At 45.7% G+C, this 288,358-nt stretch overlaps 1 protein-coding gene across 3 annotated transcripts; it reads right to left on the bottom strand.

Annotated features, from left to right (window-relative positions):
- Positions 1 to 113,218: 113,218 nt before the first annotated feature.
- BUD13 (BUD13 homolog) lies at positions 113,219 to 246,603 on the bottom strand. 3 transcript variants are annotated; one of them, XM_069224954.1, is made up of 11 exons: positions 246,368 to 246,603; positions 211,178 to 211,268; positions 206,691 to 206,775; positions 192,196 to 192,253; positions 176,546 to 177,417; positions 173,370 to 173,632; positions 172,562 to 172,670; positions 140,394 to 140,532; positions 138,425 to 138,609; positions 138,109 to 138,190; positions 113,219 to 113,858 (listed from the first exon to the last, which is right to left on the bottom strand). In XM_069224954.1, exons 1-11 carry the CDS (start codon positions 246,526 to 246,528, stop codon positions 113,765 to 113,767), a joined length of 2,139 nt encoding a protein of 712 aa, XP_069081055.1. In that variant the 5' UTR covers positions 246,529 to 246,603; the 3' UTR covers positions 113,219 to 113,764. The 3 variants fall into 3 exon arrangements, with proteins under 3 accessions (XP_069081055.1, XP_069081056.1, XP_069081057.1); XM_069224955.1 differs by having other exon boundaries at positions 176,750 to 177,417; XM_069224956.1 differs by lacking the exons at positions 206,691 to 206,775; positions 246,368 to 246,603 and having other exon boundaries at positions 113,630 to 113,858; positions 211,178 to 211,246.
- Positions 246,604 to 288,358: the final 41,755 nt, after the last annotated feature.

Raw genomic sequence — 288,358 nt, 5'->3', positions numbered from 1 at the left:
GGATGCTGACTGATAGACTGTAATGTGTAGAGTACATTTTGCTCAGATTTTTCATGTACAGTAACATCAGATCCTAATATACACTTCTGTAATGGACTACTCAGTATAGAGCTATGTGTGTGGCATTTCACAATCCTCTTTTCCTTTCACTCAATAATATGTCCATTTCATGTTTGGCTATGCAAACTAGGCTTGGGGTATTAATTGTCATTGGGGAATGGTAATTCCTGACAGCCATGAGAGGTGCATCAGACAGATGGCTCATAATATGTCTTGGACCTGGCCCTTTTTGCAGGGTCATCCCCAAACTTTTTTCCTCCTTCCCCCTATTGTTTCTGACCTCTTGCTGTTGGCTCTAGGACTCTGAGCACTTTATCACTGCTGATCAATTCCAAAGTGCACGTGCTCTCCCTTCAAAAGTTGGTATGTTTGGCTTACACCTAATTGGCACAATTAATTTACCTGTAAGTCCCTTGTACAGTAGTACCTCTATGCCAGTGCCTGTAAATTAAATGCTACTAGTGGGCCTGCAGCGCTGCTTGCACCACCCACGAAAGTAGCCTTTCAAACCTGTCTCAGGCCTGCCAGTGCAGGGCCTGCGTGCACAATTTACTGCCACAGGGACCTGGCATCTAGAATTAATTGCCAAGCCCAGAACTCCCCTTTTGCTACATGTAAGTCACCCCTAAGGTGGGCTCTAGCTAGCCCAATGGGCAGAGTGTTATGTATGTGGAAGGCAGGACATGTGCCTGATTGTGAGGCCTATCGTAGTAATGACAAACAGCCTATTTGTTTTTCACTGCTGTGAGTGCTGCCTTGCTCATAGGATTGCTTTGGAAATGCTCTGCCTTATGTCTAGGAAGTATTGTCTGATTTATGAGGGGTAGCAGAGGCATGTTTTGTATGGTTGTAATGGTAGAAAGAAATGCTGCTTACTGGTCTAGGTGGATTTGTTATTACCATTATAGAAATGACACTTGTAGAAACTGAGCATTTTTCAGTGCTTATGACTGGTGTTTTGCAGCTTTACTCCAATCCACGTCTGGGACAGAGTGACAGCTGGGCTTTGTGCATACTTTTCAGACAGCCTGTATACCGGGTGGGAGGAGGTGTCATAGAGGTGCAACTGCATTTTGAATAGTCTTCCTGGGCTGAGAGAAGGGGAGGTGGGGCACACCTGCATGTGTAAAGGCTGTGCCATGGCCTCACACAAAGGGCTGGTTTACCCCCAACTGATGTCTGGAGCATGTGCTGAAGGAGAGAGGGGACACTCCTAGAACCAGTTGTAACTGATTGGAACCTTTTCTACCTCCCTGTGAAATTGCTTTGCAAAACTGAGTATAAGTACAGGGGATTTTCCCCATGTAAAACTCACAAGAAGCATCTTGAGGACATGGACACAGAATGCTGCTGGAGGGACTCACCAGGAACTGCCTTTGACTTCCGCTGCTGTGCTGACATGTGACCTGCTGAGCCACTAGGAGAAACTGCCACTGACTGCCTCCCCCTCGGCCTGTTGCTGAGCCCTGCTACCCTGTGCTTCCCTTGTGTCCCCAGAGGCTGGATGCTGCGGCCCCTGCCCTATGCAACCATTTGCTTGCCAGCTCAAGGACAGCCAAGGTTTTGCAGCTCCTATGTTGGAGCCTAAGCGCCTCAGTAGTGGCTCAACTTATTTCTCTCAGCAACTTGAGAGCGCTTTGTTTTTATTTCCTAAAGCACCTGTAAAGCGCGTTTGTTGTTCCTGAGAGGGAGAATCAGCACTATAGCTTGGGCAGCTTGTATTTCCGAGGTGCGATGGAAACGTGCTGTGCTGTGTGCTGCCCGGGGACGAGAAAGTGAAGTCTGGAGTCAGCGCGCTCCTGGCTGGTAACCCCGTGACGTGCGAGCCCGTCAAGAAGCACCACCAAGGCACAAGCAGGCATCCATTCCTGAAGCCTGGGGCTGCAGCTGCCGAGCCGCGGAGAAGGAGAAAGCCGGCTCCCAGTGCACAGGCAGGAGCTGGGAGCTGCCGGTCGAAGAATTCACTGCTGTGACCCTGGTGGATTCCGTGGCGCTGCCGTGCACCAGGAGCAAACAAGGGGAAGGACGCTGCCAGAGCTCATCCTTCTGTTCTGTGACTGGCAGGACTGATTACGGCCCGGGTGGGGTCCTGAGTCAGGAGGCTCACCCCAACTGACGTGTCACCACCAGAGACTCACAGGGAGGAGAACCGTCCCTGAGGTAGGGGTCACTGTGCACAGAGAGTAACGGCTGGCCAAAGCAGGTGGAGAACCTCGAAGGAGGACCCCAGCCGGCCCAGCCACCGAGTTCCGCCCCTTTTTAGTTAACGAGGGAACAGAGTGTGCTCCAGTGCAGAGCGCTGTAATTGGTGTACCGGGGAAACCATTAGGTGGTTACCACCTTATTCTTTTAATTTGTGCTACATATGCCCTTGGGGCCTTTGCCATGGGATGAAGTCATGGCCTCCCTGTTGCCTGCCAGGCGCATTCTTTGGGGAATGCTTACTTTGCGTAGTCATGGTAATTGTTGCACCTGGCCCTTTTTGCAGGGTCATCCCCAGTCTTTTTGCCTCCATCCTCCTAATTTTCCTGACCTGATTTTGTTGGCTTTAGGACTCTGGGTATTTTAGCACTGCTAAAACAGTGCTAAAGTGCATATGCTCTCTGTGTAAATTGTACTATTGACTGGTTTATCCATTACTGCCATATTTGATTTACTGGTAAGTCCCCAGTAAAGTGCATTATAGGTGCCCAGGGCCCGTAAATCACATGCTACTAGTAGGCCTTCCGCACTGGTTGTGCCACCCACATTAGTAGCCCTGTAAACATGGCTCATGCCTGCCACTGCAGTGTCTGTATGTACAGTTTTAAACTGCCAATTCGACTTGGAAAGTGTAACCATTTGCCAGGCCTAAACCTTCCCTTTTACTACATGTCAGGCACCCCCTAAAGTAGGCCGTGGATAGCCCTAGGGGCAGGGTGCAGTGTATGTTAAAGGTAAGACATATACTAGTGTGTTTTATATGTCCTAATAGTGAAATACTGCCAAATTCAGTTTTCACTGTGCACACCCTATCTCTCTCATAGGTCAACACGGGGGCTGCCTTTAAATATCCTTAAAGCACAGATTTCCTTTCAGAGCAGTTAAAATGTGGCGTTTAGGGTCTCTGAACTCATAATGTAAAAATACATCTTTTAGTGAAGTTGTTTTTTAATTGTCTGTTTGAAAATGCCACTTTTAGAAAGTAGGCATTTTCTTGCTTTATCCATTCTGTGACTCTGCCTGTTTGTGGTTTGTCTGTCTGGGTTAGTTTCGACAGTTGGGCTGTTTTGCACCTCTCTAGACAGTCACACAAAGGGGGCAGGGGTGTAGCCTGCATATCCTGATGAGCCATCTGAGCTAGAGGGGAGGGAGGAGGGGTCGTTTACACCTGAAAGGACTGTGCCTGCCCTCACAAAATGCAGTCTCCAACTCCCTAGTGTGCGTCTGGGGCCTGGCCTGGACAAGGAAGGATCTTGCAAACACTTGAAACTTTGCTTTGAAGTTTGTCAACTTCAAAGGCAGAACTGGGTATAAGAAGAAGACCCAAAACCTCAGAATTTTAGAATCTTTCTGGAATCAAGAGGAACCTCTGCCAAGGAGAAGAGCTGGAGGAGGAGTACTGTCCCTTTGCTGTGCTGCTTTGCTGGACTGGCCTGCAGTTGCTGTTTCTGCCTGAAAAGAGTGCAAAGGGTGAACTTTGCTGTGTGTCCTGCTTGAGAAAGTTTTCCAAGGGCTTGGAGTACAGCTTGTCTCCTTTTGGAATTCCCAGGGACACCAAAGACTTCAGTTTCCTCAACCTGCAACACTGGAAACTATGGGGGTCATTCAGACCTTGGCGGACGGCGGAGGCCGTCCGCCAAGGTACCGCCGACAAATGACCGCACCGCGGTCAAAAGACCGCGGCGGCCATTCAAACATTTCCGCTGGGCCGGCGGGCGCTCTCCAAAAGAGCGCCCGCCGGCCCAGCGGAAATGCCCCTGCAACGAGGACGCCGGCTCAGAATTGAGCCGGCGTAGTTGCAGGGGTGCGACGGGTGCAGTTGCACCCGTCGCGTATTTCAGTGTCTGCAAAGCAGACACTGAAATACTTTGTGGGGCCCTCTTACGGGGGGCCCCGCGGCACCCCCTACCGCCATCCTGTTCATGGCGGGTTTCCCGCCATGAACAGGATGGCGGTAGGGGGTGTCTGAATCCCCATGGCGGCGGAGCGCGCTCCGCCGCCATGGAGGATTCAATGGGGCAGCGGTAAACCGGCGGGAGACCGCCGGTTTACCCTTTCTGACCGCGGCTGAACCGCCGCGGTCAGAATGCCCTTCGGAGCACCGCCAGCCTGTTGGCGGTGCTCCCGTGGTCGGTGACCCTGGCGGTCACCGACCGCCAGGGTCAGAATGACCCCCTATGTGTTTTGTGCTGTTCAAGAGGAGAAACCACTGCAACGCCACCAACGAAGCCGCTGGCTGTACCGTGACCTGCCGATGCCTGCACAGAGCTGCACTGCCCCGCTTCGCACCGCGACTTGTGGGTCCCGCACTCCCGCATCACCTGCTTACCCTGCAGCCTGGGCCTCTCTGACAACCACGCTCCGTCTGACACCGGCGCCGCTGCCTGCACCGTGGCCTGTGGACACCACTCATGAAGTACAAGAAGTACCGTCCTGTCCCGCACCGCAGCCCCGGTCCACCGACGCCAGCATCATCAACTCCAGTGTCGTCACCAGGCATCCTGCTGCACCGTGGCCTGTGGACACTGCTTGTGAGGGTAACAAAGCACTGTCCCGTCCCGCACCACTGGCTTGGGCCTACCAACGACAGCGCTTCAGCAACGACAATGCCGCTGCCAGCACTGTGACCTGTGGGCACCGCACATCGCATCATCTTGCTTCGCACCGCAGCCCCGACGCCATCCACACCAGTGCTCCTGACTTCACCTGCCCGGAGTTCTATCTGCAAGGTGTGTGACTTCAAGGGCTCGACGACTCCCGCACTGAATCTAGAACCGACACCACGACGCCAGCGACGCCGCTCTCCAGAGCTCACCACAAGGATCACGATGCCCTGCAATTCCAAAGGTACTGTTTGCGGATTTTCCCAACACCGTAGCTGGCCAGCGATGCCACGCTGGCCTGAACTGTTGGTTTTGTTGATCACAACGCTGTGATAGCCCCAGGTGGAGCTATCGACTTCAAGGAACTGTATTTTTAAGATAAATCTTACAAATGTAATATCTTTAACACAGATAAATATTGACTATTTTTCTAAAACTGGTGTGGTGTCCTTTTTTAGTGTTTTCACTGTATTACTGATTACTGTATGTTGTGTGAAAATGCTTTACACATTGCTTCTGAGATAAGCCTGACTGCTCCTGCCAAGCTACCAAGGGGGTGAACAGGGGTTATATGAGCTGGTATCTCACTTATCCTGACTAGAGTGAGGGTCCCTACTTGGACAGGGTGCAAACCGACTGCCAACTAGAGACCCCATTTCTAACAGTAATGTTGTACAGTATGGTAATGCCATGAGCTTTTATTCTGTGCCATGTGTTGTGCATTCCTGATACTGCTTTGGCACTAATGATCATCTGTCTAATAGGACATGTGCATTTTTAGTAATGTGTTTGCTATGACCCATACATTTATTGTTATATGTTGTCAAGACTTGTCGTGTGTTCTCTGATGTTTCTTTATGGGCATTTATGTATATTGTGACATGTGCATTATTTTAGTGATGTTTATCTGACTACTGGTTAAATTGCAGGATATCCAGTAACCTATGTGCTGTATGTGACTACTGCTGTCTTTCGGCAGAGTATTATTACTGACTAATGTTCTGACAACTGCTTGGGTAGCAGGGTATTACTGACATGTTGTGTTCGGTCTAACGATGTTGTGTACAATAGAGTTTATTTGTATATAACTTGGAGTTGTGTTTCCTTTGTGGTGGGGATAGTGTGCCACGTGTGTTGTGTGTACTGTGCAATCGCTTTACACATTGCCTCTAGGATAGGCCTGACTGCTCGTGCCAAGCTACCAAGGTGGTGAGCTGGGTTTATCTTGGGTGTGTAACTCCCTCACCCTGACTAGAGTGGGTGGGTTCTGCTGGCTTAGGTGCATAGCCTAGCAAACCAGAAACCCCATTTCTAACAATATGGATGTACCTTGTTAGTACTCCCTCCATACAAATGGGGTTGTTACAGCTTAACCCCTTCCTGTTCCCAGTGGGTTGAGGGTGTGTGAAATTGTCTATTATGTGTCATTTGTAGTTAGTGGGCCATGTGTGATGCTTACATCATGGGCTGTGCCTTCACAATGGATGGGGTGCGTAGTTATGCGCTTGGCAGCTAGTATTGTTTGGATACTGATGTTGCTGTCCAAGGTGCAGGTAACTGTATACTGACAAAAGTGACTGACAATCCTATAGGTATGGGACCTATGTTTGTGTATGGTTTTAGTGCTGTGTTCCTCTGTGATGATCTTTGTGTGTTACATGGGATATGTGATTGTGTAGCTATGGTATGGTTATGTGAAGGGCCTGTACCCAGTGATGTACTGATCCACTTTGGGTGCCCGTGCTTTGAGGTAGTGTACCATGGGCATGACTTCTAGTAGCTGAAAGATTGGTTTGTATGCCACCATGCCTTCCGTCCTGATTGCAATTAGAGCATGACAGAGAGTACAGATTGGAATACAGACTATACCCTTCTATTTCTCTGGATTTTCAACCTCCCTGACATCTGTCCAGGGACATTTCTGTTGTCATGTATCTCTTGCTGAGCGAGCCTCAATCTGATGGCCATTACACTGTTCAATTCAGGGAGACATAACCAGACCACAGTTGGTAACCATGACAAATGTTGTATCAATAGCTGTATACAGCTGTATACAGTAGCTGTATTAAAATGTTATTTATTGTGCATTTCAGGGTAGAAAAATTCAAATTAAATGTGAACACATAAATAAAAGTGTGATGACCGAAGTCATGGTCGCTGGATTAATCAGAGTAGCTGCTACAACAGTTGGTTACACAAGTCCAGGGTCCTTGTACATGGGGAAATGAAGTAATGTCTTACAACAGTCAACATGGTGTCTCAGTGGCACACAAGGGTGACAAATCAGGAGAGGTTCACTTCCTGGCAGTGGGTTTGGTCTTGGCATCTGCTCCAGTCGGATGTCTGGGTGGACGTCCACGTTTGCGGGCGGGTTCTTCAGCTACAGAGGTTGGGATGTCTGAGGCATGTGGTTCCCCTGGCAGGGCCACCATTCCGCTAGCTGATGTAGATGGGGCAGATGTAACATTGCTAGTGGAAAGAGCCTGTTGGTGTTTTGAGGAACCACGCATGGTGGTGTTGATGTCCCTCAGCACCCCTGCAATGGAAGCAATGGTAGCATTATGTGCCTGCCTTTGCTGCATGACATCCTGGTGGAATTCCCTCTGGAGCCTTTGATTTTCCCCCAACATGGTGATAATTTGGCCCATCTTGTCCTGGGAACTTTGGTACGCTCCCAAGACTTGGGAGATTGTTTCCTGGTCAGTTGGGCCCCATCCTCTGGCCCACAGCATCGCTCCCACCCACCCTGCCCCCAGTTGCTTGTGTCCCTGGCACGGTGTGTCCACTCCCAGAGGTAGCAGGACCATCATTGTCTGGGGCGTCAAAGTTCAACTCAAGTCCCTGTACTGTGGGGCACACAATTGATTGAAGAGGCCTTGGGACACAGGTTTCGGGGCGAATGGTTGGCTGTGATGTGGATGCCCCAGGGGTGGGAGTGGTTGATGTGGGCAGGGTGAGGAAGGGAGTCATTGACTGACCAGGTATCCCAGATGGGCCAGTTTCTTTGTCACTGTCCAGACATCCAGGTGTGTTGCCCTCACTGGGGCCTTCATCCTGAGGGGGACTGGCAGTCTCTGGTATCCTCTCCATGGTGGCAATGGCAGGGTTACCTGTGGAGTGAGTGAGACACAGAGTTCAGTTTAGATTGTGTAGTTCTTTGAAAGAGGCAGACAGTGGCTTAACATGATTCCCTGCAATGACATTGACAGATGCTGCTCAGCATACCTTTGTTGTACATACAAGTATGTGACTTGATTTCCATATTCCATGTTCGGAGCTGTCATTCAAGTACGGTACATATTGCACTACAGATGGCCTATGGGTTTGTCTGATACTTGACATGGCTATTCTGCTCTGTTAGCTAGTGATTAGTCAGGCTTGCTAGATGTCACACATTATAACTGCACATTGCACAAAGGTGCCCTAGTGGGAACACAGTGTGTGAGTATGCTAGGGTAATTGTCCTGTCCCTGGACGTTGTGCATGGAGTCTGCCATCTTACTGTCCAAACTATGGTCAGTCTATTTCAGGCTCGGGATATGGATCAGTGGCCCATTAGGAATGGTAAGTGAGCTAGAGCTGTGTGTTGCTTTACTTGTTATTATGAGTTTGCCTTTGCATTGCTGTCTTTGCCATGTACTGGTCCTCACTAGAACAATCTAGATGGTGTGGCTCATACTTTGGATGTACATGCATTACATGTGATGTGTTCCCATGCCAGGTTTTCACATCTGTGGGTTAGTTCATTCTGGGAGTCGTAGTGATATGATTAGCCAGAAGTTGATGTGCCTTTCCCCAGGAAGCATGCAGGACAAGACAAATGTGTGACATGGATGTTGTGAGTACTTACCAGACTCCACTTCCCCAGGTATTCCAGTCAGGCACTCTGGATTCAGTATGTCCAAGACCTTCTCATCCCAAGAGGCGAACTGTGGGGGAGGAGGTGGGGCCCCCCCACCAGTCTTCTTCACGGCGATCTGGTGTTGGGATGCCATGGAAAGCACCTTCCCCTGTAGATCGTTCCACCTCTTCCTGATGTCGTCCATTGTCCTGCCTACTGAATTGACCCTGTCGACTATCCTTTGCCACAACTCCATTTTCTTGCCAATCGATGTTTGTTGGACCTGTGCTCCAAACAGTTATGGCTCTACAATTTTATCCCCCATGACCCTCAGCTCGTCGTCATTGAAACGTGGCTGTTTTTGTGGGGACATGGCAGTGGTTGTATAGACGGTGTGTGGGGGTGTTGTGAGTGTAAGGGTGCAGTGTTGGTTGATTGGTGAGGTGTGGGCAATGGGTTGTGAGGGTGAGATGCTTGTCGAGGATTGTGTGTGCTCAATATGTGTGTAATGTTTTAGTTGTGCTGGTGTGTGATGTGTGCTGAGTGTAACGTGTATGTGGGCCTATGGTGTTAGGGTGCTATCGCAATGTAATTGCCTGACCTCAGTGTCTCTGAATAGTGTTCTGGTTGCAGAGGATTGTGGGTTGTGTGTTGGGTGTGTGGATATGTGTCAGGTGTGGGGTATTCAAACTATTTAATGTGGTGTTTTCTTCAGCAGGATGAGCCCACCGAGCGCGGCGGTTAGCACCGCCAATGGTTTTCCCCCATGGAAGAACCACTGTGGTGATTTGTGGCTCGTAATCTGGTGGGTGGATTTTTGTAGGGCTGGCGGTGCTGGTGGTGGGCCCTCCTCTTTTCCGTCTTCCAGTGTCCCGGCGGTTTGGGATTTTTGACTGTTTTCTGGTGGTCTTCACAGTGTGACTCATAATGTGGCAGAGTTTTGGTGGCCGCCAATAAGGTGGTCTTACCAAAAGACCACCAAACTCCTTATGACCCCCTTAGTGCCATGTCTGTATCACAAAAGTGAGGTAAACTGGCACAAAATGTTTATTTTTAGTTTCCTTAGTTGTGCTTGAGAAGGTTGCCTGACAGAAATGCAAAGCAGCACTTTACAAAGCGTTGCCTTAGTTCACATCATATACTTAGGAGGCTACATGGATGTTCACATGGGTGTTGCAACCAATCATAGGTTTTGGTGCAAATCCCTGGCTATTAAGAATAGTAGGCAGGGTTTTGCACCTAACAATAATGCTGCTTTAAGGCAGGCTTAAAAAAGAGAAATTATTTTGTTTCTCCAAACTTTTGTGCCTTTGCATGTGGGCTGCACAGTACTGCACACATCCAAAGTAGAAAAGTGTTAAAGTTTGCATAGGCATAGTATTTTGTACTGTAAGGGTACCCATCCAGTACAAAACCTGTGCTGACACAATGCAAACACCTTTGCACTATGGTGCAAAGGTGTGTGTCAGTAGTCAGCCTGACTGGGTGCTTCCCTGCTCTCCCTGTCACACGCCTCAGTGCAGTACAGCAACTTTAGTTAATGCATTGCACTGCATAAAACCTTCCTAAATCTGGGCCCAAGAATCATGAATTAATTACATGCTTTTCAAATTTCTACCAACCACACTCAACCAAACAACCAGATACAACCAACAGAGGGAAACCACAGAACAGTACAAAAAGGGTGCCCACATTAAGAATATCTTTCAGTGTTACAATAATAGGAGAATGCAAATCTGTGTTAATCTCCAAGTCACGAGAACATGATAGGTAATAATGGAAGCTGCAATGGTGGTCGCAGAGCGCAACACAGTACTAACCAATGCCAGCTAGGTCAGTGCCACCTACAAGGTCTGTGTCAATGCAGATTTACAGGACAGCACCAATTCATGAAGCAAGACAAGAATAATCTCTCAGGCTAGCACCAACTGTAGTGGCTCAACAATATACAAATCAAAAATATGTACTAGATGCAAGCCAAAGATTGAAATCAGCTACCACCCTTAGTGCAAGAACAGGTTTTTTTCTAGAGTGAGACTAGTGCCACACAGTGCAAGACAAGCTTCAAGCACAATTTACAGCCAAAGCTAACCCATGTCAGCTCTTATGGCGAGACCAGCACCAACCACGAGTCAGTGAACAGAGCCAACTATGAGGGCTAGAATAGCACCATCTATAAGGGTGAGACCAGCTCCAACTACTAGAGTGATATCTGTGCCATCTCTTAGGGTGAAACCAGCTCCAAATACTAGACCAAGACCCATGCCATATCTTAGGGTAGGACCAGATTCAACTTTAGGAGCAATACCAATGCTATTGCTTTGGGAGAAACCAACTCCTAAAGCAAGGTGTGTGCTATCTATTAGAGTGAGAATAACTCCAAGAGAGTGACTAGAGCAAACTTTTTCGAGTTAGAACTGCTCCAAGTACAAGCCTGAGACCAGCTCCAAACACAAAAACAAAACTGTGCATCTTTTAGGTTGAGTCCAATTCCAACTCCTAGAGCGAGATCAGTGCTATCTCTTAGAATTAGACCAGCTCCAACTCCTAGAGAAAGCCCAATGCTATCTTTTAGGGTGAGACCAACTCCCATGGAGAGACCAGGGCCACCTCTCAGGGTGAGATAAGGTTAAACTCCTACAGTGAGACCAGTGCTATGTCTAAGGTTGAGACCAGCTTTAATTCCTAGACTGAGAACATTGCCGGTTCTTAGGGTGAGGCCTGTCCAACTCCTACAGACTCAACCCATAAAATGTGTCCCATGGTGTATTACATCAATGGAAAAATTCCTCTACACCATGTCTAACAACCTGATGAACCGCCTTTTAAGCATAATAGCCAGGTCCTACCTGTGCAAGTTCTAATTCTTCTCCTCAGTCACAAAAAGCACCCTAGTTAGAACCGTCATATGTACTGCATAAAGTGGAAAGCTGGGGAAAGAAAAACAAAAATATTATAAGTATATACTTTACTCCACACTTGTGGAATCCAAGATCCAAGTCGCTTCATACATTTTTAACAAAGATGAAAATATCCATTATATTGAATAAACAACATGCAACAGATAACACAGAAAGAAAGGAGGGAACAGGAAGTAAACGTCACAAAAGAGAAAGCTTACTGTACAAATATAACAAGACCAAGCAGAGGCCGTATCTTTACATCCAATCTAATCTTTTACCAATAATGTGAACAACGGTCTGAAAATGTACTCTTTTAATCTAATTTTTCACGACACTTTGAAAATCTACACGGCCTGCATGGTACAGAATATCAAAATCCCGTGAACAGAGAACCATGTTAAAACTCATTAAGCCAGAAGAGAAAGAAATGGAAAAAGAAAAGAAAACCAGATGCAACAGAAAAAAAACTATACCGATAGATTGCCGTAAAGTTTATGGGCACAAAATCAATAATTACCATGTGGTTACTCAGCATATGTGGGTTGGGTAATCTGCATGTAGCCTCCAAAGATTCATAAAATCCCCATGATAATGCGTCGAAAATGGAAAACAGGCACCAAAGCCAATCAAAGTACCTCATTTATCATTCATTTCTAATCAGTAAAAACCAGCAATACATGTTGCACACACCTTACCTCCCAATAATCGTAATTGTTCTTAACCCTTGTGCGGCAAATGAAAATTCTAAGATCCAAAGTCCGAATGATAGAGAATCTAGGGTAAAAAACAAGGCACCAAAGCCCATTATTCAATACCTCCTTTTGCATTCAAATGTAATCTACTCAAGCGAGCGATAAAGCACATGGACACACCTTACTTTCCACTAACTATGACAGTTCTTGTCCCCTGTATGCCAAATCAAGAAAAACCCTCCTTATATATACAGACACCCAGGACTAAATATATATATATATATATATATATATATATATATATATATATATATATATATATATACACACATATATATATATATATACACACACACATGTACAACCATATCTCTTCAATCAATCTTCTTGGCACTTTGATCATCCATCCCGATCTGGTTACGGGAAGCTGTAAACTCATCTTCAGTGTCAGAGATTCCAAAAGATGGTAAGGAATCAGCAACAGTTTCAGAGTCAGTCTTTCTTTCACCATTTTGAGATTAAGATGGATGAAACACAGGCCTAAAGTGAGAAGAGTCTCTGGTAACAGACTTTCCAGGGTGCTGGGAAGTCACCATGTGTCCTTTGGTGGACATCACTTGGAAAGGTTCAGCATCATAAGAAGTGTCATATTTTCTTTTGCACATCCATCAATTGATCACAAAATATCCTGTTCTAAAAGAGATCTTTGCATGTCATCTATTGTCTGCATAAACTTTCACATTCTGATTGTTAACCAAGTCCCTGCTACAAATCATGTTTTTACTTTTCTCTCTCTCTGTGGTCCATTTAGGTCTCTTGGCTGTCATTGTTCTCCAGAACAACAAAGTCGCAGGAATTTCAGTGGTCGAGTGGGGTGTCGAACTATAAGCTCGTAGAATAGAATTCAATACTGTTTTCAAATTCAACTTTATTAGAGTTGCATGCTGCATTGCATTCTTTAGTGTACTCATAAAATGCTCAACAAGTCCATTGGCCTGTGGTCATAAAGGTGTGATCTTTAATGCTTTATCCTCAGATGCTCCAGAAGTTCTTCAAATTCTTTACTGTTGAAGTGTGGACTATTGTCAGACTTTACAATGACTGGTATGCCCCATGTAGCAAAAATGTCATCAAGTTTTTCAATTACTTGTTCATGAGTTGTGGGTGAGAGATCTTCAACTAAAGTAATACATGAGGATTCATCTATAATCACCACTAAATGATGTCTGTTGTCAGGGGGACCAAATAAATCGATGGCTATTCTCTGCCAGGCATGTTTAAGGAGTCTTGACATGGTCGGAGTATGTTGAGTAACCTTGGTTGGCAGGTAATTGCATATTTTCAACTCTTTCATCTAAGTATGGAAACCAAATGTGGTCTTGGAAAGCTCTTTTTGTGTCAACAATACCACAATGTCCTTCATGAGCTGCTTCACTCACTTTTTTGTGCAGACTCTAAAGAATCAGGAACCTCAACCTTTGTAGTATAATTCCTTCCTGAGTTATGGATAATTCACCTATTACATTTTTGTATTTTTGATATTTACAATAATCACTGAGGGGCTAAATTTGTTTGTTTCATGACTGATGTGTAATTATGTCACTTAACTTAGGCAGGTCCCTATCATGACTTGTGGCAGTGACAATCTGGGCTAACGATACAGCAGCTAGTGTACTTGACTTGACTATTAAATTGTTGAAGAACTCAGCTGTGTTGTATAGAGTACCATGACCTTGTATCAGCATTCTCGAAAAAAATGGTTACCAGGATTCTGATCCTTTTCTGGACAATGCACAATTGTTTAATCGTGGCCTTGCCATCTTAATCCCCCCATTGTTTAATGCGAGAAGGCATCCGGGCCTTTGGATTGCTAAAGATGGTCGGTAAACCTTGATGATCAGTCACCAGCGTAAACAGCTTTCCATACAGGAACAAATGGAAATGATCACAAGTCCATACCACAGTCAAACTTTCTCTCTCAGGCTGTGAGTAAGCATGCTCCACTTGAGACAAACTTCTACTAGCCTAGGCCACAATATGCCTTTGAGCATTTGGGTGTCTACTATGTTGTGCAAGGATAGCACCTACTCAACTGGGTAAGTGTCAACCACAATCTCTGTATGAAGCTTTGGATTAAAGTGCGCAATTTTGGTAGCATTTTCAATAGCGTATTTGATTATCTTGAAATTTTTCTCACGTTCTTGTGACCATTGTGGCAAAGTCTTCTATGTATCTGAAACAGTAACTGCCATTTCAAGAAAAGAACGTACCATTGAAACATCTAATGAGGGTTCAGCATTTGACAAAGCTTGTACGTTTGCAGGATCAGCCATCATACCCTCATCAGAAAAGATATGGCCAAAGAATTTCAGTTTTGTCTTGTTAATCTTACCCTTGTCTGCATTCAAAGTAAGTCAAACCGGCATCACTGAGTAACTGACATACTTGTGTGAGAACTCTAACTTGCTCCTTCTGGTTAGCTCTGAAAACTAATATGTCAATGCTATAGTTGAATGCATTTACAACAGGCTGTAGGATGTGTCCAATGACGTCTTGGAAAAGTTGTGCAGTGGATGACACACCAAAACTATGGTGGTCATTGTTAACATGGCAGTAAACACTGCACCACCTGCGGTGGCGGTAACTACCGCCAACAGGCTGGCAGTCCAGACTGCCAAATAATAAAGCACATGAGAAACAGGCAGCAGGCCATCCACCCACCGCGATTTTGGTAGAGCCGCCGACGATGGGAGGCCATTCTCAGCCCTGTGGATATACCCTACCGACCCACCATACAATGAAACACCACACCGCCATCACTTCTGGGGTGGGAACCACCGCCATGCAAAGCTTGGCGGAAACAACCCATTTAAAGGGAAACACTCACCGAAGGCACACAGAACACGCCGACATGGAGCGAGAGTTGGAAATAATACCAGTGCTTCTCCTTGCCATATTTCTCCAGGACCATCACCAATGATGAAGATGACAACGGTAAGTACCGCAACCTAATACACATGGGAGGAAAGGGCACAGTTACTCATACACCCACTCCACCCACACCGCAATGTACTCCCAACCCCTCCCACCATCCCAAGCCATACATACCATAACAAGATGTACTTACCAGACACAAGACAACAAATACCTGCACCAAAGCACACACCTGTGCACACCACCCCCCCACAGTGAAACGCTGCACAACAGGTCAATATTGTGACTACAGGACTGCTGGGCACTAAAATTTACTTTAACTGGATAAAAAAAAAAAAGTACAAACAAGGCCAAAGGCCAGTTCATATGTGCAAGTTCTGTAAGGACAATTATAGGCTACACTTGACTCCTATGATTGCAAAGGAAACTCCAATAATAAGGGGCATCTATGGGGCAGCCTGGCACCTCAGGGATCAGGGGCAGGGGTTGGTGAGTCATGCTTTGAAGAGGGGGTCTTGGGCTCAGGTTTAGGAGGTGGAGAGGGTTTTCCCTTGTAAGGAAGGGAGTGGGCCTGCACCGGGAGGTGGCAGAGGGACCTGGGCCAACACGGGCTTCTTCCTCCCTGGGGAAGGAACACGTGAATGGGAAGGGCAGACTGTTGAGGGCTTTGAGGAGGAAGGAGTGGACTGGGCTAGGGCATGGGAACGTTTAGGGACAAGACGGGGTGGGCCAGTGGGTTCAAACAGGTCAACACAGGAGAGGAAAAGCTTTTTAGGGTGCATTTGGAGGGGTTTTGGAGCCAGGTCTGGGAGTGTAGGCTGAGGGACTGGTGGTATGAGGTGTAGGTGTGCTGGACGTGGAGGCAGGTGCCTGTTTAGTCTGCATATGTATGTTGGATGTGTGTGGTGTGGATGAGTGTAAGCGTTTGAGTGTTTTTGGAGGAGGGGGAGTGGACACAGTGGGGGAAAGACATGCTGCCAGTGTATATGGATATTGTGTGGGTATCTTCATGTCTGGTGAGTGTGCTGCAAGTGTCTATGAATGTAGTCGTGGTGAGTGCAAGTGTGGGGTCTGGGGTGCATCTGGATGTTAGCTGTTATGGTGACTACAAGAATGTGGGCAGCAGCAGTGACTGAGGGTGCAGTACATGTGGGTGTGCATGGTGAGGTGACAGACTGGGAGGCGGGGGAGGGTGACACAGTGGGGAAGGTGGATATTGTTGTGTGTGCTTTGGTTTGTTGGGTGCCTTTGGTGCCTTTGGTGGGAAGTGTGGTGCTTGTGTTTCTCAGTGTGCTTCTTGAGTGTTGATGTGTGTGCATGGCTGTCTGTATGTGTACTTAGGATAGGTGAAGGGAGTGGGGTGCTGGAAGGGGTAGAGGTGGTGGGACTGAAAGACCGGGGACACTGGCTGCTGTCAAAGAGGAGGCCAGAGCCTGAAAATATCTCTGTAGGCCCGACGTGGCACCATGAATGCCTTCCAGGTATGCATTACATTGCTGCATCTGGGATGCTAGCCCTTGGATGGCATTCACGATGGTTGTCTGCCCTACAGAGATGGTTCACAGGATGTCAATAGCCTCCTCCGTGAGGGCAGCAGGGCGAAGGAGACACCCACCTTCCTGGGTGGGTGGGCACAGGCAACTCGTTGGGGAGCTACTGGGAGGGTGGTGATGGTATTGGGGGTGGCAAAGAATGGGTGGGCTCAGTAGGGTCCGCCACAACCAGGGAGCTGCCATCAGAGGAGGTATCGGAGTCACTACCTCCAGTGGTATTTGCGTCCCTCGCCCTCAAACCCACTGGTCCCCTTGGCATCAGTGGACTCTGCCACGTGGGTCCCATGGGCTGCAGCATCCCCACTCGCCAGTGCTTTAGCTCCCTCGCCAGATGATGCTAATGTACACAAGAGCACAGGGGAACAAAACAAGAATAAAGTATGTCAATTCCGGGAAATATGTACATGTTGTGACACATACACTCCCACCCAGCTCAGGCACTAACCCTCAGCAGACACAACACATGTTATGAATGTTCCCTTGACTGGTAGGCATGACCCCAAAGTACACTACATTCTCATCCTGCCCCTCTACTCTTATACACTTTGTAAAGTGAACCAATGAGAGACAATGCCAAGCCAACACATCTGCAAGTCCATGAGACTACATTGAATACAATGGCCCAAACAGGGGACCCCTCAAAGGCCTACAGACCTAGCCAAAACTACCTAGGACACTATCCCACGGGCATGGACGGGGCAGGGCTCCAGAAACACACCTGTCTGTGTGCCTGGCACTACTATGCATGCACCCCTTAGCACCGAACTACACTCATCATAGTGGCATCACAACAGTGTTGGTATTCACCCCCTTGTGGCTGCTGTGCTCCATTCAAGAGCCCATCCAAATCCGGATAGGCCACCGCCAGAATACTAGCCATTAGGAGGGGTCAGGGTCCGACGGGCACCCCTCCCTTGTTGGGAGGCCTTCCCTAGCTGGGCCTCTCTGGTGTTCTTGGCCCAGCGCCTCAGGTCGTCCCAACGCTTCCTGCAGTGGGTGCTCTCCAGCTGTAGGCCCCAGGGTCTGCACTTCCTTGGCGGTGACTTGCCACAGTCCCCTCTTCTGATGGGCGCTAACCTGCATGGGTCACACAGAATAAAGAAACAGACGTCAGTGTGGGTGCCCCATACACAAATGCCATGCCCTTTAAACCTGACATGGCCCATGGAGACATACATATGAACAATTTCCAAACCAAAAACTACCAGTCACACTACGGGTGAGCATTCACACAGCGAACAAAAACGCATACAGGCATCCACTACATTCGCACCCTTCTAAGGAGGACAAATAGCAACTCATCTGCTCCTCTGGTCGCCAATACTGCTTGGCATCCAGGGGTAGGACCTCATCCACCAGCTTCTCCAGTTCCTCCGCGGTAAAGGCCGGGACCCGTTCCCCTGCAACAGTGCCATCTCAGGGACCAGAGTCAGGACACAGCAGCACACTCAGTGGAGTTCTTCCCTTCTCGTAGTGGAGGAGTCAAGTGTCAAGGGCGTGTCAAAATGGCAGTAGATACCGCAGTAGTGTGCACCGTCACCGCCGGCGGGGATCATGATTGGCCCAACTCCCCCATTGACAAACAAGATATCCAATAATCGGGTGCACGGCGAGAACACCGCCTACCACCATGAGGAGTAATGCCAGCCGAATGAAGTCACTTCCACACTACACTACCTGTATGGCAGGATGCTGCCATTTTGCAGCCACCACGCCTCCATACCCTGGCTGTGGGCCTCATCCATGGCTCCATTCCCTCTCCCTTTCGTCAAGTACTGACATGTGTACTGGTCCTCCACATGTAATCATGGTGGGAAGTGTGTCTACACTGTGATGCCCTTATGACTGAGACACCTCACCACACATTAGCCTGACAGGATTACCTCCTTCTTTGTGTCTGTGTGCGGTACATTTGCGTCGCATGTAAAACATGAATTCTGTCACAAGGTGATGCAAGTGTATGTCCCAACTCAATGTTTCTTCCTTCCTCCCCCATGGGTAGAGACCCATGTGGAGAGGGAGAGCCCCATCTGTTTACAAACCCCTGGTAGATCTGGTCACCATGGAGGGATGTCACATCAACATAAATTACCACCTGACTCGAGTTACAATCCTTGAACTCTGTGCAGAAATGGAGCCTGTTTTGAAGCCAGCTAATAGGAGTCACCATTCCATACCTACAACTGTGCAGGTACTATGTGAGCTCCATTTTTTGGCCACAGTCCCATTCCAAGTTACAGTGGGCATGGCTGCAGGGATATCTCAGCCAATGTTCAGCCACATCCTGTCCAATTTCCTGAATGCATTTGTTCAACACCTGCAAAGTTATGTCCAGTTTTCCCAAAGGGCTGATGTCACCGCCATCAAATAAGGATTTTATGCCTTTGCAAACATCCCTCATGTGATAGGTGGTATTGATGGTACCCAAAAAGCCTTCATACCCCCAAGAGTAAATGAACAGGTGTTTCGGAATCGTGAGCCCCACTCCATGAATGTCCAATTGGTATGTACTGCTGATCAGTACATTTCACATGTTAATGAAAGGTTCCCAGAAACAACAGTGTGTCACACATGATGGAACAACTACAGGGGACAGAGCTTGGCTCATAGGTGAGTGTGTATGTCACTGGATCAGTTACATAGCTGACAGGCAGACTGTATGCAAGTAGATAGTGTGTGTTTCAACCCTCTTTCGCCCTCTTTTGCATGGGATTCTGGCTTCCCAAATATGCAATGGCTCCTGACACCTGTGAGGAATCCCAGGACAATTGCCGAAAGGATTAATAAGGAGGCACATGGTCGAGCTAGGAGGGTGATTGAGCGGACCATAGGACTCCTGAAAGCAAGATTTCATTGCCTGCAGCTCTCTTGAGGATCCCGGCACTATGTCCCTGACAGGGTGTGTAAGATAGTGGTGGCATGCTGCACAACTTGGCTGTGAGGAAAGCTATCCCACTCTGGAAGGGGAGGATGCTGTCCAACCAGCCCTGCCACCTCAAAGGATGGATGAGAGTGATGGTGAAGAAGAGGGGGAAGACATCAACTCCAGGACCCAATTAATCCGGCTATACTTCCAGTGACTCTCAGGTACATTTCCTATGATGCTGATGGCTTCACCGCATTGTTTCAGGGTGATTCATGTAGTAAGTGCTGTTGTGTCCCTTACCACTGATTTGGTAAAATCATGACTGAAGTGGCAAATGTGAGTTAACGCTATGAAATGTACAGTGTGACATACTTCAGACACTACAGTCTGTTAGATCCCCTCCTGCAATAAAAGCGGCAATGTGATGGTACCTGGCTAATGCATTCACATTCACAATTGATTGCTCGTATTGAGTAAGGACAGATATTTTGAATGCAGGAGTGTATTTAGTCAAAACATCCATGAGAGATGGGACAGTGGAAGCGAGTGGGCCTATGGTGAACAACATACTCAGGTACATTTGCTCAGCTGTTGGTAGGTAGCACAGTGGTATAGTCCAAGGGGCCATTGGAAGATGGTGAAATGGCAGTGGCATGTCAACAAGGTAGTTTAGTGGCATCCAAGGGAGACAGATCAGGGTAGAGTCACTTCCTGGCGGTGGGCTTGGTCTTGGCTGGTGTTTCATTGGGATGTCTGGGTCTGAGGCCACGTTTGCGAGGGGAAAGCTGGGCTGCAGGGAAGTGGTGCTGTGTCCTGCGAGTCCTCTGGCAGTGCCACCAGTCCAGTAACTGCTGCAGATGTAGATGGCAGGGCTCTGTCCTGATTAGTGGAAGGGGCCTGCAGGTGGGTGGAGGACTCAGGCTGGATGTTTGTCTGGCACCCCTGCAATGGAGGCCATGGTAGCATTGAGCTGTTTCCATTGCTCCATGGCCTCCTGGTGGTGTGCTACCTGCAGCCTCTGATTCTACTCCAATGTGGCCTGGATCTGTCCCATCCTGTCCTGGGAATGGTGGTATTCTCCCCAGACCTCAGCAATGACCATCTGGGCAGCAGCATCCCTCTTTGGGCCACCCCCCTGGGCCACTGATACCCTCCCACTGGCACTAGCCCCCTGTGCCTGTGTCCCCTGCACAGGTCTGGCAGTCCCACTTGCACTGGACCCTCCATCATCCTGCCTGGTGGTGGGTAGAGACTCGGGCCTCTGTACATGTGAACAGCCAGTCTGTGGCCTGGAGACAATGGTGTGGGGCATTGGGCCAGAGAGGATGGTGGTGGCTGAGCGGTAGGGGTGTCAGCCCCTTGGTGGGGCTTCTGGAGGGTGACTGTCCAGGTGTGTGGAATGGGCCAGGGATTTCCTCTGTGTCCAGACATCCCTCTGCACTCTCCTGAGTGGGGCCTTCGTCTTCAGGTCAAGGACTGGCACTTCTTGACGTCTCTATCCAGGTGGCGTGGGTGGTAGTGCCGTCAACATTGCGGTCGGCGGTGATTGCCGCCAAGTTCATAATGAGGGCCTAAGTCTTTCATATATATTTAACAAACCAACATGTATAGAAAAGGTTGTAATGTACCTGCAGCTTTTTTTCAAGTTCCAACTGATGATAACCTTTATTCAAATCAAGTTGAGAAAAAATCTTGGCACCCTTCAATTCTGTTATCATGTCAGCAATATGCAGCCCTGGATGTCGTTCTCGTTAAATTTTTTGTTTGCCTCACAAATGTTAAAGCATGTGTGCACTGCTCCCTCGCTGTTCTTTTGGGCACTACAACTAAGGAAGAAACAGATGGTGCTGGAAGACTGGAGCGGTCAAAAATATGATTTGTAAGTAATGATTCAAGTTCTTTTTAACAGCTTCTTGTAAATAAAAAGCAACTCATCTATGTCCTTGAGGAACAGGACTGACATACTCATTAATATGCAGCTTTACTTTCACAGTCTTTAACTTCGCTAAAACATGAAACAACAAAAGGAACTGACTTACTATTTCGCAATGAGCATTCATGTTGTAATTCACAGAAGTCAGTGCATGTCAGCAGCCGTGTTGAAACTGAGCAAATATGTACTTGCTGCAGTACCTTGAAGCACATGGATCGGTGCTTGTACCTTTGTTTTCTTATGTTTCACTGTCACTGTGAAAGAACCTTGCCTCTTCATGGGCTTTGATGCAGCCCAAGTATACACTTTGGTCTGCAATGGCATAAGCCAGGGTAATGGAGACAGTTCATTTTATTTCTCTTCAGGCATTATATTTATCGATGCACCACTGTCGATAATGAAAGGTACTGATCATCCATTTATTTGTAATGTAATCTTTGGACAGTGTTTGCATGATTTTCTTGCCTTGGCTGTCAACTTTTCTTTACTGACATTTTTCTTCACTTGCAACCAGTCTAACATCAGCATGTTTCTCTGAGGTAAATATTGACATTCGACAATCACTTTCTTCACTTTCACTTATTATTGAGGTGGCGGAACTGTTTGACGGTGATTTAGATGACTAACAACTTCATTTAGTATCTATTTGCCTCAACTGATGTCGCTGCTTGGCCTTGTGTACGTGGTTGAACATTGCTTCTGGAATGTTCCAGCAGGTACTTTGTCTTTGCGATGTGACACACTTAGGGTCTGAAATATAATTCTATTTTGTAAGTTTGCATCGCTTTTGCATCAAAAAATGACTCAAAGGTGGTGCTAACTTTTTGTAAATCCGGCCCATACATTTTTCCTTTGCTTTACACATCACAAAATGGTTCTCTTTACCACAGCCTTTGCATTTCTGTCCAGTGGCAGGACACTTTCCTTCATGTTGGAATGAAAATCAACATCTGAAACACATTCTTTTTGCATGTACACTTGACTTTGTGTCCTTCAGTCTTTTGTTTCGGATTACTTTTCACACTCATGACTGACTCACTCGGGGAACCTCCAGCCTACATGTCAGCAGCTTGTTTCTCAGCATTTTCCTCAGGTCTGGCAGCCATCAACACTTGCTCTAAATTAAGTTTCTCATAGCATTCGACATCTGAATGAATCAGACAAACATCCATCAATAACTCTAAGCTGCATGGTTTCTTCATCGTCAAATTTACAGTATCTGATGAGTGGGTCGATTGTTTCACCAATTCTTTGATGTTCTTAACTGAAAACATATCGTTCATAATCAACGTCTGGATTGAACTTGAGATTCAATGCATTCTTAATCTGACAATAGTATTACTTTTCCGTCGGTTCTTGGCATTCTCTTTATGACTTCTTTCACACTATCACCAGCAAGAATTTTGAGATATTTGATAATCTTTCTGTTATGAGTCTCTTCAAGTGCATAAATGAAATGTTCAAATGTTTCTAGTCAGTCAGTCCTGCTATCTCCAATATTTTGCTTTTTGGCAGTATCGAGAGGTGGTGGTGGTGGTTTCAGGGAGGTGGCAGCATTGTAGACCAGTGTGGGACTTATTGATGTTGGAAGTAGCATGCTCCTTGATACAGTAGGATGATCATGTTTGTGCAAACCCTCTTTAAAGTCTTTTTCGACGTGTGAGCCTCAGGATCGTCTTTAATATTAATTGGAATGGTATCTACCCTCATTAATGTCATATTCAGGTTTCACAAATCCAACTGTTGCCTTCAACTCTTTGCTCTTGGAAGACCTATGAAGTTGTTCTAAGCCCCACTCGTCAGCTTGATGAACAGCTGCTTCGGTTATGAACAGCTTTGTAAGCACAACCCGTAGCATTTCTTGAGCCACTTCTTTTACTGCTGTGGCAGGATGACTCTCTTTAGTGGGCTTGATAAGTCATCTATTTCATCCTTTTTATACTTCAGTTTGTATTTTCTGACACCTGGTTGATCTCTGCCTTGCAGCGCTTCTTTTGTAGCTGTATTTGGTAGTTGATAATTGTCTTTAACTGGGCTTTGTAAACCTGGTTGAATCCGCTTTCAGCGTTACCGTTCTGTACAATGTATAACTTTATTTTGTGTGGCAGTGTGGTACCTTTTCTATAATCTTGGACACAGCTTCTTGACCAACAATGTGTAGATTTCTTAGTGAAGCTTTCTTTCCATTCAAATGCTTCACACTGGCTGGAGCTTCGCTTTGACTTCACATATGCCAACCGTCGACTCAGCACTTCGATGAAGGCACACGTGGCATGCACGAGCAGTTTGCTAGGACCACAGCAACCTCTTTAGGAGACCACTTTCTTCTTTGGGTTACTTAACACCCTATCTTACTGCCAGTTGTAGTGTCTTACCCAACCTGAGTACCTGCCGATAACTAGGCCACACACAGAGCTGCAAATCACGTCTTAATTCCTCTGTGTGTACGTGTGAACTATAACGTTCTAACCTAAGCTTTTACTACATTCTATTCTAGTGACTACATCAAACAGATACGGAGGCCGCTGGGAGTCAGAAAGGTTCTATTCTAAATCTTGCAAGATACTACAGTAGTTATAGATACATCTGCTTTTTCATAGGAAAAGTGTTTTTTTTTTTGCAAATAACTTTGGCACTGTGTGGCGAATCACCACAAAACCTTCCAAAAAGGTGCTACTTTTTGACTAGTTTACACATAGGAAGCTTTGGGGTGATCTGTCAAGCAGGGGCCAAGAAAAAAGGGTCAGGGTCACAAAATGCAAAATCTCCATGCATTTTCCATAGACTTCTTTAGGCAGGGCTACAGCAAAAACTGTTGAATTAAATTACACCAAATTTGAGAGGAAGCAAGATCTTGGTCTGCGGATTGTGCTTTTTGTGATTTGGTGTAAACCAGTTGAGTTGTTTTTGAGAAATTAAGGGACAAAAATAATGCTTTGGCAGTTTGGTTTGCGAGAGTCCTGCAGTGAGATAGGTCAAGAGGCCTGTTTTTCCTGGGACTATTCAGGATCGCACATGAGCGAGAGTCTCGCGAGTGCTCTGATTGTCTGGCTGTTGGAATGTTGGAAATGAAATGGCCACCATTACTGTTAACTGTGAAAAATTGCAGGTGTTTTGGAAATTAAGTAAAAAACAATTCAATGGGGCAAAAGAAAGGCATCCCTTCACCATAGATTTAGAGCGGTGGTCTCTAAAGTATAACCATTGTGAAAAAAATTGATGTACATTGTTTTTTTTTTTTTTTTTTTTACAAATTTGCATGATCTCAAGGGATCATGAATAGTAAAAAGGAGTGGGTGAGTTCCCAATATAGTTTACCAATAGGAATGTATACTGTGGCACTTGTTAATGACAAGTAGTGTGTAAGAGATAAGTACTGTGATGAGAAGAAGGTCAATTATTTTATTTCTTTAATTGTTATCTTGCAAGACTCTTGCAGGATTGTAAACATTAGGAAGGTGGAGGTGTACACACTCTAGTATGTAACCTTTTTACTGTAGGAAGGAGTCTTAATGGAGAGGGTGTTTATTAGAATCTACTGCTTATGCCCATTGGCTTGGAGTTGTGGGCTCTTCCCACATGCTACTAAGCACACCCATCATCAAAGAGAGGGGTTTTAGTAGAGAGGGCAGTCCCTGCACATAGCCTACTATGCACACCTGCCATCCAAGAGAGAGATCTCAAGGGAGAGGCTAGTCTCACTCCACACACCCTACTATGCACAATGTCATCTGAGAGAGAAGTGTGAAAGGAGAGGTCAAGCCCCTCTATACCCACGTCTATGCACACCTGTAATTTGAGAGAGATTTCTCAATAGGGAGGCAATCCATTGACACAACAAACTATGCACATCTGTTATGTATGAGAGAAGTTTTAGAGGAGAGACAAGTCCCTTTGACTACTCCCCAATACCCACCCCCCGTCATCTGTGAGAGAGGTCTCAAAGGAAAAGACAGTCCATCCACACAGCCTACTATGGATGGATTTGAGAGAAAGGTCTGAAAGGAGAGGCCGATCACTCCCCACATCCTACTATGCTTACCTGTCATCTGAGAGAGAGGTCTGAAACAGAAGTCTGTTGTTCCCCACACACTATTACGCACACCTGTTATCTGAGAGAGAGATTTGAAAGGAGAAGTCAGTCTCATCATACACCCTAGAGTCTAGCCCATCCACACACACCATACTAAGTATCAATCAATAGTTTATTCGGTCCAAATTTGGGCCATTTAAAAGATTTAAAAAATATATATACATACGTACAAAAAGATAAAAACCATAAACCAGTACGCAATAAAAGGAACAATAGTAAAAAAAGTAGGGGTCCAGTAGCTGCCTGAGAAGGATTACATAAATAGGTGGGGTGAAAGAGGTGCTCGGAATAGACTCTGGATCTTACCCTGTACATAACCCTGAACAGTAAAATAATAATAATGTAAAAGCTGTTGTGTGGCACATCTCTATATAAAATCAGGCATTGAAACTCCAGACAGTAAAACTGATTAAAAATTTTAAGAAGTCAGACAGTGGTAGAAGATGCTCTAGGTTAATTAGTTCTTTTGGGTTAATTAATCCAATAAATTGCATCTTGACAATTATAAAATTAAATATAATTTTAAATTTATAAAACACTTTAGTTAAAATAACTCAATGTAGCACTTATTCAGAAATACGGTCTTTTGGGCTCAATAAGTCGCGGTTTACAATTAGAGCCCAAGGCTGATATAACAGGATGCTGATTTACTGTTTTCAAGACAGCTCTTCAAACAGTGAGTTAAAATCTAGAATAGTCCTATTACGAATTTTCCATGCTGCTGCCAGAAATTTAGAAACAGCGCTGATTATCAGTATGGAAGTGTCGTATTTACATATTCTGAATAGACTGTTGCGGGATAGTGGTTGGAGTGTTCTGCACAAGGGAATAATCCACTTCCCTCGGGGACCTTTGTACAGAGGGCAGAAGAATAGGATGTGTTCAGCTGTTTCCTTGCATAAATGACAATTTATGCATTTGTCCGATGGGGAACTGTTAGTCGACCAACCAGCCGTGTAGCTATTAACCGCCAATGTCCCGTACCTGAGCTGGAGTAGTAGAGAGCGAGCACGGGCTGGTATGGGTAGATCCAGGGAGCTTTCAGGGAAGGGAACGTGTTTGACCAGCAGGAATTCTGCTGTCAGCCGACCTGACACATTTGAACCGAGAGATTCCTCGTTGATTTTTGCCCAATAATGTTCTTTGATCAGGCGTTTAGCACTGCCATGAATCATCTCGGGGTTCTCCCAGTACTGGGATAGACTCAGTTTGGTCCATGCCGCTTTCATCTCCCTGAGCCACCGTACCTTTTCCCATCCGTGATGAGGTGGTAATAGTTCTTTAACTGCTGCCCTGTAGGGTTCAAGTTCGTCTGTTTTCCATAGTCTGACCCAATACAGGAGTGGTCTTAGATATGCTATGTCTTTGATACTATTTAAGCCCAGGTCCAGTCTGAGGGGGAGCATTGGCGTGCCCCTCCCCAGTCTAGATATGTGTCTGAGGAAGTTATTTTCTTTGGTTTGGAGAGTATCCATCTGTCTGTGTAATCCCCAAAGTTCTGCTCCATATAGGGCCGCAGCACGGATTTGTGCTTTATATATTTCAGAGATAAGGATCAGAGGGGGGCTTGTGGCAGTGCTAGCTTTGCGTCCTATTACTCCACATCTTTGGCTAATTGTTAGTGCCCCTTTCCTTATGGCTGGCTCCCAGCTGCCCTTGTCAGATAGTCTAATGCCCAAGTAGTCATATTCCATTACTCTCTCCAGGGGAGTTAAATCCATCTTTATGTTTGCGCTGAGCTTCTTGTTCGGGGCGCTGTATATCATAAGTTTGGTTTTCTTATGGTTTATGTCTAATCCATAGTTTCTGCAGTATACACCAAACTGATTTACCAAGTTTTGAATTCCCATGGGTGATTTAGACAAAAGAATAGTGTCATCTGCGTAGAGTAGGCAGGGGACTTTGGTTCCAGCCTGCTTGGGAGAATCATTTGTGCAGTTTGCTAAGTACTTGATACAGTTGTTTATGTATAATAGGAAGAGAGTTGGGGCCAGGACGCACCCCTGTCTAACTCCCCTCTCAATAGCCACTGGTTCTGTGAGATCACCCTTCTTGCCGTTCCTGATTTGGGCATAGGTATTTTCATGTAGGCGGGTAATAAGTTTCAGAAGGCCATGCGGGACACCCATATTGGCTAGCGTCAGCCATAACTGGTTTCTGGGGACCAGGTCGAACGCGGCTCTGAGATCAATAAAAACTACGTAAAGGTTACCCCTTCCTATTTCTACAGTTTTCCATTTTATTGTTAAAAATCTTAGCACCTGATCTATAGTGCTGACTGCTGGTCTGAACCCTGCTTGTAGATCAGAGATGGCGTTTGTTTCTAAAATCCAGTCTTCTAGACAGGACAAAATTTGCTTTGCAAAGATTTTTTGGAAGTTGTCGAGTAAGGAGATTGGGCGATAGTTGGCAGGGTTAGAGGGGTCGCCTTTCTTAAAGATGGGGACTATCTCTGCTCCCAACCAGGAGCTCGGAACAGGTGCTCCAGCAGCTATCTCATTGGAAATGAGGTTTAGGTACGGGGCCCATACATCTGGATTCGTCTTATAAAGGTCTCCCCATTTCATTGAGGCAATCGCAGCCTTGGTATCTGCCAAGGTGAATTCAATTTTGGGGGTCTCGGAGGTCATGATATGGATCAGATCCCGGGGAGCAGCATCGGTGGTCCCCAGGTATAATTGGGAAAAATGGTCGGACCATTCTGCAGGGAGTATTGAGGCACCAGGCGAACGGTATGGTTCATTACTGGCATCAGCTACCAATTTCCAAAATTTCGTGGTGTCGTTTGTTTTAGCAGATTCCAGGAGGAGGGCCCATCTTGATTCATCCCATTTCCTACGGGCTCTACCTTGTTCCTTTTTGTAGTCTTTTCTAGCTTCCCTTATATAATCCATCTGGCCACCTCTTAGGGCTCTCTGCAACTTATGCTGTGCTTCTCTGCATGCAGTGTTGAACCATCTTGCGTTAGAGTTCTGTTTAGGCTCTGTTGCCGACTCTTTAGTAAGTAGAGTTTTTAAAGAGTTAAAAAACAGTGTGTGGGCTGCTATAAGCCCACCACTATCTTTCGTGGGTTGAAGTATATATTCCATATGATCCGCCAGCTGCCAGTACACTTTTGCCAAAGTGGTTATGTCAGTGTTCAGGGATTTCCATCTAACATTTCGCCTGTTGTTGGTCAGTGCGAGCTGCTGACTATAGGACTTGGGGCAGGAGGCTTCAAGTAGGGGTGAGTAGGTTCCTGAGTGATAAAATCAATGGTTCATGGTCGCTTTCCTCATGTTCTGTGATGTTCATATCGACCATGTGACCCCAAAGGCGGATGTCGAGCAAGATGTAATCAATCTGGCTCTTCTGCAACCCACGTTTAAATGTGGGGTGAAGGTTAAGATCCGAGCGGGAACGGCCATTGCAAGCCCGGAGACCATGTGCCAATGTAATGTCCATGAGCTGGTATGATAGTCTGTTGATTTTAGGTCTTTTGCTTGACACCAGCTGGGGGATGCCCCAATGAGCATCTTCATCTTTATATAGTTCCTGGGCCAGCGAGTAGGGTTCAAAAGTGGTGTTAAAATCTCCGGCAATGAGAATAAAATGAGAGGGTGATTTATCGGTGAGAAAATTGTCTAAAATAGTCAGTGCGTTGGACTCATATTTATTGCCCGGGCTCCTATTATAGATGTTAATTATTAAAAGTGGTTTCTCTCTAAGGGATGGTATTGATAGACCCATTAGATCAGGGCAGCCCAAGTCAGTTGGTTCAATTTGGCATTTGAGAGAACAGCTGAGCCATATTAGCAGGCCACCTGAGGGTCTCCCTGAATTCACCTTATTTGCTGGAACCCAGTAGCTTTTGTAACCGTTTCTATATTTAGGCTCCAGCGCCCATGTTTCTTGGAAGAGACATATTTTATGTTTGTCTATAAATTTTCCCCATTCAGGGTTGTTCATTTTACTCTCCAACCCGGCAATGTTCCAACTGAGGATGGTATCTAAGCCATCTGGTTTGTTATGGGGAGCTTCAGCCACGGGGTTCTCTCTCGGGGCTAGGGTACCGTGGGGAAGCATTATGCCCTTCTCAGTCGTGTCTAGGGTGCTTCCAGCCCCATCTAGGACAGGGGGTGGCCTAAGCCAATCAGATACCTGGAGTAGAGGTGGGTCTGCGGGTTTGCTGTGATCTAGTGGGTCTGTAGCTAAATTAATCTCAATCACCCTGTGCTCCTTATCTGTTCCCCCGATATGGATTTCAGAGCATTTAAGATAGTCTGACTGGGCGAGAGCGGGAGTTAGAGTAGACTCACTAGTGTTGCTAATGGGAGTATATTCGGCCCCACAGTTGATTTGCCCTGTTTTATAAGTTTCATTTTTCCCAGCTATAGGATAGTTTTTGTTCCAGTTGCTTGAACCTCGGGAATTAAGAAAAGTTGTGTGTAATAGTCAATCGTTTTCGGAGAGTGTGGGCGAGGCAGGATTGCAACTTGGCTGGAAATCAGTTGGCATCTGAGCCCTAGGAAAATCTCTGGATGTCATTGTCACCCCCTTGAAGCCTGGTGCAGCTTTATGGGGGTAAAAGGCCTGAAGCCTGCAAAGTGAAGTGGCCCCCCCTAGGGGGTTGAGATGGCGTGCATTTAGGGAAAGCTGATCGACAAGGGAGGGCGCATTAAAGTTAATAACAATACAGTCCCCAGTACCAGGGTTTTTGAGTGGACCCACCCAACCCACCCTCCTCACCATTAATATTGAGGGTATCATATGGAATGCGAATCTAGCATGTTTATGCAACCAATGAATAACCTTGTTTTTCAGTTCTGTGAATGATTCTGGGGTGATGGACTTGAGCTTAGGGACATTCGTAATAACAAGCACGTAGGGGCAGGCTTCTGGTGGTAGATGTAAAGTTCCCATGTTAGTTCCTGAGTCCCTGCGCATCTGATCTACTGGGATATTTGGGTGGGTTCTATGGGGTTTGTCGCCCGTGTTTGTGGAAGGGGCAATTTCACCAGTCCGCCTTAGGTAAGAGGAATCGCTCTTTGTGTACCACGTTTTAGGGAGATTAGCCAGACTAGGTGTAGAAAGCTTCGCTAGTTGATGTAGTGTGTCAGAGCAAGGTGGTTTTGGCTTGTGAACCATAGGTGGTGGGAGAAGGGGACTGCTGGCATCATTGACAACATACTAAGTACACACACCATTTGAGAGAGAGGTATGAAAGGAGAGGACATTCTCTCTCCACTCACTGCTATGCACATCGGTCATCCGTGGGAGGTCTGGAAGGAGAGACATGTCACTCCCCACACCCTACTATGGAAACCTACTATCTGAGAAAGAGGTCTCAAAGGAGAGGTTATTCCATCCATACATCCTAATACGCACTCCTGTTATCTGAGAGAGAGGTCTCATAGAAGCGGTTAGTCCATCCACACACCCTACTATGCACTCCCATCATCAAAGAGAGAGGTCCGAAAGGAGAGGCCTGTTCATCCACACACCCTACTATGCACACCTGTCACCTGAGTGAGTTCTGACACCTAAAAAATAGATTGCTGGGAAGATGTCTCAATGTAAGAGTTTCAAGAACTGAAGAGATGCACAATCTCAACTGAAATATTGTTGTATTACTCTGTTATCCTCAAACATCATTTCTTTTAGAAACATTTTGCAAACTATGAACCCTTTCCAGTTATCTTACAATAAAAAAGCATTCCCTTTCAAAATAATTTCTACACACAGGATGCATTATAAAGTTATTATACCATATACACTCAACAATAATTCATTTACTTTAAAAACTTAGAAATTCCCTAAAAAAGGTCAAAGTGAAGTTATAGTTAGGTGTAATAAAAAGATATTGCTTTGTTTTTTAAAAAAACTTCAAAATTCACTGAGAAATCTAAAGGTTACAGTAACTTTATAATAAGGTGCATTTCTCAGTGACAACATTAACATTTTGAAATACAAAAACACAGAAATACACCAGTCAGAGTAAGCAGCACTAACTATGACTTGCCCCCATGCACTGCTTAACACCTAGCATATGACATCACTGCTGACATGTTCTGTGACATCATTTATGACATCTCAAATTATATAATTGATGACATCATCCAAGCGTCTTCTGTACACATTGCTCTATAAATGGGTATAGCGTTAGAGCTATGAAAGTAAGTGCTAAGTAGATCAGAATCTATGAGAGTAAGTGCTAAATAGCTCAGAATCTATGAAAGTAAGTGCTAACTAGCTCAGAATAATATGAAGCATCGTTACTGCCATCTTGCATGCAACCCCCATAGGCAAAGCAAGCTTATGTTATGCACCCTATACCATACACTTCATGGGTAGCCAAGTTCAGGTTGACTATGAACCACAGATGAAAGTGTAATCCATCATGCACATGGTGTTCAATCTGTATATAACTTTTCATGGAAAACCAAGTTCCTCCAGATATGGAAGCCCTGTTTTAAAACTAATACACTACTACAGACAGTCTTTAACTGTATCAAGTCCTATACAGTCAACAAACCTACACTGAGTAAAGAAGTTGATATGAGTAGAAAAGTTGGTACTGTGAACAGTGTTCACACTATAGAGAGAGTTTACTTTGTACCACACCATTTGCAGACGTCTGCTCCCACTTAGTGAGAGAGCAGACTTCTGTTTCTCTGCCCACACACATTGATCCTGCCCAAAGAGAGCTTATAAAGAGAGCTGCTCCCTGCGGGCGGGAGCAATGCCAGCTCTCACACTATGCGGGAGCTGGCTGTAGTTGTGGGGGCCCTGGCCACACCCCCAGTGCCCCCAACATGATGTTTGTGGGTGCCCCGGGTGGGCCACCTTTCTTATTGGTTTTGGCCATGGGGATAGGTTCCCTGGGGTCTAATAAGACTTGTGAATGAGGGCTGCAATGCCCGGGGGATAGAGTTCCCCTGGCCTATTAAGGCTTGGGGAGTGGGGCCTCGTGCCAACCCTCCTTTCAATACTAGAATCAGACCCAGGGATGGATCCGCAGGGCATAATAAGGCTTGGGGGGATGCATGGCCCTTCCCCTTTTCATGGCATTTGGCCCTGGAGGATGGAGTCCTTAGGGCCACAATAGGCTTGGGGAGGGGGCTTCAATTGCCCCCTTCCATTAATTATGATACTCGCCCTGGGGATCAATCAATCAATCAATCATTGGTAGAGTGCAGCACTGTTACACCTAGGGGTATCTGGGCACTGGGGTCTCCATCGAAAGGCCAGGTCTTGAGTTTTGTTCTCCAGGAGAGTGCTGGAGTTGGCATTGTTGGGGTGGTCGATGTGGAAATTGAGGTCACCAAGTAGGGTGCAGTGGTTGGAATTGATGGCTAGCAGGCCGATGATTTTGGGAATGGCGTTGCATAAGGCTGGTCGAGGTTCTGAGGGACTGTATCTGAGAGTGTCCTTTACCCTTGTCTTGGCGTCTGTTTGTAGCTGGTAGTTGAGGTGTTCCATGAGAGGTGTGGAGTCATTGCCAGTGGCGATGCATTGGATGGTATCCTTGAAGATGATGGCGATGCCTCTGCCGTGTTTGTTGGGGCGGTCTCTGTGAATTAACTTGTAGCCATCGACCATTGCAGTGGTTATGCCGGGGTTCGAGGAGGGGTTGAGACAAATTTGGGTGATGAAGGCTTCGTCGGAGGAGAGAAAAATGATGCTGTCCCAGACTTCTTTGGCGCATATATAGAGGGATTGGGCGTTGAGGAGGATGCATTGGAGTGGTTCCGGGTTGTGCGTGTTCTTCCAGGCCAGGATGGTGCAGGATACTGTGCAGACTGGCAGTACTGCGTTGCAGAAGAAGCGGCTCGAGGAGAAAGTGTAGCAGTTGGTGTTGCAGCAACCGTGGTCCAGGGCTCAGAGCTCCTCGGCAGTGAAGCTGGGGGTGGCAGGAGGCCAGGGTTTCTGGCACTGGGCGTGGTCTAGGCGCAGAAGGGTGCAGACAGGCTTGCCTTTGGAGGTCTACCAGCATGCCTGATGCGCAGTCAAGCTGCAGCCTACATTAAATAGGTTCTGTGAGGAGGGGTGGGGGTGCTGGAGGGCAGGAGGAAGGAAAAGAAGGGAAGCAAGCAGGAAGCAGTCAGAAAGAGAGACCAAGTGTAGTGCAAAGGAAGCTGAGAACATGGCAAAGGTAAAATCAAAAGGGGTAAAGTAGAGCGCAAAGGTGAAACCAGGGGCAGAGCAGAGTGAAAAAGCTAAAGTGGCAGAGGCCAAAGTAGAGTGAAAAAGCAACAGCAGAAAGACAGAGTGCATTGCAAAAGTAAAGGTGAAAATGGGGGCAATGCAGAGTGAAAAGGTTAAGATGGCAAAGGCCACAAGCAGAATGAAAAAAAGCTGCAAAAAGCAAGCAGACTGCCAAGCGAAGGCAGGGGTGAAGATCAAGATGCAAACCAGAGCAAGGCATGGAACGGACAGGAGACCTGTCACAGGGGAAAGTGGTGTGAGGACCAGGCTGTGTGCCCCCTACCATTTTATAAAAGTATTTGACCCCGGATCAACTTTCGTGATTTTATCTCAGATGTCTTGAGTGATCTCATTAATGATGTCACAGAAAATGGCATGAGTGATGTAATATGTGAGGTGCTAAGAAGTGCATGGCAGGGACGAAAGTTATAGTTAGGTCTCCTAATTTAACTAGTGTACTTTTGTGGTTGAGAATGTTATGTTAGCACCAACATATTCCCCTAACTAAAACAACACTTTAACATTGATTTTTCTCAGTAAAAAAATTAATATATATATATATTTATATATATTAATAACTAGTGATAATTAGGACCTTGTTTCTATAGAAAATGCATGTTTTGTTTTGCTAATAACTTTGGCACCATTTGATGAAACGGCACAAAATCTTCAAAGAAAATAGAACACTCACTTCAGCATCTGTCTGGAAAGTTTCGGGGTGATCTGTGAAACAGGGGCTGAGAAAAAGGGGGGTGCTAAAACACATTTTATCCATTCATTCTTCCATAGGGGTTTTGAACACTGATAGCACCCAAACCACTAGATGGAATTACACCAAATTTGGCAGAAAGGTAGCACTTGGTTCAGAAAGCATCCTTTTTGTTACTTGGTGTAAATCCATTCAGTAGTTTTAGAGGAATTAAAGAAAACCCAAATTTATATATCTAGGGAGGCGAAGGATTCACAACCCCTATCGCTTTTGTGCTGAGATCTGATTGGGTGCCAACTCTTCAACAAGGAAGTGTTGGCAGCCATGTTGGGACTAAGTCCTAAAACAAAATGCAAAAAAAAATTAAAAAAATGGTACCAGGTTAGAGACACCCCCGAGCAAAAAGGCATTTTTCAACAAATTTACAGCAGGAGTCGTGATGGATTTGCCAAAATTGTTTTTACAAAAAGAAAGTGCTTGATCCCGGATGGGCCAGGGGGCATTTATATTTTGAATGCAGGGGCCCTCCAGCTCCCTGCTGCCCTGGGGGACCACCGCCTCCATGGGGTAAAGATTCAAATCAAATGCAGGGGGGGGGGGCGTGCATTCCCCATCCGCAGCCCTGGAGACCACCACCACCCCAGAGCAACTATTCAAATCAAATGTGGGGGGCACTCATGCCTGCCCCCCCCACCACAGCCCCAGAGACCAGTACGTCCCCAAGGCACATATTCAAATCAAATGAAGGGGGTGCCGGCCCCACCGCAGCCCTGGGGACCACCTACTCCCCAGGGCTAAATGCAAAGTTGGAGGGGGGATGCGGCCCCCCTTGTGGTGCCAATGATGGCCCGCCAGGGTCAGCTCCTGCTATGTCCTGGGGTTGACAACTCCCACCAAGCAAAAGCAAACAAAGTACGCTTTCTGTCAGTGAGAGCTGTCAATCAGCTCTCACTTGCAGAAAGTGGAGTTCTCATCTGATTGCCCTGCATGCAAGTGTGCATGCGGGGAAGACAGATAAAAACATTGCTCCCGCAAGCAGGGGGCTGCTAACAAAAGCAGTTCCCTGCCTGGGGGAGCAATGGTGGCTCCCGCACCACATGGGAGCCGGCTAGGACCACAAGGTCCTTCAGGCTTCCACCACAGTCCTGTCACGCTCTCTGTCTCTCTTCTATCCCTTAAAAGGATGAAAGAGAGAGAGAGAGAGAGAGATTGTCATTGCAAAGGTCTCTCCATAGAATGACTACAAACAGTAAGACTAGCAAGATATTTGGGACAAATATTATACTTATGTTTGTATGCAGAGCGGAACAAAGTCACTTCTGGCCTAATGGTCAAGGTCTTGCTTGGTCATTCATAGGCTGAAGGTTCAAATCCTAGTATCGCTTGCCAGTGTGTTTGTTTGTTCACTAGTGTTTTAACTTTCCTAGTCATGGAACATTCACATTTCTTTCCTTTTCATATGCGTGGGTTGAATGTCAAATAGTTGTCTGGAAACAGCAGGGTAAAGAGACACCTGTGGTGAATGGTTACGGACACATACCTTCACACTGAAACTTGAGGGTTCTAGGTCCGGTGGGTCTGTCGTCACCTACCTATTTTAATTTGTTTTCAACTTCAAAAGCTTAAGGTTCATAATGAAAGGTGATCTCACTCTTTTTAATTGATAAATACATTTTCCTTTCCAATTTGCCCAGAAATATCTCATTCAAAGTATATCATTCACCAAAGCCTAAAAAGTCTCTACCTCTCTCCTTCTCACTCTTTTTCTCTCTCAATTTCTCTTTTTCAATCTCTTTCACCCACTCACACACCCACCCACTCAGACCCTTACGCACCTGCTCACAGACCCAGGCACCTGCTCACAGACCCAGACACCCACTCACAGCCCCACTGAAACCCTCAGGCACCCACTCACAGACCCACACAGAAATGGACGCACCCACTAAGATACTGATGCTCTCACTCTCACACCAGACAGACACACTCACAGCCAGTCCCACCCCCAGATACACCCTCTCACACCTATTCTCACACCCAGAGAGACAGGCCACGGCCAACTCCTGCCACGCATGGCCAAAGGGCCATACGCAGGTTGGGTTTGGGTGGTTGGATTAAAGTGTAGTAATGAAAATTACTCTACGTTAAAAAAAAAAAAAGGTTACAGGGGCGTTATAGTAAGGTTCACATTTTGACTTGCAGAAAACCATACACATTCAGCAGTGATAGTAATGGTTAGCTCAAGTAACTATAACCCTAATGGAACCATATCCCGCTCCTTCACCACGCACAGGTTTCTGCTCAATAATTTGCTGAAAATGTTACACTGATATCATGAATGATGTTATCAAAGACGTCAAGAGCAATGTAATATGTGTGGTAATAAGCAGTGCATGGCAAGGGTGTGAATGATAGTCCATATACGGCCCTGGGGGCCACCACCTCTCTGAGGCCCCCTTCTTTAATAGGCACAGACTGGCCCCGGTGTGGCAGTGGTCCCTAGGGCCATATATGGCAGGTGGGGGTGAATGCACGGCTGAGTCCCAAATTGGCTGACAACACTTTACTGGTTGAAGTGTTGAGAGCCAATCAGATATCAGCACGGGTACTGTTGGATCCTCCCAGGATCTGTATTGCTATATATCTATATTTTTTCTTTTAATATCTCAAGAACTACTTAAAGGAAAATTAAAAAAAACACTGTCTGTTCACCAAAATCTAGCTTCCTGCCAAATATGGTGTAATTCCGTTCAGCGGTTGGGCTGTAGACGTGTCTGAAGACCCTATGGGTAAAATGCATTTTGGGACCCCTCCTTTATCTCGGTCGCCACTTGACGAATCACCCCAAAACTTTCCTGACTGACTGCTGTATTTGTTTAGAAAATTTCATGAGGATTCATCAAATGGAGCCAAAGTTATTGGCAAAACAAAAAGCACCTTTCCTAAGGAAACTAGGTCCTAACTATAACTAAGTACCCGCAAAAGCCAGTAGAATATATATATATATATATATATATATATTCATATTCATTTAAAAAAAAAGAAAAGTTCTCACAGACTTTATAGTTAGGTTCGGAATTTACTCACACAAAACCAAAGAAATTCAGCAGTTACAGTTAGAATTATTTCAAGTAACTATAGCTCACGGCCTAAGGTAACTATAACTCGCGCCCCTCCCATGCACAGTTTTTTCTTCAATAATTTAACTTCTAATGTTTTACTGATATTTTTATGGATGTTACAAAAGTTGTCATGAGTTCTGCGGTAATTAGCATTGCATGCAGACGGCACAAGTTATAGTTACCTTAGACCACGAGTTAGAGTTACTTGAAATAAACAACTATAACTGCAGAATATCCATGTTTTTGTGCAAGTAAACTTAGAACCTAACTATAACATCCCTGTAACCTTTGTTTTTTTAAGTGAATTTCTACGTTTTTAAAAATTCTATTTCCTAACTATAACGCCCCTATAACCTTTGTTGTTTCAGAGAACCTCTATGCTTTTTTTAAAGTAAAGACATTTTCATTACAATATGTTAATTGAACCAGAGCCGTGATCGGCCTTTTTGTCGTGCATGGCAGGGTTGGCCAACTCCCTCTAATCACACAACACCATGCTGCGCACGGCTTTGGTGGGCACCCCATGGCATAGCAAAAGGTGGCCCTGGGCCTCATAAGGGGGACCCACTGTAACATAACAATTTTCCCTTGGGAGGTGGTGGTTCCCAGGGCCGGGGGTCCACAACAGTTCCCCTATATTCTTTCAATTCAACCCCGGGGAGGTAGCGATCCCCAGTGCTTCAGCTCTGTGCCCCCCCCTACATTTCATTGAATATTTGCCCCACCGAGGTGGCGGTCCCCTGGGATAAATTAAAGCCATAGGAGGGGGGCTCCGGGAGACCTCTCCTTTTTTTTCAAATTGCGAGACCAAGAGATTATCAACAAAACTAGTAAATCAAGGACACTCTACCAAGAAAATAAAGTATATTAGTTAATGTACAAATGAAAAGAGAATAAATCCACCAATGGGCTTAAAGTACTGGTGTTCAGTGATCACACAGTGAAATAAAAGTGCAGTGAAAAAACAAAGTGTGTACAAAAAACAAGGGTAATAATTAGCGTGTGGTTTTCGAGCATGACAAATTAGTAAAATGTTCTTAGGGATACTACAATCAAGTTAAAGCCAATAGACCTATTGTCTGCATTTCAATACCTGAAAGAATGCTGGATAATCAACCCTCAACATACAACAATGGTTTATTAGGTATCAGTAGAAATCAAATTCATGATTTCTGAAACAACAAGAGTGTATTGTAGGGTGCCATAATTCAACAAAGATATTACCAGAACAATCCTTTTCATACCAAAAACTCTCTAATCATTTGCATTTATATGCAGCATACATATACATTCAAATCAATTAAATAAGTGCTCAGTGTCATGTGAACACAGTGTTCAGGACTGTGCAACCTGCACAGAAATAGTGCAACCGGTGCAGAAATGGTGCATCATTGAAATAAATGGTCAGTGTCATGCGCAGAAAAGGTGACCACAATAAAATCGAGAAATGGTGGAAAGAACACAACATGTGCAGATTCTATGATATTGGGAAACTCAAAGTCCAAGAAGGAACAACATAATTTCTGCAAAATTAGATCATAAATGAAAGTCTCTCTCAGCCGAGTGGTTGCTTGACAGCGTTTCCACCCCTATCTTAGTGAAGGGTCATCATCAGGTTAGAGGTAAAGATAAACTGATCATAATAATGCTGAAGGGTTACTGCACAAATACATCAAATTGGAATTACAATTTCTAATCATACCTCATAGGACGTTATTGCATGTTGATGTGATATACCCTTGTCCTCTTGGGTTCATGGGTGGCTCCTGTGGTTCATATAGGGTTCATCAACAGGGCATAAACTGAAGGAGTCCAAGCACTAGGGCTAATTACGATGTGCCAGTCCACTGTCCTTGGTGGACCTTTTACATTTCTTTTCCTGCCCACCTATGTGCTGTAGGACTTCCAGGTGTGTTTCTTATGTAAGAAGAGGGCTAGCTGACAAGCACTATCCCTGTAACTCAGCAAACTTCCAGCGTCTACAGTTGTGGGCCACTAGGCACTCGTCAGGCAAAAATACTTAGAACTCTGCTTCAGAGATGCCATCCTATATTTAACAGCCTAAGATGTGGATCCCAGAGCCTCTCAATTGTAGTGTATTTGTGGTTTCAGGGAATTGGGTTTCATGTACTGCTAGTTGCTCAGTCACTTGCCTTTTCAGCAGATATCAGTCACTTGCTTTTCAGCAGATTTGCAAGGCTGGAGGTTAGAGACAAGCGTTCCCTGAGAAATGCCTGTAAGACACAAACAAAAGCAGCTAGTCTTCTCTAACCCGGCCATCTAACACAGAGAGCCCATCTGGGTATTTGTATCGGAAAGAATGGAGTAGGAAATGAGCTGGGAATGTCCTTACATTTTAAGGAGGCTTCTCCCTCTAGCCTTCCTTTCACATGAAGCTGGTCCAATTCAAAGGGGTCTTAGGAATGTTCTAGTGGCAGCCTATAATTCAAATCTTTTTCCTGCAAGCTCTCTTCGTCTCTATTTTCAGAACCACAAACAGGACATCCTAAATGGAGTCCAGTGTTCATGCAGTCACACAAAGCTTAACCACTCCACATTCAATCTTCCACAGAAATACACAGCAAACATACATGTGCCATCCGTTCCTCACATGGATGGAGATACAGGCGAAGTGACTATCAGAAGCTTTTGCTATCAGGAGAGGTCAGTAGCCCCCCTCTCCACGATGGTAGAAGAACAAGGGCCTGTTTCTATAGCTATAATCAATTACAACTAACACGGTCAGTAGTTCTTATCCGCTAAGAGGATAGTAGTCACTCTCAGCGAAGAGTGGTGCACCTGATGTACACCTCCAGTTCACAGAAATGCAACAACAGTAACAGTTCCAAAATTTAAAAAACGGGCGCATGGGGGAGCATGTTGTTAAAGGAGGGGCAAGGATGGAGGGACAGGGAGGTGGTCAAGAAGATAAGAGCCACGCCAGACGCTATGAACAAAACTAGACTAGTGGGAACTGAGGTAAACTGAGGTCAAGGGTGATGTGGGACCGAAGTTGGTAGAAACGTGTATTATATATCGAGTAGCTAGCTGTCTTACTGCATAATCAAAACTATCTGTCCTGAAGAGGAGGTAGCGGCTAGATATAAGTACCAGTATATACCAAACAATGAGACAGGCAAATATTCTCATCTACGTCCTACAGTCTTATCAATAAATTATTCATATGAAGCTACACAGAGTATTGTTTACTAGATCTTTATACAATTTTGTTACACTGTTGTACTAATGTCTATTCTTGAATTTCATTTTACGTGTAGTGTGCAAAATGTTTGCAATTCGTAGAAGGCAAAATTTCGTATGGTTTTTGCCAAACAAAATGCATTTTCTTCTTGGAAAAAAAACACTCTTTCCTCATAGCAACCTTCTGCCAGTAACAACATTGTACAGAGATCTAGTTAACAATACTCTGTAGCTTTTTTGTGTAATGCATACTATCTTGGAAACGTTTCTCAAGATGCCATAGAATACATTTGATGTAATACGGATACGTTCATAGAAGTTATGATATTTCATTTAAAAAATCCCAAAATCTGCACACCGCTACTCAACCATTCCTTACTGACTGGAATCAATCAATCAGTCGACTTCTAGAGCGCGACTTGTCCCCCTAGTAGTTATCAAGGCGCTGGCAGGGTCTCAGATTAAGAGCCATGTTTACAGGGTTCTTTGGAACTTCTGTAGAGAAGGGAAGTGGTGCGACGTAGAAACTCAGAACTCACTGAAACATCTAGGAGTAGTTTATGCATCAGTGTTCAGAACATATAACAAAAACTACTTTGCTCCTAGAATACAGTGCCATACTATATACAATATTCAGACACACAAGTTATACATACACAGAAGTCATCCATGTAACACATTAATGGATTAAAGGACCGGGTTGCTGGGGAGTGTCAGACCAGTTTAGGAAACACAGGACAAGCCAGTAAACAATTCCTCCTGGAAGGAGACAGGTAAAAAGGCTTGTCCTGCCAGTATAATCTGTTGCCCTTGCCACTGTCGGATTACTACAGCCTGGTGAGATGGTAGTTGGGACACTCAGTGAAGTAGGGCACACATTGCTTGCTTTTCTGGATCACAGATGGCGAACCGTGCGTTGCATTCCATGTCACAGGAAGCCTTCAGCAGGCACATATGGTTACATGTGTGCTAATGAAAAAAAACAAGTTCTCCGGAGTAATGCACAGGACCTTTTCCATCCCAAAAGTAATCCTCAAAGGTAGAACACCACAAGGCAGTTGAGGAAAAAAAACAACTTCCAACATGGCTTTCCTATCATGCATTTACAGAGGCTGCAATGGGTCCAAAAAGCCTTAGTAAGGATAGTAAACAACCTTGATAATATGATAGGTTGTATGAAGCCAGATGAACACATCACAGGCTTCTGGATGAAAAGCAAATTCAATTCAAGGCATTATGCTATTGTTAGAAAGCTTTCTGCGAACAAGGTGTGTAATTAGCTACCAAGATACTCTCCCTTGCATTCTCAGAGGTCTAGTCTCACCTTTGTTGACGTTACCTTTTTTGCCAGAGCCCGATTTAGTGATCAAGGCCTTTCTATGTGGCACCCAGCCTATGGAATGTTCTTCCCCTCTCTCTTTTCATTGACAAGAAGGATATCAAGCTGTTTCAAAAGGTTCCGAAGTCCTATCTTTTCTAAGAAAGCCATTCATCATTCTCTTTCAGTGCCTAGTGCCATGAAGCCTGCAGCAACTTTTTGGTGCTACATATAAAATTCATTCGTTCATTCCATTCTAGAACAAGGGACATGGATGTATGACACAAAGTCCTCAAGTGTGCCAAGCCCAGGTGTCTAAGCGACAATAATATTTCATAATGTCATCCAGGGTTGCTGCTTCATTGACAGTAGCTTTGTCAATCGGGCCAGCTTTGTCAATAATGGGATCAGGGATAAACTTCCCATTATCACCGGTGACAAAATAGATGACGCCAAACTCTGTCTACAATCTTGAAACCAAAGAGGACATCTTACAGGACAAAGGGGTGTATGTTGACCTTATTAGCTTAGAACCTTCTGATTCTATTTTGGTAAAGGTGTATCTCCCAGGAGTGAGTGTGTACTGCTTCAAAATTCTGCATGGAAAGTCTTCCCGAAAAGCAGGACTGTGCCCCACTTCTTAAAGCAAGACAACACAGGGCAGTTGAAGAATCAGACTGCACATATTGCCAGACCACCTGGCAAACATAATCGGTACTCAGCCTCTCAGATTGAGAAACATAAAATATAATGAAATACCACACCGCTATCAGTTGAGGGGTGGGAACCACCGCTATGCAAAGCTTTGCAGAAACAACCCATATAAAGGGAAACACTCACCGGAGGCGCACAGAACATGCGGACGCCAACATGGAGTAAGAGTTGGAAATAATCCAAGTGCTTCTCCTAGCAATATTCCTCCAGGAACATGACCACCGACGAATACGAAGACGGTAAGAACTGCAGCCTAGCACACATGAGAGGAAAGGCCACACCATAACTCACACCCAACTCCTCCCACTACCCCAAGCCATACATACCCAAACAAAATGTACTTAACAGACACAAGCCAACAAATACCTGCACCAATGCACACCCCTGTGCATACCACATCCCCACAGTGAAACGCTGCACAACGGGTCTACATTGCACCAACTTGTCTGCTGGGCACTACAATTTAATCTGAATAAATAATCAACAATGTCTAAACAAGGACATAGGCCAGTCCATATAGAACGCCCGGAAAGGCAAATATAGCCCACACTTGACCCTTACGATGGAAAAGGAAACTACACTGAGAAGGGGAAGCTATGGGGAAGCCAGGCACCTCAGGGATTAGGGGATGGGGGTGGTGGGGGTGGGAACTCAGGTTTGGATGGGGGGGTCTTGGGTTTAGGTTTAGGAGATGGAGGTGGAGAGGGTTTGGGTTTGCCCTTGGAAGGAGGCGAAGTGGGCCTGGACCGATGGTGGCAGAGGGACCAAGGGCAACACAGGCCTTCTTCCTCCCTGGGGAATGGGTACGGGAATGGGAAGGGCAGACTGGGGAGAACTTTGAAGAGGAAGGAATGGACTTGGTGAGGGCAAGGGAACGTTTAGGGACAAGACGGGGTGGGCCAGTGGGTTCAAACAGGTCAACATGGGAGAGGAAAAGCTTTTTAGGTGCAGTTGGAGGGGTTTTGGAGACAGGTTTGGGAGTGAGGTTGAGGGAGTGGTGGTATGAGGTGTAGGTGTGCTGGACGTGGATGCAGGTGACTGTTTAGTATGCTTATGTGTGGTGGATGTATGTGGTGCAGATGAGTGTGAGCGTTTGTGTGTTTTGGGAGAAGGGGGGTGGACACAGTGAGTGAAGACAGGCTGCCAGTGTGTATGAATGTTGTGTGGGTGTCTGCAGGTCTGGTGAGTGTGTTGCAAGTGTCTGTGAATGTAGTCGCTGTGAGTGCAGGTGTGGTGTCTGGGGTGTATGACTGGATGTCACCTGTTGTGGTGACTACAAGAATGGGGCAGCAACAGTGACTGAGGGTTCAGTGCATGTCGGTGTGCATGGTGAGGTGACAGACAGGGAGGAGCGGGACGGCGACACAGTGGGGGCAGTGGATGTTGGTGTGTATGCTTTGGTGTGTTGGGTGTGTGCCTGCGTGTGGTGGGCTGTATGCTGCTTGTGTTTCTCTGTGTGCTTCTTGTGTATTGATCTGTGTGCATGGCTGTCTGTATGTGTGCTTGGGATGGGTGAAGGAAGTGGGGTGCTGGAAGGGGTAGAGGTGGTGGGAGGGGGGACGGAAAGACCAGGGACACCGGCTGCATCAAGGAGGAGGCCAGAGCCTGAAAAGATCTCTATAGGCCAGATATGGCACTGTGAGTGCCTTCCAGGTATGCATGTCATTGCCGCATCTGGGATGCTAGACCGTGGATGGCATTCACAATGGTTGTCTGTCCTACAGAGATAGTTCTCAGGAGGTCAATAGCCTCCTCCGTGAGGGCGGCAGGGCTGACTGGGGCAGGAGATGAGGTGCCTGGGGCGAAGGAGAAGCCCACTCTCCTGAGTGAGCGGGCACAGGCAACTCGGTGGGGAGCTACTGGGAGGGCAGTGATGGTAAAAGGGGTAGGCGGAAGATGGCAAAGAATGGGTGTGCCCAGTAGGGTCCGCCACCACCAGGGAGCTGCCATCGGAGGAGGTGTCAGAGTCACTACCTCCAGTGGTAGTTGCCTCGACTGTGGTACCCCCCTCGCCCTCCAACCCACAGGTCCCTTTGGCATCGCTGGACTCTGCCTCATGGGTCCCGTGGGCTGCAGCATCCCCACTCACCGATGCCTCAGCTCCCTCGCCAGATGATGCTAAAGGATGATGCTAAAGGATGATGCTAAAGTACACAAGGACATATGGGCACGGGGGACAAAACAAGAAAGAAGTATGTCAATTCTAGGATAAATATACATGTTGGGACACATACACTCACACCCATCTCAGGCACTAACCCCCAGCAGATACAACATATGAAATGAGTGTGCCCCTAACTGGTAGGCTTGATCCCACAGTGCACTACATTCCCATACTGGCCCTCTACTCTGATACACTTTGCAATGTGAAACAATGAGAGACGATGCCAAGTCAACAGATCTGCAAGACCATGAGGCTACATTAAAAGCAATGGCCCAGACAGGGGACCCCTCACAGACCTACAGACTCTGCCATAACTACCTAAGGCACTATCCCACAGATGTAAAGGGGGGCAGGGCTGCAGGGACACACCTGTCTATGTGCCTGGAACTACTATGCATGCACCCCTTAGCACCTAACTACACTCATCATAGTAGCATCACAACAGTGTTGGTATTCACCCCCTTGTGGCTGCTGTGCTGCCTTCAAGCACCCATCCAAATCCGGATTAGGCCACCGCCAGAATGCAGGTCATTAGGGGGTGCAGGGTCCAACGGGTACCCGTCCCTCGTTGGGGGGCCTTCCCTAGCTGGGCTTCTCCGGTCTCTTGGCACAGTGCCTCAGGTCCCCCAACTGCTTCCTGCAGTGGGTGCTCTAACGGTTGTAGACCCCCAGGGTCCACACTTCCTTGGTGATGGCTTGCCACAGTCCCCTCTTCTGATGGGCGCTGACCTGCATGAGACACACAGAGTAAAGAAACAAATGTCAGTGTGGGTGCCCCATACACAAATGCCATGCCAGTTTAGCCTGACATAGCCCATGGAGACATACATATAGACAATAGCCAAGCCAAAAAATGCCAGACACACTACAGGTGAGCATTCACACAGCCAACAAAAATGCCTACAGGCATCTGCCACATTCACACATTTAAGGAGGACAAATAACAACTCACCTGCTCCTCTGGTCACCCATACAGCTTTGCATACAGGGGTAGGACCGGGTCCACCAGCTTCTCCAGCTCCTCCGTGAGGAAGGCCAGGGCCTGTTCCTCTGTAGCACATGCCATCTCAGGGACCAGAGTCAGGAAACAGCAGCACATGCAGTGGAGTTCTTCCCTACTCAAGGTGCAGGGGTCAAGTGCCAAGGGCAGGGCAAAATGGCGGTAGATACTGCGGCGGTGTGCACAGTCACTGCCGGCGGTGATCATGATTGGCCCTGCTTCCCCATTGACAACCATGAGAAAAGGAAGAAAATGAAGCAAAATAAAGCAAAGGAGCACATCGAGCAATTCGTACAAAGAGTTCGTGGTACATTGTGACATTGCAACGAGAGTCAGGATCAGCAATAACAATACTAATAACAATTGCAATTATATTTCCCAGGCAACAGCGATATTGGGACAAAAGTTCAAGCCAAAGGGTGGACCACAGTATATGTTTCAGTACTACAGTTTGAGACCTGTTCCCGTTTCCTTTTATTACATCATATCCACCCATTTCCCCCATATCTTTTAAAATTTCCAAGGGCAGCCTCTGGATTCATATACCACTTTCTCCTGGCTAGCACACCAGTCAACTCCCCTTCTCCATTTTCGAAGTGAAGGGCCTTTGGGAGAGCTCCAGGCCGTGGCTATATCTCTCTTGGCGATCAACAGGGCCGTGGCTATCAAGGCCCGCTGTGCCCGTGATCCACTCATCTCCTCCATCACCCCTAGCAGGACCAATTTTGCAGAGCTCTGTACCTCCCTCCCCAAGGCTCTACCCAGCTCCCGGAGCACCCCGTCCAAGAAGGGTCGTATCACTCGGCAGGACCAGATCATATGAAAAAAGTCAGCTGGCCTATTTGGGCATCGTGGGCACTGGGCGGAGGGGCATAGGCCCGCTCGGTGTAGCCTGTTCGGTGCTAGGTAAGCACAGTGTAAATAATAGAATTGCACTGTGCGGAGTCTGGCCGATACAGCCAGTGACCTGGGTGCCATCATGGCTTCCCTCCATTCCGTGTCCTTCAGGGCGCCAACCCAAGACTCCCATTTAGTTCTAATGGGTCCCAGATCACCGGGTGCATTGTTTATCAGTGTTTTATAGATTTGGGAAATGCCTTCCCTCCAAGGTTTCCCATGGTTAGTTTGGCCTCTAGTGGGTTGAATTCCGGGAGGTGGCCCACCGCCGGCAAGTGAACCCACAGGGCACGTCTAAGTTGGAGATATCTGAAGAACTGTGTTGGGGCGAGTTGAAAGTACCCCTGTAATTCTTGGAATGATTTCATGGATTCTCCTGACCATACATCTCCTACCAGGGAGATACCCACCAGGTCCCATTCTGCGAATCCCTCTAGTGCTGCCGTAGCGCTTAGCCATTTCCATCACCACCGAGGAGTCTGTCGGGTAACAACAGCATTCCAGCGGGTGAATCTTAAAGCAGCACGCCATGCTAGGAAGACCGCTCTTGTTACTTCTCCAGTCCCCTGCGGGAGGGGTGCCCCGTACATCACATTTAGGAGGTGTGGAAATCCCAAGAGCTCCAGTTCCACCCGATAGGCTGGGTCTCCCCATCCCCCATTAAACCAGTCATGGATTACTATTAATTGGGTAGCCAGGTAATACGGGTAGGGGTCTGAGGCGCCTAGACCTCTATCATATATCCCTCTTCTGCAGTGCTGAGTCGCTACTCAGTGTCTGGCTCCTTTCCAGAGAAACAGCCCTGTAGCGCTGTCCAGAGCCTTGAACCAGGAGAGGGAGATAGGTAGTGGAAAGTTCTGAAAGGTGTATAGGAGCCTTGGCAGGATCATCATTTTGTACAGGGCTACTCGACCCATTACATTCAGCGGCAGGGTATGCCATCTCTGCAGATCTGTCTTGATATGTGTCAGCAACGGCGATAGGTTTTTGGCCCACGTCATCTCAGGCAGTAGGGACACCCATATATCCAAGTATTTGAAGCTGAGTCTGCACAGAGGTATCCTATCTTGCCAGTCAAAGCAGTCTCTAGAGCTTGCCAGTGGGATCGGTATTGACTTGGCTGGATTCATTTTTTGTCCCGAGGCTTGCTCATAACACCGCAACAGGTCAAGGCTGCGTGGACCCGTTGTGCTGGGTTCCTCCATATATAGTAGGAAGTCATCAGCATAGAGTGCTATTCTGTCTTCTTGTGAGTGACCCCAGTTCCACCCTTGGTATATCGAGTCAGATCTGAACATCTGGGCTAGGGGTTCGATGGCTAGGGTAAATAGAAGGGGAGACAAGGGACATCCCTGCTGTGTGCCCCGGTGAACCTCTAAGGTTGAAGACAGGGTCCCATTAACCTGCACCCAGGCAGTAGGGCTAACATATAAGGCATGGACCAGATGACAGAACCTCGGGCCCAGGCCCGGGCGGCGGAGCACCAACAGAAGAAATCCCCAGTCCACCGAGTCAAATGCTTTTTCAAAGTCGATAAGTAAAAGGGCAAGGTCCCGGGGCAGTCGGTGATGTTCGGCCAAGGCCACGTGTAACCGACGGATACAGTGTCGGGTGCTACGAGTAGCCATGAATCCACATTGGTCTGGATGTATTAGGTGGGGCAGAACCCTCTTAAGACGGGCAGCAAGGATGGCGGCAAAGATCTTGACTTCGATGTTAATCAGTGAGATTAGCCTGTAGTCAGCACAGTGCAGCGAGGGAGGTTGGGTCTTGGGGAGCACCACAATGGTGGCGGCATCCAATTCCCGTTGGAAGGTACCATTGTTTTCTACATCTGTGAAAAGTTTTAATAAATGCGGTGTTAGCTCCTCCCTGAAAGCTTTATAATATTCTGAGGGGAACCTGTCCGGGCCCGGGGTTTTCCCAGCGCCTAGTGTCGAGATAGCTGCTTGTATTTCTTACGCGTTGATGGGGTCCTCCAGGACCCGCACCTCAGCTGCAGGTAACCAAGGGAGGGGGACCCCTTCCAATAATTGGCAGGCCAAATCAAGATCCACCTTATACGACGCTTGATACAGTGTTCAGTAGTATGTGGCGAAGGCGTTTGCTATTTCTGTGTGCCCCACTACGAGATCGCCACCCCTATCTTGGATTTCGGGAACGATCCTGAAGGCCTGATGATGCGACACCAGCCAGTATAGCATTTTCCCCGTTTTGTCTCCCCACCCATAGATTTTCGCTGTGTTAGCCCTCCATCGGTGCTTCGCCGCCTCTAGGGACTGGTCTCTGATTTCCTCTTGGGTTAGGAATAGTTTCCGCGCTACCATTTCACTTGGGTCAGTTTCTTCCTCGCTTTCAAGGCCGTTGGCCCGAAGCTCCAACTGTTTGATATGTTGGGCCCGTGTGCGTTCCAGACTTTGTATCAGGCTCCTCGTTGTGCCCCTCAGCACTGCCTTACTTGCCGTAAATTGTCGCAGTCTTGGGTGCCATACCTGCCACGCATCGCAGAGCCCTGTTGCTGAATGCCAACCTGTGATCCCTGCCGGCTCTGTATGTATTTATGTGGAAAGTGGACCAGCTACATCCATAGCTGGATTTGGGGTAGCATTAAAATCACCACCTACCATCGTGAGCTCTGGTGGTAGGTCGAGGAGCAGCTGGGAGAGATCTTCGAGGGTTTTACAGTCTAGTGGAGGGGGGGCGTAAACACTAACCACACTAATCATGTTCTTCAATCTTACCCATGATGGCTATATAACGTCCCTGCTGATCTCTTCGCACTTGGATGTTTGTCATGGGGAATGATCGATGTAACAATATAGCGACCCCTCTCGAGCCACGTGTGAACCCAGCGTGATATACCCTGTCAAAGCCTCTAAGTGTCAGGAAGGGGCAGTTGACTCCCAAGAGATGAGTTTCCTGCAACAGAAGTATCTCCGGTTTATATCGGTGTATATATGTAAACATAGCTGTGCATTACATTTTTTCCAAGAGACCGTTAACGTTCCTGCAGATTACTTGTGTCTGACTCATGGGGATATGTGTACGGAAAGGTTCTGCTATAACCATTATGGCCTCCCTTTGTCGGGCCTGGGATTGCTGACGATCCCCTTTCAAGTATCTGACCTTGAGGGGCATAAGTTTCTCTAATGTCGGTGGATTCTCTATTTTCTCTGCTCTGAGTGCTAGACATAAAACAAAAACGGTACCCTACTTTAAACATAGTAACTTTGGCCTTTGGAACTAGGCCAAAACACCCATTACCCCCAACTCCCTCCCCACCCCATACTTCCCCCCAGAAGCATCTGTCGCCCTTATATACCATCACACTTTACAACTAGTAAGATGAACCTTCAACTGATAGGGTGGTGGTGGCGGAGGTGATTGGCCCCTCCATGTTTCCGGATCTAATCTAAGTAACACATAGTGAGTGTTAGTAAGTTAATCTTGGTGTAGCCCAGGCCTCATCCGCCCAGTAATATCTGTCTATCTGGAAGATGTCACGCCGGTAAAGTCACAGCACTGGACTGCGAGATAGGTCTGTGTCTTCCAGAGGCCCGAGCTGGCCCCTTCCTCTCTAAATGTGTCCAGGTCTCTCTCGGTATGTCCAGAACCCCGGTCCACCACAGTGGGTCCCCGGTGATGGCTTCGAGGGGGAGGATCCTCGTGGTGTTTTGCGCCGTCATGAGCGCGTGTGACGTCGATCGGACTGCTGATCCCCTTGTCGATATGGCCGTGATCCCTGCTGGGATCCAGCCCCCTCTGTGCAACGATCCAAGGGGACCTCTTCTGTCAGCCAAGTCCAGGCCATGTTTGGGTGGTCAAAACAGTGAGTCTTGTTTCTGTAAATTACGCAGAGTCGCGCCGGAAACAGAAGGCTATATTCAACGTCCATGGCTTTTAATTTTTGTTTCATTTCAGTGAATCAGCGCCTTTGTTGTTGAACTTCCGTCGTGTAGACTGGGAAAAGTTGGACCTTTGCTCCGATGCAGGTGAGGTCACCTTTCACACGTGTCTTCAGTCTGGGCTGAGAGCTTGGAGGAGGTTTCGACTGCAGTGCCCTGTGGGCTCGTTCGATCGCAAACCATGGTATGAGGCTATCAGTCGGCATCCAGGAGCGGAACCAATCCTTCAGGTATTGAACCAGCAAAGATTCTGCTGTGTTTTTGGAAGGCCCACCACACGAAGGTTGTTGCGTCTGGATCTATTCTCTGCATCTTCAGCTCTCCTGTGTAGCTCTGAGGTATGAGCCGTCAGAGCGGAGACCTGGGCCTTGAGGGCGGTTACGTCGTCTTCCACCGTGGAGATCCTGGATTCGGCTTCTGTGAGTCGGGCCATAGCATTTCAGAGATCCTGCCGGACCAGAGCTACGTCTACCCTAACTGAATTTTAGATTCAAAGGCTGCTTAGGATGCCTGGATTGCTTGGAGTATCGTCGCCAGATCTCCAGATGTCTGTGGTTCTCCGTTTCCACCTGGAGTGTGATCATCAGTCCGGGACCGGGTGGCGCCCGTGGTAAATTGGTCCATACGAGTCTGCGCCGTTGTCGGCCGCGCTGGTTTATCTTTACCTATGGTGGTGCCAATGTGGTTCCAATCCCATAAGACCGCCAAGTGCCGAAGGTGTAGTGCAGCCTGGCGGGGTCACTGCATGTAGCTACAAGGCCAGGAAAGTCTCAGCCTGGGGGCCATCTCCCCTGTCTCCACCCGTCTTCCGTAGACCTCCAGGCAGCCCAGGGCCCCAGGGGGCAGCGGCCTCCAAATTTCCAGTTCAGGCCAGTCGGGTGAATGCTCCCAGGTCTCGGGCTCACATCTGGGGGGGGGAGAATAAGAGCCGTCCACCACCTCTTCATCCGGGGACACCCCCCCGGCCCGGACGCCTTCCTCAGAAAAGTTGTAGGTGAGGGGGAGCACACTGGGGAACTGTTTCTTGTCCCACAATATTGTGGGTTTTTGATTCAGTGCCTGGGTGGTTACCCCAGTCTACAGCTCACTCTCGACTGGCGCCTCTACAGAGTCTTCATTGATGGAGTGTAGCGCTCCTCGCGTATGGGGGCGCCGTCACGCATGTGTTAGTCTCGCCGCACCTCCGCCTCTCCCCATGTGCTGCGCTGATTGCCTCCCGTTCCGACCTGGGGCCCAGGTCCAAGCCTCCCTCCCTGGAAAAGACCTGGACAGGGGGGAGGAAGGAGGACAAATGGGGGAATGTCTCCTGACCAACGGCAGCGAGGGTTGTGGCCCAATGTTCAAATGGGTGCCCCGGTCCGTTGCTCACCTTCTGGTCGGCGCCTCCCCGGAGTCCCACAGAGTCGCTGTTGGAAATCAGCGTATCTTATTTTTGGTGAGATGCCCCCAGCCGTGTGTCGGTCCCGCGGCATCCCGGCCCTTCCTCGCCACGTGGCGCACCGGTCCCCCTGGGCCCAGGCTGCCGCGGAGAGATCATCGTCCCGTCCCGGGTGTTCCTGTGGGTCCTTCCTCCCGCTTCCAGCCCCCAGAGAGAGGGGGGGCAGGGAGAAAAAAGGCACCGTGGACTCCGGACTGCCACCGGCCGCGCTGCTCAAGGAAGGCCATCTACAGCGCAGCGCCCCTCTCTTTCTCGTCTGGGGCCGCACGCTGCTCAGCCAAGGCCGGCCCCCGCAACACGGTGCCCCGCTCCTTTCCCTCGGGCCGCACGTCACTCTAAGTGGCCCAGAGCGCCGCAGCCGGCCAGAGAGTGCCGGCCAGCTACCGCCATGCCACGAGCTCCGCAGTCTCCCGTGCAACCTCACTCGCCGTCCGCCATGTTGGAAGCAGGCGACCTCCGCATCCCGGTATTTGCCCTTTTCGCCGCAGGTTGGGGATGATCATTATTTTGCCTTGTCCCGGGAGGGCAGCGGAGTGTCTGGGGTCATTCCATGGCTATGGTGGAGCCGGATGGAGTGTTTGTTGGAGGCGGATGACGGAAAGGTCCGGAGCACTATGAAAGTGCGACCGCCATCTGACAACCATGTTAACCAATGATCAGGTGCATGGCAGTGAACACCGCCTACCACCATGACGACTTACGCCAGAGGAATGAAGTCACTGCCACACTACACTACCTGTGGCATGGGGCTGCCATTTTGCATCCATCATGCCTTCATAGCCTGGCCATCGGCCTAATCCATGGCTCTATTCCCTCTTTCCTTCGTCGAGTACTGTCACGATTAGTGGTCCTCCTCATGGAATCATGGTGGGAATGTGTCAACACTGTGATGCCATAAAAACTAAGACACCTCACCACACATTAGACTGACAGGATTACCTCGTTCTTTGTGTCTGCGTGAGGTACAATTGTGCTGCATGTAAAACATGAATTGTTTTACCATGTTATGCAAGTGTATGTCCCAACTTAATGTGTCTCTCTTCCTCCACCATAAGTACAGACTTATGTGGCGAAGGAGAGCCCCATCTGTTTACAGACCCCTAGAAGATCTGGCCACCATGGAGGAAAGTCACATCATCATAAATTACCGCCTGAATCGAGAAACAATCCTTGAACTCTGGGCAGAAATAGAGGCTGTTCTGAGGCCAGCTAATAGGAATCTCCATGCCATACCTACAACTTTGCAGGTACTATCTGTGCTACATTTCTTGGCCACAGGCTCATTCCAAGTGAAATTGGGCATGGCAGTTGGGGTATCTCAGACAATGTTCAGCCACATCCTATCTAATTTCCTGAATGCATTCGTGCAACACCTGCAAAGTTATGTCCAGTTTCTCCAAACGGCTGATCTCACCGCCATCAAATCTGGATTCTATGCTTTTGCAAATATCCCCATAGATGCCATGTGCCTTTGATGGTAACCAAATAGCCCTCTTACTCCCAAGAGTAAATGAACAGGTGTTCAGGAATTGGAAAAACGTTCACTTCATGAACGTCCAATTGGTGTGTACTGCTAATCAGTACAAATCACATGTCAATGCAAGGTTCCCAGGATCAGTCCATGATTCCTTTGTCCCGAGAAACAGCAGTGTGCCACACATGATGGGACAAGTACAGGGGGACAGAGCTTGGCTCATAGGTGAGTGTGTATGACACTGTATTAGTGACAGGCTGTATGCAAGTAAAAAGTGTGTCTTCTAACTCCCTTTCACACACTTTTCCAGGGGATTCTGGCTACCCAAACATGCAATGGCTCCTGACACCTGTGAGAAATCAGAGGAGAGATGCGGAAAGGCATTATAATGAGGCACATGGTTGCACTAGGAGGGAGATAGAGTGGATCGTAGGACTTCTGAAGACAAGATTTCATTGCCTGCATCTCTCTGGGGGATCCCTGTGCTATGTCCCAGACAAGGTGTGTAAGATAGTGGTGGCCTGCTGCATGCTGCACAGCGTGGCTGTGAGGAAAACTATTCCACTTCTGGAAGAGGAGGATGCTGTCCAACCACCCCTGCCACTTCAGAGGATGGATGAGAGTGATGGAGAATAAGAAGGGGAAGACATCAACTCCAGAACCCAGCTAATCCAGCTATAATTACAGTGTCTCTCAGGTATATTTGCTATTAAGCTAATGGCTTTACTGCATTGTTTCAGGGTAAGTTATATAGTAAGTGCTGCGGTGTCCCTTACCAGTGATGTGGCAACTTTATAACTGAAGAAACAGATACGTGCTAAAGCAACGGAATGTACAGTGCGACACACTTCAGACACTACAGTCTGTTAGATCCCCTCCTGCAATAAAAGTGGCATTATGATGGTAACTGGCTAATGCATTAACATTCACAGCTGGTTCCTCATATTGATTAAGGACAGATATTGTGAGTGCAGAAGTGTATTTATTTAAAGTCAAAACATCCATGAGTGATGGGACAGTGGAAGTGAGTGGGCACATGGTGAACTACATACTCAGGTACATTTGCTCAGCTGTTAGTAGGACAGGGGTATAGTCCATGGGGCCACTGGAAGATGTTGAGATGGCAGTGACATGTTAACAAGGTAGCTCAGTGGCAACCAAGGGAGACAGTTCGGGGCAGAGTCACTTCCTGGCGTTGGCCTTGGTTTTGGCTGGTGTTTCAGTGGGATGTCTGGGCCCGAGGCCACCTTTGCGAGGGGGAAGCTGGGCTGCAGGGGAAGGGGTGCTTGTGTCCTGTGAGTCCTCTGGCAGTGCCACCAGTCCACTAGCTGCTGCAGATGTAGATGGTAGGTCAGTGTCCTGGATAGTGTAAGGGGCCTGCAGGTGGGTGGAGGACAGAGGCTGGATGTTTGTCTGGCACTGTAGCACCCCTGCAACGGAGGCCATGGTAACATTCAGCCTTTTCCAATGCTCCAGGGCCTCCTGGTGGTGTGCAACCTGCAGCCTCTGATTCTACTCCAATGTGGCCAGGATCTGGCCCATCCTGTCCTGGGAATGGTGGAATGCTCCCAGGAACTCAGAAATTACCTCCTGGCCAGCATCATCCCTCCTTGGGCCACCCCCAGGGACACTGACACCCTCCCACTGGCCCTAGCCCCCTGTGCCTGTGTCCCCTGCACAGGTCTGGCAGTCCCACTTGCACTAGGCCTTTTATAATCCTGCCTAGTGGTGGGGCTAGACCAGGCCACTGTACATGTGGGTAGCCAGTCCGTGGCCTGGAGACACTGGTGTGGGTGTGTTGGGCTAGAGATGATGGTGGTGGCTGAGTGGTAGGGGTGTCAGTGGTGTCCTGGGTGTGGCTTCTGGAGGGTGACTGTCCAGGGATGTGGGATGGGCCCGGGATTTCCTCCGTGTCCAGACATCCCTCTGCACTCTCCCGACTGAGGCCTTCATCTTAAGGTGGAGGACTGGCACTACTTGACGTCTCCACCAGGGTGGCATGGGTGGTGGTGTCTGTATGTGAGAGAATTGAGATGTGGGTGTCCTGCACTCTCTTGTCAATTGCAGCACTGGTCAGCAGTAATTGGTGGTTACATTCCCATGTAGTGGCATGCAGGGTCCCTTTGTGTTCATTTTGATGTACTTATTGGGGGAGGGGGTGCATTGTGGGTGTTTTAGTGCTCCTGACTTTACATGCATGGGTTGGTGACTGTGCACAGGGGGCTGGATGGTGATTAGTATAGGGGATTGTGGGCATGCAGGTGACATGGATATGAGTGTGTGGGTGATGTGGGCTCGGTAGGGGATGGGAGCATGGTGGTAGTGAGAGGGATGGGGTGATAAATGCATTACAGCTGTGGGACTGTTAGAATTATGTAGTTGACTTACCCAAGTCCAGTCCTACAGTGAGTCCAGTGAGGCCCTCCGGGCCTTCTCCTCCCAGTCGCTTTATTCAGAGGGAGGAGGCGAGGGACCACCACCAGTCTTCTGTACGGCGATGTTGTGCCTCGATGCCATGGAACGCACCTTACCGCACAGGTTTTTCCATCTCTTCCTGATGCCATCCCTTGTGCGTGGATGGTTTCCCACAGTGTTGACCTTGTTGACTATCCTCTGCCATAGCTCCATCTTCCTGGCCAAGGGTGTCTGCTGCACCTGTGCCCTGAATAGGTGTGGCTCGACCCTGAGTCTTTCATCCACCATTGCCCTTAGCTTCCTGTCGGTGAAGCAGGGTGCTATGTTGTGTTTTGTGGGTGATGTGTTGTAGGTGTGTTTGTGAGGGTGAGGTAAGTAACAAGTTTTGGGCCATATTTATCAAATGTTTCGGGCCATCCTTGCACCACCTTGAGTGGTCTTGAGTGGCTTGATAAATCGGGAGTAACGTAACACAGTGCAAATCAATACTTTGTGTTACTCTGCCTCTGGGATGCATTCATAGGTGGAACGTGGGCGTTCTCACGCATCCACCAATGGAAGTTGGTGCATTCCCAGATTTACCATTATTGGTAGATCTATGATTGCATCAAAATCTGACGCCTCCCCCAAGATATCTTTATTTCTCCTTGTTTTTTCCCTCTCTTTGTTTGCTGCATTTGCAGTACACATAGAAAGAGCAACATGCCTCAGAAGATTGTTTTTGTGCCAAAAGCTGACCTTCCTGCACAAAAGCAATCCTCTCTGCATTGGAGGCACCCTTGCACCATGGCACAAGGGTGCCTGCATTGGTACTAGGCCGCCAAAAGGACACCAGCACAAGGAAAGGACAGAAATGCACTGTATATTGTTAAATACAGCACATTCCTTCCCTTTCACACAGTGCTGCAAGGTGGCTTGTTACATGAACATTTTATAAATATGCCCCTAATTTTTTTCTAGCGCTAGATCTTTCATGGATTCATATACTTGCATAAGAATAGAAAGCAACAATCAAATTACAAATAAAGAGCTAAAGAAGGGTCCGCATGATTTCAACAGATTACATAAGACTGCAATAATCAAGTCCAGGCAATAAGAGTTTGGTGAATATATGGCTGTTGTTTGAAGCAGATGTGCAGAAAGATACTACCCCTTAGAATGCTGCACACGTTGATAGGTTGCTCATTGAGCAATTGGAGTTTCTATGGCAGAAAGTGATGCAGGTGGAACGACAACAGGCAATGCCTTGCTTTGTTAGAGGACACCTAAAAGAAAACAAATGATGATCCAAAGCCCTAAAGTAATTACCTTCATCCATATGGATCTTCACATATCTGCGAGTATCCACACAATGTATCTGCCATTCTACTTATCACAATGTATTCTGAAAAAAACAGTCTATGACTGGCTCATTTATGTGAAAGTCAGAAGGTACATAAGGAATAAACCTGGGGTTGGAGCACAGGGTGACCATCTTTGGACAAATGCAAAAACAGCTTGTTTATACTGAATGCTTGAATCTCTCTTCGTTAAGGAACGTTTCAACAATCTTTTGTAAGTAAAAGGTATGGGACTCAAACGTTGTGCTCCAACAAATGATGCAACCACATGTACTTTGACTGAAGAGTATGAAAGGCCAAGCCAATTGAAACAGGTATAGCATAACCTGATGAGGGTATAATGAGAGCAAATGAAGGCTCCTATTGGTGAGCGAAATATGCAAAATCACTTCCAATTAGCCCTATGTGTATAAATCATAGATGGAGTACGAGCCTGCACCAGTATTATTCGGAAAAAGTCTAGAGCACCAAACTCGTATAGTCAAGACCTTGCTTTGATGTTCAGTACCTTAAAGACAATGTGCTACACTTATCTGTTCGGAGAGGAGAGGAGACTGGGGTGGATTTTTAACTACATTTTTGGGCACCACAGCAGCTGTATTAGAAGAGCGTGGCCATGCTGGAACTATGAATATCAGGGAGCTTGTCTTGTTCTTGGCTTCAAGCTGTACCCTAGGGATCAAGGCAAGCAGTAGAAATGTGTATGCAAAGACATTCAATGAAGTCACTAAAGGGACAATGCCTTTGGAGTCTGGCTGACAATACCTATTGCACAGGACTCACATTTTTGGCCTGAACTATGGCAAACCAGTACAGTCAGAGACTTGCTGTATTTGGTCCTGGTGAAGATGCTACTCTTAACAGTTTGCTAAAGAGTAGCTGAATTCATGCACACCTCATTATGTGCACCTGGTAGGTGTTCCACTGAGAATTCGATGTGGCCCATTTCTATGGGATTTGTCCCTCTTGTTACAGGGTGCGAGAGGTTGTGGCTCCCTGTGTGGCTAATACATGGAGCTTATGTTGTCAATCCTGATAGGTTTGCCTGTCATGGAAGGAACAGTTGCAGCTCCAGTACATTGATGTGAAGGCACTTTTCCTAGCTCGCCCACAAGCCCCTTGTGCACGGTCCTGCATATGAGCACCCCTACCTTTCATTTTGATGTTTATAATTAGAATGTAGCTAGTTTTGAGAGGCTGAAAGGGAAGCCTCACTTTCAGGTTTCTCTGGAAATCTCTATTAAAGCAGAGCCTACTTCAGTTCCTAAGAAACATTTGCAATGTCATCCCACAACCTTGCAACTGGCTGCCACTACTTCTTGCGTTCATGCTGGGCTGGTCACACAGATGGTAGAACAGTATCAAGAAAATGCAAAATGACATGAGAGCCACCAGCATCTTGTACATTCTCACTGGGACAGGGAAAAATGTTGTGGCCATGGCCTTTGGTACAGATTTAAAAAAAGTGGTGGATTTTGATGCCGGAGCCTTGGAGCACTCGCGACTAGTGCGTCTGGCCAGCCATCTTGTTGGCCAGGTCCCTCCTGTGCTAGAGACTTTAATAAAGTAAAACACATATACAATAATACCCTGTGTGAGTGGATTGTAGGCCTAACTCAACACTGCATTTTAAATGTGGAATTTCCTTTCTAAATTCTACATGGCCCATGCTGGCTTCACTTGCAAATTCATAACTGCTATAGCTCAGCTGAAATGTTTCTTTCATGACTTTTGCATGGCTTCTCATGACGCAAACTGCCTATGCTAACAAATAAAGATATAATTTTCTACTCTTTTTAACCACTTGACCAGCGTTGGAAACTCAAATTTGCTAAACTAATCTTAAAACTTGCATCTTTATGAATAGGCTTCTGGTGTAAGGATGAGTGAGAAAGGAGATAACATAATGTGATCATACCTAACAAATTACATGACTGTCCTTTTTTTCATAGACACTGGGAAGATTTTGAGACGTAGCAGTGTAGTTTAATTTTTTACAAAATGTATCATATAATTAAAAAACTCTTTGTTAGAACTCACCATCTCAACAGAAACAGTTTCTGTCTCACAATGTCCTCTCCTTTCTACTGGTTGATGGAATAACATTATCTGTAAAATTGTTACATTTTTGTATCATTGTACTCTGTATAAAAACATCCCAAGGAAAGAACAGGTTAGAGATTTATGAGCATTAGAGTTTGAGGATGTTTCATTCTGACCAGATCCTTCGCTAACACTCTCTCGTTGCAGAGACTGACACTTTCCTCTTTAGTGGCTAGAAAAATGGTCTTCAAACCTTTTAATACCACTAGTGGAAAACAAAATCATCGGCCCTCCCCCTCCAAATCTTTCACAATTATTCTATTAAATCGGCGGGGCAATTTTCAAATGTGACTAGACGTATTTAAACATTGCAGTTAAGGTCTGTTACTGTTTAAAAAATGAAATAAAATACATGATGCCAAACATACTATTTTGTTCAGGCAGGCCTTACTAACGTGTAAGAGTATCCAGAGTGTGATCATTGGGGGTGGGAGTTTTGAAGAGTATTCGGCCTCCCTCCCCCTCTGTTTAAAGACCCCTGGGCTAGACAGACTCTCAGACGCCTGTTCCCTTTTTTGCTTTTTTATATTCTATTTTCTTATACTCTTTAACTCAGATGATTCTCTTTTGCTGAGGGTTGTACGAGGCTGGCCTGGCTTATAGTGGGTACCTTGTGGCACTTATACCTTGTGCCAGGTCCAGTTATCCCTTATCAGTAGATTAGAGGTGTTCTAGCAGTTTAGGCTGATAGAAGTAGCTATAGCAGAGCAGCTTAGGATGAACTAGGAGACAAGTAAAGCTCGTACTATACCACTTATATCACTTAGCACTATATCATAAGAAAACACAATATCCAGAGTTACTAAAAATAAAGGTACTTTATTTTAGTGACAATATGCCAAAAGTATCTCAGAGGATATACTCCCTTAGGAGGTAAATAATATACACAAAATATACACACACAAACCAAATCAGGTAAGTAAACAGTTAGAAAAGTAGTGCAAACACAATAGAATGCAATAGGGAGAGATAGGCCTGGGGCAACACAAACCATATACTCCAAAAGTGGAATGCGAACCACAAATGGACCCCAGGCCTAGTGTAGTGTGTAGAGGGTCGCTAGGAGTGTAAGAAAACACTAAGGGTGTCCAAGATACCCCACCCCAAGACCCTGAAAAGTAGGAGTAAAGTTACCCTACTACCCCAGAGAGACAGTAAAGTCGAGATAGGGGATTCTGCAAGGAAAACAACTGACTGCAAAACACTGAAGACGTATTCCTGGACCTGAGGACCTGTAAAGGAAGGGTACCAAGTCCAAGAGTCACACAAGTGTCCGGGGGGGCAGGAGCCCACTAAACCCCGGATGAAGGTGCAAAAGGGCTTCCTCCAGGAAGAAGTCAAAGATTCAGCAACAACGGAAGGTGCCAGGAACTTCTCATTTGGTCAGAAGGTGTCCCACGGCATGCTGGAGGATGCAGAGTTGTTTCCACGCAGAAAGACCACAAACAAGCCTTGCTAGCTGCAAGAGTCGCGGTTGAGGATTTTGGGTGCTGCCAGGGCCCAGGAAGGACGAAGAGGGCGCCCCTTGGAGGAGGAGAAAGAGGGGGCGCTCTGCAACACAGAGAGCCCACGCAGAAGCAGGCAGCACCCGCGGAAGCACCTAAACAGGCACTTAGAAGATCTGAGGACGACAGTCCACTCAGAGCAACAAAAGAGGGTCCCACGACGTCAGGGTCCAACTCAGAGAGTTGGGCAATGCAGGACGGAGTGCTGGGGACCTAGGCTAGGCTGTGCACAAAGGAAGTCTTGCAAAAGTGCACAGAAGCCCTAGCAGCTGCAGTTCACGTTGTACACAGGATTACTGTCTGGCGTGGGTAGGCAAGGACTTACCTCCACCAAATTTGGACAGAAGGACCACTGGACTGTCGAAGACACTTGGACCCAGCTCCAGTGTTCCAGGGACCACGCTTGTCAGGATGAGAGGGGACCCAGAGGACTGGTGATGCCGAAGTTTGGTGTCTGCGTTAGCAGGGGAAAGATTCCGTCGACCCACTGGAGATTTCTTCTTGGCTTCCAGTGCAGGGTGAAGGCAGACAGCCCTCAGAGCATGCACCACCAGGAAACAGTTGAGAAAGCCGACAGGATGAGGCGCTACCATGTTGCTGGTAGTCTTCTTGTTACTTTGTTGCGGTTATGCAAGCGTCCTGGAGCATTCATCTGTCGATCCTTGGCAGAAGTCGAAGAGAGAAGTGCAGAGGAACTCTGATGAGCTCTTGCATTCATTATCTGGTGAGGTGCCCACAGGTGAGACCCTAAATAGCCCACTGAGGAGGATTGGCTACAGAGAAAGGTAAGCACCTATCAGGAGGGGTTCTCTGACGTCACCTGCTGGCACTGGCCACTCAGAGCTGTCCATTGTGCCCTCACACCTCAGCATCCAAGATGGCAGAGGTCTGGGACACACTGGAGGAGCTCCTGGCACCTCCCCTGGGAGGTGCTGGTTAGGGGAGTGGTCACTCCCCTTTCCTTTGTCCAGTTTCACGCCAGAGCAGGGCTGGGGGGATCCTTGAACCGGTGTAGACTGGCTTGTGCAAGGAGGGCACCATCTGTCCCCTTCAAAGCATTTCCAGAGGCCAGGAGAGGCTACTCCTCCCAGGCCCTTCACACCTATTTCCAAAGGGAGAGGGTGTAACACCCTCTCTCAGAGAAAATCCTTTGTTCTGCCTTCCTGGGACCAGGCAGCCCAAGCCCCAGGGAGGCAGAAACCTGTCTGAGGGGTTGGCAGCAGCGGTAGCTGCAGAGGAGACCCCGTAAAGTTAGTTTGGCAGTACCCGGGCTCTATGCTGGAGACCCGGGGATGCATGGAATTGTCTCCCGAATAGTAGAATATAATGGTATTGGGGTGACAATTCCACGATCCTAGACATGTTACATGGCCATGTTCGGAGTTACCATTGTGACGCTACATATAGGTATTGACCTATATGTAGTGTACGCATGTAATGGTGTCCCCGCACTCACAAAGTCTGGGGAATTTGCCCTGAACAATGTGGGGGCACCTTGGCTAGTGCCAGGGCACCCACACACTAAGTAACTTTGTACCTAACCTTCACCAAGTGAGGGTTAGACACATAGGTGACTTATAAGTTACTTAAGTGCAGTGTAAAATGGCTGTGAAATAACGTGGACGTTATTTCACTCAGGCTGCAGTGGCAGGCCTGTGGAAGAATTGTCTGAGCTCCTTATGGGTGGCAAAAGAAATGCTGCAGCCCATAGGGATCTCCTGGAACCCCAATACCCTGGGTACCTAGGTACCATATACTAGGGAATTATAACGGAGTTCCAGTGTGCCAATGAGAATTGGTAAAATTAGTCACTAGCCTGTAGTGACACTTTTGATAGCAGAGAGAGCATAAACACTGAGGTTCTGGTTAGCAGAGCCTCAGTGATACAGTTAGGCACCACACAGGGAACACATACAGGGCATACTTTATGAGCACTGGGGTACTGGCTAGCAGGATCCCAGTGACACAGGCAAAAAAAACATCCACGCAAGTCAAAATGGGGGTAACATGCCAGGCAAGATGGTACTTTCCTACAAGGGTCGACTGCTCTCATACGAGAAAACTCTTTAGGAGTTACTTGATTCCAAAGTACTATCCTGATATGGAAATATATAATAGGGACCAGATCATGGGGCACGCTTTATGCTATGTTCTCTAACTTATGTTTGACTAACAAAGATAAACAAAAGATCTGAGAACCAATGAACAGTAAAACTTTTAAAATTTAATTACAACTCTCATTACTGACTCCTAAGATTGGAATGTGACTAAGAAAAAATTTGAGTTTTTGAAATGCAGCTCCCAATTGCCCCGCTCATTACAAAGATCCTAAGATTGTGTGTGCTAAGAGTTGCAGATTACGTCATGAGACATTGTCAACTATGCAATTGAATAGGGACATAATATATTGTTGAGGCTATACTAATTATTTATTAGTGCTTCTGAAACCTGATGCACAAAGGTGACACAATATTAATTTTATGATTTTCGCGCAGGTTGAGAACTCATCATTGTGAGTGGAGATTACTGTTTGATTGAACAATCGGAAGGTGTGAAACTTAATTCCGATTGCTGATTGTAGTATTGTTTTCTTTAGAAGAAGCAGACAAAGATTGATGTTAGTTTATGTTGTTAGTTTATGTTGCTAATTTATTAGTTTTAGCTTTTGTTTCATGACAAGAAATTGTAAAGGAGGGTGAGCTGCTTCGAGGATAGAGTTGTTGCATTATATTGTGCAGCACTGTTATTGGTCGGCTGTTGTAATGTCGTGCTGTGATTGGTTGAATTAAGTCAAGGGTTGCAAAATCATTGGTTGATTGAATTACGGAACTATATTGTGATTTGATTAAATGGATAGTGAGCCTTGACTAACACGTAACAGTTTTAAACCAATTGTGTAGTACTCGCTTATAGAATTGTGGGGAGCGGCGTGTATTGCTGGCATGTTCCATATTATCATCAAGAACGTTTATGTTAAAAAAACAGTCAGTTGGAGTTGCTGTGTGTTACCAGCAGCTCACTAACATGATCTATGACTGTTAATGAACTTGCCTACGAGTTTACGATGTTTCAGCTTCATCATTCAATACCACAAACTGAGATGCAGCAATTTTGACTTGGTTCTGTTGAAATAAATATGAAATTGTGAAATGTTTCAAAACGCTTAGGCGTCTGAGAGGTGATGTATTGATTCCAATAAGGGAGGGTGAGGAAGCACCTCCTGAGGGTACGCCTGCATACCATATGATGATTGATGAAGGGTTACATACATGTGTTTGGTTTCGTTAATGGTGCAAGATCACTGAAAAAGAGGGTGCATTAAGGTTTCCTAGATGGGGTACATTTAATTTAAGAATTCTTGACAAATTACAAGAAAAACTTAATGAAATGAAGCCACCTCCTAGATCTACACAATTTAAAGCACTTAGGGCCTTATTACGATACTGACGGTCTCCAGACTGCAGGATTGCGGTGGCGGTCTGACTGCCGTTAAAACTGAGGTCGACCACTTTGGCGGCAGTCTGATTGCTGGGGTCTGAATCCTCCAGGGCAGCACTGCAAGCAACGTTTAAAGGCTGGCGGAGACAGAGTGCAGGGTGCCCCATGCACTGTCCATGCAGTTGGCAGACATTGAACAGAGCGATGGGTGCTGGTGTACCCTACACACCGCAACATTGTCACAGCTCAATTATGAGCCAGTGTCAATGTTGTGGGCTGTTTGCCGCAGGAAGGCAGCCACACTGGCAGCATCCTGACCGCTGGAGTTTGGCAGACAGCCTTTTTCATCCGCCAAACTCGTAATGACCCCCTTAGTGCTTGGGTGAACATGGCTCAAAATGAAGAGAGAAAGAGTTACCAAAAATAAACTAAAAGGGCAATGAGAAATTATGCAGATGCAATTTGGAACAATTAAATTCAGAGATGGAGAGTGTGTTGTAGAGGGTGCTAAATTATATCCTGTACTTACTAATGAGAAAAACATAAAAAACTAGAGACTCTGAAAAACCTAAATAGAAATAGATTAATGAGGATAAAGAGACGAAAGATGAGACTAAATTCGATCCCGATACTAATTCAGGTGATGATATTTAGAAGAACGTTTGTTTACACGTCCACCACCTTTATGTGAGTCCTGTACCAAATGATGGAGCTCAGCTGACAAATAATGTGACAATAGCTGCTGCTCCTTTAGAGCCAGCTGTTTTACATGTTACTAGTCTGATGCAGACATTGCCACCTGCTATTGCACAACCTGTATTAACTCAACCGATTGTGCCACTAGCACAGCTGATTGTTGCACAGCCTGTTACTATACAACATGTAACAACAATTACAAGTGTTCTAGCACAAATGGGAACTGCTCAAATGGAAGTACTTATCAACACGAAGGTGGTCATTACAACCCTGGCGGACGGTGTTAAAGCAGCGGTAAGACCGCCAACAGGCCGGCGGTAAAGAAATTGCAATTACGACCGTGGCGGAAACCACCAACAAAGACAGCCACTTTAACACTCAGACCGCCACAGCGGTACAAACAAACAGCGCAGCGGTCACCGCCAACAAACAGGCGGGAGACAATGTACCACCCACACTATTATGACAGGCCAATCCGCCACCTTTTCTGGGGAAGATTCACCGCGGATAAAAACACGGCGGAAACAGGAATTTCGAAGGGAAAACGCTCACCTCTACACACTCCACGAGGAACGAGGACACCATGGAACCGGAACTCCAAATTCTCCCTGCGATAGTCTTTCTGCTCCTCTACGAGGAGCACGAACGCCGGCGGCAAAGACCACAGTGAGTACTGCACCTACGACACAGGGGAGGGGGGGGAGGGAAAAACAGGGACACACACTCACGCAAAACACCCTCACCCACCACAACACACACACACACACTAATGCATATCAATACATCACAGTTACACCCCCAAACCCTCCCGGAAGAATGCGAAGACCAAAGAAAATGAGTGTAACCATTGGAATATATTAAAAACAAGTAGGCAGAAAAATATATATACACAATGTACAAAATAAATACCAGGCATAGTAGTTCAGGTACTGCACAAAGAAAGTCCGTGGAACACTGGGACCACATGGTATGGGCGAGGCCCACACGATCCCCGACCATGATGGAGAGAACACTGCAGGGGCATCAGACAGCAAGGAAAAAGGCACCTGAGGGGGAGGGAAAGGGGGGGCACCTCAGCCGCTTGAGTGCACAACACCAAATCCACGAGGGGGCCGCATGCCCACTGTTCAATCCTGGGGAATGCAAAGGCACAGTCTCTCAATCTCTACAGTGGGTGGCTTGCCCACTGTTAAATCCTGGGGAGTGCAAAGCCACAGTCTCTCAAGTCTCTACAGTGGGTGGCTTGCCCACTGTTCAATCCTGGGGAGTGCAAAGCCATAGTCTCTCAAGTCTCTACAGTGGGTGGCTTCCCACTGTTCAGTCTTGGGGAGTGCAAAGCCACAGTCTCTCAAGTGGATGACAGTCTCCACTGGTTTTGGAGGGGGACTGGTGCCCAGAGTGCTTCATACTGTGAAGGACAGAGGTAGTGGATGGATCTCTCCACTAGTTCTCAAGGAGGACTGGTGCCCAGAGTGCTTCATCCTGTGAAGGACAGAGGTAGTGGATGGATCTCTTCACTGGTTCTGGAGGGGGACTGGTGCCCAGAGTGCTTTATCCTGTGAAGGACAGAGGAAGTGGATGGATCTCTCCACTGGTTCTGGAGGGGGACTGGTGCCCAGAGTGCATCACTCACCCTGTGAAGGACCCAGTTGCGTCAGTGCTCCTGCCGCTCATGGGCTAACGGTGCTTGAGATGGCGGTGCCCTGTTCAGCGGTGCTTGAGATGGCAGTGCTCTGTTCAGCGGTGCTTCAGATGGCAGTGCCCTGTTCAGCGGTGCTTCAGATGGCAGTCTACATTGCAGGGTCTCAGCTGCTGGCGGTCCTTCATGGCCCGGCGGGGCTTTTGCTGGCCGTCCTTCATCGCCCGGTGGGGCTGGTGCTGGCGGTCCTTCATGGCCCACTGGGGCCGGCGGTCCTTCATGGCCCAGTGGGGCTGGTGCTGGCGGTGGCCTCCTGGGCAGCTGGGCTGGGGCTGGTGGTGGCCTCCTGGGCAGCTGGGCTGGGGCTGGACTTCTGGGCAGCTGGGCTGAGGCTGGCGGTGGACTCCTGGGCAGCTGGCCTGGGGCTGGTGGTGGCCTCCTGGGCAGCGGGGATGATGGTGGTCTTCTCCGCCGTGCTGCTCTTGCCAGACTTGCCGGGTTTCTTGTGGTCCTTCCCCCACCTTGGAAGGTGTCACAGCTGACTCCACAATCCCAACGGGACCCCTGGGAGCTGCTTTGGTGGCTGGTGTCTTCCCCCTCTCCCGCCGGGCACTGGCCAACTTCTGATGCTTCACAGGTGGGGGACTGTCTGTGCTGTGGCTCCGTGCCACACTGGCTGTCCTAGTGGCCGGTGCACTCCACATACCGGTGACTACAGGCACCACTGGTCACGGAGATGTTGTGGCTGAGGTGCAACTTTGGGACCTATGAGATGGACGGGGTGGGGGGGGTCAAAAAGGTCAAGGGTGGACAGGAAATGTTTTTTGGACACACTGGGACCGGTAGCTGGAGGGGGTTTGGGAGTGGAGGCAGAGGTGGTGGTAGTAGGAGGTGTACGTTTGGTGACTTTGGGTGAAGGTGCATGCGCTGGAGGCTGTCGTGATGTCGATGGCTGTTGGGTGGGTGTGTGCCTGCGATTGTGTATCTTGGGTGGTGGTCTCACAGACACACTGGGAGAGGACACAGGGGACCTGTGAATGATAGTGGGGGTGGTGACTGCACGTGAGCAGGGTGTGCTGGTGAGGGACGTAGTGGCTGTAGAGGTAGTGCATGCAGGTGTGAGTGTAGACGAGGGAGGAGATGAGGAGGGGGACACAGTGGAGGCAGTGGATGTTGGTGTGTCTGCATGTGTGTGTTGCTTGCGTGAGTACCTGTGGGATGTGTGGTGCTTATGTTTGCCTGAGCTTCCCTTGTGTGTTGATGTGTGTGCAGGCTGGTCTGATGGTGTGCTTGGGATAGGCAGAGGTACAGGGGATTGGGTCTGGGTGGAGGAAATTGGAGGGGGGAGGCTAGAGACGGGGACAATGGCTGCCATCAGTGCTGAGGCCAAGAGTCTGAAAAGCTCGGTGAAGGGCCGCCTGACCAGAATGAATGCCTTCCAGGAATGTATTGGTTTGTTTCAACTGCCTTTCTACACACTGGATGGCATTCAAAATGGTAGACTGCCCAACAGTGAGGGACCTGAGGAGGTCAATGGCCTCCTCACTGAGGGCAGCAGGGGTGACTGGGACAGGGCCTGAGGCGAAGGTAAAGTGGGCACCGGGCGAAGGCTGAGGAGCTGCTGGGAGGGCGGTGCTGGTAGGGGGGGTGGCGGCTGTACCTGTAGATGCAGGGGGCCTAGATGTTGCCGCCACCACAAGGGAGCTCCCATCAGAGGATGAGTCTGTGTCGCTGGTGTCAGCTCCTGTCCCCGTCGTGGAGCTCCCCTCGCCCTCCGTCACACTGCTGAATTCAGAGTCCGTAGTCTCGCCCTCCAGGGCAATGTGGGATGCAGCTCCCTCGTGCTCGGGTGCCACTGCTCCTCCACCTGATGATACTAATGCACACAAGAACAGGGAGACCACAAAAAGGGGGGGGAAGACAGAAGAAAGACATGTTGAGTGCATGGATTACCGCTACCGTTGGCGGACACGACAGACACAGAAGCCCCCTGCACTACGCCACGCTCTTGGGCTGCACTGTTCAATTCCTGGGAAATGGCCTACAAGGCTATGGACGACATCTGCACACATAGTTGACACATGAGTAGGTGTACTTCGCACTCTACAGAGGTGGGGTGGGGTGCCACATGGCCTGCCTTACTGAGGGGCCTTGCCTACGGAACTCGCCCTGGCCTAGGGAAACACACAGCCCTCCTCCCCCACCCCTCCACTGTGCGCAAAGTCAGCAGAATGAGAGTGTACTCACCCCCTTGTGTCTACTGTGATGCCCTCAAGCGCCCATCCAACTCCGGGTAGGCCACTGCCAGGATCCTGAACATCAGGGGGGTCATGGTGCGACGGGCACCTCTCACACTTTGGGAGGCCAACCCCAGCTGAGCCTCCGCCGCCTTCTTGCTCCAGCGGCAAATGTCCTCCCATCTTTTCCAGCAATGGGTGCTCAGTCTGTGGTAGACCCCCAGGGTCCGGCCGTCCTTGGCGATGGCACGCCAAATATCTTTCTTCTGGTGGGCGCTGACCTACATGAAATGTACAGGGAAAAAAGAGAAGTCATTACCAACTGCACCGTCAAAGTGATTGGCCCCCATCCCTACCCTTGCCATGTGGCACATGCATTCACCGTCTTTCATGCACGCAGCACTCTGCCCCCTTCCTTCTTACATCCAGCCCTCTCCACACAGGCATAGCCCATACAACATGCTCCCTGTGTACTTACCTGTTTGTCTGGAGGACCGTAGAGTAAGTTGTACTGGGGGAGGACCCCGTCCACGAGTTTCTCCAACTCCTCCGATGTGAAGGCAGGGGCCATTTCCCCAGACGCACAAGCCATTGTCTCTTCCAGACCGAGGTCACAGCAGCACTTGCAGTGTAGGTCCTCTCCTGCCGAAGATCAAGTATCGAGTGATTGAACAGATAAAAAATGGCAGTCACGTCCGAGGCGGTGCGTACCATCACCGCCGGCGTACAGCGTCATTGGCTCCTGGGACCCATAGGGTCCAATGTTAACCAATGCGGCATTGCGCCGCCGTCTTCGACCACCTACCGCGACGGTGTACAACGCCAGCGCAGTTACCTCACATCCCATTGTCCCACTTTAGAGGTCAGGCAGCCGCCATTTCAGGGGCCCACATGGCTTCATTTTCAACTGCGTCACAGATTCCTAGGCCTAGACTCAACACACATACAGGCTACCTTTTGTGTATGGATGGTGTTCTGTGTAAACTGTGGGTACGTACCTCTGAGTTGGTTGACTCTATGCTCGCTGTTGTCCTTCATAGGCACCGTCCGCTGGGACATGTGAGGAGATGGCGGCATCCTCCGGTGTACCGACCGTTGGTGGACCTGTCAACAATGGAGGAGCGACATTTGATTATCACCTACAGGCTTGACCATGCCACCATCCAGGAACTGTGTACCCAGTTGGAGCCAGACCTGATGTCAGAAATCCACCCTCCAACAGAAATCCGCCCTCAAGTGCAGGTGCTGTCAGTGCTCCATTTCCTTGCACATGGGTCTTTTCAAACAACTGTGGCCAATGGCATCAGGGATGTCCCAGCCTATGTTTTCCAACGTATTGTCCAGAGTGTTGTCTGCCCTTCTGAAACACATATGGAGCTACATCGTTTTCCCTCAGGTGGAGGATTTGTCTACAGTGAAAGGTGATTTCTATGCCCAGGGACATATCCCCAACATCATAGGTGCCATTGATGGGACCAATGTGGCTTTGGTCCCCCCCCCCCCAAAGAAGTGAACAGGTGTACAGAAACCGGACGAGTTATCATTCTATGAATGTACAGATGGTATGTTTGGCAGATCAGTACATCTCCCATGTGAATGCAATGTTCCCTGGCTCAGTGCATGACACCTACATCCTGCGAAATAGCAGCATCCCTTAGGTGATGGATCAACTACAGAGGCACCGTGTGGCTATTAGGTGAGCACCTGGAAGCAAGTCATTGGGAATGGTTGTCTGGGGTTATCCCTACAGGTTAGTGTGTGTCTAACAGTTGTCCCTCGCCATTTGCAGGTGACTCTGGTTACCCCAACCTTGTCATGGCTACTGACCCCAGTGAGGAATCCCAGGACAAGGGCAGAGGAACGCTACAATGAGGCCCATGGGCAAACTAGGAGGGTGATCGAGCGGACCTTCAGCCTCCTGAAGGCCAGGTTCAGGTGCCTCCATATGACAGGTGGATCCCTATTCTACTCACCAAAGAAGTTGTGCCAGATCATCGTGGCCTGCTGTATGCTTCACAACTTGGCTTTGCGATGCCAGGTGCCTTTTCTGCAGGAGGATGGTCCAGATGGCGGTGTTGTGGCAGCTGTGGAGCCTGTGGACAGTGATGAGGGGGAAGAAGACATGCACAACAGGGACTCAGTGATCCTGCAATATTTCCAGTGAGACACAGGTAGGAATCCAAACCTGCCTACTACATGTACTTTGACACTACTACCTCTCCTGTCTGTCGTTTTCACCCAGTGTATGGTCACTGAGCTGTCACTTTCCCTTATAATTTCACAGATGTGGGTCCCACCGTGTGACATCTGCTTAGATTCCTCATGGACTACAGCTGTGTGACATAGGTATGTTGACATTACTATTTAAAAAACATTTTAGCACTGTAATTGTTAATACACTATTTCGAAATCACAGACAGACTCCAGATCGTTTTGTGCTTTAGGTGTGTTTATTTAAATGCTCAATATTGGAGGGGGTAGTGAAATGGTGAGGGGTGATGGCAGAGGAGTGTCCATGGCAGAGTCCAGTCTATTAGTCTCACAGGAGCATTGCCCATATGGGCATAGGAAGTGGAGCTGGGGCAGTTTATTATGGACAGGGTGACAAAGTGGGACAGTAGGATGACAATCCGGGTGGTCTCATTTCTTGGCGGGGGTCTTGGCATCGTGCTCTGTCTTTGTCCTGGATCTCAGGGACCGTTTGCGGGGTGGTGTGCTGGTCCTCTGGTGGTGCCACCTGTCCACTAGCGCCGGCAGAGGTGGTGGGCAGTTCATCGTCCAGGCTAGTGTCAGCGGCCCCTTGTAGTGCCACAGTGTCCCTCCTGGTGTTGAGTAGTTCCTTCAGCACCCCTACGATGGTGCCCAGGGTGGAGCTGATGGTTCGGAGTTCCTCCCTGAAGCCCATATACTGTTCCTCCTGCATGCGCTCGGTCACCTGAAACTTGGCCAGTACCGTTGCCATCGTCTCCTGGGAGTGGTGGTAGGCTCCCATGATGGAGGAGAGGGCCTCGTGGAGAGTGGGTTCCCTTGGCCTGTCCGCCCCCTGTCGCACAGCAGCCCTCCTAGTTCCCCTGCGTTCCTGGGCCTCCGTTCTCTGGACCGTGTGCCCACTACCACTGCTCCCAGGTCCCTGTTGTTGTTGGGGTGGTGGGTTATCCTGGGTTCGGTGTAGTTGTGGACACACTGCTGATTGACGTGTCCTGGGGACGGAGGTATGGGCCCGTTGGGTGGGTGCTGTGCTGGTGTTTCCAGAGGGGGAAAGGTCTGTGGTGGCCTGTGCCTGTGTGAGGGGAACCGACTGTCCAGAGGTCCCCGATGGTCCAGGCTGGTCATCTAGATCCAGTTGGACAGAGCTGCTGTCATCATTGTGGGCCTCTTTTGGTGGTGGTGTGGACCCTCCTGTCCGGTGACGACATGTAGGGGTCCTGCAGGGGTATAAAAGGATGTTTATTAAATCTGTGTGTGTAATGGTGTGTGCAATGGGTGGGTGACCGTGTACCCCAGTGCTAGCATTCCTGTGTTGGACCTTGTGTGATGATGGTTTAGGGGGGTGTATGGGTATGTGCAGTGGGCATGCTTTGGCGATGGGTGTCCATGCTTTGTTGTTGCATGCAGAGCTTGGTGTTGGGATGTGTGGTTTGTGATGTTGGGACATATGTGAGAAGTTGGGGGGCTGTGGGTGAGGGTGGGGGTATGTGATAGCATGCAGATAGAGTGGGGGATGTAATAGTAAAGCTTTGACTTACCAGAGTCCGTTCCTCCACCTACTCCTGCGAGGCCCTCAGGATGCAGAATCTCCAAGACCTGCTCCTCCCATGTTTTAAGTTGGGGGGGAGGAGGTGGGGGTCCGCCGCCAGTCCGCTGAACCGCCAGGTGGTGTCTTGAGACCATGGAACGCACCTTCCCCCGTAGGTCATTCCACCTCTTCCTGATGTCCTCCCGATTTCTTGGGTGCTGTCCCACTGCATTGACCCTGTCCACTATTCTTCGCCATAGCTCCATCTTCCTAGCTATGGAGGTGTGCTGCACCTGTGATCCGAATAGCTGTGGCTCTACCCGGACGATTTCCTCCACCATGACCCTGAGCTCCTCCTCCGAGAACCTGGGGTGTCTTTGCCATGCCATGGGGTGGTGTAGGTAATGTGTGGGGTGAAGTGTGTGGTGATAAGTGTGGTGATGTGTAGTGGTGTGTTGTGTGAGGTGCGTGAACGTTGTGTGGGTGATGGTGTTGTGTGCCTGTGGATGCTGTTGTTCTTGCTTGTGGTGTATCTCTGCCTTCTTTCGGAATTTTTTGTCGTGGGGGTTTGTGGGTGATGTGGGTGTGTGTTTTATATTGTATTGGGTGTGTGGGAGTGGTGTGTGTATGTGTACCAGGTGTGTGTATTTTGAATTGTCCAATGTGCTGTGTTTTGTAAGAGTGTGTGTATTTTGAGCGCGGCGGTGTGTACAGCCAATGGAATACTGCGGATGAAAGACCGCCGTGTGGATTCGTGTGTCGTGATAGTGTGGGCGTATTTCTGTTGGCGTGACAGTGGAGGTTTTGTTTTCGCCAGTCTATCACTCACCTTTGGTGTGGCGGACTTGTGTGGGTGTCTGACTTTTGGCGGATTACGAGATGTGGGTCATAATAGCGGCCGCTGCAGTGTTGGCGGTCTTCTGCACGGTGGTAAGCGGCTTTTACCGCCAATGTTGTATTGAAATTTATTGTCCAATTTCATTCCTGGACATCCAGCACCGACAGCCCTGTGACCAACTGCTGACCGTATTACAAGTCCAAAGTCACAGTGGTGGGCATCCATGGTGGTCAGCCAATAGTGATCTGTAGGAAGTTGGCTCTGTATGTACTATTTCAAAGTAAGAAATAGCATGCACAGAGTCCAAGGGTTTCCCTTAGAGGTAAGGTAGTGACAAAAAGAGATAATTCCAATGCTCTATTTTGGGGTAGTGTGGTCGAGCAGTAGGCTTATCAGAGGGTAGTGTTAAGCATTTGTTGTACACACACAGGCAATAAATGAGGAACACACACTCAAAGACAATTCAGACCAATAGATTTTTGTATAGAAAAATATATTTTCTTAGTTTATTTTAAGAACCACAGGTTCAAGATTTACAATCAATACTTCAAATGAAAGGTATTTCACTAAGGTATCATAGGAACTTTGAATCAGCAAAATAGCATGTACAGTTTTGGGAAAAATGGTAATAAGCTATTTTAAAACTAGACTGTGCAATTTTCAACAGTTCCTGGGGGAGGTAAGTATTTGTTAGTTTTGCAGGTAAGTAAACCACCTACAGGGTTCAAAGTTTGGTCCAAGGTAGCCCACTGTTGGGGGTTCAGGGCAACCCCAAAGATACCACACCAGCAGCTCAGGGCCGGTCAGGTGCAGAGGTCAAAGTGGTGCCCAAAATGCATAGGCTTCAATGGAGAAGGGGGTGCCCCGGTTCCAGTCTGCCAGCAAGTAGGGACCAGAGTCTTCGGAGGGCAGACCAGGGGGGTTTTGTAGGGCACCGGGAGGGACACAAGTCAGCACAAAAAGTACACCCTCAGCGGCATGGGGGCGGCCGGGTGCAAAAAGGTCTCTGGTTTGCAATGGAGTTCAACGGGAGACCCGGGGGTCTCTTCAACGAAGTAGGTGCAGTGTCTTTACCAGACGTCGGGTTCTTAGGAGCAGGCTGTCGCGGTCAGGGGGAGCCTCTGGATTCCCTCTGCAGGCGTCGCTGGGGGGGCTCAGGAGAGTCAACTCTGGCTACTCACAGGGTCGCAGTCGCCGGGGAGTCCTCCCTGTAGTGTTGTTTCTCCGCAGGTCGAGCCAGGGGCGTCGGGTGCAGGGTGGAAAGTCTCACGCTTCTGGCGGGAAACGTCCAGTCCTTTAAAAGTTGATTCTTTTGTTGCAAAGTTGTTTCTTCTTTGGAGCAGAGCCGCTGTCCTCAGGAGTTCTTGGTCCTTTTAGATGCAGGGTAGTCCTCTGAGGCTTCAGAGGTCGCTGGACCCTGGGGGACACGTCGCTGTTGCAGTTTTTCTTGAAGTGGGGAGACAGGCCGGTAGGAGTGGGGCCAAAGCAGTTGGTGTCTCCGTCTTCTCTGCAGGGCTTTCAGGTCAGCAGTCCTTCTTCGTCTTCAGGTTGCAGAAATCTATCTTGCTTGGTTCTGGGGGCCCCTAAATACTCAATTTAGGGATGTGTTTAGGTCTGGGGGGTCAGTGGCTACTAGCCCTGAGGGTGGCTACACCCTCTTTGTGCCTCCTCCCTGAAGGGGGGCACATCCCTAATCCTATTGGGGGAATCCTCCATCTGCAAGATGGAGGATTTCTAAAAGTCAGAGTCACCTCAGCTCAGGACACCTCAGGGGTTGCCCTGACTGGCCAGTGGTGACTCCTTGTTTTTCTCACTATCTCCTCCGGCCTTGCCGCCAAAAGTGGGGCCGTGGCCGGAGGAGGCGGGCATCTCCACTAGCTGGAGTGCCCTGTGGCGCTGTAACAAAGGGGGTGAGCCTTTGAGGCTCACCGCCAGGTGTTACAGCTCCTGCAGGGGGAGGTGAGAAGCACCTCCACCCAGTACAGGCTTTGTTACTAGCCACAGAGTGACAAAGGCACTCTCCCCATGTGGCCTGCAACATGTCTGGTGTGTGGCAGGCTGGCAAAACTAGTCAGCCCACACTGGAAGTCGGGTATGTTTTCAAGGGGCATCTCGAAGATGCCCTCTGGGGTGTATTTCACAATAAAATGTACACTGTCATCAGTGGGCATTTATTGTGCTGAGAAGTTTGATACCAAACTTCCCAGTTTTCAGTGTAGCCATTATGGTGCTGTGGAGTTCGTGTATGACAGACTGCCAGACCATATACTCTTATGTCTAATGGTTTGTATACTCTTACAATGTCTAAGGTTTTGCTTAGACATTGTAGGGGCATAGTGCTCATGCACCTATGCCCTCACCTATGGTATAGTGCACCCTGCCTTAGGGCTGTAAGGCCTGCTAGAGGGGTGACTTATCTATGTCATAGGCAGTGTGAGGTTGGCATGGCACCCTGAGGGGAGTGCCATGTCGACTTAGTCATTTTTTCCCCACCAGCACACACAAGCTGGCAAGCAGTGTGTCTGTGCTGAGCGAGGGGTCTCCAGGGTGGCATAAGACATGCTGCAGCCCTTAGAGACCTTCCCTGGCATCAGGGCCCTTAGTAGCAAGGGTACCAGTTACAAGGGACTTACCTGGATGCCAGGGCGTGCCAATTGTGGAAACAAAGGTACAGTGTTAGGGAAAGAACACTGGTGCTGGGGCCTGGTTAGCAGGCCTCAGCACACTTTCAAATCATAACTTGGCATCAGCAAAGGCAAAAAGTCAGGGGGTAACCATGCCAAGGAGGCATTTCCTTACATGATCCAAACCACAGAAGTCTGCTGTTACCAAAGTAATACCCAACAGCACATAAGTCAGACTTGAAATCAACACAGCTGATACAATGGTGCACTCAACACACCTGCAAAGGACACTATAAATCATACCTCTTCCCACATCATAATACTTTGCATCACCTACACCACACACATAAGCCAGTGACTCTTTTTTTTATGTAGATTACATAGATTAGACACCCCCTTGTATCAACAATCCATTGAGTACCCTCCACACACTATTGTCCAGTCACACCATTTCGCACTACCCCTCTTATTAAGTCATTGTCACGCTTCTATATTTTTTTTTCACACCATGTCACGTTCCAAAAAATCCCGTTTCACAGATGAAGAGTTCACAGTCATGGTGGGTAAAATCATAAGAGTAGAGCCACAACTGTTTGGACACAGGTCCAGCACAATACTCTCAGTAGGAAAATGGAAATGTGGGACAGGATAGTCGACAGAGTGAATTCTGTAGGTATTACCCTGCGCACAAAGAACATCATCAGGAAGAGGTGGAATGACCTCATGGGCAAGGTCCCTTCCCTGGTCTCCAGACACTATCTGGGAGCCAAGAAGACTGGTGGTGGCCCTCCCAGTGCCCAATTACAACTCTTTGCTTGGGAGGATAAGGTCGTGGCCATCCTGTACCATGAGGGCAGGAATACCTGGGGGAGTTAAGTCTGGTGAGTCACAACAAGAAAAATGTCACCAAAATGTAATGTCATGTATGCTCACTGCCCACCCTGTGCCTCCTTCACTGTTACTCAACTCATCAGCCCAGTGTCCTCTGCCCCAAAGACCTCTGTTTGGCAACTCTCAATGAAAGTGTACTCTCCTGGGAAGATAACATCACTAGACTGGGGGTAGTACATGGACTGACAGGACTACAATTCCCAGCAGTCAGTGTTCTCTGAAAATCAAACACCAACACAGTTTTCTCTTGTCCAAGGACCCCTCTGTCTGAACTCTCTTTTGAAGTGTACTCACTTGTAAGGGTTACATTTGTACAGTGGGTGTGGTACAGGGACTGACAGTACTGATAAGGCCAGGAGGCTCTGTCACTGTAACTCCACTCAGCCAGCCCTGTGTCCTCTGCAACAAAGACCCAGGTGTCACACCCCTCTGCTGAACTCTACTCACCTGGGAGGGTAACATTTGTACAGTGGATGTAGTACAGGGGCTGACAAGACTGCTAAGGCCAGGGGGCTCTGTCACTGTTACTCCATTCAGCCAGCCCAGTGTCTTCTGCCCCAAAGACCCCTGTTTGACACTCCCAATTGAAGTGTACTCACCTGAGAGTAAAACATTGGTATAATGGGTGTAGTACAAGGTCTGACATGAGTACAACTCACAGCAGGCACTGTTTCTGTAACTCCAAAAAACAGACAAGTGGTCACTTGCACAAAAACATCTATTGGTGAACTCCCAATTGAAGTGTGCTCACTAGGGTGAGAACACTGGTCAAGTTTATGTACTAGAGGGAGTGACATGACTGCAACTCACCCAGCCCCTGTACCTGTAATACAAACACTAGAAAGGTGTTCCCTTCCATAAAGACCACTGTTTGTCAATGACATTACGTTAACTCACCTGTGGGGATACCATTTGTCAAGTAATGTTGAGTGGTCAGAGTGACAGGACTGCAACTGCCAGCAGGCTCTGTTGCTCCAACTCCAAACACCAGACCAGTGTTCTCTCCTCATAAAAACCCTGTGTCTTAACTCTCTATTGATGTGTACTCACCTGGAAGGAAACCATTTGTAAAGTGTGTGTAGTGCAGGTAGAGACCTGACTGCTAATGGGGGCCCTGGTCACGGAAAACAAAACACCAACACAGTGTCCTCTTGTCCAAGGACCCCTGTGTCTTAACTCTCAATTGAAATGTATTGACCTGTGAGGATGCCATTTGTATAGTGTGTGTACTACAGGGAGTTTCATGACTGTAACTCATAGTTGGGTCTCTTACTGTCACTCCAACCACCAGTTCAGGGTCCTCATCTCCAAAGACTCTTGTTTGGGAAATCACAAAAGAAGTGTACTCACCTGGAGTGTGACATTTCTCAAGTGTATGAAGTAGAGGGAGTGACATGACTGCTAAGGTCAGGAGGCTCTGTCTCATCAATTCCAAACACAAACCCAGTCCACGCTTGTCCAACTACCCTTGTTCATCAACTCCCAAAGGAAGTTTACTCTGCTGGGAGGATATTTTTTGGCAAGCTTTGGGAACTAGTTGGAATGACCTGAATGTAAAACTCAATGAGCCCTGTTTTGCGAACTCTAATCACCAGCCCAGTGTCCACTTTCCCCAGTGCATCTGTTAGTGAACTCCCAAAGGACGTTTACTCACCTGGGAGGATATTTGGTTGGTGTTGGGAACTAGGGGAGTGACCTAAATGTAAAACCCAATGGGCCCTGTTTTGCTAACTCCAATCACCAGCCCAGGGTCCACCTGCCCGATTCATAGTGAACTCCCAAAGGACGTTTACTCACTGGGGAGGATAATATTTGGCTGGTGTTGGGAACTAGGGGAGTGACCTAAATGTAAAGCCCAATGAGCCCTGTTTGCCAAGTTGAAACTATTCAGGACAGGAAGGACAGCTCACACAATATCAACTAGGCCTCAAGATGCATCACCTGAATGTTATTAGCTGCAGACACATTCACAATGCACTGACCACTGATTACTCCAGTCACATATACAACTAACTCCTGTTTCAACTACGCCTCAAAAAGGTCAAAGCCACATCCCACCCAGCCAATACTTTGCCAGCACTGCTGGCAAGATGTAAATCTCTGCCAGTCCTCCCAACTGCTAATGTACTGCTACATTCAGCAGCTGCTGGGCTTTAATGGAATTGGCATGCTTCACCAATGTTAGGTCAATACAACCAATAGCATGGGTATATTTCACAATAGGAACACCTGCAAATCAGCTATGTATACCGGATGTGCAAAATATCACTGTTAACTTTTGGAGGTAGATCTCACAATACCACCAGTAACATTGTATCTGCCACATCAACAGGTGGAGCTGCCACTGGCTAGACAGCGCTCAAAGATGAGACTGCCTCCATCCACCAGGAAAAAGCCCTCAATGAACATGACACTCCTGAACGTCTGGATTTGGAGGACGGTTCTGGCCCATCTCGGCACCCTGGACAGACCCCTACTGTGAGTTTCACTGTGCCCAAATCAAGACCTCCCAGCCCAGTTGCCTCAACATCACAGGCAACAATTCGCCCCCCAACCTGTGCCCCTAAGCACAGCGCCTACACAATCTTGCCCCCTCCCCAGTGCAGGTGTCACATAGGTTCTTATTATCCTAATGAGACTACTGGATTTGGGTGGCAGAATCACTTGTATTGCGGGGACTGAGTCTGATCCCACACCAGGTGACACCTGTCGATCTAATCCAGGAGTTTTGTTAAGGCTAACTAGCAGTGCCTCATCTCCACCCAAGAGCAGGGATGATTGGGCAACCGGGCGCATTACACAAATGACTCCTCAGGGAAATCGTGGTTACTCAGTTCTCATCCGTTTCTCTCAGTCACATTAGTCTCACGAATGCCAGGACAATCAGAGGCAGTGTGTAGTTCAATAAGGTTTTATTGAATCAACTGCATCTTAGATAATAAAGCATCTATTGCAGTAACTAGGACGATGAAGCATGACAGGATTAAAATTGTGACAAGGAGAGTAAAACACAAAGATAACGCTATCATGTTGTCACTATGGTTTTTAAGAATAGTTCCTACTTAGACTAAGTTAGAGCACAGCATGTTTAGTTCTAATTCTGCCCTTCAAGTTCCCATGGGAAGACATCATCCCTCATACCTGTGCGAGAGGTAGTAGTCTACATAAGCAGCTGCAGTGAAGCAAGCAGCATACAGTCCTGGTCATCTGGCTGGAATCTCCCTATAACGTACATGGGTCAAAGTAGTGTTTTTATAATAAAACAGCTGATGTTCCAAGAAAGGATTCCCACGTGAGAGTGTATGTTTATGTGAACATTGGAGACAAAGCGTACCACTTTTGCCGGCACCATATCTTACTACAGCCTTGAGAAAAGCAGAGTGAAAGTAATGTCTTGTTTAAGAATGTAGTGCTGACCTAGGCGAAGAACAGCTAGGTAGAGAAAATAAAACAAGACCGCAAATGTGGCTACTGTTAAAATAATATAATGGAGCTAGGATCAAACATACCTAGGTTAAAGTGCATAGCATCAGGCCTAGTTTGCTAAAATAACATGCATAAAACTATAGCTAAAATGGCTACACAACACAGGATCCCGAGTAGCAGTCCAACACCTCAGACAATGATGGTCCTGTACCAGTGGGAGGGTGCAACCTGTGGCAAGGGCACAGGCCTGAGGGGATTATGTGCGTGGGAGGAATGTTGTTGGCCTATGGGGATGCTCCAGGCCAGGACACCATCAGCAAAGTCTTGAGGGCTATCAAGAGTCCAAAGGAGTGATGGGCCAGGTAATTACCGAACTCCGGGAGATCAAGCAGCTTTAGAGGGACATCCATAGAAATATGCGTGAGCAGAGGAAGGCCACCAATACTAATCTGGCTACCCTAGAAGGTGTGTTGAGGGACATTAGCAGTAGCCTGATCAGGGATCGATAGCAACATTCTACCCCTTCTTTTGGCACAGCAACACCAGGCCCATCGTCATCTGTGCCACCCTCTAGAAAGGAAGCCCTGACAGCGGAAGAACCCACCACAGACACCACTGCCTCTGTAGCTTAAGCTCAACCCCTGAGCCAGGCACCAACCACTGCCAGCAAGTGACCTCTTCCTGAAAGAACTCCTTTATGTGCAACATTTTCACTCTGTTGACTGTCCTTTAACCAACTTCCATTCTGTATGGGAAGAGTACACTGGACTTTGGACTTACAATATTGTAGCATCTACTCCAATGATTTCATCAACCACGACTGAACCCTTCACTTTCCTTTTTCATCATGCCCCAATGTCAGTTTATGCAGAAATGTGCAATAAATATACCTATCACAAAGAATGTGTCTGTTTCCTACTGTTTCAATTGTTGCTGTGTAGAGATCTAAAAGCATGTGAAACAAATGATGAAGACACAAGATACTAGTACAAGGAGGGATGTGTTATAGGTACAGTGTCCTGCTAAGGATTACAACCAATTCACACCAACACAGTGCTACAAGTGTCTAGTCACACCAAATGGTGTATTGCACCTTACAGAGCATAGGCTGTCCATATTTCTGGACTTTTAGAGCCAAGAATGGGTGACTCATATTGGGTCGGGTAGATATACGAAGGAACAAGTTCCCCAGACCACAGACAGGAAGGGCCTTGTCAGGCATTGTCCTGTAGAATAGCCAAACAGAGATGTGATTGGTGTCACCAGATTGAGCCTTATCACATACGAAAACCAAGTGATCTAACATCACATAATCCAAGAAACAAACAGATGGCAGTACAATAGACCCATATCACAGGTCCATCACAATTCAATGACCATGCATCAGGTGGTATAATACAAACATATGTCAGTGCTGTGGCACAGGCGAAGTGGCCTGCAGTGATGAAACATGTACAGCTACATGCAGGTCACACAATAATAGTGTTTAGCTTGTGTGAAGAGTTAATGCCTGGCTTGCACTTGCAGGCAACATATTTCGTGGCCATATGTTCACCCACATGTAGCAATGGGCCCACCATAGCACACTAGACTGGTAAAACATGCACTTCAGTCCTTCCACCTACACACTTTCTAAGCTGGTGTGGCACAGGTGTCATATACCCCAAATATGTGACCCACATTAAATGGAACAATCAATGTCCACTTCCTATGTCAGAACAGCATCAGACACCTGCCAATGTCACAACTCTGAAATGCCCACATGAGGATGTCAGGGTGAAGAACCCTTTATAAAGTCAAAAAAAGAAGCATATATTAGGAAACATCCCTATTACACAAATCACATAGCACGCATCTGAAAACGAAGTTACAATGCAATGAGACTGACACAAACAAAGCAACATCACTAAAGTGTAGATATGTCAGGTTAACTGTTAAAGCACCCATTGGCTCAATATTGCTGAACATCAGCTCCCCATTGTAATGGCAAGGCACTCAATCATATGCTGACAACTACACTCCTGCATACAGTCACAGTCGAGACATCACATGGCATACGTATTCCCAAGAAAAATAGTTATTGATTGTGAGAAAGTAGCCTCTTTCTAGCACGGCTACCTCCATTTTTGGCCTGTTTGTCCGTGTGTTTGACTGTCACTGGGATCCTACTAGCCAGGACCCCGGTGCCTATGGTTTTTTAGCCTGTTTGTCAGTATGCTTGACTGTGCCACTGGGATCCTGCTAACCGGCACCCCAATGCTTATGCTCTCTCTTTTCCCAAATTTGTCACTACATACTGGTAACCCAGTATTTCACCCCAAATTTGCTTGCTGGTGACCCCTTATAAGTTCCTAGTATATGGTACCTAGGTACTAAGGGCATTGAGGTTCCAGGGGATCCCTATAGGCTGCAGCATTAATTTTGCCACCCATAGGGAGCACATGCAGAGGCTTCTACAGGACTGCCATTACAGCCTGTGTGAAATGGTGCATGCACTATTTTCACAGCCATTTACACTGCACCAGGTCACTTATAAGTCACCTATATGTCAGGCCTTTCTACACTGAAGGCTAGGTGCAAAGTACCTACGTGTGAGGACACCCCTGCACTAGCAGAGGTGCCCCCACGTCGTCCAGGACTATGCTCCTAGACTTGGTGAGTGCGGAGACGCCATTTTAGGCGTGCCCTGGACATGGGTCAATACCTATGTCCAGCTTCACAATGGTAACTCCGAATAAGGCCATGTAAGGTGTCTAACATCTGGGAATTGTACCCCAATACTGATTCTAGTACTGGTTTTATTATTCCATGCACGTAGGGGGCTCCACAGTGGACCCCCAGTACTACCATACCATCCTTCTGACGTTTTCCAGGCAGCCCCAGCTGCTGCCTCCTCACAGACAGGTTTCTGCCCTCCTGTTGCTTGAGCAGCTCAGGCCCAGGAAGGCAGAACAAAGCATTTCCTTTGTGTTACACCCTCTCCCTTTGGAAATAGGTTTTACAGGCATGGGAGGGGTAGCCTCCCAGAGCCTCTGGAAATACTGTGAAGGGCACAGATGGTGCTCTCCTTGCATAATCCAGTCTACACTGGTTCAGGGACTCCCAGTCCCCACTCTGGCATGAAACTGGACAAAGCAAAGGGGAGTGACCACTCCCCTGTCCATCACCACCCCAGGGGTGGTGCCCAGAGCTCTTCCAGAGTGTCCCTGGGTTTTGCCATCTTGGATTCCAAAGTGGTGGGGCACTCTAGGAGCATCTGAGTGGCCAGTGCCAGCAGGTGACGTCAGAGCCCTCCACCAATAGGTGCTTACCTGTGTAGCCAAACAATCCCCCTTTGAGGGCAACTTAGGGCCTCTCTCTTGGGTGTTTCCTCAGATTCGGATTGCAAGACTCCAGCAGGAATCCTCTGCATCCTTTACTTCAGCTTCTACCAGCGGAACCGCAGCTGAACCCTCCAGGAACTCTAAAAACTGCAACAAAGAAGCAAAGACGACTTCTGCAACATTGCATCTTCAGCTCCAGCCAGCAACTGCAACTGTTTCCAGGTCATGCATCCTATGTGGACTTCCTGTCTTCAGCCTGCACCAGAAGAACTGAGGGAATCGACTGTGGAGTGACGTAGTCACTTCCCTGCTTCAGCAAGCACCCCTCTGCAGCGACGACCAGTGGAGTTGGTCCCCTCTCCTGACGAAGTGCGTGGATCCAGTAACACGGGTGGTGGACTGAAGTTGTCCCGATGGTCCTAAGGTCCGGCTGTCTAACTTTGGTAGAGGTAAGAGCTTGCTTCCCCACGCAAATTAGTACCCCCATGATCCACGTGACTTGCAGTTGCCAAGGCTTGTGTACGACCTTCCACAAAGTTCTTTGTGCAAAGCACAGCTCCGGCTCCCAGCACTCCTTCCTGCAAAGCACAGCTTCCTGAGTGCTTCTCCGGCAACATGGGATCCTTTTTGTGTCGTGCTGCGTGGGCCTCCATTTGCACCTTCTTTGTCCCCATGCTGTGGGACTTCTGAGGGCTCTCTGAGTTGCTGAGAGCCCCCTCTACCTCCTCTTCCTGGGTAGAGGCTACCAGATCCCTTCTGGTCCCGGGCAGCACCATTTTCAACTAACTGCGAGCTTTGCATGTGCCAAGGATTGTTGGCGGAATCCAGTGACTCAAACCAGACTTCAATCATCCATCCGGTGTGGGACATCTGTTTTCTTGGGTGCATAACTGACTTTGCCTTCTCACCAGTGGTTCTTCTTTTGCACCTTCATCTGGGTTAGCAGGGGCTCCTGTTCTCCCTGGACTCTTCAGTGCTTCTTGGACTTGGTCCCCTTCTTCCACAGCTCTTCAGGTCCAAGAATCCCGTGTTGGTGCCTTGCAGTCTTTTCAGGTTCTTGCATAATCTTCTATTGTGACTTCCTGTGTGTTCTAGGAAACCTACTGTGATTTACTCCTGTTTTCCTGTCCTCTGGGTGGGCTCTAGTACTTACCTTTGGTGTTTTCTTACACTCCCAGTGTCCCTCTACACACTACACTTGCTTAGGTGGGAAACCAACATTCACATTCCACTATTTTAGTATATGGTTTGTGTTCCCCCTAGGCCCATTGCAAACTATTGTGATTTTCACTATTTGTACGGTTTTCTAATTGTTTTACAGCTATTTCTGCATTATAGTGTATATACTGTGTATATTACTTATCTTCTAAGGGAGTATAGTCTCTAAGGTAGTTTTGGCATTGTCACTTAAAACAAAGTATCTTTATTTTTCTAACAATGATTATTTTCTTTCATGGGTGTGAGTACTGTGTGACTCCAGTGGTATTGCATGAGCTTTGCATGTCTCCTAGATAAACCTTGGCTGCTCAGCTACAGCTAACCCTAGACAGCCTGACGTCTAGACACTGGCTACATTTCACTAATAAGGGATAACTGGGCCTGGTATAAGGTATAAGTACCTTTGATGCTCACTACAAACAAGGCCAGCCTCCTACATTGATGAGATCCTACCTCAAATCTGCTCCTTCCTCCTCACCACTTTCATCCTCACTTGGCATTTCAGTAGGCTCCCCCTCCTCTGGAATATATGGGATGTTCCTCCTCAGGTCAATGTTGTGGAAAATGTAGCAGGTACTATCATCTTACACACTTTCCCGGGTGAATAAAGTAGTGCTATACCTGTCCGGTCCAGACACCTAAATCTAGCCTTCATGAGCCCTAAAGCCTGCTCCACTACCAGCCTTGTTTTTACATGGGACTCATTGAAGCAGACTTCCCCTTGCATAGTTGGATTCCTCAGCGGTGTCAACAACCGGGGAAGGTTTGGATATGCAGTCTCCTGATACGTTATGGGACATATGTGCAACAAAGCATCCCTCTTATCAGTAAATCCTCGCCAGACATTGCACACACATGAACAGTACCGATGTTATTTATCAACCAGCCAGCCCTCTCTGGGTACAGTTGTGACATCAGCTGGTGGGTGTGCGCTTTCGCATAATGAAGGCATCATGGACTGAACCCAGGAAACAGGCACAGACATGTGAGATGTAGAGGTCTGCCAAACATACTATTTGGACGTTGATGGAATACAAATTATTTTTGTTGCAGTATAATTGTTCATTGGTATGCGGTGCAACCGAGCCAACATGTGTACAATCAATAGCCCCGATTACATGTGAGATACGTGCAAAACAAGTCAGCCTTCACATGGCCTAAATCCTCACGTCGGGGAAACTGGATATAGGTGTCCAGGTGTTTCAACATTTCTGAGAGAACATCACTCAACACAAGACTGAACATAGGTTGGGACACACCAACAATTTGGACCACTGTATGTTGAAAGAACCCTGTGGATAGTAAGTGCAACACTGACATGAATTGTTGTACAATGGGTGGTATGCTGTTTGGATGACTAATAGCTGCCATCTGATCTAGCTCCAACTGGCGACAGAGATCCACTGTTGTTTGCTGATTCAGATGGTACGGAAGTATAGTATGTCTTCCTTGGCCTGTAGGTCTGGCAGGGGATAGTAGATCGATGGTTGTCATATCCTCCCTCTCCCTTGGTACCTAAATATGACAGGAAATGAGTTCTGACATTAGCCATTGTGTCCACAGCAACATACATGATGTGTGTCAAGCTTAATATTTGACAAGACATGTTATTAGAGATGAACATGGCAAACAGTGCACATCACAGCTCTCAATGACACAATGTTCACATATTACCCCCTTTGTTTCCCACAGATATGACCACATGTAACTGGACCTAAATCTAAATTGTGCATCACAAATGTGGCTTGGAATGTGGCTGAATATACCGATCACAAAAATGACCAAAACAAAAACAGGGGTAGACTGTGCCCCACTGTGAATTACCATCTGTGCCCTGCAACATACAACAATAGTATTTGAGAAGTACGACCTACATGACAAGATGAGCAGGTATTTGTGCAAAACAAATAATTTCTGATGTGGGACGCAGTGTTAATAACCCATTTCAGGCTGCCAAAATGGTGGCTGCTTGACCTACTCCACTGACATTAGGCACTGCTCGCCTGCAGAAGTCGTCATGGTGGTAGGCGGCTGCAACAGCAGCGGACACAGTCATAAGTTAACGTTGTTGCCAATGGTGGTCACGGGCCAATGACTGTGTCCGCCAGCAGTGACAACCGTGGACGGGACCACCATGTTCTGCTAAATCCCTCACTTGACTCCTGGCAATGCTGCCAGCAAGACCTCCACTACCAAACTGCTGTGTACTGCCTCTAGGAGTAAACATGCCATGTCCAGCAGGTGATAGGGCCTCAGTCTTCTCACCAGAGGAGTTGGGGAAGCTGGTGACTGAGGTCCTACCCCTGTATGAACAGCTCTATGGTGCATCAGAAGAGCTGGTAAGTGTCACATGTCCACAGTTTTCTCTGTATTTAACCATCCTTTCCTTCCTCACAGGCTAGAACGTGCCCACGTGTGGCAGATCAAGTGCTCATGTACCTGTAGGTACGTTCTTTGTGCCATCAATGGGAGACTCAATGTGCATGTATTGGTGGCCAGTGCCACATGTTGACTTCAGTCACACTGTGGTGTGTATGTTCATTGTGTTCCATGATCCACCATGTGTTGGATGCACATAACTAGGTGAGGTGACATTAAAGTCAATCACTGAAATCGCTTTCCTCATGAATGTTGCATATCTGGGACTACATATATGTGCATGACAGCATGGCTGAGTATGCATCTTGTATGTGGCAGTTGTGAGTAATGTGAGCTATGCGTATGTTGCACAGATACTTCTTAGCACATCTGCCCTTGCTAGACATGTTATCACTGTCTCTGCCCTTCAGGTTACCATACACACCAAATGCCAAATTGTTGGGGGGTGCACTATGTACTGTTATGCATAGAGTTGACTGAAACAGGATGTCATGTATGGTCTGAGTGCTCAGCCTGCAGAGAAAAGGGCCTGGTCACATGTATCTCCCAGCATGGGTCATAGTCTACGCTGGGGTCTCTGTGGCTATGCTGCTGCGTCACTGTGCCCACTCCCTCTACACCAGCAGATCCTGTGATATTGCAGATATGAAGATCTTTGTAAAATGCTGTCCAGAAAGCCTTGTTCCTTTGCTCAGATTTGGAATGGGTTCAGAGGTAAGTTACTGATCTAGTCCACATGTGCACTTGGTATCAATGTCAATGTGTCCCTTACTCCCACAGCCTTGTAGTCATATTCATACAAGTAATATCTGTCCTGTGCAGGCGTATTGCATAAATAAAAGTCCCACAGTGCAGACAGCGTGTTGATTCCAGGGAGACCATGATGTGTGACTCTGTAGCTTGGTCATATAGCAGAAAGTGGCCAATGCATGCCTTTGATTTTTGGATGCCATTTCTGTAGGACAAACACAAATGTCCAAAAGTGTGTTCTGTAGTACAGGTAGATAACACAGACCCCACACCCTGAAGTGGCAAGAGTCTGCATTGTTTATTGCAAATGTCCACACATGGACAGGGTAACCACTTTCTGTGTCAACCATGGCAGTCCTTTCATTGTTACCCATTTGTGATTTTAGAGTTTGCACTCTAACAGTAGCCTGAGGGACTGTATGCAAAGCATGATCATCACAGGGTGTGAATGTGTTGGTCAATGTATGCCTAAAGAGTCTACCTTGTAGTAGCCACAGAGGTGTGATGGGTCTCATAGTAGCTCACATTTCATTCAGGTTGCTAGGGCACGTACCACAAGATGTCACTAAGCCTGCCTATTCATTGTAGGGCATGAGCATGGTGGTGGGTTGATCTACAGATTGGGAAAAGTATGCTTTGAGTCATGTCCATGTACTTATTGGCTTGTATGTGTCACAATTGGGGAGTGTTGACAATGAGGGAAAGTTATGTCTTTATGCAACCATTGTGATATTTGTGTTCATGATCTCTTGACTTGTCTTTTGCATCTATGCAGGTCAACCCCCATCAAAAGAAAGGGATATGGAGAGCCACTGCCAAGAATGTGTGAAACCTGGGGGCCCACAGCCAGTGGAACGCCCACTGCAGAGCAGGTGGGAGGACCTGAGACGCTGGGCCCGGGAGATCGCGGAGGCCCAGCTGGGGCTGTCCTCCTAACATGGGCGGGGTGCCTGTCAGACCACGACCACCTAAGGGCCCGCATTCTGGCGGTGGCCTATCCAGAGCTTGATGGGTGTTTGAGGGCAGCACAGCAGCCACAAGGGGCGAGTACAGGGTATATTCTTGTCTGTCCCACTGGCAAGTGATTGAGTGAGGTTGACTGCCCCCTCCGACTATTATGGATGAGCCATGTGTCACACAGTGGAGAAGAGATTGTTTGTGTTGACATGTTATGTGTTTTATGCTACTGTGCCTTGCCTATTGGAACATGGACCTAGGAAACAATATAGGTGGAATACTTACACCACTTGCTCTGAAAGGACCTCATATGACTGTGTACATTGATCAATCAAGTACTGATTGCTGTTGTACTGTGTGTAATTTCTAAGCAACAGACCACTACTCCTCAGTGTTCTAGTCCACAGGTAAGAAGGTGAAGGATCACTATCCTCAGCCATGCGTCTCTGTAAAAGTGTAGGTTGCATCTGCCACCCAGAAGCTCATTTTCCCAGTGTATGATAGTTGCTGGCTCCTCACTGCAGTCTGTAATGTGGAGGTGTCCAACATACAAGTGACAGGGCTTACACTGTTCTTTGTGTATAGCTATGGAGTACTACTTTACCTTGGTAAGTGGGAATGTCACCTGACATGATTTATGTGCCATCACTGTTGTCAACATTCCTTGTGCCTACATGTCATCATACGCCCCTTCCTCTTTAGGAAATATTTGTAAGCTGAAGTTTCATGGATGGTCTACCTCTGTTGATGGGATGATGTCTATATTCCCTCACCTCTCTGTGCAAGCCAAACTGTTTGTGGAATAGTACATTTCAATAGGTTTACATTTCAAGTTGTGCCACATACAGTAGTGTGCCACCACCGTTGATTGGCTCACACATTCCCTCATATGTCACCGCATGTTATTTGGCTGGCATGTGCTACTGCAGTAGCAATGAGGGACATGCTAGGTAGGCCTGGAGTTCAGAGCCACAATGTGATTATCTTTGAGCTGGATGTGGCATCATGTGGAAAAATGCACTGCACACGTGTAAAGGATAAGGTATGTGTCCTGACTGTTGGCATGCATCATGGAGTGGCTTGCAGTTAGGTTCTAGACACGTGTTTGGGTACAGGCATACATCCACAAACGGACTTCTGGGTTTGCATGACCATGATGGGGATGGAGATGTAGCTTCTCATTGGGCAACATGTTGTGTCTCTCCAAGAAGTCCTTGCTACTTCTTGCTACTTGTCTCTCCAACATGTAAAGGACGGATAGCTTCTACTGAAGCACTCGGAGTATGGCATTGTGAGGGGTGCTAGACATTCGCTGTTATGACCCTGGGGCTTGCTGATTCATTGTGTGTTTTTTTGGCGGGGGCATTTTCTTCCTGACATATTGGACATGATGTCTGCACTGTTTCCATGCCACATGTGTGGCTTATCTGTAAAACGTTGATACTACCTCCTTGTCTCTATTGGGACAATAATTACTTGGTTAGGTGTAAAATGTAGATAGTTTCCAGGTGTGATATTGGTATTTCCAGGTCACCTTCTCCCGGCTATTGTACTTTTGCCATCAACAAGTATGAAGGTTGGAGCATTGTTTCTTATTGAGTCATGATGTATTTGACAAATGGATGTTTGCATGGCCTTGTGTGGGATCTGTGGGAATGGACTTTGCATTGTCCTACATTTGTATGCCGACAGGTGACTGAGGTCTGCTCCATGGGGCAACGCTTTGTGGGTGATGTCTCCAAATGTTTCACTGGTCATGGTGATTGCACAACTTCAGCCATGCAACTTTAGTATTGTCAGATCCTGATTTACCTGTCCCAAACTGTTGCCAGTTCAGATGGCATACAAGAATTTGGTATGGCACATGTGTGGTTCACTTAGGTGGCGGTTGCTCCTGGGTCCTACTTGACATGATGATGATGTTTGCTAATCAGAGCTGTTGTTCATTCAAGTGTGTTCATGGACGTGTGATGACTATTCCTCTTTGTTTGTAGCATCAGTACAGGCAAGCTGAGAAGGGGCCAAGCCAAGTGGGGAAGCATCTGGTCACGGGACCTCGGGTCAAGACACTACAGACACAGAGGGACCAAGTAGCCCAGAGGGCAAGGGGAGTGCCACGGGGGAGGCAAGAACATCTGCATCAGCTTATTCTTTCTCTAGTGGCCACTCCCTAATGGTGGGGGACCCAATGGGGCATCCCCTTGTACCATCCTTGTTCGCTACTGCCGTTCTATCACCGCACTTCCTGTTGCTCCCCACCCAGCTGTCCATGCCTGCTCAGCCAAAAGGGTGGATGTCTCCTTTGCCGCAGGCACCAGAGACCCAGCCCATTACCCCTGCTGCCCTGAGTGAGGAGGCTATTGACCTCCTGAGAAGTATCACTTCGGGTCAGACAGCCATTGAGGATGCCATCCAGGGACTGGCGACAACTCCAGCAAACCAACACATTCCTGGATGACATTCTTGGTGAAATGGCTCACCTACAGAGATCTTTACAGGCTCTGGCCTACTCACTGATGGCAGCCAGTCATCCACCACCTTATGTCCCCCCTCTTTCCACTCCAAATCCCCACTTCCCCTACCTACCCACAGCACACAGACGGATCTACAGACACCCACCCAAACACCCAAGAGGAGCACGCACAAACACAAGCAGCACAAAACACACCGGCATGCATGCAAATAACTTCCATCCACAGACACAGCAAATCACAACTTCCCTTGACACCCTACACTCCCAGCATCACACACACCACATTCAGCATACCTACAAGCACCACATCAATAGTCATGGACACATCCACCAGACCCATCAAACCTGCAGATACCACCCCAGCAGACCCACAGACATCCGCCACATCCACAGACACCACAACTACAGACACACTGACATCCACCATTTGTGCCCTCAAGAGACTTTTTTATTAGACATTGACCTCCAGCCCCTGCACTGAACCCAAGAGGCCCACACCCACCTCCAAGGATGTCGCTTGCATCCTCCAAGGCCTCCCCTGCCCCCCTGCAAGCACCCATACCTCTACTCCTCCCCAGCAAGAAGATACCCACTCCTCCCAAACCCAAGCCCAACCTCCCAGATAATCCCTGAGGTGCCTGCCTGCCTCCATGATGCCCGTTCCTGTGGAGGTTACATAGCATTGAGAGTCATGTTTAGGCACAACACTGTGCTATTACTGGATTATTTTTTCTAGTTAATAAAACCAAACAGTGTTTTCTTAGTATACATTTGTCCTGCAATTCCTTTTCTACCTTAATGTTGTTCCTGTGTGACTTGTGTTTTGTGTCAACAGTTGTGTGTGTTTCATTCTGCTTGCTGCTCCATTTGCTGTTTGCAGTGTGTGACTTTGTGGGCAGTGCTGGAGAACCACCAAGAGAAGGGTATATGTTGAGCGTATGGATACGTTGGTGTGAATGCGAAGTAGTGTCATGGCATTGTGTAGTGTTTGTTTCTATTTCATCTTGTGTTGTCCAATGTGAGCATGTATGATGTCAGACTTGTCCCCTGAAATGGCTTATGTATTCATCTGATGTGTGTCAGCTTGAGTTTCGTCAGTGCAGACATGAAGTGTGTTCAGTTGGGCTAGCTTTGTTCACATTTGCCTGTGCATACGTCCATTTTATCTGTGCGCGCCTTGTAGCTAGTTCCTGTAGAGAATGCCTCATGCAGTTGGAGTTGTTTGTGCTTGCTAGTTTACATTTCCACATTGTGCAGATGGGTATGTCACTTGTGTCTAGTATTGTTTGTCCGTGAGACACATGTAGGGCCATTTCCGGTGCAAATGTTTTATGGGCAGTTGCAAGGTGACATGTGTCCATACATCCTCCTTACTCGAGTGTTCATGGTGCCCTCATCCCAATTGTGCAAGTATTGTGTGCATGGTGCTCTTTGCCCGTCTCTCTGTATATTGTGCAGGCCATTGTGCTGTGATGTGTGTGTGTCCATTGTAGGGAAGTTTCATGGTGGTGATGTTTGTGTTCCATGGCACATTAATACATTTGTGTGTTGTATGTGATGACAGGCCCTGGCCTATGTGGAATATGAGTGTGTGGGTTGTTTTTGTATATGTGATGTTTGTGTGTAGTTGGTGATAGAGGGTGAATGTTGTCTAGACTTCACTATCCTTGTTGCAGTGATGTGTGACCTTGTGTTTTTGTGTGGTGTTGCAACGCAGTGTGATTAAGCTTCTCAAAGGGGGTGTATTGTGACTGTAAATGTATCGGTCTGTTTCAGACTTTGGGATGTGACGTGTACTTGGTGCTCGTGGCGTTCCCCACCCATCATGATGTGTAAGACGGCACTACCATCTGTTATGAAGCGTTATGATACGGGTAAGGCTTGTGTACTTACAGTCTGAAGCGTCACTGCGGCGTTGGTTTCATGCACCTTCGAGGACCAACAGAAGAGGGAGGAGATGTGCGATGGGCTCCATGGCGGCATCAGACGGGTGAGACTGCCGGATGTGAGTGTCTCCCTTTATACTGTCCGTTTCCACCTTCTGAGACGTAATGAGGCACCAAGACTACTGCACCTTGCTAGGGACTCCCTCTTTGGCCTAGTAATGTAAAATTATTTTCCAACAATCAAATGGTTTTGTCATGTTTTAGTGATTTTAGTGGCTATTCTCAGATATTCAATATCAACAAGGATAGCAGCAGGACTACTGTTTCCAAAGGTTTTTCTTCACCGGTTCGCAAACACATTGTGTGTCCATGAGTTTCCCAGGTGCCAGGGCTCAGAATTCTATAAGTGCCTAAAATTCCCATTATTCCTTACGAACCCCGTGGCAGGTACAAGCAGCCAGAATTTCCACTTGTTTCCAAAACATGGACTGACCTTAGTGTTGGCTAGACAGCACAAGAAAGGCAATCTCATTGATCCTAGAGCTTTAAAACGTCCTTGAGCAGCCAGAGAATAACCAGAGACTTTGGAGAGAGAAACCTGAGTATATGGAGGCACTGACATGGCCTGTCTAGGGACAGGGCAAGCTGTTTATCTGGTAACAATCATTTTGTTATGGGTATCCTTCCTCGATACATAAGCTATGAATCATTCATGTTGCCAGGAAAAGATACAAATTTGCTGACTTGAAACACCCAGGGGATTTTGTTCTGATGAATCAACACACCTCTGTGCTCAATGCTGGAAGCATTCCTAAGAAATTAACTGTTGGACCTTAAAGGCTATAATAGCATATTTAAAAACACTAAAAAGACAATGGAAGATATGCTTGAAGTAGTCTAACCACTGGCAATTCCTCAGGGTAACATACTTACCCATCTTTTTTTTTCCTACAATGTCACCTCAGATTAGAGCCATCAATATGCAAATCAGCCTTGGTTCCGCTCCAGTGTCAAGCCAAGTCCTCTCTGAACTGGAACACAAGCCAACCAAGACAAGGTTCGGCCTACTTGGGCCTCTTCTGTCAGGTACAGCATGGTTACAGCGGCAAAGAACAAGATAGCCTTTATATTATCTTGCCCAGAGAAGAAAGGAAGTCTAGGTAGGCATTGACACACAACTGATGGTTGATATGGCGACACTTTCCACTAATTGACTCTGACTTTAGGAGTAGGACAGATCTAATACGGCCCACAGGTATTTGAAAATCATAAAAGAGAAAAAGTGCTGAGTATCTTGACAAACTGTAAGTAATTCCTATCAATCTTCAGAAGACACCATGTTGAAGAACAAAAAGCAATCTATAGTTGCTCAGCATTGTATTCTTTTATACGTGTTTTTAAAGATTTATTTTAATTTCGCAGGCAGACAACAATAACAGAGGTAAATTAATCTATGAAAGACATAATACTGGAGATGATATCTCTGATGAAGATTCGCATTAGGATACTCTATCTTTCATAAATGTGTTACGTTTGCACAATCTAAACATTTTCAACATTTGATTCAGCAGTGTCTTTAGGCAAGGACAGTTTTCAATAGAAGAACTTAAAAAAAAAAAGGCAGTTAGGATCATCAAACACAGAATAACTGAAACCTGGAAGGTCAAAGAGGCAGTATAGGGCACCTGACATGACTGTTTATAACTATGCTCATACGAAAGAATGTGGTGACAAGACATGTTGAGCGCAGAAGAATTAGGCAGCCTAACAGACCGTGACCATCCAACGGTAAGCAATCATTCTAGATTAATAGATGGTCATACAAGAGAAGGTGCATGTACCTAGCAGCGAGCTTGAACAATGAATGGAGCTCCATTATCTTCTTGTGCTTTTTGGAGAAAGTGAGGAAGACTAAACTTTTTATGGAATGTCACGTGCCCTTTCATTATCTTTGTGGCACCCATACCTGGTTATGGGCAATCTTTCAGAACAAAAAGATCTACTTTTGAAAGCAAAAAGGAGATGTTTTATGGCACAAAGTGGAACATTCTGAAACGATCATGGCAGAAGGCATTAATGGCTGTCGACCTACTGTCAATTGGATGGAATAAACCATTACGTAACATGCTTTATAAGGCTGCAAGTTGTCAAGGGGTTTCTTTGAGCTTACAGAGAAAAGAAAATGAAGATAAAATTCCTTTTTCGTGTCACAGAACTCCAAGGTAACTTGAAGTATTCTGGTTATTACATATGGTAGAGGACACTTTATTCCTTGGTACATGATCACATCCTCCCCCTCAAAACCTTAATTTGAATCTATTGACTTGCTGCTTTTAATCAGATGTTCTGGTTTCAGTCAGTGTACAACAGACATAGCACAGCAGTTTGTTATGTATGGCTCTGGCCGAGTACCACCACCGTGAACATCAGTTATTCCTGAAATAACATACCAAAAGTGAGAATAAAAAAGGTGCTTATCTCTGTTGCTAACTCAAAAGGGAATTCCAGGCTGCACTCACCGGGCTCTCTGAGAGCCTGTCAACACAGCTCTTTCTCTTTTTCGATGGAGAGCACAGATTTGGGAGGGGAAGAGGGAAAGAGATAGAGAGTTTTAGCAAAATAGTATTTTTTTTTATTCTTGGAGCAGGGAGGAAAGATCATGGTACATACATCTCCCTCTCAGACTTGTGTCTCGGAGTAGCAGTTAAAACATGAGCGTTGTAATGTACATCCCATTTTGTACTGTCCTTCCCCTTCTTCCAATCCCCCGTACCAGATTTCCCCTCTTGGTGCGCTCTTATAGAGGTTATGCCAGCAACTGTTCTTCTGTCAGGATTCTGACTGTCATTCCATCTCTGACTGGAATTATGATGATGTAAATAAATGTGAGTGGGACATCATGTTGTGCTTGAAGCCTTTAATACAACCCTGGTGACGATTATAGGTTGAGTGGGGACAGCGACACCATTACCCCCTAAGCAGTGCTCAGTCAAGATATCATCTGAACCATCATCTTAGGTTAGTGAACTTCTGAATGTTCCCTCAGCACAAATCCCTTGCTGGCCAGTGTCCATCACTTCTTACCTACCTATACTGACTGGAATCACACATATTTACGTACCGGAGCAAGTGAAGATACCAGTCACACCAATTTCACGCACTACTATCACCGCCGTCTTCGGTGCTCCGCCAAATCCAAGCTTTGACTGCGTTTTTACCTCCACCGACTAGGCTCAGCCAGTGTGACTGCACGGGGCCAACCCAATCAGGGGGGCCCGCTGGTGGCCGCGGTTCCTGGCCGGAGAACGTGGGGGTGGGGGTTTGGGAGCGGCAGGCTACTATTTGGATGATTTCCTTTTCCTGGGTCCTGCTGGATCTAATCAATGTGCTGGTGTGTTGGATGTTTTAAAAAAAAAACTCATGAGGGAGTTTGGGGTTCCGCTTGCGGAAGGAAAGACGGAGGGCCCCTGTTCCACGATTTAATTCCTGGAGATAGAGTTGGATTCAGTGGCAGGTGTGTCTGGATTGCCTTGGGAGAAGGTGGTATCTTTCTCGCATGCGTTGCAGTCTTGCTTGAGGGTGCAGAAGGTGACACTTCATCAGTTGCAGCGCCTGGTCGGACAGCTCAACTTTGCGCTGCGAATCATACCCATGGGGCGCCCCTTTTCTCTGTCAATTGCTCAGGCCATGTCAGGGTTGAAAGTCAAGCATCATCACACCAGGCTTTCCAACTAAGTCAAACAAGATATGGTTATTTGGGAAACCTTTCATCGTGACTTTAATGGGACAGTAGTGGGGCCCAGTCAGCCTAGATCCAATGAGGAATTGGGCCTTTTTAACAGGCACAGCTGGCAGTGAAGGCTTTGAGGCTATATTTGGTAAAGACTGGTGCGCTCAGCAATGGCCCTTGCACTGGGTCCAGGAGGGCCTGGTAGCTAATCTTGGTTTCCTGGAACTATTCCCAATTCTATTGGCTTTATCGATTTGAGCAGAGGGATTTCAGAATCAGTCTGTGATCTTCTGGTCAGATAACAAGTCAGTGGTTGTGTGCATTAACCAGCAAGCAGCTAGGTGCAAGATGATCCTAATGCTGCTGAAAGAGATAGTGTTACTGTGTTTAAGGTTGAAAGTGACCTTCAGAGCTAAACACGTACCTGGTGTGTTGAATAACGCTGCTGACGGACTCTCCCGTTTTAAGATGCAGGTTTTCAGGTCTCACCTCCCTGGAGAGGAGGAGTTCCCAACGCCCTTTCCAGAACATCTGTGGGAAATTGGTGCCAAGGAATACCGGACCTCGCGGCAGCCAGCTTATAACACAGAAGGCTTATCACAGAGCATTTGCAGCGTATATTAATTTCTGGGGTGGGGTGGTAATGTCCGCTTGTTCTGATCCATCTTCAATCTTGGCATTTTTTGAGTTTTTGAGGGCTGAGGGGAAGTCACTTGCATGCACCAGGCTTCACTCTGCTGTTGGACACCTCTGGGGGACTGCAGTTGGCGGATATTGATTGGCCAGAGGGATCTGGGCGTCTGTTTATCACCGTCCCCTGCTCTAAGACGGATCAAGATGGGAAGGGGGAATCCCATCCTATTGCATAGAGCCCCAGGTAGCGCGTGTTGTCCTATACGTAACTTCGAGGTCTTCCTAGCACAGCGCGCTCCAGGGGAAACGGGTGCTGTTTTGGTACATGCGGACGGCACACCACTTACTAGGTACAAATTCTCACCGGTGCTCAAGTGCTCTCTACTGGTAGCGGGTTTGGACGCCTTGGATTTTGGCACTCACTCCTTTAAGTTAGGGGCAGCCACGGCGGCTGTGGCAATGGGATTCCCTGGAGCAGCGGTTAAGAGAATTGGAAGGTGATCCTCTGATTGCTACAAGCAATATGTGAGATTGCATTTGCTATGTGTTCATGTCCTTGACGCCTTGCTTTCTTTGTACTCTTAGTAGACGCTTGCGACAAGTGTTTGGCGGTCCCAAAGACTCCAGTGCACGCAGGAGTTGCTGGGGTCACCAAGGTGTGGGTAATCGGACATTCCCATGTCTGACGTGCAGGTGAACTATTTACAAGGATTGCTTTTGAGTCACGCGCATCGAAGGCTGGTTTCCATATCTCTTTCTTTGACCTAGGCAGGCTGCAGCTCACTCAGTTAAGGACATTTCTGGATTCAATGCTCCCCTCAGGCCACTCGTCACCGGACATCATTGTGCTGCACCTTGGGGGTAATGATCTGGTTTCTCTAGGCCGCCTTTCGCTGTTTGAGCTGGTAATATGGCAAATTTGATAGTTGGCTAAAAAATTCCGTCAGGCAGTCCTTGCTTGGTCGAACATGATCCATCGTACTCTGTGGAGGGGCGGGCTCTCAGTAAAAGCCCTCAATGACTCAGTGAAAGGAATCAATAGCAAATTGGCCAAGTTTTTTCGGACTCCAAGGTTGGCTGTTGTCTCGCATGGCTGCATTAAAGGAGACGGGTTTTTTCTGCAGGACGGAGTCCATCTTTCACGAGTTGGCTATAGAATATATTCGCCTGGCTATCTCAGCTTACATGACCTCTGCTGGGGGGTGGGGGGAGGCACATAGTCTGTCAACGATATGGGCCTGTGGCGGGGTGAGATCATGACTGGGATTATGGAAGGGTACCTTTTTTATTACAGAAAGTGGGTAACAAGCTAACTGGACCCTACAAGGGGTGCTGGCTGGGAAGTGCGGATGACATACAGGGGCATGGGTCTGTGAACCCCTCGTGTTAATAACCAAATATTTGAAGGTGTAGCAATTGAAAAACTTTAGTAATACTTTTCTTCCGTTGTGGGCCTTTTTTTTTTTTAGTTCTTTTCTGATGGTCCTTGTTTTATAAACATAACCGCTTGGTGTTTGGGATTTTTATGTCCGTTTTTTACTTCTATTACGGACAGTCAGTCTTTCATGTCGTTTTCACTAATTTAACATAAAGCATTTCGACTTGCACGCCTTAGCTAGCGTACTCGCTGCGGTTACGGCGGTCGGACACTCTGTTTCTCTCATCAGAGCGATAAAATACTAATAGGTAAGACTGCATGACTGGAGAATTTATTGGGCTGATACTTGGTGTTACATTCTTTACCTGCTAATTTCACGACGTCCACGTTCTCTGTTTATAGTCACTTACGTACATCGGCATTTCAGTTACATAGGAAGTAACAATACGCACATGTTATTCGTGGACACATGAACCCTTGAGGTATATACTGGATCGCGGAGCTAGGTATTGTAGTCCGCTTTTCATGCATGCATGGTGGAGGATACGCTTTTGGACAACATTTGATGTTCCTTTGTAGATTAATAACAGCAGCTTTCATTTATATATTTTTTTATTTTAGCCACTTGCGGGCTCTGTTACTTTAGCTATGGTGAAGATATACATGACATTGGATGACTAATAATCTTGAGTATATGTTTTGGCTCCGAAGCAAGGTATTTGTGGATTATATTGATATCTGACTATCTGATTATGGACACGCTTGTGTTTTTTGGGGCACATAATATGTTTTTTCTGGAATTGGTCTTTTTGCTTGGTTATGGACTTTTGAAGTTGGGATTTTGGGATATCTCACACTGGGGGATACATTGAGCTGCATGTTGTAGATATTATTCTCTCTGTTAGTGACCTATCACATAAGGTAATTTTGTTTTGGGTCCTTTCCACCTGTAATGTTTGTTTTCGGATTTGGGCATCCAGGGCTTCACTGGTCTTGCTGTTTCTGTTCTGCACTCACTCACCTATTACAGGTGTATAATTTGCTAATCTAGCATTCTGTTTCCCGGCTGAAGTGTCTTGTTTGGTACATTTTCAGCCCTGAAGAAGTCGCTGGGGTATTTTCCCCGAGACAAAACACGTGTTGGCAAGTGTTCGGGATATTGTGCTCAAGATTTGACTGATCGCCTGAGAAATCTGATCTACAGAACACCAGAATATGTTCAACAATAACATATAAGACTGTTAAAGGCAATCAAGAACTGATCTTCGATCGATTATTTGGACTATGAAACTTCTTCTTGGAGATATTACAAGTTCATTTTTTGAAAATGGCGCATTTGGTTTGAGTGCCTCACGTTAGTTGTGGTTTTGCCTTGTTTACTTGTAAACATATAAGGGGATTTGGGGTTGTCCCCTGTGAGGCCATGTGGCAAATGGCCTGCAAGAGCTGCTTTTCTGATACAACGTCCAAGCATACTTGCCTCCTCACAAGTGAATCCTTGGAACTCTGACTGCCAGTCTCCTTCCCTGCTGCCGGACAAAACACTTCCCTCACATGCCTAGTAAAGTACAAAGAAAGATGACTACTCCACTCAGTCACTGGAGTGTTTCTCATCCTCAAGAAACAGTTAAAGATGAAAAATATATATCGCAAATTCAGTAAAATATTATTTTTTTGTCTACCTACCTGTATCCTTCTGAGTGCAAGCCCCAACAGTTTTTTACCTTTCATAAACAAATATAAATAAACCTGAGAGCAGCTAGCATGTACCAACTCCCACCTTTTCCTGACAGAAAAGACAAATCCACTCTTTCTTGTAAACAATGAACAAACCGGTTTGAGTCTTATTTGAATTAACATAGTAGTAGAAAAATGTACTCCATTACAAAAACAACATATATGACTGCACACCCTAGGAATTGAAGGCCATAACATCTATAAAAATGTACCTCACACTGAAGATGAAGATGATGGATCAGATGGACAATTGGATTTTATCAAATTATCTTTAACAAACTTCAGGAACATGCTAGAAAAATAAATCAACGTGGTCTTGGAAAGACATACATTTTGCATCAGGGTAAAGGCATAGCAGAAAAAGTTACTTCATACATTGCTGCCCATAGGGGGTTATCTAATATTTGTGATTATGGCCCCTTAACAGACTCCCTTATCAGTGACCAACTATTAAGGTGCACCAAAATTCCAAGGGCAAAGGAAAAACTACTTACACAAAACCTTCACCTTAAACAATCGATAGACCGAAGGAAAAGAAAAACGAGCACATCTCAGAGTGTATGAAGGAAACGTAGACTAACACTGAAACAAAACTATTTACTGCAGAAGAAAATACTATAAAAACATAAGAGCCCTAAGTACAGTAAAGTAGAAGTCTCTACCAAACATGTCCATGAAAAAAGTTAAATGGTATCGTTGTTAAAATGTAGGGCACTTGGTAAAAAACAAATATACGTTACCAAGCACGAAATACGATGTGTAGAAAATTTGGCAGAAAAAAAAATATTTTCCCAGAGCATACAGAAACCTACAAAATAAACAAGTACATAATATAGAGTCTGACATTCAGGAGGAAGGGAAGTATGTCTTTCAAGTGATAGAAGATGACAAAAATGTAAATTCCCCATCTTGTGAAATCATATTGAATAATACATTGAATAATAGACCTGTGACTGTCTTTCTTGACTACTGCTTCCCATATACTTTACCAGACAGTAACGTATTTGAGAAAATGTTTTCTAAAGTTATGATCTGTTAAAGGAACCAGACATTTAACCATTTACCAGGGGGTTTCAATGGGGACTTTATTCCTCTGGGAGGAATGATGAACACGTGCATTTGGTCCAAGACAGAAGTACTGTAGGAAAGATGTACATTACAAGGAAGGAGTCAAACCTACTTGGGTGGACACATCAAAAAGATCAGGGAATTAAGCTTGACACAAACAAACCACATCTGCTTTTACTAGTGAATCACTATGTGCAGGGGAGGAAATATGCAAAGATTTTCCTGATGCATTCTCCGAAAAGTTATCAACATCACATTCATCTTAATTTCAACTGCCAAACCTATAGTGCGTAAGGTCAGAACTATTCCTCACCTTTTACGTGCACCGCTCAAAGAGGAAATAGACAAACTAATTGAATTAAATGTAATTGAAGCCAGTGAATTTTCAGAATGGCTTGCCCCCGTTGTTATGCCCAAAAATTAGACTTTGGGCCTGATTTAGATTTAGGCAGAAAGCTCACTCAGTCGCAATGGTGACAGAGTTCCCATTCACCGAAATATAAATCCCATAGGAAATATTGGGATTTATATTTCGACAGATGGGATATTTGTCACCATTGTGATGGAGTAACCCGTCTGCCGAAATCAAAATCAGGCCTTTGTGTTGATCTAAGGGATTTAAACTCTGACATATGGGTTGAAATGAATCCCTGCCCCGTATTCACAAAATACCAACACTCGCTAAGGATGCTTCAATTTTCAGTCTTAGACTTATCCGCAGTATACCACCACGTGGAAATGGATCCTCCATTAAGTCACTTTACATTATTCGTAACACCCTTAGTGGATTTCCAATATAAGTGCATACCCTCTACTTCAGGGCATTCCCTGTGAAATATGTTTCCAAGACATCATTTTGATTACCAGTGAGATGGAACATAATACCACCCTTAGATAAGTGTTAAAAAGATAGAGATGCTTGATTGACCAGAAAAGAAAGAAAAATGTTGTATTGGAGTAAAGTCTGTAGACTATCTTGGTCACACTTAACTCAAGAGGGCACTAAACCTAAGTGGGATTTAGTGGAGTCCATAAAGAAGGCACCTGTTCTCACCAGCAAGGAAGAACTCAAGTCATTCTTGGGGCTCGCTGAGTACCACTCAAAATGTTTCCAAAATTTGGCAACCATAGTAATCCCACTATGTACCTTGCTAAAGAAAATAGCTCAATTTATGCAGGAAAGTAAATGTCAGGGTGCTTTTCACAGCATCAAGTTGGCCATTATTAATGCACCACCCCTAGCACAATTTGACCTGAACAAACCGACTAAACTCATCACTGACACCAGCAACAAAGGGTTAGTAGTTATGCTTACTCAAAAAAAAAAACAGATGGAACAGACAAGATAGTTACCTTTGCGTCTTAAGCCCTAAGAGGAGCTGAGCTTACCTATTCTGTGGTAGAGAATGAGACTTTAGCCTGCTGTTGGGCAGTTAAGCACTTTAAGATCTTCCTGTGGGGAATTCCATAAACCCTTAATTTACACACTTTACCACAAAGGGGTCAGAAACAACACCATCAATAATTTCCTGCAGGGTATTGGGTCTTGAAGGATAACTCCAAAATGTAGTACCTAACTGGATCACAAAATATTGCTGCTGATTACCTAACTCCTAACTCATAATCTGCTGAAAAAACAATGAAGCCTTGGAAATAAAATTCTGAGGATTTCGTCCTGGAAAAAACACTAACCAGCTCTAATCCCAATGAATGGGAACAAAGCATGACTGAAGATGATGAGTTCAAAACTCTTTTCACATATATCTGTGAAGAGTGGCCTAACAGTAAAGATGCATTACCTAACTCCTAAGTACTGGAACATGAAATCAGAACTGAGCAATTATGGTAACTACATTTGTAGGGCACGATCAGATTGGTACTCCACAAGGGTTGAGACAAAGTACGGATCTCGCCATGAAGGCCATCTTGGTTAAAGTCTCAAAATAAATAAAAGATACGACCTGACTATAGGTGGCCCAAAATGGGACACCATGATTGAAAATGTGGTTAGAAATTGGTTTAATTGTAACAACACTGACAAAACTCTTAGTATGAGAAAGTCTCTGCTGTTCCCTGTAGATGTTTCTAGTAAACCATGGGTCCAATTAGCACTGGATATTATTGAACCACTCAATTACAAATCTTTAACAGAAACATTTGTGATGTTTCTAGCCGAGTTATCACACACATTGGGTAGTAGCCATAGGTGTGTTCTCATCACTACAGACATACTAAGCAGTTTAGTAAGAAGCGACTTATATGAAGTTGGATAATGGTACAATTTACTTCTCTCCAAATGCAGGATTTCCTCAAAGAAATGTCCATAAAACATCTCAGAGAAGCCCTGTACTGGCAAGGGTGAATGTAATGGTTGAGCAAATAAACAAAAAGATAAAATACTATATGCAAAGAGCGTAAGTGATGCATGTTCCAATTGCAAAAGCTCTTCAGGAAATTGTATGGTCCTACTGTACCACTCTTAATAGTGTTATGGGGCTATCACCATTTGTTTCCATTAAAGGTAGAAAGCCAAGAACTAAAACAACAATGTATTGGTTAAAAGAGAAACTTCCATCACTGTGAGAAGACATCAAAATAAATACAGGGAACCATACTATCAGCACAATTGTGTTATCTAGCCAAAGTTCAAGGATGGGGATTAAGGGACAGACAGATTGCTAGATAAAAGATGCATATGGAACAGCAATTTCTCTTGTCCAATAAGAATTAAATACCTAAGGAGAAATGTTGCAAATCTTTATATATAAAAAAAAATATATAAAAAAAAAAAAAAGAAACAAAAAGGCCAAAAATGAAGCACGGATAGAATTGCTAAGTGTGCATCCGGAAGTCACACTAGGAAAACCTATGCTGTTGTCTGAAATCCTCAGTGAAAGTAGTGAAGGAGTGTAACAAGAAAAGGGAGCGTTCTGTACCAAAGTGGCACAAGGATTTCATAATGAATTGATATTGACTATGTTCAATTTTTTCCTTTTATATTCTCCCACTGTAATGTAAGGAAAATGTCACTTACCCAGTGTACATCTGTTCGTGGCATTAGTCGCTGCAGATTCACATGCTGTGCATAGTCCGCCGTCTGGTGTTGGGTCGGAGTGTTACAAGTTGTTTTTCTTCGAAGAAGTCTTTTCGAGTCACGAGACCGAGGGACTCCTCCCACTTAGGTTCCATTGCGCATGGGCGTCGACTCCATCTTAGATTGTTTTCCCCGCAGAGGGTGAGGTAGGAGTTGTGTATGCTAATAATAGTGCCCATGCAATGGAATAAATACGTATGTACAAAATGAAGGTTTAATGTAATATATTTACAAATGTACAAATGTTCAAGATCTACTTCTAAACGGCTACAGGCTCCCGGGGAGGAGGGTGGGCGCATGTGAATCTGCAGCGACTAATGCCACGAACAGATGTACACTGGGTAAGTGACATTTTCCGTTCGGTGGCATGTGTAGCTGCAGATACACATGCTGTGCATAGACTAGTAAGCAGTTATCTCCCCAAAAGCGGTGGTTCAGCCTGTAGGAGTGGAAGTAGTTTGAAAAAGTTTTTAGTACGGCTTGACCTACTGTGGCCTGTTGTGCAGATAACACATCTACACAGTAGTGTTTAGTAAATGTATGAGGCGTAGACCATGTTGCTGCCTTACATATTTCGGTCATTGGAATATTTCCGAGAAAGGCCTAGTAGCACCTTTCTTTCTGGTTGAGTGTGCCTTTGGTGTAATAGGCAGTTCTCTCTTTGCTTTAAGATAGCAGGTTTGGATGCACTTTACTATCCGTCTGGCGATACCTTGTTTTGAAATAGGATTTCCTGTATGAGGTTTTTGAAAGGCAATAAATAGTTGTTTTGTCTTCCTAATTTCTTTTGTCCTGTCAATGTAGTACATTAGCACTCTTTTGATGTCTAATGTATGTAGTGCTCTTTCAGCTATTGAATCTGGCTGTGGAAAGAACACTGGTAATTCCACTGTTTGGTTTAAGTGGAATGGTGAGATAACCTTTGGTAAGAATTTTGGATTTGTTCTTAGAACGATTTTATGTTTGTGTATTTGAATAAATGGTTCTTGTATGGTAAACGCCTGTATTTCACTTACTCTTCTTAGAGATGTGATGGCAATGAGAAATGCAACTTTCCACGTTAAGTATTGCATTTCACAAGAATGCATGGGTTCGAAAGGTGGACCCATGAGCCTTGTCAAGACAATGTTGAGGTTCCATGAAGGAACAGGTGGTGTCCTTGGTGGTATAATTCTCTTTAGGCCCTCCATAAACGCTTTAATGACAGGTATTCTAAATAGAGAAGTTGAATGAGTAATCTGCAGGTAAGCAGATATTGCTGCAAGATGTATTTTTTATGGAAAAGAAAGCTAGATTTGATTTTTGTAAATGTAGTAAATATCCTAATACATCTTTTGGAGATGCATGCAATGGTTGGACTTGATTATTATGGCAGTAACAAACAAATCTTTTCCATTTACTTGCATAGCAGTGTCTAGTGGATGGTCTTCTAGCTTGTTTTATGACCTCCATACACTCTTGTGTGAGGTTTAAGTGTCCAAATTCTAGGATTTCAGGAGCCAAATTGCTAGATTCAGCGATGCTGGGTTTGGATGCCTGATCTGTTGTTTGTGTTGTGTTAACAGATCTGGCCTGTTAGGTAGTTTGACATGAGGTACTACTGACAGGTCTAGTAGTGTGGTATACCAAGGTTGTCTTGCCCATGTTGGTGCTATTAGTATGAGTTTGTTTTGACTCAATCTGTTTACTAGATATGGAAGGAGAGGGAGAGGGGGAAAAGCATATGCAAATATCCCTGACCAATTCATCCATAGAGCATTGCCTTGAGATTCGCGGTGTGGGTACCTGGATGCGAAGTTTTGGCATTTTGCGTTCTCTTTTGTTGCAAATAGATCTATTTGAGGTGTTCCCCAAATTTGGAAGTAAGTGTTCAGGATTTGGGGGTGAATTTCCCATTCGTGGACCTGTTGGTGATCCCGAGAGAGATTGTCTGCTAGCTGGTTCTGGATCCCTGGAATAAACTGTGCTATTAGGCGAATGTGGTTGTGAATTGCCCAATGCCATATTTTTTGTGTTAGGAGACACAACTGTGTCGAGTGTGTTCCCCCCTGTTTGTTTAAATAATACATTGTCGTCATGTTGTCTGTTTTGACAAGAATGTATTTGTGGGTTATCATTGGTTGGAATGCTTTCAACGCTAGAAATACTGCTAACAATTCTAGGTGATTTATATGAAACTTTCTTTGATGTCCGTCCCATTGTCCTTGGATGCTGTGTTGATTGAGGTGTGCTCCCCACCCTGTCATGGAAGCATCTGTTGTTATTACGTGTTGTGGCACTGGGTCTTGGAAAGGCCGCCCTTTGTTTAAATTTGTAATGTTCCATCATAGAAGCGAGATGTATGTTTGGCGGTCTATCAACACCAGATCTAGAAGTTGACCCTGTGCATGTGACCATTGTGATGCTAGGCACTGTTGTAAGGGCCGCATGTGCAATCTTGCGTTTGGGACAATGGCTATGCATGAGGACATCATGCCTAGGAGTTTTAATACCATCTTTGCGTGTATCTTTTGTGTTGGATACATATCTTGTATCACGTTGTGAAAATTTTGAACCCTTTGTGAACTTGGAGTGGCTATCCCCTTTGTTGTGTTGATTGTCGCTCCTAAGTATTGCTGTGTTTGACACAGCAGAATGTTTGATTTTGCATAGTTGATGGAGAAACCCAGTTTGTAAAGTGTTTGTATACCATAATCTGTGTGGTGTGAACACTTTGTTAGCGAGTTGGTCTTGATTAACCAATCGTCTAGGTTCGGGAACACGTGTATTTGCCGCCTCCTGATATGTGCAGCTACTACTGCTAGACATTTTGTAAAGACTCTTGGCACGGTTGTTATTCCGAATGGCAACACTTTGAATTGGTAATGTATTCCTTTGAATACGAACCTTAGGTATTTCCTGTGCGAGGGATGTATCGGTATATGGAAATAGGCGTCTTTTAGATCTAAGGTTGTCATGTAGTCCTGCTGTTTCAGTAGTGGTATTACGTCTTGTAACGTGACCATGTGAAAGTGTTCTGATTTGATGAAGGTGTTTAGTGTTCTGAGATCTAATATTGGTCTCAGAGTTTTGTCCTTTTTTGGTATTAGAAAGTACAGTGAGTAAACTCCTGTGTTCTTTTGTGGACCTGGTACCAATTCTATTGCGTCTTTTTGCAGTAATGCTTGAACTTCTAGTTGTAGAAGGTCCAAATGCTGTTTTGACATTTTGTGTGTTTTCGGTGGGACGTTTGGAGGGAGTTGGAGAAATTCTATGCAATAACCATGTTGGATAATTGCTAAGACCCAAGTGTCTGTTGTTATTTCCTCCCAAGATTTGTAGAACTGGCTTAGTCTTCCCCCCACTGGTGTTGTGTGAACGGGTTGAGTGACCTGTGAGTCACTGCTTGTTTTGAGGGGTTTTTGGACCTTGAAATTTTCCCCGGTTTCTTGGGAATTGGCCCCCTCTGTATTGGCCCCGAAAGCCTCCCCTTTGATATTGTCCTTGGTAGGTAGGCGGTGTTGTTTGTGAGGTGCTGGCTTGTGTGGCTTGACCTCGAAACCCTCCTCTGAAAGTAGTTTTGCGAAATGTGCCAAATGTGCCTCTGCCCTGCGGGGAATAGAGTGCGCCCATGGCTTTAGCTGTGTCAGTGTCTTTCTTTAATTTTTCAATTGCAGTGTCCACCTCTGGGCCAAACAATTGTTGTTCATTGAACGGCATATTGAGCACTGCCTGTTGTATCTCAGGTTTGAAGCCGGATGTGCGCAACCATGCGTGCCTCCTTATTGTTACAGCAGTATTTATTGTTCTTGCCGCTGTATCTGCTGCATCCATAGAAGAACGGATTTGGTTGTTGGATATATTCTGTCCCTCTTCAACCACTTGCTTTGCCCGTTTCTGGAATTCTTTGGGGAGGTGCTCGATGAGATGCTGCATCTCGTCCCAATGGGCTCTGTCATATCGCGCTAGGAGTGCCTGCGAGTTGGCGATGCGCCATTGATTTGCAGCTTGTGCTGCCACCCTTTTCCCCGCTGCATCGAACTTGCGGCTCTCCTTGTCAGGAGGTGGTGCGTCGCCTGATGTGGCTCTTTTACGAGCTGCTCCTACGACAACTGAATCTGTTGTCAGTTGTGATGTAATAAAAGCCGGGTCTGTGGGCGGTGCCTTGTATTTCTTCTCCACCCTTGGAGTTATTGCTCTGCTTTTAACTGGCTCCTTAAAAATATGTTTGGCGTGCCTTAGCATTCCCGGGAGCATAGGAAGGCTTTGATAATTGCTATGGGTGGAGGACAGGGTGTTAAAGAGGAAGTCATCCTCGATAGGCTCTGAATGCAGCGATACATTATGAAACTCTGCTGCCCTAGCTACCACCTGTGCATATGCCGTACTGTCCTCAGGTGGTGAGGGCTTAGTGGGGTACGACTCAGGGCTATTGTCTGATACTGGGGCGTCATAGAGATCCCATGTGTCCTGATCATCTTGGCTCATGGTGGTATGAGCTGGTGATTGTGGCGGGGTCTGTGCCGGTGATACATGAGTTGCCGGTGGTGGAGAGGGTGGTGGAGTTACCTTCTTTACCACTTTTGCTTGTGGTGTCTTGTCTCTTTGTTGGAAATCTAGTTTCCTTTTCCTTCTGATTGGGGGAAGAGTGCTGATCTTCCCTGTACCACTTTGTATAAAGATCCGCTTTTGCGTGTGATCTACCTCTGTTGTTTGTAATTCCTCCTCAAATCTGTGTCTTTGTAGTTGGGAGGACAGTGATTGTTCCTCTGAGTAGGAACTGGCTTTCGGTTCGGTTGCTGGGCGTTTTGGCACCGAAACCGTGTCTTTTGTTGTTTTCGGCTCCGACGATATCTTTCTCTTTTTCGGTGTCGTACCCTCTCGGTGTCGACCATCCTCGGTGCCGCTATCTCTGTACCGAGCAGCTTCGGTGCCGCTATCTCTGTGCCGAGCAGCTTCGGTGCCGCTGTCTCTGTGCTGAGCAGCATCGGTGCCGCTGTCTTGGTGTCGACCCTTTTCTGCGGCACTTTCTTGGTCCCGAGATTGCTGCGTGCCTGTGTCTCGACCTGAGTCGGACGACCTCGGCACCAGCTCGCCCTTTTTCGGTGCCGATGGACGGTCACCTACTTTATGGGTTGAGCCATGGCCTGTTGGCAGTGGCGTCCCCTGGGCTTTGTCTGTTTTTCCGTGTGATGCTTGTTTCGACGTCTTACTCACGGTTTCTTCGACGTCGAATTCTTCGGAATACGATTCGTGGATGGAGAATGTTTCTTCTTCTCCCTCTTCCTCGAACCGTCGTTGTCCTGTCGGCGTGGACGCCATCTGCAACCTTCTGGCTCTTCGGTCTCGGAGCATTTTTCACGACCGAAACGCTCGACAGGCCTCACACGTCTCTTCTTTGTGCTCGGGTGACAGGCACAAGTTACAGACCAAATGTTGGTCTGTATAGAGATATTTCCTGTGGCATTTAGGATAGAATCGGAACGGGGTCCGTTCCATCAGTCTCGATGTTGCACGCGGTCGGGCCGACCAGGCCCCGACGGGGGATCGAAATTACCCCGAAGGGCTACCGGAGCTCTTCAAGATTCGGTGTCGACTATAATCTAACCCGATACCGAACGAAACAATACCGACAAATTTTCCGTTGATTCGGACTAACTTTCCGACCCAAAACACGGAGCGAAAAGGAACACGTCCGAACCCGATGGCGGAAAAAAAACAATCTAAGATGGAGTCGACGCCCATCCACAATGGAACCTAAGTGGGAGGAGTCCCTCAGTCTCGTGACTCGAAAAGACTTCTTAGAAGAAAAACAACTTGTAACACTCCGACCCAACACCAGACGGCGGACTATGCACAGCATGTGTATCTGCAGCTACACATGCCACCGAACACTGTTTTACTTGATGATGAAGAAGTGTTTAATTTGCATCCTATTGTAGCCATCACATTCCCCTCCCTCTAAAACGTTCCCCCTCCTTTTCCCCTCTTGGTACGTTCTTCTAAACGTAATGAAAGCCATTCTTTCCTAAATATTAGAAAAGCGAATAACCTTATTAAATTTTGCGCCCAGGTCCTTGTTGGCATGAGGATATTATATGGGGGTTGGAACCTGTTGTAGTGAATTTATATTTGAACATCCCATACCACACTACATGTTTAATCTTCCTTGATGAGGTGATGTGTTGGAACATACATCCCATTTTGTACTTGTCTCCCCACCCTCTACCCCCCTCTTGGAAAAGTTCCTATAGAGGCTATGCCAGCAATTGTTCTCCTATCAGGATTCCAACTGTCATTTCCATCTCTGACTGGAACTGTATGGTGTTTATAAATGTGACTGGAACGCTTGAAGACTTTATTAGAACCAAGAGGAAGATGATTTTAGGGGTCACAGAAAACATAAAAATATAGACAAGTAAAAGGTGAATAAAGGGGATGCTTTTCATCGCAAGGCTCCGAGTGATGTGTTAAAAAGAAACTGAGCTTCTCTCGCTTTGCTTATTTGATGTCACTCAGAACCCCTCAGAAAAACATCTTCCATTATCTCTCATCCATAGTTCTATACACAATACATGGAAGCCTATAGTCTCTGCATAAAAGACTGTCTTGATCTCCTTATTACAGTGAAGTTCTGTTTCTCTCCATAAGGGTATTAAAGAGCTTTTGGGGCTCAGGGATGCTTATAGTCCATAGTGGTAAGTAAGGTGTCTTTAGGGTTCAGGTATGGGTAGTTTATAGGGGTAGGCACAAGTCATTAGGGCTCCTGGTTGGACAGTGGCAGTCGTATACAAAGTTAGTAAGGAGTGTTTTAAGGCATATTGGTGGTTTTTGTAGGTCATGAGCAGTGGTCAGATTAAACAAAGCATGGTCACCTTGAACAGATACCTGCTTGAGTTGCAAACTATCCCTTTACAAAAACAACAGACCAATGCCTCAAACTAAACACGCCTGTTACAGAATCAGGGGACACAGTACAGAGATCCATGCTAAAGACAGAGCAAAACTGCCCCTTAAAAAAGCAAATCTTATACCCCACAACCATGCTGCAGAGAAAACAGTCTTGTCAGAATCACTTGTCAGTGTAAAATATGTAGGTGTCCAACAGTGTATTAGTCCATTCAAGCTACTGTTCAGCCACCCTCTCAAGTCACCAGCATGGCCAAGAACCTACCAAAGAAAATGATGCTGCCATCCCCACCATATGGCCAGACTGAATGCTAACACTCACAATCTGCCTTACCTTTTGAGGAACTGTGTCACTGCTAGTGCCTAGCCGAGATGTAGCTTGGTCAGTGTAATTGAGGGATGGGGGCGGGGAGGCTTCTTCAGATTTTCCAACAATCACGCTGGGACATCTGGTTAAAACACATTATATGAGAAAAGGGGGGGGGGTGGACTTGAAAGAGAATGGAGTGTTGATTGTTTTCAGCACTTAAAACACAATGTTTTTTTTTTTTTTTACTATTTAACATTTTATGGCCTTCAAAACATAGACAAGAGAGAGTGTGTTTGTTTTTGTCAGTGTGGGCATGTAAAAATCCCAACAGAAATCCAACACACTTTGCTTTACCTGACTGAAAGCACTTGTACCCAACTATTTACTACAGAATACATTTTAGGGGGTGTAGTACCCCAAACAACCCACCCCCTCGAATTACACTTATGGTGCCTAGAAGGCTCACAATGCAGCCTTATCGATAGGGCTGATTGGGAGGACGGGGCTCAGAAGAAAATACAAGGTGCCCTAGTAGATGTCTTTTCTCAAGGTCCAGTGTGTTCCAGATTTGACAATACAGATGAAAATTAGGAGAAAATTCTTTGCAGCTCCAAAACAGAATGCCTTAAGCCCACAGAACATGACAAGGCTAACCTCAACACTACACTGGCAGCACAAGACAGAATCCACCACACAGCAAAACTGTAACACCTTGTTTATTAAGGTAAGTTGTCAAATAAATAAACTGAAAAATACGTCCGTGATGAAAAACGAATTATGCGGGCCCTCGGAGTAAGAAAATACATTTTGTAAAAAGATCTAAGGAGCCAGACGAACAGGGCTCAGAGTGATACTTTTCTGGCATACACCTTGTGAAGACTCCCTCACAACGTGCACCACCCTGAGATGGAGGCAAAGCTCCATTAAGCCATTTCCTAAGGCTCCAGTTCATTGTAAATGCCAACCTTCAGAGGATAGCATTACAGCAAATCCATTATTCATTAAAGCTGCTTAATGTCCATCGACTTGTGTAGCTTTTTTCAACAGCTTCACATTGAGAGCTGCAAGCCCCTCTGAAAATGTCCCTTGTCAGTAAAGGACTGCCCATGCTGGGTTCTACAAAGGTCTTGACAGCTTTTTTTCATAATTTCTGCCATGGATCATGTTTTGAAGTGGTCTGCTTCACTATGAGTACCAGCAGCAAGTTGATCCTTAGATTCGTGTGAACTACCCAGTTAGCGCCATGTCACATATCCTCCACGCTCCACTTGTAGGCAATTTCCTGGACTGCCTTCTTATCGGCTTGCCTGGCAAATCGTTTCTGTTCAAATCCATTGGACCTGTAAGAAGGGAAAGCAACAAAACATAACTAAAGCTTTCCTGTACTGGCAAAGATTTTGCTGAGTGTATGGTAGCAGAAGTGGTTTACAACATTTTCATTGCAGCAGTTTCACTTCGGGCCTTTCAGTTCAGACAATAACACTAAAGTCAGCTTCAGAATTGGTCAGCATGAGTAGGGTGCAAGGCCCCCCTGGTTTTGCGTTAACCTTGTCAATGATGCAAGGGTAGCAAACGATCTTCATCTCACACAAGCAACACCAATTCTGCCTATGGAGATAAAGCATTAACTTGAGCCTCCCAATGGTGCCCGTATGTGTAGGATATTTGATTATTATTTAGGGTGGGTGGCTACACACCTCAAGGAACAATCATAACCCTTGAAAGGATGAACCCTTAAGGTTACTAAATTAACCTGATCTCAACTTGCTGATAGCTATAGCACCAAACAGGCTTAGCTTATGGCAAAACGTAAAGCATGGATACTCAAAGTAGAGCCTGCAGTCAGCCCCCTTGACCTTTAGATGCGGCCCCCTGGGCAACAGGAGCACGTGGCAGCTGTTTACTCAAGTAACAATAAAAAATATTAAACAGACAGGCAAGCATTTATTTCAGGCTTAATTGGTGTTAAAAAAAGGAAGTATCTATAGAGTCATAAACTTAACTTTAGAAACACTTTCATTTTTAAAGACATCTTGCAGCAAAATGTAAAAATAGGACAGACTTCGAAATTCAAAACTGTATTTACTTAACATGCAGAACCTTTCCCCCTCCATACAATTTTTTTTATATCAGTGCATTGAGAAGTATTCATTTAAAAGTGCTAATTTTCAAACATGAATTTAGAAACATTAATTCTTCCTGCTACCCTTGACAACTACGCTAATAGTAAAAAAAAAAAAAAAAAAAAAAAAAAAGAAGAGGCAAGTCAGTAGTTATGTGCACGTTTTCAATTGCCTGGGCTCCCATTACACATGAACAACTTTATAGTATATTAAACCAAACACAGGAGCAGGTTTTGTACAGCGCAAAACTTGAAATCATGTATTTTGAGGTTATCCTGTATGTGATGTGAAGAAAAAGTCGGAAATTGAAATTAAACAACTGCCTGGGAACGTACATTTTGGAAAAGTAGGGAATCTGGGATTAATTCCAGGTGTTCTGGTTTCACATTGTTCAATTCAGCCACTAGATGTATATCTTTAGCTTTGCCTATATTTGCCTTACTGTCAATACTCCCGGCCAACCACCACCCCGCTGGCATCAGTGTGGCCCTCATGCACATCACAGACCAACTTTTCTGGCCCCTGGGAAATTGTTTGAGAGTACCCATAGTGTAAATTATTTATGCAGCACTGTAACAGTAATAAAGTGAAAATGAAAAACAAAAATCCCAAACCGAATTAAATAAAAGAGTAAAATTTAATTTAAAAAATGACAGAAAAATACCAAAACAAATCATCCAACAATGGAATCCGGAAAACTGAATCTTTAAAGTTTTAAGCAGAAATAACAGCAAAAAGCACAAAGTGCCAATGTTAGCCCCAAGTGATCACCAGTGGCTGAGGTTACTTTAAGCATTCCTTAATTTCTTCTTTATTATTGATCAACAATCTCCCCAGGGGATTCTTTCATCCTGACATTGGTTAAATTTCCATTGCACACGCTCCACCTCTGCCCCTTCTCCCCCGCATAGACCCAGGTTTTACAGGCCTCAAAACTCTACTCGCTATGGCAAGTCATATTTTATCAGGTCAAGCTATTTTTAAGATCTACTCCCCCCTTCTGGCAGAACAGAATTTCTGTTCAGTCAGAAAGTGAAGGAGCAATAAAGATGCCTTTTAATCTTGTTCTTATCACATTTGCTCTGTCTTCCGAGACAGAGGTCAAAAGTCAGTTTGTCATTTTTCCTTGTGACAGCAGAGTTCCAGGTTTTTGTAGGGTGAACTGTCTGACCTGATGTAAAAAGTGTGAAATGAAAGGCTGCAGGGTGTCGAGCTTTATCCGAATACTCAACATTTAAATAACTCTGTACAATAATTTATATATATGTCAGTAGTTGTGCAAGTCCATTTCTTGTAGTTCTGTGTGATGAAAAAAAGATTTTAATAGGCTGAAAACAAATCAGAAGACTTTACTTGGTGATGTGCAAATGACAAATATGTTTTCTGAAATCCAATTTTTACAGATTATTTTTAGTACACTATTGTTGCTTGAATGTGAATTTACCTAAAAAAATAAATAAAATAAAAACACAAGAGGCTTCTGGCAATACAGGAAGAGTTTGTCTAATTAAACATTACTGCTAGAAGAGCAGTTACAGACCGGGGTATGAGGACTGTCTCTCAACATACATCAGTTCGGAGTAGTGTTTTATACATTTCCGGAGCTCCATAAAATAATTAAAACATTCCTTTCTTCGTTAAGAAGGCAAATAGTTGTCATGGAGTCATAAATAAGGTCTTGATGATAAATGCAGGTGGGCCTCGACTTTGCGTGGACACAATGTGGGCCAGCGAGTATGTGTCCAGATGTCCGGCCTGAGGAGCGCGTGGTCACTGCCTGATGTGGCGCGTGCTGTCTTCCAATTGGTTAAGTGTTTCTAACTACATTTGGCATCTAACTTAATGGTGTTTTTGGGAATGCACGCACCCCTCTGGTCATGTATGTTTATTGTGGCCAAGCTCCTGGGACCATTGTGTTGTTGCTGATGTGCTTATTTGTGGGATCTGATTTAAGTTTCTTGTTTTTGCATTTGTCTCCCAGCTACATGCCACCCCACCTGTGACACCTCAACAGTATCCTCAGGCCTAGGTCTCAGCGCTTGCCTGACCACATACCGCCATGATGGTGTTGATGGAGAGTTCAAAACAGGGGAACCTAATAATGGTGAGGCACCTTCGTTCTTCTATATGAATGTATCGCTGTGTGCATCGACATTGACTATTCCAATATTAACATTCCTCTTCTGGTTGAATTTTCAACTACACTATCAAACTCATGTTTCATGACAGTCACATTGTTGGGTGCTTGCTGTCCCACCTCCCTAGCTACTTGCATTCTACTCAATTTGAGGACTGTGTTTTTACAGCAGGAAACAAAAAAAAAAAACAGTAATATGATGTGATGAAAACCAACAACAATGGCGCACATAGATTGGTCAGCCACTGGGGGAGCCAGGAGATTCAGTTCGTGAACCACTTCTGCTCAAGGGCACCTCTCTCCTCATGCATGTCTTTTTGAAGTCGGTGCAATGTTTGGATGGCAAGAATAAGGGTCCCATTGTCCATGTCATTGCCAGGTACGAACGTACAGCAAGATACACAGATCGTCGTGCACACCACCCCTCAGTTCTGGTCATCAAGTCCAACACATGCCAATGTTGCATCACCACGACACGGATGGCTGTCAGTTCTTCATTGATTACATTAAGGTCGAGCACAGTGCTGTTCACCATTTTGAGCATTTCCCACCTGGTTATTTGCAGCCAGTAGGTGTTCGCTTTTGTCTGCAAGGTGAAAAAGAGAATGGATCCTCCTGCTGATACTTGGTGTCAGTGAACAGTCTGAATTCCTCTGGAATGACCTTGTTCTAAGCCCAGCCAAAATAATAAGTTTTTGTCTTTTGAACCTGATGCAACAGAGTGTTCGTACAGTTCTGACATATCTTCTCCGGGAATGGCAAGGGTCAGGTGTGTATGGTGACGAGATAGTAGAGGCCAAGCCATCCAGGTACCAGCTGAGTGTATGCAAACTCGCAGCACTGCCAGTAAGTGTCCATCAGCGTGGAGATGCCCAATTTCATGTCCTGAATTTGCAAGATTGTGCCACAGTTTTAATTCATACCCAGCGAAATTGTTTCTTTGTCTATGAAACATAAGACATACAGTGTGAGGTACGGTACAGTTAGGGGTTGCCCCTTCCCTTCTATCCACGTGTACCTATCCACCTCAGTGTCCCAAATTTCTTGACACTGGGTATCTATTATTCAAGCCTCTACTACGAGAACCATTTCCCTTCATATCATAGAGATGGATGGAGCTCCATGTCTGGTGTCCACTTGTTGTTAACTAAGACAGCCCCAAAAACACAAAGGGCCACACCCTGGGGCCACAGATGGAGGCGGAAGCAGAGGTGTCTCTGCACTGGTAAGGTGGTTTTGCTACCTTCAAGGACCTTTATTTGGGAACGTCTTGAGGACAAACAAAATTCTCCCCTACAGTGCTCTTCCTGCGCATCCTATCTAGCTCAGTTTGGACATCCCTAGGCTTGGTGAGAAGGTACAATGCTGTGGCACTGGTCTTGTAGCGGGTCAGATTTACTACTAACCTATGGGGCTCTACTCTATAAGGTTGTTTTTTGACCCTAATCCTACATAGGTATAGTTGTAGAAGGTATTTTGCTGTTTTGGAGTCTACCACTTGGAGTAAGTAAAGCCTATCTGCACCTACTACATGTGGTATAAGCAGACAGACATAACATGCCCTGGCTGTCTTGGAACCCACGTCGGTCATGTGCTAATAACACATGTTGTGTAAAAGGGCGCTGTGTTATGCGTGTGGAATGTTAGTGTTGGATGCGGTATAATTATAGGTGACGTGGGAGAGGTCCCTACACAAATGTGGTGGTAATTTCTATATAGACTCCATTAGACTAGACTGATCTTTGGAAATGCATGGATGCAGTAACAAACCTAGTAGACAAAGTGTATAAATGTATTAAAACATTGTAGGTCTTGAGATGATTCTGGTGGAGATGCCTGTGTTCCTCTGGTGATGGTAGTTTCTTGTTGTAACAGTATAGAAAAAAAAAGGCTTTGGAGCAGGGTGTGGTTTGGGATCCAGTTGGGGGGTATTGATGCAGAACGTTTTTGGAGCAGTTTGTAACTCTTAATCCTGTTGGGGGGTACTGGTGCGGATACTGGGAAAGTGATGGTTCACTGCAGAGCAGCTTGACCTTAGACCTGTTGGATAAGAGCTAGGTTTAGTTGCTATATAAGAAAAAAAATTACATCCCTGCATGTCGGAAATTATTTGTTAGGGGTTCCCATGTTCATCTTCAGGGGCGGGGTGTTTTCTCCCACACTTCATTTGTATCTGCTGTGGTGAGGCACCGGAGGGTGGCCCCACTTGGGGTATCTATTCCGGAAAAAGTGGGTTATTCATTTTCATGGAATGTTTTAATGTTTCAATTTTTGTGGGCGGTCTGGCCTCCTCCCTCTTCGAGCCTGATTAGGGGTACGCTGGTAAGTGTTTTATAAGATGATCTGTGGGTAATTTTAATTAACTGGTGCTTTGTCAGCGTCATCAGCCCTCCAGTACCCTAGTGTGTGCATGGGATTGCCATTGGTGTGGGTGGTGTTTTCGACCTATATGTGAGCAGGGGTTGAATAAAGAGGAGGCGTGTCACACTGAACGTTGATCGGCGATCGCAATGTGCCCAGGGGTCATGTATTTGGCCCACTAGTCTTGGCATGTGGTGTGCAACGTGATCCTCCCTACTGGCGCCAGGTGTTTGACTATACCCTTTTCCTAGAGACACCTTTTTGGGCTAGTTTTGGGCTTCATTTATTTGGTCATTGGGCGCTTCCCTAGATCTTCATATGATCCGTTGTCACAATTCTCACGAAAGGGAGGGAGGGTCAGAGAGTTGTTCCACAGCCCCCTTGTGCCTCTGAAATTGTGGGGTCTGAGACAGACTATGGCCCCCTCCAGACGGTGTGTGTTGGCCGATTTCTAGGCCTGATACAGGTGTGAACAAGTTTGTGAGTTCTACTCTGCTCTGAGCAGTGATGGGTGTTTTAGACTTCCATTCCCCAGCACCCCTTTCCCTCGTGGCCCATCTCTTCCTCTGGATTTTGGACTGGCTGTTCCCTGCTGTTACTTAGAGAATTATGACGGAAATGAGGAGGCAAAATTGCTGTATGGAAAGCACGGTGCAAGAGCAAGAACTTGTCAAAGTTTGCCCAAATTATGGAAATCGACTGAGCTGGCTGGATGTTCTGATGAAATCCCTTGCCGCCTCTACTGGCTTGGTGTCATGTAGAGCTCTATAACCTGTCGGAACTTGTGCGTGTGCTGTGGAGGTTATGGGGTCTTCACTATTCCAAGCATACAGGAAGTCTGGCTTCCAGCACTGGAGGACAGCTTCGCTTTGGAACCAAAAAGGGGCGTTTTTTGGGGGCACTATTGCTGTTGGGACTACATGCCATAAAGGGATTTCAGTCCCAGGCTAGGTGCCCAAGAATGGGGACCTTTCAACTTGGTAATTGGAACCTGCCCCAATTTGTTTGTGGGTGCAGTGACCTGAGTGCCTGCTTTTTAAGAACTGGTTGGAGACCAGCCCAACCCCCTTTTGTCAGACTGCCCTCCCCCTGGGGTGTGGCCAACTGACCCCACTCTGGGGGATCGGCAGCAGAGCCTAGGCTTCCGCCGGCACTCTGAATGACAAACCCTAGTGAGGATACCCAATCGACAGAACACAGTATAACACAGCAGCCCTGAGTTTCCCAAGCGCAAGTAGGAGGCTTGCATCTCTAAAGTTGTCTCTTTTGTCCTGCTTTCGAGTTTTAGTGCATTGAATTTTAAGGTGTGCATGAAATGGATGCTTCGCAGAGGAGGAATTAAGTTACTGCGCATTCGGGTTTTGCGTTTGAGCAAAGGCATTATTTCCCCAAACATTTATCCCTCCCTGCTGCGGTTATGGTCCCAGTCCTTATTTATCTGGCTTTCCTGTCTGTGGTTGCTGATGCCATGTGTTGGTCAAACTACCTGATCCCTGTTGCGGTGGTGCAGCAGTGGACTGACTTCCCTGTGGCTGAGCAGAAGGTGTACTCTGGTTTTCCTAGGGTTGGTTTTACAGATGAAAGTTTTGCGGGGCCTGGCCACGGCTCATCAACCTCTGCTTGTGATATGGTTTAGCCAGAATGTGTCCCATTCTGTGGCAATAGTAACATTCTATAGGGTCTGGCTGCTGCCAACCTCCCTGGTTTCTATCATTATACCTATAGTAAAACTCTTGGGGTTATGTGGTGAAGCTCCCTTAAGAACTAGTGCCATTTTCACACTTATGGCCAACGTGACCCCCTTGAGGGTGGTCTTCCTCAATTTGTGTTTGACCAACTTAGCAGTGTTTCTCTGGGCATGCTCCTGTTTTTCCCTGTCATTTTCTGGTTTCTTCTTGTGATAATGAAATATGTGAGCTTGCATATCTAGCCAGAGTTCGGTGTCTAGCTCTACTACGCTGTCCAAACCGCTTTGTATTTCGGCGAGCAGCCCTTATTTGATGATATTGTAAAAGAATACGACATGGGGCCCTTATCAGTCATTGGTTGTTCTGTCTCCTCTCCCCACCTTTCTCTCATCCTATCTAGAAAATCGGTTACGGTCTCCCCAGGTTTCATGGTTTCTGCCATTAACCCTCCTGCACCTGGGCAGTCAGAGAATATTTCCCTCAGGGACAATCATATTTGGTGCCTGTATGAAATGAATGCAGCCCAGTCATGCTCGTTGTTGGTCAGCATTGCTGGGATGCAGGCTCAGGTGAACATCAACCTAGTCTGCTCTCTGATAATACTACTTAGCAATTTTTAATATCGCCTACTGTTAGGGTTATTTCTCTGGTGTTTTTCAAAGCATGAGATCCATTTCCCCACCCCATAACAAAGCCAGCGGTTTGGGGTTTAGCCCTTCCGTATCCATCTGAGCCAATGGCACATAGATGTTCCCGGATGTGCTCTTCTGTAGTAGTGGGCACATTCTCTTTTTGGGCACCTCTACCAGTTTATCCTCAACATAACATTCCATCTTCTTAGGCAATCCTTCATGTAAGGGAGTTTCCACTTGGGATCTCACCCTCCTTGCCAGATCTTCTGCAACAGCTATGTCCTCTGGTTCGGTGGATCCCTCCTCCAACCAGGGTCTACCATACTGGTTGCTTCCTTCGGTGCAGCGGGCTAACAGGTGATGAAATGGTTGCACAAAAATCTTGCCTTCCTATTGAGACACTCTCTCTCTTAGAGTTGGCTTGTATATCCTCCACGTTTAGGAGTAGCAGCAGACGTCTTCCTCACTGCTCTCCTTGTGCGCACTTAAAGATGCCATCTTGGTTCTCCTACGTCTCAGTTGAGTTTGCACCAGGCTACCTTAGTCTCTAATTTCCTGGTCATTCCCTCTCTTTAGTTGGCGCTCTGCTGAGGCTCGAACCCCAGTCAAAAGCCTACCCTCGGTCCTTGGATTCTTCCTCAACGGGGGCTCTAGAACTACCGCTGCTCTTCTCAGGTGGAGGGCGTTCTGCTATACTCTCTTACTGGGCTTCCAGGATGCAGGCTCTCTCTCTCTCTCCTTAGTTCACGCTTTTCCTCTAAACCCCAGCTAAATTGCCTACTCCGTTCAGAGCTATGCGTGGTTTATCTTAGTTGGGACCTGCCCTCAAAACTTGCTTCCTGACGTTTCGTCAGCTACCTCAGCATAACCTGTGGCTCCCCCTTGTCATCAGATTCCAGAGGACGGGGGTGCTTTCCTCACCCCCTCCAGTTGCCTCACTGTCTAGAACTGCTATGAATCTCCGTCACTCTGATGTGTTCCACAGAGCTAGTGGGTGTGCGTGTTCTCTGTGCTTTGGTGGCCTGAACGTGACAGATGGGGGTGGGTCGAACTCTGGTTAGCTCTAGTGCTGGACTGTGGTGGTGCGGAGATTGCCTGTGCTTGTTGGCCTGTTAGTCTGCCATGCCTAGACCAAACAGCTTGTTGTTTGGGAGGGGCCCCTTGGGCTACCTCGACGGTCAGAATGGTATAACCTCATGCGGGAACAGCAGGCATTAGGGAGTGCACCTCCATTCCTGCATATGGCAAGGGAGTTGCTGACGTCTTGCTTGCTGACTATTATCGGGCTGGGCCTCCTCACAGATGGTCCAGAATTCCAGTAATGCTACTGTAACAAAGCCTGCACTGGGTGGAGATGCTAACACCTCCCCCAGGCAGGAGCTGTAACACCTGGCGGTGAGCCTCAAAGGCTCACCCCCTTTGTTCCAGCACCACAGGGCACTCCAGCTAGTGGAGTTGCCCGCCCCCTCCGGCCACAGCCCCACTTTTGGCGGCAAGGCCGGAGGAAATAATGAGAATAACAAGGAGGAGTCACTGACCAGTCAGGACAGCCCCTAAGGTGTCCTGAGCTGAAGTGACTCTAACTTTTAGAAATCCTCCATCTTGCAGATGGAGGATTCCCCCAATAGGGATAGGATTGTGACCCCCTCCCCTTGGAAGGAGGCACAAAGAGGGTGTTCGCACCCTCAGGGCTAGTAGCCATTGGCTACTAACCCCCCAGACCTAAACACGCCCTTAAATTTAGTATTTAAGGGCTTCCCTGAACCTAAGAATTTAGATTCCTGCAACTTACAGAAGAAGAGGACTGTTGAGCTGAAAAACCCCTGCAGAAGAAGAAAGAAGACACCAACTGCTTTGGCCCCAGCCTTACCGGCCTGTCTCCTGCCTTCAGAAGAAAACTGCTCCAGCGACGCTTTCCCCAGGACCAGCGACCCCTGAATCCTCAGAGGACTGCCCTGCTTCCAAGAGACCAAGAAACTCCTGAGAACAGCGGCCCTGTTCAACAAAGACTGCAACTTTGTATCCAGAGTAGCAGATTTAAAGACCCCTGCAATCCCCACAAGAAGCGTGAGACTTGCAACACTGCACCCGGCGACCCAGACTCGACTGGTGAAGAAACAACGCTACAGGAAGGACCCCCCAGGCGACTCCGAGACTGTGAGTAACCAAAGTTGTCCCCCCTGAACCCCCACAGCGACGCCTGCAGAGGGAATCCCGAGGCTCCCCCTGACCGCGACTGCCTGACTCTGAAATCCTGACGCCTGGAAAAGACCCTGCACCCGCAGCCCCCAGGACCTGAAGGATCAGAACTCCAGTGCAGGAGTGACCCCCAGGAGGCCCTCTCCCTTGCCCAGGTGGTGGCTACCCCGAGGAGCCCCCCCCTTGCCTGCCTGCACCGCTGAAGAGACCCCTTGGTCTCTCATTGAAAACCATTGGAAACCCGACGCGTGTTTGCACACTGCCCCCGGCCGCCCCTGCGCTGCTGAGGGTGTACTTTTTGTGCTGACTTGTGTCCCCCCCGGTGCCCTACAAAACCCCCTTGGTCTGCCCTCCGAAGACGCGGGTACTTACCTGCTGGCAGACTGGAACCGGGGCTCCCCCTTACCTCCATTGAAGCCTATGTGTTTTGGGCACCTCTTTGACCTCTGCACCTGACCGGCCCTGAGCTGCTGGTGTGGTAACTTTGGGGTTGCTCTGAACCCCCAACGGTGGGCTACCTTGGACCCCAATCTGAACCCCGTAGGTGGTTTACTTACCTGCAAGAACTAACATTACTTTACCTCCCCCAGGAACTGTGAAAATTGCACAGTGTCCACTTTTAAAACAGCTAAATGTGTTTTATGTAAAAGATATATATGCTATTGTGATTATTCAAAGTTCCTAGAGTACTTACCTGCAATACCTTTCAAATGAGATATTACATGTAGAATTTGAACCTGTGGTTCTTAAAATAAACTAAGAAAATATATTTTTCTATACAAAAACCTATTGGCTGGAATGGTCTCTGAGTGTGTGTTCCTCATTTATTGCCTGTGTGTATGTACAACAAATGCTTAACATTACTCCTTTGATAAGCCTACTGCTCGACCACACTACCACAAAAAAGAGCATTAGTATTATCTCTTTTTGCCACTATCTTATCTCTAAGGGGAACCCTTGGACTCTGTGCATACTATTCCTTACTTTGAAATAGTGCATACAGAGCCAACTTCCTACAGCTACTCTCTTGTCCTTCTTTTGCCCTGTGTATTTTGCCTGTATGTGTGTTCTCATATGTTCGATTATGTCAATGTCAAAGGATCCTTACTTTGGCCAGGGGAACACTTAGTGTGTGTGTGTGTGTGTCATTTGTGGCAAAACTTATTGAGCTTTTTAGCCTGTGTGGGGAACCTGGTTTGCATATGCATTAGAGGCGATTCAATGATACATTTCAGTCTTTTAGGAGACGGTTATACTACTAACTTTTAGGATTTTTAGGGAAGAAAATGAGTTACTTATCTGTAACTGTAGTTCTCCAGTATTGTTATCTTTCAGAGATTCACATGCATGAATCATTCCCAGTCGGCAAAGTGAGAGTCCCACAGTATTATAACAAAGCAATGTGCATTATTATAACAGATTAGCTTTGAACCATAGGTCTTATAGCCTATGTCCTTTTTTTTTGTTTTTAAAAAAGGGACCAGACCACAAACCTTAAGCAATCAGGCCATAGCACCCTCTAGAACACTCCCAACAGAGGCCGATTCCCTCAGTTTTTCAAGCAGAAGTGTGAAATTAGTAATTGTTATGTCTGAGGGGAGCCTTTAGGGGGAGGAAGGTGGGTCCCATGTGAACCTATGAAAGATACCAATACTGGAGAACTACAGTTACAGGTAGGTAACTCATTTTTTTCTCCAGTATTGGATCTTTCATAGATTCGCATGCTTGAATCAGAATAACAAGCAATCAAGTAAAAAAGAACAGTCATATTACTGTAACACATAGTTAGCGGACGGTGGAAAAAATCAAAGAGGCTCACCCTACTTAAACAGATGTCGTAACGCTGCCTGTCCCACAACTGCATCAGACTTATGGGTCTTGTCCAGGCAATAATGCTTCGTAAATGTGTGTCAGTTGGACCACTTGCTGCTCTGCAGATATGCTGAATTGGTAGTCTGGCGAAAATACCTGTAGGTGTGGTAACAGCTCTGATGGAATAGGCTTCCACTTTGCCCTGCAATGGCTTTCTAGCTTGTGAAAGGCAAAACTGTATAATTGATGCAATCCATCTGGTGATAGTCTGTTTGGTTACTGGAGACCTTCCTTGATACCACCATCTGCCATTAACAGTTGGTCTGCTTTCTCTATCTGGTGGGTCCTGTGTAAGTAAACCATGAGGCATCGTTTGACATCTAGAGAATGCAGAGATTTTTCTGCAGCTGCCTGAGTGGGAAAAATGTTCGGAGAACCACTGGAAGTCTGACGGCATTTGGTTTGAAGAATAACACTGTCTCCTGTAAATTAGAGTAAAGGTTCTTTAATGGTAAAAGCCTGGATCTCACTCTTTTGGCTGAAGTGAGAGCCAGCAGAAGTGAGAGCCAGTATGAGCTCCATTTTCCAAATAAGGTGCTTCAAATCTTAAAGAGTTTCAAGAGCTGCCCTAGTACTACACTGAGGTACCACAATAGTGGAGGCTTGGTGACAGTATAGCGGGGTTTTACATTGCTTTAAGGCCTTCCTGTCAAATAAAATCAATAATTGGGATAGCTCTGACTGATTTCTTTGCAGGTTCTTTGAAGTTGTACAGAAAACAATTTGTTTCCTTAGTAAGTAGTAGAATTTTGAAACGTTTGGCTGCTCTCTTTATTAAATTATGGAAGCCGCCAATGTCTTCCGGTCAAGAATCTACTGATGCTGCCAGTGGTGGCGATAGGGTGGGGATGAGGTAGTCGGCCCGCTCATTTGGTTCTGCTGTAACATCTCTTCTTTTTACCTCTTATCTGTCATCATCAATAAATGGTGCATCATCAGCAGGGGGCTGAGCTAAAGTGCCTGCTAATCCTGGTGGAGGTGCAGTAGGTGCTCCAATTACTGCTGCTAGTCTTGGTAATGTAGTAGGGGTTTGAAACAGTTTCACAGGCGGTGTTGCTTGTGGCATAGGTGTTGCAGGAGCAGATGGTGGAAATCTGTACGAATAATCCTGTAGCGTACCCTTCAAATTAGTTACTAGAGACATAGGCACAGGAATAGAAAGCTCCTGTTGATCCTGCATTAAAGATTCCTGATGGAAGGGCTGTGTGCTCTCTAGCAGAGTAATAATCTTCCTGATATTCTTCTTCGTAATCTCTGAAGTCTTGCCATTTGACCTGCAGCTGGAAAGGGCTAGCAGCCACTCCAAAAGGACCCTCATCATCGCAGTCCTCGTCATTATCCAAGAGGTACACCGGTGGGCAAATGGTGGATAAAGACGACTTTCCCTTTAAAGAGATTAAAGACAGCAATGGAAATGTCTTCGTAGATTACTTTTCTTTCGATATCGAATGTTCCATCATTGAAGTTTTCTTTGTTAACATCAAGGTCGTCGATTGTATCACTGATGGCAGCGTTATTGACAGTTCCATCGGTTATGTCATCATCGACGGAGGCGTCAACAGTATCGGCGTCAACAAGCTCTTCATAGTCGACGAGCTCTTCATTGATGACGGTATCATCGTCAACAAGACCTTTGTTGATGGTGTTGACCATGATTACATAATCAACTGTATGTTGGCTGAAAGCAGCATCAATGGTAACTGTGCTAGTGTAGGTGATTATTGTGATAACGATGTGACCTTTGTAGTCAACGGCAGGTTCAAAAAGGAGGTCGTCGACGGAGTCTCTGTCGACTGGCGTTTCAGGATCCTAGTAGCGACAATCGTCAATGACAGCAATGATGACGAGATTATTATCGGCGACACTGCAGTGGTAAATGAGCACGCCGTTGATGGTGTCTTTGTAGCCGAATGTACACTTTTCTTAGATTTTGTCGTCAACAGCACAGAGTGAAGTGCTTCTTTCAGGGAAGGAGAAGTAGGCTCAGAGCCAGTCTTTTGTGAGGCAGTTTTTTCCTGGCAAGGAAGGTCCTCCTGCCTCTTTCCTTGCCAAATTTCCGTATGCTTTAATTTCTTAATGACCGTTACAGGTGGTTCAGATGTATTTTCCCCCCAGCTTTAGTTCTTTTCAGGGCAGATGAAGTCGTGAAGAGTCATCACTGTCCTCCTCAGATAAACAGCACTTTTTTTTTATTTATTTTTTTAGTTTTTGCAGCCACAGCAAAACGCTACCTTCCCTGTCCTTTAGAGTTGTCTGAGAAAAGGTGCAACAGATTTTACAGTCTATATCCTTATGCTCTGGATGGAGGCAATATATGCATTTCTTGTGTGGGTCCTCCGAATGGTGCCTTTTCTTCTCACAGGTGTCACAGGCTCTGAAAAGTCCTTTCTTTGTGATTTGGGACATAGTGTTCAGTCAAAACCAGTAGGCAGATGAAATTGTGATATTCTGGAAATAAATTCCTTTGTCAAAGCTGAGAGGAAACAAGTAATATGACCAGAGCTCAAGAAGACTACCATCTCACGATGTGCTGTAGAAAATCTGAGGAAATCGGCCTCTGCTGGGAGTGTTCCAGAGGGTGTTGTAGCCCGATTAACTAAGGTTTGTAGTTTTTTTTTTTTTTTTTTTTTTTTTACACAGGACATAGATAGGCTATAAGACCTATGTACATTGCTGTGTAATAGTACTGTGGGACTCCTGCTTCAACGACGGGGAATGACTCAAGCATGTGAATCTATGTGAGATCCAATACTGGAAAATCTGAAATTATACTTGACTAAAGGGAATCTTGTTAGTCTCTTACCCTTCTGATGTCGGCTTCAGGATGAACCGCTGCACTGTAGATACAGCAGAACTTCCAATCAACTGCAGTGTCTTCTCACCTTTCTTGTGGCACAAATGTGAATTTGTCCAGGCGGGGTCCTCTTCCTTCGGTCGCAGTCAGGTCTGAGGAACCAATCTGCTCCTGGTTAGCATGCCAAAATATTGCTCCAATGTGAATTTACCTTAGCACACCAAAGACAAGAGGTGTCTGGCAAAACAGGAATAGTTCATTTAATTAAACTTTACGGTCGGGAGAGCAGTTACAGAACAGGGGTCCGAGGACTGTCTCTCAATGTACATCAGTTTGGCGTGGTGTTTTATACATTTCTCGGAGTACCATAAAATAACTAAAAGATTCCTTTCTTCGTTAAGAATGCAAACAGTTGTCATGGAGTCATAAATAAGGTCCTGATAACTAATGCAGGTGGGCCTGGACCTTGCTTGGACACAAAGTGGATTAGCGAGTATGTGTCCACATGTTCGGCTTGAGGGGCGTGTGGTCGCTGCGTGCTGTGGTGTGTGCTGTATTCTGATTGGTTAAGTGTTCATAACTATAAGGGGCATCTACCTTAACAGTGTGTTTGGGAATGCAGGCACCCCTCTGGCCAGGTCTGTTTTATTGGGGACAATCTCCTGGGACCCCTGTGCTTATCTGAGGGATTTGATCCAAGTTTCCTGTTTGCATGTTTGTCTGCCAGCTACATGCCACCCCACCTGTGACCTGTCAGTATCCTCTGGCTTAGTTCTCAGTCAGCTGACCACATACCTTTGTGCATGTGTTGATAGAAATTTCACAACAGGGGAATCTAATAATGGTGATGCAACTTCATTCTTATAAATGAATGTATTGTTGTGTGTATCAACATCACATGTTCCAATATTAACACTATATAGTGTTATTAGTAAAGCTGCAAGTTAGTGGGAAGGTTTTGGACATTTCATGGAAATTTACTGTCTGTAAATGACAGTGCGCAACCACATCATGCTTTAGTATGAAAATGTCACTTACCCAGTGTACATCTGTTCGTGGCATCAGTCGCAGTAGATTCGCATGTTCTGCAATAGCTCGCCATCTGGTGTTGGGCCGGAGTGTTACAAGTTGTTTTTCTTCGAAGAAGTCTTTCGAGTCACGGGACCGAGTGACTCCTCCTTTTGTCTCCATTGCGCATGGGCGTCGACTCCATCTTCGATTGTTTTTCCCCGCAGAGGGTGAGGTAGGAGTTGAATTGTAGTAATAGTGCCCATGCAATGGAGTGACTAAGTATGCACCTATTTAAGGTTGAGATGATACATATATAAATAATTGAAGGTAACTTCCAAACTGCTACAGGCTCCCGGGGAGGCGGGTGGGCACATGCGAATCTACTGCGACTGATGCCACGAACAGATGTACACTGGGTAAGTGACATTTTCAGTTCGATGGCATCTGTCGCTGTAGATACGCATGTTCTGCATAGACTAGTAAGCAGTTATTTCCCCAAAAGCGGTGGATCAGCCTGTAGGAGTGGAAGTAGTCTGAAATAATGTTCTTAATACGGCTTGACCTACTGTGGCTTGTTGTGCGGATAACACGTCTACACAGTAGTGCTTGGTGAATGTGTGAGGCGTAGACCATGTGGCTGCCTTACATATTTCTTGCATTGGGATGTTTCCTAGAAAGGCCATGGTAGCACCTTTCTTTCTGGTTGAGTGTGCCCTTGGTGTAATGGGCAGCTGTCGTTTAGCTTTAAGGTAGCAGATTTGGATGCATTTAACTATCCATCTGGCTATACCTTGTTTTGAAATTGGGTTTCCTGCGTGAGGTTTTTGAAATGCAATAAAGAGTTGTTTAGTCTTTCTGATGTTTTTTGTTCTGTCAATGTAATACATCAATGCTCTTTTGACATCTAATGTATGTAGTGCCCTTTCAGCTACGGTATCTGGCTGTGGAAAGAACACTGGAAGTTCCACTGTTTGATTTAGATGGAACGGTGAAATAACCTTTGGCAAAAATTTAGGATTGGTCCTTAGGACGACTTTATTTTTGTGTAGTTGTATAAAAGGTTCCTGTATAGTAAACGCCTGAATCTCGCTTACTCTTCTCAGGGAAGTAATGGCGATGAGAAATGCCACCTTCCAGGTTAGGAACTGTATGTCGCAGGAGTGCATGGGTTCAAAAGGTGGACCCATAAGTCTAGTTAGGACAACATTTAGGTTCCATGAAGGAACAGGTGGTGTTCTTGGTGGTATAATTCTCCTAAGGCCCTCCATGAATGCTTTAATGACTGGTATTTTATATAGGGAAGTTGAATAGGTAGTCTGCAGGTATGCAGATATTGCTGCAAGGTGAATCTTAATGGAAGAGAAAGCTAGGTTAGATTTTTGTAAGTGAAGCAAGTAACCCACTACATGTTCTGGAGTTGTGTGTAATGGTTGTATTTGATTAATATGGCAGTAGCAAACAAACCTCTTCCATTTACTTGCATAGCAGTGCCTGGTGGATGGCCTTCTTGCTTGTTTTATGACTTCCATACATTCTTGGGTAAGTTGTAAGTGCCCGAATTCTAGGATTTCAGGAGCCAGATTGCTAGATTCAGCGATGCTGGATCTGGGTGTCTGATCTTTTGGTTGTGCTGTGTCAACAGATCTGGCCTGTTGGGCAATTTGATGCAGGGTACCACTGATAGGTCTAGCAGCGTTGTGTACCAGGGTTGCCTTGCCCAAGTTGGTGCTATCAATATGAGTTTGAGTTTGCTTTGACTGAGTTTGTTTACCAGGTAAGGAAGGAGAGGGAGAGGAGGAAAAGCGTAAGCAAATATCCCTGACCAGTTCATCCATAGGGCATTGCCTTGGGATTGTTTGTGTGGGTACCTGGATGCGAAGTTTTGGCATTTTGCGTTCTCCCTTGTCGCAAACAAGTCTATCTGAGGTGTTCCCCAGAGTTTGAAATAAGTGTTCAGAATTTGGGGGTGAATTTCCCATTCGTGGACCTGTTGGTGATCTCGAGAGAGATTGTCTGCGAGTTGATTTTGTATCCCTGGTATAAACTGTGCAATTAGGCGAATTTGGTTGTGAATTGCCCAATGCCAAATTTTTTGTGCTAGCAGGCTTAACTGCGTGGAGTGCGTCCCTCCCTGCTTGTTTAGATAATACATTGTTGTCATGTTGTCTGTTTTGACGAGAATGTATTTGTGAACTATTATTGGTTGGAAAGCTTTTAGTGCTTGAAAAACTGCTAGAAGTTCTAGGTGATTGATATGCAGTTTTGTTTGATGTACGTTCCATTGTCCTTGTATGCTGTGTTGATCGAGGTGTGCTCCCCACCCTGTCATGGAAGCATCTGTTGTTATTACGTATTGTGGCACTGGGTCTTGGAAAGGCCACCCCTTGTTTAAATTTATGTTGTTCCACCACAGAAGCGAGAGGTAAGTTTGGCGGTCTATTAACACCAGATCTAGAAGGTGACCCTGTGCTTGAGACCACTGTGATGCTAGGCATTGTTGTAAGGGCCTCATGTGCAGTCTTGCGTTTGGGACAATGGCTATGCATGATGACATCATGCCTAGGAGTTGTAATACCATCTTTGCCTGTATCTTTTGTGTTGGATACATGCGTTGTATGATGGTGTTGAAATTTTGAATTCGTTGTGGACTTGGAGTGGCTACTCCCTTTGATGTGTCTATTATGGCTCCCAGGTATTGTTGTACCTTGCGTGGCAGAATTTTGGATTTTGTGAAATTGACGGTGAACCCGAGTTTGAAGAGGGTTTGTATGATCTGATTTGTGTGATTTGAGCACTGTATGAACGAATGGGCCTTGATTAGCCAGTCGTCCAAATATGGGAACACATGTATTTGCTGCCTTCTTATGTGTGCAGCGACTACCGCTAGACATTTGGTAAAGACTCTTGGTGCGGTTGTTAATCCGAAAGGCAGTACCTTGAATTGGTAATGTATTCCTTTGAATACAAACCTTAGGTATTTCCTGTGCGATGGGTGTATTGGTATATGGAAATAAGCATCCTTGAGGTCTAAAGTTGCCATGTAGTTGTGTAGTTTTAGCAATGGCAATACTTCTTGTAGTGTGACCATGTGGAAGTGGTCTGATTTGATGAAAGTGTTCACTACTCTGAGGTCTAGGATTGGTCTCAGCGTTTTGTCCTTCTTTGGTATCAGAAAGTACAGTGAGTAAACTCCTGTGTTTATTTGTGTGTTTGGCACTAATTCGATTGCATTCTTTTGCAATAGTGCCTGCACTTCTATCTCCAGGAGATTGGAATGGTGTGTTGTTAAATTTTGTGCTTTTGGTGGTATGTTTGGAGGGAATTGTAGAAATTCTATGCAATAACCATGTTGGATAATTGCTAGAACCCAAGTGTCTGTAGTGATTTCCTCCCATGCTTTGTAATAATGACCTATTCTTCCCCCCACTGGTGTTGTGTGGAGGGGGTGAGTGACATGTGAGTCATTGTTTAGTAGTAGGGGTTTTGGGGCTTTGAAATCTCCCTCTATTTCTAGGGAATTGCCCTCCTCTATATTGTCCCCGAAAACCTCCTCTATACTGTCCCTGGTAAGTGGACGGTGTTGCTTGTGAGGTGCTGGCTTGTGTGCTTTGACCCCGAAACCCCCCTCGAAAGGGCGTTTTACGGAATGTGCTGTAATTCCCTCTGCTCTGCGGGGAGTAGAGTGCGCCCATGGCTTTGGCAGTGTCCGTATCTTTTTTGAGTTTCTCAATCGCTGTGTCCACTTCTGGACCGAACAGTTCTTTTTCATTAAAAGGCATATTGAGAACTGCTTGTTGAATCTCTGGTTTAAATCCAGACGTTCGGAGCCATGCATGCCGTCTGATAGTTACAGATGTATTAATTGTCCGTGCAGCTGTATCTGCAGCGTCCATGGAGGAACGTATCTGGTTGTTGGAGATGGTCTGTCCCTCCTCAACCACTTGTTTCGCCCTATTTTGGAAGTCCTTGGGCAGATGTTCAATGAGATGTTGCATCTCGTCCCAGTGGGCTCTGTCATAGCGCGCAAGTAGTGCCTGGGAGTTCGCGATGCGCCACTGGTTTGCAGCTTGTGCTGCGACTCTTTTACCAGCTGCATCGAACTTGCGGCTTTCTTTATCTGGGGGTGGTGCATCTCCAGATGTGTGAGAGTTGGCCCTTTTCCTAGCTGCTCCTACAACAACAGAGTCTGGTGGCAGCTGTGTAGTGATGAAAACCGGGTCCGTAGGAGGCGGCTTATACTTCTTTTCCACCCTTGGTGTGATTGCCCTACTTTTGACCGGCTCCTTAAATATGTCTTTTGCGTGCCGGAGCATACCAGGGAGCATAGGCAGGCTTTGGTAGGAGCTGTGGGTGGAGGAGAGTGTGTTGAACAAGAAATCATCCTCGACCTGTTCTGAGTGGAGGCTTACGTTATGAAATTGTGCTGCTCTAGCCACCACCTGAGAGTACGCGGTGCTGTCTTCTGGTGGAGATGGCTTTGTAGGGTAGGCCTCCGGGCTGTTATCTGACACTGGGGCGTCGTATAGGTCCCATGCGTCCTGATCTTGGTCACCCTGGCTCATGGTGGTGTGAGCTGGGGAGTGAGATGGAGTTTGTGCTGGTGAAACGTTAATCACGGGCGGAGGAGAGGGTGGTGGTGTAATTCTTTTAACCACTTTTGGTTGTGGTGCTTGTTCCGTCTGGAACTCCAACCTTCTCTTTCTCCTAATGGGGGGAAGGGTGCTTATTTTTCCTGTTCCCTGCTGAATGAAGATACGCTTTTGCGTATGGTCCACATCAGTTGCTTGTAGCTCTTCCTCAAACCTATGCTTTTGCATTTGGGAGGTTAGCGAGTGCTCTTCTGTATAAGAGCCTGAAGCTGGGTCGCTTGCAGTTTGTTTCGGCGTCGAAACTTTGTCTGTGTGTTTTTTCGGCTCCGAGGTGACTTTTTTCCTTTTCGGGGCCGAAACCTCTCGGCGTCGATCTGTTTCGGTGCCGTTGTCTCGGCGTCGAGCCGTGTCCACACCGGCATCTCGGTGTCGAGGCTTGTCTCCAGCACTTTCTCGGTCCCGAGAAGGCTGCGTGCCGGTGTCTCGACCGGAGTCGGACGATCTCGGCACTGTTTTGGCCTTTTTCGGTGCCGACGGTCGGTCACCGAATTTATGGGTGGAGCCATGGCCTGGTGGCAGTGGCGTCCCCTGGGCCTTGTAAATGTTTCTTTGTGTGGTTTTCGACGTCTTATTCACGGTTTGTGTGTCGTCGAATCCTTCGGAGTCTGAGTCTTGGATCGAGAAGGTACCTTCTTCTTCCTGTTCCTCGAACTCCCGTTGGGCTGTCGGTGCGGACGCCATTTGAAGTCTTCTGGCTCGACGGTCTCGGAGTGTTTTTCGGGACCGGAACGCACAACAGGCCTCGCAGGTGTCTTCGCTGTGCTCAGGTGACAGGCACAGGTTGCAGACCAAGTGTTGGTCTGTGTAGGGGTATTTATTGTGGCATTTGGGGCAGAAACGAAACGGGGTCCGTTCCATCGGCGTTGTTCAGCACGCGGTCGGGCCGACCAGGCCCCGACGGAGGATCGAAAAACTACCCCGAAGGGCACCGGAGCTCTTCGATCTTCGATGCGGTGTGGAATCTAAGTACGCCGATCCCGAACGCAACAATACCGACGAAAATCTTCCGAAATTAGCTAATTTTCCGTTCCGAAACTCGGAGCGACAGGAACACGTCCGAACCCGATGGCGGAAAAAAACCAATCGAAGATGGAGTCGACGCCCATGCGCAATGGAGACAAAAGGAGGAGTCACTCGGTCCCGTGACTCGAAAGACTTCTTCGAAGAAAAACAACTTGTAACACTCCGGCCCAACACCAGATGGCGAGCTATTGCAGAACATGCGTATCTACAGCGACAGATGCCATCGAACATATATTTATTAAAGGTGAGTGTTTAAACATATATGGAGAAAATAGCAATGCTAGTAGTTAACTAAGACAAGTTATGGATCAGGTGGGCTATATTCTTATTATACAGAAAGCAAACTTTCAGTCTATTTAATCAAACAAAAAGAGTTTTTTGGTACAGCAGAAATACTGAACTCACATATTTGAAGGTGCACTAATAAGTAAGAATTAATAAAAAGGCTAATCAGTTAAATAAAATATTTGCCTAGGATCACACAATTTGAGACCTGTTGTTTATGGGTCAAGTACATTACAGTTAGGTCGAGTAGATTATTCAAGTTACTCGACCTGGAGGTCCAGTAACATTTTTATGATTTTCCAAGGCCTGTTTTTACCCACATTAGGGCCTAGAGTGGAAATGAGATGAGCCAATGGGAACCAGACCACACACAGCATCCTTAAATACAGAGTTAAACACTGTAGAGAAGAGAGCTGGGTATTATTGTTTGATGACAGTCTATACCATAGGAAAGCAGCTTTGAGAAAAGAACTCTGAGGGTGCTATATTGTTAATGGAACCCAATGAGGGAGAACTCAATCAGAAAAGGCAATTCCAACTGTCCTACTTTTGTCCTCACATGGAGCACGTGTAAAAGGTCATACAGAGCACAGTTGAACACTCACATCTGTAACCCTGAATGTACAGCTAATCAAAAATATGGTGTGTGTGAAGTATGTTATGCTGTGCAGTTTTGTATAGCACACGTTAACATCTGTGGTTCTTAGCATTTTGGTGCGGAAATCGTATGAGGATGTGGTTTGCCAACAAATCTGGGACTCCTTTCAAGTGATGTCTGTGGATAGGTGTGGCTCAATAAGCAAGTGTAGTGGGGGACAAAGGTATGGACTTTCCCTGCCCTGGTGGGGGTGGGGGAGTGATGACGGTGACTGGTGACCTGCCATACTGCTATGTGTGCTGTGTATGTCAAATAAGTGTGTAATTAACTTCACTAAATCATCTGTTTACCAAATAAAACGAACTGTTTCTTATATTATGTGATAAGAAGTCCTCACTACTCCTCAATAGAATATATTTTTTCGAAATTAAATTAATGACAAATTGAGTGATAACTCGCTAGGATTAAAACCTATATAACATGTTATCTTCAGGTACTTGCACAATGTGCATAACTCACAAAACGAACTACTAGTAACCTAGGCTCACAGTTTTATGCCATTTACTTTTAGACATTTCCATCTGTATTAATCCATATTTGTTTTTTTGTATTCGGCCATATTTATTTTGTGTTTTGTAATAAAGCAAAGCTGCAACTAGTATATTTCCACAGGTGTTTCACAGGGAGAGGTACCAGAAAAATAGACATCCCCATCATTTGATAACCATACATCTTACATTTTGAAAATAATGGACTCGGGCTTTATTTCCTTCCCCCGTAAACACGCTTCTGTCAGAATGTGCAAAAAAAACAAAAAAACAACGCAAGTATGGACCCCCTTGCTACAGATCATGGGAAGGACGCTCTGCACAAACACTGTTGTGAGGGCGAGCTGCTTAGCTGGGCTCAGCCCCACGTGCTGCCACTCCCCTTTATTTCTAACTTTCTATCACCTCCAATTCCCGGTTTTCTATTGATAACTTAACACCAGTTTGGAGTATTCCCTCCTGAATATGGGACCTGGAAACAAATCGGTTTCTAGTGCACACATTACAAGTAACCACGTTTAACAACAGACCAATAATTGATCTCCCATGACCAATAGGAATAAATGTCTTTCTGGAGCAGGCTGGAATTTGGATCCTAGCAGACCTATATAGAGCTGATGTCAATACCCTCAGTGATTAAACATTTTGCCAGGCTGAATGTGGGCAGTATTTGCACCGATTTGCACAAATGTATAAAAGAATGAGGGCCAATATGTGCTGTATTTAAAGATGTGGCTCCACGGAATGTGTGCTGCCAGGAAAACTCTGGTGGCGACTACTGGTGTAAACAAAAGATTAGCGCATTTTACTCTAAACGTTTGTAGTAGGAGCTAAAAGTTACACACACAATCTGTGCCTACTTCAACACTAACTCTGTTCTCAATCTTCATGTTTTCCTACAAGGCACAACTCATAGTTTTTGCCAATTAACGGCTCCCTATGTTAATTTCCACATTTACAAGATGCAAAAGTAGCCAAGAGGCAGCTAGGTAGGTAGGTAGGTAGGTAGGTAGGTAGCTGGAGTTCAAAACTGGGCAACCTTTGTTTACGTAGTCGGACTCAAGAGTCTAACACATGCTCCCCAGCTCAGAGCACGCCTATACTGTTCCATCACACAAACTAGATACTGGCCATGGATGAATAACTGGCCTGGGAGGCACAATATTCCCAGTCTGTATGGATGTTATGTTCTGTTTTGCACGAGGTGGGGCTCTCACCTGAAGCACCACAGCGAGCTGACAGCCTAAGAAAGAAAATGTGGCTGAAGGGCAACAGCAAGCTCAACTTTTCGTCTCTTAGAGGTGAATAAAATAGGACCCACTTGGTTGGGTATTTATTTGTTATTTACAGTGCCAATAAATGCCAACAACCTGTGGTAGAAGCCTCTTGCATTAAGAAGAAAGAAAAAAAACACACAAATGCAAAGACACCTTACCCAAGCCATATTGTGGACTTGGGGCGCTTGAGATTTTGAAGCGAAATTGCAAACAATGTTATCTTGAAGGAGGACGGTCAATCAGAAAAACGCAATCAGTATCCCTAAACCGGCCACGAAAGAAGCGCCATGAAAAACTACTGTGACACCACAGATACATAATTGTTCCTTCTGAAACGAAATAGACGTCAAACTGTAGTTAAAATAAAAGTAGGAAACAAAGCTATAACAGTACCTGTCAACTCCGTCCCAGCGGTAACCAGGCCATAAGTCAAACCGGTTCGGGGGAGGGTTTGGTCCACTGTACCTTGGGCGCACTGGAGGGAACAAAGAAAAGAAATTTCTAGCTGTGGTGATTACCAGCACTGACAAAGGCTACAGGTGGCCTTCCTGGGACAAGCCCAGCTGACTGTAGCACTGCACTCTTCAGAGATTGCATAATCGCAGTGCTTTTTGTCTGCATCCATAAGAGAAGCACAGTCACATCAACCAGTTACAGCATCAACCCACCAACAACTCAAAGACGCCGAGTGGGATCCCACAGAGCTCACCTTTCTTGTTCTTTTCCTCCTTCACTTTCTTCTTTTTTATGAAATTGGCCATGGGGTCCCCATCTCTTTCCTGTTCCCGTAGCATTTGGTCCAAGTCCTGGTCGTCGATGTAGCGGGCCAAGGGTTTCTCAATTTCTTTTGCTGCATCCAGCACATTTTGCTGTTGCATCTGCCGCTGGGCGAGGCTGCAAGTGGGAAAGGGCGGAACCGACATTAGGAAAGGTAATTTTGTGTGACGTTACACCAAACCACGTTCTACACAAGGACACTTTCAGTGGGAAAAAATGTTAGGTGAAAACCTCAAAAAACGAAGATTTTGTGGGTGAGCCAATCAGTTTAAAAAATGACCAAACCGAATAACAGAGCTAGTTATTAGTATAAGGCACGGGAAAGGTAGTACACATGGCTTTGGACCTACAGAGGGTACCAGCCATGAAAGATGTGCACCTATTGAGCTAAATGTGTGTACTACTACCCGAGTTGCAGGTGGTGCAGCTGAGGATTTAGGTGCCTGGCGAAACTATGTAACAGCCCAATGCTAAAGTACAACGATGCAAGACTGAGGTGCGTTGGCCTAGCTGTATGCCTGTCCCAGCACTAGAATGGTCCGGGTTGCGGGTCAGGATTTTGGTTTAACGCAGAACAAAGAAAATAATAAAACATCCATAAGGTTGTTGAAATTATTTAAAGTTCAACACGGACAACATTCTTTTTTCGGATGCAAACGTAAACGTGCCCTGCTCTTTCTTGTTTCTGCAGAGAGTCAACACCTATTTTCCGAGAACCAACTGTCAGGTCCATGCGGATTCTCTCCTTTTTACCTCACCAACTGATAGGGACAGTCTTCTCACTGCTCCTTCTAGTCTCTGGAAAGAGGTGTCTGAAGCCCTTAAAGTGTGTGCTCCACAAGTCAATTCCTTACAGGGACACTGTGTTGAACAAGGCCTTTCCCTCACCACATTTGGCTGAAGTAGCACTTCTGGACACCTTTCAAGGTAGCATTTTGAATTTAAGACTGTCTGAGGAGCCAAGTCACAATCTACGGCTTCCCGAAGGTCTTGTATAGCTTCTGCAGCCTGAGTGTGTTTCAAAGCAAGTTCGGCCCATACTATTTTTCACTACAGAAAACATTGTTTCTAGTGTTGGAATGAAAGTCCTCAGCAATAGCTTTTTTTTGTCCTGGCCCTTTAAATATGTTTGTGACCTCAATCATTGTGAAAGTAATGCACTGGTCATTACACTCACTCGAAGTTACAATCTATGGAACACCACTGTACGTCTGAAGAAAGATTAGGGTGCACTGTGAACACCCCATGACCTGACAGAGGGCAGAGCATGGATAAGTAATTAAGGAGTACAGGCAAGCATTCTTATGCTCGCATCCTAGATAAACGGTGGTGCAACTGCCACACCAGAACCTGTACCATCCCATTATGGAGAGACTGAAGGATGCATTACATCAAAGCATGCATTACCTGGGTGAACGTCAGACTCTTAAGTTTCAGACCAAAAAGGCATCATGATTTCATGGATGGCTGCACTCGAGATGGGCAGACACACACTCTTTAAACTCGCCAAGTTCACTTATGAAATGCATACTATAGATAACCTGTGTAATAATATGAAGACTCTTATGTGTACCCACATGAGGCCTGTCATCCCTGCCTCACTGGCTGTCGCTTACCCTTCTCTACTTGGGGTTCCTTCCACATACACCCCCCCCCTCCCCCATTGGTCCTGTTTTACCCAAGTACTAAGCTAAGCCTGTCTTGCCCCGCTGTAGTATATACTACTACTAACTCACACTGAAAGCTCTTACGAATGTTTCCATGAAACATCTTTTACTACTCTATACATTTGATACCTCTAACTACTACCTGACTGGGCATCTCGCATCTGTGTCCATATATGCATCTCTGGAATCTGCCACTCTAATTGCCTTTCCACAGCACCATGAAATGTCTCTTACCCCTGCCCCCAACGGGCATACTGCTCCTCCTTCTGGGACTTCACACCAGCTTCGCGTTGTTGCTCCTCCCGCTCTGCCTGCAGGTCTCGCTTGCGCCCGGACTTATCTCGGAAAACTGTTGCTGCAGATCTGGATTCCTCTGTCAGAAAAAAAAGAAGCTAGGATTATTAACCCAACACCTGTGAAAACTCCTGTCCTTGGAAATAGCAAATAGCATCGGTAACAGCTCCCAGCTCAAGGGAGCTAGAAAATAACGCTGTACCCTAAAGAGGAGTCCTAGTTTTAAAGGTAGCTTCTAGACCACCGGTAGCTCCTAACATGGACACCGTTCCTAGGGCTGGAGAGGGATCTTTCATAGTTGCCAGATTCCAATATACTTAAAGTTTTAAAAACTCAATACATCTAGACCCAAAGATTGGAATGTATCTTACTATGATAACTCAATTTGACCTTATAAACATTGAAAAAAATAGATTGGTTCTACTAGTCTAACCCCTGTCTTACAAAATGCCTTCAGTCGGATACATCTTCCTATTGGTTTATTTTACCAATAAGGCCCTTAGTGGATAAGAACAGCCCAAATATATCCCAGAAGGGTCAAAACGCTACCAAAGAAGTACCAGTACCTGGGTTAGGTGGATCATGAAAATATTACTCTTCAATGAAGAGCTCTTTTAGTATCGTTCGATAACTTTTTTTATTCAAACTGACATAAATCAACATCGAAGTTATTACATTTCATATAGTTAGCATTAAACAGTTTTGTGCAAGTGAAACATGTAAATAAGTTTTAAGAGGGTTGGGGAAGAAAGGCAAAACCATTTAAAATGAATTAGTCTGGTGTGGCACATTCAAAAGTAGAACCTAAGTGCAGGGGTTTTGACAGTGGGCAATGAGAAAGGTGACAGTGTGCGGCCCGGCTGAAGGCGGGTAGCACATAAGAGAACGATCCTAAACTAAGAGCAGGTAACTGACTGAGGGATAGTAAAGAGACAGGTCTATACAGAGAAATCGGACCCAACAAAGGCTGCAAGCAGGAGTCCCAATACATTTTCTAAAGTGCCTATATTCTAGGAGACAGACACTGCAGGAATGATCCAAAACTTAGCGACAAACTTGATCTCAAAGACTTAATAAGAAGGTTAATGCTAAGAAGCGAGCCACAAGATATTCTTTTGACTTCAGACTAAGTATAGGTCCGACATTCTTGGGTAGGCTCTTCCAACTAGGATAAAGGGGAACCACAGGGCACCAAGAACGAAGGGTACCCAATAGTAAATGTGACGAGGCCACCTAAACTCTCATTGGCCTAACTGAGTAATACTCTACATATCTACAACCTGTAGAGACTTGAATGCTTCGAAGGTAAAAAAAAATAAAAAAATAAAAATAAAAAAATAAAAGGGCCAGAAGGAAATACTGGTCTCCTACAGCTAAAAGGGAACTGTGCTTCTAGAAGACCAGTAGGGGACTAAGCTGCACCTGAAATAGCATCTAAGAAAAATTAAAGACAGGTCACCAAGGAAGATCTGGGTTTGATTGAACAAAGCCTTCACAAGGAAGGAAAAGAAGCTGTGTAGTAGGAAGTGGTAGAAATGCGTAAAACTGCAGAAACAGTTGCGTCTCTTACACAAGACGTAGACACTCTAGGTCAGAGAATGTTAGACTTGGAAGAAAAAGCAAAAAATGTCCCGGTGATCAGATTGTGAGTAACAAAGCTTTGTAGATGGAAGTTGTGATGCTGACCCTGCAGAAAATGTTTAAAGATTTAGAAAACCGAGCTTGTCAGGATAACACCAGAATGAGAAAATGTCTCAGAGGTTGTGAAAGTTTGGGCATTAGAGAGTACATGCATTTAAGAGAAGTAGTGGGCATAAAAAGCATCCAAATGATTGGTCCTAGGCTGCCGGGCCCAGCAACTTAAGAGATTGTGGCATGACCTGAAGGAAGTGCAAAAGAGCCCATTTGAATTTTGTGGTGAAAAAAATACAGGAGTGGGATAATCCACTCTGACCAAAAGGAAGACACTTCACCCAGCAGTGCAAGAGACAGCTCAGTTTCCACTGTAATGCAAGTCCAAATAGATGGCGGAAACCAACATATCAGAATAATAGCGTAAGATGCATCCTTCAGTTGGGAACAGACCAGGATGGTATTACCTCAACATGGGTGGCTGGCTGTACCAGCAACCCAAAGACAGCAAAGGGAACAATGGCACAAGCAGAACCACAGATCAGCAAGACAGGGCAAGTACAAAGAAGGAGGCAAACATTAAGAAGGTGACAAACTCAGTTGAAAGAATGGCAGATCCTTGAGACATTCCAACAACTACGGCCTTGATTACGAATGGCCTGTTAAAATCCCATTATTTCCCTGCCCTGGAGTAACCTTTACCAGTAGTCCTTGTAATTCCAGAGGGATTATGAGATTTTGGAAAACAGCAGCAATGCTACTTCCTTCATGTTTTCCCACAGTTTCAAAAAAGATTTCGTCTGTTCCTAGCAGCTGAAATCTGTGTCGAACACACACCGTATTCTGATGGGTGTGGTAACGTGTCTTCTTAGGCCCATTGGAATGAAAAGTTCACTCATAATAGTGCTGTAGTGTGATGTGGATGTGACGGTTGTTGCAAAACAAGGATAAGGCAAATGCATCTGCTCTTCTTACAGACTCACAACCCCGTTGCATAAAGAGAAAAAATTTCACATGAAAATATTAGCATTCAGGCTATCTGTGGAATCGCCAGATATCACGCATGAAGGTCATTCCTAGTTCATCAGCAACAGGCAATTATTTGACAACGTAAGGGGAAGTTCACCATACTGAGTTGGCGATCTTAAAGGCCTTCCTGAGATTTGAAGCTGAGAAAGTGTCTCAAAGGGTAAACTAGGAGTTTCTGAGGAAAGTGGTGTAGAATTTGGAGTGAAAGATGACAGAGTCTATATTAAAATGGCATTTTACATCGCTTCGACAGCTGGGGTTCTGGTTAATGGCATATTCTCGGAGAAACCTCTGATATCTTGAGGAACCAGGCCAGGCTACTGAATAGTATGTACAATGACTGCTGAGCCTTTTGCAGCAACAATACGTACATACGCAGGAATAAAAAGTATAGACTTACAATATTATTGTTTGCAGCCAATGTTCTACTATCAATGACAGACTTTAACATGAGTATCTTGGGTGTATTTAAAGCAGATTTTCCCTTAATGTAAAATACAAAGAGAGATCACGGGAGGTGGTGTCCTTTGAATGGATCTAGGATAGATGGGATTAACCCCTCGGGTGCCCTGGACGTAACGGTTACGTCTTCGGCAGCACCGCTTGTGCGCTGACGACGTAACAGTTACATCCAGCTACCGGCTCTCTGGGAAGCGCTAACGCTCCCTCCGAGGGCCTGGCAGACCCCTCCCCTGGGCAGGGATGGAAGGGGAATCGCTTCCCCTTCAACCTTCGCCCTCCCCCTGACTCCTCTGTGGTGTCTGATGACATCAGCGGGCAATTGCGCGCTGACCTCATCGGAGGCCGCCTCCACCGCGCTGCGCTTCCAGCTCTGATCTGAGGAGAAATGCAAAAGCATTTCTCCTCCAATCACGTGGAGTGGGGCGAGAGAGGCATGAAAGGAAAAGAGAGACCTTTCCTTTCATGCCTCTCTCAGCATTTCTGCTGCCCAATCGCAATGAGATCGGGCAGAAGAAATGCCCACTAGACACCAGGATATATTATTTTTTTTTATGCATAAGGTGAGCGGCCCCTTGGGCAAGGGCCGCCCCCCGGGGAGCAAAATACTCTTAGGCGTTTTCTGCCCCACCCCCGGAGGCAGATCGACCTCTTATAATTAGGCAGATCTGCCCCCAGGGGGGCCAGAAATCCTAGACACCAAGAATCTTTTTTTGTGTTTTACATGTGGGGAGCGACCCCTTAGGCAAGGGTCGCTCCCATGGAAGGGTGGGGGGGAAATAGTTTTTAGGCCACTTCTGCCCCCCTTGGGGACAGAAACCCCTAGACACCAAGGATCTTTTTTTTTTTTTTTTTTTTTATGTGGGGAGCGACGTCTTAGGCAAAGGTAGCTCCCCTGGGAGCAAACTGTCTTTAGGCCATTTCTACCCCCCCTTGGGGTCAGATCGGCCTATTTTTATTAGGCAGATCTGCCCCCAAGGGGGGCCGAAACCACTAGACACCCAGGATCTTTATTTGTTTTGCGTCAATTTCACACAAGGGGAGCGACTCCTTAGGTAAGGGTCGTTCCCCTGGGAGGCAAATTTATTTTAGGCTATTTCTGGCACCCTGGGGGCAGATCGGCCTATTTTTATTAGGCCAATCTGTAGGCCGGTCTGTCTCCAAGTGGAGCAGAACCCACTAGGCCCTGGGGATTGTTTTTTGCACCAATTTCACTCAAGGAGAGTGACTCCTTCGGTAAGCGTCGCTCCCCGGGGGGGGGTCAAATGTATCTTAGGCCATTTCTTCTCCCCTTGGGAGCAGATCTGCCTATTTCTATTAGGTCAATCTGCCAAACCAGGGATTGGTGTGTGGTTTGTTTCGGGGGCAGCCACTTGGGCAAGGGACACTCCCCATGGGGGAACATTACTGTTGGCCATATCTGCCTTCCTTGGGGTCAGATTGGTCTATTTTTAGAAGGCCCATCTGCCCCCCAGGGGGGCAAAAAGCCCACCAGAGAAGATTTTGTTTTTAAAAAAATGGGGCCATAGTTGTTCTGCCTACCTGTGAGCAGATGGGGCAGTTACCCCAGGTTCACTCCCTGTGGGAGGTTGGGGGGCAGAAAACCTACTAGATGTCAACCAGTATGGGCATGGTTATGCCCCCACCCCAACTGAAGGGGGTAACAGTCTTTCAGGTCTCTCCCAGCACACTAAAACTTATTTTGGGTTTTGGTTTTACATTTGGGTCATGAGAGCTTGGCTAACTCTCAAAATCGTCTCACTTGGAATGGTGAGGGCTGCAGGTTTTCGACTTTCGGACGCTGCCATGTAGAAAAATCCACAAGACCGAGACACATCTGAAAACTAAACTTCTGTAAGAGTCCAGGGTGGTGTGCTTCACATGCACCCCGCACCATTTTCTTAACCACAATGCCCTGCAAACCTCCAACTTTGCTGGAAATCACATTTTTCCCCACATTTTTGTGATGGAACCTTCCAGAATCTGCAGGAATCCACAAAATTCCTACCACCCAGCATTGTCTCATCTATACCAATAAAAATTCTGCCCCACTTGTTAGCAAAAAAAAAAGTTGTTTTTTTCCCCCCAAACTGCCCTTTTGGACCCGCTTTGGTTCCCCCTCAATTTCAACATGTTTTTTGCTCTTCCCTCTCACAAGCACTTGGGTCCTCCTACACAAGTGAGGTATCATTTTTACCGGAGACTGACCGGAACATTGGGTGGTAGGATATTTGTTCCGGTGCAGTGATCCCACACAGAAATCTGGGTAAATGTGTTTTTTTTTTTGTGCTAATTTTGAGGTTTGCTGAGGATTCGGGGTAAGAAAACACTGGGGGATCCACGCAAGTCATACCTCCCTGGACTCCCTCGGGTGTCTAGTTTTAAGAAATGACTGGTTTGGTAGGTTTCCTTGTATGGCTGCTGAGCCCAGGACCAAAAAACGCAGGTGCCCACCCCCGCAAAAACAGGTAGTTTTGCATTTGATAATTTTGATGTGTCCAGATAGTGTTTTGGGGCATTTCCTTTCACGGGCACTACGTCTACCCACACAAGTGAGGTACCATTTTTTATCAGGAGACTTGGAGGGAACGCTGAGTGGAAGTAAATTTGTGGCTCCTCTCAGATTCCAGAACTTTCTGTCACCGAAATGTGAGGAAAAAGTGTTGTTTTTTTTGGCCGAATTTTGAGGTTTGCAAAGGGTTATGGGTAACAGAACCTGATGAGACCCCCACAAGTCACCCCATCTTGGATTCCCCTAGGTGTCTAGTTTTCAAAAATGCAGAGGTTTGGTAGGTTTCCCTAGGTGCCGGCTGAGCTAGAGGCCAAAATCCACAGTTTGGCACTCTGCAAAACACACCTCTGTTTTTTTGGGGAAAATGTGATGTGTCCATGTTGTTTTTTGGGGCATTTCCTGTCTTAAGTACTAGGCCTACTCAAACAAGTGAGCTACCATATTTATCGGGAGACTTTGGGGAAAGCTGGGTGGAAGGAAATTTGTGGCTCCTCTCAGATTCCAGAACTTTCTATCACTGAAATGTGAGGAAAAAGTGATTTTCGGCAAAATTTTGAGGTTTGCAAAGGATTCTGAGTAACAGAACCTGGTGAGAGCCCCACAAGTCACCACATCCTGAATTCCCCTAGGTGTCTAGTTTTAAGAAATACACAGGTTTGGTGGGTTTTCGAAGGTGCCAACTGGGCTAGAGATCAAAATCCACGGCTAGGCACTTTGCAAAAGTAAGACGTCAGTTTACAATGTAAAAATGTGATGAATCCATGTTGCGTTTCCTGTCGCTGGCATTAGTCCCCCCATGCAAGTGAGGTACCATTTTTATTGGCAGACTTTGGGGAACACAGAATAGCAAAACAAGTGTTATTGCCCCTTGTCTTTCTCGACATTTTCTCCTTCCAAATATAAGACAGTGTGTAAAAAAGACATCTATTTGAGATATGCCCTGTAATTTACATGCTAATATGGGGACCCCAGAATTCAGAGATGTGCAAATAACCAGTGCTTCTCAACACCTTATTGTGTGCCCATATTGGAAATACAAAAGGTTTTCTTGATACCTATTTTTCCACTCTTCATATTTCACTAAATGAATTGCTGTATACCCGGTATAGAATGAAAACCCATTGCAAGGTGCCGCTTATTTACTGACTTATTTATTGACTCTGGGTACCTAGGATTCTTGATGAACCTACAAGCCCTCTATATCCCCACAACCAGAAAAGTCCAACAGATGTAACAGTATATTGCTTTAAAAAATCTGACATCGCAGGAAAAAGTTACAGAGTAAAACGTGGAAAAAACTGCAGTTTTTTCACCTCAGTTTCTATATTTTTTTTTAATTTCTGCTGTTATTTTCTGTAAGAAAACCTTGTAGGATCTACACAAATGACCGCTTGCTGAATTCAGAATGCTGTCTACTTTTCAGAAATGTTTAGCTTTCCGGGATCCAGCATTAGTTTCACACCCATTTCCGTCACTAACTGGAAGGAGGCTAAAAGCACAAAAAAAATAGTAAAAATGGGGTATGTCCCAGTAAAATGACAAAATTGTATTGAAAAATGTGGTTTTCGGATTCAAGTCTGTCTGTTCCTGAAAGCCGGGAAGATGGTGATTTTAGCACCACAAACGCTTTGTTGATGCCATTTTCAGGGGAAAAAAACCCACAAGCCTTCTTCTGCAGCCCTTTTCCCCCATTCTTTTTTTTGTTTTTTTTTTAACAACATTTTTGCTGTATTTTGGCTACTTTCTTGGCCTCCTCCAGGCGAACCCACAAACTCTGGGTACCTCTAGAATCCCTAGGATGTTGGGGAAAAAAGGACCAAAATTTGGCTTGGGTAGCTTATGTGGACAAAAAGTTATGAGAGCCTAAGCGCGAACTGCACCAAATAGCCAAAAAAAGGTCTGCCACCTGAGGGGAAAAGGTTTGGCAGCGGAGGGGTTAATTCAATCAAAATGTCACCGATACACAAACTCTTGTATTTGATTCAAGGACTCTGAATGAGCCATGTTAAGCAAAAGGTAACCAAGAAAATCCTGTGCATGCCCAAACACAAAGAGGGTGAATTCCCAGACATCAAAGTTTACTACTAAGCAGCAGAACTCCAGAGTGTGGGACAATGGTCACAGAGGTACTTCAGCAGGCACGGAGTGCGTTTTTTTTTTCTGTTCAATGAAATAAGGCCAAAGAGTGGTCAAATAAAAATAAACGTTTATCTTGTGGGAATTTATAGGCACGGCAATGAGGCAAGGTTGCAGTCACAAAGGGAGATTTATTAGTAGGGGAGAGAGCTTAGAAATTCCTTCTGTAGTGCTTATAACAACACGGCGTGATCGGAAAGACAAAAGCTTCAAACACAAAATTGCAATATTCCACGGTCAACACAAGATGGCAGCAGAGCTCACAGCATACGAATAAATAAATAGCTGTCTCAAACGGATGTTACTAATTATGGGCCAGATGCAGCAAAGGTTTTTACCCATTCTGTGTCTATGGGTAAAAAGTGTTCGTACATATGGCCCTAAACGTACTACGAGTATTATGAAAAAAGTATGCGATATAAATTGTTACACATGAAAATAAGGTTAAAGTTAGTAGCTATAAACTGTTTTCTTGAAAACTGTGTATTACTAGTTTCATCATATATAAAATCTATTACAGTACGGCTAGCAGAAACTAAACGTATCACACACAAACACCTAGTAGAGTGGGCTCAAGCTACTATAGTTATTGGTGCGTTGACAGTCAGTAGGAAATACTATTTATGTTATACAAATAATAAAAGGCTGTGCGCAGTGTAATTGCGCCAGTGACGTCGCCTGTGCTGAAGTTTTTGTGGAAGCTATCGTTTTACTCACTACAAGTACCGAATCTCAGGGTGTTTTTAGGTTTTACATCATAACAATAACATCCAGTCCAAAGCAGTTTTTAACGAGGATTTCTACAAAAAATACATTTATCTTTTAAGTGAAGAATCCTAACAAGATGTAAGTTTTTTTTAGTGAAGGTACATGTGTGTTTTATATTAATCCAGTGTATTTTTTTTTTGGGGGGGGGGGGGGGAGTTAAGGTTTCAATGGATGAACAGGACCACTTTATTTTATTTTTTAACAAAAATGACTGAAATGCAGAGGATAAGGTGTACTCACAGCTTGGCGCTCTACAAACAAGTATTGAAAAAGCCAATAGCTTGGTTACACCTATGAGAAATCTATGGGCTTTCTCAATTTTTTTAAACATTTTGCACAGCAGTTGAGCTGTCGTTAAACATGGTTTATGTTAAAAAAAAAAAAAAAACAAAGGCGCTACGATGCACCGCATCAAAACCGCATGATGTTGACCACATCAAAACGTTTTTTCACCTTTATGTACAACATGCAAAAAATATTACATTAAATAAAAAAAAAATAACAGCGCAGTTTTGGGGGGGGGGGGGAGGGGAGGGGGAGGGCGGGGGGCAGGGTACATGGGAGTCTGGGAGGACCACCCACAACTCATGCATCTCAACGGACTTGCGCTACTTCAGAACACAGCATTAGACAATTCCATGTCATAAGTGCCACACATCATAACTGTACACAGGAGCTCGTACCTTTCTCTCAACAGAAAGGGCTGCATGTCCGTGGGAATTTGAAAGGTTGGGTATTTTACGGTCATGTTTTTGTTACAACAATAACGACTTGAAACATGCTTGCACTTAACATGATCAAGCAAATGGGAGTGGGTATTCAAGGGTCTCTGGCGATATCTGGCGATTAGAGTGAGCTTTCCTATAATGTACCTACAATGCATGTTTTTATGCCTGTATTCTTTAAATGAAGAAAGCAAAGCTTAGAGAGAGACAAGAGGATGTGGCATAACGACCAGAGCTGCAAACTTTGGAGCTGGGGAGCCAAGTTTGAGTCTTGGCGTTGGTTTAAAATTCTTTTTCTAGTCACTCAATCTCCCTATGTGGGACCCTATCCCCCTGGGGCCAAATACAACTGAACAGGGGAGGGGGAATGCTGCACCCTTCTCCAAGCCTTAATAGACCCAGGGACCCCATCCTACAGAGTCAAATAAAAAAAAAAAAAAAAAGGGGGGGGGGGAGGAGGGGAAGAGGGCAAAGTGGTCCCCCTCCCCAAGCCTTGATAAGACCACAGGGACCCCATCCTCTGGGGCATTTATTATTTAAAAAGGGAGGGGGGCTGTCCCCGTCCTGGAGGTTAATTAGGCCCCAGGGACACGGGGTCATTAGAGGCTCAGAAAGGGGGCCGCCAGGCCACCTCTCCCTTTCCATTAAACTGACGGCCCTGGGAGGTGGAGTCCCCAGGACCCTGTTTAGGCTAAGGGAATGGTCTAGGCCCAGGGAATGGTCTAGCCACCCCCTCCTTAATAAATTCTTAGGGCCCCAGGGGATAGTGTCCTTGGGGCGGACAATGACTCAGGGAGGGGCTCAACATCCTTTTATATTAATAAAAACATTGGGTCCCCTTGGGATGGTGTCTCTGAGGACGAACACTGCTTTAGGGAGAGGGTGTGTGCATCCCCCTTCCCTAAATATACCCCACCCAGAGAGATGGGGTACTAACGACCCCTCCTTATTACATAAAAAGGCGTGTGCCATTTTGTTTAGTGTTTTTGCCACGTTCCAGTGGAACTACCGCAGGATTGTGGAGGAAATCCAGATTTGAACATTTTCTGGGCCCCAGCAGTGGGTCCCTCTGAGCCCCTCAGCGGGGCAGGGTATTCCTACCCTGCCCCCTTATAATCATTTTGGCCAATCAGAGCTCTCTGGAGCCGAAAGGGAGGAGTCCCTCGGTCTTGTGACTCGAAAAGACTTCTTCGAGGAAAAACAACTTGTAACACTCCGAGCCCAACACTAGATGTCAGGATAATGCACAGCATGTGTATCTGCAGCTACACATGCCACCGAACATATATATATATATATATATATATACACATATATATATATATATATATATATGGAAAATGGCACTTACCCAGTGTACATCTGTTCGTGGCATTAGTCGCTGCAGATTCAATTGCTGTGCACATCCCGCCATCTGGTGTTGGGCTCGGAGTGTTACAAGTTGTTTTTCTTCTAAGAAGTCTTTTCGAGCCACGAGACCGAGGGACTCCTCCCATTTCGACTCCATTGCGCATGGGCGTCGACTCCATCTTAGATTGTTTTCCCCGCAGAGGGTGAGGTAGGAGTTGTGTATACTAGTAATAGTGCCCATGCAATGGAGTGAATACGTATGTACATAATGAAGTTTAAAGTAATATATTTACAAATTTACAAATGTTCAAGATCAACTTCTAAACGGCTACAGGCTGCCGGGGAGGCGGGTGGGCGCATGTGACTCTGCAGCGACTAATGCCACGAACAGATGTACACTGGGTAAGTGACATTTTCCGTTCGATGGCATGTGTAGCTGCAGATACACATGCTGTGCATAGACTAGTAAGCAGTTATCTCCCCAAAAGCGGTGGTTCAGCCTGTAGGAGTTGAAGTTGTTTGAAACAATGTTCGTAGTACAGCTTGACCTACTGTGGCTTGTTGTGCAGTTAACACATCTACACAGTAGTGTTTGGTAAATGTATGAGGCGTAGACCATGTTGCTGCCTTACATATTTCGGTCATTGAAATATTTCCTAGAAAGGCCATGGTAGCACCTTTCTTTCTGGTTGAGTGTGCCTTTCGTGTAATAGGCAGTTCTCTCTTTGCTTTAAGATAGCAGGTTTGAATACACTTAACTATCCATCTAGCAATGCCTTGTTTAGAAATTGGATTTCCTGTATGAGGTTTTTGGAAAGCAATAAATAATTGTTTTGTTTTTCGAATTAGTTTTGTTCTGTCAATGTAGTACATTAGCGCTCTTTTGATGTCTAATGTATGTAGTGCTCTTTCAGCTACAGAATCTGGCTGTGGGAAGAACACTGGTAATTCTACTGTTTGATTCAAGTGGAACCTTTGGTAAAAAAATTGGATTTGTCCGTAGAACTACTTTATGCTTGTGTATTTGAATAAATGGTTCTTGTATGGTAAATGCTTGAATCTCACTTACTCTTTTTAGAGATGTGATGGCAATTAGAAATGCAACTTTCCATGTTAAGTATTGCATTTCACAAGAGTGCATGGGCTCAAAAGGTGGACCCATGAGTCGTGTTAAGACAATGTTGAGGTTCCATGAAGGAACTGGTGGTGTTCTTGGTGGTATAATTCTCTTTAGGCCTTCCATAAACGCTTTTATGACTGGTATCCTAAATAATGAAGTTGAGTGCGTAATTTGCAGGTAAGCTGAAATTGCGGTAAGATGTATCTTTATGGAAGAGAAAGCTAGCTTTGACTTTTGCAAATGTAGTAAGTATCCTACTATATCTTTGGCAGAAGCGTGTAAGGGTTGAATTTGATTATTATGGCAGTAATAAATCTTTTCCACTTATTTGCATAGCAGTGTCTAGTGGTAGGTTTTCTAGCTTGCCTTATGACCTCTATACATTCTTGTGTGAGGTCTAAGTGTCCGAATTCTAGGATTTCAGGAGCTAAATTGCTAGATTCAGCGATGCTGGATTTGGATGTCTGATCTGCTGTTTGTGTTGTGTTAACAGATCTGGTCCGTTTGGTAGTTTGACATGAGGCACTACTGAGAGGTCTAGTAGTGTTGTGTACCAAGGTTGTCTAGCCCATGTTGGTGCTATTAGTATGAGTTTGAGTTTGTTTTGACTCAATTTGTTTACTAGATATGGAAGGAGTGGGAGAGGGGGAAAAGTGTAAGCAAATATCCCTGACCAGCTCATCCATAACGCATTGCCCTGAGACTGATCTTGTGGGTACCTGGATGCGAAGTAGCGGCATTTTGCGTTTTCCTTTGTTGCAAATAGATCTATTTGTGGTGTTCCCCAAATCTGGAAGTAAGAGTTTAGTATTTGGGGGTGAATCTCCCATTCGTGGATCTGTTGGTGATCCCGAGAGAGATTGTCTGCTAACTGGTTCTGAATTCCTGGAATAAATTGTGCTATTAGGCGAATGTGGTTGTGAATCGCCCAATGCCATATTTTCTGTGTCAGGAGACACAACTGTGTTGAGTGTGTCCCTCCTTGTTTGTTTAGGTAATACATTGTTGTCATTTTGTCTGTTTTGACAAGAATGTGTTTGTGGCTTATTATGGGTTGAAATGCTTTTAGCGCTAGAAATACTAACAGTTCTAAGTGATTTATGTGAAACTGTTTTTGCTGTTTGTCCCATTGTCCTTGGATGCTGTGTTGATTGAGGTGTGCTCCCCACCCGATCATGGAGGCATCTGTTGTTATCACGTATTGTGGCACTGGGTCTTGGAAAGGCCGCCCTTGGTTTAAATTTATACTGTTCCACCACTGAAGCGAGATGTATGTTTGGCAGTCTATCAACACCAGATCTAGAAGTTGACCCTGTGCTTGTGACCATTGTGATGCTAGGCACTGCTGTAAGGGCCGCATGTGCAACCTTGCGTTTGGGACAATGGCTATGCATGAAGACATCATGCCTAGTAGTTTCATCACCATTTTTACTTGTATCTGTTGTTTTGGATACATGGCCTGTATTACATTGTGAAATGTTTGAACTCTTTGTGGACTTTGAGTGGCAATCCCTTTTTCTGTATTGATTGTCGCCCCTAAGTATTGCTGTGTTTGACACGGCAGAAGGTGTGACTTTGTGTAGTTGATTGAGAAACCTAGTTTGTGGAGGATTTCTGTGACATATTTTGTGTGTTGTGAACACCGTTTTAGCGTGTTGGTTTTGATTAACCAATTGTCTAGGTACGGGAACACATGTATTTGCTGCCTTCTGATATGTGCAGCTACTACTGCTAGGCATTTTGTAAAAACTCTTGGCGCAGTTGTTATTCCGAATGGCAGCACTTTGAATTGGTAATGTACCCTTTGGAATACAAACCTTAGGTACTTTCTGTGTGAAGGATGTATTGGTATATGGAAATATGCATCCTTTAGGTCTAGTGTTGTCATGTAGTCTTGTTGTTTGAGCAGTGGGATTATGTCTTGTAATGTGACCATGTGAAAGTGATCTGATTTGATGTAGGTATTTAATGTTCTGAGATCTAGTATAGGTCTTAGACTCTTGCCTTTTTTGGGTATCAGAAAGTACAGGGAGTAAACTCCTGTGTTTTTCTGTTGCTTTGGCACTAATTCTATTGCTTCTTTGTGTAGCAATTCCTGAACTTCTAGTCCTAGAAGATCCATATGTTGTTTTGACATATTGTGTGTTTTCGGTGGGACGTTTGGAGGGAATTTGAGAAATTCTATGCAATAACCATGCTGGATAATTGCTAAGACCCAAGTGTCTGTTGTAATTTCTTCCCAATGTTTGTAGAACTTGGTTAGTCTCCCCCCCACAGGTGTTATGCGTTGGGGATTTGTGACCTTGAAGTCACTGTTTTTTTGGAGGAGTTTTGGGACTTTGGAACTTTCCTCTATTCTTTTGAAATTGTCCCCCTCTATACTGTCCACGAAAACCTCCTCGTTGATACTGGCTCTGGTAAGTGGGCCTTGTTTGTGAGGTTGTGGCTTCTGTGCTTTGCCCTCTAAACCCCCCTCGAAATTGTGTCTTTTGAAATGTGCCTCTGCTCTGTGGGGAGTAGAGTGCCCCCATGGCTTTGGCTGTGTCAGTATGCTTTTTAAGTTTTTCGATCGCAGTGTCCAACTCCGGCCCCAACAACTGCTGTCCGTTGAATGGCATATTCAGCACAGCTTGCTGTATCTCTGGTTTAAATCCTGATGTACGCAGCCATGCATGCCTCCTTATTGTTACTGCTGTGTTGACAGTTCTAGCAGCTGTGTCTGCAAAATCCATTGCTGACCGTATCTGATTATTGGAGATACTCTGTCCTTCTTCTACTACTTGCTGCGCTCTTTTTTAGAACTCCTTGGGTAAATGTTCAATAAAAAGTGTTGCATTTCATCCCAATGGGCCCTATCATATCTTGCTAACAAAGCTTGTGAATTTGCGATACGCCACTGGTTTGCTGCCTGTGCCGCCACCCTTTTGCCTGCAGCATCGAATTTGCGACTTTCTTTATCTGGAGGTGGTGCATCTCCTGAAGTATGCGAGTTGGCTCCTTTGCGCGCTGCTCCTACTACAACAGAGTCTGGTGTTAGCTGTTGTGTAATGTACACTGGGTCTGTTGGTGGCGGTTTATATTTTTTATCTACTCTTGGAGTAATGGCTCTTCCTTTAACAGGCTCCTCAAACACTTGTTTGGAGTGTTTTAGCATTCCGGGTAGCATAGGAAGACTCTGATACTGGCTGTGTGTGGACGACAGTGTATTAAAAAGAAAGTAGTCTTCAATGGGCTCTGCATGAAGGCTGACATTATGAAATGCCGCTGCTCTTGACACCACTTGTGCGTAGCCTGTACTATCCTCTGGTGGCGACGGTCTAGCTGGATAGCACTCAGGACTATTATCTGACACTGGTGCGTCATAAAGGTCCCATGCGTCAGGGTCATCTTGACTCATCCCTGTATGAGTTGGGGATTGCATCATTGGTGGAGTGGCTACTGGTGATGGTTGTGGAGAGTGATGTGGGGATGGTGGCGGTGTTACTTGTTTAGCCACCTTTGCCTGAGGCTGTTTGTCCTTTTCTTGAAAGGCAAGTTTGCGTTTCATTTTGATTGGAGGAAGAGTGCTGATCTTCCCTGTATCTTTTTGAATATGGAGCCGTCTTTGTGTGTAATCTGGCTCCATTGTCTCTAATTCCTGTCCAAATCTGTGTGTCTTCATTTGTGAGGACAGTCCTTGTTCCTCTGAATAGGAACTTGTTTTAGGTTCCGAGGCCGGATGTTTCGGTACCAAAACCTTTTCGGCTGCTTTTTCGGTTCCGACGAAACCTTTTTTACTTTCGGCGTAGTGCTTTCTCGGTGCAGACCCATTTCGGTGCCGCTGTCTCGGTGCCGAACCTGCTCGGAGCCACTATCTCGGGCCAGAGATTGCTGTGTGCCGGTATCTCGACTGGAGTCGGATGACTTAGACACCAGCGTGCCCTTTTTCAGTGCCGATGATCGGTCACCTATCTTTCGGGTTAAGCCACGGCCTGTTGGCGGTGGCGTCCCCTGGGCTTTAGCGGTCTTCTCGTGAGTTTTGTCTTTTGATTTTTTACTCACGGTTTTCAGCGTTTCCTCGGGCTCGATCTCCTCTGAGTCCGAATCGTGGGTGGAGAATATTTCTTCATCCTCCTCGAAACGCCCTTGTCCTGTCGGTGCCGACGCCATTTGCAGTCTTCTTGCTCTTCGGTCCCTGAGTGTTTTTCTGGACCGAAACACTCGACAGGCCTCACAAGTATCTTCCTTGTGTTCTGGCGATAAACACAAGTTACAGACCAGATGTTGATCCGTATATGGATACTTTTTATGGCATTTTGGGCAGAAGCGGAATGGGGTCCGTTCCATCAGCCTTGAAGAGACACGTGGCCGGGCTGACCAGGCCCCGACGGGGGATCAAAAAAAAAAAAAAAAAAAAAAACCCGAAGGGCCACCGGAGCTCTTTGAAAATCTGTGTCGATCTGTTGTAACTAACCCGATACCGAACGCAAACAATACCAACGATTTTTCCGAGATTCTAACTAACTTTCCGACCCGAAACACGGAGCAAAAAGGAACACGTCCGAACCCGATGGCGGAAAAAAACCAATCTAAGATGGAGTCGACGCCCATGCGCAATGGAGTCGAAATGGGAGGAGTCCCTCGGTCTCGTGACTCGAAAAGACTTCTTCGAAGAAAAACAACTTGTAACACTCCGAGCCCAACACCAGATGGCGGGATGTGCACAGCATGTGTATCTGCAGCTACATATACCATCGAACATATATATATATATATATATATATATATATATATATATATATATACACACACATATACACATGCAAGTTACGCTTTTTCTGGTGGATACATTAGCTACCTGTGGATTCCTCACCTAATGAATTCTCCCCATGCGCAGCATTCAGCGGAAACTTCTCTCTCTAGCTCTGCACGTCGGCGAGGACGTCACAATTGCCCGACTCCACGCGGCTCCACGTGACGTCATTGTGGCAATAAGAGGTCCTCGCCGCTGTGCTCATGTCAGTTCACGCCATTTTTGACGTGCCTTTGAAACATATAAAGAACATCGACAATCTACACCCCAAGAACAAACTTTATAGAGAATCTTCATCTAAAAACCTTTGCACAATTTTTTTTAAAAAGGGCACATACCAACATGAATGGTTTGCAAACTTGAAAATAACTTGAATTAGAACTATAAACATGTATACATTTGTAGAAACATTGAAACTGAAGTGCACACCCAAGGCGATCCTGGTACGACCAGACAGGCAACGGGGAGGCGGGAGGGGCCGTGAGGAATCCACAGGTAGCTAATGTATCCACCAGAAAAAGCGTTACCGAAGGTAAGTAACTTGATCTTCTGATGGATACAACTACCTGTGGATTCCTCACCTAATGAATAGAGTCCCAAAGCAGTACCACCTCGGAGGAGGGTGTCCGTCTGGTCAAACCATGAAATCGTGCAGCACCGACCGCGCAAAATGGCCATCCCTCCGCACCTATGCATCCAAACAATAATGCTTCACAAAGGTGTGGAGGGAAGGCCAAGTCGCAGCCTTGCAGATGTCCACCATCGGAACACCTCTGGCCAAAGCCGATGAGGTTGACTTGGCCCTGGTGGAATGAGCCCTGATCCCCTCAGGAGGATTCTTCTTTGCCAATGAGTAACATATTTTAATACAAAGAACGACCCACCTGGAGAGCGTTCTCTTGTGGACGGCCTTCCCCTTCCTCTTCCCCACGTATCGAATAAAGAGTTGTTCATCCAACCGGAACTCTCGCCTTCTTAGGGTCCAGACGATGGAGTCTTTCCTCCTCCTTAGATCGAGGCGGAGGAGGTTAGAACGTCGAGAGAGTTACTGATTGTCCCAAGTGAAATGGAGACACCACCTTGGGGAGGAAAGCCGTCCTGGTCCTCAAAACCACCTTGTCATTATAAAAAGTGGTGAAAGGCGGGTGAGCAGAAAGAGCCTGCAGCTCGCTAACACGTCTAGCCGAAGTGATGGCCACCAAAAACACAGTTTTGAAAAACAAATATCTTAATGGGCAGGAACGAAGTGGCTCAAAGGGGGAGCCCACCAAAAAAGTCAACACCAAATTCAAGTCCCACTGCGGCATAATAAAAGGCCTGGGAGGAAATTTATTAGTAAGCCCCCTCAAGAATCGAACAACCAAAGGAGATTTGAATAGGGAGGGCTGATCTGGAAGATCTAAAAAAGCCGAAAGGGCCGAAAGATAGCCCTTAACCGTGGTCATAGCACAACCACGCTGAGCCAATGACAACGCGAACAACAAAACATCAGAAAGATGGGCACTTAAGGGATCAATTTTCTTCTCTCCACACCAACGAACAAAATTAGCCCACCTACTTGCATAGATCAACTTGGTGGAGTGTCGTCTGGCCGATAAAAGAACATCCACCACCTCCGGTGGGAGAGAAAAGGAACTCCGGTTGCCCCGTTCAATCTCCAGGCATGGTGCAGGCTCTGGAGGTGGGGGTGTAGAACCTGCCCCTGCGACTGCGAGAGGAGGTCTGCCCTGAGAGGGAGACGGAGCGGCGGGTACAGTGAGAGTCGGAGAAGGTCTGCATACCACACCCTTCGTGGCCAATCCGGAGCTATCAGAATGACTTGGGCCCAGTCTTGGCGAATCTTCCTCAAAACCCGAGGAATCAAGGGTATGGGAGGAAACGCGTAAAGCAACTGGTCGCACCAGGACATCTGAAACGCATGCAACGCTCCTTGCATCGGATACTGAAGGCTGCAGAACGACAGACAATGCGCGTTCTCTCGAGTGGCAAAGAGGTCTATTCGGGGAAAACCCCACATCCGAAAGATGTAAAGAACTAGATCCGGATGCAGATGCCACTCGTGGACGTCCAAGAAGAAGCGAATGAGCTTGTCCACACGTACGTTTAGGACCCCGGCCAAATGGTTTGCCACTACACAAAGCTGATGGTCCCGCGCCCAGGACCAGCGTCGTAGAGCCTCTCTGCAAAGAAGGTACGACCGTACACCCCCCTGTTTGTTGATATACCACATCGCGGTCGTGTTGTTTGTCAGAATCTGAACTGACTGACAGCGAAGGGAAGGGAGGAAGGCCTTGAGGGCCAAACGAATCGCCCGCTGTTCCAGCAGATTGATATGAAACTTCTGCTCTACTGGAGACCAACGACTCTTGATCTCCAGATCCTCCAGATGAGCTCCCCACCCTACGGTGGAGGCATCCGTTATCACCGTGGCCACAGGAGTTGGCTGCGACAACGGCTTCCCTTGAGGAAGGTTGCCTTCCACAGCCCACCATTGGAGATCCGCTGCAGTGTCTCTGGAGACCCTTATTGATTCCCCGAGATCTCCTCTGTGCTGAAACCACTGCTTGCAGAGGAACCACTGAAGAGCCTTCATATGCCAGCGTGCATGCGTGACCAGCAGAATGCAAGAAGCGAACAGACCGAGCAAACGAAGGACCTTGAGGACCGGAACTACCGCTCCTTCTTGAAACATTGGAACCAACATCTGAATGTCCCGTATCCGCTGTGGCGGAGGAAAGGCTCGATTCAATGTTGTGTCCAGTACTGCCCCTATGAACAGGAGATGTTGAGAGGGCTCTAGGTACATTTACTGAAAAACCCAGACTGAACAACAACTGGGTTGTCAGCTGCAGATGACGCAGCACAAGCCCCGGAGACTCGGCTTTGATCAACCAATCGTCCAGGTAAGGGAATACTGCATCTCCCATCCTCCTGAGGTGTGCTGCAACAACCGCCATCATCTTCGTGAAGACCCGTGGCGCGGAAGTAAGACCAAAAGGAAGGACTGCAAACTGGCAGTGCTGCGATCCTACCAAAAACCGGAGATACTTTCTGTGCGACTTGAGAATGGGAATGGGAAAATAAGCATCCTGCAAGTCGACCGACACATCCAATCCTCCTTGTCCAACGCCAAAAGCACCTGTGATAGAGTCAGCATTTTGAATTTCTCCTGTTTGAGGAACCAATTCAAAATCCTCAGGTCCAAAATAGGCCTCAGGTGACCATCCTTCTTGGGAATCAGGAAGTACCTGGAATAACACCCCTGACCCCTTTCTTGCTCTGGAACCAACTCCACTGCACCCTTCAATAATATGGAGAGAACCTCATGTTGTAACAGCAGGAGATGATCTTCTGAACAAAAGGAAGGACGGGGAGGGAAGGGAGGAGGAATATCCCGAAAAGGAAGGGCCTAACTTCTTCTCACCAAACTGATGACCCAAGAGTCTGCTGTTATGGACTCCCATATGGGGAGAAAGAGTGAAAGCCTCCCCCTACCGGAGAGGTATGAGAAACAATGGTGAGAGGACTAGGGCTGCTTTCCTTGAGGTAACCCTCCAGAGGAAGAGGAAGAGGAAGAGGAAGAGGAAGGGTGCTGCTGCTGGGTGGCACCTCTTCTGCGGACTCTACCCCGCCTCCTGTATGAGCGATAAGGGAGGCTGGAGGACTGCTGCCCCGGCTGCTGTGATGTCCCATGAAAGGAAGCACCTCTTCCAAAAACACGCAGCCGTCTAAAAGATCGAAATGGGGTAGCAGCAGCCTGCAGACCCAAAGATCTAGCTGTGGCCCTACATTCTTTAAATTGCTCTAGCGCAGAGTCCGCTTTTTAACCAAACAGTTTTGCCCCATCAAAGGGCAGATCCAGCAACGTAGACTGGACGTCTGTCGAAAATCCGGAAGTGCGTAACCACACATGCCATCTGGAGGCAACGGGAGTACCCATGGCTCTTGCAATTGAGTCCGTGGTATCCAGCCCTGTCTGAATAACCTGCGTAGCCGCCGCCTGAGCGTCCAAAAGAAGACTACGCAAGTCCTGGAGCATGTCCGGAAGTACAGTCTTCGTCGCATCCATTATGGCATGGATATACCTGCCCAGAATACATGTTGCATTGGCAGAATTTAGAGCCATGCTGCAAGAAGAAACACCTTCCTGGCCTCCCGGAAACGAACCAGGGGCCGACCTCGGAAAGCAGGATGCTTGCACCACCAAGCTCTCTGGTGAAGGGAGTTTGGATAAAAACTCCAGGTCCCCAGGCACAGATCTATAACGCCTGGCCACCGACCTACTAACAGCCGAAGAAGAAACAGGCTTCTTCCAATCCTCTTCGATCGGATCCATCAGGGCTTCATTAAATGGTAAAAGAGGATCCGCCATGGCTGTAGCAGGATGCAAAACCTCAGTCAAAAGGTTGGTCTTCACCTGCGCCGTCGGTAAAGGAAGATGCAGAAATGCTGCGGCCTTCCTAATAACAGAGTGGTAAGAGGCTGCCTCTTCTGTATATTCACCAGGGGAGGCCAGGTCATACTCTGGAGAGGTATCAAGACCACTTGCTGTGTCCAACCCAGGGAAATCAGTGATCTCCCATTCTTCGAGGAATTGCTGCTGATATTCCCTCTCCTCTAAAAGTCTAAGGGCCTTTCGACGTGACCTCAACTTGGCCTCGAGCCCCGGCGTCGACATGGAGCGGAGGGACGTCGGTGAATGGCGCCGGGAAGGCATCATGACAGGTTCTCCGGATCCACCAGACGCCGCAGATGGATCCATCGGCGCCATGGAGAAGGCACCCGCATCCAATGCCGACATCTGACCTCTCTGCTCCATCACCTCCGACACCGGCGTCAAAGGTCTCTCCCTCGATGTCGAGGGCTGCACTGTCGGCAGAGGGGCCTGACTTGAATCTCCAGCTGAACAAAATGGCATAAACGGCGTAGGTTTATATGGAGCCGGAACGCCGAGATTGAAAGCCAGGGGACCAGTGGGGCCGGGACGATGGAGATCTCGACGCCAACCAACTTCTGGACCAAAGTCGGGAGTCACGATGACGTCGCTTCTTATGGGATGACTTTCCAGAAGAGGACCGATGGTGCCGCTTCCTCTCCTTCTTGGACCTTGCCAAGAAAAGCTTCGCCTCGCATTACTTCAATGCCTTCGGATTCATCTTTTGGCAGGATCCGCATTCTTGGAGGTCGTGATCGGAACGGAGGCACCAAAGACAATCGTTGTGTGGATCAGTCACAGACATGCGACCTCCACATTCCATGCAGGGCTTGAAACCCGACTTTTTCGGAGCCAACATCCTGGAAATACACAATGTATCCCTTCCGAAGAGCTAACGATACAGGTAACAGAAAAGTAACTATTATCGAAGGCACGGAAAAAAGGGAACTGACGTCAGCACGGCGGCGAGGACCTCTTATTGCCACGATGACGTCACGCGGAGCCGCGTGGAGTCGGGCAATTGTGACGTCCTCGCCGACGTGCAGAGCTAGAGAGAGAAGTTTCCGAGAATTCATTAGGTGAGGAATCCACAGGTAGTTGCATCCATCAGAAATATATATATATATGTATATATATAGAAAATGTCACTTACCCAGTGTACATCTGTTCGTGGCATTAGTCGCTGCAGATTCACATGCTGTGCACATCCCGCCATCTGGTGTTGGGCTTGGAGTGTTACAAGTTGTTTTTCTTCGAAGAAGTCTTTTCGAATCACGAGACCGAGGGACTCCTCCCATTTCGACTCCATTGCGCATGGGCGTCGACTCCATCTTAGATTGTTTTCCCTGCAGAGGGTGAGGTAGGAGTTGTGTATGCTAGTAATAGTGCCCATGCAATGGAGTGAATACGTATGTATATAATGAATTTTAAAGTAATATATTTACAAATGTACAAATGTTTAAGATCTACTTCTAAACGGCTACAGGCTCCCGGGGAGGCGGGTGGGCGCATGTGAATCTGCAGCGACTAATGCCACGAACAGATGTACACTGGGTAAGTGACATTTTCCGTTCAATGGCATGTGTAGCTGCAGATACACATGCTGTGCATAGACTAGTAAGCAGTTATCTCCCCAAAAGCGGTGGTTCAGCCTGTAGGAGTTGAAGTAGTTTGAAATAATGTTCTTAGTACAGCTTGACCTACTGTTGCCTGTTGTGCAGTTAACATATCTACACAGTAGTGCTTGGTAAATGTATGAGGCGTAGACCATGTTGCTGCCTTACATATTTCGTTCATTGGAATATTTCCTAGAAAGGCCGTGGTAGCACCTTTCTTTCTGGTTGAGTGTGCCTTTGTTGTAATAGGCAGCTCTCTTTTAGCTTTGAGATAGCAGGTTTGAATGCACTTAACTATCCATCTAGCAATGCCTTGTTTTGAAATTGGATTTCCTGTATGAGGTTTTTGAAAGGCAATAAATAGTTGTTTTGTCTTTCGAATTAGTTTGGTTCTGTCAATGTAGTACATTAGTGCTCTTTTGATGTCTAATGTATGTAGTGCTCTTTCAGCTACAGAATCTGGCTGTGGGAAGAACACTGGTAATTCTACCGTTTGATTCAAGTGGAACGGTGAGATTACTTTTGGTAAAAATGTAGGATTTGTCCGTAGGACTATTCTATTTTTGTGTATTTGAGTGAAATTCAAGCATTTACCATTCAAGAACCATTTATTCACTCTTCTTAGAGATGTGATGGCAATTAAAAATGCAACTTTCCACGTTAAGTATTGCATTTCACAAGAGTGCATGGGCTCAAAAGGTGGACCCATGAGTCGTGTTAAGACAATGTTGAGGTTCCATGAAGGAACTGGTGGTGTTCTTGTTGGTATATTTCTCTTTAGGCCTTCCATAAATGCTTTTATGACCGGTGTCCTAAATAATGAAGTTGAGTGCGTAATTTGCAGGTAAGCTGAAATTGCAGTAAGATGTATTTTTATGGAAGAGAAAGCTAGTTTTGACTTTTGCAAATGTAGTAAGTATCCTACTATATCTTTTGCAGATGCGTGTAAGGGTTGAATTTGATTATTATGGCAGTAATGAACAAATCTTTTCCACTTATTTGCATAGCAGTGTCTAGTGGTAAGTTTCCTAGCTTGTCTTATGACCTCCATACATTCCTATGTGAGGTCTAAGTGCCCGAATTCTAGGATTTCAGGAGCCAAATTGCTAGATTCAGCGATGCTGGATTTGGATGTCTGATCTGTTGTTTGTGTTGGGTTAACAGATCTGGTTTGTTTGGTAGTTTGACATGAGGTACTACTGAAAGGTCCAGTAGTGTTGTGTACCAAGGTTGTCTTGCCCATGTTGGTGCTATTAGTATGAGTTTGAGTTTGTTTTGACTCAACTTGTTTACTGGATATGGAAGGAGTGGGAGAGGGGGAAAAGCGTACGCAAATATCCCTGACCAGTTCATCCATAGCGCATTGCCCTGAGACTGATGTTGTGGGTACCTGGATGCGAAGTTTTGGCATTTTGAGTTTTCCTTTGTTGCAAATAGATCTATTTGTGGTGTTCCCCAAATTTGGAAGTAAGTGTTCAGTATTTGGGGGTGAATTTCCCATTCGTGGATTTGTTGGTGATCCCGAGAGAGATTGTCTGCTAACTGATTCTGAATCCCTGGAATAAATTGTGCTATTAGGCGAATCTGGTTGTGAATCGCCCAATGCCATATTTTTTGTGTCAGGAGACACAACTGTGTCGAGTGTGTTCCTCCCTGTTTGTTTAGGTAATACATTGTTGTCATGTTGTCTGTTTTGACAAGAATGTATTTGTGGGTTATTATGGGTTGAAATGCTTTCAGCGCTAGAAAAACCGCTAACAGTTCTAAGTGATTTATATGAAACTGTCTTTGCTGTAAGTCCCATTGTCCTTGGATGCTGTGCTGATTGAGGTGTGCTCCCCACCCTGTCATGGATGCATCTGTCGTTATCACATATTGTGTCACTAGGTCTTGAAAAGGCCGCCCTTGGTTTAAATTTATACTGTTCCACCATTGGAGCGAGATGTATGTTTGGCGGTCTATCAACACCAGATCTAGAAGTTGACCCTGTGCTTGTGACCATTGTGATGCTAGGCACTGTTGTAAGGGCCGCATGTGCAGCCTTGCATTTGGGACAATGGCTATGCATGAAGACATCATGCCTAGCAGTTTCATTACCAATTTGACCTGTATCTTTTGTTTTGGATACATGGCTTGTATTACATTGTGAAATGTTTGAACTCTTTGTGGACTTGGAGTGGCAATCCCTTTTACTGTGTTGATTGTTGCCCCTAGGTATTGCTGTGTTTGACACGGCAGAAGGTGTGACTTTGGGTAGTTGATTGAGAAACCTAGTTTGTGTAGGGTTTCTATGACATATTTTTTGTGTTGTGAACACTGTATTTGCGTTTTGGTTTTGATTAACCAATCGTCTAGGTACGGGAACACATGTATTTGCTGCCTTCTGATATGTGCAGCTACTACTGCCAGACATTTTGTAAAAACTCTTGGTGCAGTTGTTATTCCGAATGGCAACACTTTGAATTGGTAATGTATCCCTTGGAATACAAACCATAGGTACTTTCTGTGTGAAAGATGTATTGGTATATGGAAATATGCATCCTTTAGATCCAGTGTTGTCATGTAGTCTTGTTGTTTGAGCAGTGGGATTACTTCTTGTAACGTAACCATGTGAAAGTGGTCTGATTTGATGTATGTATTTAATATTCTGAGATCTAGTATAGGTCTTAGAGTCTTGTCTTTTTTGGGTATTAGAAAATACAGTGAGTAAACTTCTGTGTTTAATTCTTGTTTTGGTACTAATTCTATTGCTTCTTTTTGGAGCAATGCTTGAACTTCTAATCCTAGAAGATCTATATGTTGTTTTGACATACTGTGTGTTTTCAGTGGGACTGTTGTAGGGAATTTGAGAAATTCTATGCAATAACCATGCTGGATAATTGCTAGTACCCAAGTATCTGTTGTTATCTCCTCCCAATGTTTGTAAAATTGGCTTAGTCTACCCCCCACAGGTGTTATGTGATGGGGATGTGTGACTTGTAAGTCACTGCTTATTTTGAGGAGTTTTGGGGCTTTGGAACTTTCCTCTATTTTTCTGGAATTGTCCCCCCCTATATTGCCCCCGAAAACCTCCCCGCTGATATTGGCTTTGGTAAGTGGGCCTTGTTTGTGATGTTGTGGTTTCTGTAGGTTGCCCTCGAAACCCTCCCCTAAAAGGTGTTTTGCGAAATGTGCCTCTGCTCTGCGGGGAGTAGAGTGCGCCCATGGCTTTTGCTGTGTCAGTGTCTTTTTTGAGTTTATCAATAGCAGTGTCGACTTCTGGCCCAAACAACTGCTGTTCATTAAATGGCATATTTAGCACGGCTTGTTGAATTTCCGGCTTGAACCCCGACGTGCGCAGCCATGCGTGCCTTCTTATTGTTATTGTAGTATTTACGGTCCTTGCAGCCGTATCTGCTGCATCCATTGAAGACCGCATCTGATTGTTAGAGATACTTTGTCCTTCTTCCACCACTTGCTGTGCTCTTTTTTGGAACTCCTTGGGTAAGTGTTCTATGAAATGTTGCATCTCATCCCAGTGAGCTCTATCGTATCTTGCCAAAAGTGCTTGTGAATTGGCAATGCGCCATTAGTTTGCTGCTTGTGCTGCAACCCTTTTTGCCTGCAGCATCAAATTTGCGACTCTCCTTGTCTGGAGGTGGTGCGTCCCCTGAGGTATGAGAGTTCGCTCTCTTACGAGCTGCCCCGACAACTACTGAGTCTGGTGTTAACTGCGTTGTAATATAAACTGGATCTGTTGGCGGTGGCTTGTACTTTTTCTCCACCCTTGGAGTTATGGCTCGGCCTTTAACAGGATCCTGAAAGATTTGTTTTGAATGTTTTAGCATTCCTGGGAGCATAGGTAGGCTTTGGTATTGGCTATGAGTGGAGGATAGCGTGTTAAACAAAAAGTCATCCTCAATTGGTTCGGAATGCAAGGTGACGTTATGGAAAGCGGCTGCCCTTGCGACCACCTGTGTGTAAGATGTACTGTCCTCAGGTGGGGACGGCCTGGCAGGGTACGAGTCTGGGCTGTTGTCCGATACTGGAGCATCGTAAAGGTCCCATGCATCGGGATCATCTTGACTCATTGTAGTATGAGTCGGGGAGTGCATCAGTGGAGGAGTTGCTACCGGTAATGTGTGCACTGACGGTGGTGGAGTTGTTTTCCTTGCTACCTTTGCCTGTGGCTGCTTGTCCTTTTTTTGAAAGGCAAGTTTTCTTTTTATTTTAAATGGGGGAAGAGTGGTTATCTTCCCTGTGTCTTCTTGAATGTGGAGCCTTCTTTGAGTATAGTCCGGCTCTACTGCTTCAAGTTCCTCTCCGAATCTATGCTTTTGCATTTGGGAGGAGAATCCTTGTTCCTCTGTATAGGAACCTGTTTTTGGCTCCGAGGCTGGATGTTTCAGTACCGAAATTTTTTCGGACGTCTTTTTAGGCTCCGAAGAAACCTTTTTAATTTTCGGCGTGGTGGTGTCTCGGTGCGAACTTGTTCGGTGCCGCTGTCCCGGTGCCGAAATTTCTCGGAGCCGATGTCTCGGGTCCGAGGTTGCTGTGTGGCGGTATCTCGACCGGAGTCGGATGACTTCGACACAAGCGTGCCCTTTTTCGGTGCCTTGGATCGGTCACCTAATTTTTGGGTTAAGCCATGGCCTGCTGGCGGTGGCGTCCCCTGGGCTTTTGTTGACTTCTCGTGAGTCTTATGTTTCGACGTCTTACTCACGGTTTTCGGCATTTCTTCGGCCTCGAGCTCTTCCGAGTCCGACTCGTGGATAGAGAAAGCTTCTTCTTCCTCCTCGAAACGCTCTTGTCCTGTCGGCGTCGACGCCATCTGCAATCTTCTGGCTCTTCGGTCTCTTAATGTCTTCCTCAACCGAAACGCTCGACAGGCTTCACAAGTATCTTCCTTGTGCTCTGGAGACAAGCACAAGTTACAGACCAGATGCTGATCCGTATACGGATACTTGTTATGGCATTTTGGACAGAAGCGGAATGGGGTCCGTTCCATCAGCCTTGAAGTCACACGTGGCCGGGCCGACCAGGCCCCGACGGGGGATCGAAAAAACCCCGAAGGGCCACCGGAGCTCTTCAAAATTCGGTGTCGATCTGTTGTAACTAACCCGATCGCAAACAATACCGACGTTTTTTTCCGAGATTCTAACTAACTTTCCGACCCGAAACACGGAGCGAAAAGGAACACTTCCGAACCCGATGGCGGAAAAAAAACAATCTAAGATGGAGTCGACGCCCATGCGCGATGGAGTCGAAATGGGAGGAGTCCCTCGGTCTCGTGACTTGAAAAGAAGAAGAAAAACAACTTGTAGCACTCCGAGCCCAACACCAGATGGCGGGATGTGCACAGCATGTGTATCTGCAGCTACACATGCCATCGAACAATATATATATATATATATATATATATATATATATATATACACACACACACACACACACACGCACACACACACACAAAATTACAGTACCATAGAAGGTGCACATGAATCTGAATTAGACAAACTTTGTTGAAAACTGAGCAAATGTCTTACAAGCCCATGAAATACCTTCATAAAGCTTAACAAGAATTATCTCTAAACAAAAAAAAAAAAAAAGGAAAGAGCTCTTATGCCCAGATGCATAGGGTTTTTCTGCTATATTGGTTTGAGAGGAATTTGGTAAATACAAGAGCTCACAAGAGAGGGCTGTATATTTTCGATGGCGGTCCCTTTCCATACCACGGAAGAACCACTGTACAAAACAAAAATGATTAGAAACACGTTTGAAACTGAAATTATTAAAAATTATTTCCAGAAGCAAAGCTAAGAACCCTGGCTACACTGCTTGTGCATTGCAACTTAAGCCCACGATTGGGGTATGGCAACTTCTCAGCAACGTCCATTAAGAGACTGATACGAGGCGGGAACAAGGATAGCCTTGTCTCTGTGGCGTCAGTCAAGCACTCAGAGAGCACAGTGGTGGCTGTGAATATACACAGATGCAATCGGTGAGGAAACACTCTGAACAACTAGTGAAATAAGTAAGTAAAATGCACTGTCAAGCACAGAAAAACATTTCCATCACCACACCCCAGAGGGGGTTTTGTAACTTGAGCCACAATATGAATCTTGAAAATCTTTAATTGAAGTTATTTTTTTCTTTTTTGCTGGATAGTGATGGAATTATTAAGGTTTTTCAGTGGGATCGCCCTGCTGAAATGTTGGGCCTTTACATATTGAAAAAGTCAGAATGTCTATGGCACACAAAGGCATAAACTTCAAAGTCTGCCTTGCATGTTATGTGGTGATTATGATGAAATCTGCACAACAGTGCGCAAAGTAACAATGTGATAAACACTGTATTGTCATGAGAGGAGTCTTCACATAGCAATACATCATAACATACAGCAAACTAGCCGAAAAACAGGACTGCAGCGGGTGCTGCAGTGACACACACAAAGGCTACACGTACTGCTTTGCTGGTAGTGCTTGGATTTCGGGCTGCAGAATTCGCGAACCTCCCGCCCTCCAGGGCACAAACAGTCTTCTCCAGAAGGCTCTCCTGAGAAGAATTTGTTTAACTGGACACCGATTTCGTGGAGGAGGCACCTTTAAGCAGACTACCTTCAAGACAAGACAGTCCTCTCGGTTTTTTTTCTTGTTTAATTTGGTAATTCTGTTCTCCGAATCGTTTCACTCGCTTAGGTACAAAGCGCAAATATAACAATATGCAACAAAACAAAATTAAATGATCCTGACAGGAGAGCATGAAAGGAGCAGGACAACAGGAAGACTGCAAACAGCAGAAATTAAATGAGGGCAAGCGCGTGAGGAAGAGTGCAACGCCGGGGGCAGGGCAATATGTGGGGGCTAGGGAAGGTGTAGACAAGGGGCACCAAGGAGAAAGCAACAAAGTGCGTGGGGCAGAAGCAGAGGAGCGTAAGTTGCATACACTCTCACAAAGATTAACGCAAAAGAAAAAAGTTTCTTAAATGTAAGCAGTGGCAGGACAAATCATAAGGATGGTAGAGACGGTATGCTCACGAGAAGAGACCAAATGAAGAAGCCATTAAATAATTTAATAAAGAGCAAGCAAATGAGCGCAGCAATAAAGCCAACCAACTGTAAGCAATGGGTGGACTCTAGGCCTATAGTTCACAATATATGTCTTTCAGAACCAGGCAGCTTGAGCTATCTGATACGCTTGACCTAAAAATGTAACTCTTCATCAATAATGTACTCGTTCATGCCTAATGTGCTGCAGAGTCTTAGAGATTATTCAGGTTGATAGCATTATGATGCGATTTTAGCTAAAAAAATAAAATAAAAACAACGGCTAACAGGTGATCAACACAGTGTGCATTGGTTTGAAAGCACATTGTTTTTTTTCTGGATTCATACAAAACATGACCTCTTTCTCTAATTACATATTTCAGATAAACTCTAACGATGCTCAACCTTTTATCAAAAACAGTATTATTTTTAAGCACATATACCGCCCCAAGCTAATGTGCATTTCAAAATTGCTCACATCCGATGCAAAAAGTTCTGATTTTGGATTAGATATAAGCAAATGCTGAAACAACAACTTTGAGTCAATTAGGCAAGCTGAGGGTTCTGGTTATTTCTGCAATCCTTGCAATCTTTCGAAACAGCAAGATTCCCGGAGAGCTGGAAACACACCAAAATCAACGCCCTACTCAAAAAACCAAAGGCGGACCCCAAACACCTGAAGAACTTCCGGCCCATCTCCTTGCTCCCATTCCCGGTGAAAGTCATTGAGAAAATAGTCAACACACAACTCACCTGATACCTCGAAGACAACAACCCTCGACCCCTCCCAGTCCGGATTCAGACGGAACCACAGCACTGAGACCACTCTCCTCGCTGCCACAGACGACATCAGAAGCCAACTCGACCATGGAGACACATCAGCCCTCATCCTCCTAGACCTGCCAGCCGCCTTCGACACAGTCTGCCACCACACTCTGAAAATCCGCCTCCACGAAGCAGGGATCCAAGAGAAAGCCCTCGACTGGACCACATCCTTCCTCTCCGGAAGAACCCAAGAGTCCGCCTCCCCCTTTCCAATCCGAAGCCACCAACATCATATGCGGCGTACCCCAAGGCTCATCCCTCAGCCCGACGCTGTTCAACATCTACATGCCCCCCCGCCCCCCCCCTCGCACAAGTGGCCCGCCAACACAACCTCAACATCATCTCCTATGCCGGCAACACCCAACTCATCCTATCCCTCACCAAGGACCCAAACATCGCCAAAACCAACCTCCACGAGGGCATGAAGGCCATCGCCGACTGGATGAGAGGCAGCCAGCTGAAACTGAACTCTGACAAAACGGAGGTCCTCATCCTTGGGCCCACCCCCTCCACTCGTGGTGGCCAGCCTCGCTGGGTACCCCTTCAACGCCAACTGACCACGCACGCAACCTTGGCTTCATCCTCGTCTCATCCCTCTCCATGTCAAAGGAGGTCAAAGCCACCTCCTCCTCCTGCTACAACACCCTCCGTATGCTTTGCAGAATCTACAAATGGATCCCAACCGAAACAAGAAAAACAGTAACTCAGGCCCTCGTCAGCAGCACAGGTATCCCATCCAAACACCTGCAACGCCTCCAAAACTCCTCCGCCCGACTCATCCTCAAAATTCCCCGCCGCAGCCACATCACACCTCCCCCCCCCCCCCCCCCCCACCTGAGACCTGCACTGGCTCCCAGTCAACAAGAGGATCACCTTCAAGCTCCTCATTCACGCACACAAGGCACTCCACAACACCGGACCAGCCTACCTTAACAACAGACTCAGCTTCTACACCCCCACCTGGCAACTCTGCTCTTCCAACCTCACCCTCGCCTCCATTCCCCGCATCCGACGCAAATCCTCCGGCTGCAGATATTTTTCCTACCTCGCCACCAAGCCCTGGAATACCCTTCCGTCTGACCTTAGACAGATCCAGGACCTGCTCACCATCAGAAGACACCTCAAGACCCGGCTCTTCGAACAGTAACAGCACCCCTCCCTTTCTCTCCCCCATCACCTTGAAACCCTCACAGGTATGTAGTGGGCTTTACAAATATTCTGATTGATTGATTGATCCTCCCTCCACCCACCCACCAAGGCCATTAAAGTAGAAAAATATATGGTTGCCCGTTATGTACTCTATTAATAAAAATGTACAAGTGTAAAGCCCTTCCTCTAAAAAGGAATCAGATTAGAACATAGGGTACCGCAAGACAGGTGTATATATAATGTATGCTACTAGAATAGCATATAGAATAGCATATAGAATGGAAGTGGAAAGAGCTCACATTTTCTTTAGCTATCAGAAGATTATTCAATACAAACTCTCCTATCCCAGAGTGAAAAATGCCTATAGGTTACACTCCAAAGAACAGGCTTCTGGACTCAATACTGATGATTTTTATTATGCAGCATTCAATGAAACATGAGTGGCAGAAATTGCATTATGGCACTAGAGATTAGTATTGATCCTATTACTTTCAGATGGAAAATCCCAAGACAACCCACGTTCTATAGTCCGTACCTTCCAATGGCTTATTCTCTCGCTCCTTTCTTTTAGAGTCCAGCTTTTCTTTCCTGAGAACGTCTGCCACCACTAGCCCCGCTTTTCCACCCGAAAGCATTTGATTATCCTGTTTATAAAAACGAAAGGTGATTGGAAATTTAAAAAATAAAAAAGAATAAAGTAAACAAAGTTCATGACCAGCCAATGATTGGGCTCTTAGTGGATTAATAATAGAGTGTTTGTCCAGGAGATATTACAGAAATAGCTTAATATTTTACAGGAGGGTAACTATGTCCCATCACTAAGAAAACCCATGCACCCTGCCCTCCTGCCGCCAGTCAGACCAGATTTCAAGTTGAAAGAAAATTATGTAACCAGACTCACTCAACCACAATTGTCTACCTAAAACACTCTGTTGTCACATTAAGAATGAGAATGAGTTACTAACTGAATCAAGAATTACAACAAATATAGGAAAAGGAACTCCTGGTGAGCCACTAGCTCTCAAACATTTCACCAGCTAATATCTTCCAGATGAGGAGCCATTTGAAAATGAGCAATTACCATGAGATTCGGATGCAGTAACATCAATTGCAACAATAAGTCCCCAATTCTCAGGGGACATGCACGGTGTACCCTGGAAAACAATATTCATGAGAAAGTAGAGATACCCATGGTATTGGTAATTCAAGGTCTGAGAATCCCACAGCGGTATTGCTAGGGAATCAGGAACGATGGCCTTACAGTTAAGATTAACACCCACCTTTGTTGATTCCCTTTGAATCTACAGTGAATGAAAGTCCCATAACTTGTCCCAGACACCTACCTGAGCAGTCTCCCCTCGCTGCCTCGAAGGTGAGCCCTTTGTAGTCGTGGCTCTGCGGGGTGGAGAGAGATCAGAGTCAGAGGAATTTCTCAATGTCCTTCTTGGTGGAGAAAGGTCTGAATCAGATCCATGACGAGTTACACTGGATTGGCCACGTTTTCTTGGAGGGGAGAGGTCAGAATCAGAGCCTGGATGGCCACGACGTCCTTTGAGCCGTGGCAAGTCATCACGCTGCTTGTGTCTTTTGGAAGATGCTGGCAGTTCTGCAAAATAAGTACAGTCATGAATTCTATTCTTGGTGATCGAAGGGCAAATGAGTATGATGGCCAGCTAGGAAACCATCACTGGGTAAGGACACAGTCTTCCAACATCTAAGCCTCTTGTACTAATTCTCTCACAAAATAAGTGCGCTGACCTACCCCATTTGATCATTTCCCACACTGCCCAGAGTGCGTCCCTGAAGCGAGACCAGTACAACTCATTACAGATTGTTTAACGGCACCTTCAACATGTCAAAAGCTCTAATGAATAAGAAACAAAAGTGTTCTTGTTTATCATCAATTCACCTTGATTTCGCACTGCCAACTTTGTACAGAAAAAAATGCTTCTCCTCAATTGAGATATTGTAATAAGTTCATGCATTTCCGAACTGAGAACCATATATATATTTATTTTTTTTAAACCAAAAAAAAAACCAATGGCATTACTCACTAGAATATACCTACATAAACCTATTTTGTTGATTCATACTGAAGTACTGGTAAGTTGTTGCTTTACTGGTGCTTATTGTGGAATTTTCAGCACAATTTATATATTGGCAGTAAGCATACTCCATCGCAAAGGTGACAGAGTATCCTTACTGCCAATATTGTATATAGTCGGACTATAATTTGGCAACGGCAGAGACTACGCCGTCTCAGTCCATGCCAAACTAGAGTAAGGGCAGTCACAGAAATTACTATATGTCCACCCTCCCAATTTAGATGGAAGATATATAGCTGTTTTTTATAGCCCATCACCACCAGGATAAAACCCTGGCCGTATGGGACAGTAAAAAAAGACAACAACAAAAAACATGCCCCTTTCGCCATGGGAGATGACTTCCATGGCCAGGATGACATTTTTTAACTTTCAAAAACAGAAACCCACTTTGGGGTTTTATTTTTTAAATAAAAAAAAGTTTCTAAAAAAACTTTACTATACTGCTCCACCAGAACTGATTGAGCCATACCACAAAGTTCCCAATGCATTCACAGAAACTGCCTTGATTGGACGTTCCGTGAATCTTAGAAAAGTCCGCTGGGCTGCCAAGTTTCTAAATTCGGCAGGCCAGTACACCTTCAGGACGATGGAGTAATTTAGTCTGGCGCCCTGATGGAGTACAATCTGTCTGCTAAATGCTGACAGAGCCCCATAGTTCGCTATAGGTGTTACAAAACATAGAGAACAAGGTAAATACGTTTCACTGAATTTTGTGCTCATGATCTCTCTCACCATTTTAAATGCTCTAGGTTACGTAACTGGGAAAAAAAAAAACTCCTCCCAGTTACAAAATAAATATCATACTTAGCCTAAACAGCCAAATTATTTATTAATTAAAGCATTGCTAAAAATCGTAAACAAGAAATGCACCCTTTATTTACAGATATTCATTTCCACTTCCCTGGGCAAAAGAAGTTGGTCGTACAAGTCACATTCCTCACCCCCGAACTATAACAGAAACCGGAGGATAGCATCAACAGGTTTTATCACTTTCTTAAATTTTTCTCTAATAATTTTAGGACTTCGAACAGTAAAGGTTTTTACTTTAAAAAAAAAAAAATAATAACTTGTGGAAAGCAAAGGTGGTTCTCACAAACATGGATAGCCTCGGTCAAATGAGGCCAACGACTAACTAATAAGTAAACAAATAGGGGATAAAACACATCCTGCCGTACATTATGCAGTTATTATAAGTCACCAGGGAGTTCCATGACCTTCAAGTGGAATGATGCCTAAGGACGAGTTATTTGATAAGGTCATGGAAATGCAAAGTGGTTTGCAATACCCTTATAATGAAGGGCAGCGGGTACCTTATTTCTTCTAATAAATGGTCAAACCATCACCCTTCCCACAAGGTGGTTAAAACCTTGGTGTCTTGCATGTTCATTGCAGACAGTAAAAATAGAAGAAGAATATGTATTTTGAAATTAAACACTCCAAAAGATATTAGTATTTTTCGTTAAAAAAATATATATATATGGATCAGTTTAGTACCAGTCATGTAACAAAATGCTGTGGATCAGATTGGGATAAAGCATGCAACCAATGATCTTGGTGTGGAAAGACAAACATTTTATTATATTGCCTGTCTGCTGGTCTTGTTTGCTTTTTTAAACAGCCATTTCCCCTTCCTTGTCTAAACTGCAGCTGTAATTATGCTCTGTGACCTGCCACTGGCCCGGGCTACTGGGAGATGGCATTGTGACATCAGAACTTAACGGTAATAACTTATTACAGTTTAGCAATGTCATTTTTTTTTTTTATTATGCGTGAACTACTAACATCACAAGTCGACTGTAATAAGGTAATCAAAGCTGGCATTTTATAAAGGGATTGAAAACTGGGATCATTTACAAACAAAAAGAAACAAATTAATTTAGTAAATATGACTACTCAGTGGTTCGAGTAAATTTCAGAGAGAAATGCATGCACTGTATCAAAGGCTTTGTATATGTGTCCAGATGACTGAGGGAGTGTGAAGATAAACTAAAACATGTCATTTGTATCATTAGCATTTTCATAAATATCAGCAAGTTGGCAAGTGCTAAGGCACCTAACAGTAAGTGCAGAGGTCAATGTTGAAGACCAGACTGTGAGGCAGGTTTATGTTTTATTTTTTTAACCAAGAAATAAATATAGAGAAATATAATCCATGTAAAATATAAAAAAATGAGAAATGAAAAATCTATTGTACATAAGTATTTAATTATTTGCATGATTTATATGGAGTGAATAAACTAAACTGGGCATTAGCATCAATGAATTCAAATGTGTAAAGCTAGTGTTGTAGAAGTTCTCTAATGGACACTGAGTGAAACTGAGTGAACAAACAATATTTCATTGCTCTTGAGGGTGTTATGGTGCACAAAAAAAGTATTAGAAAGGAGAAAGCAAGCTTGCCTCTCAGCACACACCTCGAGTGGGTGGCATGTGTATCTGTTTTTTGCGTGTAGGAGACATGTTAGTGCTCGAGTTGTGTCGTTCATTCCTGGGAGGAGAAAGATCTGGAGAACTGCTGTGCTTCCGATGAGATGGGGAGTTGTGGCTCTTTAACAGTTTGTCTGTGCGTTTTCCATTTTTGTTAACAAACTTGGAACTACCAGCAGTGGTCGCCCTACCTTTCCTCGGTGGAGACAGGTCTGGTGAAGAACGAAGTCCTTTGCTGGGTGGCGAGAGGTCGGGAGAGTCATGACGGCCTTTCCTTGACAGTAACTGATCAGGAGAAGCCTCCTGCCCCCTCCTTGGTGGTGACGTGTCTGAAGAGTCATGGCCATCTTTTCTTTGTCGTGATAGGTCTGGAAAAGATTGTCTCCCTTTCTTGGGTGGTGACTGATCTGGAGAGTCATGATGGCCTTTTTTTAGCTGTGGTATGTCTGGAGAAGCCCACCGCTCTCTCCTAGGTGGAGAACGGTCAGGAGAGTCATGACGCCCTTTCCGTGCTGGTGATTTGTGGACACTGTTATGGTACCTCCTTCTGGTTGGCGATTGGTCTGAAGAGTCATGGAACCCTCTTCTGGGTGGTGATTGGTCTGGAGAGTCAAGGCGCCCTTTTCTGGGTGGTGATTCATCTGAAGAGTCATGGCGCCTTTTCCTGGGTGGTGAAAGTTGTGCTGAATCATGGGGTGCCTTAATGGGAGAGGAAGATTCTGGTGAATCGCGACAGTGCTCTTCTGTTCTGCGGGAAGGAGAGGAATCTGGAGAATCGTGGCGGATTCTTCGTAGTGGTGAGAGTTTGGTTGAATGGCAGTCTCCCTCAGTTTCCATTGACTTTGATCTGGATTCTGAGCTGAAAGACAGATAAGTGGTTTCACAATCTAGCACTATATCAACAGAGGTGTTACAATCTGAGGTTAATCTTGCGTTGAACACATTTGCATTAAATTTTCATTAACTTCCGTCTATGTACACCTATTTAAATCACTTTTCCGCAACATTTCATTTTTTTAATCCAAAATATCAGTTAGTTGTTAATTGCTGCTAGATTTCTATGACAAAATAAATTAAAACTGCTCTAGTTTGGTTACTGCGGCAGCCTTTTGTTCTGGGCCATATCCTGAACAAGATTGAACAACTGGATTAAGAAAGTGGAAATTCTGTTCTACAGACACCTTACCAATAGTAGATTACAGAAAAATAGGCACCTTCAGAGTTGGTAAGAGGAAATACTGAAATTGGATGGGCCAGGAACACATTCAGAAGATTACTCAAAGACAAAGGTGGTCATAGTCGTGCAACAACTACCAAGTCAAACAAGTCACTGGATTTGCACTGCATCCAGAACAAGCAGACATATGGTGTGCCACTTCTGACCCTTTTCTACCCAATGGACTATTCCTCATGGTGGTATTTTAAATCCCTAAACCAACATCTACTTCCAGATGGCAGCACCTTGTACAGAGAACAACTGCCAGGCTTCTTATGAATATGTGAGACCCTTCAATTTTGAGGAAGTTGCATTCCATGAGGAAAAAAGATCTGGGAAGGAAGCACATTTTGTAGTGAAACAGTTAAGTATTCAGTCACTGCAAGACCGTTTAATACAAGAGTAATACAGCTTGGTTAAAGTGGGTTAAATGTTAATCGCACAAAACCAGATTGCAGATTGGCAGGATGTTTAGAGATGGCCGATCCTGGGCAAGGACTTGAAACATTTTCACTATCTCCTGAAATTTGATTAGTGACTTTGCTCCAATGTAAATCGCTCTACTTAACCCGATGTGCACTGTTACAAGGACATACATCTGTATGAAAAGTGCCTGAACATACATCGCATGCATGTGTCGCATCAGGTCAATATAACATGGGTGGTTATACAATCTGCTACTAATACCAGTCTTCCTGCATCCACTGAGGAACTAGCATTTAGTACCACATCACTATCAGAGAGGCAAAGGAAGGGCGATGGAGCAATAGGAAAAAGATACTTACCTTCAGTAAACAGATGTTTGGTGCATGCTTTATCTGTCTGAAGAGACTTCACCTCCTGAATATTCCTCCTTGCCGCTAAATGACCTGGAAAACGTTTCTCCATGGCTCATACCTAACAGTAGGGGACATTTATTGTCAGTAGTGACAACTATAAAGTGCCCTACTATCGTACTTATGTCAGTTTACTAAGCCCCTTTATTCCACTATGCCAAAGCAGTAGGATGAGAACGACATCAGATGAGATAAGTAATGCAATAACAGAAACTTGGAACTCTATTATATTGGCCCATGACCCTCCATCAAAGATGGAGTTCAGGGGAATCGGTGAGGAATCTGCAGGTAGATAGAAAATAAACAAAAAATATTATTACCAAAGGTAACTAACTTTTACTACTGATGGATACTTCCACCTGCAGATTTCTTATATCTTGAATAGATTACCAAGCAATACCCACCTACGATATGGAGGGCCTTGATAGCACAGATTTGGTGAACTGCCCATACCTCCTCACCTCAGAATCCAGACAATTTAATGCTTAGCAAATGTGTAGACAGATAACCAAGTGTCCGCTCTGCAAGTGTCACCCACAGAAACTACTATTCAGCCAAGGCAGATGTTGAAGAGTTAGCTCTCACTGAGTGTGCCCCAATGCCTTCCGGTGGTTCTTTTTTGTCCATGGCATAGCAAGTTTTAATGCACACAATCTACTGAGATAAGGTCCTTTTCTGCACAGCTGTTCATTTTCTGCTGCTTGCATATCCCATGAAGAGGTAGTGGTCATCATGCAAGTCCTTTGTGAGGTCGATATAAAAGTGCACCACTCTTTTTAGGACCAGCCTATGCAGTCTTTCCTCCTCCTTGGTAGAGTGTTATGGGGGAAGGAAGAGTGATTGACTGTTCCAGATGGAAAGGTGTCATATTAGTCAGACATTTCCCCCCTCCCCGATTTGGAGAGGTCCACTCTGAGAGAAAGAATGAACAGAGCACAAGAAGAGAGATGCAGAAAGTCTGCGTAACACACACTATAACTTGAGACTTGTATAATCCTCAAAACCCGAAGAATTAAGTGTATGGGACAAAACATACAGTGAAGAAGAAAATTCCACTTCAACCAAAAGTAATCCCCCACGGCTGTTTGCACCAGATGCTGGAGGGCACAGAACTTGAGGCAAATCAAACTACATGTGGGGCACACTTAATTGATTGAATATTCTCTTCGCAACCTACCGGTCTAGATGTCACTAGTGATAACCGGACTCGGGTCGCTGGTACTGGTTTTCTGCAAGCCAGCTAGAACATTCATTATCAACCACATTTTGTGGTCCTGTGCTCAAAACCGGTGCCTTAGACCTTCTCGACAGAGATACTAGGACCCCACTCCCTGTGCTTTTTGACCTACCATATCACGGTTGTACTGTTGGTCAAGATCTGGGCTGAACAACTGCGAATGGAAGGGAGGAATGCCTTAAGTGCTAGGTAAATCACACTGATTTTGCAATCCAGCAGATAAGCACCCAACCCTAGACTGGCAGCATTCATTACCACAGGGGCCATGGCTGAGGGAGACTGTAAAGACATCCCTATGGAAAGGGTCCCCTCCACACCCAGAAGACAAACACTGCTGCAGAATCCTCGGAGACTACAATGGAGTCTGCTAAGCTCCTCATGCTTGAACCAATGGACAGCCCTCATATGCCAGTAGGCATGCATGCCCAGAAGGCTGTAAGGAGGTAATAGACGAAGCACGCCAAGGCCACACAGGACTGTAATTCATGCATCTTCCTGGAGGCGTGTGAGTGACACATGGATGTCATGTATCCTCTACGCAAGTAGAAAGGCTTGACCAAAGCTGGTATTCGGTACTGCCCTTATGAACTGAAGGAGCAGAGAGGGCTCTAGTTTAATTTTGGAAACCCTGAAAGAAAAGCCCAGGGGTCGGACCCCCCCCTATATGCGCAGTTCTGGCATTCAAAAGCCCAAGTAGGAAAAAAACTGGAATCCATAACCTCTTGAAATGGGCTGCCATCACATTTGTGAAGACTTCAGGTGCCGATGTCAGATCAAAAGGAAGAAACTTAAAGTGAATTACACTCATCACAAAACACAAGTACTTCCTGTGGGACTTAAGAAACGATATATGGTAATCGAGAGACAATCTCAAACACCAAAAAAGCCTTGGCAAGGTGTAGCATCTTGAACTTCTCCTTGCGCAGGAAGAAGTGCAAGACCCTGAGATTCAAGACTGGACAGAGACCCCTTTCCTTCTTTGGAATAAGGAAGTAACAAGTGTAATAACCTAAACCAATCTCCTGGTCTGGGACCAATTCCACAGCTCCTTTCTGAACCAAGAATGTGTTCCAGTGAAAGGTCCGAAACATGAGTGGGATTCGAGAAGAAGACTGTTAGAAAGGTAGGTATACCCCTTTTCCACATTTTGCATGTCCCACGGATCTGAAATTATGGACTTTCAGGCTAGTGGAAAAAGGGATACCTGGCCTCGAACCAGCCTCGAAGGGACCGACAAGGGAGAACTAACGCTGCTTCCCTGTTTGGCTAGAAAGGCGGAGGAAAGAGTGACTGCATATCGTGTTGTATGGCCTCTACGTTTTCCAGGGCTCCTCTATTGTTGCAGGACAGGGTTGTGAGATTGCTGCTGAGCAAGGGTTGCTTGCTGTTGAGGTACTTTCAGGACTCTAGCAAAGCCACAAAATTTCTGAACCCCCGGAAATTCTTTATTTAGGGGCTGCAGACCAAGGGAGCAGGCTGTGGCAGAACTCAGTTTGAAGTGTTCCAAAGCTGAGTCAGCTCATAAAGGCCCTCATGTTCAGAGTACAAGCCAAACAGGTCATTAAGAGTAGTAAATTCTTGGAACTGTCAATCTTCCAGATGATGTTGTGCCTCTTTCCTGGACCAAGCCAGAGGTTGAGATCCTAAAGCAGCTGGACCAAGCTGGAACCAGTGGCACCAGAGATACTGAGGGCTTGGACTAAATCCACAACAGAGGTGATGTCTGCAGCACAATTTGGAGCATCAGAAAGGAAGCAAATGGCAGCAATGGAAGATTCACTGGCGTAAACCCCAACGGTATCCCCTCTGGTGCTATAGGGTCAAAGGTACTCTAGAGGGGGCCATAACATGCCTAAAAAGCTCTAACACAGCATTGAGATTAAGACACTGGATCAGCTCTTTGTACCAGAAAATCTAGGTACAGGTATCCTGGGAAGGAGGGAGCCAGTTTAGGCAGCAGACTAAAGGGGCGGGGCTGCTCGGCTGCTGTGTTGCTCCTCTTTCCCTGTCACTGCAGGCACAGGCTCCAAGCCTGCCCTGCAGCCAATCCTGTTGCTGCTCAGAGAAGCGTTAGGATTGGCTGGTGCGCCCAGCCAGGGTGCTCCCAGCCTGACTGGGAGCCTGTGCCTGCTCTCTCCAGCCCAGCAACACAGTGCCAGGCTGGAGAGAGCACAGTGCACGTGTGTTTGGCCATCCCGAGATGGCCAGCCGAGCACACATTTGGACTGGGAGGGGGGGGGGGAGGGGGGGCACAGTGCACTCACCTCCTCCCATCATCCCACATGGCTCCACCCCTTTAAAAAGGAAATAATAATTAACACAGCTTATTATCATTTTGTTGTTAAAAGCTTGCAACTGTTGCTGATAGCGGGGGACGATGCTCCTCTGCCAGAGCAGAGGAGCCGCTGCTGAGTGTAGGAGCCTCCGACAATGCTATTTACTGTGGTGGGAGAACCTCACCCAGCTGTGGCTCCTAAGATGTGTCCAAAAGAAGCTTTGGTGGCTTACCTCGCTTATGCTTGCTTCCATGCTTCCTCTTTTACTTGAGTTTTCTGCAGGAGAATCTTGACAATGCAGAAGGTGTACATCCTTGGCTTCCCTCTATTCAATGGCCATTGGGCGCAGGCTCTGGCACTACTTGCTGGGTTTGAAGACGTGATCAGGGACCAGGCACCATAGATAGATGTCGTAGAGGTGAGTAATTGATATTTGCCCCTCTAGCACCTGCTGTTCCCAAGCGCTGTATATAACCAATGTTGCTATCACTCAGTTTATGCCACTCAATGTACCCACCTCGTAAGTATGGAAGGCAGAGTATGCCTTGCTGGGATTCGGTTCAACTCATAATCTTCAGAAAGATGCATTTCGACAGACTAACGTTCAAGCTTAATGAACCATCCTTATGCCAGGGACTTAAAATGCGACAATGCCCTCTCTCTTTCAATGTTTGTCAAATCCATATATTGCAGAGGCCGTCAAATTGTGGGGCGCGCCACTCTGAGGTCCATGGCAGTATTCGCAGAGGGATGCAAATGTTTCAACAAGCACTTGTAAATAAAGATGGCCTGAAGTATGACTTTTTAAAATTGTTTTGGTGTATAAATTTCATTAAAAAGTGCCATAGAAACTTACACCCTGAATACCTGACTCCTACTGGAATGGGGTCAGTGAGTGTATTGGTGTCAAAGAACGAACTTTGGAACTCAGCTAGTAACACCCTTACATTACCCCTCAAAATAATTAATTTTTGTTACCATGAAGATGCACGTGTTTCCATCAGTTAAATACTACACACTCTCAAGAGCACCCTATACATTTGGTGAAAAAACAATTTGTAAGAAGCTGGCTCTGTATATACTATCTCAAAGTGAGAGATAGTGTGTACAGAGCCCAGGGGTTCCCCTTAGAGGTTGATAGTGGCAATAATAGATAATACTAATTCTCTATTTGTGGTAGTGTGGTCGAGCAGCTAGGCTTATCAGAAGGTAGTGTTAAGGATTTGTTGTACACACACAAGCAATAAATGAGAACACACACTCAAAGACTTAACTCCAGGTCAATAGGTTTTTAAATAGAAAAAGATTTTCTTAATTTATTTTAGAACCACAAGATTCAGATTTCAAGTAAGTACATAAATTGTAAGGTACTTGGCATAGGTAAATATAGAACATTTAATCAAAACAATAATGTACACAGTGTAGCATAAAATGGCAAGAAGCTATTTTAAAAGTGGACACAGTGCAGAATTCAACAGTTCCTGGGAGAGGTAAAGTAAAGGTTAGTTTGTCAGGTAAGTAAAGCACTTACAAGTTCAGTCTTCGGGGCATAGGCATCCCACCGTTGGGGGTTCAAGTTAACACCAAACATCAGAACCAGCGACACAGGGGCGGTAGGTGCCTATGGAGACTAGGCGTGCAGTGTGCAAACAAGGCGTCAGGTTTTGTATTGGAATCAATGGAGGGACCCAGGGCTCATTCTGGCGATGCAGGCAGGGCACAGGGGGGCTTCTCGGGCCAGCCACCGACTGGGCAACAATGAGAGCCGCCTGCTGGTCACTCCAGCACTGGTAGTTGGTTCCTTTCGGGCCTGGGGGCTGTGGGTGCAGTGCTTCTTCCAGGAGTCGGGTTCTTTGTTACAGGGTAGTCGCGGTCAGGGGGATCCTCTGGATTCTCTCGGCAGGCGTTGTTGTGAGGGTGCAAGGTGGTCATCTCAGGGTGGACAAGCAGTGGGGGTCCTCTCCTTGGTGTTGGTTTTTCTGGACAGGGGCCAGGGCCGGAGTAAGGTGAGAGTCCCTTTGAAGATGGTTTCTTCTTTGTTGCTTTGGACAGAGCCGCTGTCCACTGGAGTTTCTTGGTCCTTTGGATTTGCACGGCAGTCCTCTGTGTCGGCAGAGGTCGCTGAGCCTACTGGATGCGTCACTGTTCTTTGAATCTGGAGACAGGCTGGTAGGGCTGGGGCCAAAGCAGTTGTCGTCTCTTTATTCTCTGCAGGGTTTTCAGGTCAGCAGTCCTCCTTGTTAGGTCATCAGGAATCCAATTTCCCGGGTTCGGAGTCGCCCCTAAAAACTAGATTTAGGGGTGTGTTTAGGGCTGGTGGGCAGTAGCCAATGGCTACTGTCCCTGAGGGTGGGTACACCCTCCTTGTGCCTCTTCCCTTTGGCGAGGGGGGGCACATCCCTAATCTTACTGGGATAAATCCTCCATGCCAAGATGGAGGATTTTCTAAGGAAGGGGTCACCTCAGCTCTGGACACCTTAGGGGCTGTCCTGGCTGGAGGGTGACGACTCCTTGTTTTTCTCATTAACTCCTCTGGACTTGCCACCAAAAATGGGGACTGTGTCCGGGGGGCAGGCATCTCCACTAGCTGGAGTGCCCTGGGGCATTGTAACACCAGGCTTGAGCCTTTGAGGCTCACCGCCAGGTGTTACAGTTCCTGCAGGGGGAGGTGTGAAGCACCTCCACACATGACAGGCTTTGTTCCTGGTCACAGAGTGCACAAAGGCACTCACCCTATGTGGCCAGAAACTAGTCTGGAAGTGGTAGACCAGTCAGCCTAGCACTAGCAGTTGGGCTGGTATGCAGGGGGCATCTCTAAGATGCCCTCTGTGTGCATTTTTCAATAAATCCCACTCTGGCATCAGTGTGGGTTTATTGTGCTGAGGCGTTTGATACCAAACTTCCCAGTATTCAGTGTAGCCATTATGGAACTTTGTAGTACGCGTTTGACAAATTCCCAGACCATATACTCTTTATGGCTACCCTGCACTTACAATGTCTAAGAATTGGCTTTGATACTGTAGGGGCATAGTGCACATGCAGCTATGCCCTCACCTGTGGTATAGTGCACCCTGCCTTAGGAGTGTAAGGCCTGCTAGAGGGGTGACGTACCTATGCCACAGGCAGTGGGTTGTGGGCATCGCACCCTGAGGGGATTGCCATGTCCACTTAGTCTTTTTCTCCCCACCAGCACACACAAGCTGTGAGGCAGTGTGCATGTGCTGAGTGAGGGGTCCCCAGGGTGGCATAATACATGTTGCAGCCCTTAGAGACCCTCCCTGGCCACAGGGCCCTTGGTAGCAGGGGTACCTTTTACAAGGGAATTATCTGTGTGCCAGGGCTGTTCCAATTGTGGAGACAAAGGTACAGTTTTAGGGAAAGAAAACTGGTACTGGGGCCTGGTTAACAGGGTCCCAGCACACTTTCAATCAAAGCTAGCATCAACAAAAGGCAATCCGTTGGGGGTAACCCATGCCAACAGTGGCATTTTCCTACACAAAAGCACACAATTACATTTCTTTCAGGTTGCATGCACTCTGGTATGAAGGTTTGTTCCCTCTTTAGGTTTCGGTCCCTCATTTGGCTTCACAGTGCAGGCCTGTAGGCATCACTGGTGCTGCAGGAGCAGACGCACAAAGTCCCAGGAATGTGAACAGTCATCTAAACCCGAACTATGGCTATTTCGCTCACCTTCCTTAATTGATTAATTAGGGCACAGTGCACCCTTGCTGTTCTGATTAGGAGTGACAATCAAAGTTCACACACTTAAGATATGAAGGTTTCTCTTTCCCAGTTTGTTGAGCTCATTTTAATCTTTTCTACTAGGATTTTGGGTGACTTATGAAGCTCACTTATACCATACCATCCTATGACAGGGCTCTGAGGCCCACACTGTTAAAAGCAGTCATTATGGGTGCCCTGCTCTTGGTGATCTGGTATGTATAATCTGTCTTGGGCCAATGTGCATCTACTTTGAGGAGACACATCTGACTTAATGTCCTTGTATCCTTGAACTACTGGTAATGAAACATGCTGACCTATTCTTTGCATAATAATTTACATTAATCTCTTGGTGGCTTTTTATTATGCTCATATTGAAATGCATAAACACTCTACTGGCAGTTTTAGTTTTCCGACTTACACTGTGCTAGATCAATAGAGGACTGATGACGTGTTGTTTCTGGCTTCTGTTTTAACCTTGCCCTGTTCAGATTACAGGTCAGGATGAATTACATGCAGGAGTTTATTTAGGTCATAATCTGTGGATGGCCAGTAAGCTGTTTGCTCCCAGCAAACCAGTCCTCCATGTCTACCTCCAGAGTTCCTGGCTATTACATGAAAGCATAGTGCTGATGAGAAGAAGCCCGGTCACAGTGAATGGATATTCCGTGGTACCTGTTTGCAGCTCCTGTTAGCTGTCTGAGTCACAATCTGTGTGTGCTTTGTAATGCTAATTTTTAGGAGCCTGTGACGTGTTTTAGTTAATACAGTGCTGAGTAACAACGGGGGCAAGAGAAAAAGATGTTTACTACAGACCATTGTTTTACATAACATTTTGGTGGCTTCCCGATTGCATCTTTTTGATAAAAAGTTGTGGGTGGAGTGTTTCTAATGAGTAAAATCCCCTCTGAAGTCCAGTGTTTGAAGTCAACCTGGTGTTAAGGCAAGTTTCTTTCGCTCTCTACCCTTCCCTTGGCTTCACAGGGCAGCGCTGTATGTATCATGGACGCTGCAGGTGCAGTGGCACCCAGGCCCAGATGTTTGAGGGGAGACCTAACCCCAATTATGGCCATTTTATTATACTTCATTGATTGTATTAGGGCTCAGTGCATCCTTACTGTGCCAGTAGTGCTTTGGACCTTTGAGTAATGGCACAAGGTGGGGAAAATTGAAGCAACAAAGACATCTTACTTTGGGCTTTAACGAGATGGTGAGGAGTTTGGGGGTAAAACGGGGGCCCAAGTTATTAAGAAAGGAGACAGTGTGCTTCACAAGACACCAGGGTGTTAAGGGCCCACTCCATCACAATTATGACAGTCTTACTTTACAAAAGGTGCATGGCGGCTCATTTTCTTTGCGGCCATTAGGGCTGAGGGCACTCTTCCTGCAAAGAAGGGCCAACATATGGGAGCATAGATGTTTTCTTAATGGGACAGTGAGCCTGTTTAAAGACTGGAGATGGCCAGGCATGGTTGCAGTTAACTGGATTTTTGGTTGCTGTAGATCCCCCCCCCCCCCCCCCACACACGTTTTGCCTGATATTTGGTGCAAAGTTTACTGAAGTGCACTGGGTTCCAGTAACCAGGTCCTCGGTGCCAGTGTTCCTTCCCCAGAAACAAGACAACTGGTCACTTTATCCCCAAACGACCAGGCCTTTAGCACCTCTGTAAGACCCTAGAAAGTGGTACCTCTAGTACATGGGTACTAAAGAGGGTCCCATATGAGCTGCAGCATAACCTGTTCCATACTAAGGGACCCAGCACCAAACTCATTTAGGCTGCCACTGCATGATGTGTGACAAGGTGCTCCAAAAAGTGAAACACAACATGACACACACTTGTGTGCCATGTCCACAAACTGTGCCTGCTATGTGTATGTCACCCCTACAGCAGGCCTTACAGCCCTAAGGTAGGGTGCATTATATTACAGGTGAGGACACATTTCCATGAGCAGATATGCCCCTACTATGTCTTTGTCGATTCTTAGGCATAGTAAGTGATTAGGGAAGCCATTTGTAGGACATGTGCTGGACACTGGTCAATACGAGTTTCCCAGCTGCATGATGACTTCACTGAAACTAGGGATGTTTGGTATCAAACATCTCATTTTAATAAATTCACGGATTTATTAATACATGCACTCAGAGGGCACCTTAGAGGTGCCCCCTGATAAACCTATCACCTACTGGTGTGCTCCCTGGCTGGTTTCTACCAGTCTACCACCAACAGAAAAGTTTCTGAGTGGAGAGTACCACTGCACCCTTGCCTCCTAGCCAGAGCTGAAGTCAGCCTGGTTACCAGGCATTCCAACGACAAAGCCACCCTTGAGTTTGCCCACTGTGGACTTCCTGACGACGCTTGTAGCCTCTTTCTGCAGGCCCCCCTCTATCGCGACCACCTCTGGTGACAAAGACTTGACGGTCCACTGCACCTCTGCACCCGGCCGCCCTGGACTGAGAAGAAGAGGAAGACAGGTGTCCCTGTGACCCCGAGCCTCATGAGACCAGAGTCCACTTTATGATTTGGTCAGACTGGACCCCAAGTCCATTCCTGCAACCTCTTTCTACAGGGCCCTTCTGCAGCAACTGCCACCAGTGATAGAAACCCAACTGTCCAAGACACCTCTGCACCCAGCAGCCCTGGACCAAGGAGAAAAGGACCACAGGTGTCCCTACGTCCCTGAGCATTGCAGAAACTGAACCCCCTTAGAGGGTCACCCGGACTGGTCCTCATTACATCCCTGGGGCCTTTCTGACCAGACCGATCCCCACTGACTTCAACGGGACCCCCGAAGCTGAATTGCACCACTGCACCCTGCCACCCACGTGACCTGTTGTGTGGCCTAGTACCTTGACCCATACTCACCTTAAGCCTGGAAGATTTGTCCTGTAAGTTGCTGTGGAGTACCGGTTTGCTGTATATGTTTTCTCTCCCAGAAGGTAACTTTGCAGCTTCAGAAAAATGCACTGTCAACTTTTACGAACTGTTAAAATTCATAACTCAAAAAGTATTCACCTGATTCCGATGATCTTCGTATCAAAACATTTATATAAAAGTATGTGCTATTTTTATAAATTGGTGTTGATATCCGTATTTAGTTGTGTGTCTCATTTACTGTGTGCCTATAGTAAAATACAACACTTCTCTCTGATATGTCTAGGACTGCTGGATCACACTACCTCCTAAGAGAGCACCTTGGGATTGCTAGAGTAAGCTCCTGTCCACTTATAATGGAGCTCCAGAATTCTTTGCACTGTACATGTCATTTTGGTATAGAATATAAAGAGCCAGCTTCCTACCGAGGTGAGGAAAGGGTGGGAAAGGTAGAGTAGACAACTTGCTTCTCAGAACTGGAACTAGCTTTAGTTCAAGAGCAGGCTTTGAAAAATTATAAAAATGTTACTAGACCTGCAGTTTGGGTAAGCTGAATAATCTACTTGACCCAACTGTAATGTACTTGAAACGTAAACGGGTCTCAAATTGTGTGATCCTAGGCAAATACTTTATTTTACAGTTGCTTTTTATGTCATCCTCAAATATATTTGCACCTTCAAATATGTGAGTTCAGCATTTCTGCTGTACAAAAAAAACCTCTTTTGTCTGATTGAATAGACCAAACGTTTGCTTCAGGTATAATAAGTATCTAGCCCACATATAGCATACACATGATCCAGGACTCGCTTCTTAGTATACTAATAGCATTGCCATCAGGGCAGGAGTGTTTTTCAGTTTATGTTTAAACACTCACTTTTAATAAAAGTATTACTAAAGCACGATATGGTAGCACACTGTCATTTACAGACAGTACACTTCTAAGAAAAAACTTCCACTAACATGCAGCTTTACTGACAAACTATATAGTGTATCAACAATCTGTTAAAAATGTTGTTTCAGAAAACATATTTATCATTTGAACATCACCATGTAAAGTGTTCTGATTTGTTTTCATCCAATTAAAATATGTTTTTTCATCACACAGAAGTACAAAAAATGGGTTTTCACTACTACTGAAATATATTCTGGAATGTTTGTACAGTTTACTTAGTTATTTAAATGTTGTGTGTTAGGAAAAACCTTACAGCCTTTCATTTCACAAACTGTACAGCAGGTCCGACAGTTCATCTTAACAAATCAGGAATTCTGCAGTCAGAATGAAAAGTAATTAAAAGAAGACAAGCTGACTTTTGACCTCTGAACACAAAGCAAACATGACAAGAACAGGATCTAAAGGTGTCTTTACTGCACATTCACTTTCTAACTGAACAGAATACCTGTTCTTTGTCAACTTGCCTGAACGCAAAAGTAGCTTGACCTGATAAAATATGACTCGCCATCGTGAATGGCTGAGTAGACTTTGAGGCCTGAGGGGATGCAGTTGCATTGGGGCCCTGGAGTCAGAGGGCTTGCAACAACTCAGTTTTGGGGAGCAGTGTTCAATCAAATCAATCTAGCCAATTGTAAAGTGCTACAGCTACTTAAAAAGTACGTCCAGGTACTGAAAAACTGCCGGCTAACTCAACCAAAAGAAGACCATCTGAAAACACCAGTTTTGCTGCTTTTTTTGGAATAGGTTCTCATATTTAATCTTTCGAGGATGAAGCAGGACCGGATTTCAAGCACCAGTCGCCAGGAAGGTAAATGATGCACCACCCCACTTCTTGCGTGTGATCTTGGAGACCTGCAGTAAACCATCTGACGAGCGGACAGATCTACTTGGAAGGGAATGTTTGTAGTCTTGCAGAGAAATACTAGGAATTATTGTAATATAAAGCGCAATGTGCTATAGTCAATGCTTTAAACTGGATGTTCTCCTTCACAAGAGGCCAATGAAATGCCTTCAGATGTTGAGAAATTGGCACATCAAGGAACCTTTAGAAGCAACCTTGCTGCAGCATTGTCAACCACCTGTAGTCTCTTAAGCAGCTACTCTGGCACACCAAGATACAGAATGTTAGCATAATCAATACATGACATCATTACACGGTCCTCTGTGCCTGTAAAGGAAGTAGTCCCAAGGATTTTTTAAACATTCTTAATAGAACAAAGCATGAGCCCACTACTGCAGGTATTGGAGCGCATACATAAGTTTGACTCAATCTTGACTCCCAAGTTCCATGCCAAGGTAGGGGTAGAGGGATAGGCTCCAGTCCACTCTGGCCAGCAGACGGGCCCCAGAAAAACAATCAAGATCCAAACAGTAGGATTTCAGTTTTCCCTGTTTTGAGTCAATTTCTATTTAATGCATTTGCTTTTCATAATGATTTCATTTAGTTTAGATTATAAGCAACAGAAGAAGTAACCCTGAATAAATTTCCTCAGTCTGGCTGACAGCACTCAGCCCTGCCACTCCAGTTCCTCCAGTCATAGCTATAACATTTTTTAATGGTGGGTGGGGGGGGGGCCTGGGGTAATGGTAGGTAGCAACTTTAAAATATTTTGACAAAATATCTTGTTAGGGACACCAATTTATAAGTTAGGTTAATTCACAATTGCAAGTCAAAGCTCTTCCAGGCAACGCTTCCAATTTATTTCATAAGAACCATGCAAACAGAGGCAACACTAACCATCACCTCAGAAATTAAGTTATCACTACTTACCATCCATAGCGGCATATATAAATGATACTCAACAAGGTCAAAACAAACTTCAGCTCCTTCATTCTTTTCTGATGAAGTTATCAGGAGCCAAATAAGATTTACAATAACAAATCTGTCAGCCTAAGCAAAGCAACAACTTGCTATGTGTGTATGCTAATGCAGTTACTCTGTATAAATATTATGCTTTGATACGGTTTTCATCTGGAGTGCTTCCCAAGCATGCCATTTAGTTTTCATTACTAGAAGCAGACCACATGTTTTCTTGCTTGCAAGATTTAAAAAGGCAAACAGTGATGATGTAGAGAATAAAAAAAAGGAACTCATAGGAAGAGTACAGGGTGGGGAGTGAAGTCGTTTGCTGCCCCTCTCTCTCACCACCTCAGTCAGACTCGCTCCACATCTTACACATCACACAAAGATCCACAACTTCTTCTAAATGAGCCATTTCCTAAACCCCACTCTTTGAACACATCAAATCCTTCTCCTTGTGGAATGTCCCACAATGTCTGCAAATCATCTACACACTTAAAAGTGAAGCATTGTTCTCTCCAATGTATGTGGCTCATGAAGTCATAGCCTCTATCTACAGCCAGTAGTGAAAGATTTCCATAAATATTGCAAAAAGAACATGGATGACTACAAACACACACAAACACTGGCTCTGAAACCAAAATACCACAGACATTACAAATAATAACAGTGATGCCTGCATCTTGCTCAAACAATGCAGACACATCTCCTTATCAAGAACTTTACCTCGCTGAAGACTTCACTGCCAAGGACCGGTCTGAGTCTTGTGAGTCTTCATGGTCATCTAAAACAGAAACAATAACATTTGGCTCAGTCTACCATTTGGACAATTTGCAATCTCGCACATCTTCTCATGTAACACATGCGTACGCTCCCCTCCGATATCTTCCACCTTTCACCATCATGCTCAAGTGAATGAAACCAGTGCAGACTGTGTTGTTCTGTGCAGCTTGACCTGTAGCCTATCAATGCCTTTCCTAGTGATCCCTTTACAAGCAATAGGTCTTTTTATGGATTGTGATGTGAAGAATATGAACCAATGAATAGAATTCAGGGGGATCTGCAAGTGCCACGCCAAACTGTCTGCCCAACAGTGTCAGCGTTTGTCATATTCTCAAGTCTACATATACAGTGCAGACAGGTGCAATACTCATGCATCTTCAAAGACAGTGTCAATAGGTGCCATGTACACCTCTCCACAAGCCACACCAGCGTGAGGCATGCCCACTTATCTTCACCAAATGCCTGCACGTACCGAACAATGTTTGCCCACATGCTGCCAGCACTGGAACACTCATCCTTACATACACAGTGCAACATACTTGCTTGTCGCCACAAGCAATTACAGTAGTTGTCATATCAATTTATCTGTCGATAGAGTACCAATGATGGTCATGCTCGCACATCTCCCAAAGGTATGCTAGTGTAGCCATGCATAAATTACCACGCAGTAACTTTTTTAGTACCTTACAAGGCATGTAAGTTATTTAGGTATTTAATTATTTTTTTAAATTACAGCTATACACACACACATATATATATATATATATATACACACACACATATATATATATATATATATATATATATATATATATATATATATATACACACAAACATAGGGATGGGAAGGAGTAGTAAGGATTTTGTACGTTTCATGGATCGGTAGTGGTAAGGGGAAGTAAGAGGTTTCAGGGTTCTGGAATAGGTAGCAATAAGGGATAGTAATAATTTTTTGCAGCTCATGGATGGGTAGTAATAAAGACTGGTATTGGGCTTTTAGGGTTCAGGGATATGTAGGGGTCCATGGTCGTTTTTTATGCGGTTTAAGGTTGGCAAGAGGAATATGTATGTGTGTGTGTGTGTGTGTGTGTGTGTGTGTGTGTGTGTGTGTGTGTGTGTGTATATATAATTATATACACACACACACTTAAAAAAAAAAAAAAAGTTACAGGGATTTTATAGTTAAGTTTTGAATTTACTCACACAAAACCAGAGAAATTAAGTGGTTAGAGTTATTTCAAGTAACTATAACTTGCGCCCCCGCCATGCACAATTTGTTCTTCAATATTTTCCCAGCTAATGTTTCATTGATGTAATAAAACTTGTTATGAATGCTCTAATATCTGGGGTAATTCTCAGTGCATGGCGAGGACGCAAGTTATTGATACTTTAGGCCACCAGTCATAGTTACTTGAATTAAGAAACTGCTACATTTCTCTAGTTTTGTGCAAGTAAATTCAATTCAGAATCCAACAAGAAAGTCCCAATGACCTTTGTTTTTTTCCGTGTTTTTATGTACATATATTTATATATGAAAAAAAAAAAAACTATTGGTGGTCCTAGTTTCCACAGGAAAAGCGTTTTTTTGTTTTGTCAACAATCTTTGGTTTTTTAAGTGAATTTGTAAGGCTTTATCACGTCTATTATTTTATTTTTTAAACTATAACCCCCTCTAACCTTTGTTTTTTTCAGTGAATTTCTATGTTTTTTTTTTTTTTTTTTACGTAAGGTAATTTTTATTACCATACATTAATCCAACCGCTGCCACACTGAATGGCCGCAGGCAAGGCACTGCAGCCAACCCACTAAAACCACCCAACCTGCGATAAATCCTCCCTTAACCACCCAATCCCACACTGCACGGTGGGAGTTGGCTGGAGGGCCTGTCTCTCTGGGTGTGAGAATAGGTGTGAGAGGGTGTCTGTCCAGGTGTGAGAGTGGTGTGAAAGGGTCTATGTAGGTGTGAGAGTGTCCGATTGTGATCCAATAGATGAGAGATGCATTCACCTCCACAAAGGAATTCAGATCGTTTTTCAATATGGAATCCCGGTGTAAACACACTGGCTTTGCCTTCGCCAAGACCTGGAGTTAGGATCATTTGTCCTTTCCAGAAGTTGAGCTTCAACCGGGGCACCTGCTACATTCTTATCTGCAAGAGCTTCCTGTTGAGTTTTAATTTTTCTGAAATGAGCATTATGGCCAGAACAAAAGGACTGCTAGGTAGCAGGAAAGCACACAACAGACACACAAAACAGGGCTGAAATCCTGGGAAAAGCGTGAGAAGGAAGGAGAGACTGGGGAGAGAGCCCCGGGAAAGGAGTGAGGAGGGGCAGACAGGCAGTAGGCGCACACACAGAGCTGAGAGCCTGGGGAAAGCAGTAAGAATGAGAGAAAGGCAGGCAACAGGCACGCACACAACATGCCTTGGAGCCCCAGGAAAGCAGTGAGAACGAGGGACAGGCAGGTACGCACACAACGAGGCTGAGAGCCTGGGGAAAGCAGTAAGAAGGAGGGACAGGCAAACAGCAGGCATGCACACACACACACACACAATGGGGGCTAACAGCCCAGGGAAAGCAGTGAGAAGAAGGGACAGGCAAACAGCAGGCATGCACAAGATGGGGCTGATAGCCCGGTGAAAACAGTGAGGAGGGACAGGCAGGCACACACAAAATGAGGCTGAGAGACTAGGAAAAGCATTCATCATGTGCCCTGGGTAGGTGTTGGTTTTTTTTTTTTGTCTTTTTTTTTTTTTTTTTTTTTTCTCTCTCTCTCTCTCTCTCTCTCTCCCTCTCTCCCTCTCTCCCTCTCTCCCTCTCTCCCTCTCTCCCCCTCTCCCTCTCTCCCCCTCTCTCCCTCTCTCCCTCTCTCCCTCTCTCCCTCTCTCCCATTCGTGGATCTGTTGGTGATCCCGAAAGAGATTGTCTGCTAACTGGTTTTGGATTCCAGGTATGAATTGCGCTATTAGGTGAATGTGGTTGTGAATCGCCCAATACCATATTTGCTGTGCCAGGAGACATAACTGTGTCGAGTGTGTCCCTCCCTGTTTGTTCAGATAATACATCGTTGTCATGTTGTCTGTTTTGACAAGAATGTGTTTGTGGGTTATTATAGGTAGAAATGCCTTCAGCGCTAGAAATACTGCTAGTAGTTCTAATTGATTTATGTGAAACTGTCTTTGCTGAGTGTCCCATTGTCCTTGGATGCTGTGTTGGTTGAGGTGTGCTCCCCACCCTATCATGGAGGCATCCGTTATAACGTATTGAAGCACAGAGTCTTGAAAAGGCCGCCCTTTGTTTAAATTTATAGTGTTCCACCATTGAAGCAAGGTGTATGTTTGGCAGCTAGATCTTGAAGTTGACCCTGTGCCTGTGACCATTGTGATGCTAGGCACTGTTGTAAGGGCCGCATGTGCAATCTTGCGTTTGGGACAATGGCTATGCAGGAGGACATCATGCCTAGTAGTTTCATCACCAATTTTACTTGTATCTTTTGTTTTGGGTGCATGGCTTGTATGACGTTTTGAAAAGCCTGTACCCTTTGTGGACTTGGAGTGGCAATCACTTTTGTTGTGTTGATTGTTGCTCCTAAGTATTTTTGTATTTGACACAGTTGTAGGTGTGACTTGTAATTGAGTGAGAAACCTAGTTTGCGAAGGGTTTCTATGATATACTTTGTGTGTTGTGAACACCGTTGTTGCGTATTGGTTTTGATTAGCCAATCGTCTAGGTACGGGAACACATGTATTTGCTGCCTCCTGATATGAGCGGCCACTACTGCCAGACATTTTGTAAAAACTCTTGGCGCTGTTGTTATCTCGAATGGCAACACTATGAACTGGTAACTCCTTGGAATACAAACCTTAAGTACTTTCTGTGGGAAGGATGTATAGGTATATGGAAATATGCATCTTTTAGGTCTAGTGTTGTCATGTAGTCTTGTTTGAGCAGTGGGATCACGTCTTGCAGTGTCACCATGTGAAAGTGATCTGATTTGATGAAGAGGTTTAGTGTTCCGAGATCTAATATAGGTCTTAGAGTTTTGTCTTTTTTGGGTATGAGAAAGTACAGGGAGTAAACTCCTGTTCCTCTTTGATGAATTAGTACTCTCTCCATAGCATCTTTTTGCAACAACGCTTGGACCTCCAGTTGTAAGAGTTCCATGTGTTGTTTGGACATGTGTGTTTTCGGTGGGACATTTGGAGGGAATTGTAGAAATTCTATGCAATAACCATAATAACCATGCTGGATAATGGCTAGGACCCACGTGTCTGTTGTTATTTCCTCCCAGTGTTTGTAGAACTTGCTTAGTTTCCTCCCCCCCCCCACTGGTGTTATGTCTTGGGGATTTGTGACATTGAAGTCACTGTTTATTTGGTGGAGTTTTGGGACTCTGGAACTTCCCTCTACTCTTTGGGAACTGTCCCCCTCTATATTGTCCCCGAAAAACTCCCCGCTGATATTGACTCTGATAAGTGGGCCATGTTTGTGAGGTTGAGGGTTCTGTGCTCTGTCCCCGAAACCCTCCTCGAAACTGTGATTTCCGAAAATTGCCTCTGCTCTGTGGGGAGTAGAGTGCACCCAAGGCTTTGGCTGTATCTGTGTCTTTTTAAGTTTTTCAATAGCAGTGTCCACCTCCAGCCCAAACAACTGCTGTCCGTTAAATGGCATATTCAGCACAGCTTGTTGTATTTCCGGCTTGATTCCTGATGTACGCAGCCATGCGTGTCTCCTTATGGTCACTGCTGTATTTACGGTCCTAGCAGCTGTGTCCGCTGCATCCATCGCTGAGCGTATCTGATTGTTCGAGATACTCTGTCCTTCCTCCACCACTTGTTGTGCTCTCTTTTGGAACTCTTTGGGCAAGTGTTCTATGAAATGTTGCATTTCGTCCCAATGAGCCCTATTATATCTAGCCAGCAAGGCCTGTGAGTTGGCAATGCGCCATTGGTTGGCTGCTTGTGCTGCAACCCTTTTCCCCACAGCGTCAAACTTGCGCCTCTCCTTGTCTGGAGGTGGTGCGTCTCCTGAGGTGTGTGAGTTTGCTCTCTTGCGAGCTGCCCCTACTACCACAGAGTCTGGTGTTAATTGCTGCGTGATGTACACAGGGTCTGTTGGTGGTGGCTTGTATTTCTTCTCCACCCTTGGAGTTATGGCCCTGCCCTTCACAGGCTCCTGAAACACCTGTTTGGAGTGTTTCAGCATTCCAGGTAGCATAGGGAGACACTGGTACTGGCTATGTGTGGAGGATAGTGTGTTAAATAAAAAGTCATCCTCGATAGGTTCTGCATGCAGGGTGACATTATGAAACGCCGCTGCTCTTGACACCACCTGTGTGTAGGCTGTGCTGTCCTCAGGTGGTCGCTGGATAACAGTCTGGGCTGTTATCTGATACCGGCGCATCATAAAGATCCCATGCATCGGGATCGTCCTGACTCATTCCAGTATGAGTTGGGGACTGTATCAGTGGTGGAGTGGCTACCGGTGATGGTTGTGTTGAACGTGGTGGAGATGGTGGCGGGGTTACTTGTCTTGCCACCTTTGCCTGTGGCTGCTTGTCTTTCTCTTGGAAGGCAAGTTTTCTTTTCATCCGAATTGGGGGAAGAGTACTGATCTTCCCTGTGTCTTTTTGGATGTGGAGCCTTCTCTGAGTGTAATCTGGCTCTCTTGACTCTAGTTCTTGTCCGAATCTATGTCCTTGCATTTGTGAGGACAGTCCCTGTTCCTCTGTGTAGGAACTTGATTTCAGTTCCGAGGCCGGATGTTTCGGTATGGAAACTTTTTCGGCAGTCTTTTGGTTCCGACAACACTTTTTTGATCTTCGGCATTCCGGTCTCTCGGTGCCGACTCGTTTCAGTGCCGCCCTCTCGGTGCCGAAATTGCTCGGACCCGCTGTCTCGGGGTCGAGCCTGGTCTGTGCCGGTATCTCGTCCGGAGTCGGATGCCTTCGACACATGCATGCCCTTTTTCGGTGCCGATGGTCGGTCACCTATTTTTCAGGTTAAGCCATGGCCTGCTGGCGGTGGAGTCCCCTGGGCTTTAGTGGTTTTTCCGTAAGTTTGGTGTATCGACGTCTTACTCGCGGGTTTCAGCATCTGTTCGGGATCGACCTCGTCCGAGTCCGAATCCTCGATGGAGAAGGTTTCTTCTTCCTCCTCCAAGTATTTTTGTCCTGCGGGCGCCGACGCCATTTGTAGTCTTCTTGCTCTTCGGTCTCTTAACGTCTTCCTCGACCGAAACACTCGACAGGCCTCACAACTATCTTCTTTGTGTTCTGGAGACAAACACAAATTACAGACCAGGTGCTGATCTGTATAAGGATACTTGTTGTGACATTTGGGGCAGAAGCGGAATGGGGTCCGTTCCATTAGCCTTGAAGACGCACGTGGTCGGGCCGACCAGGCCCTGCCGGGGAATCGAAAACCCTGAAGGGCCACCGGAGCTCTTCAAAATTCGGTGTCGATCTGTTGTAACTAACCCGATAACGAACGCAAACAATACCGTCAAATTTTCCGAGATTCTAACTATCTTTCTGAACCGAAACGCGGAGCGAAAAGGAACACGTCCAAACCCGATGGCGGAAAGAAAACAATCTAAGATGGAGTCGACGCCCATGCGTAATGGAGCCGAAAGGGGAGGAGTCCCTCGATCTTGTGACTCGAAAAAGACTTCTTCGAAAAAAAACAACTTGTAACACTCCGAGCCCAACACTAGATGGCGGGATGTGCACAGCATGTGTATCTGCAGCTACACATGCCATTGAATATCTATCTATCTATCTATCTATATATCTATATATATATATATATATATATATCTATCTATATATATATATATATATATGGTTTCCAACCTTTTCTGTGGTGAGAGCTACTCATGCTCAAGGAAAGGCATCCCAAGCTACTAATGTTAGTGTTCTACCAGTGACCAAGTCAAACAAGATTACGTTAGTGGCCACCCCACATAAAATGACCATCTGTGATTACCTTGGTGCATCAAGCAGGGTTGCTAACAGTAATGTAAAAAGGATTTTTTCATTTGGAATGTCTCTACATGGGCAATACATGACAGCCAAGCCCAGGTCACCAAGTTGATATTAGAAATAATGCACATTTTTTCACTCAAATATCACCTTAACTATATTTTGGAAATTTGTTTTTCTCTAAACATCAGCTTTTGAGTTCTCAAATTACACACATTTTCATCTCAAATGCACGCTTTTGAATTTTGGTATACATACATTAACTTAACTAAACTAAACCAAACCTTTCTAATCTCGTAAGGTGTACTGCACAGAGGAGAGCTACTTCTAGGTAGCTGGAAAGCTACTAGTAGCTCCTGAACTACACACCGGAGAAGCCTGGTGTATACACACATATACATATATATATATATATATATATATATATATATGAAAGAGAGAGAGAGGATATATATCTATATATAGATGTGTATCTATCTTTCAAGCATAGATAGATTTCAGGCAGCAATAAAAAGGATAAGATAATTCTTGAGATTATGCTCCTGCTAAAGAAAGAAATCGGACGGCTGCTAGCGGCAGTTTTTTTGCCACAAAGTAGTGAAGGAGGTTTATATGCCTGCTGCAAAGAACAGATCCGTATTTTATGTGAACAGCTGGGTGGATTAGTAAAGCCAGCCATTACCTGTGCTTTCAAACAAATGAAATGTGTGAGTGGGCTATGGAGAGATGGAAGGCACTTTTGTTGGAAGATACTGAGGGAATACAGGGAGGCGGTCAGAGGGCGGGAGCGCCAAAAATGATTGTTGCACTGGGTGCCACTAGCACTAAAGTCTGTGATGACGGGTATTTTGCAAAGGTAAATAATAGTATGTCTTTTTTGTTTTTTTCAGTATCTTCAGAGAATTTACTGATTGAAGGAAGAAGCGAAGGCAGGGGGACTGACATTTATTGTTGCACACATCAAAGACATCACACACACACACACACAAACACACTTCCCCAGCAATTTTGCTGACAACATATCTACCTTCTACAAAGGCTAGTGTTTTAAAGGGACAGTATAGCCAGTAGCAGAGATGGCGCCTTGTTGGATGGCTGCTGCTGAAGCTGTCCTTTGGGTTACAGCGGACAGTTCTGAGGCAGGATCAGAGACTGAGACAGCAGATACTGAGACAGCATCTGAGCAAAAGGCAATGGAGCAGAATCCCATCCGACAATACCTCTTCCATTGATTTTGAGGGAGACGATGAGGACAGTTGTACTGTCTGTTCGCAAGCACAGTCTGGGTTGCTGGACAACAGCGAGTTACTCCAACCCAGAGAGCAGATGCATATGGCATCAAGCACAGACCGAGTGCTCTCTTGGCAGCCACCCAATTTAGTTTAGCCCCAAATTACACCTTTTAAAGGTGACACTCTATGTAAAGTCGATACGGCTAACTTTTTGCCAGTCAACTATGTCCATCTCTTCTTGAATGTTGACTTCCTTCAGCAAATTGTGCAACAAAAATGTGTGTGCAGAACAATTTCTCAGGGAGCATGGAGGCACTCTAGGGCCCCGTTCTAGGGCACGCCAGTGTACTCCCACTTCACTGGTGGAGTTGAAGATATTTTTGGGCCTTATGCTCCAAATGGGGTTAGTACAGAAACCCACCTTGCAGTCCTACTGGACGGTTCGCACAGTTTGGGTAACCCCCATCTTCCCACCGAACGTGAGCAGAGATTGTTTTCTTGCTACTGCAGCGCATGCTGCATTTCAATGACAATTCTGCTGCATTTCCTAGGGACCATCCAGACCATGACAGGTTGTTCAAAATCCCGCCCGTCATGGAAAATTTGTCTGCCAGGTTTCCAGAGATCTATACTCCTGGGAAGAATATAGCAGTTGATGAGTCCTTGATCCTGTACAAAGGGCGACTGCTGTTCAGACAGTACATTGCGTGCAAAAGTGCTCACCATGACATCAAGCTGCACATGCTGTGTAAGAGCTCTTCTAGCTATGTGTACAGCTTGAGTGTGTGTATAGGAAACGACTCAATGCTAAACCATGTAGATTGCCCTCCCACGTTAGGGGTCACAGGGAAGATTGTATGAGAACTTGTCCAGCCACTCCTTCACAAAGGTTATAACCTTTATGTGAACAATTTCCATATAGTAAAGCTGTTCAGTGAGCACTACAAAGCTGGCACTATGGCCTGCAGTACAGTTTGCTGTAACCGTAAAGGATTCCCAGAGAAGCTTGTTTTCAAGAAGCTCCAGAAATCCCATAGTACTGTATTGCATTCAAACAAACTGCTCACAGTCAGGTTCTTGGATAGGCATGATGTATATGTGCTCATTACAATGCATGATTAGAGCACTTCCTTCATCACAGTTTGGGATCAGATGGCCTAAGTCAACAAGCTCTCCTGTATATTTGATTACAATAAGTACATGTGTGAAGTGGACAAGAAGAACCAGGTTCTTCAACCATACAATGTGTGTTGTAAAACTCACACTTGGTACAAGAAACTATTTATCCATCTGATCCAGATCGCAACATACAATGTATTGTTTATTGTCAGACAAGGCACAGGAAGACTTATGTCTTTCTTGGACTTCCAGTTGTCTGTGATTGAAAACCTCTCTGCTGCCACATGAGCAGCAGCCTCCACTTCATATGTTCTTGAGGAAGTGACAAGGCTGCAGGAGCGATACTTTGCTGATCACATTCCTAAAACACTCAAAAAGGACCATCCGTGTTGTCGCTATGAAGTGTGCTCGAAGCATGGAAAGTGGCTGGAGAGCGGTTATTACTGTCCTCTATGCCCATCTCAGCCAGGCCTCTGTTTCCCTACTTGCATTAAATAGTATCATACAAAACAAAGTTCTAGGAAATCGACTGAGGTGGAGCTGCCGTTGGTAAACCTTTCACTGGCAGTGCATGGTTACCGAACGCCAAGGACCACGGATCCGTTTGGCAAGCAGCCACAGAATTTTAGGTCATCTACATCGGGAAATCGTGAACTTTCTTATGGCATGCTTGACACCTTTATCTGCTGTTAGAAAATGGTAGGTGTTCTGTTCCATTAATGTGCATTATAGTCCACACCCTGCACATACTAGTGGACAGAACGTATGCCACATTGTCCTGGAGTATCCTGTGTGGCAAAATGTTAAAGGCCTGACTGAATTTTGAAGTGCTTGTTAGGAAACCTATATAAGCTACACAAGGACCACTCTGATTGCTAACAAGAACCAGAGTAAGTGTAATGAGTCAAACAAATATCCTGGGGACATTTCCACCTGTTTGAAAGTGTGCTAACTCAAGCTGTAGCTTCACTTTCAAAGCAAAAGTAGAAGTGTTGGTGAATGAGTCCCAAGGTATATATGTTTGGCTTTTTACTTTAGAGACCTTCAGTAGTATTCGCCATCATGTCTGCCTTTGTTTCAATGGTAGATATGCTTGCTCAGTTCGAGGACTAGGCCTTGCAAGGCATACTCAGACACCCTCAACTTGCATCCACAAACTGGAAGGAGTTGGATTTAGCACAGTAAGTGCACTGATAGCGCATGAAAGGTATGTTTTCTTGAGCTTCAAGTAGCTAACGGCAGAAGGCATTAGTATAGGTTCACTTGGGAATTATACAGGATTAGTCAGGACTCTGATGAGGACAGAGACATGAACAGGCGTGCTTTCCCATGGATATTGCACAAGTAGAAGTTAGACCGCAAAGGTAGTACAGATGCACATCATCTACACCTATGGATTCAAACCCATTAATGCTACGCTGGCACTGACCAGTATGGGTCTGTGTTTGACCTGCCTGCCATGTTTATACACCGTCAGAACTTAGTAGATGTTCAACTTGCTGCATGATAAGTGCCTTACAGCCACAGCACTGCACATTAGGCTGGCTGGGGCATATGCTACGCTCTCACAGACTAACCTGTGTGCCAAAACTACCCTTCTTCATAGCTTATGACGTTTTCTTTAGGAAACTTCACAAAAATTCCAACATGTCCGCCTTAGTTTCAAAGGTAGATATGTTCACTCAGTTCGAGGCATAGTCCTCACAAGGCATACTTGGAAACCAACACCTTCCATCCACAAATCCAAAGGAGTGGGATTTAGCACAGTGAGTGCACTAAAGGCGCATGAAATACATGACTTCCTGTGCCTCATGTCGCTTTCATGGAAGCCATTAGTAAAGGTTAATTAAGCATGCTTTCGTTCAGGAAGAAGGAGACTGTTACTTGGTGGTAAAATGTAGTTAAAATTTGTCTTATGACCTGATGGGCCCTTGTCTGGCAGTGGTAAGCTGATGTGAGTGCAGTGACTGGTTGGTTTGGGCCCCTTGCCTGCGGTATGAAAGTGTTGTGTTGGGCCTGAATATGGTACATAAAGCAGTTGGTGCCATGAAGTGGCTTTATGGCTTACCTTCAGAAGGCTTGGTTTCAATATTCAGATACTTTGGTAAGTATTCATGCTTTGAAACCATATTTTTTGCAGGTGCTAAAACCAACCAGTGTGAGTGGTGGATTCACTTTAACATACTAGTGCCAGGGGAGTACAGGGGAGCAGGGCTTTCGTGGCGCTCACCAGTCTTCCTTCACCCAGAATCACTTTGAAATCACAAACCTTGCCTAAAAGCACATTTTCCTTGCATTTCCATGAGGGAAAGTCATGGAATCTGCAGGCAGCCACAAATTTCCTACCACCCAGCGTTCCCCTAAGGCTCCAGAGAAAAATGTTCTCATTTGTGTGGGTGAGGAAGTGACCACGACAGCCCAAAACCTATTGTGAAGACATCAAAATTACCTATCACAAAACAGCCGGGTCTTGTAAGACAGTCACCTGTGTCTTTGGTCCTGGGTTCAGCGTCCATATAGGGAAACCTACCAAAACTATACATTTCTGAAAACTAGAGACTTAGGGAAGTCCACAGAGGTGTGGCATGTGTAGATTCCCCAAACCGTTCTTATACAGAATACCCTGCAAAGGTGAAACATTAATTAAAAACACTATTTGTCCTTGCTTTTCTGTCACGTAAACTACAAGAATGTGCAGGGACTACCAATGACCCTTCTGTGATGCATTCCTGTCACGGGTACTAGGCCCAGGCACACCAGAGGGGTAGCGTTTGTATTAGGACAAGTTGGGGAAGGCTAGGTGGCAAGATGTTTGTGGATGCATGCATATGCCTGTAATTTCACAGAAATTAAGGACAAATACAGTTTTTATTTAACGTTTCAGCTTTGCAAGGTATTCTGGGTAAAACAAATAATAATAATAATAAAAAATAAAAAATAACCTTTTGGGAATCCATCCACACAGGCCATACCTCTGTGGACTCCTCTTAGTGTCTATTTGTTTTTTTTGTTTTTTAATGTTTGAGTTTGGTGGGTTTACCTAAAAGGTTCCAGATCTGAGGACTAAATAGTACACTCAACTCAGTTATCATTATCACCACAGTACTTTTCGGGACCTTTCCTGTTGCAGGCACTAGACCTACCAAAACAAGTGAGGTACCATTTTTATCAGGAGATTCGGGGGAATGCTGGGTGGAAGGACGTTTGTGACTTCCCTCAAATTCCAGAACTGTGCATCGCTGAAATGTGAGGAATATGTGTTTTTTAGACATATTTTAAGGTTTGCAAAGGATTCTGTGTGACAGAACCTGGTGAGAGCCTCATACGTCACCCCATCGTGGATTGCCCAAGGTGTCTAGTTTTAAAAAATTTATAGGTTTGCTATGTTTCCCTAGGTGCCAGCTGAGCTAGAGGCCAAAATACACAGCTAATCACTTTATCAAAAACGCGTCCACTTTCATTGGAAAATGTGATGTGTCCATGTTGTATTTTGGGGCGTTTCCTGTTGGGGCACTAGGCCTACCCACACAAGTGATGTACTGGCGGGTGGGTTGAAAGGGGGGGGGGGGGGGGTAAGTGCTGGGGGCTGCGGGGAGGAGGTCCAGCAGCTAACGGGTTAAGTATTTTTTTATGCACATTTTTGATAAAAGCACTTCTAAAAATGGCACTCATTGTGACCAAGGCTGTAGAACGACCTAAAATGCATTGAGCTGATTCATGGTGGAATAAACACTTTATAGCACTGATTTAGTCTGCTGGTGCCTTTTTAGGGTTGAGCATGCGTCGCATGCGAGACACTTTAGTAGTTAGAAAAGGGCTCGGAGCCCAGTCCATGTCATGTGGGCTTGCCTTTTAAAATCTGCTTGCTTTTATTGGTGGAAGGCATGCATACGTCATGCCTTTTCCAGTGGTTAGCCCTCCTTGAGCGCAGCGACAAAGTACTGAAAACATACAAGGCTCGCTGTTTTCCGTCTGGTTTGTGGACTACTTTTTATCTTTTTTCGCAGCGCGATCTCGCTTGGCAGAAGTCAGCGCTTTGTGTAACATCAACCCTGTTACATAGTTAATTGCACTTTTGCAGGTTACATAGATAATTGCACTTTTGGCGATAGGTTTCACTATGACTGAACTGTAGCAGCGTGATCGCGCTTTTTTCCCCCCCATTTAATGTGGCAAGAAAAATCAGGTTGGGAGTTTACAACTGCTAATAGCTTTAACTCGGAGAAATGCGAGACCCTTTGCATTGCAAATGCTTGTTTGGATTGTTTAGAGGAAGTTTGTTGTATGTAACCAAGGAAGACGAACCCCAGCGTGGCTGGGCACCATCTCCGGTTAGGTGCTCGGAGGCAGTTCACCGCTGTTTGGATAAGATTTTTTTTATTTTTACAAAAAATAAAAGGGGGAAGGGGAGTTTAGAAGTGTGCCGCAATAACCACACGAAAGTTTAAATATAAAAGGTATTTAAGACGGTATGGGGTTCTCCATTTAAAATAAATGTATATCATACTTTTTGAAAGGGAGAATGGCAACACACACCCACACACAATACTTATCAGCATTTCTGCAGGAGAAAATACGCCATTATACAAAAAATGTGCTTGTAAAGATTTATATCGTGGAAACTGATATTTCTCCCAAACTAGTACCAACAAGTCCCCCAGTAACACTGCCTTGCTACAAATACTATAGTTAAACATGTCTCCCCATACAGTCGCTGAAGATGCCATAATCAGGTTGTGTGGTTATATAGTGCCAGTAGATTCAATCCTTATGTACACATAACAGGGACGTACCATGTTCAATGTCTTTCTATGCAGCACAGTTCTGATTGCTGTCTGTCTACATAGTGCCTGCATGTGCCACATTCAACGGGATTCTCCAATTTCTGCCAGCAGGAGCCATGTTACACATAACAAACATTTCTCCATATGAACACAAGGGGCATGCTCAGCTATCTTTCCATCAAGTCACACCATAGGTGTCTTCTTAGATCATTTGCATCCACTGATGACATCTCACTATCAGCAGACAGCGAGGCTTCACTTGGGTGGATTTTCACAGCAGTGGTGTAATATTTAAACATGTACACTCAATGTGCATACCCACCTCCCAAGACCTTCCACTTGTTTCCACTCCGGAATTCCTCCATGAGCTTGATTTCCTTTGGACGCTCATCCACAAACTCTGCCACCTAAGTGAGACACCAGTCCACAGTTTATCAACTGGCGGAAAGAAGAGTATACTTCCACAGAGCCAAAGGGCAAAACAGTTAAAGCAGAATTCAAAGACAAAGTTGGGTAAACATGTATCACAGACACCACAGCCCACTGACAAGAAGGAAATTCGCACGTAGATTAGCTGTTGCAATTTAAACCAACACGGACGTTTTCTCTAGGCAGTGTGAGATACCGGACAAGCCTTTTCTAATACTTTTTTTTTTTTTTTTTTTTAAACTTTCCATCATCTCTTCTGGAACTGGAAGCAGATGTTCGTTCATTAAAGGACACAAGTGATCCCAGCCAATCTCATTTCTTGTTAAAAATAGGTTTATGCTGGTGGGAACACATACAGTATAAGAATTACCTATTCAGTGATTATCATTTCTTCATAAATATGGCAAACCAAGCTATTGATTGGTAAGTAGTTACCCTTACCAAGCAGAAACCTATAAATTCATAATACTCCATCAACTCATATGTATCTTGTCTTTCACCTCTATCACATTCATTCTCTGGTGGGTTTGGAATCTTGACAACCACATTATTTACGGAGGAACCAAAGTACTCCTTGTCACCTAGTTGTATGTCTGTAAAGGATATGACCTTTTCTCCACGGTTTTCACCAGCTTCCAGCCTCAGATGGGTCTGGTTTTCCATGTCTTGCAAATACTTAGTTTGCAAATCTACCTCCATTCTCAGGCTAAATGTCTCCCTGCCTCTCTCAAAGTTAGAGTTGCCAGCCTGCTCCAAGTCAACAGAACGCCAACTTTCCTTTTAAGCAAATATCAGTTTTTTTCATCCAAACGGTTCATGTTTAAGAAAGGACTCGAATCCCAGCACCACATTGTTTAACAAAATACCATGGATGAAAATAGCATGCCCCAGGACATTAAGCGATCCGACAAACCTACTACAGTAAACTGACATCTCCTGTTAGCTTTTGGCACCTTCTTTACTTAGCCATGCAAATCATTACCAAAATACTTTATTCATCATGATGCCATAAAAGCACAATACAAATATAATCAATACAGTAAAATAAAACAGACATAAAAGTACAAGATTACAGAAGTCCCATAGCACTTCCTTATGTAAGTGTAGCTTTGATCAAATTTAAAATAGCACAGCATATGTCAATCGAAGTTATTTTCTGTAAATATAATAATGGAGCATGATGTTGTTGAATGTTTTAGTGCGGAGAAGGGGTACCAAAAACCAACTGTGTGGAAAAAAAAAAAAGAAATTTTGCAAAATAAGATAAAGGACTCTTGCTTTGAGGTTGGGGTAAATTACAATACCATATGGGGAGCAAATCAAACCATCTGCCCTGTATCGGGAAAGCAACTAAAAAGTGCTAACTGTGGAGTCTAAAACTGGTAAGATATAATTTTGATTTTGCTAATTGTGGACAAGTTAAATACAGTTCAGTCCCTACAAAGCCACATAAGGGCTGAGTCCTCAAAGATTCTGCCTTCAAATAATGCATCCTATTCCTATATATGTTAGAAATATTTTTTTTCATTATATTTTTAGAAACTTTATTTAGGATCCTTGGGTTATCCTAATACTACAAGATACCCACGTCAGAAAAAGTAAGTTTCAAATAAAAACACCATTGAATTCGAAGTACATTCACAGGTCTATGGGGAAACCTTGATGCATACTTAAAAACTGAGTTGATGGCTTTCTGAAATTGCAAAGATCCAAAAGTTGACTAGATGAGACCACGTTGGCACATGAAAATGGATGGCTAAATAGTTACAATTTGTAACCTTATATATCAATGAGGTCATAATTATGTGTGTTTTCTAGGACCTGAGACTACAGTGTAAAACGTAGACATATTTGCTCTTAAGTCAAGCAGATTCATAAAGGAGGCATACCCATCCTACAAAAACAGCAGCCGTTTAGCTGTTCGTACAATAAGAACAGCATTGTCTGGACATAAGAGGACTGGGATAGGTAGCTTCCCAATTTGGGTCATATCTTTGCCACAAGTCATTAGGTAGTCATCAAGGCCATTTCTATATGAGAGAAAACGCATGTTTTGATATTCTTAAATATTATTAATGGTCCCTTCTACATCTGTAGGAATCTGCATTGTAAGTGTCTGCAAGCAATCTAGTTTGCAGTAAAGGCACTATAATCAAATAATTAAAATAAGCATCAACAGGCTTTTATCAATTATAGCAGACTTCTCTCAAACACACTTATCAATCAAAGATGTAATTTGCACTGTTGGGAATTCGTTAGTACGACGTACGTGCCATGCTGTGAAGGCCCACAAATTTTAAGTTGTGATGTTTTTCAACAGGTTATTGAAATGAGGTAAAGTTTGCTGTATTCAGTGAAATATTGTTTTAGCTTGTTTGGTGAATACCACACCATTTATCATAATTAGCTGTTGAAGTCCTACATGATTTTACAGTAAAAGCGCCAAGCGGGTACAGTGAGGCACTGGGATCTGAAGTATCAGAATTTTCCCCAATTCAGCTTTAATTGTTATCTGACTGGAATAGTGTTGCAAAGACTCAGAGTTTTGGGGGCGGGCATTTTAACACTGTCGCTACAAGACCAAAACCTAAAAATCCATTTCTACCCCTCCCATAAGAAACTGTTCTCGGTCCAGTCATGGCAGTGCTGCATTAATCAGCTCTCTTCCTCTTTCATGGTGTTGCAACAAAGACAGCTTTATTCTCCTATTACAATGTCAGTACATGACAGATCAGTTGTCCTGCAATGTCGGGTGCATAAGAATTAGTACAGCTTTTACTACACGATTACTACAAGATTTAATTATTGCTTTGGAAAAAAAAAAATCATCTGTTCTCTGCTATAGTGTAAAGTCATTACAAACAAAGGTGAACATTGAAATGGCAGTGCATAGAAATCACTATAGAGAAAATATATTGTGAAGAAATAAAACTGTAGGTAGCCACAACAAAATGAAGTAAAATGTTCTTATTTTGATATTTGTTGAAACATCGAATTAAAGGGTTTAGAGATGCTACAAAGGAGTAGTTGGGGTGATGTTAGTTATAAAGCAAGAGCTGGGCCTGCCCCTTCCACATGTCAGTATCAAAATACGTTCTACTTTGCTGGTAGACATTAGGTTCACAAGAACTGGGTCTCTGCTCCTTCGATGTCAGAATGAAAAAAAAAAAAAAACAGTTCTCTATTTACAGTTGTAAAGTCACCAGAATCCACTCTGTCTCAAACACATAAGGACCATAGGAAGCGGTTCTTCGGTCTTAATACATCAGTATAATAAAAACTACCACTACACATCCTTTCTAGCACTACTTGGTGCCTTGTAAGCAGACCAGAAATGCCTATAACAAACATGGGCAAATATATTCCAGGTTGCATTTATTTATGGTGGAAGAAAGACATAACTTCATCACTTTGAGGCTGGACATGATGATAAGACAGCCAAGGTCGAGCACCGTCCCTCTTCTTTTATGGATTCTCTGGCTGCAGTTTTGTCGAAACTGTGCTATCACTGACCTATTAATTTATTTAACAAATGCGCTTTTTTGTGGTAGTAATCTGTATGGAGAGTTTACACTTGATAAAACACAATTCCACTTTGACTATTTTAGGTGAAAATTAATTTAAAAACGAAAAAGACTTTTTTTAAATGTACTTACTGGAAAAAACAGAGTATCTCATATGGATATGCTGCTTAAGATCTTATCCAGAGCAGTACACTCGCCGGCAATTGCTACCCCTCCAATTTATTGTGATACCACTGTTAATTTGGAATGATGAGAAAGTATGCAAACCTTCGACAAATTGGGGAACATTTCTATAACTTCAGTATATCTTTTCCACTGATCCCCAACTGACTAACTGACTGCAGAATATGAGTGGGCGTAACTTGCGTAGTTTGATAACATGTAATTACAATAAATTGCCACAGAATCATGTAAGACTATGTGGGGAGTGTAACCTAGTATTTAGATTGATTTTCGTAGAGAAAAATGCACCCTTGCATCCAAAATTGGCCAGAAGATGCACTTCGCGTTAAAAAGATTGCACTAAATACAACAGCACATAGGCGGCCAACCAGCAGCTGTTCACATTAGCTAAGTTAATTGATCCTGTGCTCCTGCAGTAGTATTTTTGAGCCAAATTACTCATTACACAATCTCTTAATTTTCAGTAACTGTGCGCGAAAAGAGTAACACACGTTTTACCAGAACTGCTCAGATTACTCCAGTTTAATTAAACTTTTGCCCTGATCTACTGACGAATGGATGTAGTGACAAATCTGCGGAGCCTAGGGATTTAGCCACTCACAGACCTGTTCATTCTAAGCTTAAAGACAGTTAAGAACATTAGTAACTGTGTGTGTGATTGACATGTCCTTACCACCGGTAAATCCTCCTCCTCATCTACAGTGTTTTCCTGTTTGATGGCAGGCTCTTTCCACCCCTCTTCATCATCATCCACAATGCGCATGCTGTCGGAAGTAGAGCAAAAATAAATAAATCTTAGAAGATATTGATGCACCCTATTCGCAAATATGTTAAAAGCTCCATTATATTACATATATTTTAAATATAAAAGGTAAAAACTTAATAAAATACTTTAGTACATATGTCTATAAAATGTCAGTGAGTGATTAGTTGAAGAAACCTTATTTGCCTAAATCTTAAACGTTGCTTTCTTTTACTCTCTCCATTATTACCTCAAACTTGTTTTAAAACGATGATGCAGGGGTGTGGAATTTATTAAAATATCTACTTGTCCAGTGGACAGGTTGCTTCTCAAATCTACTTGTCCTGTAAAAAGATCTACTTGTCCCTTTGGTGCCATGTAGTGTGGCGACAAATTATGGCAGCAATCTCATTATGTAAGTGCTCTGATAATAGCCTCTCTGATTATGCCAGGGCTACTACCATAGTAGGGCTTGAATACTTGCAGTTTCAATCCCTACTGTAGCAATTTCCTTATTTTGCCACCTTTCTGCAGATCTGCATACTGGGGCTGGAGGAAGCAGTAAGCAATAGTTCCAGGGCTGGAACGCCTTTGAGTCTGCAAACCTACTAACCTGCATGTTTTAAAGATTTTTACCAGCTTCTCTCTAATATTTTCCCATAATAAGAAAGGTTGGACATTTACTCCGGACAATGGCAGAATTAGAACTTCTTCCAGGGTTGGGAAGAAAGTGGCTGGAGGGAAAATTAACTTGCAAATGCTCAACAGATTTTTACATGAGCAAATCTACACATCGTATTTACCCATGCTAAAATACAGTTCACAAATATTTTATAGGGGTAGGACATATACCATGGGTGCACTTTTGTGACTTTCTTTAAGAATTTGGGGCCACATATAGGTAGGTTCAGATTTGCGACCTGCAAATTGCGAGTCGCATAGCCGAATGTAGGATGGTGTCCCTGACACCATCTGTGATTCGCAAGGGCTTCGCAAATGCCCACCTCATCAATAATCATGAGGTGGGTCGCAATTTGCAACCCCCTCGCGAATGGCGGCCCTCACAGGGATGGTGGCCTGCTGGAGACAGCAGACCACCATGTCTGAGACTGCTTTTCAATAAAGCAGTTTTTTTTTTTTTTGTAATGCAGCCCGTTTTCCTTAAAGGAAAACGAGATGCATAACAAAAACGAAAAATGAAACGTTTTCGTTTCAGAGCAGGCAGTGGTCCGCAGGACCACTGCCTGCTCTGAAAAAATGTTTACAGTGACATTCACAATGGGGAAGGGGTCCCATGGGGATCCCTTCCCTTTTGCGAAAGTGTTAGCACCCATTTGAAATGGGTGCAAACTGCGATTGGTTTGCGTCTGCGTTCCCGGTCACAAAACAATCCAACATTGCACTGCGAGTCGCAATTAGGAAGGGAACACCCCTTACTAATTGCGAGTCGCAAACCCGTTTTGCGTTCGGTAACCAGGTTACTGAATCGCAAAACTGGGTTTGTGCATCGCAATGTGCTTTTTGCATGTCGCAAACAGCGAAAGTCGCTGTTTGCGACATGCAAAAAGCTACCTACATGTGGGTCTTGGTCCCTAATTAGATCTGGTGTTAAAGACATTTTGTTTTTATTAAACTTCTATTTCTCTCTCTTTCGGCCGGCTTTACTGTGAGTGATCGCATTCTGCTCTTCCACAAGGAGCATATTACCACACAAAGTAGTTTTGTTCAGTGTCAGGAACTACAGTGGCAATCAGTCACGTAACGAAACTGGAGGGTGCACCTTTGTAAAGAACATGGAGGAGCCCCTTCTCCAGACTCACTCAGGGCAGGTGCTGTGCTGAAGGGGCCCCCTGGAGGGGGGCTGCGGGGCCTTTGCTATGCCGTTGGTGGCAACGTGTGCTTTTAGAGTTCAAAAACTTTTTTTGGAGGGGGTTTGCCAGTTTTTGTTACAATGTTGAGGGCCTGGTATCTCCCACAACAATAAAGTGTTACAAAAGCCATGTCAAAACAAGACACGCATTGATGAAACTAAAAGACTTATAAAAAAATGTCAGATCAGTTGGCTTTGTCAGTGTTTGTTTATTTTCATGCTTCCCATAATCGTGTTGAAAATGGTTACACTGATTTTCCATTAGAAATATTTTTGGGAAATACTAGCATGCATCAACACATTTTACTAAATGACACTTAATTTGCATATAATCAGAGAGCATTCTGGGAGCATTATACTTAGCCTCATAGCCTAAACTTTTCAAACATGTGTATACACGTTTTTTTTTTTTTGTACTGGAACCAACGTCAGTAGTGAAGTGTGACCTTAAAACATTTATTTACAGCACTCACCCTAATAATGAAGGCTTTCAAATAATGAACCATAAATACAAGTCCGAACAGCTTTATCTTTTGGAAACACATTACCTCAACTGCAGAGAGTTCCACTCTTTGTAAACAGGCAGCCAAAAGGTTTGTGCTGCAGGGGTTTGGGCCTACTTGTCCCAAGGACAAAGTAAACATAAAAACTTGTTGCCCTTGACCCCAAACAAGATGTCCCGGGCGTCGGCCCGATAGGAATTCCACATCCCTGGATGGATGATGAAATCCAAAGAATATTATAGGAAACAACTTCAGGGTCTAGTTCAAAATGGTAACATACACTTTCCGGTATTCACAAACTGCACTTTTATAGTACTTTACACTTCTGCAGAAAGTCCAGCACTACACATGGACAATCATTGGTACTACAACATCCTACCATAACAAATACATTTTGGACATACCAAAAAAATATAAGTTACCACAAAAGTGCTGTTTGTGAATACCACTTTGTAGTAAGTTTGGTAATACTACAAAACTAACTACAAAGTGCAGTTTATGAATCAGACCCATAAAGTTTGACATCATTAGAAAACAAACTTTCATTCATGTAGAGTGACACTGGAAGCCACAATGACACAGAAAAATACAAAGTTACTAATATCAGAGCAAAAAGTAAAAAACTCATAGATGTTCTTTTTACATTATTACAAATAAACTTGCCTTCAAATCGAGTACCCCGTTTTGATGATCCTAATTCAATACGAAAATAGATAAATAAGGAGTGCCACATAGAAAATACTTCATTATGCATAAATGCCTTACAGACTAGCATTGTATTTATTATAGTACATCAACACTTAGTTAATATGAACAACCTTACATCATCCAAAACAGATTTCCTCTGCTATTAAATACCACACCACAAAAACCAATGCCACAAAACATCCCCTGCCTGCTGTATCCCACCAACTTAACACCCTATTACTAAATGTGTAGTTATCTTGGATCTGTCATACATACGCTCTTATTTAATGCAAAAAAACTAAATGTGAAAAACATGGTTTAACACTGAGCTATCTGTTGCTTAACACAAGGTCCAGAGCACAGGCACACCGCTTGCCATGCTTTTATTTATTTTTTATTCTGTTACCTAGAGGAAGGCCAAATCTGGCAATTACTCGGGCATAGATTTGCACAGAAGGGCAACAATGATGTAAATACGTTCCTATGGCATGAGAGATCATGCAACAATTTGTTAGCAGAACCAGTCCTACTATTCTCATGCTTATTAACATCCTTGTAGCCTATACAAGTTCAAAACTGCCATGTGCCCAAAAGGGAGACTTACTACGTCCAAAACTGTTCTACTAAATAATTGGCCAATTGTAATATCTGTATTTAATCACTGCTCCATCTTCACCACTGACTCCACTTTGCCTAGCTGCACGCCGTCACATTGATGATCACCAGCTTCATTTTGATTACAGACTCCATTTTGCCAGTAACGTAGCTTTAGACACCATGCAGGTATTTTTTTGTGCACGTTAGGCAATGTGTTTTTCGCTTATGTTTTCACTCTGTGTCCTCTTTCTCATCACAGGCTAGGAGATAATATGGGGGGGGGAGTCAGAGAGATAAGGATGTACTAGGATGATGTTAAGGGTACGGCAGGGAACAGTTTAGTTTTGGAGAAGCACCTTGGGATTTTGGCCAGTCCTAATGCGTTCTTTTCAAAACTGACCTGACATATCCAGCATTTTGAAGAACAATTCACATGATGGGAGGGTTTTTTCTAGAATTCTCCTCTCTGGCTTGTTTAAGGTATCTAAGAGACTAAAACCAGATTGACCGGGAAGCGGATTGCACTCGAGCAGAACTGGGACGCTGGTGTCTGCTGTTTTTCCCTAAAAGGAAGTTCTCTCCTCACGGGCGACTGGGTTCATGACCTGTTGCTGCTGGCAAAGAGATGAAGCGAATTCAAGGTTGCCCCATGGTGATGAATGTTTAACTTACTTTCAGCTTTGCACTGTGCACACACACACACACACACACACATTGTATGTATATATAAAATGCTGTTTATAGATTGAAGTAGAATATCCTTAGCGCATGTTTTCAAGATTAAAAAATAATCACTGCAATGAAATCATAATGATGTGCACTTTTGGTTGTACACTTTCAACAGTCTTCTTCTGCGGACCTTGCAGTGTGTTTTAATAAATGCAATTCTCAGACTGTGTTGTATTTCATAAATTCCTTTCAGTGTCTGTGCATTTGCTCTTGGTCTGTAGTGAAGCAAAACACCACTGGACAACAGTATTCTGGATGAACATAGCCTAAGCCGTGTGTGTTCCTAACAAACTGTTCAATGCTCGGGCTCCCGGACAAATGGTGGTTCGCATTCTGTTGCGAACACTACAACATAAATATTATTTGTGAGGTCTATCATATGAAGTGCATTGTAATTTCATTTCAATCATGAGTTGCACGTAACAAAGCAACTTACTCATTTTTGCATGTTGGGGGCCCTTTATTTAATCTTGATTTGTCACAGAGCAGATTAATGCCCAAATGGTTTCAACTGACAATGGATTTATCACTCGAGTGAAAACATGGTTAGGGCCTCAGTCACTGCATATTCTATAATCTGCAACCATGAGGTGGTCAAACTGACTTAACATTTAAAGACAAATACTGTGACTGCATCTGGAGGGTGATTTCGGAATATATCCCGGCTACAAGTCTCCAGTGAACGCTGCAGCATCTCCAGGGTGGATCATAGCAAACAAAATCTGACAACTGCCTCCCACTGGTAACTCTTGAGGATCAAAGGGTAAATTTAATTTACCAGCTGAGAATTAGGCTACACCTGTAACTGCTCGTTTGACCAGTCTCCTGTTCTTTCAACTCACTACCTCTTGGTTTTTAGATTTAATCAAACACATTCCTCCCAGACACAACTAGATTGCTCATCAGCCGACCGAATGGTCTACCCACAGGTGACCTGTGCATAGTGACTCTGCCTCACTTAAATAGAACTCACTGTATTTACTGGTAGCTGAGCCCTGTCCCAGTGGTTAGGTCGCGGGGTTTAGGTTCTATTCTTTCTGTGTTACCTCTGAGTGGTATTTCCTGGTAGCTCTGCACTTAAGCCAGGAGTCAGGATTCCGTTGTTCCTATTGTACTTCCTGGTGGTTTAGGATGGCCACCAGGGGTTAGAATTCTGCCACTCTTCGCTGAGTACATATTGTACTTCCTTGTGGATTAGCCAGGAGGTAAAATATGGGAGTTTAGTTCCTGTAGCTTCTGGGGTTACTGTATGTAGTAAGTAACTGATACTATTATAGGTAGATGGAAGCTATATACTTGCATGACCACCCATATGTTCATTTTGCAACCTCATGCACAACCACCAGAATGTCTGCCAAGCTTGCATAACCTTTTAAGGGAATACTCTGACAAACTGTTACATAAAGCTGTCAAATAGACTGAATGCATGCAATCAACTTACAAATGATGTTAAAATAATGCAATAAGCAGCATAACAACTGTAACTCAGTTCACATGACAACTGTCTCTGATATTCTGTTTCACTTGGAGCAGCGCAAAATCCGCCCACTGTGGCACTTTGTTGGGGGTATAAAGTTCTATATAGATGCAAATACAAAAACAAAAAAAAATTCAAAGTTCCAAATAGTGTGATGCCCCAATAGGACTCAAAACTCACAAACTTTGACCTTCACTAATAAGAAACTACACAATAAATATGCATTTTAAAAATGCATACCAGCATGACAGGCTAGCTTTGGGCTGACTCAGGACAGTATGCTACCTGCCAGCACAGTGCTACAGCACCTCAAACAGGGGTAGAAAGTATTATATAAATGCTGGTACCATCCAATATCACACCAATGCATGTAAGAAATAATGTAGGCACTAGAGAAAACAAAGCACACTACCCTTCGTTGCCAATCTTTACAAAGACAGACAAAATTGCATTTTAGCCTTACAGATATACTCAACCAATGCTTGTGGACTATATTCACGCCACTGATAAACATGGTAAAGGTTCTATTGTTCTAAGCACTCGATTTTGTGACCATGCTAGGTTCACTGCTGTAATTTGTACTTTTACGTGTTAATATTGTATTCAATTAACACATAACTTGTACAAGTTACTTACCGTCGGTAACTAAATATATGGTAGAGACATATTCTAGTTGCAGATTCCTTACCTTAGAATTTCCCCCAGGCATCAGACTGGATCCGGAGATTTTTCTTCGAGCAATACCCTTGCGTGTCGGTAGGTGGCGTTGGTTGACTCTGCAGGTGTCGTCACTGTGAAGACATCAAGAGTAGTACATAGACGCCACCTCAGCGCAGAGACATCAGTTTATTATAATGATTTTCCACGCCAAAGCGCAGAGCCGCTAAGAACACCGAGATTGGTGCGCCAAAGCTAAGGACCTGAAGGGGGAATCCATGTCCCTAGAAATCAGTTCGCAAGTGGGAAGGATGGGTGGGTCGGTAAGGAATCTGCAACTAGAATATGTCTCTACCAGATATTTCGTTATCGAAGGTAAGTAACTTGTACATCTGATAGAGAATTCTAGATGCAGATTTCTTAACTTAGAATAGATATCCAAGCCAAGCCATCCTCGGAGGTGGGCTGCAAAATAAGACCATACTATAAAGTCCTGCCGTCCCAACGGAACTGACTGTCCAGGCAGTAGTGTTTAGCAAATCTGTGCAGGGATGCCCATGTAGCTGCCTGGCAGATATCTAGGACAGGGAATCAGCGTGCTAACGCAGTGGAAGCAGCAGTTGCTCTAGTGGAATGAGCACGCAAGCCACCAGGGGGTTGCTTCTTGGCCAAAGTGTAGAACATCTTGATGCAAAGAAGTACCTATCAAGAGATGGTATGTTTTTGCACCTCCTTCCCCTTTCTTCGCACCCACATACCCGACAAAGATTTGATGGCCTGTTTTGCTTTCCTTCTCTTATCTTATCTTATGACCGAGCTGACAAAACCTCTCTGGAATGCACTTCTTAGTTTAAAGAAGACATTTATTATTATTACTTCACCACGAGGTATCTGAAAGACGAGATTAGTAGGTTGGAAGCACACGTTTAAAAGTAGTCGCAGCAATGAAAGCAAAATATATCAAAGTACTTCTCAGTTGCAATGTACACAGCAAATACATGTGATTATATTATAGCATAACTTCAAAGCAAAGCATAAAAGTCAAAATTGCATCACCGTAGGGCCTATCACTCCGCTTCATCTTTCTGAGGTCTGCAAGTTGATGGCTCCAGTTCAACTGCAAGAAAGATTTTCTACCCAAATGGGAGACAGGAAACAGACGTCCGTTCCGGTCTGAAGTCAAGATGTTTTTCCCCCTCGCTGTTGCCCAGGGCCATCGTTAAAAGCAAACTCAGTGTGAGAACCGAATAAACTTGGAGTGGCCAATTCTCCAAACTTCACTTGTTCCCAGACTGGATTGAGAGGTAAACACAAAATCTGCGTGCTCTTATCAGCTAGGGTTTGGTGTGAAAAACACAGCTTGGTCTATCATGTGGAAAAACACAGCTCATCTGCAATGTCTCAACTGTAATGCCCAACTCCACGTTAAAGCCAATAGGCAGCTAACCTAAATACCAAACGTAATGTCGAATGCCATGTTAATGCCAATAGGCAGCTGACCTACATACCAAATGTAATGTCTAATGCCATGTTAAAAGCCAATAGGCAGCTAAACGGAATACAACATGTAATGTGCTACTGGTGAACATTAAGCAACTAAAATGCGCAGTGGTGAAACACAAAGTCATTGGTCAAACACAATTAATAGCATAACATGGTCCAACCGGAAATCTTTAGAACGATGAAGATAGAACACCAATGCTCTTTTTGGGTCCAGACGTTGGGGTGTCTCATCCTCATGGGAAGGATGTGGGGGTGCCTAAAAAGTAGGCAGGGTGATGGACTGGCCTACATGAAAAGGCATAACCTTGGGAAGGAAGGAAGCCTTAGTGTGCACAGACAAGAATGGAGGTTTGGATGAAAGAGCCTAAAGCTCACTCACCCCCCCACCCCCGAGAGCGGAAGTGACGGCAACAAGAAAGACAGTCTAGAAAGTGAGGAGCCATAAGGGGCAATTGTGCATCGGCTCAAAGGGAGTACACATAAAATAAGTAAGGACAAGATTGAGGTCCCACTGAGGCATGATAAATGGAGTGGGAGGAAATAAATGGGTGAGATCTTTTAGGAATCTACTAACAATAGGAGATTTAAAGCTTGAGGGCTGATAAGTAACCTAAGAAAGGCCAAAATGGCAGATAAATACCTTTTAAGAGTGCACAAAGCAGAGCCCTGCAGGGCCAAAGAAAGAATGAATAAAAGAAACTCTGATAGAGGGGCAGAGAGGGGAAATCAACAGATTTGTTGGTGCACCACGCCACAAATTTATACCAATGACAGGTGTATACCGTTTTGGGGAAGGGGGTCGCCTGGCTGCGAAGATAACATCAGAGACTTGGGGTGGAAGATCAAAAGTCGTCAACTGTCGCCGCTCAATCTTCACGCATGAAGGCGGAGATTGGATAGGTTCGATGGAGAACCGTCCCCTGCTGCTGCGACATAAGCGCTGTTTGAAGAGGCAGTATGAGTGGAGGATCGATGGCCATACTCACTAGCTCTGAATACCATACTCTGTGCCCAGTCCGGAGCCACCAAGATGACTTGGGCCCGGTCGTTCCTAATCTTCTTGAGAACTCTGGGCAGAAGTGGTACAGGCAGAAAGGCGTAAAGGAGGGCGGAGTTCCACTCTAGACGAAAAGCATCTCTGAGCAAGTGCCGCCTTGAAAACTCCAATGTGCAAAACAGCTAACATTGTGCGTTCTCTGCAGAGACAAACAGATCTAACCAAGGCTCTCCCCACTGCTGAAAGAGACCTTGCGCCACATCCGGATGGAGACGCCATTCGTGATCAGCTGTGCATCAATGGCTGAGTTAGTCCGCTTTGGAGTCGAGAAAACCCGTCAGATGTTGAACCACCAAGGTAACGCCCTGATGTTCCAGCCATGTCCAGAGGTGTAGTGCCTCCTGACAAAGGGTCCAGGACCTTACTCTGTCCTGTTTATTCCAGTACCACATGGCAGTAGTATTGTCCATGAACACCTGCACTACCTTTCCTTTGAGAGAGGGAAGAAATGCTTTCAATGCAAGCCTGATCGCCAGGAGCTCCAGAAGGTTGGTATGGAGCCCAGTGGCCTCTGATCTCCACCTCTCCTATGTGGCCACCTCAACCCAGAAGCGACACATCTGTCACTATAGATCGATCTGGTTGGGGAAGGGAGAGGGATCTGCCATGGACCCAATGCAGATTCGAAAGCGACCACTGCAGGTCTTTCGCAGTCCCCTCCGAGGTCGGGACCAATGTCGAAGAGATTCTCCTGATGCCGCGCCCACTGGAACTTCAAGTCCCACTGCAGAGCCTGCATATGCCATCTGGCATGTGTCACTAGCAGGATGCAGGAGGCCATGAGGCCCAGCAGCCTCAGAGTCAGTCTCACCGAAACCCAAGACAGAGGCTGAAAGATCGGAATAATAGCCTGAATATCTTGGACTCACTTTTCGGGAGGATAAGCCCGAAACTGCACTGTGTCCAGAACAGCTCCAATGAAAGGGAGCATCTGAGACGGAGTCAGGTGTGACTTTGGCACATTGATAGTGAACCCCAGCGCGTGCAGGAGGCTCGCCGTAGTCTGAGGCTGGGAGGCGACTTTCTGGGGAGAGTCCGCCTTCAACAGCCAGTAGTCAAGGTAGGGTAAAGACTGAGACCCCTAACCTGCGCAGATGAGCTGCAACCACCGCCATCATTTTCGTTAACACCCGAGGGGCGTTGGTAATGCCGAAGGGGAGCACGGTAAACTGACAGTGCTCGTGACCTACCACGAATCATGGGTAACGTCTGTGGGCAGGCAGGATGGGGATGTGGAATTAAGTGTCCTGCAAGTCCAACACTACCATCCAGTCTCCTGGGTCTAAGGCAGACAGAACCTGAGCCAGGATAAGCATTTTGAATTTCTCCTTCTTGAGGAAGTAGATGAGGTCCCAACGATCCAGGATAAGACATAAGCCCTTGTCCTTTTTCGGCACCAGAAAGTAGCGGGAATAACAACCACGACCTACTTCTGGCACAGAGGTCTTCTCTATAGCTCTCTTGGCCAACAGAACCACAAATTCTTGGCGGAGAAGTGGCAAATGATCCTCCGGAAGTTGGCTGAGTGATGGAGGCATGGCCGGTGGGGCAGATTCGAAAGGGAGGGAATAGCCCTTTCGAACTATCTGCAAAACCCACCTGTCCGTAGTGATGGATTCACAGCGGGGCAGGTGATGGTGAATCCTGCTGCCAACTGGATGGGAGTGAGGGGACAGACTAGAAGGGTTTGGAGGATGCAGCAGGTGAAGGGGTGGACTGGGCAGACCTCTGGTCCCCCTGTCCCACGACCACGTGGGATTACGTTTCCCCATCCACACAGTGACTGAACAGCATGGGTGGCACGGTGGTTGGGTGGGGAATGCGACAGGGAGCCCCTTCCGTGGTCACGAAAGGGTCGAAAAACAGACTGCTGGAGGTGAGGGGCAGCGGAAAGCCCAAGGGACCGAGCCGTAGCCCAGGAATACGTGAACCTCTTAAGGCAGAGTCCACCTTGTCTCCAAAGAGACGGAGTCATCAAAGGGCATGTCCATGAGAGACTGTTGGACATCCCCTGAAAAAACAGAAGTACGTAACCAGGCTTGGCGTCTCAAGGTCACCGTCGTAGCAACCTATCTGCCCAGAGAGTTGTTTGTGTCCAGGCCCCATCGAGGACAGAGGTGGCGTCAGCAGACGCTGCTCTGACTCCTAGTCAGGGATAAGAATCGGGTCAACGTCGATAATGAGCCCTAACAACATCGGGAGGGTTGACAATTGAACAGGCGCTGGGGAACGGCATCGGTGCGGATCAGCAAGCGGATCCGGAGGGGACCTCAGTGGCCGGAACTGAAGCCGCCGGTGCGGAACACGAAGGCCCCTCGACCAAACCCTGTGGGCCCCAAGGCACAGTATCGGGGTAGGTCCGCCCAAAACTGAGGTGCATTGCCACATAGAACTCCAAGCTGGGCAGGAGTTGTTCCGGCTCCCGGAAATTCGGGGAAGCGCAGAGCAGACCCAGAAGCAGGCTCCGAGGACAGAGGCCTTGAGCGTCGGCGCTCCTCCAGCAGCGCATCAGCCGTGCGACAGGGTGAAGTCGAAGCGTGACAGGACCACTTCTTCTTCTTACCTGTGCCCGAAGATTTGGAGTAAGACGAATGAGGATGGTTCCGTGAACGGTCTCGAGACCTTCCTCTTGAGCGAGAACGGGACCTACGCGGAGTCAGACACCGGCACTAGGAGCACGACTTCGGGTTGTGGTCGCAGGAACACAAACAACCCCGATGCGGATCAGTCACCGGTCTTCGGGGACACCCTCGACAAACCAAAAAAAACTCGACAAAAGGGTCGAAGTTGGTCAAAAAGAGACCGCAGTAGCTCTCACTGATCAGGGTGTGGCACGGAAAGAAAAGAACTGACGTCACTGCGCTGAGGCGCGTATATGTACTACTCCTGGCGTCATCACGGCGACTATGACGCCAACGACACCCGCGGAGTCGACCAACACCACCTACCGACGCACAAGGGTATTGCTCAAAGAAAATATCTTCGGATCCAGTCGGACACCTGGGGGAAATTCTAAGGTAAGAAATCAGCAACTAGAATATGTCTCTACCAGATTTAAAGGTTCCTTAGAAGAGGGTTCCCAAGAAATCAACCTACCTTTTCCTTTAAAAAAAGGTAACTTAGTTTGAAGGCAGCTTTCATTCCATTACCTCATAATTATATTACAAGAATGGAACACCCGTATTTATCTCACACTCATTAAAAGGAGTCGCTTACTGACTATATCAAGATGCTTTAACACAAAAAACATTCATGGTTTGGTGACAAATATCCTCTATTTTGCACTTCATTAAGCCACTTTGCATCCAACTGCTCTCCACGTCTCTGCTATTCAGCCTTCCAGTCTCACTCTGTCAGAACCAAAGCTTGAAAACAAGGACTCTAGACTCAGTGCAAATGTTAAAAATTAAAATAAGCAGGGAATGGTTAGAAACAACAATCCCAAATAACCTTGTTTGGCATGCCTTTGCTGACAGAAATTCAAATTTTTTGGTCATAAAAAACAATCGTCCGACATCCAGATTCTGGGTATGGAAAGCAATTTTGAGATCATCCTTAATGAATCAATCAGTGATGGGGGAAGCTGTTGTAACTATGTTCTATGAATATTGGTAACCATGTTTTGTTGTATTCATGGAACACTGATTACATCATCACTGGAATGTGTAAAGAGGCAATTGATAAGTGACTCGAGTGGAGAAAGGCAACAAACCAGCTGGCTTAGATGGGGGTTAATAATTTTGGACTTAAATAAAGAACTCATAATTAACTGGTGCCGCCTACATAATTATTACGCTTTTATATTTTGGCGACAAGTGACATCCAACAGGAAACGCTGGAGGTGAAGGAAATTGCATAGTACATCACCAAAGGAAGAAACCCTAACATAGCAGATCCACCTAATGGACGGTGAAATTCTTAAAAAAAAAAAAAAAACGAATCAGAATTATAACTGTGGATACCTGTGCAATGCCAGCAAATCCTCCCGCCCTGCAGCTTGCACATTGGGACTAGCGCGAGCTCGACGCAGCACCAGCACCCGCACTTCGACCGGACACTCTTTTGTCTAACGTGTGCCCAGCGCGAGTACCTCAACGCTGTACTCTGACGTTTTGTGCGTTGTTACCACAGGGAGAACGACTCAGCTGCCAGAGCTACCTGGCAACAACATCTTTAAAAAAAAAAAAAAATGTCAGATGAGCATTTCTTACGGTGACACGCACACTGACACGCGTGTCCACTGGCAAGTGTGTCGTGTTCACATGGTGATACGCACACCAACAAGCCTGTCCACACAGTGATATGCAACTCATTAAAACTACATTTCCACAATATTTACTTGGAAGAAAAGCATATCCACATGGTGATACAAACATGGGTAAGGATACATTTTAAAACTTCTTATTCCTGTAGGAAAAGCGTATCCACACTGTGATACGCACACCAATAAGACTATATTTTCACAGATTTATTCTGGAGGAGACAGAAATTACACATCACCCCAAGAGTATAAAGTAGTATAGTGGGTTGTATGGTGAGGAGTGCTAAAGAGAAACTTTATACTTTATCATATATTTGGGTCTGCACATTTCTAGGCACTGTTATTTTTTTAGGTATTCTCTGAGGAAAATCTTACAGTTTATGATGCAGAACGTTCCAGCAGCACCATTCTTTTTAATATCACCAGGTGATCCCTCAGTACATTTGCAGGAATGGAGATAGTTTTCAACAGTTATGCCAAGGGTGCCCAGGTATGTGGGACATCACTTAGTACAGAGAGGAAAATGTCTTTATTGATGCATTGTTTGGGTACAGAAGGGCAGGAAGTATTTGAAAATCTTCCTGATTTAAAGGATAATGATGCAGCGGATCTTAATAAATATGAAATTTGTATTACAAAATTTGATTTACACCACTTGTCCAAGGTGAGCACAGTACTTGAACGCTATCAATTTGGGAAAAGAATACAATGGCAAGATGAACAGTATTTAACTGAACTGCATGAACTAGCCTTGATGTGTGCATTTGGTAATTCATATGAAGAATGAATAAGATCAGTTTTCGCTAGGATGCTCACTAGAGAAACCAAAAGGAAAATATGTGGCAGAAGGGCAACCCCTCCTTGAATGAGGTTTTGGCAATTGTGAAAACAAATGAAAACTCGAAAAAGTGTGTTGAGCTTCTTTATGATGCCATCTCAAACAAAGATAATGGTGATAGAGAGGAAAATACTGTGATAAAAAGGGTACAAAGCAATGCGGTGGAGAGTAAAGTAAAAACACAGGAGAGTAAAGGTAACATGAAACCAGAGAAAATATTTACAGAAAAATGTTTTAAGAGAGGGAATATTGGACATATAGCCAACAATAAAGATTGCCCGGCTTGGAAAATAGTTCGCAAAACCTGTGCAAAGAAAGGTCACTTTGCAAAGTGTTGAAGGCCAAAACATGGTAAAAAATAAAATTAAAATAAAAATAAAAAAAAGAGATTGAATATGAAGAGGATGCCCCCCCTCCCAATGGCCCGATGGAAATAATATTGGTAAACGGGCAAGAGGTTAAGATTTTGTTGGACTCGTGAGCTAAGATAACATTGATACCTAAAATATTTTATGATCAATGTTTGAAAGGTAAAGTCAAGATGATGAAACCGGATATTAAACCCAAAGGATACGGAGGAGAACAAATTAAATTGCTAGGTTATTTCTGGGGTACCATCAAATTTAAAGAAAGATTAATACCAGCGAAAATATATATTTCTATTAAAGTAGACTCATTGATTAGTTGGTGTCACCAACGTGACTTATATGTGTATTTAGATCCTAATGAAAGTCATTCAGTCAAACTCAGAGAGATCCCGAAAATTGAGAGTGTGTCAGAAGATGGGAGGTGTGTGGGTAAATAGATTTCTGTAATTGTTCGGAAGGATTTGGGCTGTCTTAAGAATGACATACATGAGATCAAACATAAATCTAATGCTCAACCTGAAGATGCAAAAATGAGAGGAGTTCCAATAGCAATAAAATAGAAGATGAGGGAAGAAACAGAAAAGTTGGTTTAGGATGGTATTATTCAAGAAGTTGAAGCCTTGGAATGGGTAGCATCTGTAGTGATGGAATGGAAAGCTAATGGAGATGCCAAATTATGTGTTGACTTGTGAGAATTTAACAAGTCGGTAATTGTGGATCATCATCTACTTCTTGATATTGGAAAAATGCTATGCTCATTGAATGGTGCCAAACATTTCTCTACACTTGATCTAAGGTCAGCACACCAACAGACAGAATTACACACCCTTCATCTTAAGAACTCATCACTTTTATTTCACCGTTTGGTACATTTAAATTCCTCAGGATGCCATTTGGCTTAATATCGGCAGCCTCAGTATTTCAACGAGAAATGGAAAAAATTGTGTGTGGAATAAAAGCGGTGAAGATATATTTAGATGATATCTTAGAGTTTGGGGCTGATTTGCCTGAACATGATGAGAGATTGGAAGAGGCGTCTCTAAAATCATGTATTTAGGTAATGAAATATCGGATAGGGATATTTGACCTAGAGCTGGAATGGTAGATACTATTAAGAATTTACCAACCACCAAAAATGCATGGATGAGTTAGTAAAATGATTAACGATGGCTAAGTTTTACAAGAAGTGAGTGCCCAAGTTTGCAGAAATTACAACAAAAATTTAAGGAGCTTGTTAAGTAAAGGAAAATAATTTCGCTGGTGTGAACAATATGACAGCAAATTTCGACACATCAAGAAGAGTTTGGAGAATGCATCAGACTTCGGCAGTTTTGACACCAATAATAAAATCATAATGACATATGCTACTGCTAGAGGCCCAGGTGCTGTGATGATGAAAAAAATCATATGGGATAACAAGAACTATACTTTTCATATTGAGGAGTTTGAGAGGAGCTGAGTGCAATTACTCAGCAGTGGAAAAGGAGGTGCGAGGAGTAAACTGGTCTGTGAGAAAGTTAAGGAAATTTCTGCGAGGATGCAAATTTGAAATAATTACTGATCATAAGCCACTCCAGAAAGTATTTATGAAAAAAGGAATTGACTTGGTGTCACATATGATTTGGAATGGGCTGTAGCTTTGCAAGAGTTGGAGTATGAGGTGTCATATATTCCTGGAGTCTTGAATGTACAAGCGGACTGTCACGCAGGGCTCTGTGGGGAACAGAATAGTGAATAAACTGATGTTTGGGATGAGAGTCATGGAGATTATTTTGCTGATCAAGACTCTGAAGAAGAATTGAATGTATGTGTGGTAACGAATGCAGTAGTTCATGAGACAGAATGGAAAAATTAGTTATTAAAAGATGAGATTTTACAGAAAGTCATGGCAATGATACATAAGGGATGGTGTATCAAGCAGCAGTGTGATAAGGGTTTGCGAGTTTTTTGGCAGGTGAGAAATTAATTATCTGTTGTGGAAGGGTTATTGATGAGGGTAGGAAATTAATTTCACCTTACAGTTTAAATAAAAAACTGGTAGATCACATAGACAACAACTGACCATAATATTTGGAACCTTAATAGACTTTTCCTTGGAATCATGTAACAGTGGTTTACCTGAATTGAATTTAGATAGGAATGTAGAGGTAAGACCAAGAAGAAATGTCAAGAAACCAGTGTATTTGCAAGACTATGTGTAATCAGTTCTAGCATTCATTTTTAGAGAATGGACAGTTACTTGTATATAGGTGTTCATTCAGATATACTTTTTATATTGTAGTATATTTTGTTCTGATATACTGTTATTGTAGTAAAGTTCATAATGTTTTTTTGATGTGGGTATTTGGTGAGGGAGGTGATGTGGTAACTAAGTTCTATGAATGTTGGTAACCATGTGATGATGTATTCATGGAACACTGAATACATCATCATTGGAATGTGTAAAGAGGCAGTTGATAGCTGACTCGAGTAGAGAAAGGCAATGAATCTGCTGGCTTGGATGGGGTTAATGATTTTGGACTTGAATAAAGAATCCATCATCAACTGATGGGACCTCTGTACTAATTACACTTTTACAGAAGCCAAGTCACCAAACGGTGTGCCAAAAGAAGTTTAATAATGAGGTCAGGTTCACAAGCAACAGGGAACCCTTGGAGAATTATCTAAGGTAGCTGTCAGGAAGGAGAACCAACAATAAAACGAAATAGACATGTGCGAGCACTTAAGTTTTACTGCCAGAATTCTTTAATTAATGAACACAACAAAGATTAAGAAAGAATAATTCCTGTGAATCCTATTCAAGCCAGCAAGGCTTAGCATAAGCAGCCTCCAATAGGAGCCTGGCAATTCAAGTCTATTAAACCACCACTTAACAACTGAGGAAGAATTGTCTAAGATGGCAACGATGTTAGTAACTTCCAATGAAATACGATTCCGGAGGCAAGTGGGGCTCTGATCACCTCCATAGAAAGCTGGAAAATCGGATGCTGGAGGGGAATACGCAAATAAATGTTAAGAAAGAGAATCACTTTTCTAGTGATTCTCCTGAAACAACATTTGGATAAACTAAACACACAGAACTGATAAACCTGGGAAGAGAATCTCACGTGTAGACGACAGAACGTTGGAAAGAACGCAACAAAAGCAGTAACAGTGAACAGGCAGATAGGACAGTTTTTAATACATCTTCACCATTTCATTCATAAGCTAGCAGCTCTACACGCTTTCTGTTGTTGCTGCGAAGAGCATCCAGAACTGCATCTTAGGTGTGAAATACAGAGGAAAGAAATTCACTGCAGTCCATTCACATTGTAGCAAGTATATATATTTTTTAAAGTATGCAAAATTAGAGTGCCCTGTGCCAAGCTGAATAATGGTGCACTGCTAAATGAATTTTGGGGATCAGGTAGTCCTGATGAGGTCCTCTTAAGTCCTGTTTCTCCAGCAATGAGGTCAAAACACACAGCGCTGAAAGCCATAAGAGTGACTAGAATTCAGAGAGGCAAACTACTCAGGGAACACTAATAGCAATTACAAATATTTTAAACAAAATGGGATTTGGTTCGTCCATTAACCTTCAGCTGGAGTGAACAATTTGTCATGTTTTAGTGGTAACCCCAAAACTTTTAGGGGTTTGAACCTTAGTCTATGTATTTACACTTTTAAGATCCTCTTAATTTGTATTCTCATAAAGAATGTGAACAATATTGTACAGTATTGTGTTTTAACAAACTTTCTGCACTTTAAGAATGTGTTTTATGTGCGAATTGTTAAAAAAAGAACACATAATGTCACTGAGACATACTTTGAGCATGTCGTATCAATATTTTCATAAAAGGGATATAAATTATTTAAAGATTGATCATCACTGGCGTTAGAAAAAGATGAATATGGCAAGCTCCCACTGGTTACATGCAAATTCATGTTTGATTGGGGAATGCCTTTTATCCAATTTACTGTGCCCTAACGCCAACGGTCCTAGAAGGGTGAAATGCACGGTCATATGTGTCAATGTAAAAAAGGCATATGCTAGTTTGCTTCTTAATATGGGTCACCAAAACAATATTTATAAAATTAGGTCAACGATGAGGTGTTTGTTGCACTGTCTGCTTTTTCAGTGGAGGAAGTTACACCTGCTTTTGTCGTTTGTTGCCTAATGTCTTCATGACTTAAAAACAATGAAGTGACACAAAATAAATGGTCTGCACTGCTTATCCAGGGCTGTACCTAGTAATTTTTAGCTACTTTAATAACAAACATTACACCTTATGTGGCGAGGGAAGCACCAAAGGAAAATCGAGCTTCCTAGTGGAGATTCCAAAAAATAAAATGCCCAACACACTGAAAGAGGCTTTCTACTGGCAAGCGTCAAGAATATGAAACCAACTATCAGCGTACTGAAGACCTAACCCCAAAGTGTTGTCTAACAAGGATTTAAAAACCCAAACCTACCAAGAAATTCAAGATAAAACTACATACTGAACAGAGACCCTCTCTAGTCTCTGTCTTCCATATGATTTTTGTTTCAATAGTATGCCGTGGTATTAACTGGCTATCAGCATTGACAGTTGCTACCTGACTTATTCTAGTTGCTCGTAAAGCACTCTGCTGCCTTTGTGGCCAGATCGCTCTATTAATAAATAATAAATAAGAAAATATAGTGCGTATATCCTAGCTTAACAAAAGACTATTGGAAATTCTAGTGCCCAAATTAGCATGGTCGTTTATTTCACCTCCCAGTCCATAAGAGCTGTGGAAACCCCATTTTTCTTTTGCCAGTCTCAAAGACGACTGTGGTACAAAGAATGTTACAACTAAGACAATTAAACATTTTGATTGGTTTACCTGCGCAATCTTAAAATGAGGCTTTTCGATCCAACCACTGAACAAAACAAGCACTAGTAAAGCCAAAAGGTGCATGTGTAATGCACTAATACATTGAGCTTTAGCACACTTGTGCAAGTTGTGTGAAGGAGCCAGTCGAGATGGATAAAGAGAGCGATAACGTACAGTACTCCATTATGAAGTTCCATGCAAGCTCCGAAGTGAAAATAAAGTATATACAAGTAGCCAACAGCAATAACACCAGGTGACAGATGAATACTCCAGTAGGTGAGTCAAGGCTTGCTAGGCAGTCTCAAGACAGTGGCTAAAAGAGCCTAGTCGAAGAAAGCTAACGTTTGCAAGAGGGTGGGGCAAAACGCATTGTTTTTTCTTGTCAGCAACAGGCCTTCTTACAGATGCACCGCACAACCCCAGACCTAAAAAAGTTAACAATACCACTGCTGAAAGACAGCAAAGTGGTGGTATCTTTGTAGAAGGGCAACATGTTCACTGCAGAAAGATGACGTCACCATGAGTCAGAAGGATACGTTGGCTTTAATGTAGGACACATGTAATGGATGACTGACAAACTCATTGGTAATAGTGTTACTGAGGAATAGCTAAGTGCATGTGAAACTGCTATGTTGATACCGTCATTATTGAGTGAGGAAGAGATCGATTGGGAGGTATTAGGGGAGAGAACAGATTCATTGTTATCTCTTAGCAGTGACATCCTCAGTTAATTATTCAAAAACACTAACTTACTACAATTCGAACGACCACAGTTAGATACACACAAGAGCTCCTAATGTGTATACCAAAAGTCAATAACTTCATCCTGATGTTCCATAACAAGATCTCTGAATGAGAAAATTGAGGGGCACAAACAGAATACGGCAATTTTTCGACCAGGTATGATTAATACTCTTTGGAGTGCATACTATGGCTTCTCACATACCTCTATAAACATTAGCATGCATATCAGCTGCAACACGTTTGATGGCAAAGACAAGCCATGCATCACATCAAACTCATTTCAAAAGGAGCTTACAACTGCATACTCTCCAACAAAACATACAGGCCTGCCTGTAAAAACTCTGGATATTTTAAGGCTACAAAGCTACACTGAAAGCAGATGAATGCTACAAGAAATCTATATAACATAACATAACATGAACAGATAATACCCAATGATTATTAAGACTGGCTAAAAACACAAACACAGCACGTTGTAGCCCAAGGTATGCAGGTGATGGGGAAAAGGACAGACTTCCATTTCTGCAAACAATATTTAATTAAGAAAGTTTCAATAATCTGTTTAACGAATCCAGATATCCGGCCATAAGGACACTGGGATTTCCAAAATATGCATGAGCAAGATATCCCAATCCTTGCTGGTTTCACCTGCAACGTTCTATAGGGCTACTATAGGGATACTTAAGTACCATACATATCTGTCTCAAGTGTGTCTCTCTGCTTTTAACTCCTCGTGGCAGAGTTTGCAGAATACGTTACAGTTGTAGCTTCCTAAATTAGCGATCAACAGAATGCAGCACATATAAACAGTCAAACTCCTAACTAAACGGAAATGGAGATATATCATAACTGCTGTATTGAAAAGTTTAAACTTGTTTTGGGTAGCAAAGAAAGTTGAATTCAAGCCCTTGAGCACGGTGCAATGGGCGTGTAGCAAAAGGCCAACTCTCTTTCTGGAGCCCTTCTAAATCGCCATGGTCAGACGATGATTTTACTGCTATCCTGAAAAACCTCAGCGATAAAGTAAAGACTTCTCAGTTTAGTTGAGGATTTTGTAAGATACACCTTCCCAAAAGCTAAAACTGCAAGCCAATCAAGGCCTCCACAGACAAATCTCTTCCACACTGAACATAACCAAAAGTGAGCTACAAACCACTCTTACAGAAACTCATAGGATGTGTAAACATCCTGAATTTAGAAGTACTATCCATATCCCTTATCTAAACCGCTGTTTCCCAGCAAGGTGACTGATAAAGAGATAATCAAGAAATGTCAAGATTACTCACACAACCTGCTAACAACCTATTACATAATATGGGATTGAAACCGCTTTGGCCAATATCAGAAGAATACTAACTGACTGCCTTATGACAGTGTCCCTTCCACTTTGATACTCTTTGACGTTCTGTGGCTTAGAACATTGTGCAGCAGAAGTTCATGTTAGGCCGAGTTGAAAACAGGGGACAATTATGGAAACAAAATCAAAATAGATCTGCTCCTCATAGTCCAACTGGTCAGTCTCAGACCTTTGCTCTTGCTGTCTCTGTCGTTAATCAACATAATTAGGAGAGCTGATCTTGCAGCGCCTACTCTAGTTTCCAGATTTAAGTTGATGGCATTCAAATACACTAGGGGGCTGATCTAAGCACTGTCAGCCCAGAAAACTTGGAATACCTTCTCACAAGAGCCAGCGGTTTGCCCAGTAACTCCTGCCCTCGCCCCACTCCTCTCTGTTAGGATGGGGAGTAACAGGGTCTGTATTACCCACCAACCTCCACGCTCACTGACAGCCTGTGATGGTTATTTATACACCTTAAGAAGAGAAGCTAATGCCCACAGCCCACCAAGCATGTCACTGCAAACTTGGGAAAGCTAGTGATCTGTATTCAGCATACGTTAAGCAAAATTCTACCATTCCGGCTGAGCAATAGCAAAGAACTCCCTCCACCAAGCAGAATCATCATTATTACAGAAAGACACATCCAAAAGCAACATTCGGCAGTGTTTATCCACCAAGATAATAGTTTATAATGTTTGTCAGCCACGATTACCAAGACAAAGTACCACAGCCCTAGTACCTTTGTATTTCTGTATGTTTCATTGTTCAATATTTACTAATAAGTGCCCTCTCTTTGTTGCATGACTCACCCATGAACCATCATCGTTTTTGGACATTAATTTGCATCAGATGCTGATCAACTACTTCCATACTTTCTTTAAATTATTCTACATTTTCAACAGTTCCTTCTTAGTCCTAACGTTCAGCAAGTCCAGGAATTACAAGCCATATCTCAAATAGATGTCTTTTTTACACACTGCCTTACATTTGGAAGGAAAAAATGTATAGAAAGACAAGGAGCAATAACACTTGTTTTGCTATTCTGTGTTCCCCCAAGTCTCCCGATAAAAAAGGTACCTAACTTGTGTGGGTAGGCCTAGCGCCCACGAAAAGAAATGGCCCAAAACACAACGTGGACACATCACATTTTTTCCACAGAATACGGAGGTGTTTTTTTTTTTTTTTTTTTTTACAAAGTGCCTACCTGTGGATTTTGGCCTCTAGCTCAGCTGGCACCTAGGGAAACCTAGCAACCAAGCGCATTTTTGAAAACTAGCCACCTAGGGGAATCCAAGATGGGGTGACTTGTGGGGCTCTGACCAGGTTCTGTTACCCAGAATCCTTTGCAAACCTCAAAATTTGGCCAAAAAAAAACACCTTTTCCTCTCATTTTGGTGACAGAAAGTTCTGGAATGAGAGAGGAGCCACAAATTTCCTTCCACCCAGTGTTCCCGCAAGTCTCCCGATAAAAATGGTACCTCACTTGTGTGGGTAGAACTAGCGCCAACGATAGGAAATGCCCTAAAACACTATCTGGACACATCAAAATTATCAAATACAAAACAACCTGTTTTTGCAGGGGAGCACCTGCGTTTTTGGTCCTGGGCTCAGCAGCCTTCTAGGGAAAACTACCAGACCCAGACATTTCTGAAAACTAGACACCCAAGGGAGTCCAGTGAGGTGTGACTTGCGTGGATCCCCCAATGTTTTCTTACCCAGAATCTTCAGCAAACCTCAAATTTAGCTAAAAAAAACAAAACACATTTTTCCCACATTTCTGTGTGGAACTACCGCACTGGGACACATTTCATACCACCCAATGTTCCCCTCAGTCTCCCGGTAAAAATGATACCTCATTTGTGTAGGTGGGCTAAGTGCTTGTGAAAGGGAAGAGCCAAAAACATGTCGATATTGAGGGAGAACAAAGGGGGTCCAAAAGGGCAGTTTGCAAAAAAACATACTTAGGCTGACAAGTGCAGCAGAATCTTTATCGGTATAGATGAGACAATGCTGGGTGGTAGGAATTTTGTGGATTCCGGAATGTTCCATCACAAAAATGTGGAAAAAATGTGTGATTTCCAGCAAAGTTGGAGGTTTGCAGGGGACTGTGGGTACAAAAATGGTGCGGGGTGCATGTGAAACACACCACCCTGGAATCACCCAGATGTTTAGTTTTCAGATGTGTCAAGGTCTTGTGGATTTTTCTACATGGCAGCGTCCCAAAAAACATGAAGTGCAGCCCTCACCATTCCAAGTGGGACGATTTTGAGAGTAAGCCAAGTTCTCATGGCCCAAATGTAAAACTAAAACCCAAAATAATCAAATGTCTTCTTGCTTACTGTGGGATAAGTTGTTTTAGAGTGCGGGGTAGAGCTGAAATACCGTTACCCCTTCAGTTGAGGTGGGGGCGTAACCAGGCCCATACTGGTTGGTAGCCACCACCCCAATATATATATATATTTTTTAATTCCCTGGCATCTAGTAGACTTTCTACCCCCCGGGGTGTGGATCAGGGGTAATTGCCCCATCTGCCCACTAGTGGGCAGAACAACTTTAGACCCATTTATTTGGGGTGGGGGTATGGCCATACCCCCACCCTCTTATTTTTGGAAAAAAACCTTCCCTGGCCTCTAGTGGGCTTTCTGCCCACCCCCCTTTGGGGCAGATGGGCCTTCTAAAAATAGGCTAATCTTTCCCCAATAGGGGGCAGATATGGCCAACAGTAATGTGCCCCCATGGGGAGCGACCCTTACCCAAGGGGCTGCCTCCCTAAAGAAAACACACGCATACACACACACCAATCCCTGGTGCCTAAGTTGTTTCTGCCCCCATGGGGGCAGATTGGCCTAACAAAAATTGGCCGATCTGCCCCCAAGGGGGGCAGAAATGGTCTAAATACAATTTGCCCCCAAGGGGAGCAACCCTTGCCTAATGGGTCGCTCCCCATCTCTAAAAAAAACAAAAAAAATGCCCTGGCGCCTAAAGGTTTCTGCCCCCCGGGGGCAGATCGGCCTAATAACAATAGGCCGATCTACCCCCAGGGGAGGCAGAAATGGCCTTAAATAAATTCCCCCCCCCTGAAGCCCTAATCCCCCCCCCCCCCCTCAGGAAGCAACCCTTGCCTATGGGGTCGCTCCCCTTGCGTGACATTGGTGCAAAAAAAAAAAAAAATCCCTGGTGCCTAGTTGTTTCTGCCCCCCTTGGGGGCAGATTGACCTAAAATCGGCAGGAAAGGTCTAAATACAAATTGCCCCCCAGGGGAGCGACCCTCGCCTAATGGGTCGCTCCCCATCTCTTAAAAAAAAAAAAAAAAAAAAAAAAAAAACACCCACACACAAAAACAACATATGCCCTGGCACCTAGAGGTTTCTTCCCCCCCTGGGGGCAGATCGGCCTAATGGTAGAAATGTCCAAAAATTAAATTTGACCCCCTCCCCCTCGGGGAGCGACCTTTGCCTACAGGGGGGGGGGGGGGGGAGAAACAAAAAAAAAAAAAAAAACAACAACAACAACAACATCCCTGGTGCCTAGAGGTGTCTGCCCCCAGGGGGTAGAAAAGACCTTTAAAAAAAATGCCCCCTCCCCCAGGAGCGACCCTTGCCCAAGGGGTCGCTCCCTCGTGCCAATTTCCTAAAACAAAGTAAATCCCTGGTGTCTAGTGGGCGTTTTAGCAGCCGGATTGCTTGCAATCCGACTGCTAAAACGCTCAGAGAGACTTCAAAGGGAAGGAAATTAATATCCTTCCCTTTGAAGCCTCTCCGGCCTCCTCCACGTTATCGGGAGAGAAGTACTTTGCATTTCTCTTCCGATCGCGCTGGAAGCTGACCTTCCAGCGCGATGGGAGGAGGCCTCTGTGATTGTCAGCACGCAATCATGCGCTGACGTCACGGGGTGGGTCAGGAGTGGAAAGGGAAGGGATTCCCCCTTCCATCCACGACCTGGGTGTGTGGGTGGGGGAGCGCTAGCGCTCCCCCCAGTTCCCAGGTGCCTTGGACGAGATCACCTCGTGCAAGGTACCCAACAGGTTAAAGTGCAGTTTCCCTTTCAGAGCAGATAGATATCTAAAGTTTGAGGTCTCTAAACTCATAATTTAAAAATACATCTTTTAGTGAAGTTGATTTTTAGATTGTTAGTTGGAAACTGCCACTTTTAGAAAGTAAAACATTCTGTGACTTTGCCTGTTTGTGGATTCCCTGTCTGAGTCAGACTGACAGTTGGGCTGTTTGTGAATCTCCTCTAGCCAGTGACACAAAGGGAGATGGGGATTAGCCTGCATATCCTGATCAGCCATCTGAGCTAGAGTGGAGGGAGGAGTGGTCACTTACACCTGAATAAGCTGTACCTGCCCTCTTACAATGTAGTCTTCAACCCCCTGGTGTGTGTCTGGGGCCTGGCCTGGGCAAGGTGGGAGCCCGTAAACAACAAGAGACTTTTCTTTGAAGATGGGCAACTTCAAAGGCAGAAAGGGGTACAAGTAGTGGACCCCAAACCCCAGACTTTAGATTACTTCAAGATCTCTTTAAGGATTCAAGAGGGACCTGTGCCAGGAGAAGAGGTGAACAGCTGATAAGTGCTGCCCCTGCCTGTGACTGTGTTTTGTTGGGCTATCCTGCAGTTGCTGCTTCTGCCTGTGTCAGTGGACAAAGACTGGACGTTGTGGTATATTCCTGCCTGAGAAGAATCTCAAGGGGCTTATACTGAACTGGCCCCCTGTTCTGAAGTCTCAGGGCCATCAAAGACTTCCTCTGCCAGCACCTATACTCTCTGCTGAGACTCCTACCCTGCCAAGTGGTGCCTAATCCAGTTCCTGGGCCCTTGAAAGGAGTAGATGGAGGAAAATTTATAAAAAAACTAGTTTACTAACTTCAGACAACCCCAGACTGACGCCACTGCCGGATTCCGCAACGCTGCCTGCACCTGAAGCCGTGGTCCTTGCTGGAGTGCGAAGAATCGTAGGCCCGACACCGCAGCAGCCCCTCCCAAGTCTGCCACTCTGTGAGGCCTGAAGTGCCGTGTTATCGACATCCGTGACACCAGACTTTGCTGCACCATGACATGACCGCTGGATATCAACCCCAACGGAAGTGCACAGATCCAGCGCTTCGCACCAAAGCCGCCTCACCTCCACTGCTTTGCGGCAAGGAACCTACGCCTCTTTGTGATGCCTCCGTTTCTCCCCACCGGAACTAACGCCGCATCGGATCCAGTGATGCTACGATGTCCGACTCTGTGCACCGGCTTGTTTCCTCATTTTCACAAGGTGCTGTACTTGGGGGTCCGTGTGACTCCATGACCAGCGCCATTAGCTTCAGATTGTTGAGACCGACTCCGTCACAATGCTGTGATATCACAAATTCAAAGCATTTATGTTTCTAAGTGCTATATTGAAGTTTAATTCATAACTTTGCTTGTGGATGTTGGATTGTTGTTATTTTGGTCGTTTTGTTCAGATAAATATTGGCAATTTTTATAACCCCCGGTGTTGAGTCATTTTGTAGTGTTTTTACTGTATTACTGTGTGTGTTGGTACAAATACTTTACACATTGGCACGAGCAGAAAGGCTTAACCCAGAGACAAACTACAAAGTAGGTAAAGCGGGGTGCTTCTCCTTTGCCCTGACTGAGTGAGGGTCCTTGCTTCGACAGGGGGCAACCTGACTGCCAATCAAAGACCCCATTGCTAACAGTTGGTAATAAGCAAAAGGCATAGACTCCATAGCGACGTATCTGAAAGTGGGGAGATACATCATATATTGGTGCCTCTCCCCCTAATGCAATGATAAATACAATACAATACAGGGCCACAACACCTTGAAGTGGCAAGGTCTCCCAAACAGTAGCTACAAATGGGGCAAGCAATATGTTACGAACCACAAAATGTACAAGGTGCTGCCATTTCCCAAGCTGAGCACTTTGTTCTTGATTCTTGCAGGAGCTCCTTTTTAGTCCTGACAATCAGCAAGGTCAAGGCACTGTGTCACACTCGTTGGCATATACTTGACCATGATTGCCAGCAAGGTCGAGACATGAAGGTATATTTCTGGAGAAGAGAGACTGGGCTCTGTATAAACATAACAAGAATAGAAAGTCTGATGGTGAAAGGCACAACCAGAAATGTAACCCACTAAAAGCTATACCATACAAAAATCTAACATTCAGTTTGAGTGGCCCAAATCGTAACTGCAGCACCCACAAAGTAATGAACCTTGACATTTGGTTCAATGAAGAGCTCATCTTTTTTTCTTAAATTAACACTGACAAGCAAAACCAACCAGTGCATGATGATGTTCAGATATATCCCAGCCATCAAAACATCCAGTTATCAGATGGACTAACTAGAGTACTGCTTATACTTTGCTCAGCTACCATAATGTATGATTGAGCCCAAAAATAGGAATCACCAAACACTAACTAATCTAGAATCATGTAGCCAGACTGTGTTAACCTAAAGATCACTGAACATATCACATGTGCCTTTGAAGGCACTTCATCAGTTCACAGGAGAGCAGGTGATACAGTTAAATGCTGTCTACGCCAATGCCTATGGGGTCACTAGCCCATGAGATCTAGAGAAGCAAGCTCCTCTTACATACCAGACAAACACGAAAATTTCAGCCCGAAGGCCAATCTGCCAGCTTTATTTCAACAGAAACAAAATAAAAGAATAAACTATCAAGGTAAATGCAAGACCATTGTGGAATGGCCTGAAACCTCATGCTTGAAGCCCTGCCTAATCTGGGCTTTTTAAAACGAAGTACAAAACATTTCTCTTCAAATACACCTTCTTGTCACCCCTCAAAGGCCATAAGTGAGCATTCCCACTTGGCAGAGGAACCTGACAATGGTGTCCCAAAACGGGAGCGGGTAATTGCTCCCGCCCACTTATACAGAGACCTATAACTCCCAAGAGTGGGCATTAATCCACAAAATCTAAGACCCGCCTCCTTGACACAGCGACTTTACTGCCACAAAGTGGCTGGAGGCAACATGTAGGTGCTTTATTAAGCACCACAATAAGATATTTCATGAAAGAAGATAGAGCAGCAATGTACAAAAAGTTAATTACTTGTGCTCATGAAATACTGTTTTTAGGCAAACTAATGTTGTGTAATTTTCTTTTATGAAGCTGGGTAGATTATAATCACCTTGAAAGAATATTAGCTCCTTATTGTGTATTACAAGACTTTTGAGAGGTTTTGGATTTCGGTTTTAATTAGATGCATCATATACAACATAGGAGTTAGCAAGCACAGGGTTGAGAATTGTTACACAGGATAGGTTTGCACCTTCATACTTTTCTCAGTTCGTCATTTTTCATACAAACAAGTAATAAAAAGAACAAGAGGGAATTGTTGAAAGCAGGAGGGCTGCTGTCATTTTTGTAGGGCAAGGGTGTTAATGATCCAACTGTTCACAAACATTGATGTTATCAACCCTGAAGAACTGGGGACTAGTGATGTAACTACTGAGAGACAGGGTTGGATCATTGCGGTGGATCGCTGATGTCAACGCCAAAGGACAAAGAGATTTATTATGTCTCTGCCCAGGGATGAAGTGTTTGATGAAGTCATTGTATACTTGCCACCTCCACTGGTTTAGAGAGATAGGTTGCTACGTTTTCAACAAAACGTCAATCTATATTTAGTTTGGACTTGTCAAGACAGGAAGATTGCTCTTTGAATAAGAAAACAATTACCAACTAGCCTCTGAAGATGGTGCACCGTCCTAAAAAATATGCCTTGTGGCAGCTACCAGAGTTCCTGACAGACAACATTGCAACAGATTGATATGCTTGCTGGTGAGGGTCAAGGCTGGCCACAATGCTCACATGGTCTCTTATTTATGACAAGGTATAATTTCCATTCATCTGGGGATCAATGTTATGTGATTTCCTATGATGTCCTTACTGGGTTTAAAGTCACACTACATCATTTCCGGAGACATAATCCTTATGCTAATTGAAAGAGTGAAAACTGTGCAACCTCTGTCTTTTCGGTCACAGAATGCAGACAGCTATGTCAATACAAAGAGTCTGAGATTTGACGAGGGGCCGATTCCACTACTATGGGACAAAGTATTTGATGAAATCAAATCTGGGTGTTCAAGATGTGACATCCGAAGGACCGTACCTTCTGGGTGGGTATGTATGGCATTGATGTGTAGAACGTAGAATGGAGTGAGGTAATGGGGCGAAATGTGGAATGTCACTGGCGGGGAGGTTGGTGGAACAGAGCAGGCGAAGAGAGTGGACGGCACCGCTCTTTATATCTAAGCTTGTAATAAAGAGTTTAGAGAAGCTTACCAGGTACGCAGTTTAATCTCAACAGTATGTTAATGCATTTACTAAGATGAAGAATTGTCGTTATGTCACTGACAAAAAGGCAGGGGCAGATGCTACTGCTTCAATGTGCAAGTGCAACTAACTAGTAATCATTACTAAGGAAATGTGGGTTTTAGATGCTGCTGCTGATTAACAATGGGCCTTTAGATGTCCATACTAAGAGACAAACATTGAGTATGTTACTCACTGCTAAGAGAGTGGGGTAGAATAATACCCATCTACTAATCAATATTATTTCACAATTATCTTGCCACCCTGTCAGTATGCCCATTTCATTCTCCACGTAAGCTCTCATTTTAACTCCTATCTATGCTTGTTCTTAACCTCCTTTAAACAAATCATCCCAATACCTGCATTGTTTACTACTATCAAAGTTCAACTTGCACGGTTTATCTTCTCTCTACCATGCCTATTCTCCCTTAAACATATTGTTTCCAGGATAGTTGTATTGTTTACTACCATCAAACAACATTTAACATACCACCAAAACAAACTGATTTGTTTTTGTAAAGTATATGCATTGGGCATAACGGCTGGACGCCTGGCATTTGCTGCACATTAAATATATTAATAATACATAAATAACTGATGATGAGAGATTGACGTAGGCATGCACCCTTTGGATACTACAGGAATGATCATGACACTGCTGCAAGAGGTTGCTTTTCCTAGACACTGCTAAAAGATAACAGATGTTATTGTCACTACCTGGAAACTGATGTCCCACAGTAATGTTGTAATCGTCACACGGGTGAGGGTATCAATGCAGGGAAATGCAGAGAGGCGGCACTCTCAGGTTTTCCGGTTCCATGACGGAGGTCTAGTACAACCCGTTTTTAGGTTTTGCCTGCACAGTGCTTGTGCTGAATTTGTGAAATCTAGTGAATTAAAAAAAAAAAAAAAAAAAAAAAAAAATCTTAAAAAAGGAGCTTAGAGCCGTAGCTTTAGCTTTACGTATCATTAGATGACTCCCATGTCACTTTTGTTTCCTTGCTTACTATTGGTCAACATCTCTTCCTTGCCTCCGTCTTCCTCCTGAGCTTTGAGTCGAATTTTCGTCCCACAGTGGAGCCTGTACTAAGTACTGATTCCAGTGGCAGTGTTCATCCACTGCAGGCTCCTGCAGTGCAGACACTCTTACTTTCCGACATACTCTTTAAAAGTATATCTCTGCAGGCTCTCTCCTTCAATCCACTTACAGTAAAAAATAAAAAAAATAAAAGAAAAAGAAAAAGTCAAAAACACACGCTATGACCTTGGCAGTCCTGCTTCATGTTCAATAATGCAACGTGTTCAGGACAGCACGAAATAAAATGCCTCCCCAGCGTCGCTTAAATTCATGTTTTACACAAAGCATGGCTGGCACAGCTGTAATGGATGACAAACTTCTTAAACAAGCCGCCCCTGCCATTTCCATCTGTTCAAATCATGGGTGAAACCTGCACGTCATGCATTTAAAACGAGGCATTTCATTTTTTGATGGGTGCTGAAGTGACAGTAAAATGAACTGCCATTTCCAGCCAGTGCTGCAACAGCACTAGCAGCATAGATTTTTCAGTGTTCAGCATTACAGTAAATGTGCCCTAGTTGTGACGCATCCTAACACTGGCAATGTAAACAAGCCCTGTCTTCAATCAATCAATCACTTCATTTGTAAAGCGCGCTACATACCCGCGAGGGTCTCAAGGCGCTGGGGAGGGGGGGTGCTACTGGTCAAAGAGCCAGGTCTTGAGGAGTCTTCTGAAGGCCAGCAGGTCCTGGGTCTGTCGTAGGATGGTGGGGAGAGTGTTCCAGGTCTTGGCGGCGAGGTAGGAGAAGGATCTGCCGCCAGCAGTGGTTTTTCAGATGCGGGGGACTGTGGCGAGGGCGAGGTTGGCTGAGTGGAGGCTTCGGGTGGGGGTGTGGAAGCTGAGCCGGTTGTTGAGGTAGGTGGGTCCGGTGTTGTGCAGTGCTTTGTGTGCGTGGATCAGGAGCTTGAAGGTGATCCTTTTGTTGACGGGGAGTCAGTGCAGGCCTCTCAGGTGGAGTGTGATGTGGCTGCGGCGGGGGACATCGAGGATAAGTCGGGGCGAGGCATTCTGGATGCCATCCCTCATTGGGTACGAGAAAACAACCAATATTGGGCTATGGTGGATCTCTCACCTTCCAGCGTCCCACTGCACATGCCCCTCTGTGCCCGTTGACCATCACGCAATACACACTGGTTTGTTGCACCTTCTTTCCAAGTCAATTTTGGGTTTCTCTTGTTAAGACTGCAAACTGGTGTGTCACTCAAAGATAGTCATATTCAAAACAGAGGGCCCTGGCCTTCAAATGCGAGTCAGTGAATTTGACCATGGAGCAGCCAGAAAATTAAAATACCCCCGGCCCTAACACTTTGAACCAAACTCTATTTACACCAAGTACTTGAAGTACGTAAGCCCAGTCCTCTTTGGAAGATTACCTTTTGTCTTCCTTCCATCCATCTGTCCCTTCTTAATCTATCTGTTCATTTTTTGACTCTTTCAACTATTCATCCTTCTGTTCTTACCTTCACCTTTCCATAATCAACTATACTTTCATTCACCATCCATTTATAACTCTATTTCATAAACAAGTCTATCCTTTCACTGCTCAATAGATCCATGTATCCACATATGCTTCCATCCTTTCCTCATCCACCGTTTCACCCCCTGTCCACTCTTTTTCACCCACCCTTTCAATTACTTTACTATTTCATTAATCATTTAACCCTTTCACTGTTTTTTTTAAATGTCTCATTGATCACTGAACCCTTCTTTTGTCCACTTGTTGTTCCTTTCACCTTTCTACCCACCCATCTGTTTTCCCACACACTGAACTTTTTCATACTCACTTTTTATTTGAACTGTGTGTGTTTCCTGCCCACACCCCACTGTCATATTACTTAGAAGCGTTGTTTATGAGCATTCTGCCTGCAGATAGAAAAGGCACGTATACAACAAACTGATGTTACTTGGCCCCAGCTCACAAGCCCATTGGACCCAATGGAAGCCCCCGCTTCAAATCCTAGAAAAGGGGTTCATGACACCGCTAACCATCGAACAGGTTGTGGCTCGCCAGAGGCATGCTGATAAACCCACTGGTTATTACATTACAATATACAGGAACATATCTTCTTTATTGGAATTTGCTAATTCAGCTGTCAGCAAGTGGCTCAAACCGGTTGCAGGGCAAACATTTTGATGCCACTGAGATAACATGCAATTCTTATAAACAAGTTTAGGATTAGGAGGCAGTGGCGAATCATTTCTGCTGCATTTATGTATTTAAGGTTAAAGAGGTCAAGCTACCTCAACTTACCATAGCTTTATGTTTTTTATCACATTCCGAAAACAAAGGCCATTAATGAGGACGCATGCCAGAAAACAGTTTACTGAAGAGGGAGGTATAAAATGAAAACCCCAACGTTGCCCCTTCTAATTACTCACATTTGAGAAATACGAACAAACAAGAAAACCAAAGCATTACCCTCATTTCGAGATAACCGAGTAACCGTGACGTACTAAGGGACATATCTGCAAATAGTGCATCTATCCCGATGAGCCAATTTTTTGCGTCGTCCCTTCCCCGCGTAATGACACCATGGTTGTGCCGTATTTACAATACAATGCACCATGGCAGCTGTTTAGACAATAGCGCCAAAGTTTCTACCGCTATTGTGGCACTTTGCTGGACTAGTGTCAAAAATGATGACGTTAGTGCAGCAAAGCACAGGGAGTCCCATCAATTAAAATTGGTGAGTCATTTTAACACCTGCTCTAAGCAGGCATTAAAAAATGATGGTAAAAATGTCACAGTGTACATTTCACTGCTCCATTTTTTCAGGCCTCCTTGCGTCAGAACGCTTTCCCCTTGCAAACATTATGCCTGGGGCAAGTTCGGGCTGGACTGTTCCCATAGTGAACAGGGTCAAGACTGATTTGAATATGGCAGGGTCCAAACTGGAATGGCATGGCAACCAAAAAAACTGATGGATTAAACCCTGATCTGTGACTGGGGGTGATGGTATGATTTGCTCTGCATTCCGTCCATCATCTGTTGTTTTTGCATTTGTCGCCCCAAGTGGGAATGCCCAGATGTGGGTCCTGTGTTGCTATGCCACCAGATTCAAGATAGTCTGGCTGATGAAGAGTGATACCCTGAAACCAGTCCCAGGATGCTTGTTTCTGGTTCAGGGAGGACCTGGCTTGGCAGTTCGGGCTGGACTGTTCCCATGGTAAACATGGTCAAGACTGATTTGCATATGGCTGGGTCCAAACTGGAATAATATGGCATGGCAAGCAAATAAAATTATGTATTAAACCCAGATCTGTGACTGGAATTGAATGTTTGATTTGTTCTACATTCTGTCCATCATCTGTTTTTTTCAAGGATAATGTGGCGCAAAGGTTTATAAAGAAGCACAAAGCAAGCTTTGCACACAGGAGAAAGGCCTACTATATATATATATATATATATACACACACACACACACATACACACACACATGGACGCTATGATAACACAAGGTGGTGCTAGGGGCTTGTAAATATACCCGTGTTTGTCACACTGATTGCCTTATAGTGCTTTTTTTTCCTTTAAGCTTCGTTGCACGGCAACTTATCTGCTGTGCAACATGTAAAATATTGACAAAGTGTTGCAAGGTTAAATAAAGCTCCTGATTTTCGCAGGTAAGAATTTCATAGGGAGATTTATTATTATAATATAATACAAAAGTACATACAGCCTACAAGAAACGCACCTTACGACTTGGCTAGCCAGCGGAAACTCACTCAGCCAACTCCAGCATGTACCGTACATATCTAAGTCATAACGAGTTTATAAGCCATGAGAAATGGCACGCATTTACAGAGAAGTAAAAACAAACAGTCTAACCAGAACACTACTCGAGCTGAGACGAGCTCAAGGAACGAACACACTCCTGGACAATGCTAAATACAATACAAGGCCAATATATTTCGCATAGGCTAAACCTACTGGCGTTGCCAGTCCTTAATCCCTTTGCATTCTGGCAACTGTATTTGTTTTTACTATGCAAAAAAACAAATCGGGACTAATAGTACAAAATGCAAAGAGCCAACGTGGACTTGATTCTTCTCACAAGTATGAAAGTGGAAAACGTGGGGCTTCTTGAGAGCAGTGTTAAGTCACACTGCACAGATGAATTAGTGTGTGACGCTGATATTTTTACAAAGGAAAAATATTGTAAACAGTCCATTAATACATAAGGCATGCGCAAAACGCCCGGTGCTATTCAGAGCATGCTCCGTAACTCCAGCGCATGTGCACTCACCCTCGCCCGCCTCCGGATCTGCTCAGTCCCGGCATGGGGTATCGTTTCTTTCGTTTCTTCTTTCCATCCTCCGCCCCTCCCGCACCACCTCCAAGATACCGCTTCAAATACTGTGCCTTAGACAGCGCGGCGGCTGCAGTTTTTCCACCGGCACCCGCCATGCTGAAAACATCCGAATGTAAGGCATGCGCGCGCCGCCAATGTCATCCACCGGGGAGGGAAATACGTCATGTGAAAGTAGCTGAACCAGGAAGAGAAAAGAGTTGGCCGTCATCACTGCAGCAATACGCTTCAGGCATAGCAACAGCGGGGTGTAACCCATAGCAACATCCAAGTGCACTACCCATGGCAACTACCAGCCGCTGCGCCGAAACAACTAGGAACGTGTGGCAACGCATTGAGGGAGATTTAAGGAAAAACAGACATTTTATTTTTAGAACAACTTACATGGAAATAGGGCGTTTTTGAAGCAGGAGAATGCTACAGTAAAGCTTACTCTTAAATAGGCTACGTTGGCACGTACATAACTTTCCGTAGCAACAGGGGGAGCTATGGTTTTAAATGTCACTTACACTTATTCGATCTCATGGATAAAGCCACTTGGATTTGTTGCTATACTGTTACGTGGCGGATATAAACTGCATATGTTGTTCTTTTACAGAAAACTGTATGGCGCGATAAGGTAATACAATGGTCAGAGCTCTCCCTATGTGCTTGTCAAAAGGTTGTAAGCCAGCAAATTAAGAGCGACAGTAGGTCCAAGCCAACGATGTAAATCGGCTCTAAAAGCCGCATCTCCCCTGACGATGATGCTAGTTGTGAACTAGCATTGTGTTCCATTGCAGCCTTTATAAAGTGCGTATTACCCGTGTGAAGCACTGAAGTGCTTGCCTCCGTGAGTAGCACACTACACTATGTAGGGAGGGTGGGAGGAAGGATGTCTTTGATCATATGTTGGAAGAATGTACATTTCGTGATGACCTCCGAGGTACAGTTATTGTGTTACAGGACGCAGCGCAAGTCAGTAGTCATGCATGCCCTAGTTATATATGGAGCAATATTGTGTCCATTAGAATAGCTACATGAGTAGTTTTTATACAGCACACATTCTCAAACGAAGAATTTCAGATGCTCCCAAATATGATAATAAAAGAAAAGTGCAGGAGGCTGGCCTGGTTTGTAGTGGGTACCAAGGGGTACTTACACTCTGCACCAGGTCCAGTTATCCCTTATTAGTGTAGAAGAGGTGTTCTTAGCAGCTTAGGCTGATAGAAAAGGTAGCTTAGCAGAGCAGCTTAGGCTGAACTAGGAGACATGCAAAGCTCCCACTGTACCACTGGTGTCATATGCACAATATCATAAGAAAACACAATACACAGATATACTAAAAATAAAGGTACTTTATTTTTATGACAATATGCCAGAAGTATCTCAGTGAGTACCCTCAGTATGAGGATAGCAAATATACACAAGATATATGTACACAATACCAAAAATATGCAGTAATAGCAAAAGGAAATAATGCAAGCAATGTACAGTCACAATAGATTGCAATGAGAGCACATAGGTATAGGGGCAACACAAACCATATACTTCAAAAGTGGAATGTTAACCACGAATGGACCCCCAAACCTATGTGAGCTTGTAGAGGGTCGCTGGGACAGTAAGAAAACAGTGAGGGATAGAAAAATAGCCCATCCCAAGACACTGAAAAGTAGGTGTAAAGTGCACCTATGTTCCCCAGAGAGCACAGAAGTCGTGATAGGGGAATTCTGCAAGGAAGACCAACACCAGCAATGCAACAAAGGTGGATTTTCGGACAAGAGTACCTGTGGAACAAGGGGACCAAGTCCAAGAGTCGCGACAAAGTCAAGATTGGGCAGATGCCCATGAAATGCCAACTGAGGATGCAAAGAAGCTGCCACCGGATGGTAGAAGCTGTGGATTCTGCAAGAACGAAGAGGACTAGGAACTTCCCCTTTGGGGGATGGATGTCCCACGTCGTGAAGAAGCTTGCAGAGGTGTTCCCACACAGAAAGACCGCAAGCAAGCCTTGCTAGCTGCAGGGGTTGCGGTTAGGGTTTTTGGAAGCTGCTGTGGCCCAGGAGGGACCAGGATGTCGCCAGTTGCGTGAGGAGACAGAGGGGCGCCCAGCAAGATAGGGTGCCCTCACAGAAGCAGGCAGCACCCGCAGAAGTGCCGGAACAGGCACTACGAAGAGGAGTGAACCGGAGCTCACCCGAAGTCACAAAAGAAGATCCCACGACGCTGGAGGACAACTCAGAAGGTTGTGCACTGCAGGTTAGAGTGGTGGGGACCCAGGCTTGGCTGTGCACAAAGGAAATCCTGGAAGAGTGCACAGGAGCCGGAGCAGCTGCAAATCACGCGGTACCCAGCAATGCAGTCTAGCGTGGGGAGGCAAGGACTTACCTCCACCAAACTTGGACTGAAGAGTCACTGGACTGTGGGAGTCACTTGGACAGAGTTGCTGAGTTCCAGGGACCAAGGTTGTTGTGCTTAGAGGGGACCCAGAGGACCGGTGAAGCAGTTCTTTTGGTGCCTGCGGTTGCAGGGGGAGGATTCCGTCGTCCCACGGGAGATTTCTTCGGAGCTTCTAGTGCAGAGAGGAAGCAGACTACCCCCCACAGCATGCACCACCAGGAAAACAGTCGAGAAGGCGGCAGGATCAGCGATACAAGGTTGCAGTAGTCATCTTTGCTACTTTGTTGCGGTTTTGCAGGTGTCCTGAGCAGTCAGCGGTCGATTCCTTGGCAGAAGGTGAAGAGAGAGATGCAGAGGAACTCTGATGAGCTCTTGCATGCGTTATCTAAAGAATTCCCCAAAGCAGAGACCCTAAATAGCCAGAAAAGGAGGTTTGGCTACCTAGGAAGGAGGATAGGCTAGCAACACAGGTGAGCCTATCAGAAGGAGCCTCTGACGTCACCTGCTGGCACTGGCCACTCAGAGCAGTCCAGTGTGCCAGCAGCACCTGTTTCCAAGATGGCAGAGGTCTGGAGCACACTGGAGGAGCTCTGGGCACCTCCCAGGGGAGGTGCAGGTCAGGGGAGTGGTCACTCCCCTTTCCTTTGTCCAGTTTCGCGCCAGAGCAGGGCTGGGGCATCCCTGAACCGGTGCAGACTGGCTTATGCAGAGATGGGCACCATCTGTGCCCATCAAAGCATTTCCAGAGGCTGGGGGAGGCTACTCCTCCCCAGCCCTGACACCTTTTTCCAAAGGGAGAGGGTGTAACACCCTCTCTCTGAGGAAGTCCTTTGTTCTGCCTTCCTGGGCCAAGCCTGGCTGGACCCCAGGAGGGCAGAAACCTGTCTGAGGGATTGGCAGCAGCAGCAGCTGCAGTGAAACCCCGGGAAAGGTAGTTTGGCAGTACCCGGGTCTGTACTAGAGACTCGGGGGATCATGGAATTGTCTCCCCAATGCCAGAATGATCTTAGACATGTTACATGGCCATGTTCGGAGTTACCATTGTGACGCTGTACATAGGTAGTGACCCATGTACAGTGCACGCGTGTAATGGTGTCCCCGCACTCACAAAGTCCGGGGAATTTGCCCTGAACAATGTGGGGGCACCTTGGCTAGTGCCAGAGTGCCCACACACTAAGTAACTTAGCACCCAACATTTACCAGGTAAAGGTTAGACATATAGGTGACTTATAAGTTACTTAAGTGCAGTGGTAAATGGCTGTGAAATACAGTGGACGTTATTGCACTCAGGCTGCAGTGGCAGGCCTGTGTAAGAATTGTCAGAGCTCCCTATGGGTGGCAAAAGAAATGCTGCAGCCCATAGGGATCTCCTGGAACCCCAATACCCTGGGTACCTCAGTACCAAATACTAGGGAATTATAAGGGTGTTCCAGTATGCCAATGTGAATTGGTGAAATTGGTCACTAGCCTGTTAGTGACAACTTGGAAAGCAAAGAGAGAGCATAACCACTGAGGTTCTGGTTAGCAGAGCCTCAGTGAGACAGTTAGTCATCACACAGGGAACATACAGGGCACACTTATGAGCACTGGGGCCCTGGCTGTCAGGGTCCCAGTGACACATACAACTAAAACAACATATATAGAGTGAAATATGGGGGTAACATGCCAGGCAAGATGGTACTTTCCTACAAAAAGGCATAGCAAAATAAAGTAATTGTGTAGGATTAAACAATTTGGTCAAGCAGGAAAGTAGAGATTGAGTAAAAGACTCAAGATTTCCAGTGAAGTCAAGTACACCTATTAACAAAACTCTTGATAAAAGAGTACGACCACACTTGGGGCCAGATGTACCAAAGGGTTTTTCCCATTCTGTGTCAATGGGAAAATGTGTTCGTACATATGGCCCTTGGTACCTACATCTTTTATCATAGAGTTGCTCACTCTTACACTGACGCAGTTTTTTCCATTTCAATGGGGACTTCTACCAACAAGTCAAATGGACTTCCATGGGGACTATTTTTGCCCCAATTTTGCAATGTTGTTTATGGATGACCTAGAGAATTAAATTATTGTCTCCAACTATAATCCATTCCGCAGCCACATAATGGTATGGAAGTGGTAAATTGACAAAATGTTCATGATCTTTAAAGCCTTGGCGGAAACCCTTGCCGAATTTCTCAATTGTCTCAATGGCAACTGTAAGGGACTTAAATTCACCATTGAACAGAGTAAAACAGAAATTTCCTTTCTTGACCTTATGATCGAAACACATGATGGTGAACTGTATACATATTTATACCGAAAACCTACAGAGAGGAACACTTTACTGGCTCATTCCAGCCGCCATCCCAGGGCATGTAGGGATGAACTCTCCTATTCACAGTTTCTGCGCATTAGGAGAAATTGTCTCCTTATACAAGTTTTTTTCAAGGAAGATGATACCCTATAGAACAAACTTATGTCAAGGGGCTGCCCAGGGAGACTGGTCAAAGGATCAATGAAAAGGGCCTGGTACTGTCCCAGGGAGGTATTACTCACCCCTAAAGAAAAGAAAAGTAATGATAGGTTGGTTTGTGTGACAACTTTCTCCCCCATTTGTAACCAAGTAAAAAAAGAGAATCCTGAAACATTGGGGCATTTTGAACGCAGGCATTTTGAACGTCCTAATTTTGCATTCCACAAAAATAAGACAAATTAGGCAGACCACCTAGTGAGAACCAGTATGCCACCCACCTGTGCCGAGACTACACTCCGTGATCTATGGGGGTTGACCCTTGTGACAGGTCACCTCAAGTGTGTAAACTGTAGTGTATGTGAATTTACTTATAAGACCAAATAATTTATTTGTAACAATGTGAGAGTTACCTTACAACAGTTTTAAAATTGAAATGCACCTAATGTAATTAATGGCATCACCTGCCCATGTAACGTAGTGTACATATGACAAAAAACACAGACAATTCGGGTGCGGATATGCCAGCACAGAAGTTGTCTGCGGTGCAGATGTGAACACCGCCTTGGCCAAACACTGTGCTGAACTAGGACATAATGAAAATGCTGGCAGGTCATCACAGTGGTACAGCCACTAGCCAGGGGCGGAGACATCTCCAACATACTTAACAAAAAAGAACTAAAATAGGTTTTGCGCACCAATACTCTGCATTCTGGCCTCAATTGAATGTATGACTGGACATATCTATTATGACTTATATGGCCACTCATGACCTTTTGATATCATTCAGAGATCCCATAGAACTGTGGAGGTCTACTACATTTTAACTGATAATTTGTTGAAGGCAAATGATTTGTTTCTGCACTGATTGTATGGTATTCTTTAATGGTGCTAAGAGTAACTTTACTTGCGCAACCCATAATTTTGAGCACTCCACACATACGTTCCCCTGTAGTCCCCCCCCCCCCCCCCATATGCACATATTAATTCTCTGTGAACTTAAAAAATGTTTAACTGTGGGACCGCTTCTTCTTGGTCCTGTGTATTCTTGTTCTTACTCTGGAGTGTACCAGATTGCTGCTACTACCTGGTAAGAATTTCCAGCACGTTCCTCACATGGGCTGCGTGATGCTGGTTTGTGTGATGGTTTTATTTTATAACTCTGCATTGTTTCTTCCCCCCTAGAGTGGCTTGCGGGAAATCGTTTCCTGTTGATACTGTTATTGGTTATGTCACCCCTGATTTCCACTTAAGCAGGTTTTCTGAGGGAAGATCAACCCCCCTATTGTTGAACATTTGTCCGTCGCACTCAACATGGCCTTATGGTTTAATGTTTACTTTACAGAGCCCATACCGAGCCTAATTGTACGCTGGTTGGACTAGCGTCTCTGCATCTGCCACGCTCCCTGTAGCAGCCGTCAGCCCGATAGACATTGGTGTGGCGGCCCTGTCCCTTCCATGTTAGCAGCCGTGGAAGTGTGCCAACTGGGTACCGCCTTATTAATTTTTCCTTCTTAGTGACTGAACACCCTTGGCCCTCTATTGACCCCTAGTCTCCTGTTTACAGCCTCTTAGATGGTCATTCGGTTATGCCAGTTCTCTACATTCGTGGCCCTCGCTCTACCTTGATGATCTTTCACCAGTCTCAGGTATGTTTTTCACAATTTTACCCTTAGTTTTACTCCCCTGGGACCACTGGTAATTTTTAAAGGCACTTGCATGGGACCCACATATGCCTGACCCTAGACACCTAATGCATCCACCCCAGAGTATGGACAGATGAGTTACCAACCTAACTTCTTCGGGCTAGTAACTAGTTTCTCTTTTTTGTCCTTTTTTTCTTGTCCCTTTCCCTGTCCCTCTTTCAGTTATTTTTTCTAACCATTGCATTTACAGTTCTCGGGCATGAATGTATAACGTCCTGATGATAATTCTGTGATTTAGTAAGGATTGAAACGGCTTTGACAACCGCACTTTGACCCTACTATAATGTTTATAGTGATGTATGTAAGGGCAGAAGTGCTGATCTGAATTGCGATTAACCTATTTTATATTTCTGTCACATACTTGTGCATGAGACTCCCTGTCAAAATGTTTGTCGTTTGTGATTTCACCCATCTATTTAATGATATTGTTTGATACAAGAGATTTTCTTCTGTCCATGTTCTGATGAGGGACCTCTGTTCCTTTGTAATGGTACGCAACACTGGTCCCTCGACACCCATGGCTTCCATCTGTTTTTTTTTATGAAGCAAGTGTGTATGTAGGCACTGAGGAAGCCCAGCGGCCATGGAATCAAGTATTGAGGGGAACACAAAATTTGTTTGTTTTGATCAACATGATCTCTGACCAACAATCCTAAAAGAGAGCACAGTTTCTTGTAGTACTACATTATAAATGGTCAAGCATAATCACGTAAAGCCAGAGCGAGTTTGGTGGACAAAGCATGTTTCAATGATACAACAGCTTGTTCAGCCTCCTTCAACATTGGCATAGATTGTGAGATATCTTAATGAAGTTTTGCAAAGATTTACCAATAAAGCCAGTCATCGTCAAAAGAGTGCATACCTGAGAAATGATGAAATCTTTAGTTTATACCCTCAATTTGCTAATTAAGGGAGCACATACAGAGAATCACCCTTCCATTGCTCCAAGGAGTTTGAAGCAGCCAACAGATCATCAGCATATCAAACTAGAGTACATCCACCCATTAAGCCCCAGGAGTATTTCTGACATTCTTCGGAGAACATAGAACATAGAACATATACCACTCAGGTCATCTTGTCCACATTGGTCTTCATCTGGAAAATGTGGATAAGAAAAGGAACTGACTTGTTGGGATGATGGGAACTGAAAAAAGGCAAACCATAAATCAACTGTAAACCATGATGTTTTCATTAGCATGCATGACACAATGGTGGGTAGGTTTGGCACAATGGGGAAGCTTGGAAATACAACATAATTAATAGTATGTAGCGCTGTTGCAGCTGTTTAGGTGCCTTACTGAGCTTTCTTGGTAGGCAAACTCGGAGTGTTAGGCATGCTTACACTGCATACCAAAACCCTTTGTTTTATGAGAACATCAATAAACGGGTAGATTCCTGCTTCAGCTTATGGCCATAATGGTAATTGGGGTTTGTGGAGAAGCTTTGTCTTTGTGATCAACCTAATCGTAACCAGTTCAACAGACAAAATACAACCCTCATCACTTCTTGTTGATACCTAAAAGAGGATGGCACTGTGGTGGGGCATTCACAGATTTTATTTTTTTAATAAAATATTTTTTATTGGTTTTGAACAAGTGTTACAGACTTACATCGAGCAGGGAGCACCTGTATAATACACAATTATCAAACGTATCGCATTGCCCCCAGAAGCGAAGCTTTCGCCAACAAACAATAGTTTTCCAATTACACAAAAGTGTTGGGGGTAGTACCATCTCTCTGAGGTAGGTGTGACACCATTGTCTGGATTTTCCAGATCATAGAACCTGGGGCCCCAGATATTACCATATTTCCTCGGGCAACCTCAGGGTTTATGGGGGTCATTACGACCTTGGCGGGCGGCTACTGCCGCCCACCAGGCGGTAACCGCCGTGCGGCCGCACTCACGCGGCCCCCATTATGACATTCCCGCTGGTCCGGCGGGAATGAGGCCGCAACATTGGAGCCGGCTCCTAATGGAGCCGGCGGTGTTGCGGCCATGCGACGGGTGCAGTAGCACCCGTCGCGCTTTTAGCAGACAGTGAAAAGCTGGACGGGGCCCTGTTAGGGGGCCCCTGGACACCCCTTACCGCCAGCCTCTTCCTGGCGGTGCAAACCGCCAGAAACAGGCTGGCGGTAGGGGGGTCATAATCCCCAGGGTAGCGCTGCTTGCAGCGCTGCCCTGGCGGATTATCACCGCCGGGGCTTAAACGACGGGAAACAGCCGGCCCCGGCGGTGCGACCGCGGCGCTACCACCGCGGTCGTAATACTGGTCTCCGTACCGCCAGCCTGTTGGCGGTACGGACGCCACATTACCCCTGGCGGTCTCTGACCGCCAGGGTCGTAATGACCACCTATATGTGATCTTTTCAGCCGCCGTGTCTAGATCCATTCCCTTCTTCAAGGCAGATATCATTGGTGGTTCAGGAACTCCCCACCTACACGTTTTTTCTCTCTTAGCCACCACTAACCCAGGTTACAGAAGAGCAGCTGTGCTCGTGGGATATTTATGTCTGTGGGAATGATTAGGAGTACATACTTTGGATCTGCATGAGAGATACATTAAGAATACGTCTCAATTCTTTATTATCATCTCCCTATATTGTTGAATCACTGGGCAGTCCCAAGGGTGTGCAGAAATGTTCCAATCTCATTTTACATTGCAGGCACCGAAACGCTTTGAGCTTCCCCGTAGGAAGTTGGCTCTGTATGTGCTATTTCAAAGTAAGGAATAGCATGCACAGAGTCCAAGGGTTTGCTCTATTTTGTGGTAGTGTGGTCGAGCAGTAGGCTTATCAAAGGAGTAGTGTTAAGCATTTGTTGTACATACACACAGGCAATAAATGAGGAACACACACTCAGAGACAATTCCAAGCTAATAGGTTTTTGTATAGAAAAATATATATTCTTAGTTTATTTTAAGAACCACAGGTTCAAATTTTACATGTAATATCTCATTTGAAAGGTATTGCAGGTAAGTACTCTAGGAACTTTGAATAATCACAATAGCATATATACTTTTTACATAAAACACATTTAGCTGTTTTAAAAGTGGACACTGCAATTTTCACAGTTCCTGGGGGAGGTAAAGTAATGTTAGTTCTTGCAGGTAAGTAAACCACCTACGGGGTTCAAATTGGGGTCCAAGGTAGCCCACCGTTGGGGGTTCAGAGCAACCCCAAAGTTACCACACCAGCAGCTCAGGGCCGGTCAGGTGCAGAGGTCAAAGAGGTGCCCAAAACACATAGGCTTCAATGGAGAAGGGGGTGCCCCGGTTCCAGTCTGCCAGCAGGTAAGTACCCGCGTCTTCGGAGGTCAGACCAGGGGGATTTTGTAGGGCACCGGGGGGACACAAGTCCACACAAAAAGTACACCCTCAGCAGCGCGGGGGAGGCCGGGTGCAGTGTGTAAACAAGCGTCGGGTTTGTCATGGTTTTCAATGAGAGACCAAGGGGTCTCTTCAGCGGTGCAGACAGGCAAGGGGGGGGGGGGCTCCTCGGGGTAACCACCACCTGGGCAAGGGAGAGGGCCTCCTGGGGGTCACTCCTGCACTGGAGTTCCGATCCTTCAGGTCCTGGGGGCTGCGGGTGCAGGGTCTTTTCCAGGCGTCGGGATTTCAGAGTCAGGCAGTCGCGGTCAGGGGGAGCCTCGGGATTCCCTCTGCAGGCGTCGCTGTGGGGGCTCAGGGGGGACAACTTTGGTTACTCACAGTCTTGGAGTCGCCGGAGGGTCCTCCCTGTAGCATTGGTTCTCCACCAGTCGAGTCGGGATCGCAGGGTGCAGTGTTGCAAGACTCACGCTTCTTGCGGGGATTGCAGGGGTCTTTAAATCTGCTCCTCTGGATACAAAGTTGCAGTCTTTGTTGAACAGCGCCGCTGTTCTCAGGAGTTTCTTGGTCTCTTGGAAGCAGGGCAGTCCTCTGAGGATTCAGAGGTCGCTGGTCCTGGGGAAAGCGTCGCTGGACCAGTTTTCTTTGGAAGGCAGGAGACAGGCCGGTAGGACTGGGGCCAAAGCAGTTGGTGTCTTCTTTCTTCTTCTGCAGGGGTTTTTCAGCTCAGCAGTCCTCTTCTTCTGTAAGTTGAAGAATCTAAATTCTTAGGTTCAGGGGAGCCCTTAAATACTAAATTTAAGGGCGTGTTTAGGTCTGGGGGGTTAGTAGCCAATGGCTACTAGCCCTGAGGGTGTGTACACCCTCTTTGTGCCTCCTCCCAAGGGGAGGGGCTCACATTCCTATCCCTATTGGGGGAATCCTCCATCTGCAAGATGGAGGATTTCTAAAAGTTAGAGTCAATTCAGCTCAGGACACCTTAGGGGCTGTCCTGACTGGCCAGTGGCTCCTCCTTGTTATTCTGATTATTTCCTCCGGCCTTGCCGCCAAAAGTGGGGCCGTGGCCGGAGGGGGCGGGCAACTCCACTAGCTGGAGTGCCCTGTGGTGCTAGAACAAAGAGGGTGAGCCTTTGAGGCTCACCACCAGGTGTTACAGCTCCTGCCTGGGGGAGGTGTTAGCATCTACACCCAGTGCAGGCTTTGTTACTGGCCTCAGAGTGACAAAGGCACTCTCCCCATGGGGCCAGCAACATGTCTCGAGTGTGGCAGGCTGCTAGAACCAGTCAGCCTACACAGGTAGTTGGTTAAGGTTTCAGGGGGCACCTCTAAGGTGCCCTCTGGGGTGTATTTTACAATAAAATGTACACTGGCATCAGTGTGCATTTATTGTGCTGAGAAGTTTGATACCAAACTTCCCAGTTTTCAGTGTAGCCATTATGGTGCTGTGGAGTTCATGTTTGACAAACTCCCAGACCATATACTCTTATGGCTACCCTGCACTTACAATGTCTAAGGTTTGGCTTAGACACTGTAGGGGCACAGTGCTCATGCACTGGTGCCCTCACCTATGGTATAGTGCACCCTGCCTTAGGGCTGTAAGGCCTGCTAGAGGGGTGACTTATCTATACTGCATAGGCAGTGTGAGGTTGGCATGGCACCCCGAGGGGAGTGCCATGTCGACTTACTCGTTTTGTCCTCACCAGCACACCCAAGCTGGCAAGCAGTGTGTCTGTGCTGAGTGAGGGGTCCCCAGGGTGGCATAAGATATGCTGCAGCCCTTAGAGACCTTCCCTGGCATCAGGGCCCTTGGTACCAGGGGTACCAGTTACAAGGGACTTACCTGGATGCCAGGGTGTGCCAATTGTGGATACAAAAGTACAGGTTAGGGAAAGAACACTGGTGCTGGGGCCTGGTTAGCAGGAACAGCACACTTTCTATTCAAAACATAGCATCAGCAAAGGCAAAAAGTCAGGGGGTAACCATGCCAAGGAGGCATTTCCTTACACAACCCCCCCGCCCCCCAAACGAAAGACGATGAGACTAACCTTTCCCAAGAGAGTCTTCATTTTCTAAGTAGAAGAACCTGGAAAGGCCATCTGCATTGGCATGGGCAGTCCCAGGTCTGTGTTCCACTATAAAGTCCATTCCCTGTAGGGAGATGGACCACCTCAACAGTTTTGGATTTTCACCTTTCATTTCCATCAGCCATCTGAGAGGTCTGTGGTCAGTTTGAACTACAAAGTGAGTACCAAAGAGGTATGGTCTCAGCTTCTTCAGGGACCAAACCACAGCAAAGGCCTCCCTCTCAATGGCACTCCAACGCTGCTCCCTGGGGAGTAACCTCCTGCTAATGAAAGCAACAGGCTGGTCAAGGCCATCATCATTTGTTTGGGACAAAACTGCCCCTATCCCATGTTCAGAGGCATCTGTCTGCACAATGAACTGCTTGGAGTAATCTGGAGCTTTTAGAACTGGTGCTGTGCACATTGCTTGTTTCAGGGTGTCAAAGGCCTGTTGGCATTCTACAGTCCAGTTTACCTTCTTGGGCATTTTCTTGGAGGTGAGTTCTGTGAGGGCTGTCACAATGGATCCATATCCCTTCACAAACCTCCTATAGTACCCAGTCAAGCCAAGGAATGCCCCTGACTTGAGTCTGGGTTTTTGGAGCTACCCAGTCCAGAATAGTCTGGATCTTAGGCTGGAGTGGCTGAACTTGGCCTCCACCTACAAGGTGTCCCAAGTAAACCACAGTTCCCTGCCCTATCTGGCATTTGGATGCCTTGATAGAGAGGCCTGCTGATTGCAGAGCCTTCAAAACCTTCTTCAGGTGGACCAGGTGATCCTGCCAGTTGGAGCTAAACACAGCAATATCATCAAGATAAGCTGCACTAAAGGACTCCAAGCCAGCAAGGACTTGATTCACCAACCTTTGGAAGGTGGCAGGGGCATTCTTTAAACCAAAGGGCATAACAGTGAACTGATAATGCCCATCAGGTGTGGAGAATGCTGTCTTTTCTTTTGCTCCAGGTGCCATTTTGATTTGCCAGTACCCTGCTGTTAAGTCAAAGGTACTTAAGAACTTGGCAGCACCTAATTTGGCAATCAGCTCATCAGCTCTAGGAATGGGATGGGCATCTGTCTTGGTGACAGAGTTAAGTCCTCTGTAGTCCACACAAAACCTCATCTCTCTCTTTTCATCTTTGGTGTGAGGTTTGGGGACTAACACCACTGGGCTAGCCCAGGGGCTGTCAGAGTGCTCAATTACTCCCAATTCCAGCATCTTGTGGACTTCCACCTTGATGCTTTCCTTAACTTGGTCAGACTGTCTGAATATTTTGTTCTTGACAGGCATGCTGTCTCCTGTGTCCGCATCATGGGTACACAGGTGTGTCTGACCAGGGGTTAGGGAAAAGAACTCAGCAAACTGCTGCAGGACCTTCCTACTGTCAGATTGCTGTTGGCTAGAGACGGTGTCTGAATAGATCACTCCATCCACTGAGCCATCTTTAGGGTCTGATGAGAGGAGATCAGGGAGAGGCTCACTCTCAGCTTCTTGATCCTCATCTGTTACCATCAACAGATTTACATCAGCCCTATCATGGAAGAGCTTTAGGCGGTTCACATGGATCACCCTCTTGGGGCTCCTGCTAGTGCCTAGGTCCACCAGGTAGGTGACCTGACTCTTCTTCTCTAGCACTGGGTAAGGGCCACTCCATCTGTCCTGAAGTGCCCTGGGAGCCACAGGTTCCAAAACCCAGACTTTCTGCCCTGGTTGAAATTCAGCCATTGCAGCCTTTTGGTCATACCAAAACTTCTGGAGCTGTTGGCTGGCCTCAAGGTTGTTGCTTGCCTTTTCCATGTACTCTGCCATCCTTGAGCGAAGGCCAAGTACATAGTCCACTATGTCTTGTTTAGGCTCATGAAGAGGTCTCTCCCAGCCTTCTTTAACAAGAGCTAATGGTCCCCTTACAGGGTGGCCAAACAGAAGTTCAAAGGGTGAGAACCCTACTCCCTTCTGAGGCACCTCTCTGTAAGCGAAAAACAGACATGGCAAGAGGACATCCCATCTCCTTTTGAGTTTTTCTGGGAGCCCCATGATCATCCCTTTAATGTCTTGTTGAATCTCTCAACAAGGCCATTAGTTTGTGGACGATAGGGTGTAGTGAATTTATAAGTCACTCCACACTCATTCCACATGTGTTTCAGGTAGGCTGACATGAAGTTGGTACCTCTGTCAGACACCACCTCCTTAGGGAAGCCCACTCTGGTAAAGATACCAATGAGGGCCTTGGCTACTGCAGGGGCAGTAGTCGACCTAAGGGGAATAGCTTCAGGATACCTAGTAGCATGATCCACTACTACTAGGATGTACATATTTCCTGAGGCTGTGGGAGGTTCAAGTGGACCCACTATGTCCACGCCCACTCTTTCAAAGGGGACCCCCACCACTGGGAGTGGAATGAGGGGGGCCTTTGGATGTCCACCTGTCTTACCACTGGCTTGACAGGTGGTACAGGAGACCCAAAAATCCTTAACTTTCTGGGACATGTTGGGCCAGTAGAAGTGGTTGACTAGTCTCTCCCACGTCTTGGTTTGTCCCAAATGCCCAGCAAGGGGAATATCATGGGCTAAGGTCAGAATAAACTCTCTGAACTCCTGAGGCACTACCACTCTCGTAGTGGCACCAGGCTTGGGATCTCTTGCCTCAGTGTACAGGAGTCTATCTTCCCAATAGACCCTATGTGTTCCAGTTTTCTTGCCATTGGACTCTTCAGCAGCTTGCTGCCTAAGGCCTTCAAGAGAGGGACAGGTTTCTTGCCCCTTACACAACTGCTCCCTTGAGGGTCCCCCTGGGCCTAAGAGCTCAACCTGATAAGGTTCCAACTCCATAGGCTCAGTTCCCTCAGAGGGCAGAACTTCTTCCTGAGAAGAGAGGTTCTCTTTTTGTTGTTGTGTTGCAGCTGGTTTCCCAGCTGGCTTTCCTTTTCTCTTGGTAGGCTGGGCCCTTTTTCCAGGCTCCAGCTCTACTTGTTCACCCTGTGCCTTGCACTGTGCCCTTGTCTTGACACACACCAGTCCAGGGATACCCAGCATGGCTGCATGGGTTTTCAGTTCTACCTCAGCCCATGCTGAGGACTCCAGGTCATTTCCAAGCAAACAGTCTACTGGGATATTTGAGGAGACTACCACCTGTTTCAGGCCATTGACCCCTCCCCACTCTAAAGTTACCATAGCCATGGGATGTACTTTAGTTTGATTGTCAGCATTGGTGACTGGATAAGTTTGTCCAGTCAGGTATTGACCAGGGGAAACCAGTTTCTCTGTCACCATAGTGACACTGGCACCTGTATCCCTCAGGCCTTCTACACTTGTCCCATTAATTAATAGCTGCTGCCTGTATTTTGGCATCTTAGGAGGCCAGGCAGCCAGTGTGGCTAAATCCACCCCACCCTCAGAGACTAATGTAGCTTCAGTGTGACACCTGATTTGCTCTGGGCACACTGTTGATCCCACTTGGAGACTAGCCATTCCAGTGTTAGCTGGAGTGGAGTTAGAAGTGGTTGTTTTCTTGGGACAGGCCTTGTCTCCAGTTTGGTGTCCAGGCTGATTACAGCTACGACACCAGGCCTTTTTGGGATCAAAGTGTTTACCCTTGTACCCAAAATTGGTTTGTGAAGAGGCTCTGGGCCCACCCTCCTGTGCAGGGTTTTGGGGGCCTGTAGAAGACTCTTTACTATTTGTGTTTTTGGATGTCTCAACACCTTTCCCCCTGGGGAGGTTTTGTGACCCCTTTCTTTTGGTCACCCCCTGTGGAAGTCTTGGTCACCCTAGTCTTGACTCAATGGTCCGCCTTCTTTCCCAATTCTTGGGGAGAAATTGGTCCTAGGTCTACCAGATGCTGATGCAGTTTGTCATTGAAACAATTACTTAACAGATGTTCTTTCACAAATAAATTGTACAGCCCATCATAATCATTTACACCACTGCCTTGAATCCAACCATCTAGTGTTTTTACTGAGTAGTCTACAAAGTCAACCCAGGTCTGGCTCGAGGATTTTTGAGCACCCCTGAATCTAATCCTATACTCCTCAGTGGAGAATCCAAAGCCCTCAATCAGGGTACCCTTCATGAGGTCATAAGATTCTGCATCTTTTCCAGAGAGTGTGAGGAGTCTATCCCTACACTTTCCAGTGAACATTTCCCAAAGGAGAGCACCCCAGTGAGATTTGTTAACTTTTCTGGTTACACAAGCCCTCTCAAAAGCTGTGAACCATTTGGTGATGTCATCACCATCTTCATATTTAGTCACAATCCCTTTAGGGATTTTTAACATGTCAGGAGAATCTCTGACCCTAGTTATGTTGCTGCCACCATTGATGGGTCCTAGGCCCATCTCTTGTCTTTCCCTTTCTATGGCTAGGATCTTTTTTTCCAAAGCCAATCTTTTGGCCATCCTGGCTAACTGGATGTCCTCTTAACTGGGATTATCCTCAGTGATTTCAGAGAGGTGGGTCCCTCTCTGACTATTATGTTTGGAGACAGGGCTTGAGAGGCCCTGTTCTCCCTAGTTAGGACTGGTAGGTGGGAATTTTCCTCCCAGTCACTATCTTCATCCTCTGTGATACCATCCTCAGAGGGGTTGGCATTTTCAAACTCTGCCAAAAGCTCCTGGAGCTGTATTTTGGAAGGTCTGGGGCCCATTGCTATTTTCTTTATTTTACAGAGTGACCTTAGCTCCCTCATCTTAAGATGGAGGTAAGGGGTGGTGTTGAGTTCCACCACATTCACATCTGTACTAGACATTATGCTTCTAAAAGTTGGAATACTTTTTAAGAATCCAAAACTAGTTCTAGGTTCTAATTCAAACTTTCACAAAACTTTTAAACTCTAAAAGAAATGCTAACAGGGACTAACACAAGGCCCTAGCAGGACTTTTAAAAATTTAGAAAAATAGTTCAAATTGCTAATGACAATTTTTGGAATTTGTCGTGTGATCAGTTATTGGCTGAGTAGTCCAGCAAATGCAAAGTCTTGTACCCCACCGCTGATCCACCAATGTAGGAAGTTGGCTCTGTATGTGCTATTTCAAAGTAAGGAATAGCATACACAGAGTCCAAGGGTTCCCCTTAGAGATAAGATAGTGTCAAAAAGAGATAATACCAATGCTCTATTTTGTGGTAGTGTGGTCGAGCAGTAGGCTTATCAAAGGAGTAGTGTTAAGCATTTGTTGTACATACACACAGGCAATAAATGAGGAACACACACTCAGAGACAATTCCAAGCCAATAGGTTTTTGTATAGAAAAATATATTTTCTTAGTTTATTTTAAGAACCACAGGTTCACATTTTACTTGTAATATCTCATTTGAAAGGTATTGCAGGTAATTACTCTAGGAACTTTGAATAATCACAATAGCATATATACTTTTTACATAAAACACATTTAGCTGTTTTAAAAGTGGACACAGTGCAATTTTCACAGTTCCTGGGGGAGGTAAAGTAATGTTAGTTCTTGCAGGTAAGTAAACCACCTACGGGGTTCAAATTGGGGTCCAAGGTAGCCCACCGTTGGGGGTTCAGAGCAACCCCAAAGTTACCACACCAGCAGCTCAGGGCCGGTCAGGTGCAGAGGTCAAAGAGGTGCCCAAAACACATAGGCTTCAAAGGAGAAGGGGGTGCCCCGGTTCCAGTCTGCCAGCAGGTAAGTACCCGCGTCTTCGGAGGGCAGACCAGGGGGATTTTGTAGGGCACCGGGGGGGACACAAGTCCACACAAAAAGTACACCCTCAGCAGCGCGGGGGCGGCCGGGTGCAGTGTGTAAACAAGCGTCGGGTTTGTAATGGTTTTCAATGAGAGACCAAGGGGTCTCTTCAGCAGTGCAGGTAGGCAAGGGGGGGGCTCCTCGGGGTAGCCACCACCTGAGCAAGGGAGAGGGCCTCCTGGGGGTCACTCCTGCACTGGAGTTCCGATCCTTCAGGTCCTGGGGGCTGCGGGTGCAGGGTCTTTTCCAGGCGTTGGGATTTCAGAGTCAGGCAGTCGAGGTCAGGGGGAGCCTCGGGATTCCCTCTGCAGGCGTCGCTGTGGGGGCTCAGGGGGGACAACTTTGGTTACTCACAGTCTTGGAGTCGCCGGAGGGTCCTCCCTGTAGCGTTGTTTCTCCACCAGTCGAGTCGGGGTCGCCGGCTGCAGTGTTGCAAGTCTCACGCTTCTTGCGGGGATTGCAGGGGTCTTTAAATCTGCTACTCTGGATACAAAGTTGCAGTCTTTGTTGAACAGGGCCGCTGTTCTCTGGAGTTTCTTGGTCTCTTGGAAGCAGGGCAGTCCTCTGAGGATTCAGAGGTCGCTGGTCCTGGGGAAAGCGTCGCTTGAGCAGTTTTCTTTGGAAGGCAGGAGACAGGCCGGTAGGACTGGGGCCAAAGCAGTTGGTGTCTTCTTTCTTCTTCTGCAGGGGTTTTTCAGCTCAGCAGTCCTCTTCTTCTGTAAGTTGCAGGAATCTAAATTCTTAGGTTCAGGGGAGCCCTTAAATACTAAATTTAAGGGCGTGTTTAGGTCTGGGGGGTTAGTAGCCAATGGCTACTAGCCCTGAGGTTGGGTACACCCTCTTTGTGCCTCCTCCCAAGGGGAGGGGGTCACATTCCTATCCCTATTGGGGGAATCCTCCATCTGCAAGATGGAGGATTTCTAAAAGTTAGAGTCACTTCAGCTCAGGACACCTTAGGGGCTGTCCTGACTGGCCAGTGACTCTTCCTTGTTATTCTGATTATTTCCTCCGGCCTTGCCGCCAAAAGTGGGGCCGTGGCCGGAGGGGGCGGGCAACTCCACTAGCTGGAGTGCCCTGTGGTGCTGGAACAAAGGGGGTGAGCCTTTGAGGCTCACCGCCAGGTGTTACAGCTCCTGCCTGGGGGAGGTGTTAGCATCTCCACCCAGTGCAGGCTTTGTTACTGGCCTCAGAGTGACAAAGGCACTCTCCCCATGGGGCCAGCAACATGTCTCGAGTGTGGCAGCCTGCTAGAACCAGTCAGCCTACACAGGTAGTTGGATAAGGTTTCAGGGGGCACCTCTAAGGTGCCCTCTGGGGTGTATTTTACAATAAAATGTACACTGGCATCAGTGTGCATTTATTGTGCTGAGAAGTTTGATACCAAAGATTTGGCTTAGACACTGTAGGGGCACAGTGCTCATGCACTGGTGCCCTCACCTATGGTATAGTGCACCCTGCCTTAGGGCTGTAAGGCCTGCTAGAGGGGTGACTTATCTATACTGCATAGGCAGTGTGGGGTTGGCATGGCACCCTGAGGGGAGTGCCATGTCGACTTACTCGTTTTGTCCTCACCAGCACACACAAGCTGGCAAGCAGTGTGTCTGTGCTGAGTGAGGGGTCCCCAGGTTGGCATAAGATATGCTGCAGCCCTTAGAGACCTTCCCTGGCATCAGGGCCCTTGGTACCAGGGGTACCAGTTACAAGGGACTTACCTGGATGCCAGGGTGTGCCAATTGTGGATACAAAAGTACAGGTTAGGGAAAGAACACTGGTGCTGGGGCCTGGTTAGCAGGCCTCAGCACACTTTCAATTCAAAACATAGCATCAGCAAAGGCAAAAAGTCATGGGGTAACCATGCCAAGGAGGCATTTCCTTACATTCCCTATTTCCATAAAACTCTGACCAAGCCACAGCGGGGTCTCTTGAGTGATCTTTCTCACCCACCCTAAGTATTTACTGGTTTTGAGCCAGCTACCAATCGCCATCTATGTTGCTGGTAACAACTTCTTCCAGCTCCGACTTCCATACAAATACTGCAGAAAGGACTATGCCTGGAATTGGTGGCGCTCTACTTGGTAGGTTGAGGGGGGGGGGGCAGCAGGTGTATGTCCCCATTCATTAATTGTTATCAGATAAGCCGTCCAGTAAAATACCCTGATGTCTGGGAGGTCCAGACATCCATTAAATTGGTTTCTCTGTAAAGGTTGTAGCGCCACCCTAGGATGCCCTCCCCCCTATAGTAGTTGACGTATTTCCCCATTGATTTTGATAAAGTATTCTTCGGGAACAGGATAATAGCTATTTTGGAGTATATAGAGAAATTTGAGTCATAATTTTAAACATTGCCGTGAAGCCTATTAAAGTCAGTGGCAGCTTCGCCCATCTGCTCACATCTTTTTGGAAGTTTGCTAGCACTCGGTGGAGATTGTGGTCCACATCCCTTTCTCTATTTAATGTGACATAAATTCCTAAGTAGCTTAATCCTTCTCGGTCTATACCAATATGACGAGGTAGGTTATCCAGTGACGTCTCCCGTCCAGCTGGGTATAAGTGTGAAATCCCAATTTATATTATATCCCAAATGAGCCCCATATTAATCAAATACCTGTAGTATTGCCGGAAAAGTCTTCTCAGTGTTGGTTACATTGAGGAGGACACCATCCGCTTATAGCAAGATCTTCTTGTCTTCCCTTGGGTTTTCCTGCATATTAAAACCTCTGATCACTGGGTGGGCCCCAATCAGCAGGCTAGTGGCTCGAGTGTAAGGGCAAACAAATAAGAGGAAAATGGACAGCCTTGCCTGGTGCCCCTTCTGTGGGAGGCTGACCTGGTTTGTAGTGGATACACAGGTACTTATACCCTATACCAGGTCCAGTTATCCCTTATTAGTGAAATGTAGTCAGTGTCTAGAAGCCAGGCTGTCTAGAGGTAGCTGTAGGCATAGCAGCCAAAGCTGAACTAGGAGACATTCAAAGCCCTTGAAATACCACTGTGTTCACACAGTACTCACACACATGAAAGACAATACTCGGTGTTACAAAAATAAAGATACTTTTTTTGAGTGACACAAGGCCAAAAATACTTTGGAGACTATACTTCCTTAGGAGGTAAGTAAATTACACAATATATACTCTAGTAGCCAAAACAGATAAGTAAATAGTCAGAAAACAGTGCAAACAATTGGCCTAGGAGGAACACAAACCATATACTGAAATAGTGGAATGTGAAAGTCGGTTTCCCACCTAGTCAAGTGCAGTGAGTAGAGGGGCACTGGGTGTGTGAGAAAACACCAAAGGTAAGTAAAATACCCCACCCCAGAGCCCAGGAAAGCAGGGGTAAAACACAACAAGTTTCCTGAAACACACTAGAAGTCGTGCTAGAAGACAGTGCAGGAACCAGAAGAAGCTGCAAGACACCAACGATGGATTCCTGGACCTGAAGACCAAGTCCAAGAAGCACTGAAGAGTCCAGAGAGAACAAGAGCCCCTGCTAACCCGGATGAAGGTGCAAAAGAAGAACCACTGGTAAGAAGACAAATTCAGTAGATGCAGGTTCCTGGTTGGTGCAGAAGATGTCCCGCGCCGGATGGATGAATGCAGTCTGGTTTGTGTAGCTGGATTCTGCCAACAAGCCTTAGCAAACGCAAAGCTCACGGTTAGCGGAAAATTGTGCTGCCTGGGACCAGTAGGGACCTGGTGGCCTCTACCCAGAAGAAGGAGACAGAGGGGTATCTCAGCAACTCAGAGAACTCTCAGAAGACCAGACAGCATGCACAGGAGTCCCACAGACTGAGGACAAAAAAGGTGCAAATGGAGGCCCACGCAGCATGACACAAAGGATTCCGTGGCGGTCTCAACTCCCTTCACTCAGAACACACAACCACATTGGATACATTGAATACCCCACACCTGACACCCATCCACACACTCGACACACCTACTCACCGCACTATATAACACAACCCTACACAACCCACAATCCTTTGCATCCAGAACGCCAGTCACGTACACGAGAAGTCAAAAAAGATAGATTTGCTATTATACACCAAGGGCACACATACACTTTTCACTCAGCACTCACACCACATCAGCACAATATTCACAATACACACATCACTAGCACACACAATCCACTACAACTGTCACCCACTCACATCACAGCACCTACACCTCACCATTTACCAAACACTGCACCCTTCCACTTACAACACCCCCACACACTGTCTCCACAACCACTATCATGTCCCCACCAAAACACCCATGTTTCACTGATGACGAGTTGAGGGTCATAGTGGATGAAATTGTAAGGGTAGAGCCACACCTGTTCAGAGCACAGGTCCAACAAACATCTACTGCCATGAAAATGGAGTTGTGGCAAAGAATAGTTGACAGAGTCAATACTGTGGGCAGTCATCCACTCACAAAGGAGGACATAAGGTAGAGGTGGAAGGACTTACGAGGGAAGGTGTGTTCCATGGCATCCAGGCACCCGCTAGCCGTACAGAAGGCGAGCGATGGCCCCCACATCCTTACCCTACTTTCACATCAAGGGAGGAGAAGGTCTTGGACATCCTGCATCCTGAGGGCCTGACAGGAATACCTGGGGAAGTGAAGTTCTTTAAGTACCCCCAACATTCATGTCACACAATTCTCCTGCCCTGCCTGCTCCCTCACCACCTAAACCCACCCCAATTAACATCCATGCACTACACCTCGGTCCAAATCACCTGATAAACCTCTCTGGCATGCCACATCCCCACTGAACTAATCTGACCTCACAGCCCTTGGAAATGGCACTTGAACTACTGGCTAATCACATCACTACAACTCCCAGAATGCACTTGCCCATCATTTTCCAGTGTGAAAACCTGGAATGAGCACAAAATGTCACGCTATGCATGTTCAACTATTTTAGCATATACACCATCTTGATTGTGCTAGTGTGGAACAGTACATGGCAATGACAGCAATGTTACGGCTCACTAACACTTGTATCCCAGGCAAAACACAGCTATAGTTGTGTGCCACAGACTAAAGATCTTAAGCTAGAAATCAACTCACCTGGGTTGGAAAGTCAGGTGTCTTAGTCGATGCACACGCAGTTCATCAAGCTACAGGTCAATGTCCCTTTCTTACTCGCATACTGTGTTCCTACAAGGACACCATTGTGCATTGTACAGCTCTCTTTAGTGCCACCAAGCATGCCCAACTGTTCACTAGGTAACAGAGGTGATCAGTCATGTATATAATCAGACAATATCAGATGCTATCAGCAGTACAATCACAACCAACCTAGTCTAACAACTCCTTACATAGAGTATGGAAATCGAGTCACAGAGTTGTATTTCCAACTCAGGTATGCTGTGCAGCAGCTGTCAATGTCATTGCTGGGAATCATGTTAAGGCACTGTATGCATATCACACAAATGCAACACTACACCCATATTAACCTGAACTCTCTGTCTCGCTCCCTCTACAGGTAACCTTGCCATTAACACCATGGAGAGGATATTAGAGACTGTCACTCCCACTCTGGATGAAGGCCCCAGTGAGGACAACACCCTTGGATTTTTGGACACTGACGAACATCCTGGCCCATCTGGGACACCTGGTCAAGACAACAACTGTCAGCCTCACCCTGCCCACATCAACCAATCCCAGCCCTGTTGCATCGACATCACAGGCAACCATTTGCCCCAAAACCTGTGTCCCAAGGACAGTGTTATCTATTGGGTGCCCCACAATACAGGTACCTGAGTCTAACCTTGTCATCCCTGACAATGATGGACCTGCAACTACTGGGAATGGACTCATGGGGATAGGGTGTGTGGGAGGGATGTTGTGGGCCAGAGAATAGGGCCTCAAAGGGACACAACTGATCAGGAAATCACCTTCAAAGTCCAGGGAGCCTACCAAAGTTCCCAAGGCATGATGGGACAAGTCATCACCATGTTGCAGGGAAATTCAAATGCTGCAGAGGGACCACCACAAGGAAGTCATAGTGCAATGGCAGGCACAACATGCCCACCTGGCTTCAATTGCAGGGGTGCTGAGGGACCTGAATACCACCCTGATTAGGTTTTGTACACAACATCTGGCCCCTTCCACTAGCAATGAAACATCAGCCTCATCCACATCTGCGACTGCTAGTGGAAGGGAGGCCCTGCCAGGGGAAGGGTATGCCTCAGACACCCCTCCCTCTGTAGCTGAAGAACTCCACCCCCACAAACATGGATGTCCAGCCAGACATCCAGCAGGAACTGATTCCAAGACCAAACCCACTGCCAGGAAGTGAACCTTTCCTGATGTGTTTACCTTGTGTGCCACAAATATACCATGTTGACTGTTCTGCAACCTAACTCCATTTTCCCATGGTACAAGGACACTGGGCGTGTGTCCCCAACTGGTGTTGCAGCTACCCTGTTGATTTCATCTACCATGATTTCACCCATCAAATCTTCTACATTTATTTCATTTTCTAGTCACAGATAATCTTTTGATATGCACAATAAATCAAACTTAAACACAGCTCATGTGTATGTGTATTTTATCATCCATGCACAATAGTTATGCATGCCAACTTGTCTTATCCAGGTGACTGGTTGACACCTGTTCAGTATAAGTCAATAAGAACGCTCAATGAAGGACCACACGCCAATTATGAATACAATTTAGCTTTACTAGAATTTCGGGTAAATGTAGGCATTTAGCACATTAACAATAGTGGAATAAGAATAGCAATGAAAAGCAACTATTTATATATAAGTACACTACAAAGAGCATCTATGCATATATTTAAGCAAAGAGTTCATTGATAGATATAAGTTTTGATTAACTGTATACCAAAATGCATCACACTACGATGTTCAGTAAGCAAAATATAAATGAGTTGAATACTTCAGATAAGCTTTGATTTACTGCACACCAAAATGCATGTTTCAATTACTGCAGCAGGCTCACACTACGATGTTCAGGAAGCAAAATATAAACGAGCTGAATACTTCAGATAAGCTTTGATTTGCTGCACACCAAAATTCATGTTTCAGTTACTGCAGCAGGCCCACACTACGATGTTTAGAAAGCAAAATATAAACGAGCTGAATACTTTGGGTTATAAACACGGTGCAAGCATAAATAATCAATCATAATAATAGAGCAGAGAAACAAAGGCCTTTCATCCCTGTGTGGAACTTAACTTAGTCCATGAAATGCTGGGAAGCCCTCTACCGCCTGCTTGGACCTCTCTCACCCTCAAGCATCACAGTCAGCAAAACAGGGAGGCAGCGCTGGGCCATGGCAGCTTTCACAACTCCATATGCGGGCTTCAACTCCCTCACCCACACTTCAGTGCTTAAATACCTCAAAGCTTGGATTCTATCTCTTTCTGGCATTTTCTAGCTACGTTATCAGCACTTGGCTGCTCTGCTCTTCCCTAGCCTTTGTTTTCATTCCATCTTCTTCCTGTACTCTCGTTCTCAAGGTTGAGACGGAGTCTTCTACACAAACAAGCTTGAAAATAATATCATGAACTTTTCCACGTTGTTCGGGGGGTTTCAGCAGGCTTCACGCTCATCTACACTGCTCAAGCTAATTAACCTTCTGCGTCACAATGTCTTCCGCACATTTCCCTATACTGATCACAACTCTAGTCTGATTATGTCCTTCTGTATTGTACACCCATTGGTATGGACATCAAATGGGGACCCCATGAGCAGGAGACTCATTTCAACAAAAATGTAACAGTACAGATTTCCAACAAGTTGAAATGTAGTTCTACACACATTTATAGTTAGAATTGCAAACATCACATAGAGCATGACGACTGAGAGTAGCATCAGGATGTATGCTAAAGTGTCACACACTGCACAAACAAAGGACACATATGTCAGGGTCATGGTAAACATCCTACAAGGCAGGAGGCACACTGATAGGTCCTCTGTATCACCTGGTATAGCCTCATCACATACCCATACCATAGCTTCATATTCACATATCCCATGGAACATACAAACATGAACATGACTAGTGTAGTACCCAGTCCTGGAACCTGTCACGTGCATTGGTCCCATACCTGTAGGATTGTCACTTACCTATGTCAGTCTACAGTGAAATGCACCTTGGTATGCGAAGTATGAACACCAGAACCGCTATGTCCAATGTAGCTCACAAACAACTAAACCCATTGTGATGCAAGAGCCTATGATCCAACATTTACACATGAGACAGGCAAATCTTCGGATACAAAGTAAACCATTTGACAACCTCATGTACACAACAGGTGAAATATATGGGAAAACACTTTTCCACCCCAGTGTCCTGACCGTATAACAATTTCAGTTACACCCCACTTAAACAACACTAATATCACCTGGTTTCAGTCATGTTCACTTCTTATGTTTGTCAGCAATTCCCATCTGCTTCTGATACTGTCTTACATTAGCCAAGGATGCTGAGCCACACAGGATCTAGGTCAATCTGTGAGTGAAATGGAAAAGGGATATGACATTTGCAAAATACAATCCTCACATCAGAGAAGGCATGTCCAGAAGTGTAAGTTGCTGTTACAATATGATTCTGTAGACCACAATGTCCTGTACACAATGCAAACTTTCACGCTGCATTCATGAGTCACTCATAGGCATTGGAGCTCACTACACCCCCACAGATGATGCAAGTAAGGAGGTGACATGCTAGCCATCAGCATCTGGTTGCACAATTACATCACAACAATAGGTCAACTTCACTTATCTCTTAGTCAGTTGAAGTAATGACTGATGAGATCTGCCCTAGGTCACCTATCTAAAAATAAAGGAACTACCTAGCGTAGACCCCAAGCGGTCCAGTGAGGGGACGGACTAGGCGCACAGCGAGCGCCTCCTTTGATGTATGTGTGACTATAAGGGGACACTCCCCCTCCTGGAGTTCTGGGGCAAGTAGCCTTTAGACTTGGGGCCTACGCTAGGTAGTTCCTCGCTTCAGGTAGGCCGCATCAATTCTCACAACATTCTTTCCACACTCTTACTGAGTGGAGGATGTTTTTCTTTGTAATGCATGACTTTAAGGGATCATAGGCCCTTAAGAATGACCCTAGACCTTCCTTGGCTCATTGTAGAGGGCAGAAACATGTTTGCCATTTATTTTTAGATAGGTGACCCAGTGAGTCCTTACTCTCACAGAGGTGTCCCATCCCACTTTTTAAACACACCAGCAGACACCGTTATTAAAAGTGTACTTTTCACACAGGTAACTGCCTAGGTGTTTTTATATTTCCCTAGTTCAGCTGAATCCCATAATTTCCAGAAAGTAAAAAATTTACACACTCCCTCCCGTTCTTTTAACGGGGAGGTTGAGTCCGCCCTGGTGGCATTGTCCTACCTGGGTGGGGCTAGGTGGTCAGAAGATGAAGCATGACACTATATAGTGTGTGAGACCACCTAGTCCGTAAAGAAAACACCCCCATCATCAATTCACTACCCTTCACAGCACCCATACACCATCCACTCACCTAGTGAGGTTAAGGAGCACCAGGGAATTTCCCCTGGGTGCAGCTCCACATTATAAGTGAACCCCATACTTTTTTGTGTTATTGGTTTTATACATAGGGAGATAGTATGGGTCGATTCCTTCAGGTTTGTTTGATTTGTCTCCCTGACTCTCTGTACGTGTTATGACAGTCCCTGTGTGTCAAAAAATATGTTCTTTTCATGTTTTGACCTTTTCCCTACTCCTCTTCCCCATGTGAGACCTCTAAATGCTCTGTTTCCAAGATCTCCCCAGCCCCACTGCAAGTAACCATGTCCTTCCCTGCACCAAGACTTCTCCTCCTCCCAAGAGTACCCAACCCTCCCATAAGCCTAGGACTAAACCCAAAGGTCCCCCTCCCAAACCCAAAGACCAACCCCCCCCGTCCACTCTCCTAATGCCATTTGCCAGCCTGCCCCTTTTATGACCCTACCTGTGGAGGTTACATGGCAGTCAGGAGTCAAGTTGGGGGTACACACATGCACATTGTTGGTATGGACTGACTTCTGGCCTTTGACATTGCTTAATTAATTATTCCCTTATTACATAATTTGGCCAACCAGTTGCTAATTTAGAAGTTACATCTTTGTCTTGCATTTCTTTTGTTAGGGCATATCTGTCCCTGGCTGACATTGTTTGTGTGTGAGTATGTGTGTGTAAGTGGTGATTGTGCTACCTGTTTTGTTTGAGCAGCATGTAAGGTTGTGTGCAGTGGATTTGTCCCCCAGTGCGTGTGTTGTGTTATGAGCATGTGTATGTTGGAGAAATGTTGTTGTGATGGTATTGAGTGGTGTTTGTGTTGACATGTTTTTGTTGCAGTGTTGTGTACCTTTGTGTGCTTGGAGTGTGTGCATGAGCAAGTGTGGTGAATGGTATGTCAGATTTGTTGTGGTGTATGTTGAATGCTGCGTTGTATGGTTGTGTGATAGTGTGTGTTTGTTCCCTGTTGGTGGTACGTTGTGTTGTATGTGTGATTTGTCAATGGGTAGTGTCTATTGTGGGTGCTTGCCAATGCTTTGATGATGTTGCGGTTGTGGTGTTGTTTGGTAGTGTTGTGTGTTGTGTGTGACTGTGCTGGTGCTGTGTTTCTGGGGGTAGGTGTGTGATGGCCCTAGTGTGTGGACTGTGTTTGTGCATGTGTGTATGTGGCTATCTGTGAGTGTGTGTGTCAGTGTGTGGTTACGTAGTTGTGTCACCCTTGCCACCTGATCCTGATTGGTTTGTTGTGTGTGTGTTAGGTACTTTGGCATTTTACAACAGTGACAGGTAAGTGTGTGTACTCACGGTTGCTGCCGTGGGCAAGCAGCAGCAGCGGGACGACGTGGTTCAGATTCCATGGCAGCTCCAGACGAGTACGGCTTCCTGAAGGTAAGTGTCTCCTTTTATATAGCTGGTTTTTACCTGGGTTTGTGTGGTGATGCAAGAGGGACGGAAACCTTAGCGGTGTGCAACCTCATAATTTGTCCAGTGGAAACATTGTGTCCACCGGCCTGCAGGTGGCCTCCGTCGTCGGTGGTGGTTGGACTGAACTGGTGGTGCTGGCGGTGGTGTGGCTGTATCCTGTTGTGAATACCGTCATGGTCATAATTTGGCAGTCTTCCTCACCAGCTTGTTGGTGGTACGACCGCCACCAGCAACATGGCAGTCCTAAGTCTGTAATCAGGCCCTAAGTCTGGTTGACGTCTGTGGCATGAATCCTGATTGGTTGTTGTGAACTACGGGGCTGATAAGTATTTGTTTCTCCTGCCTCCGGTATTGATGACAATATCTTGATTTCAATATTTAATAGTGAAAGCAGGCAGTAGGAGCTACAATTAGTGGGCGTTTTCCTTTTTTTATGTAGGACTACAATTATGGCTTTTCAGAGATCGGGGGTAAATGTCCTTCTCTCCATGCTTCTTCAGAGAGTTTCAAGAAGTGTGGGGCTATGATAGAGGAGTTACTTTTAAAAAATTCTGCTGGTATGCCACTGGGGCCAGGTTCTTTATCTACTTGCAGCCTATCTATAGCCACTTGGACCTCCAAAAGGGAGATGTCCTCTTCCAATTCTGCACTGTGTTCTGGTGAAAGACTTGGCATGGGGGTGGCAGCTAAGTATGACTCAATTTGTGATCCATCCGCTAGTGGATGTGCTTCATAGAAGGCCTTGTAATATTTGGCAAATGCCTGTGTCATTGCTGTGTCAGTATTATAGCCAGTGCCGTCCTTGTCTACAATATTAAGGACCAACCAAGTCTTTACTTCTCTGCGTCCCAGGCAGGCTAATAGCTGGTCTGGGCCAGCCAAGGATGGCAAACCCTGTCCGTGCCTTAGGTGGGCTGAAACAAAAGCAGGAACCGGCGCTGCCCGCCGCCGCTCCCCTTCTTGCTGTTCCCATTGCAGCAAGCGGTCGCCCGATCACCTCCGCGGCTCCTCGCCGCCAACAGATGTGTCCTCCATTTTGGACTGAGCAGCCAAAAGAACTAACTGTCGTTTTTGGAGCAGCAAGGAGCCCAGGCAAGCTCGACCAGCCCCCAACCACACCAGTAGTTTCTCTACCATGTAGAGCATCTTCCTGGGATGGAGGCTCTTAGATGATCATGGCCCCAGTATGACAGGATTGTTCAGGACACAATTATCTGGCCAGGAGCTCATGCTCAGTGCAGTTGATTGGCCATCTTGCAGGCCACGCCCCTCACAAAATTATTTTTGCACAGTTTTGATCAGTAATCATATGCAGTGAGATAGGCGTGGAATCATAATGAACACGTGTTAGAAATGCCAGAGGCATACATTGTTTTGCATAAGAGAATAAGCTTAAGAAGTGAAGATGTTCAGATCTAATTGGGAAGCACCTGGGTCACTATAACATGAAGCAGGCTTTCTGTTTATGATACATTTTACATACAGCTATTTCTGATCAATATAAATTAGAGCATGTACAGAGCAGTCAGCTACCCTCTGGCTATCTTAAGGTATTCAATCAGTTTAATTAAGTAGAGGAGAAATTAGACTGTTCAGGTTGTTAGTGTGAATCCCGGAGCAGGCTCGGGCAATCTCTTATCCAGGGCCCTACATGACCACAAGGAATCAACAGGTGTAACAAGTTCTACATAAGCCTGCCCTTGGCAGCTTTCCCTCCCTATAGGCCCACTCTCTCTCCATTCCTCTAAAGTCCCTCCCTTATTCAGTTTGTAGGAACGATTGCGTTTGCAACGACACCAGTTTAGATTCAGAGGATTCTTACAGTCTTGAACCACCACACACTGATTTGCTACAGAAAACAATTCTGAAATATTTTTGTTTTGCCAGTCAATACATATTCTTCTTACTTAATCCTGCACCTCGAAGCAAAGTCCTTGATCAAAAGGAGCTCTCCCATTTTTTCAGCTTTTTCAGCAGCATTTACAATACCAGACTGTTAATCAGTGACATCTTTCATATGATCAAGGGCATCAACAAAGCTTCTCCTTTCTTTTGATTGAATTTTTTAAATATTTGTCCAATCTGTTTTCACAGGATGTGATTCAGCAACTGCATTAAATGAAGCACCTCTAGCAGGTAGCAACACAGCTTTCTTTGAAGGTGGTTGTTGTAGCCAATTTGTTTTGGTTAACAATCGGTCTTTTACCTCTTCTGCCAAGGTGACACTTAACAATTGATTAACATCAGTCAAGTTAGGATTGTAATTTTTAAAAAATAGTTTGCATTTTTTCTTGAAATGTCTGCGGATTATTTTGTATTTAAGGAAATTTCAGAGTGAGATTTAAAAGGTCAGGTGGGGACTATGGGACATGCTACTACCTCGTCCAGACAAAAAGAACAAGTGATAGATGGCATGCAGGACAATGTCAAACATTCACCCCCATTATAGAGATATGGGCCTAAATCCACCATTTTTCTGCTACCTATGCCATACCAGCTTGGACCCAGCCATATGCAAATCAGCCTTCACCCAGCTCCCCATGGGAACAGTTCAGCCCGAACTGCCAGGCCAGAGCCCCACTGCCCTAAGGTAACAATAACTCGTGCCCTCATCATGCACTGCTAATTATCCCACAAATTACGGCACCCATGACATCTTTGATAACATCCTTGATAATATCAATGTAATATCTGCAGTAAAAAAAAATAGGAAAAACTGTGCTAGGCGGGGGCATGAGTTGTAGTTACCTTAGGGCACGAGTTATAGTTCCTTGAGGTAACTCTAATCTGCTATTAACATACATCCAGTGATAACATGTCTGAGAATCCTGGTAGGTGGGGGTTCTGTTCTAATCAGTTTCAATTCTTTAGCCTTCCATTGGCTTTCCTGTCCTCTCATTCAGACCCAGCAAGGCAATTAGATAGGCTGCCACCTTCTACCACAGCTTATCCCATGGAGGGGGTGGTAAGTGTGAGAAAGTAGTCTCTTTCTAGCCTTGTTACCCCCACTTTTGGCCTGTTTGTGAGTATATGTCAGGGTGTTTTCACTGTCTTACTGGGCTCCTGCTAGCCAGGGCCCAGTGCTCATAGTGAAAACCCTATATTATCAGTATGTTTGTTATGTGTCACTGGGACCCTGCAAGCCAGGACCCCAGTGCTCATACGTTTGTGGCCTATATGTGTTCCCTGTGTGATGCCTAACTGTCTCACTGAGGCTCTGCTAACCAGAACCTCAGTGGTTATGCTCTCTCTGCTTTCCAAATTTAACAGCCTAGTGACTAAATTTACCAAATCACATTGGCATACTGGTACACCCATATAATTCCCTATTATATGGTACTGAGGTACCCAGGGTATTGGGGTTCCAGGAGATCCCTATGGGCTGCAGCATTTCTTTTGCCACCCATAGGGAGCTCTGTCAATTCTTACACAGGCCTGCCATTGCAGCCTGAGTGAAATAACGTCCACGTTATATCACAGCCATTTACCACTGCACTTAAGTAACTTATAAGTCACCTATATGTCTAACCTTCACCTGGTGAAGGTTAGGTGCAAAGTTACTTAGTGTGTGGGCACCCTGGCACTAGCCAAGGTGCCCCCACATCGTTCAGGGCAAATTCCCCAGACTTTGTGAGTGCGGGGACACCATTACACGCGTGCACTGTACATAGGTCACTACCTATGTACAGCGTCACAATGGTAACTCCGAACATGGCCATGTAACATGATCCCCCGGGTCTCTAGCATAGTACTCGGGTACTGCCAAACTGCCTTTCCGGGGTCTCCACTGCAGCTGCTGCTGCTGCCAACCCCTCAGACAGGTTTCTGCCCTCCTGGGGTCCAAGCAGCCCTGGCCCAGGAAGGCAGAACTAAGGACCTCCACTGAGAGAGGGTGTAACACCCTCTCCCTTTGGAAATAGGTGTGAAGGCTGGGGAGGAGTAGCCTCCCCCAGCCTCTGGAAATACTTTGATGGGCACAGATGGTGCCCATCTCTGCATAAGCCAGTCTACACCAGTTCAGGGATCCCCCAGCCCTGCTCTGGCGCGAAACTGGACAAAGGAAAGGGGAGTGACCACTCCCCAGACCTGCACCTCCCAGGGTAGGTGCCCAGAGCTCCTCCAGTGTGTCCCAGACCTCTTCCATCTTGGAAACAGAGGTGTCTGTGGCACACTGGACTGCTCTGAGTGGCCAGTGCCAGCAGGTGACGTCAGAGGCTCCTTCTGATAGGCGCTTACCTCTCTTGGTAGCCAATCCTCCTTCCTAGGTAGCCAAACCTCCTTTTCTGGCTATTTAGGGTCTCTGCTTTGGGGATCTCACCAGATAACGAATGCAAGAGCTCACCAGAGTTCCTCTGCAGCTCCCTCTTCACCTTCTGCCAAAGGATCGACCACTGACTGCTCAGGACGCCTGCAAAACCGCAACAAAGTAGCAAGACGACTACTAGCAATCTTGTATCGCTTCATCCTGCCAGCTTTCTCACTGTTTCCAGGTGGTGCATGCTCTGGGGGTAGCCTGCCTCCTCTCTGCAACAGGAGCTCTGAAGAAATCTCCCGTGGGTCGACAGAATCTTCCCCCTGCAACCGCAGGCACCAAAAGACTGCATCACTGGTCCTCTGGGTCCCCTCTCAGCACGACTAGCGTGGTCCCTGGAACTCAGCAACTCTGTCCAAGTGACTCCCACAGACCAGTGACTCTGCCGTCCAAGTTTGGTGGAGGTAAGTCCTTGCCTCCCCACGCTAGACTGCATTGCTGGGTACCACATGATTTGCAGCTGCTCCGGCTCCTGTGCACTCTTCCAGGATTTCCTTCGTGCACAGCCAAGCCTGGGTCCCCGACACTCCTTCTTGCAGTGCACAACCTTCTGAGTTGTCCTCTGGTGTCGTGGGATTCCCTTTTGTGACTTTGGGTGGACTCCGGTTCACTGTTCTTCTAACTGCCTTTTCAGGTACTTCTGCGGGTGCTGCCTGCTTCTGTGAGGGCTCCCTGACTTGCTGGGTGCCCCCTCTGTCTCCTCCTCCAAGTGGCGACATCCTGGTCCCTCCTGGGCCACAGTAGCACCCAAAAACCTCTACTGTGGCCCTTGCAGCTAGCAAGGCTTGTTTGCGGTCTTTCTGCGTGGGAACACCTCTGCAAGCTTCATCGTAACGTGGGACATCCATTCTCCAAAGGAGAAGTTCCTAGTCCATTTGTGGTTCGCATTCCACTTTTGGAGTACATGGTTTGTGTTGCCCCTATACCTATGTGCTCCTATTGCAATCTACTGTAATTTTACACTGCTTGCATTACTTTTCTTGCTATTACCTGCATAATTTTGGTCTGTGTAGCATATCTTGTGTATATAACTTATCCTCATACTGAGGGTAGTCACTGAATTACTTTTGGCATATTGTCATAAAAATAAAATACCTTTATTTTTAGTACTTCTGTGTATTGTGTTTTCTTATGATATTGTGCATGTGACACCAGTGGTACAGTAGGAGCTTTACATGTCTCCTAGTTCAGCCTATGCTGCTTTGCCATAGCTACCTTCTATCAGCCTAAGCTGCTAGAAACACCTCTTCTACACTAATAAGGGATAACTGGACCTGGCACAAGGTGTAAGAACCTCTGATACCCACTACAAGCCAGGCCAGCCTCCTACAGTAAGAAAGGAAAGAGAGAGTCTGACAGCTCTCCCCCACTTATTACCTTGAAGCTTGGCTACTAGAATAATTGCAATCAGAAAAACTATGACCACAGCCCGCTGAAGCTCTCAGAACATCTGGTGTGGCTGATTCACTTGGGGTTGTTCTGGGATTCAGACAACACTTGTATTCCCTTCTATAGCCTCCTGCTCCTCTGCCAGGAGTTTACTTCACTCTTCTTTCTCCTACATTGTAGGACTCACCCACACCTACCCAAACTGCTTTATCTAGTTGTCACTTGAAAGGAGACAAATCTCAATTGATCAGTTTTATGTACCTAGCACAGACAGTAAACACAATTAGAGCCATTTTTCATAATTTTAAATTGCACTAAACATTGCCTGACCTGATTGGTGGACAAACACCAGGGACATCTTCCACTCAAGTCTCCTCATGGTGAATGCTCAGTTTTACTTTTGGTCCATGGGTCTATCTTGTGGTGGTCCTGTCCATCTCCAGTCATTGCATCTAGAGAAATGTAGGTGTTTCCCCAGTAAAATGCACCAGGTTCTGTCAAAGAAAATCTGCTCACACACCAAGCAGAGTCTAAGAGGGCTTATTGACAAAAATAAAATAAATAATCTGATTCACGGATTCAGCAAGTCAGTGGAGCAAGCTCAGCGAACAAAGGGACACATGTGCATACATTTCTTCTTGTCGCAAACCGTTTGTGATGAGAAAAAAGCATTTTGGTATGTACAGACCCATTTTTGTGATTCGGTAATTTTTGCAAGTCGCAATTAGGAAATGGCGTTCCCTTCCTAATTGCGAGTCGCAGTCCGATGTATGATTGTTTTGTGACCACAAATGCGGTCACAAAACAATCGCAGTTAGAACCAGTCTCAAATTGGTGCTGAACCATTCGCCAAAGGGAAGGGGCCCTCATGAGACCCCTTCCCCTTAGTGAATGCATGGAAAAACAGTTTTTCAGAGCCGACAGTGGTGCTAGGGACCACTGCCAGCTCTCAAAAAATGAAAAGATAACTTTTCGTTTTTGTTTTTGAAATCCATTTGGTTTTTCTTTAACCCCTTCTGTGCCGCGGACGTAGTGGTTACGTCCCGCGGCACAGTGCTGCTGTGCCGAGGACGTAACCACTACGTCCTCGGCACACAGCACAGAGGGAGCGCTCTCGCTCCCTCTGTGTGCTTCCCCCCCACCCCCCAAAGTCAGGGATGGAAGGGGAAGCCCTTCCCCTTCCACCCCCGACCCCCCTCACCCCCCCATAATGACGTCAGCACGCGATCGCGCGCTGACTTCATTATGGGGTTCTCGCCGCACAGGAAGCCATTTGCTTCCTGTGCGGCGAGAAAGGAAGAGGTAAGAATCTCTTCCCAGTGGGTGGGGGGCTTTGTAGAAAGAGGCACCGGGGAAAAGGAAAGGCTTTTCCTTTCCCCCGGTGTCTCTTTGAGCATTCCTGCTGCCCGATCGCATTGCGATCGGGCAGCAGAAATGCCCACTAGACACCAGGGATTGTTTTTTTTGTATATATTTGCCGATTTCGGCTTGCAGGGAGCGGCCCCTTGGGCAAGGGTCGCTCCCCTTTAGGGGGCAATTTCTTAGGCCATTTCTGCCCCCCTTGGGGGCAGATTGGCTACTTTTCAGCCAGATCTGCCCCCAAGGGGGGCAGAAAACACTAGATCACCAGGGATTTATAATTCTTTTTGCATTTATGTGTTGGGGGTGCCCCCTTGGGCAAGGGGCGCCCCCCCCAAGGGGGCAGAGAACTGTTGGCCTTTTCTGCCCCCCTTGGGGGCAGATCGGCCTATTTTTTTTAGGTCCATCTGCCCCCAAGGGGGGCAGAAGCCACTTAGGCACCAGGGATTGTGTGTGTAGTGGATGGGGGGGCACCCCCTTGGGCAAGGGTCGCTCCCCTTTGGGGGGCATGTATTTTAGGGCCATTTCTGCCCGCCTTGAGGGCAGATTGGCTACTTTTTAGCCAGATCTGCCCCCAAGGGGGGCAGAAAACACTAGATCACCAGGTTTTTTTTCATTTTTATGTGTATTTATGTGGGGGGAGGGTGCCTATTATTTTTAGGCTGATCTGCCCCAAGGGGGCAGAAACCACTAGAACGCCAGGGATTTTTTTAATGTGTTTATTTTTGTGGGGGGGCGTCCCCTTGGGCACGGGGCGCCCCCCCAAGGGGGGCATTGACCTGTTGGCCATTTCTGCCCCCCCTGGGGGCAGATGGGCCTATTTTTGTAGGCCCACCTGCCCCAAGGGGGGCAGAAGCCACTTAGACACCAGGGATAGTGTGTGTGTGTGTGTGTGTGTGTTAGTGGATGGGGGGGGCCTTGGGCAAGGGTCGCCCCCCACTTTGGGGGCACATGTACCCAGGCCAGTTCTGCACCCCTTGGAGACAGACCAGCCTATTATTTTTAGGCTGGTCTGCCCCCAAGGGGGGCAGAAACCACTAGAACGCCAGGGATATTTTTTTATTTGTTTATTTTTGTGGGGGGGCGTCCCCTTGGTCACGGGGCACCCCCCAAGGGGGGCATTGACCTGTTGGCCATTTCTACACCCCCTGGGGGCAGATGGGCCTATTTTATTAGACCCACCTGCCCCCAAGGGGGGCAGAAGCCATGTAGACACCAGGGATAGTGTGTGTGTGTGTGTTAGTGGATGGGGGGGGGGCCTTGGGCAAGGGTCGCCCCCCCACTTTGGGGGCACATGTACCCAGGCCATTTCTGCACCCTTTGGAGACAGATCAGCCTATTATTTTTAGGCTGGTCTGCCCCCAAGGGGGGCAGAAACCACTAGAACGCCAGGGATTTTTTTTTTATTTGTTTATTTTTGTGGGGGGGCGTCCCCTTGGTCACGGGGCGCCCCCCAAGGGGGGCATTGACCTGTTGGCCATTTCTACACCCCCTGGGGGCAGATGGGCCTATTTTTTTAGACCCACCTGCCCCCAAGGGGGGCAGAAGCCATGTAGACACCAGGGATAGTGTGTGTGTGTTAGTGGATGGGGGGGGGCCTTGGGCAAGGGTCGCCCCCCCACTTTGGGGGCACATGTACCCAGGCCATTTCTGCACCCCTTGGAGACAGATCAGCCTATTATTTTTAGGCTGGTCTGCCCCCAAGGGGGGCAGAAACCACTAGAACGCCAGGGATTTTTTTTAATTTGTTTATTTTTGTGGGGGGGCGTCCCCTTGGTCACGGGGCGCCCCCCCAAGGGGGGCATTGACCTGTTGGCCATTTCTACACCCTCTGGGGGCAGATGGGCCTATTTTTTTAGACCCACCTGCCCCCAAGGGGGGGCAGAAGCCATGTAGACACCAAGGATAGTGTGTGTGTGTGTGTGTGTTAGTGGATGGGGGTGGGGCCTTGGGCAAGGGTCGCCCCCCCACTTTGGGGGCACATGTACCCTGGCCATTTCTGCACCCCTTGGAGACAGATCAGCCTATTATTTTTAGGCTGGTCTGCCCCCAAGGGGGGCAGAAACCACTAGAACGCCAGGGATTTTTTTTATTTGTTTATTTTTGTGGGGGCGTCCCCTTGGTCACGGGGCGCCCCCCCCAAGGGGGGCATTGAGCTGTTGGCCATTTCTACACCCCTTGGGGGCAGATGAGCATATTTTGTTAGGCCCACCTGCCCCCAAGGGGGGCAGAAGCCACTTAGGCACCAGGGATAGTGTTGTGTGTGTTTTTTTGTTTGAGGGCTGTCCCCTTTGGCAAGGGTCGCTCTCCATGGGGACACACTACTAAAGGTATTTTCTGGCTTCCTTGGGGCAGACAGGCCTATTTTTGTAGTAGGCCCATCTGCCCCTATGGCAGAATCCACTTAGGCACCAATTTCTAAATGTTTGATGGTGGGTTGTTTGTCAACTGAAGAAGTCTTTGCATTTGTGATAAAAAATGTTTTCCTCCTTTTTGTTCTAGTTCAAAGCTTTTGCTTTATTTGCTGTGGCTCCTTGCGGTTTTGGCGGTGGTTGACCTGCAGTTTGCACAGTTGCTTGTTTTAGGTAAGTAAAAACAATGTACTCCAAAGGAGTATTGTTGCCATGCATGAATGACATGTTTGTAGGGGGTGTACTAAATGCAGGATTGTGGGTGAAATTGTCCTTAGGTTTGTGCACAATGATATTTGTTTTGTCTTATTTCTAATTTGCCTTTCTTTCTTTATTTTTAGTGGGATATCATTGGTGATTGCTGTGTAGTTGCTGGTGAATCAAGCTTTTTCAGGCAAGTGAGCGGTATAGTTTTTGAGTTTATAACTCTTACTAACAAAGCTACACTTTACTTGTCTTACACAGTGCTGGTTGTTGGTGGTGAATTTGTCCAGTTAATTTTAGCAGGAGAGATCATGGCTAGCCGCAGGATGACCGCTCAGCAGGTGGTTGGTATGCTTTTTGAGTCACAGTCTGATCTTGACTATGAGACGGACTCTGCATCTGAGGCAGAGGAGGAAGTCAGAGATTCTGGCAGTGATGTTTCTGTTGGAGGGGAATCTTCTGATGATGAAGCCACACTCAGTGCAGATGAATGGTCTGTTTTAGAGGAAGACATTGATGTGCCAATAGTGCAGCAACCTGGGGCTGAAAGGTTTCCCGTTATGAGACCTGATGTCTGGGTTGCCCCAAACATGGAGCAGCCAGAATTGCCTGCCTTCACTGGTCTCCGAGGGTGTAACGCCAATACAGAGAACTTTATGCCTATCAATTTCTTTGAGTTATTCATGGATGATATGTTTTTGGAAGAGATTGTTGAGCAGACTAATTTGTATGCGGAGCAGCATTTGAGGGACAACGCTGCTATACTTAGGCCACACTCTAGAGCTGCCCAGTGGATTCCCACAAATTTGGAGGAGTTAAAAAAGTTTTTGGGTTTGACTTTTTTGATGGGGTTGATAAGGAAGCCGTCACTGGCTTCTTATTGGTCTACTAGTCCCTTGATGGCAACAGCTATATTTCCAGCGACCATGAGTCGTAATCGGTATTTGCTTCTTCTTAGGATGCTGCATTTTGTTGACAATGCATTAGCCTTGCCACGAGATCACCCAGATTCTGACCGTCTTTTTAAGATTAGGCCTGTCCTTGATCATTTTGTAGATCGGTTTTCGGAGGTCTATGTTCCAGGCAAAGAGTTAAGTGTGGACGAGTCTTTGGTCCTCTTCAAGGGTCGTTTGGTTTTTAGGCAGTACATTCCTAGCAAAAGGGCACGATATGGAATTAAATTGTATATGCTGTCTGAAAGTAGGACAGGATATGTGTATAGTTTCCGTGTGTACACTGGTAGGGATTCTAATATTGACCCCCCTGGTTGTCCTCCCACTTTTGGAGTTACTGAGAAAATTGTGTGGGATCTTGGTAGGCGACTGTTCAACAAAGGTCACCATTTGTATGTAGACAACTTCTACACTGGTGTGCAATTGTTCAAGGAATTGTTTAGAGTGGACACAGTTGCTTGTGGCACAATCCGTTCTAACCGGAAAGGCTATCCAAGGGAGCTTGTCTGTAAAAAACTTGAGAGAGGACAGTGCTGTGCCTTGCGGAACGAGGAGCTGCTAGCTTTGAAATTTTCAGACAAGAGGGATGTCTACATGCTAAGTACCATCCATGATGAGAGTACTTCCCCTGTGACTGTTTGGGGCCAGGTTGCGGAAGTGCGCAAACCTGTGTGCATTTTAAATTATAATAAGCACATGGGAGGTGTAGATAGAGTTGACCAGAGGTTGGAACCTTATACTGCTATTCGTAAGTCTTACGTTTGGTATAAGAAGTTAGCACTTCACCTCTTCCACTTAGCAACCTTCAATGCTTTTATTGTGTTTAGGGATAGGTCTCCAGAGTCAAAGATTTTTGTGAAATTTCAGGAGTCAGTGATAGAGAGCCTTATTGTGGTGGAACAGGCCAGAGTTCCTAGAGAAGCAGTGGTGGAGGATGTGGCTAGATTGAAAGATCGTCACTTTGCTGAGCACATTCCTCCCACACCCAAAAAAGACTTTCCAGCTAAGAAATGTAGAGTGTGTTTTCGAAGAGGTATCCGGAGGGAGACTCGAATGTACTGCCCAGATTGTCCTTCAAAGCCTGGGCTGTGTGTCGGTGCTTGTTTTAAGAATTACCACACCCAGAAGAATTTCTGGGAACAACCATGAGTGTAAACTCATGTCTGTTTTGTATTTTCATGTGTTTAGTTTCATGGTTAGCATTTCTGTCATGTTCTTAGTTAGAGCTTTTGTGTTTGTAGTTTTGTAATTCTTTCTACTTAGTTAGGGGTTCCTCTGTTTAAAAAAAAAAAAAATGATGCCATTGTGTGTGGAGTGGGGCTTGGCTGAGAGTGTACATATTGACTTGCTGTTGGCTACTGAAACACACTGCCAGCCAAACACCAGTCCACACTCCCATCAGCTGGTATGATTGTTGTATCAGGCATGTGGGCGTATGTAAGTGATGGGCCCTTGAGTGGCGCTGTCTGTCGATGTGAGTGTTGTAATGTGCTGGGCCCGTGGCTGGCGGTGTGAATGGCCTTGTGTGTGTCATGTATGAAAGTTGTGTGAATGGACTGTAAAGCGGTTGGTGCCTTGTCACGGCTTTACAGCTCACGAGCTGTGAGTCATTGGTTCAGTTTTTTGCCTTTCAGTTACTAACAGTGCATTTCATTTTTGTGAAAGCTCTTGTTAGTAAAATTTGATCCACTGAACCATCACTCCCCCTCGTGCCAAATCCAACCAGTATGTGTGGTAAAAATGACAATACCTGCTCCGCTGTAATCAGGCGTCGCAGCACACCTGTGGGACCCCGATGATGAAGCATGCCACCAACTTGGTTGGTGGGTGAGGGGTCTTTTTCACATAACCTAAGTGTGTTTCTTTTTTTAAAATTTTTAGTGTTTGGCACATCACGGACGTATGTGGGCACATCAAAACAATATATTACAAAACTACCTGTGTTTGGGGGGGAGAGGGCACCTATGTTTTTGGTCCTGTGTGCGGCCATCATCTAGGGAAACCTACCAAACCCAGACATTTTTTAAAACTAGACACCCAAAGGAATCCAGGGAGGTGTGGCTTGCGTGGATCCCCCAACATTTTCTTACCCAGACTCCTCTGTGAACCTCAAAATGTGCTTACTTTTCTTCATAGGATCACCACTCCAGCACAAAATTCCTACTCCCCAGTGTTCCCCTCAGCCTCCCAAGTAAAATGACACCTCACTTATGTGGGTCCCCAAAGCAGAGTCAGTCTAAAGATGTATAAAAGAATATGTCCTTATAAACTTGCTGTGCTATCCCCTCTATCTCTACAAGTTTTGGGCCTTATTCTGTTGCAGGCACCTGGCCCACCCACACAAGCGAGGTATCATTTATATTGGGAGACTTGGGGGAACGCTGGGTGGAAGGAAATTTGTGGCTCCACTCAGATTCCAGAACTTTCTGTCACCGAAATGTGTGGAAAATGCGTTTTTTTAGACAGAATTTGAGGTTTGCAAAGGATTCTGGGTAACAGAACCTGGTCAGAGCCCCGCAAGTCACCCCATCTTGGATTCCCCTAGGTCTCTAGTTTTCAAAAATGCACAGGTTTGGTAGGTTTCCCTAGGTGCCGGCTGAGCTAGAGGCCAAAATCTACAGGTAGGCACTGTTTTCAATGAAAAAATTTGATGTTTCCACGTTGCGTTTTGGGGTGTCTCCTGTCGCGGGCGCTAGGCCTACCCACACAAGTGAGGTATCATTTTTATCGGGAGACGTGGGGGAACGCTG

Source organism: Pleurodeles waltl, chromosome 3_1, assembly GCF_031143425.1.
Source record: "Pleurodeles waltl isolate 20211129_DDA chromosome 3_1, aPleWal1.hap1.20221129, whole genome shotgun sequence".
Lineage (NCBI taxonomy): Eukaryota > Metazoa > Chordata > Amphibia > Caudata > Salamandridae > Pleurodeles > Pleurodeles waltl.
The sequence above is the reverse complement of the archived record's forward strand: the minus strand, read 5'-3'. Positions and strand labels throughout refer to the sequence as shown.

Coding starts and splice junctions, on each gene's coding strand:
- BUD13 (XM_069224954.1), bottom strand. CDS start 246,528: ATGGCGGGTGCCGGTGGAAAAACTGCAGCCGCCGCGCTGTCTAAGGCA. Junction 206,776..211,177: donor AGGAGGAGGATTTACCGGTG/GTAAGGACATGT, acceptor TGTCTCACTTAG/GTGGCAGAGTTTGTGGATGA. Junction 172,671..173,369: donor AGCGAGGGGAGACTGCTCAG/GTAGGTGTCTGG, acceptor TTTTATAAACAG/GATAATCAAATGCTTTCGGG.